This window comes from Emys orbicularis, chromosome 11 (assembly GCF_028017835.1).
Source record: "Emys orbicularis isolate rEmyOrb1 chromosome 11, rEmyOrb1.hap1, whole genome shotgun sequence".
NCBI classification, from domain to species: domain Eukaryota; kingdom Metazoa; phylum Chordata; order Testudines; family Emydidae; genus Emys; species Emys orbicularis.
This window is the reverse complement of record NC_088693.1, coordinates 68,618,236-68,856,434: the sequence shown is the minus strand read 5'-3', so window position 1 is coordinate 68,856,434 and position 238,199 is coordinate 68,618,236. Positions and strand designations below refer to the sequence as shown.

At 44.4% G+C, this 238,199-nt stretch overlaps 1 protein-coding gene across 1 annotated transcript; it reads right to left on the bottom strand.

The window, feature by feature from the left end:
- Window positions 1-43,086: 43,086 nt before the first annotated feature.
- Window positions 43,087-184,811, bottom strand: UBE2F (ubiquitin conjugating enzyme E2 F (putative)). The gene is made up of 10 exons (XM_065412933.1): window positions 184,741-184,811; window positions 178,850-178,983; window positions 155,327-155,356; window positions 148,610-148,675; window positions 118,111-118,178; window positions 115,829-115,899; window positions 102,153-102,210; window positions 79,806-79,838; window positions 76,793-76,855; window positions 43,087-44,404 (listed from the first exon to the last, which is right to left on the bottom strand). Exons 2-10 carry the CDS (start codon window positions 178,965-178,967, stop codon window positions 44,354-44,356), a joined length of 558 nt encoding a protein of 185 aa, XP_065269005.1. The 5' UTR covers window positions 178,968-178,983; window positions 184,741-184,811; the 3' UTR covers window positions 43,087-44,353.
- Window positions 184,812-238,199: the final 53,388 nt, after the last annotated feature.

Here is a 238,199-nt window from a genome sequence, read left to right as displayed (position 1 = left end):
GGTTTAAGTGACTTACCCAGGGAGTTTGCAACAAAGCTGGGAACTGAATGCAGCCTAAAGCTCAGTCTGGGGGGCTTCACCACAAGCCTATTCTTCTTTCTTTGTGGCACCCTTCAGGAGGAAGGTGCTATACACATGTTAGCATGAGTAATTATCATAAATATTATTGGCAAGTTTGTTCCACTCTAGAATCTTATTCATGAGATTTCTGACTGTCTCCAAGATCAGGGGGAGGGATAGCTCAGTGGTTTGAGCATTGGCCTGCTATACCCAGGGTTATGAGTTCAATCCTTGAGGGGGCCATTTAGGGATCTGGGTAAAAATCTGTCTGGGGATTGGTCCTGCTTTGAGCAGGGGGTTGGACTAGATGACCTCCTGAGGTCCCTTCCAACCCTGATATTCTATGATTGACAGGCAGTGTTAACACCCACAGAGTCACACTCCCTTCCTCCAAAAGCATAGAGCTGCTGCCATAGAAAGTGTCAGAAACATCTTAAGTATCCAGCCACAGTCTGAATGAGGTGCAGGAAGCAACAGAGCAAAACACAGTGAGATGTGGCACTGAAACAATGGATGAACACAGCAGTCAGTTATAGCAAAAGCACTGCTTGTTCCTAACAGAATAAGGTCTTGGAAGCAGAACTGTTGCTCCTGTAGGTTGTTAATAAACATCAGCATTTCCAATAATGGGCACCTAAAGTTAGGTTCCTAAGACCAGGTCCTGGTATTTAAGTGCCTAACTCCCATTGAAATCAATGGACGTTAAACACTTAAATTCCTCTTAAATTCCTCTGAGGATCTGAGCCCTAAGCCTGTTTTTTCAAAAGGGATGAGCACCAGCATTTCCCACTGCAGTCCTGGCCAAACGCTTTTGAATCTCACCCAGATCCCAACTGGATGGACTCCACAGGGCTGGATTCCTTACCCGCCTCTTCTCTGGTGTCCTACAGCATTTTCCTTTCCTGCTGCCACCGTCTCCTCTTTTTCAAGGCACAGAGGCGGAGTTACAGAGCTCTGCTGAAAGAAGGCAGAGTTATAAGACCCAGCACCCACATTTCAGGGCCACCTTTATACCTAACCATGGGGGACCTACTTTTGAAAAGCATCTAATTGACTTTGTGATGTATAAAGCCCACACTGGCAGTGACAGGGTTACAGGGAGCCCAATGAGCCCATGCTGTGGCACCTGGCGAGGAGACAGGTCATTAAGGATTAGACACAGCTGGGAAGAACCCAAGTGGGTGGTTCCTGTAGCAATGCAGGACTTTACTTACAGGAGACAAAGGAGAGAGAGGTTGTAGGGAGTTCTCTTCCCCTCTGGCAAAGGAACTACAGAGGGGCTTGCAGGGAGGAACAGATACCTTGGTATTGTCCCTGAGGGGAGCTAGGGAGAAGGAGATGCTTAAAGGAAACTTGGGAGGAGAAAGATTGCAGGGCAGAAGCTTGGGAGGAGCCAGCTCTCCAGAGAGGAAGCCCTGAGTGCTCTGTAACAGTGAGGAGGAGCCCAGCAGAGGGGAGAGGAGTCTGTGGTGGACTGAGCTGGGGGGGTGAAGATGTTTTGTTCTGTTGAGTTCTGAGTCAGGCCTTGTTACCCCAGAAGGGGTGGGAGCTGGCTGGAAGCCCAAGTCGGCACCCTGGGATGGTGAGTCTGACTGACTTCGGCATCTAAGTCACTTAGTTAGCACTTTTCAAAATTGTACTCTTTGATCCTTAAATTCCACAGGATTATGGGGTTACTCTCTGTGGAGGAGGTGGGGGCTGACCTGTGAAGGCAGAAGCCATGCACAGACATGCACCTTCCGATTTTTAGCAAAGCATAGCGACTTATTAATTTCAATGTAAATTCAAACCAGTATAAAAATTCTCCTTTTAAATGTACTTTTTAAAGTTGTGTTGCTGGATAAGAATGAGCGTGTTTGGGCTAAACCACACTGCATACTAACTAAGAATATTGTAAACTGCTTTTAAATGATTGTCTCGCCTTGAGAGAAATGAGACAGTATTTCCTGCGTGTTTTTTCCTTTTCATTTGCATGGAGTAATTGGCAGAAAAGCATGCACTATATGGGCTCTTCTGTAAAGCTAGTAAGACACCCTGGCCTATAGCAGCTGAGAGCCATTTGCACTAGTGTGTTTATTCTATTTGCTTTCATAGCCCACACTTTAGAACTTTGCCGGGTGTTTCCCGTGTGCCATACAACGTGGTTGAATGCACAAGTGAGAATTAAATAATCCCTAACATTTCCATATACTCTTTAATGTACCAAAACAAGCACTGGATTGTAAATTTGAATAACTCATGAAAACACCAGGCTTGAAGCATTATGACTTCTGTCTTGTGAGAGTTTGGGGAGGGGGATCAGAAATCAGCTAACACGTTCTGAGAAGCGACTATTTTATCCCCAAGCCACTTCTACACACACACCATCTTGGGTGCTAGTCATGCCTGCGCAGAGGCCCAGTGCAGGACCCATGTACCTCTTGCTTATTTTGGGAACATAATGGTGCTCTAGGCCTGGGGGGGTGCGCGGGCAATGACATTCTGGGGTGCAACCCAGACCAGTGAGGGCTTGTGTTCAGCAAGCTGCGGTGCCTCAGCGGTGCCATTGCAGCTCCAACCTGGGCTCCTTGCAAACAGCCGCACAGCATGTAGGTCCACAGGCACTGACTGTTTGTTTTGGGTTTTTTTGCTGGTGGGTGCTTTTTGAGGAGGGGTGGTGGTTGGGAGGGGGCTCTGCCAGTTTGGGGAGAGGTTATTTTCAGCATATTTCTACACTTCTTTCCTATTCCACTTATTGAATGTCTATCATTGGTACCCTGGGGAGGAGGCTCGCGGGAGAGGACAGAGAGGAGTGGGTGAGGGGGCCTCTGCAGAGAGGAGCAGGTGGGCCACAGTCTGGGCGTTGGTTCTTCAGCCCCCCCCCACACACACACACACATCTAGGGAGTTTCCGGTGCTCCTGCCCAGCCTCCCCAAACGCAAGAGTCACGTGGTGCCTATGACTGTGGCTCGTGGGTACTGAGCAGCCCCTATTTTTTTCGGTGGATGCTTGAGCCCTGGAGCACCCACAGAGTCCGCGCCTATGTGCCGGTCACACCCCGAGTGTCTCTGTATAGCCACAGCCTGGACCCAGCAACCTGTCAGCCAACACCAGCTACGCTGGCTTCCAGCAGCGTTGGTTACAACTTGCAGGTGACCCCAACCAGGGCCGGCACCAGGCAACCAAGCACATGCTTGGGGCGGCGCCTGGTAAGGGGCGGCCAATCTTGGGGTGGCGGGGGGCAGCGCGGCATGGCATTCCGCGGGGGGGGGCGCTCCGGTGGCGCAGCGCTCGGGGGGGGGAGGTTTCCGGTGGCGTGGCGCTCGTCGGGGGGGGGGGCGGCGCTTTTTTTTGCTGCTTGGGGCAGCAAAAAAATTAGAGCCGGCCCTGACCCCAACACATGCCCAGTACCGAATTTCCCCCCAAAACATGTGTTCTGTGCTGTCCAACTCTTTCCTGGACAGTCCAGATACACTAGGTCTGTTGCCCCTCTAGGGGGATTACTGTACAGCAGTTTGCTACCCTAAATGGCGTTACCCACACAGTTCACAACACTGGATTCGTTTTGATTAAAGAATAAGAAGTTTAGTTAACTACAAAGAGAGAGATTAAGGGAGTACAAGCATAAGGCATTAAAGTCAGAAATTGTCACCAGAGAAACAAAGATGAAAATGCTTCCTACTACTAAACTTAACCAATTAGACTTGGTTCAAGGTGAAGTCCCTTACCACACTTCCAGTAATGTTGCTGACCAAACTCCCAGGCCAGGATCTGCTCCCAACGTCCTGTTTCTTTTGTCGTCTTAAGTGAAGAGAAGAGAGATGGGTAGGGAAAGAGAACTTGGGGTGTTTTTGCCCATCACTTTTATAGTTCAGTTCCCCCCCCTTTGAAATACATTTTCCTGTGGGTTACCCCTACTTTAAGGTTCATTCAAACAGTAAAGAAGGCAGTGTGGTGTTTGGTGGTGAAAGAGGTTGCACACTGTTTTTTCTCACCTCTGTTAAGTGAAATGCTGATTATTATTTTTTCTTGTCTCCTGTCTTCTCCCTCTCATTATCTGAGAACCCTGATTACAACTTGTATTTAAACTGAGGTAAACACACACTCCTCTATTTTGACAGGACTGGTCAGGCAGATCTTAACTGGGGCTATGTGGGTTTGAATGTTTGCTACCAGCATTATTCAGCGGGAATTCCTAACTTTACATATAATGTTGCTACACACACATTGACCAGTGAGTGATTAGTTTTCAAATGATACCTCACAAGGCATATTTTGTACAAAGATTATTACAGTGGCGCATAGGGTGTGAATACAGGTGTATGTTCTGTCACAGCTGGCCCTCTACACAAAGGGGAATGTCACTTGAAATAGCCTTCACCTCTCCCGTGTCGAGCCCAGAGTTTGGCAGCAGACTGGTTGTGCTTCCCAGCAGGCTGGGAGAAAATGCTGAGCACTTATCGGTTGGGAAAAGTAGCAGGTTTGTCAGGCCTGCTTATGTAAAGCTGCTCATCTGAGAATGGCGAAGTTCTTCACAAAGACGGGTGAGTGCTACCTCCATTCTCCAGGAGGGGAAACTCAGGTTAGCAGGGGTCAAAGCCCAAACTTCAGACTTGTTGATACCTAACTTTAGGCACCCATGAGGAGGCCAGGAAACCGCTTCTCACAGGGCAGCAGCTCTGCATTGAACCAGGAGACCAGAAAGAGCTAATATGGAGGCTAAGGACCACTCAGGTATACACTAGCAAATAGACTAGAATTACAAGGCCTTCATTCCTAACCCAGTGAAAACTGGCTTTAATATCGTTTAGATGTATTATCATAGCCCAGAGAACCAAGATCCCTTTGTGCTAGGCGCTGTACAAACACCAAACAAAAAAGCCAGTCCCTGTTCCAAAGAGCTGACGGTCTAGCTATTAGACAAGAGATAACAGATGGGGGGAGTACAAGGAAACAGTGAGACAATATTGTTTAAATAGACAAGACAGCCGCAGGGTGGGGGAAGGGGCAGAACACACCAGCAGAGTGACCAATGGGATGACGGCTGTTGTAAATATAAAGGGAAGGGTAACCACCTTTCTGTATACAGTACCATAAAATCCCTCCTGGCCAGAGGCACAAAATCCTCTTATCTGTAAAGGGTTAAGAAGCTCAAGTAACCTGGCTGACACCTGACCCACAGGACCAATAAGGGGACAAGATACTTTCAAATTGGGGGGTGGGGGGAGGCTTTGTTCTGTCTGTTCCATGTGGATCTTGCCAGAGACAGATCAAGAAAGCAAGCAATCCAACTCCTATAGAATTAGTAAGTACTAGCAAGGGAATGCGTTAGATTATCTTTTGTTTTGGCTTGTGATTTTTCTCTGTGCTGAGAGGAGGGTGTATTCCTGTTTCTTTTTGTAACTTTAAGGTTTTGCCTAGAGGGAAATCCTCTGTGTTTTGAATCTGATTCCCCTGTGAGATTATCTTCCATTCTAACTTTACAGAGGTGCTTCTTTTACTTTTCTTTCTAATAAAGTTCTGGTTTTTTAAGAATCTGATGGGTTTTTTTAGTGTCCTAAAAAACCCAAGGTTGGTCTGTGCTCATTTTGTTTATTCTCAAGCCTCCCCAGGAAAGGGGGAGTAGGGCTTGGGGGGATATTAGGGGGGAGATAGGGCTCCAAGTGGCCCTCCCTAAATGTTTTTGAATCACTTGGTGGTGGCAGCATTTACTTAATCCAAGGTACAAGGGAGAATTTGTGCCTTGGGGAAGTTTTAACCTAAGCTGGTAGAAATGAGCTTAGGGGGTCTTTCATGCGGGTCCCCACGTCTGTACCCTAAAGTTCAGAGTGGGGCGGGAACCCTGACAGCAGCAGACCGCATGTTAGCTCCCCAATTGTAAGGGGTAGTTAAGAGGAGATCTAGTAAATGGGAGGGGCGATGGGGTGGAGTGCAGCTGAGGTGAAGAGGTTGTGAGGGAGCGGGAGGGTTGGAGGAAACAGCTACTCACTGTAGAACACAGACAGCCCATTCTACTAGGGTTGCCAGGAGTCTGATTTTTCGACTGGAATGCCCGGTTGAAAAGGGGCCCTGGTGACTCCGGTCGGCACCGCTGACCAGGTCGTTTAAAAGTCTGGTCAACAGCGCAGCAGGGCTAAGGTGGGCGCTCTGCCTGCTGTGGCTCCGTGCAGCTCCCGGAAGCAGCAGCATGGCCTCGCTCCGGCTCCTACGCGTAGGGGCAGCCAGGGGGCTTGGCACACTGCCCCTGCCCCAAGCACTGGCTCTGTAGCTCCCATTGGCTGGGAACCGCAGCCAATGGGAGCTGGGGGGCAGTGCCTGCAGATGGGCAGTGCGCAGAGTCGCCTGGCCATGCCTCCGCATAGGGGCTGGAGGGGGGACATGCTGCTGCTTCTGGGAGCCGCCTGAGGTAGGTGTCGCTGGGAGCCTGCACCCCTTGCCCTCCGAACCCTCGGTCCCAGTCCAAAGTGCCCTCCTACACCCCAAACCCCTCATTTCCAACCCCTGCCCTAGCCCTGATCCTCCTCCCGCCCTCCACACTCTTCAGTCCCAACCCAGAGCACCCTTCTTTACCCAAACCCCTCATCTCCAGCCCCACCCCAGAGCCTTCACCCTCAAATGGAGTCCTCATGCCCCCCCCCCATGCTCCAACCCTTTGCCCCAGTACAGAGCCCCCTCCTGCTTTCCAAACCAGCCCGGAGCCCCCTCCAGCACCCCAAACCCCTCATCACTGGCCCCACCCCAGAGCCTGCACCCCCAGCTGGAACCCTCCCACGTTCCAACCCCCTGAGCCAGCCCGGTGAAAATGAGCGAGTGAGGGTGGGGAGAGCAAGCGACAGAGGGAGGGGGGATGGAGTGAGCGGGGGGGAGGCCTCGGAGAAGGGGAAGGGGCGGGGCCTCAGAGGAGCAGCAGGACAAGTGAGTTCGGTTTTGTGCGAATAGAAAGCTGGCAACCCCACATTCTACAGCTCTCTGCAATGTCCAGGGCTCCCTGCTTTGGCTTCTCCCACCAGCTGAAGCCTCTGGCTGGCTGCTCTCTGCAGGTCTCCCCCAGGGCCATGCGGAGGGGAGGTCGCCTGTGGGTCTTAGTGCCCCCAGTGTGCGTACCACCTCTGAGATACGGCCTTTCCTACCAATCCAAACAGCTAGAACCCGTCCAAGTTCTCACCACCTCGCCTCTCCATTACAGCAGCACCCTTTTCTCCGGCCTCCACAAACGCAGCCGTGCCCCATTCGCTTCCAGTCACAAGGCTGCTGCACATATCGGTTTTGTAGCCTGTCCCTGTGGCCAGATCATCCCTCGCTCGGCATCCTTCCACTTCCGCCATCACATTCAACGTAAGTTACTCATCTTCGCTTTCAGGACCCTTCTCTGTCAGTCCCCACCCTGTCTCTTCTCTCATTCACTATCGATGGTCATCTCCAATCAGCCTCTGAGGCCAGCCTCCACTACCCACTTGTTAAATTTTGAAACAACTGTGTGCTTTCTCCCATGCTTCAGAGGAGCTCCCCATAAACATCCGTAAAGCTACCTCATTGGGGTACCAGAACGGGGGGGGGGCAGTGGGCCCATCACTCTTTACCTGCCATAAGGGTGAGCGACGGGGGAGGGAGGGGCAGAGATGAGCAAGCAGGGGGCGTGGCCTCATGGGGAAGGGGGGTGGGCCTCGGTTCAGGTGCTGTGGAGCTCCTGCTTTTAGGGAGCTTCCATCGCTCCTGTACCTCATTAGCCAGTTTGAGCTCCCGCCTCAAAAAAACACCTCTCCTTGCTGTGATGGCTACAAAAAAAAAGACAACGGCATTTTGGTGCCATGTTGGGGGGGGTCGGTGTGTGTGGAGGGGGGGAATGGTTGTGCATGCAATCCTAGGCTGTGCAGCTGGGGGGGTTGCTTCTGAATGGCTTGGGAGAGGGCCCTAGATTTATTTTTAAGGTGTTCTCTCTCACCCCCCGCAACCCAGGAGCCATCAACTTGATCCCTTCCTAGCTGCTGAAGCTCATAGCACAAATAACAGGGAAACCCCTGAAAGCAGGAGCACCTGGATATCTGAATGGTGGGATAGCCTAGGACCTGAGAGAGAGAGTCACCAGTTCAATGGAAGTTAGGAGTCCAACTCCTTCTGAGCATGCATCCCTTAGTGCCCAAATCCCTTTGACGGTTGATGTGAATTTTGTGCCTACCTCCTCCAGCCTGCAACCTTCTCAGCTCTTACCCCCAATCAAACCTGAGACTCAGCCAGCACTCATTCCTGGTCTCCCTCCTGCCCGTAACCGAAAGGTGCCCCAAATGGCTGCTTAATCTTCTGCCTTTCCGCTCCGTTAATACAATTCAGTTGGAACTTGCTACATTAGAGCTGCACGCCCTTAAAGATACAATGAGCTGGACAGATTAGGGTGGCGAAAGGAACTTTGCCTCAAGCAAAAGCTATGAAATCTCATCTCCTTTGGTCCTGGGAGCCGAACTGAACTGACATCACCGTTCTGTCTTCCCCCACTCTTGTGTCTGGAGGCCAGCAATGTTTCTCAAGCCGTGGAAAATCTGGCCTTTCAAAAGAGCAGTCCCACTAAACTGAAACTGACAGAACCTTTTGCTGTAGCCCAGAGGACTTGACCTGGGTGAAATAAAACTTTCTCAGACTCTTATTGCTTTCCCCCTCCCCCTTTCTGCTAAACTGTCTGGCACCAGGAGACCAAGAACAAAGTTTCACTGAGCTAAAGGTTTGGAATTCGGCTGTGAGTGATTTAGGGAGTCAGAGATTTAAATGAAGAGGGGAAAGCTGTATCCAAAGTGGAATAGTTTGCCAGAGTAAAAAGGAGGGATTGGTTAACGTTCACTCTAATCCTGGCTATTCTCGCTCCAACCCAGTCTTGCGCTAGCCTTTGCCGGGCTCTTCTGAAATATGGATTCTTGACTTTACAAAGGACTTGGGTGCCATTATGCCCATTTTATAGGTGAGGAAATGGAGGCACAGATAGTGGTTACTGGTCCAAGGTCACAGCAGATCAGTGGCAGAGTTGGGACTAGAATCCAGGAATCTTGAGATCCTGTCCAATGCTCTATGCACTAAGCCACACTGGCCCTCTGAGGTCACCCCTGATTTTTTCACTGGTGTAACTAAGAATTGGGCCCCTAGAAGTGCTGCTGCTTATGCCTCACAAGTTGGTAGCTAGATTATTCAGCCAGTTGAGCACAAAGAAGTACTTCCTTAGGCCAGAAACAATCTGTCTCTGTGCCTTTGCACAGCGTGTGACCAGCCAAACAGGGTGGGAAGTTCCCCTTGCATTCCCCTTCTCTCCCCCTTGCAAGGTGCATCTGCGCAGCCCTGTACACCAGTACTACAGCCAGGGACAATCTAACCCTCTGGGATTTGGTGGCCATTTCTACAAGATTCCAAGCTCGTGGGATGTAGGTGTCTAAACCGGGGCAGAAGCTGTTGGATAGAAATGATGATAAATAGTGCTCAGAAATCTTAGGTTCTGTGACAATGGAATCAAACCATCCCCTTCTTCCTGAAGGCACAGCGCTGTTTGTGCCTCCAAGCTGCAGTACATATCTTCTGGGCCTTGTCTAATCCCCTCCTCCCCCTTCAGAGAGTTTGCCAAAGGATTACCACTTCTGAGGGGGTGTGGGTTTACGCAAACAAGGAAGTGCTATAGATAAATGATGCTTTAAGGAGATGTTTGATATTGGATTGCAAATCCGGAAACCTGGCACTTACAGGCTGTTATGGACGAAAATAACCTGCTGTGTACAAGGCTGACAGTGGTTCCAGTAGAGGCAAAACAATGCACACTTCTACAAGATCTGCCGGCCTCCAGAAGAAAATGCCCACAGCTGGAGTTCTTGCCTATGCGACTGTCTTCACGACATCCTTCTGCAGCAGCTGTGACCACGAGCTGCGCTCATTTCCGGCACTGCTGGGGCAGGGCCAATCTCAGATGAACAACGGCTTATTAGGGCCAATAGCGATGTCCTTGCAGTGTGGTAGCTACTCTGGGATAGAGAGAGAGAGGCACACTGGCAAATTTCAGAAGCCCTAACTTGCATCCAAGTGCAGATCCTGGTCTGGCTTAACAGGCTGCTGCCTGGCTGCCCCAATGTAGAAACGCAGCTTAGTTCAATCTTCACAGCTCGGGAGTCTGGGGTGGAGTTGGAGCCAGGTAGCCCATACTGTGGGGGCCCCCCCAGCAGGAAGGAACAGCTAATGTCTGACAGGCAGAGACCTAGTTTAACTTTTATATTTGGGGGGAGGGGAAACTCTGCCCTGTGTGAGGCTTGCAGTTCTCGCCCATGCTCCCCCAAACTATGCCCATGCTGGCAGGCCCAAACACAAGGCCCTTGCAGGCTGGACTGACTGGCAGGCGGCCAACTGAAGAACGCTGCCTTACGGTTATCTGCTTATGGCAACATGACATACCTTGGGAATTTACACATCGTGTCCCACAGAAAGAAGAATTATCTGCCACCGGCTTGCACGTGACTAGAGAAACAGTGGCAGATGGCAGTGACCGCAGCAAACACAATGGCATTATGTCTTTGTACGGGACTCGTTCCCCAGAAAGAGGGGAGCAGAGGCTGCTGACAATTCCTCCCTGATCCTGCAGACACTTGTCTCCTGGCTTCTCTCTATGCATGAGACTAGTCCAGTGTTTCTCAAACTGGGGTCGTCGCTTGTGTAGGGAAAGCCCCTGGCGGGGTGGGCTGGTTTGTTTACCTGCCGCGTCTGCAGGTCTGGCCAATCGCGGCTCCCACTGGCTGCAGTTCGCTGCTCCGGGCCAATGGGGGCTGCTGGAAGCGGCGCGGACCGAGGGACTTACTGGCCGACGCTTCCAGCAGCCCCCATTGGCCTGCAGCGGCAAACAGCAGCCAGTGGGAGCCGCAATCGGCCAGACCTGCAGACGCAGCAGGTAAACAAACCAGCCCGGCCCACCAGGGGCTTTCCCTACACAAGTGGGGACCCCAGTTTGAGAAACACTGGACTAGTCCCACTGATTGCTTGCAGGATCGGGTCCTTATCTGCAGTGTGTGTTTCCCACAGGATGACCGGGGATGTCTCTGGGTCAGGTGGCAAATGGTACTGTTGGAAGAAGGTGGTTTCATTGCCTCCTCATTGCATGGTCCTGATTGCCATGGAGACCAGATGGCAGAAAATGGAACTGGTTTGTCCTGCCTGAAGGAGAAGTCTACAGCTTTGGCAGTAAGTTTACAAATGCACAGACAGCTCCCTTTCTGAAGAGCAGCATCTCCTACTGGACACGAACAAGGAATCATCCTCTTATTTCAGAATCTCACTTTTCCAGTGGCAGTGACTGCAGTGCAAACAATGGCAGGATCGGTTGACCGAGAGAGAGTAGCATGTGTTGAAATGCATCTGAATCTCTCTTCAGTTGATGTTTTCTAAAGTTGCTCTTTCTTCGGGTCTCTGACAGCCTAAATGGTCTCCCAAACCAGGCTTTTTCTCTCAAGAAAAACACCCCAGCATGAACCTGCCTCAAGTTCTCCATCATAGGGAGCCTTCTGCTAAAGCTTGACCTTCAGAACAAGCAGGTCTGGGATTGGGTGAAACAGAAGTTGGGGCTGGGGAGTTCATTTCTCTTCTCCACTAGAAGAGCAAGGCTGTTGCTCTTGACCATAAACCCAGAGGTCACTTTCATGCTGGCCGTCTTGTAGCCTTTTTCTTTAACTGTGCTTCTAGCACATGTGAAATGTGCCAGCCTTGGAGAGTGGGGTACTGTGTATGTACAGAACACGTACAAGGTGGAGAGAAACCACGTAAACATCCCTACGCTGCTTACCCAGCCCTGTGCTAGAGGGAGCTAATGCCAATTAATGCCATCTAGAAACCCCCTAGGAACCCCAAACTCTGGATCCGAACACTGAAAAGTCTGGATCCTAGTGCCTGCTGGTATATATCGCAGTGTGGCCTCCAGTCCATCAGGAAGTAGACCAAGACATTGGTATCGTTGGACGCCTCAGCATGAAGTGCCTTGCCACTCAGATGATGATGATGTTAACTGGACATTGTTCTCCAACCCCCATCTGCTTTCTCCAGTGTCATTACCACATGAGTTTCTTACTCAATGCAGAATCCCTTTTTTTGGCAATTCCCCGCATCCTAGCTGTCAGCTCCTTGGTTTAATCAGCCAGCCCATTTTTTTTACTCCATCGACTGCATCAACATCTGAGCTTTGCTGGGGTTTCAATGAGCAGGAAGGACAACACTGCGAGAAATAACTAGCGCTATGCAATAGATATTTGCTGACAACGTGATAACACTACAAGCTGTTAGGTGTAGAATGGCATATGTATCCCTGTCAAAGGCAAGTAGCTCTTGTGAATTTTAATTAAAACTGAATTCTTTGTAAATGAATGAACTGGCTTGTGGTAGTTCACAGCAGAATCACGGGTGTGTGTTTTGTTCTGTATACAACAGAGGTGGTGGCCTTCTACATGCTAACATCAGACATTGTTACCTTTCAGTTCTTCCTGTATTGTTCTGTGGGGAGAAGTTTGGGTCAATGATGGAGACTCAAAGCTCAGTGAACTCAAACCCAAGTCTTCCCAAACTCTTTATTTTAAGTAAGAAAGGAAGGGATGGACATGTGCTTATGGAACTGGACTGGTAGGTAGATCTGGCACCAACTTCCTATCACCTTGGGTAGGTCACCTACGGCCAGATTTTTAAAGGAGTAGATAGGTGCTTAGTGGAATGTTTCAAAGTGTGCTTGAAAATCCCTCTAGTTCAGTGGTCCCCAAACCTTTTATGTTCCACCCCTCTTGTAATCTGTCCATGCCCCCCGGGCACCAGGCCACACTGTAGTCGGGGCCAGGAGCCAAAACTGGGGCCTTGGCTGGGAGTGGGACTGGGGCTGAAGCCAGAGTGGGGCTGGGTGGTGCGCTCTCCCCACACTCTGTGGGAACTGGCCTGGACCGCCCCCCCCCAGGGGATACGTCCCACAGTTGGTGGACCACTGATCTCATTGCCTAGCTACATCTTTAAGCACCTAGATACTGTTAAAAATCTGGCCCTTAATTCCTCTGTGCATCAGTTCCCCGTCTGTAAAATGGTGGGAGAAAAGACAGACAAATGAGGATAATATTTCTTGTGTATTTTGATTGTGATCTCTTCAAGGCAGGGACTGTCTCTTACTATGTGGTAAGTTCCCAGCACAATGGAGCCCCCAATATCCGCTGGGACCAGGTGCTGCTGGAATACAAATAAGCAAAATAAGAATTGAGATTTTTACATTAGTCTCTTCTTCATACAGGATTATATCTAAATGAGAAATATTCAGGTTCCACATATGGTTTGGGTGCTGGCAATTGTTAACTACAAAGTAGTTCTGAGTCTTCAGAAACCATGTGATGTTCCCAAGAAACCAAACTCTTAAGTTCCACCTTCCTTGAGGCAAGGTTGAAAGCAGAATCTGCAAGCAGAAGTTGAAACTGTTTTTACTTAGAAAGAACAGGAGTACTTGTGGCACATTAGAGGCTAACAAATTTATTTGAGCATAAGCTTTCATGGGCTACAGCCCACTTCATCGGATGCATGTAGTGGAAAATACAGTAGGAAGGTGTGTGTGTGTGTGTGTGTGTGTGTGTGTGTGTGTGTGTGTGTTCGCGCGCGCGCAGCGGGTCGTACTGAAAGGTGAACTGTCAGGTTGGAGGGAGGTTACCAGTGGAGTTCCTCAAGGTTCGGTTTTGGGTCCGATTTTATTTAATCTATTTATTACTGACCTCAGAACCAAATGTAGGAGTGGGCTGATAAAGTTTGCGGGTGACACAAAGTTGGGAGGTATTGCCAATTCGGAGAAGGATCGGGATATCCTGCAGGGAGATTTGGATGACCTTGTAAACTGGAGTAATAGTAATAGGATGAGATTTAATAGTGAGAAGTGTAAGGTGATGCATTTAGGGATGACTAACAAGAATTTTAGTTATAAGCTGGGGACGCATCAGTTGGAAGTAACAGAAGAGGAGAAGGACCTCGGAGTCCTGGTTGATCGCAGAATGACTATGAGTCGGCAATGTGACGTGGCCGTGAAAAAAGCTAATGCGGTCTTGGGATGCATTAGGCGAGGTATTTCTAGTAGGGATAAGGAGGTGCTGGTTCCGTTATACAAGGCACTGGTGAGACCTCATTTGGAGTACTGTGTGCAGTTCTGGTCTCCCATGTTTAAAAAGGATGAACTCAAACTGGAACGGGTACAGAGAAGGGCCACTAGGATGATCCGAGGAATGGAAAACCTGTCGTATGAAAGGAGACTCGAGGAGCTCGGTTTGTTTACCTTAACCAAAAGAAGGCTGAGGGGGGATATGATTGCTCTCTTTAAATATATCTGAGGGATAAATACCAGGGAGGGAGAGGAATTATTTCAGCTCAGTACTAATGTGGACACGAGAACAAATGGATATAAACTGGCCGTCGGGAAGTTTAGGCTTGAAATTAGACGAAGGTTTCTAACCATCAGAGGGGTGAAGTTCTGGAACAGCCTTCCGAGGGAAACAGTGGGGGCGAAAGACCTCTCTGGCTTTAAGATTAAGCTTGATAAGTTTATGGAGGGGATGGTTTGATGGGATAACGTGATTTTAGTCAATAGGTCAATAACGTGCCATCGCTGGTAATTAGTAACAATGGTCAATGATGGGATATTAAAAGTTACTACAGAGAACTTTTTCCGGAGGGTCTGGCTGGAGAATCTTGCCTGCATGCTCGGGGTTCAGCTGATCGCCATATTTGGGGTCGGGAAGGAATTTTCCTCCAGGGTAGATTGGCAGAGGCCCTGGAGGTTTTTCGCCTTCCTCCGCAGCATGGGGCAGGGGTCGCTTGCTGGAGGATTCTCTGCGACTTGAAGTCTTTAAATCATGATTGGGAACTTCAACAGCTGAGTCAAGGGAGAGAATTATTCCAGGAGTGGGTGGGTCAGCTTTCGTGGCCTGCATCATGCGGGAGGTCAGACTAGATGATCATAATGGTCCCTTCTGACCTTAAAGTCTATGAGTCTATGAGATCATAATTAGGCCTGCACTTTCACATGGCTCTGAAAGCTGGGCACTGAGTATCAAGTATTTCTTGTACCAATATGGGGGGGGAGGGAGAGGGAGAGGGAGAGGGAGTGTGTGTGTGTGTAAGTATGAATCTCATTGAAGACATCCATCTATCTATCTGCTGTATGCTCAGATAAGGTATATTACACCGGGTGTCACTTACTGGCTAAGCATTGTAGCACAGTTTAACATTCCATTACATCTCCCCCTTAAACTTTACATTCCTACTATGTACAAAATCACTATTCCATTCACTATCATGCTATCTTTAAAGTTCAGTACAGATCAGTCTATTAAGTGTCACTAAATCATACTGTAAAAAGCAACAGAGAGTCCTGTGGCACCTTTAAGACTAACAGATGTATTGGAGCATAAACTTTCGTGGGTGAATGCCCACTTCGTCAGATGCACGACGAATGACACATGTCATGCGTCTGACGAAGTGGGTATTCACCCACGAAAGCTTATGCTGCAATACATCTGGTAGTCTTAAAGGTGCCACAGGTCTCTCTGTTGCTTTTTACAGATCCAGCCTAACACGGCTACCCCTCTGATTCTTAAATCATACTGGTTTTCTAATTACTTGACCTGAATGCAAAACAACTTGGTCATCTGGCTGTCCATTAGCTGCAAAGACTGTCTGTGGTTCATTTTAGAATCTGAGTCTTCTGCTTGTTTCGTATCTGATTTCCGTACAGTTTGCTCTCTTTTTTTTTTTTTTTCTGACGAACAAACTGCACGTCAGTGTTTTCTATTGAACTCCCCACTGTCAGTCTTGATCCTATGAGCTGGGCAACGAATTCTTTGTCTTTACAACAGCTGGCGTTCTCTACCCAGTTTCATGCAAACAGTCACCAAGTTCTAGACCTGGCTGCTGTTTAACTGAGTGATGTCTGCTGTAAAAGTGTTTGTAAGCTCTCTTTGCCTTTTTATCTGATTTGGCTACTCTCTTTGTGTCTGGCCACTTTGGAGACACTGAGGAAGAGAGAAGCAGATCTTGAATACAGTGGCAATGAAAATATTAAGATGGATGCTTGAAGTTACAAGGATGGGCCATGTTCGAGATGAATGAATCAGGCAAAGTGTGAAGGGGATACCAATTATAGCACAGCTGTGGGGATCAAGGCTTAAATGGTCTTGGGCATGCGGAAACATTGGAAGAATAATTAGGAGACAAGGCATTAAACTTAGGGGTGGAGGGCAAAGGAGGGGTTGGAAGACCCCAAACTAGATGGCTGGATGTCACACATGGATTTGTCTAGAAGGATAAGATGGCAGTAGCGCCTGGAGGCTGCTGCTGTGATTGGAGCCATGTTGTTCTAGGCTCTGTACAAGTGCAGTGTGAGCAACACTCCTTGCCCCAAGGAGCTTAGCGTGTAAACAGCCGTGACTAACACAGTGTGGGATGTAAGATGCAGGCACATAAAACGGAAACCATTTGCTCAAGGTCACCCAGCAGGAGAGGGGCAGAGCCAAGAACAGAGCCCAGATCTCCTGGCCGCAGCCCACTGCCCTATCCAGAGTGCACATGATGGCTGGGAAGGGGCAGAGCGGCTGGCTGGGAGGTGGCTATGGATGATATTCATAATGCAGGCTGGAATCAGGAATACTGCAGGGCAGGGGTGTACTGTGTCAGGGTCTCCTCCTGCACCTCAATCCTGACTGGCCAGTCCCATGAATGCTCCCGGTGGAGCAGAAGCTGCTGTCTATGGCAAACTGGGCAGTGACTTGGTGATATAGCTGTCTGTCTACTAGGGAACCAAGGGGTTAAGAGCGGCCCATAAACTCACTTCCATTTGTGGCCAAAGGTCTCCAGAGCTGAAAAACTTGTGCATAAAACCACCGCAGTCCCTGTCAGCTGCTGTATTTTGTATAGTTCTGTATAAGCGTGAAATGAGGCTTTCAGCTTTTCACTGCAGCTCTCAAGGCTCATTGTCCAGCACCTTCCCTCTGTTTGCTAATTCTGCAGTGACCGCGTGACCCTCACCACCACTAGGGTGACATGTAAGAGATGCCCCTGACGTAGGAAGCTCTCTTGGCTTGGGTAACTCTGGCTCCTCCCCCCCATCCCCAGTTTCTTGCAAATGTGGGGAAAGTCACCACCACTTTTCTTCCGGGGTTAGCTCTGGCACTAGTCCCAGTGCCTAGGTGCATGACAAGGACCTGCCACATTTATGGTTAGCAATAATTCGTCTATCTGAGGCAGGAGTTCTCTCTCCACATTTTTTGGTGGCCTCCGAGCATGGCCGCCAACTTTTGCTTGGGGCCGCTCTGATAATTTTTCCTGAAATATTTAATTCACTTTATTTGTTTTTTCCCTGAATATGCACACATCCATGTCCAAATCACTGCAATTTATTTATGTAGGATTTTCTGTAGACTCAATAATAATAATTAATTAATGTACAGTTGTCTCTATTCTTTAGTGGACTTCAACAGAATAGACACAAATAAGGTGCTCTCCATATTGTCTTTTGTTATTGGTGTTTCTTTAGCGTTTTTGGTTTTGGTTTTTTGGGGGGGGGGGTTGACTTCAGGACAGTAAGTCTGCTTCTCTGAAAAGTGATATTTGTATGTTTATCACTTTTCGCAGCAGCAGGCTGGCTAGCTAGCTAGCTGGGAGGCAGCAAAATGATATTAACAAACCACTTTTCACAACAGACTTATGAAGCCGGGGCGGAAATTAAGCCCAGATGGGGAGGTGGGTAGGGAGGCAGCAGGGACCAGGGCCGATGGATGGGGGGGGGCGGGGTGAGGCAGCGGGGACCAGGGCCGATGGATGGGGTGTGTGGGGTGAGCCTAAGGTCAGCACCTACTGCCACACGGCTGAAACCCGGGATCAGAAGACACAGCAGGGGCCAGGACCAGAGCCATCCCTAGGCATACGCAGCATATGTGGCTGCGTAGGGCACCGGAAAATTTGGAGCACCATTCCCCTCGCTGGCCGTGGCCAGAATCCTCTCTTCTCCAGCCCCTCCCCTGTGCTGGGCTGGCGGGCTTCTCCCCGCCTCCTCCCGCCCTCCCTCCTCAGCTGGCCGGCTGAGGGCTCCAGCCCCCGGCTCTGCCGCTCCAGCCCCAGGAAGCCCAGAGCGGTGTGGCCAGTCGCTGGCGGCTGGGCCCACCGCTGAGCGGAGTCCCTCCCTGGACAGGAGGCGCGAAACTTCCACGGGAGTCAGCGGGGGGGGGGGGGGGACTTTAAAGTGACAGTGTGCTCACTGTCTCACACTTCCCCCCCCTCTCTGTCTCTTCACCCCTCCCCCCCCCCCCCAAACACACACAGACAGACTGGCTCTCACACCCACATACACTCTGCCTCTCACGAGTCGGTCCCCCAATAGAGAGAGAGCGTGTGTGTGTGTGTGTGTGTGTGTCTCTCTCTCACACACACACACACACACATATATATATATACAGGTCTGTCGCATCTTACGCGTATTTAACATGCGCGATTTCAGCTTTACGCGGTCGGCAAAAAAAAAGAGAAAAATAACAATTTTAATACTGTACCTGTAGTGCGGGTGATTTTGCCCGCCATTGAACTCAGTGTAATTTTGACTATACGCGGTTTTCGCTTTACCCCCGCGTAAGATGAGACTCGCCTGTACACACACGCACACACTTGTATTATTGTTGTAGTTATTACTGCTTGGTACTTCCTGTCCAAATGCTTGTGGCTAATTAACGCAGAGCAGGCTCTGCCGTGGCCTCTGGCAAGCTGCAGCCCCCGTGTGACAGCGCGAAGCCTGTCTTGAGGCACTGCCGCAGCGTTTGCTGCGTACGAAGCTCAGTGTGGATTAGCCTTTGGAGGGAGGTTCTGGGGGGACCGTGGGCTGGGGTGGTGGCTGTGCTCCCTTGACACGGCTGGGGACTATCTTCAGTGGAGCATAGGGGCACCAGTTTAATAATACTGCATAGGACCCCATAAATCCTAAGGACAGCCCTGGCCAGGACTGATTGTGGGGGTGGGAATGGTTAGCCCAGGACCGGCACCTGCCACTGCTGCACAGCTGTGGGCTGGATCCTGCGGCCCTGCAGCCAGAGTCCGAAACCCTGCAGCTGGAGGACTGAGCCCTCCACCACATGGCCGGAGCCTGGGGCCAGAGGAGGCAGCAGGGGCCAGGGATGATGGCGGGGAGGGGGAGGCCAGGGCCGAAGCCTGAAGCTCCGCGGCCAGGGGATGGAGTCTGCTGCCCACCACCCAAGGGCTGAAGCCTGAGTCCCACCGCTCCTGAGAAGGTGAGACACTCTCACCAGCTGCCTGCTCCTCTGGCGTTGGCTGCTCCAGAGGAGATCAAGGCCCAACCCCTGCTGGCGGCCCCAGGGAAAGGGCCTCTGCCCGCCCATCACCGCCTAGGAGACTGCGCACAAAAAGCTCCTGGTGGCCACATTTGAGAAACCCTGACTAAGGTGGTTACTTAAGTGACTTGTCCAATTTGGCTCTGAAGCATCTCAATAAAGCCAGCGACCAAATAAAGGATGTACCAAAGTCAGCACCTCCTTCCTCTTGCTAAAGCCTAGGGCAAAAGAACAGACCGTACCAGTTTCGCCTTATGCAACTGATGATCCTGGAATGGATGGCTGTGTGGTGGCAGGTTTGGAGTAGAGGTTTACAGCAATGATCATGCTGCTATTTTCTGCTGGCTTGCATGTGTGTTCCAGCACAGTCACATCACGCTCCATTGGCATCCAAGATGTCTGTAGCAGGGACAGAATAGGGTTGAGTTGTGTAGACAGACCTACATGGCGGATCCAGACCGGGGCGTAGGGGCCCCCTGAGCCTGGGTGTTTGTTTCCGTGGGGGGAGAACTATCCCTGCCCTATAGCCCCTTTGGGCTAGCTGAGTTACCTTGAGGGCCATGGGGCATTGATGAATTTGTCTCTTAAAGGGCCAGTCTGGAGACACGGTGCTTCAGTGGGAACTTGAGAGATCTTGGTACCCCTAGCAGGTGTCCTGGTGCTGCAGGGAGCATATGGCAGTGCTGTCCACCCCTTGTTGGATGAGACTATATGCTGCCCGAGCAGCAATGTAGGGTGGTGTAAGGAACTCAGAGGAGACTTTGGTGGCTTTACAGCTTGATTAACCAAGTTTTCTAAAATATTATTACCCATTACAGAGTTTCTTGGGGTAGTTCAGAGATTTCCTATTCCTGTTACCTTGTAATAACCTTCATCAGATCTGTGCCCTGCACCAGCTCCCTCTCTGCAAGGACAGGCGAAGTGTTGTCTTTGTGCTGCTCAAACCAAAAACCCAGATAATCTGGGTCCAGCTCATCTAGGTCCAACTCTGGCTCACACTGCAAAATTCAGTCTCCCAACTGAAATATGCCTACCTGTACAATGAAATACAGCAGACTCAAAGGATGATCTTGTAGTTAAAGTCCTGGACTAGAACTCGGGAAATCTGCCTGCCCCAGAGTTTATAATTACCCTCCCTGTTTAAAAACGTGCATTCTCGTTCCAGTTTGAACTATGCTGATTTAAGCTTCAGGCCATTGGATCGTGTTGTCTGCTTGATCAACGAGCTTTCTAGTATCCTATCTCCTCCCTGTATCGGGACTAAATTCTCTTAATTTTCTCTTTGAGCTTCTTTAGTCTGTCATGAAGTAGGTTCATTGTCTGGAAAGCACTTCTCATAGCACATCTCTGAACTCTTCTCCCCTCCTCCCTTTTTTGTTTTTGTTTTTAAGCATCCTGTTTAATGTACAGACACCAGAACCACATGCAGTATTCCAGTAATGGTCTCCCTTATGCCATATACAGAGGCAAAACAATCTCCCTACTCCTGCTTGGCATTTCCCTATTAAGATATCCAATTATTGTGTTAGCCTTTTTGTCACAGCATTGCAGTGCGAGCTTTTGTTCAACTGGCTATCAACAATGATGCCGGAGTATTTTTCAGAGTCCCTACCTTCCAGAATACAGTCCCCTACCCCACAAGGGTGGCCTACGTTCTTTTATTCCTAGATGTTTGACCTGGCCGTTGACTGTGTTTAAAACATGTTGGTTGGTTGTGTCTAGCTTGCCAAGCTGACCTGTCCTCATTGTAATTTACCACCTCACTGGTCTGTCTACAAGCTTTATGAACAATGACTTTATATTGTCTGCAATAGTTGATAATTCCCCCTTGACAACTGTATCTCAGTGTTAATTATCTTTTAATCCATTTAATATGTCCCCTGCTGCTTTTGTGTACATTTTTAGCTGTGTGTGTTTGTACAGCACCTGGCACAATAGGGGTCCAATCTCAGTTGAGGTTTCTGTGTGCTACTGGACTACAAATAATGTGCTGTTGGCGAACTTGAGTTTGTTACCGTATCTAAATGAACAGTGAAAATAAAGAATTCTCATTAGTGCCTAACACACTGCAGTAAAACTCTGGCTATAAACTCCCTTTAATTGGCCATATAGATACAAACCCAAATGACATTTAGAAACATATTCCAGCAGCATTACTGATAATTAACGCAGAGCAGGGGTGAGCCATTGGCCTGTGTTCCAGTTTAGATATCTATGAGAATATAAATAGAAACAGAGCAATAACCTCAGCCTATTTACTGGAATAAGAGAAGTCTCTGGATGAGATTTCAGACCTTATCTGTATGTGAGTACCAAACAATGAAATATAAGTAGGGCCCTACCGAATTCACAGCCGTGAAGAACGTGTCACGGACTATGAAATCTGGTCTTTTGTGTAATTTTACCCTATGCTATACAGATTTCACAGGGGAGACCAGCGTTTCTCAAATTGGGGGTCCTGACCCAAAAGGGAGTTGCGGGGGGGGGGTCCACAAGGTTATTGTAGGGGGATCACAGTATTGCCACCCTTACTTCTGTGCTGCCTTCAGAGCTGGATGGCCAGAGAGCGGTGGCTGCTGACTGGGAGCCCAGTTCTGAAGGCAGCACCGCCACCAGCACAGAAGTTAGCGTGGCAATACTGCAACCTCCCTACAATAACCTTGCGACCACACACACACACACACACACACACACACACACACACACACACACACACACACACACACACACACACACACACACACACACCCTCCATTTGGGTTAGGATCCCCACAGTTAAAACGTTATGCCTGTTGGCCACTCCTCCTTGCTCAGCTGTGGTGGTGGGGCAGGGCATGTAAGAACCCTCTTGGGCCCTGTGAGGAAGTGCAGTCAACACACAATCTAGCCCTGAGTCAACTGAGCAAGGCCCATAGCATTAGCAGAGCCTGAACTGCCAACTCCCGGTACTCAATTAGGCGATGCTACCTTTCAAACGTCCTGTACACACGTTTTGATCGATCACCTAGCTTAACCTACACCAGTGGTTCTCCAGCTATTTACCATTGAGAGCTGCATGTGCAGCTCTGTGTTGTGAGCCGTATCTACACAATATATGTACTATCCGTATGGCCCTGAGGATGTCACATGGGCTGCAGCTGGGTGCTGATTAGGTCGCAAGCAGCCTGCAGGCTGAGAACCACTGACCTACGCGTTGCCAACCTGAAGAGCGGACGCGGTCTCCTGTGTTCCATTGCCATTCTTAAGGGTGCTCAAACCTTCTTCCATACTAGTTATGTCTCCACTGCAATCCACGGTGTGACTGCAGCACGGGTAGACCTGGCATGGCTAAAAATAGCAGAAAAGAGATGGTGCCATGGCTTCAGCATGAGCTGCACAAGTCAGCCCAGGGGCGCGGAGTACATCCTCACATTGCTAGCCCGGTCCCCCATGTCTACACGGCTATGTTTAGCTGTGCTAGCGTGGGTAAGGCTAGCATTGCTACGTCTATCTGAGCTGCAATTCCACCGAAGGTTGCAGTAGATACATAGTGTTATGTCAGCATGGATCTGCAATAACTCTCTCTCCAATGCAGGAAATCCTCGTGTGTACTGCTGACGTATTAGTGAACCCTTCGAATGGTGGCAGGCTGTTGGCCCAATGAATGCTGGGGTGGGCGGGATGTCTGTGCACACACTCGTTGCAACATCCTCCAAAGGCGTAAATTAATATTCCCCTGCAAATCTCATTCATTCCCTGCAGGAGGGTGATGGTTCCAAGCTTTGTCGTGTCCCTCTCGGCAATGGTGCGTAAAGCGTATCACCATAGCACTGAGCACACACAGTGGCTCACCGAAGGTTCTACTGCACGTCCAAGGAAAAACCCTGACCCTCTCTTGGGTATTCCTGGTGCTGCAGGAAGGAAGGCTCAGACCTAAGACGGATGAGCCCCAGTATACAGAAATATGGTTGGTTCTGAGCTCATAAGACGAATGCTAGTTTAAAAACATAAGCCCTCTCCCTGCTGAACCGAAATACGCTTCTGCTTCCCACTGGCAGCAAAGCAGGAGGGAGCCCATTTCTCATGGACAGAGATGCCTTCTCAAAAAGCCTGTCTGGAAGAAAAACATTTGCCTTTCAGTGCCTGGCACTGCTGCCTGGGATACCCTCCCAGCACCATGCTGCTGTTCCACTTAGGCAGTTCTCTCTTTCAGGACTAAACTGCTGCCATCTCTGACTTCTGTTTTTTCCAGTACTCTGTTCCCTGGCTGGACATCGATTTGCATACAAATGGGAATGCCTGCTGGCAAAGGGGCCTCATTCCAGCTTCTCTTTGGCTGTGGCAATGCAACTGTTCTCCCGTCTACAAAGATGGATGCCATCTCTCCTTGCTGAGATTGTCTGCCAGGCAATGGGCCCGATCTTGCTACGCAAGCATAAATCAAGAGTAATTCCAGATCCTGGGCTGGCATAAATTGATGCAGCTTCATTAAAATGGAGCTATGCTAATCTACCCCCGCTGGAGACCTGGCCCAATGCACTTTTACCTAGGGTGACAAGAAGCAAGTGTGAAAAATGGGGTCGGGTGGGGGGTAATAGGCAGCTATATAAGAAAAAGCCCCAAATATCGGGACTGTCCCAATTTTATAGGGTCATCTACTTTTACCAGAGAGTCAGGCCAACATTTCGCTCCTCTGCTTTGGTGTAAATCCAGAGGAACTCCCTTGACATCAGTTGAGTTACATTCTGAATATATGATATATGGCAGAGAAGCGCTTCAAAACTTTCCTTTCAGTAATTTACTTACCCAGTACTAGAGCATCATCGCACTGTAGCCATTTTCATTAAATTCTGATTAAATTATTGGTAATCCACCTCACGTTCCTGGCAGATAACATTCTTTCCCTGTGAATTTGTCCTGTGAGGCAAAGTTTTTTACTTCTGTTTTCAGGGAACCGATAACGAATTTGGCTGGCTGAACTGTAGGTCTTGCCTTGTTTGTGAACCCATGGCATGGTTTTTGATGCTGTTTTGAATATACAGTTCAATTAATTTGCACCAGCAGGGCATAAAACATGAGGGGCTATATTTTCACATACAAACGTGTATGTGTGCACCTGCACGCCCAGTGCAAGACAAATAGATAACACCAGTGCAGGGGCCACGCACACTCCCAGCTCAGGTATTTTGTGTATGTTATATGAGCTATTTAAGGAATATTTTTAGAGAATAAAAAAGGGACAATTTCTTGTATCCCTCCACTTGTAATGCCATGTGCTTTAGTTCAACTATGCAGGTCTTGGAGTGAGACATTGAAAACCTTTACAAATAACCTAAAACCTTGGTTCAATGACCATCTCTTTGTTCTCTGTTTGTGCAGCACCTAGCACTATGGGGCCTATTCCATAACTAGGGCCCCGCGGCACTATGGTAATAAAAATAATAATATACCACATTTCCCCCCCTCATGCATATACCACCCACCCATTAATCCATCTCCTCCAGATTTGTTCTTGCATTTCAAACCCACAAGCCAGTCCAGACAGCCTCCATTTTCTCAAAATCCACCCCCCACACAAATCTCTTCCCTCTCCTGCAAAATGTTGACTGACTCTCGAAATGTGGCCTGTCTAGATCATAGTAACCCTTCCTGAGCACCAGGACTAGTGAGATAAGTCCTGCGGTAGAGAGAATTTTTCTGTAAACAGTTTGTGATTTAAGAGTCCAAGATCTTATGCCTTTCCAGAGCTGAGCGCAAGGTGCTGGGTTGCACTGGGAATCCCCATTGGCTTAAAGCAGAGCTGGTCAAACAAAAGTTGGTTTATTGGGGGGGGGTGGGGGGGGAATTTCATTTTAATTTTATTGAACATTTTCAACAAGAAAAATGTTTCATTGAGGGGTGAGGTGGGGAAAACTCACTTTTTTTACCCCCTGGAAAAGGGGGAGAAAGTTTGAAAAGAAAGTAGGGAAAATCCCAACCTACCCCATCCAACTTCACTTCAAAGTTTTCTATTGGCAAAAAGAAACTTCAACCAATAGCACAACTTTTCACTTGTTTTGGCCGATAAGCCATTTTTCATCCAGAGAACTCTTCACTGTAGCCCTCGTGAGAAGCTGTATTTAAAGCTGCCGTTTCTAGCCCTGTAAACTTGCAAGAGATCGTTTGGCATCCTGAGGATGGGTGTCAGTCCTCCGCAGCGAATGCTCTCGCCGGGCGTGGGGAGAGGCTTTCCTCTCAGGAGCACTCACTAGCTGTCTCCAAGCTTCTGAAGTGGCTTCCCGCAGAGGATTTACCAGGGAGCCTGAGAGGGAATCTGGGCACCTTGCACTCAGAACCCAACACCCTCGCCACTTCCTGCGGTGAGGGGGCCTTGGTTCGAGGACTCACCATGGCACCCGGTGGGGAAGGATATGAGCCTTGCTTCTTGACCCCCGATGTCCTCCAGTGCTGCTAACTAGGGTGACGCTGAGATGGAGGCCATGACTTGGGGTCCCCTGAGCTGACTTCAGCCTTCTCTGGGCCTCTGCCTTGGCCCTGGGGCCTCTCCCATTAGAGGGCCTGTTAACAAAGGTCTGATGCCCAGGAGTGCCGGGGAGAGACTGCTCGGCACAGCCTAGCCCCGGGCGCCAGGGAAGTGACTGCTCATGATCGTCTAGCCCCAGTCCCATAAAATGGGTCCGGGTTACAAAAGGCCAATGCCCCGCTCTTTATCCAGTGACTCCTGGTACAGGGGTGACTGGCTGCAGCGTGTTGTGAATTCCCCTCCTCGGGCACAGGCCTCATGGGGTAAGCTGGACAGAAAGGCCTAGTCACGGAGGGTACCAGGCCTGCTTGGCTGGTGCCTGGGTTAGCTTCCTGCGAAGCGCTCCACTGTGAAGCTGCAGTTTGGTAAGAGGCTCTCTGACCAGCCGTGAGGGAGCCAGGCCTTGGGGAGCGGCAGAGAGAGCAGGCTGCGATGAGAGGGGACTAGCCACAGTCGGGCCGTGCAGCTCTGTGAGCCAAAACTCAGAGGCACCTCAGCCCAGCTTCCGGAGAGAGGGGCTCCCTGGGGAAGCGTTGTCCCTAATGTCAGTGTCTCTAATGTCAATGCTGCCGTTCTAACCCATTCAGCTAGGCCGGCTCCGTGCAGGGAGCGTCAGCCCCAGATGCAATGTGGTTTCCTGTTTGTCAAATAGGTCAAAGGTCGCTTTTGGTGTCTGCAGGCCCCGAGTATTCACCTCCCTAAACAAGGCCTCAGGGGACAGCGGGGAATGTTGTATCATTAAAAATTAATTGAGGTCAGCCAGCTGGGCACATTAAGCATTAATGGCTCTTGAGTTGCTCGAGTGATTCATCCTTGCCTGCGGGGTACACTAAACAGCGGGCCCATCTCATGCAGCTTAGCGGCCTGCGCCAGTCCCACAGAGCAATACGGGGAATTCCACTATGCTTCCAGACACTGCCTCACGGCATGAAACATCATTGCCCAAGAACGTCCTCAGCCTAAATCCTATTAGCAGACTAGGATATTCTCACCGACCTTGTTCACAACCCGTTTGTGGGGAATGCATGTTCCTTGCACTAGTGTTTGATGCAGCAGGACTTAGACACCCCTCCCCTTACCCCAAGCTGACAGTGATGATGTTTAGTGCATATTTTTACAATAGCTATAAACTTTACTTTTACAGATACCACTGCCTAGATGTAGCACTGCTTTCTCTAATACATACAGAAACTTTTCGGAGATGTTTTTTATACGCCCTGGGCTAGCGTAGGTGTTTGATATAGAAAAGGAATTAGAACCTGTTGTATGATTAGAAGAACATAATGTGTCTGTCATGCACGATTGCACTTTTGAAGCTATTCCATCAGTTGAGAGGATGCAGAGTAAAGTCAGATGTGGAGACGGCCATCCTGGAAGAGAGAGGAAAATACTGCTGTTTATATGGGAGTCTGTCCCTCCCCACTCTCCTTCCTTCCCAGGCTCTTGAGACCAACTTTATTTAAGTGGGAAAAATAGAGCAGTGGCGAGAGAGCGAGCTTTGGTTGGTGCAGTGTATCTGTTCGCATAGAAAACATGAATGAAGGAAGCTGCCCAACACTACTAAGCATTATCACCCTCTAACACATGAACTGAGGCACAATTGTCTGGGACACAATTTTCAAATGTGGGTGCCTAAAGCTCGGCACTTAAAACCTAACCAAGTGATCTGACTCCTCAGCGGGGCTGAGCACTTGTAGCGCACGTTCAAGTCCGTGAGAGCTCCGTGTGCATGTACCAGTTCAAACCAATCTCCAGGGACCAACACAGCCAAAGAAAGGATTTTTGGACAAATAGCCTGGTTTTAAAGTGACTCGGGGCCTTCTTCCTGATCCGGGGAGTAAGAATGATTGGCTGGGTCCCAAGCCCACGTTTGACGGCGGCTCCCTATTCCCCTGCTCTGCCTGCTTTGTCACAGTCCCAGAAGTTCTGGCTAATCCGTGCCCACCTACTTCTGCCTGCAGGTGAGCAGCACTCGGCACCCACTGAAGGGAGGCAGGGGGATGGGTGGCCTAATACCAGCCTGTGGCGATTGAAAGGTGCCCTTTGTTCCTCAGTGAGGGGCTGGGGTAAGGGGGCAGGTGCAGAACCAGCACTGGCAGGAACAGGCCATTAATGCAGGGCGCCCACTGGCAATGGGCCAAAAAGAACCGATGCATCAGAGCAGGCGTGAGGGCGAAGTGAGCGCCTTAGGAGTCAAGCGACCTGCTGTCGCAGGAGGTGGTGAAAAGGTGCTGGTTTTGTTGTTGAGACGCCGTCCTGGGGCTGATTCTGGCACTTGCTGCTGGGGGGATGTGTGGTTAACTCACACTTGTGGTGTGCGGGATGTTCATACGTTTGGTGTGAAAAGAGACCTTGCAGCAGCAGGTGGACCAGAGCCTGTAGTTGCACAGAACTTAATTAGGAGATGCTCCAGGCAGCCCATAACAATAGCTCTAGAAACCCTTGGGCTTAATTAGGAAACTGGTGAATTTTTCTGCTGTTGTCTGATCAGAATGAAATTGAACGAACGATAGGGGCTGGAACTGCCTGGAACTGTGAAGTGGAGCTGCCTTTTTGGGTCTATTAAAACCAGTTGAAGCTGAACCAGTAAGGTTCATTTAGCCCTAAGGGAGTCTCTGTATACTTCAATCTCCTCCTATATTGTAATAGGAATATTCTTCCCCTTGTCTTTTATGTAAAGTGGTGTTGATGTGCACTGCTGCATGGCTCTCTGGATCTACCCAGACATGACTATACTTCAGGAGTGTGTGAAGTGACTCTTGTGTGAAAAGCATTTGGGGATTTCCTTGGGCTGAGAGGCCGTTTGTACAAATGTAATAGGTTGATTTGTATTCAGCGCAATCCAGACTATTGTGTGACCTAGCGCAGGGAGCTTAACATAAAGGGACGCTATTCTGGGACGCTCGCCTTCTTCTGCCAGACTGAAGTGTAGGGAAGGTGCTTATAAAGAAACACAATGAGGATTAATCTGAGCTGCAGCTGTTTTGAGCTGCTGATACATGCAGTACGGTTGATTTCAGCATCCGATGAAAAGCCGAGAGAGGCTAGGAGGAAGAATAGTGGGGCAGAAAGTAACACAAAAAGGGAAGGGAGACAGAATGGACTTGTATGTGCCCCTGACTGGAGCCTCTGTGGTGCTGACAAGTAGGTATCCCCACTGAGGACTGGATGTTGTGATTTCAGGACTCTCAGGGAGAAAATCCACCAGTCTAGTCTGCTCCTTCTGGCTTGGGTCAGGGAAGATAAGCTGGGATGAGTTGAGATGCTGGGATGATTTTTCTAAGTCTCTTTTTCACAACCCCCCCAAAAAAGTGTTTTGTTTTTGTTTTTTTCCCTCTGCCTGATTATTTTGGCCACCCTGTTAGGCCTAATGTTTGACACACCAATTTTGGTTCATTAATTTCCAGACCTGCATTTTCTTGTTTACCAACATGATCTCAGCACAGTCCTGGATTTATATCAGTGGGCCTTTTTGTTTGGACTAATTCAGTCTCTCGGTCTGGTTTTCTTGCAGATGTATATAACATTCCGTACTGAAAATAACTTGACTGCCTTTTCGTGGTTAATTCCCAAGCAGGCAAAAGTCATAGGGCCGATTGTCACCCACTACTTTAACTTACACATTCCTGTACATTCATTTTCCTGCTGTTCCACTCTTTTCTGGCCCTTTGGCATGAGAGTTAAACTAACTTAGACTCAGTAGGTCTGATTCTCCAGTCACAACTCCTGTAAATCAGGAGTAACTCAGTTGAAAGCACTGGACTTACACCATCAGGGGCGGCTCTATGTATTTTGCCGCCCCAAGCACAGCAGGCAGGCGGCTTTCGGTGGCGTGCCTGCGGGAGGTCCGCTGGTAACGCAGATTCGGCGGCATGCCTGCGGGAGGTCCGCCGGTCCCGCGCCTTCGGCATCCCCGCCGCCGAATTACCGCCGAAGCCGTGGGACCGGCGGACCTCCCGCAGGCATGGCGCCAAAGGCTGCCTGACTGCCGCCCTCACGGCGACTGTCAGGCCACCCCCTCGCGGCTTGCCGCCCCAGGCACGCGCTTGGTGCGCTGGTGCCTGGAGCCGCCCCTGTACACTATCTTAGAACTAATATAAGTGCCTCTGAATCAGCCCTCTTCTCAATGTGTACCTCACACCTCAGCAAGTGGGTGAGACGCTAATTGAGTTGAAGGCCAACATCTTCCAACTTGGGTGCCTACATCCATATTTAAGCACCTGGATTCAAGGCCTGGTCCCGGGAGGCCTTGTATCCAGCTTCCATTGATTTTAGTTGGAGTCTGAGAAGTTCTACATGGGAGTAACTGACACTCTGAGCATGCCAGAATTTACAGCAGCTCAGACCCTTAGACTTACTTAAATGTGCTTCTGACTTTGGCCCTCACTGCCCCAGTATTGCTAGCCCCAAATATTCAAAAAACATCTGTCACGCCTTGAAAAACCCCATGCAATTTTTAAAAAAGAATGTTTTGGGTTCTCTTTATTTGTGTCTGGTTTGTAATATTTTAAGTAAGTCACATGTTCAAGCATTTCTTAGCAAACATGAGGGCTAGAAATGTACTTTCTGTGAAAGCTGAGATTCTCATGTAATCCCATGGCACTTTAAGAAAACCACTAACTATCGCAAGATTGATGATAGAATTGCAAGAGCTGGCAACCCTGGTATCCCAGGAAGAAATCTGATTCCTTGACCTACCACAGACTATAAAGGTGCTTGGGAACTATGGTGATGAGTGTGGTATAATGACCAATGTACAGTAGAACCTCAGAGTTAGGAAGACCTCGGGAGCGGAGGTTGTTCATAACTCAGATGTTTGTAACTCTGAACAAAACATTATGGTGGTTCTTTCAAAGTTTACAACTGAACATTGACTTAGTACAGCTTTGAAACTTTACTATGCAGAAGAAAAATGCTGCTTTTAACCATCTTTAATTTAAATGAAACCAGCACAGAAACAGTTTCCTTACCTTGTCAAATCTTTTTTTTAAATTTTCCCTTTATTTTTTTTAGTAGTTTACATTTAACACTGTACTGTACAGTATATGGTTTTGTGTCTCTGCTGTCAGATTGTATACCTCTGGTTCCAAATGAGGTGTGTGGTTGACTGGTCAGTATGTAACTCTGGTGTTCATAACTCCTGAGGCTCTACTGTTGAATAGAACATGTCCACATTGTCAAGGCCTCACCAGCATCTGGTTCTACTCATAGTATGTGTGTGAGCTCAATGGTATATTGCACTCGGCTGGATTACAGCATGACATCCCATGTCCTATCATGTGGGAACCCAGAAGATGAGGTAAACCATAGCACTACTGGACATCCTCTTTCTAACTGTTCTCTTTAACTACATGGTGTCCTAATGCGGGACGCCTAACACAAAGACACGCTTAGCATTGTATCAGTGACCTGGAAGAAAACAGAAACCCAGATGGGGGAGTGGTAAATACTGAAAAGGACAGGTCACTGATGCAGAGCGATCTGGATCACTTGGTAAGCCAGGGTCAAGCAAATGAGGGGTTTTAATACAGCCAAATGTAAAGTTATACATCCTAGGGGCAAAGAATGTAGGATAGAGTCTCTAGCCAGCAAAGCAGTGACTCTGAAAAGGACTTGGGGGCAGGGCCGGCTCCAGGCACCAGCTTGGCAAGCAGGTGCTTGGGGCGGCCGCTCCGTAGTGGGGCGGTACGTCCAGCTATTCGGTGGCAATTCGGCAGACGGTCCCTCACTCCCGCTTGGAGCGAAGGACCTCCCGCCAAATTGCCGCCGCAGATCGCGATCGCGGCTTTTTTTTTTTTTTTTTGGCTGCTTGGGGCGGCCAAAACCCTGGAGCCGGGTTTTGGCCGCCCCAAGCATTTCCACTAGTCCACAAAACAACAGTCATTATCCACCTCTGCTAGGTTAGATCCAGTTGCCAAAGAGTGTGCCTTTTATGCCTCCCCTAAAGGAAAATAGCAATGGAAAGAAGAAACAAGTGTTCTGAAGTCCTCTCTATTTGTTTCTTCCGTCAAGTTGGGCAGCAATTTAAACCAGTCCTGTAGGGTTTGTGCTTTATACTGAATTTACCTGGGCAGTTAATGATGCAGAGTGAAGTATATTGCTTCCCTGGGATTAATACATTCTGTGTTATTAGCCAAACAAAATCTTGACCAGACTTGATATAAAAGATGTGCAGCAAAGCAAATATCCTTGTTTAGGGGGTAAGAAGAAACCTTGCATACCTTTCAGAAGATGTTGTCCAACGAGGTGTTGAATAGATGCAACAAAATTGTGGTCTGTGTGAAATAGTGAAACGCAGAAAGAATGGAAAATGAAAAGTTTAACAGTTTGCTGACCTTTTTTTTTTTTTTTTTTTTAATGCACCATTTTGGCAGAGCAAGGCATGAAATGTTTTATTCCCAAAGATGAATGTCAGTAAGTTGAGTGTGTCAAAATAAGGGGTTATAATGAAAACTGTTCTACAGCCTTACTGTCATTTATAGCAGGTGCTGTCAGCTGTAAAGATCATTGGAATAAGGACAGTACTCATCAGCTGTTTCTTCCTTTGCTCTCGCTACCTCTCTGCAGCTACTGTAGCTCAATAAAGGAAAAAGATAATGTATTGCGGTTATGCTAAATTAGCTCTGTGCTATATTAAATATTTTAATACCGGGGGTAAACTGGGATGTAGTAATGACGTCCTAAATTCTTAGCCGGTTTGTGGCCTACAGGCCCCTCATCTTAGTAATGTTTGATGGAAGTTTAACAATGTGTAGTGTGGTGTGATGCATGTGGTGTGACTTTCAACCCTACCTCAAGGGTTAAGAGCCCTGATTCTACACATGTGATTGTAGTAGATCCTTGGATCCTGTAAACTGCTCCTTGTGGGCAAACTCCTGCTGCCATCCAGCGTCCCATTGACTTCATAGGCTGACCAGATGTCCCAATTTTATAGGGACAGTCCCGATATTTGGGGCTTTGTCTTATGTAGGCTCCTATTACCACCCACCCCCTGTCCCGATTTTTCACACTTGCTGTCTGGTTACCCCACTTCAGTACGATTCCCGCAAGGGTCCATCCACATGGAGCAGCGCGTGCGATTGGGACTATGGAAGACAATAGGAGAAGGACTCACGTAGCTCAGGATAAAAATGGACCTGTTGTACTCAAACTGGTTGGATTAACAAGCAGAACAGAAATTAGATCTGTGGCTGAAATCCATTTATTCCAACCTCCTTTTCATTGTGTGGGTAGAATGTATTTAATTGCAAGTCTGGCCAACAGAATGTAATTGGACTTGGAGCCTTCTGCTTCATTGAAACTATGAAGTCATAACGTTTAATTTTGTCTATCAATTGTTTTGTATTTCAGCGCTTGTGAAAACTTCTGTATTGGCAGCCCTGAAGCCCTCCAGTTCTCCACAGAACTGGCACGTTACAAGCAGCAGCTGGGGAAATGTCCCTACGTTGGCCTGACAATACAGGGCAAAAATGACCGGTTCCTTTGACACGGACAAAGAGTCCCCATTTTGGACACACAGGCTGCAGCCATTTGCAGGTAGGTAACCAGTGTATCTACTCCAGTGCTGCAATGCGGCTTTTGAAGGTCCATGTAAATCCTAGGTTTGGAAGGAGTTTCCCTTCTCAGAGTTAGGAGATGATCATTGCTTATAGCAGAATAGCTAAATGCGCCTTCATCCCAAAAGAATAGAGCTCAAAAATTCCCTGTATTCGTAGTTGGGAGGTACAGTTCCTGAACGCTTTCGTTGCCTGCAGCAATCTGTAGTACTAGTCCGCATCTCTAGAACAAAACCATTTGACCAGGTAATAAACTAGCCACCAATAGTTTAATGATTGTACACAAACAGCCAAGGGGGATGCTGAGTGCACTGCCACTTGATTTGTAATCAGAAACTTAGTAACGTTGGAATTATTTGAAAACAAGCATCTCTTTGATGGTATACCACTGCTTTGTGAACCATCTTGGCTGGTAACTCCCGCACATTCATTTGATAGAACTGTTTGTTTTTAATTGGTTTTACACGTAATATTTTAATTGCACCATTTTTTAGATAAGTTACAGCAACAGGTTTGCAGTATGTGTCTGGCTCATTGTTACTCCAGTTTTCTGCCTGTGTAACCACTCGTCTCAGTGGAGCTATGCCAGCCTGAAACTGGAGTCACCAATGGTGAATTGGGCCCTTTGGATTTACATTTGTAGCAAGCACACCCATGGGAATGGGGAATTATAGAGGACATGGAATTCAGGCACAACAAAGAAGGTAGAGCCCACATAGCGAGAGATGAATTTGAGTGATTGCTCATTTAAAGGCTCAAGTCAATGGAAAGACTTCAGGTGAATCAGGCTCTAAATGCCCAATGCTGTGAGGTCCTGAGCTCCCTCAGCACTTAACTGAAGCCATAAACTTATCCTGAAGTCATGGGTAGGTGAAGGTGCTCACCTCTGTTGACTTGCATATGATCGTCTCTTACAGTAGTTCAGGAATGGGTTCCAGATTGGGTCTAAATTCCTTAGTCTGGATGGGCTCAGTAGATGGGTGCCAGGTCCAACAGATAAGAAATTCTTCTCTCCCAGTAACATGCAGGAGGAGTGCTCAACTTTCTATTACATTTGATCTGTTGGGACCCAGGGAACTTCTTCTAAAGGGCTTATTCTTTTCAGCAAGGGCTGTTTTTGTTCACTAGGTTCATTGTACTTGTGTGCCCAAAATTGCAACAGAAAATGTGTTCTTTTAAACAAGGTCTTTTGCAGAGACTGGTGGAATAGATGAAATAACGGTAATATTAGGCATGTATTTTCTGGACTTTTTAAGCTGTAAAACACAATGTTATCTTCTCTGCAGACCTCTTGGACCCGGGAATCTTGGTCACTGCACTCATGAATGCTTGGAAAGGCTTCTTGAAAGATGGACCTAGGCATAGAAATAAAAAATTGTCCAACTATTCCAAAAGCTGCATGTTAGAAATAAAAGCCTGATACTAACTTGATTAAAAACCTCTGCTATTTCTGCAGCCTTTCAAATTCCTGCTGATAAGCAGGAATCCTTGGCAGCAGGTAAGATGGGATTAAAGGTGGAATTAGCAGAACAGAGGAAGACACTTTTTGCGAAGGACTCAAGAAAGGTTCTTCCCTCCCCTGCTTTCGGTCTCCGCTGTGTTTGCTGCTCATTTGTCCAAATAACTTTTGAGGGGGATGTGAGTACAGATTGCAGGACTGGGCCTAAGATGAACTTTTTGAAAAGGTTACATACAAACGTATTAAGTACTGTGGAGTGAGTGGTTCTAAGTATTCTTGGCCTTTGAGGCAGTTCAGTCTTGCCACTTTATGGAAAGGTAAAAAATAGATTCATAGCTTCCAAGACCTGAAGGGACCACTGTGATCTCCTAGTCTGACCTCCTGTAGAACACAGGCCCAGAGAACGTCCCCAAAGTAATTCCTAGAGCAGACCTCTTAGAAAACCATCCAATCTGGATTTAGCCTTGCTAAATTGTTCCAATGATTAATTACTCTCACCATTAGAAATTTATGCCTTCTATCCAATCTGAATTTGTCCAGCTTCAACTTCCAGTCATTGGATTGTGTTATACCTTTCTTTGCTAGATTGAAGAGCCCATTATTAAATATTTATTCCCTATGTAGGTACTTGTAGACTAATCAAGTCATCCTTTAACCTACTCTTTATTAAGCTAAATAGATCAAGCTCCTTGAATCTATCACTATAGTGCATGTTTTCTAATCCTTTACTTATTCTTGGGGCTCTTCTATGACCCCTCCAATATATCAAACATCCTTCTTGGTTGTGGGCACCAGAACTGGACACAATATTGCAGTTGCACCTGTGCCAGATGTGGATGTCAAATAACCTCTCTACTCCTTCTTGAGAACACATTTGTGCCTCCCAGGACCATATTAGCTGTCTTGGTGACAGCATCCCATTGGGAGCTCATGTTCAGATGATTATCCACCATGACCCCCAGTCACTGCTTCCCGGGAGAGAGTCCCCTGTCCTGTAAGTATGGCATCCTTTGTTCTTAGATGTAGCCGTTTACATTTTGCCATATTAAAACACACATTGCTCGTCTGTGCAGAGTTTACCAAGCAATCCAAATCCATCTGTACCATGACCTGTCCTCTTGAACGGTGTGTGGGGATGGGATAGGATAGGGCTGTATGTAGATTTTTGGATCATGGAAAGCCCTTTTCTTAATTCAGAAGCGGAAGTAATATCAACTAGATTTGCTGGGAGGTGCATGTTTTCTTCAGTCCCATGTCTCTTGACACATGACCCTACGGCTATGTCTACACTATGAGCTAGGGCTGTGACTCCCCGCTCGTGGACACACATCCGTGCTAGCTCTCACTGAGCTGGCGCGAGTATAAATAACAGCGTAGCCGTGGTTGCGTGGGTAGCAGCAGAGGCTTGACTGAGCTGTGGTGAATACAAACCCATCTGAAACTGAGAGTTAATGCGAGTACGTGTCCATGAGCAGTGGAATCCTACCGCTAGCTTGTAGTGTAGACATGGCCTTAGTGACAAGGAGGGATGGACTAAAGAAGGAAAACACTGGATAGCGCCCCCCCCTTTTCCCCCATAAAAAAATGATTTAAAACAAGTGAATTGTCAAGAAGAAAAAACACCCAGGCCAATGGCTGTAAAGATATATGGATATTATACCATGCTCAGGCACTGAACAGCATAAAGGAAGAAGAAAACAAAGTGAATACGTTAGCCATGGCGCTGAATCTGGCATAGATGCTATTGTGTGTGACAAGGGTAGAATACTGAGGATCAATGAAATCTAGCCAGCGGAAGCTGCAGCCTCTAAATGATTGGGCTGTAAATCGTATACCATATCCTCCCCCGTGCTGGGCATTTTAATAAAAACTATACTTCAATAAGCTCAGAACTTGTCACCAGGCCAATGGGTTTTTTTTTTTTTTTTTTTTTAAAGAGAAGCCAAACAGGGCAAACGAGGATACCAAGTATGAAAGGAAGAGCGCACAGTGACGGCCGAGAATTCCTGCTGAAAACCTCTCAAGATATTTCTATATTAGGAGGGCTCTGAGGCTGACAAACGAACCCAATAATAACAACAGTGTAGAAATCCTCATGTGAGAAACTGAGCACAGTAACCTGGGAATGTTGCGTGGGAATTTTACTGGTACTGTCTGCATTGGTGCTGGATGGTGTTGGGATATCAGGGTGTGACTTCATTTGAGGGATGATATGTGAGCACGTAACCTGAGCCCAAGAGGGGGTTGGGGCCAGGTGACACCTTTTGCCCGGGAAACTGGACAAAGGCTGGGGGAGGGGCTGGGGTGTGTGGCTGGGTGAGACGGCTGGAGGGGGTTTCAGTTTGGAGCTGGCTAGGGAAACAGAGGGAGGTGCAGCGAGGGACTACAAATGTATTCTGGAAACCAGAGACTGAGGGTGAAATCCTGCCCAAAATGTAGGGCGGTGGGTAGAGGAAGCAGTGGAGGCGGTGACTATGCGTGCAGTACTGGAACCATCTTGCCATCTGCTGGCAGCACAGCATACATCTGGTGGAGGGTAGGGGAATGGTAAGCTAGGGCACATGTGGCACTGTGCTATGACCCCTAATTGTGTCCCTGAACACTGAATCACCCCACCCATTGCTGCTACATGGATATTGGGGGTGATGTGATCCCTCTATGCTCTTTTTCTTCCAGTGCACCTGTAGTGATTGGGCAAGGGCCCCATTGTTCCCTAGGACGTACATAGTTTCAGGAGCCAGTGGAACGAAGTTCTCCAGCTAACCAAACTTCCCAATAGTGAACAGGCTAAACCAATGTAGTGTCACTGGTGTCATAACTCTCTTGGCTGTAAAACTCTGGTGTTCGGGTCTTGTAAACAGCATTACAGCACATTGCACAGCTGTTCGTTAACAGGAAGGGGGAACCTCACCAATTCATCCCTTTGTCCAAGGTAAGAACCTGTGTAGCAATAAGTCCTATGGTGCATTACAGTAGCCAACCTTCATATTTTTCCATTGCCTTCCAATCAAAATAATATTACCATACGAGCCCTTAGGTATCGCCTATCCGAGTATTACATGGGGTGGTTTAGGGATAACTGTGGTAATATAGACAAAAATAGCAAAGCCTTTAAGGGCGACCGTTGTGAATGTGTGTGACACTCCCACATAGCACAGGCTCATGGGTAGAGTAGGTCCTACCCAAACAAAGCTGAACCATGGGCTTTAAGTATCCGAGGGTTGGCCGGGTTAGTCTGTATCCACAAAAACAGCGAGGAGTCCGGCTTATGCCCAATTAAATCGGTTAGTCTTTAAGGTGCCCCCGAACTCCTCATTTTCATAAGTTTTAAAACACATTTTTAAAAATTGAGGGTTCTTACCTCTCCCCCGCATAGGTGCTAAAATTGCATCTAAGACATATCCCTACAAACAAGTACAGTAACTCCGCACGTTCCCTTGTTTCTGAAACATCCAGTTAGAAGTGGCTAATGGCATTTGATCACTGGAGCACACCTACTTTCCTCGCCTTATGTGAATTGACATCATGTGGTAGCTGGTGTAGAAAGGCAAGGAGCACACCTTAGCTGACTGCATTTACCCGCAGTAAGAATACAGCTGGGCGCTCAAGTCACAGCAATAAAGGGTTAACACGGGACATTAAAGCTAACCATGTGTCTGCCTGGTAACCCCTCTCTAAGAAATGCGATCCTGAAACCCAGTTATAACAATGGGTCTGAGCTGGAACAGCGTTGCTTCCATCTACTCCTCCACCTTAATGACACTACACTTTCTAATGGGCCCCTGTGATCTTCTTCATGAGAGTCTCTTTTGCAGCACCAGGTAATTTCCTTCACTATGTCAGTCCCTTTCAGCCGATCTCGTCCCCAATAATTAAACTTTTCTATTTGAGCATCTACTCGACATCATTTTCTGGGCACCCTTCTCGCCTGGCAGTGTTCGCAGGTCAGCTTGCCCTCTAATGTAAACTGGCAGAGCTCCACTGAGTCCTGTGTATTCCAAATGAAGATCTCGCTCATTCTGCCGCATTTCAAAATTAAACATTTTTCTCACAAGCCGTCCTGTAGGCCAGGTCTACACGAGGAATTTAGTGTGGTATGGCTACATTTCGCAGGGGTATGAAAAAGCCAGAGATTTGGCTATGCTGACGTAAGCCTGGGTGGAGACAGGGCTAGGTCAGTGGAAGATTTAGTCTATTGACCTAGCTACCCGCCCCTCCCTCCTCACCAAAGAGGTGGATTAATATGCCAAGGGGAGAACATGGCAGCTGTGTTGCCGTAGCATTTTAAATGTAGACATTCTCTATATACACTAGACAGAAGATGGAATTCCATGACATTAAAAGGACATTGTCCACTAATTGTAGTTAATAGTTCCCTTTCTTTCTCATTTTGTCTTTTTACATTTCAGCAACCCCCTCTCTTACTCTCCCAACGATTTAATCTTTTCCCATTTGATTAAAATATATGATTATTGTCCCTGGAATAACCCAAACCAGCCGTGTTTCCCTTTTACTTACAATTAGTGCCTCGTTGTATCAAAATGTCACTGTGCAGCAACAACATGCTCTGTTCATTGTTGTACTTCTTTCACCTGTATCAAGGTATACTCAGCTCCTTTGGAGACAGCAGGTAGTTGTGTATTCAGTGCAGATTGGTTGAAGAAACCATAACAGACCATCGCATACGCTTCCAATGCTTCTGGCTTGCATAAACTTTGCCTCTCAATCCTCATTCCACCGATTTCTGTGATGCCTATTATATCAATATCCTCATATAAGACGAGGCACTCTAGTTCCCCCATCTTATTTAGACTTCTAGCAGTGGTATATAAGCACTTTAAAAATGTGTCACTTTTTGTTGTCTCTTATTCAATTACATCATGTAATGGGATTTTTTTTTCATTAGATCCTACCTGAATTTTATCATCTCCTATACTCTTCTCCTTACTAGGACACAGAGAATCTCCAGTAGTAGATCCTCCCCTAAGGGATTTCTCTGTCCAAACCACGTGCTCCTCCGCACCTGTTGGCTTTCCTCTAGCCCTTAATTTAAAAACTGCTCTATGACTTTTAAGTGCCAGTAACCTGGTTCCATTTTTGTTTCGGTGAAGCCCATCCCTCCTGTATAGGCTCCTACTTTCCCAAAAGTTTCCCCAATCTAAACCCCTTCTCCCTACATCATCTCATTCACACATTGAGACCTTGCATTTCTGCCTGGTTAACTGGTCCTGCGCATGGAACTGGAAGCATTTCAGAGAACACTACCATGGAGGTCCTGGACTTCAATCTCTTACCTAGCAGCCTAAATTTGGCCTCCAGGACCTCTCTCCTATCCGCCCCTATGTCATTGGTACTTCCCAGACTTGTGTAGAGCCGATATAGATAGTTCGAGAGATCCACAACCTTCACAGCAGGCAGGCATGTCACCATGCGGTTTTCCTGGTCATCGCAAACCCAGCTCTCTCTGTGTCTAATGATCAAATTGCCCATTACTAATACCTGTCTCTTCTTAGGAACCAGAGTTCCCTCCCCCGGAGATGAATCCTCAGGGTGAGAGGAGACCACATCATCATCTAGAAGGAGGGGTCCCAATTATGGGATTGTTTCCCTCTGTTCCAGTTGCATGTTCTCCTTCCCTGAGATTTCCATCTTCCTCAACAGCACACAGGCTGTCATACAGGGGAGAGGGGGTGGTACCGTTCTACTGTGTCATGTTCCATTTTGTATGTTTGCAATTGATTGTTTCGGTCTAAGAGGAGTACTTTGCATTTGTCCTTATTGAATTTCATTCTATTTACTTCAGACCATTTCTCCAGCTCAGGTTGAAGTTTAATCCTAGCCTCCAAAGCACTTACAAACCATTTTCGTATAAATTGCAAACTGTGTAAGTGTATGCTCTATGCCATTATCTAAATAATTGACGAAGCTATTGAACAGAACTAGAACCAGCACTACTCCTGGTGGGACTCCCCCCCAAATAGAGTGTGAACCACTGATACTACTCTTTGGGAATGGCAAAGAAAGCTATGAGCTTGGTTTGATACGATTTGGTCTTGACAACTCCATGCTGTTACATATCATTTTCTAGGTGTTTGCAAATTGATTATTTGCACCATTAGCTCTCGCTCCCATCCTCCATTTTGTGCTGTTCTTCCCAGCCACCATTTAATGATCACTTTCACTCAAGCTGCTTTCCACTTTAAAATCCTCAACCAGTTCTTCCCTATTTGTCAAAATCAACCTCTCTCCCAGCAGCTTGTGTGACTTTCTGAAATAAAAACTTGTCTTTAATACATTCCAAGAACTTGTTGGATAATTAGTGCCCTCCTTTATTTTCCCAACAGATGTCTGAAGTCCCCCATCAGCACCAAGTCCTGTGCTTTGGATGATTTTGTTGTTTGTTTTTTAAAAAAAAGCCTCATCCACTGCTTCTTCCTGGTTCGGTAATCTGTAGTGGACCCCTACCATGACATTCCCCCTTGTTTTTTACCCCTTTTCCCCTCAGTCCAAGTGTATACATAAAGCAACACCTCCTCTTTCCTTGCCTGTCCTTCCTGAGCAAGCTGTACTCTTCTGTACCAATAGTCCAGTCATGTGCATTATCCCAAGTCTGTTATGCCACAGTTGTTTATTCCTTAGCCCCGCAAGTTCGTCCTGCTTATTCCCTATACTTCTTGCTTTAGTAAGATCTAAGATATAGATTTGATTTCCCCCCATGTGCTCACTCTCATTTTAATGGTGTACAAACCACTTGACCTAGGTTCAGCATCCCCTCCCAGTAAAGCCAGCTGGTGCATTGGTCACGTGTGAGCACCTTACTCATTCTCCCCCTTACAGCAGAGCTGGAAGGGAACAAGCTGCGGTCTTTGGTTTGGCCATTTTCACCCACTCTAGCTAAGAGGACCCACACGTAGGAGTGTAGTAAGGCAGGGGCAACCCAGCCTGGAATGAACATAGATGGAGCACCAGGGCAGGGTCGGCGAGTGGCCGGTGTTTAGGACATTTGCATTCTAAATGGCTGCTCTCTCCTGTGCGGCAGTAGAGCAGCAGTAGTAGATGCCTGTATGAGTCATATGTCACACCTGTGGGGGGGGGGGCGTGCTTGGAAAGGGCATGGTTAAAGTGGGGGAGTATCTTGGGGGTTTGGGAGCTCCACTGCCACAAAGGGGTAGCAGACAGCATCAATTCCCAGAAACATGCTAGAGCGGCCTCCGAAGGAGTACTGCAGCATGCTTTGCCCCAGAGAAGCTTAAAACCACCCAAAGAGTCTGATGGACAGCCCAGCGCAGGCAGCCTGACCAGTTCTGTTACAGACAGAACTGCAATACAAGTGTCTGTATATAAACCCGAGCATTGATGTACTATTAATATTCAACTTGGCCATGGAGTGCTGGGCATGGTGACTGCAATGCATTAATACCAAGTATTCTCATCACAAACTCTGTCTGTATGAGGAAACACTCCCTTTTCCAGTCATCTGCCACTTAGTGCTACAAGGTACACTCACTGCTTCTGGAGAGAAGCCTGCACTTACTCGCTCAGAGAAAACTGCACCACTTTCCCCTCTTCCTGGCAGGTGCATGGCCCCTCGTAGGAGAGTGGGTATCAGAGGTGCTTAGTGCACAGTTTCTTTCAGTATTTTCTATTGAACTTAATGGAATCCTGTTTCTGTACAACTTTAAGAACAGCACCAGCCTCTCATTAAATGTAGGGCTGCTTCCTTGCTCTCACTTTCCTGAAATCCCATTTTGCATAGGGATGAGCATTAAAGATTTCCTGCATCCACTGTTAAAATAATGCATTATCCATGTTTTACTTTAATTAAGGAGGGATAGATTATATTCTCACATAGCAGCTTTTATAGTGTTTTTTTTTTAAATCTCAAAGTGTGGCTCCCATCTTGCAAGCTGCTCTGGATCCTTGAAGTCCTACTGAAGTCAATAGGGCCCTGTATACCTTTCGGAGTCCAGCCACAAGCAGCAGCAGACTAAGAATGCAAAACCTACGTTTAGAATGTGCCAGTGATCTTGTAACGTTTGTCTTGGATAGATCATAGGTAATTTCACTAGCGAATGAAAGCCCCAGCATTTAACAAAGAGCAATGATGAGAAACTAAGATGACAATCAGAATGAAGTAGCCTTCCAGGTGGTGCAAAATGTAAAAGTGTTACACACACATTCCATCTGTATGAAACCACAAACATTTATTTCATTGCTCCAGCTATTTATAAAAACTTGAATCAAATCCATTTCCACTCTCTGATCCCACCATGCAATGCATTTATGTGTCTATGGCTATATCCATTGATTTTCATTAGGCCAAACAGGATATTGAGCATCATTCTGATTAGCGTAGGTGAGTAATAGGGAGCGATGGCATACAATACACAATACTCTTCACAGCACTGATTCCAAATGTTTCATGCCATTAGCTTTGAACGGATTCTCTGCAGGAGGATCTCTGCTTTCACATGTCCTTACTCTTCTTTGATATATAGCTACTTACAAGAAGAGGGATTATAGCATATCACTCCTTCAGCATAACCCCTCCCCCCGCACAATTAAAAATAAATAAAACCTAGGCTCACAGGAATAATATAACAATGGTGCAGTGTGTTATATGCGTTATTAGTATGTTGCTCTCAAGGGCACAGGGTTACAGAACACCCTGAGTCATTCACCAGAAAATTAATCCAAACTGCATTGTCAATTTATGTATCAGTCTCCAAAACTTTCCTCTCCACATTTGGATCTGAAAGGCCTGTTTTGAAAAGTTAGCCTTTTGGTGCATTTGCACAGAATATATAATTTTTCCCCTAATACTACAAATTTAGACTTTGGGGTTATGGATTAGCTTATATTTCTCACAAACAATACAAACTAAAAGTACTCAAAGTAGCAATGTACAAGTCACAAATTTGTACCAAAATGTACTTAGATTCAATATAATCATTAGACTTTCAGTATTAGATCGTTGATTTTATGCATTCTGACAAGCTCTAGTGACTCCTGGGAAAAGTTGATATTTCTGCTCCATCAAAGGCAATAGTAGTATAATTTGGTTCAGAGGGAGACCATTTTATTGCCAACTTGAAGTGTTCCAGAAATGCATCACTATTTTTACTAGGCAAGAAGAAAAGTGTAGTACAACTTCAATAGTGATTTCTTTTAACTCTCAAGCATATTTCATCAACAAGATATACAGTACAAGTTTCAGAAGAGCAAACATTTTAAAAGTAAGCAAACAACTTTTTTTTTTTAACCAACATACACAATTTCTTGCTGTATTTATGTTGAACTGTCCATTTACCTTGGACAATTACGAAGTTAGTTTTTTTTCTTCAGTACAACATGGACACAGGACTAGTACAATCTGGGGGTTTTGTTGTTGTTTTATAAGTTATAAAGACAACTCTATAGTTTGAAATCCATGGTCCTGCCATCAGTCTTCCTTCATCATCTTGCATACCGCTTAATGTAATCTTCAACTTTATTCCGAAAGTCCTCCTAGAGAAAAGAAGAATCAGAATTACACCACATACATTTCAGAAAAACTCAGAGTTCTGGAGGGGTGAAATTTCCATGTTAAGTACTCAAGGAAGTTGGTCTGCAGTTCTCTCTCAGACACATATGTCTTGCAAAAATGTGTCTATCGTAGCATCTTTGCACCGCTTTGAAAACTGGCGGACTCTCTGCATTTTTCACACTGCAGCAAAAGTGACTGGAAAAAATATGTAAATACCACACTTAGAATCCTTGAAGTAACACTTGACTATGGACACCTGTCAAGATTGGTACAGTTTGAACAGTTTTGACAGGATTCCCTTACCATTGGATGGGTTCTAACGATGAATGTGTCATCATGTATAATGTAGCCATGGTCATATCATTTTAGAGGGAAAGAGTCCTTAATCAAATGGGGAATGATATGAAATACACTATTAGCAGATTGCATGCCACATTACAACTTTCCCCTCTTTTCTATACAATTGCATAATCGCTTATTTATATGGTAGTTGTGATATCTTAACTGTCTAGACTAATTTATTACAACTCTGAACAAGTTTGCTATAGTGACTTTTGATTACAGAAAGATTATTAATATTACCCTTAAGGACAAAAATGGACAATATCTAACAGACCCTAAAGACAAGAATGAGAGATGGTGAGAATATATCATGGCCTGAAAAACCTCAACTAGAGAGCAAACCTGCCAATAATGGATGAAGAAATCATGGTACCAATAAAAAGACTTCTGAACAGAAAAGCACTAGCTTATGATGTAATACCAACTTAACTGTTAAAAAGTATAAGGGGATGAAGATCTGAAAGCTCTGTCAGAGGTGGTGAAGAATATGTCTGAGACAAGAGAATTACCAGAAGATTTTACCACCTCATTGCATATTCAGATCCCCCCCAAAAGAACAGTCCTATGGATTGTAAAAACTACAGAACAATCAGCCTAGTATAGCATGCCTCTAAGATAATTCTGCAAATTGTTCAAGACTGAATACAAGGGAAGACTAATAAGGAAATAAGCGGACAACAATACAGTTTCAAACATGGAAAAGGCATCACAATTATGAACCTGAAGCTTATATCAGAAAGATCAATTGAAATGGGGAAAACAGTATACTTGTGTTTCATTGACTTCCAAAAAGCATTTGACAGAGCATTGCTCAAATATATTTCGATCTGTAGGGATTGAGGGATATGAACTCAGAGTAATAAAACAAATTATATTGGAATCAGACAGCGATTACAGTTGGTGACAAATAAAATCTAACAGTAATCAAGAGAGAAGTGAAACACGGTTGTATGTCACTGACTATTCAACATTTATAGCAAGTGATTAAAATAACCAAAAAAAGTATTAAGATGAATGGAAAAATGAGTGAATGACATTCACTATGCAGATGAAACAGTACAGTTGGCTGATTCAGGTGGTCTGATGAAGTTAGTGAAGATTACATATGAACATGGCAAAGAATAGAGTCTAAAGTTGAATGTGGACAAGACAAATAAGGGTGCCCTGTGACTATTTTTGCTACAGTGATAAACAGTCTGAGATTTCCTGATTGGTTTTGTTCTTTGTAGGTAAAAAGCCAATGCCCACCAAACACTGAGGGAGTGGTCTTCGTTCCTCTGAGGAAGCGTGCAGTGTTGGGAAGAACACAGGTAAATTAATGAATTGGTTAAAGTGAAATGCTGCAACTACGTTAGGGGTGAATTTGGGGTGTAGATGTAAAGACACTATATCCTTACGGAATATAGTGTATGCAGGATCTGCCATCATTGCTCCAAGGTTGCCAGTTCTTCTCGCTGAAGTGATGGTTACAAGGAAAGTGACCTTCAAGGAAAGGAGGGACATGGAGCAAGTAGCTAAAGGCTCAAACGAGTGCCTTTTGAGTACTGAGAGAACAAGGTTCAGGTTCCACTGGGGAGGTAGGCTTCTGAGTAGGTGGGAAGGTTCTTATTAGGCCTTTCCAGAATCTATTGGTCAGTGTATGTGCAAAGACTGAGTAGCCCTGAGAAGGTGGATGGCATGTGCTGACTGATGCCAAGTACACTCGCAAGGAGCTGATGGACAAACCTGATGTCTTCAAAGATAGGCTATAGTCCAAGATGAGAGGAATATTTGTAGTCTCTGGGTGAATGCCTCTTTGCTGTGCCCAAGAAGAGAAGTGCTTCCATTTAGCTAGGTAATATTTTCTAGTACAGTCCTTTCTACTATTATAGAACAGTGGCACTCAATCTTTCCAGACTACTATATCGCTTTCAGGAGTCTGACTGGTCTTGAAAACCCTCAAGTTTTACGTCACTTGAAAACTACTTGCTTACAAAATCAGACATAAAATTACAAAAATATCACAGCACACTATTACTGAAAAATGGCTTACTTTCTAATTTTTACCATATAATTATAAATCAATTAGAATATAAATATTGTACTTACATTTCAGTGTATAGTATATAGAGCAGTATAAACAAGTCATTGTCTGTATGAATTTTTAGTTTGTACTGACTTCGCTAGTGCTTTTTACGTAGCCTGTTATAAACTAGGCAAATATCTAGATGAGTTGATGTACCCCCGGAAGACCTTTGCGTATCCCCAGGGGCACGTGTACCCCTGCTTGAGAACCACTGTTCTAGAGGATGTCTCATATGGCTGTGGAGCATGAACGTTCTAAGGATGATGCCCATCCAAATACCAAGCTGTGAGGTGGCACAGACAGATGGGGGTGCTTGATCTTGCCATTCCACTGGGTCGAGAAGCTTGGGGAATGTTGGGAGGATGATTGGTGGTTGGGATGACATGCATCTGGTTGGGAAACCAGAACTGTCTGGGTCAGAAGGGGGCAATCAGGATTTTGTGTAGAACTCATGGCAGGAGAAGAAGTCATAGTTGAACTGGTCTGACCAAGGAAGAAGCAGTGCATCACTCTGGGAGTGGTGATGTAGGCTCCTCTGGAGTAATATGTAGTAATTTTTTGTTTGCTTGAGAGACTAACAGATCCCTGGTTGGGGTCCCCCATAGAGTGAAAATACTGCGGAGTAACAAATTGTGGAGCTTCCACTCGTGGTCGACCACACAGTGTCTGCTGAGGGAATCTGCAAGCACGTTTGGCTCCTCAGGAAGGTAGGCTGCTGATAGTTCTGGAGGCTGACTGCTTCTGCACTCCCCCACTTGTTGATGTAGAAGACAGTCGTAACATTGTCTGACATTGTAAGCACATGGTGAGTATAGATGAAAGGAAGAAAGGATTCACATGCCTTCCATACTGCTTGCAACTCCAGAATAATGATGTGCACCCTGGATCCTTGAGATATTCAGGCACCTTATGCTGTGTGGCGGTTCGTGTGGGATGCATCTGTAATAATGGTCCTAGTCTGTAGATGCAGGGAGAAAGGGGACGCCCACGCATATCTGATGAGTATTTGCCCACCAGAACAGGGAAGACAAGACAGTACCCTGACCTAAACTGTTACCATGAGGTTCAAGGAATAACAGCTTGGGCAGTATACTGACTGCAGCCAAGCTTGAAGGCAACGAAGGTGGAGCCTTGTGAACAGGGTGACATAGGTGCATGGGGCCATATGACCTGAGAGAGAGACATGCTTATCCGGTACTTGAGGGTTGCTTGTGACATGAGCTATGATATTGTTCAGGCTCTGGAACTTGTCCTTGGGGAGATACACTCTTGCGGTGATAGAATTTAAGGTTGCCCCAATGAAGACCAGAGCTTGTAGGGGGATGAGAACAGATTTTTCAATGTTTACTGTGACTCCCAGTGAAGAGAGTTGGTGTAGTAACATCATGGAAGTTGAGACACAGGCTTCCCGGCGAGGCTTGGCAAGAAGCAACCATCCGTCAAGGTAGGGGAAGACAATGAGACCACAAAATCTGATGTGGAGCACTACTACTGAGAATATCTTGGTAAAGACTCTGAGGAGGTCGCTATTCGAAGGGGGATTACTCTGTACTGAAAATGGTCAGAGACTACTATGAATCTGAGACCGTGTCTGTTGGTGGGATGAATCTCTACGTGAAAGTAGGCATCCTTCATATCAAGAGCTGTGATCCACATCCCTTTTCTAAAAATGGAATTATTGTTGCCAACGTGACCATGCAAATCTGAGTTTGCGAATGAAGAGGTTGAGATGATGGAGATCGAGAACTAGTCTCCAACTACCCTTCTTTTTGGGTATCAGGAAGTCAGTCAAATAAAACTCTCCCCCTTGGTATTGAGAAGGGACATGTTCTATTGCTCCTCACTGCAGTAAGGTATTCATCTCTTGTTTGAGAATACTCTCATGAGAGTGGCCCCCAAAAGGGAGTGGGGAGGATTTTTTTTTGTGTGGAGAAGGTAGGGATGCAAACACTATCATATAGCCAGAGTGGATGATGTTCAGCACCAACTGTGTTGAAAAAGAGTGCTAGATGACCCCCAAATGGCGTGGGGATTGGGAGATGTTGGGCTTAGTGTTTTGAGGTTCTCGAGCTCCCATCAAAAATAACATTGAGCCGGGGGTTGAGATCCTGAGTCTGTTGCAGGGGGTGTAGGGAAGTGGGACTTTTGAGCCCTCTGTCTCTTACATGGTGGTTCATAGGACCTCTGATAGAAAAACTGCTGAGCCACATATGTAGATTTGACCGATGTGCGGTGAAACTTCCTCTTAGGGGGAGGTATGTATATCCCCAGTGAATGGAGGGTAGCCTGGGAATCCTTCAGGGTATGGAGGGACTTGTCCATCTTCTGGTTGAAGAGGTGTGACTCATCAAAGGGCAGGTCCCCGATGGTATTCTGGACCTCCCTAGGGAACCCTGATGCATGGTGCCATGACTCTCTGTGCATGATGATGGGAGTAGCCATAGCTGTAGAGGAGGTATCAGCAGCATTGACTGCAGATTGGAGGATGGTCCTAGCTATCACTCTGCTCTATCCTGTTGCGGACGGCTGTCAGTAAATGCTGCAAACTGGGCATAGTTCAGGAAACAGTATTCAGCCAGTAGCACCTGGTAATTGACTATCCTGAACTGAAGGCTGGATGATGAGAAGACCTTTCTTCCCAGCAGATCCAGGCTTTTGCCCTCTTTGTCAGCAGGAGTAGATTGGAGATGTTGCTGTCTAGCCCCTTCAGAAGCAGCATGGACCACCAGCGAATTGGGAGGGGGTGAGATAACAAAAATTCCACACCCTTGGCCAGCACATAATAATGCTTCTCTGCCCTTTCGGGAGTAGGAGCACAGGTGGCAGGGGTGTGCCAAACTGTCCTAGCTGGCTGCAGTACGGCTTCATTAACAGGGAGAGCTATTCTGTTGGGTCCGGAAGTATGCAGGATGTCTAGGAGTTTGTGCTGGGAGTCTTGGATCTCTTTGAGAGAAATCAGCAGCTCTCCAGCAACTCTGCAGAGAAGTCCCCGGAACTGCCTGAAATAATTCAGGGGGGGTGGGGATTTAGAAGTCACTGCTTCGTCTAGGGATGATGGAAGCGCCAGAACCTTAGTGTAATGTTCCTCCTCCTCTGCCAGATCTGATCATCCCCTTCGCAGGGAAGCAAGGGGTGGCTCATTGGCAGGTTGGATTGACCCTGCAGGGGATACTGGTTCCTAGTCCCCCAATACGGCTAGTAGAAGGGGTTGATAGTTGATTGTGGGGGACCCCATGGCATGGGGTACAAGTGGCTCTGAGTTAGATGAGGTAGAGGTTGGTTCCAAACTGGTATGGGCCTTTTTGATGGTGGAGGATATGTAGGGTAAGGGAAGATGATGAGGATGATTCTGGTTCAGACTGATGTACAGAGGGGGTTCCCTGGCCTGGGTCTGATTGGGGTCTCATGGCCTTCTCCACAAGGTTTTTGTGGAGATGAAGTTCCCGCCCTTGTCAGGTACAGCTGGGGAACAATCGGCAGATACTGGACCTCACCATGATGTGAGTTTTCCCAAGGCAGTATAGGCAGCACTGGTGGTCATCACTGACCAAGAAGGATTGCAAGCAGGATGCACAGAGTGTGAAGCCCAAAGTCTTGGGCATAGTCTGGTACCCGAATGGAATACCGGGTGGGAAGAGCGAGGAGAAGAGGGAGGGGCCTCCCAAGAGACTAATGTAATGCTAAACCGTAAAAGCTATTAAAAACGTTAAACTATTTACAAACTAGATTCTTCTTATTTTGTAGAACGAAGCTGAAGTTGCAAACACTTAAGGGTCTAAACCGGACCATGCAGTGGTGGGAAGGAACTGGAGAGGCAGCAGATTCACCCCGCCCTTTACCCCTTTGGTGGGCAGCACGAGGTGAGCCAGGGTGCATGCGCAGACCAATGGACACTGCTTTCAAATGCTCTGGCTCCGGGTGTATGCGCACCATCAGTGGAATGAAATAGGGACCCATCACTCGAAGCAGCAGCTAGGTTTCCAAAAAGATAAAACCAGATAACACAGATTACAAGCACTCATCATTAGAAGTCACGTCTGACTAGCCTCAGGAGCCGAGAGCCTCACTGCACATAAATGACAGAGGGATTGCATGTCTCTTATTTGCCGCTTGACTCTTCAGGACTATGCAGTCCTCTTCCCTCTCTCAGGAAAGAACTGATGAGTTTAACAGAATACTGCATTCAACTAACCTATTCCTTCTACAACTCTGATTTTAAGACGTCATCGCCTAACCCTATTAAAATCAGAGCTGGCAGAAACTTGGGATGTCCAGTTCACGAGAAGTTATGGCATTTCAAAATTTGGTTTCGTTCCAAATTGGAATGAAACCAAATTTGTCAAAATTTCTTGTGAATCAGAAAGCTTAAAAATCAAAAGGTATTTTAGAAACAGACACAAGGTGTTTCCCCAGAGAGGCAGCTGCTGACTCAACTGGACATTCTTGTCAGTTTCACAGCTGCTAGTGATTCTGTGAAAGTCTGTCAAACCCAATTCTCTTTCATAAAAAAAAATTGGATTCAACGAACTGGCATTTTCCAACAAAACTGTTTCATTGGAAAATATCTGACAAGCTCTAATTAAAAGAGTTTTCCCAGCTCTTCAGTAAGGAATGTTAGACCTCACCTCCCCATTGTTCAAAAATAGATTAATTACTGGATAATTCAAGATTGTTCACAGCATTCTAGCTGGCCTGCTTAGACGAGTCAAACAAAACTCCCTTCATATCAGGGCATTTAACTAGAGAATTCACCCATTCCCTTGCTGAATCAGATTAATTCCAGCCAGGTTTATTCTCGTAAGAAATAAAAAGAAAGAAAAGAAAGATATTGGAAGGATATGAAGTCATATAAAGTGAATGTGTAGTGCTATTGAAAAGAAAGAATTGACAGCTCTGGAGAGGTTCTATTCACAAACCAATTACAGCCCAAACAGCAGCAGTGTCCTGCCAGTGGGCCTCAACTCTACCAGTCAAATTCTTTGCCATGTGGGCTAAACATGCCAACAAAGTCTCAGTTAATGCTAAGTGGGGCTTGCTTTTTATTTTAAAACTTAAGGGTTTTAACAAACAATGGTTACAAAAACACTGTTTCCACGTTAAAACTACCTCACAAATACATGAAATATTTTGTGACAATGCAAATCTAATTGTCAGAATGGTTCCCAGATTGGACATTGTTTGGGACTAGGATAGCACCTTTCCCGATGTAGCTTGGTGCTTTTTGAATATTGAACAAAAAATTAAAATAACCTTCCGCATTTGTACACAGTATCAAGGATGCTATGAGCTACCCGTAGTACAAATAAATATTACTAATCATAAAGCACCTCTCTTCAGCAGTCACTAAGGCACTGCAACTCATCTTCACAGGCTGTTCTTGTGTAATAATAATGAAATTACATCAATCCACTCCCTCAGAACATTGAATCAGATACTTGATGTATTACAGGACTCCCGGGCTCATTGCCCTGTTTACTGAACAGTACTGAGCTAACCAAGAGGTAGTAATCATGAAGAAATGAAAGGTCAATCTCTATGAAAGTGAAAGGTCATTTTAATTTTTTGGGGTCAATATTGTAAAAGAATCAAGGTATTTTTTTGTTTGCAACTATCTAGAGTAAAAACACTATCAGCTTCAAGCCCTAAGTCAATGGAAACTGCTCATAATACAAATGGCTTTGCAGTCCACACGTAAATAAAGTAAGCATGGGGTTATTACATCTCACCTCGTCAGTCTGAGAAGTCACTTTAACAAACAGTGAGAGGCAAACAAAGTTAAGAGGCAGGATTAAGGAAGATGCATATAAACTAAAATATAAACCATTACAAATGACTGCATATTCATTACTGAAAAGAATTAGAGAAGTGGCAACAGCAAAGTACAAGAAGTTGAAAACCATAGTTTTTCACCAATGAATCCGAAGTGTTATATCAGAACACAAGCTCTCTGCATTAATCGAAGGCAGAGACAGTCTCTATATAGCAAAGATGCTCCAGAAAGGCAGTCTGTCACTTCTGCTTACCTTCCTGATCAAGGAAATGACAGCATTGGCCAGAGTATATTAAGCAGATTGTGTTTCATGTGAATCTGGTTACTGAACAGAAGGTTCTCATTACACAACTGCAAGACTCTAATTTTAGGCACACCATATGGTTTAAAAGTTTCTTATTAACATTGTATATTTGTCTATGTTCACATCTGTTTATATGCAGCACTGAACAATCAGAAGCAGTAATAATAATCAAAGTCATACACGTTTTGCATTATAAACTGGTTAATATGAAACCTCAATATGAATATTGCAAAAACTTAAGAATTCATTAAAAAGAGTGAAAACTGTGAAACATGTCCAGAATATCTGATATGGAATAATATTCCACACTATTATCTATTTAAAACTGTAACTGTATGGGCAACTTAAGATAAATATACATGGAATATACCAAATGATAGGTTTTTCCGTATTTATTGGTAGTTTTACTTCCTTTAAATTTAGTTGGTCTTGTTTAATTTTTAGCATGCAGTACTCTTGCAAGTGCAAATTTATCTGAAAGACAAGGTGGGTAAGGTAATATCTTTCATTGGACCAACTTCTGTTGGTGAGAGACAGAAGCTTTCGAGCAAAATAGAGCTCTTCTTCAGGTCTGGGAAAGGTACTCCGAGCATCACAGCTAAATGCAAGATGCAACACTTTTAAAAGATGAGCCTGGGAGCTTAAACTCATAACTCTGCTAGACACTAAAAATCACGGGCTTATTTATCCAGAGACACTGGATTTATGGCTTATTACAACAATCTGTAACCCACTAACCCCCCTTTTTGTCCTAGGACTGCAGAGGTGTTAACGGGCTACCCTACCTTGAATGGTTCCCTAGAATGTGTGTTAACTACTTATGCTAAACAATCTGTTCCACCTTGCATTTAGCTGTGACTGGCAAGGCCCCCCCTCCCCAGCCCCAGAAGGGTGGACAGGTGGCAAGGGTCCTCCCACCCCCAGCCCCGGAGCACCAGGTGGTGTGCCCCCCTCCCTAGTCCGGGAGCGCTGGGCAGAGTCCCTGGTCGCAGGTCAGCCCCCATTAACCCCAGCCTATGGCCCTGGCTACAGGGGAAGAGCACCCGCAGTGCAGCTCCGGGAAGCAGGATAGGGTCTGGGGGTGGGCGGGGCCACGCAAGGCGGCCTTTGATACCGGACACCCATGGTTATATGTAATGAGTCAACCATATTAACAGAAAATTGAACAAACTGAACTCAGTGCTTCTAAGTAAATGATTGCACAGGTAATAGCAAAAAAAAGTCCAATGTTACACCAATATACCCGCATCTCAGTTGATGCACATATGTCAACAGCACGATATGCCGAAATTGAACTGAGCTTAAAAAAATATGGCCTAAGATATACAGCTACTGCCTGTACATATTTGTGGCTAATGTATACATTTTCCATAGAGCATATCAATAAAATGAGAATTTAACAGAATGGAAGACTATTACCTACAGATTAGAAATAAGGCCACGGTTTTGTCATGGATATTTTTAGTAAAAGTCATGGACAGGTCACAGGCAATGAATAAAAATTCACGGAAGCCTGTGACCTGTCCCTGACTTTTACTAAAACCATCCCTGTCAAAATGGGGAGAGAGGAGGGTCCAGCACCCTGCCCCACTGCAGCCCCCACCCCTGCCCAGTGGCTGGGATCTGCGGGGTCCCCCACTGCGGCGCTCAATGTCACCGAGGTCTCTGGAAGTCACGGATTCCATGACTTCCCCGACCACCGTGACATACTCGTTGCCTTAATTATAAATCTTGGAGGAATGAGGAGGAAGGAATATACTGAAAAATACAGAAATGAAGTGAAAAGTTCCTGATGGAATTTAATTCCAATATATTTCTACAAACGCTTGAATACTAGGAAATGCTACTGTGATTCAGGTTTTTGCATGAGTGCGAACAGAAGGTATGTTAAAAAGAGAAAACTGCAACAAAGTCAACAACAACAACAAGATTTTAATAATATAATAAATATTTATGGTCAAGTTGCATTTGACTGATAATGAAATAGATGTCATCAGAATCTTTATTACAGAAGATGCAGCTAAACTAAATAATGAAGGGTCCTTTGGAATTATGCACGTTAACCAAGAGAAGATCAGACATCCTAAACAACTCAGTTCTAATAAAAGTTTTAAAGGTGGAGATAACTAGTAGGCAATTGTTTCCAGCTGACTTATGAAATATTACTTTTAAAGAAAAATCTTTCCTCTGTTTTGTTTCATATAAAAAAAAAAGAGTAAATGTCAAAACTGCATATACACATAAACATAAAGATCTGAATGAATACTTTGAAATAACACAAAAATATCTGAAGTGTAAGGTATTTTTCCAATTCAGATTTCTTCCTGGTCATTGTGTCTCTCACCCTATTTAACTGTTTTTGTATGACACTTCATTTAAGAATCTCAAAGCATTGACATTAAATTTTAATTGTATGAAGAGTGATGTTCTGTGGCAGCAATGAAGGAATGATTTATAGATTTCCCCTAGAAACTTTTAGTACATTTGCAAGGTGTACAAAATCACAGTGCCAATTTTAATAGCCCATGTACTGAACATGAAGATCAGTGTAGTGAAGGGTCTTCTCTGCATTGCCCCCACTATGCCAAGGGCCTCAATGTGAAGTTCCTTGATTCTCCAGAAGCCGTGGATCTACAGCAGTTGTGCCGCAATAGGGCCTTCCATTCCTGCAGAAAGCTAATGGATGGTGTCAGCTACTGAAGTTCTGAGCCAATGTTTCATTTGATCTATCTGCTGACTCAGGCTAGGAGTGCTTTGGTGGTATAGCTGTGCCAGTAAGGCACTCCTAGCATGCACGCAGTTATAACGGCAAAGCCGTGCTTTGGTTGGTATAGCTCACTGCATCCCCCGCCCCCCAAGGGAAATTAGTTATACTGGACCCGCACTAGTAGCTTTTGCTGACATAGCTGTGATGGGTCAGGGATCACACCTCTTCACATCCCTGACTGACCCAGCTGCGCTGCCAGAAGTCTGTACTGCAGCACTTTCAGTGACATCTCTGCAACCATAAGGGCTGCAAACTAAGGCCAACTTTTCCAATGTGGATGCCTAAATTATGATCTTAAATCTCAATTTAAGCACCTAGCTTAGAAGTGGCTTGATTTTAAGAACATCTGAGCATATGCAGCTACGATTGGCTTCAATGGATCAATAGCTGTACATCTGAATCAATTTGTATAGAAGTGGTAGTACTTTGTATCATCATGAACCGGTTCAATCTGGCCTGACAGCATTACCGATACTCAAGACTGGATAACCAGAATTGGCTGCAGTTATGTTATCATAAAATTGAAATTATGCTGGGTTGTTCAAGTCAGCGCATGTGGGCAGAATGCCATTTCCCTCATGACGTGTGACGTTTCGTTGTTTTTCTCCTTCTGATGTGGAAACTATAATACATTCCTTTGTGAAACTGAGATTGAACTGCTGCAAAGCTCTTTAGAAAAATCTATCCATAGCTGGTAGCCTAAAGTTTTTGGCACAAAATATCTTTGGAAGTTTTAAAGAAATTTGAAGTATGTATTGATGTATATATAGAGAGAACTGGTTTGCATGAGGCATGTAGGATATTTTGCAGATCAGACACTATTTAAATAAGTTACATTATAAAGATTTGTCAGTCATTTCAGTAGTTACATGTTTTATTTATAAAATTATTTGATTCATCCCTGTGATCCTAAAATTCATATTCATGTGTCAAAGAATGAAGATCCGTTGCCTTAGAAATTCCTCCACAGAAGAGAAACATTTATCATTTGCATCAACATTACAAATAATTTTGCATTCCAATAGTTGTGTCCAATGGTAATGAAAACACCACGAGTGTCTGATATTCAGATGAACTAGAAGATTCTACAACTAACCTAACTTGGCATCAGTTACTGGAAAATCATTTTAGACTCTCTTCTCACCAAATGATTTCTGTATGTTTGTGTAGAAAAGCCTTAAACAAAAATAAAACAAAACCACAACCAGCCTGCTGAAGAACCCAAATCTGACTGAAGTAGTAATGGTGCTCAGACAGTATTTAGAATGGATGCTTTGGCAACTCACATCTTGACCTAGATAGTGTGATTGTGTCCCAGTCTATTCAGTGACTATAGAACACAATGACGATCTAACGGAACTGAACATTGAGAGAACTCTGATCTTTGACACAGAGAAGAGCTCTAATGGGGAAGCTAACAACCCCATAACGTCTCATCTATACAGAAACAATTCCTTATTTGTTGTCTGTTGATGCTTTCATAACCACCATTTACAAATTAGAGAATAACAGTCAGACATATCATCTGTCACATGTGTCAGCCTACTCTGACCCACACAATGACCATAATAGGAAACCAGCTACCTCTCTTGCCTGCTGCTGTCTATTATGGTGGCATTTTAAGCTGTTTGAGCAACATCCTGAGCATCCTGATGAGGGTAGGAAACACAAAGTTCTTATTGAAGTTATCTTCAGATCTCTCTTATACAATCAAAGGGGTTACCTATGCCGAATGAACACAAGCAAAGTGTGTACAGCCCATTCTTCACTACTCAAGTTCATACACCTTTGACTTGCAGCCCCCTTCTCAGGGAAGAAGCACAACTTGTGCTGAACTTTTTTTTGGAATCCCTTTTGTGAATTACTTTCTTTCTCACTGTTTGCTATGGGTTTGTAATAAAAGTGTGCCCAAATATTTTTCTGAGATCTGTTTGATGCACTGAGTGGTTGAGTCCTTAGTGTACATTTTAATCTGTTTTACTGACAGACAACTTTCCCATGTCTTCCTTTTATCCAATACTCAGATATTCTTTTTTGGCACATAAATATCAACACATGTAATTGAGTTCAAAGCAGCAAGTGGTGCCAATCTGCCCAGTGCGCACACAGAGGAGAGAATATCTGAAGAGATGTCACTTGGACTACTATGCAGAGTTGTCTAGCTAAACCCTACTGTGTGTGAACCAGGCCTTAGAGTCAAGACAACCATGAACCAGTATGGATGCAACATGTATGACATCTGCTAATGCATAGAAATTACTTAGTTTCCAAAACTAAATGTATTTGTCTAAACAACAGTTTTCTAACGCAAAATAAGAGTTTCAATTTATACAAAGATCTGCCTCCTTTGGATTTTCAATTGTTATCTGGACAAAGCTCACATCTGCAAAGCTTTAAACCAACTTTACTGAATTAGAAAAGTAAAGATCCATCCATAGTTACAATGTTTATGAGAGATGGGCAATAGTTCCTATAAATACTCTTAGCATTATGAAAATAATCTCTTATGTATATCCACTAGCACAGTTAGCAGATATGCTGCTATTCATTCAAATATCTTGTTTACTGCACTTTAAGCTCATTAGGAGAGGGCTTTAAAGTGTGCAGTATGCATGTAGAGCACAAAAAATGGGAAGAGTTAGAAAAAACCATAAGGATGTACAAAAAATAACCAGTTCATTAAACTGGGAGGTTTATCAGTCAAAACTCAAATACTTATTTTCATTTGCAGTTGCTAAAATTCCTATGGCAAAACACCATGCACAGTAGGTAATTCTACAGAGGAAGAGAAGGACCTATTGTAATAAATATTATTGGGATAAACTAATGCAATACGACTGTCAGGGTGAATGTTTACTGAAAGAAGTCTTTGAACTGAAATAATGCCTTTGCCCTCAATATGACAGTTTAAACTGTAATCAAAGGATGATACAAAATACTGCAATTGAACATACATAATTTCAACAAAAAAACAAAATGTCTGAAAACCTTTAAAATCAAGTTCACTTCTACCACGTGAAGGTTTAAAACATTAAAGCAAGTCTTTAAACTAATAGACCAAACTCTTCTGTTGTAGAGTTGATGATAAAAAAAACAGAGTTTTAAAATCTAATACAATCATTTTATAGTGTGTAGGTAATTCCAGCGCCGAAAGACCTATAATCAGAAACAAAGGCTCTGAATATGAAATCGAATCTTGGACATATGAAAATATCTGAAGACTCTACTTCTATATCCTCAGTTAGTTCCAATATAAGGCCTCTCGTAGTTTGGCATTCCCTCCCTTGCCCTTCTAGTCTCCTCCAGAAATGTCTCATCAGAGAATAATGCTGACGGGCTAACATATAGTAAATATAAAAGTAAAGACACCACTGTCCGTCAACTGTGGTTATTTGGCCTTTGTACTGGGGAAAAGCCCAAAACATTAAAAACACAAAACTCTTTTGGAGGTTCACAGAAAATCAGCCAGACCCAGAAATGTTTGTTTATCATTTGCCTGTGGATTCTTTCAGGTGGTGTGTAACTGTGACTCCACATGCTACCACGGTAGCATGAAGCCCAGACTTTAAGCCACTGGGATAGTGCCAAACTCCACATTTCCTGTGGCGGTTGCACAGGACAAGTGGGAAAGTCTACACGATCCAAAACTGTCACTAGTATTCTTGGACTCACTGAAAAATTCAAAAATACTAGGTTGGTTGTATACAGGCAGGGGGTTCATATGAACGCAATAAAATGCAGGTTTCAATTCCCCAGATGCCATCGCTGGTTGATTTTAATTACAAGAGTTCCTCATCCTCACAAAATCTTGAAGAGTCACTTTTAAAAGAAAAAGGGAAATAACTCCATTCAGTTTTCCACAGTATATGCATGTTTCAGGGCAGCTTGATAAAGAGGGTAAAAAATCCAAGGGCCTGCTGAAATACAGGCCTTTAAAGAGGAATTTTCACATGCCCGGACATTTTTTCAAATAATATGCTTCAGCAACTATTTTCTTTTGCTATCATTGCAGATACTGTGAAAGGCCACCACCTTTCCCCAAACTCGTCTCCTTTTTCCTGGGTCCTCTAGTAAAGTCATAACCTTGTGTTTGTGCCAATTTTTTCCCATGGAATCATTGTGATGTCAGAAATTCAGCATTATAATTGCAAGATCATGTAGAAGTGTAAAATGGACAGTGGGGGGTGGGGGAAGGGGGGAGAAAATCCTGTTTAATATCTTCAAAAACTAGCATACGTAGCAGAAAATTATTTTTTAAAAGTGAAACCCTAAAGAGGGAGCAAAGGTGATAATTTAAGACAACGTTTTCGGAAAAGCAGTTAATAGGATACATGTATTTGGAGCAACAGGTATAAGAAATATATGCCTTTTCAGTTCATTACATACCCCTGCTTTTGTAAATCTGGAAAATTTATCATTAATCATTTAAGAGGCACTTACATGTTAAAAGGGCTAGCCTCAAGGCCTAGACCTCAATCATCATTAAAGAAAGCTTAGTGGAACACAGCTTTCTATTGGTGCTGTAACAGCAATTAGTATGCTGTACTGAGAATTAAGGATTAGAGAAAACATGGGTCCTGAAAAAAAGTCAGAAAAATTAGTGCCAACAAGAGCCTGATTAGCAAAATCATGTTAATATCTTTCTTTGTAATTACACCGTGACAAAAAATGCACAACCATTGGTAACAAAAAACCAAAACACTAACACCCTGATCAGTGTGGAAGCAGGATGTTGGTTACAGGCAAGATTCCTTTACAGCAGTGGTTCTCAAACGTATTTGATTGGGCCTCCGCTCTTTGTGTCTGTAGTCGTTTATCCCCACAAGTACATACATCACCTCCCAGCTCTGAAGGCAGAATGGAGAGCAGTGGCGGCTGGCCGGGCACCCAGCTCTGAAGGCAGTGCCATGCCAGCAGCAGCAGCAGCAGAGAAATAAGGGTGGCAATGTGAAAACTGATATTTGCCAATATCATTTTTCACAACAGACTTAATGCCCCATTGCCATCCTTTCTTCTGCGCTGCTGCTGCCGCCATGCCGGAGCTGACAGCTGGAGCCCCACTGCCTCCAGGTGAGGGATGGGGGAAGGAGGAGAGCCTAAGGTCAGGCTACCTCCTGGTGAAGAATTGAGGGGAGGGCAGACAGAGAGTCCGAGCCGTGGGGCTCCGGCTGTCCCCTTTATCCCTGCCTCCCAGGTGTGCACAGCCCTCGTGCCCAAACTCCAGCCACCCGGAGCGGACAGCCAGAGCTCTTAAAAAAATCCACCAAAACACACAACTCTCACCTTCCTTGGCATATTCCTATCCCTCCCTTGGGAGGCCCGCCCCATAGCTTGAGAACCGCTGCTTCAAAGGATCGAAGCCCAGTTTGTTAAAGGGTGAGTGCTTTTATTTGCAACCCCCTCCACCTCCATGTTTATAAAGATAGTTACAGATTATCTAATAAAGCCTCCAAGAGCTTTAACAAAATTACTTAACCTGGGATTACATAGTTTTGTTTTTACCCATCCCTGGCCTCCGTTTCCTGTTTGAAAACAGCAGCTGGTGGGGGGAAATATCAGAGCAATAGCAATCACCAGACAGGTAAGTGACCTAGATACTAGCAGTGGAGAATCAAATTTTCAAAAGATCTCAGCACTCAATAACTCTCCTTTGGATGCCTTAATAAGTGATTGAATTTTTTCAAAGTGCCAGCACCCAGCAACTAACACTGAGAATAGGAGTTGCTGGCTGCTGAAACAGTAATTGAAAATCTGTCCAATTTATTTAGGTGCTTAAATTGGAGCTGGGCTCTTCAGAAAATCCAGCCCAAAATGTGAACATTGAGCACTTCTGACATCTGACCCACATGTAATAAGGTAATTTGACAAAATTTATCCTAACAACAAAATACTATTTCAGATTAAAAAGTGAAACTGAACCAAGCTCTTACTTCTCTCCCCTCACTTGACAAAAGAAACTGAATGTTTGCTAATGATTCCCCAGGGCATATTTTGAAAGTGTCTAGGGAGCGTTAAATAAACTACCTTTAAAGACAGAAGCCTCACTCTTGAAGGGCTCAGGGCCTCTGCTTACTGGGATATAAAAGGGGTGGGAGGGAAAGAACAAGACAGACAGTCTTTCTTTTACAGCTACATTAAAAAAATAAATAAAAATCTAGAACCAAGTTACTTATCTTCTTGTACCATGCAAATTGCCTAGAAAAAGCTTGCTAGGGGAGTATTTAGTCATTCACTTTACATTTCTCCACATTTTTTTTGGGGGTGTTGCTGCAGAGGTCCAGGACTGACAGTCTCCAAAATCATATCCAACTTTTATTATAAAAGCTAAGGGTAGAAAAAAACAAACAAACAATAGCTTTCTAAAGGAACAGCAACACCAATGCGGACATTTCAGCTACACAACTGAGACACACACCAAACATGGGAACATTTCTTCTTAAAATTGAAATGTTTCGTTTTGGATAAATGGAGGAGTAAAATTTGGGTTTGTCAATGTTGATAATTCCTTTACTCTCAGCTATATACAAAGACTGTAGTTCTACAACAGGATTGTATTTTATAATCACAACCGCATTTATAGTCCTCAGGACCAAATTATAACCTATCTGTGGATTTTCTTTTTTCCATAGCCAATCACATTTTTGCATCCTAAGAATTTTTAATCTAATCTAAAAATATTACTTGGAACACGAAGTGCCCTGAAATTCTGTATCTGTCGCCACTTATAATAATTTGCATTAATTAACCATGTTAAATTGATTGCCTCTAATGATGTAGGAAAGGAAGATTTTTTTCTTTCAGTAGTTAAATGACAAAAATACCTGTAGAACATCTGGTAGGACACAGATTAAAGTCTCTATTTTTTTTAGTTCTATATAGGATGCCCCCAACTTCAATAGTGTGCATCAGACAGACGTTCCTTTCAGCTAAGAAACTAGAGATAAGGCTCTCATTAGAGCTCATCATTACTTCAGCTGAGGGGTGGGTGTAGGGTGGGGGGCAGAGGTCACTGCAGAACAATACAAGGCAATCCTACTCTATGGTACCCCAAGGAGAACACAGTCAAAAATCTAAACCTTCTGCATGGCAGCGTGAAGCACTCACTACAAGGCTATTTGAATCGTTTCCAGAAATGTGGTTTTTAATTTTCTTTTAACCCCACAATGTTAAAACTCATGTTTATTGCCTTGCCAGACGTTGCTAGGAATTTTTAGGAGTGGGTAAAGGGGGTGGGGGGGAGGGAGGGAAGTGCTGATATATTGATATAGCCACATCTGCAGTAAGAGGTTTATCTGAAAGTGTAAAAGAAGGAAGATTTTTGTAAACTTGCTGTATCTGAACAGAAAACCTTTAAATGCAATAGATATTTTAATGTCAACTTTAATGTTAATGTTTTTGAGGTTTTCATTGCAGACATTTATTTTTCTGTATTGTGCATGCCGTATTTGAAGGTTAGATATTCTCTGACAGGTGTATCCTCATCTATTGCCTAGCCACGTTAAGTATGTCTCCGTAAATTAGAAAATAAATTAGACAAAGGCAGCAATCCAAGCAAGCAGCACAGAGCTGTAAGTCGTGAATTCAAGGCTATTGACAAGCACTCAACAGGAAACAGGTTGATTACATGAAATACCAGGTCCCATAACTTATCTATACAATTAAAAAATACCAAGCTATTTCCATTGCCTTAGAGCTAGATATTACACAACATCCCTTCAGTAAACGTCAAGTTACATTTTGTTTTATCTCCATTCATTTATGCAAGATTATGTTGGACAATTTTAAGAATGTCATTAACAGCTTGCTTCTCTCTCCATATTGTAATTAGCCCTTTCTTCCTTACAGAGTGTGGCAAGATCTGAATGACAGGTAATGGCATTCTCACCTGAAGATATTCTTCAGTCTTGCAGGGATATTGTAATACATGTAGATGTGTCAGGTTGAATTAGAAGGACAGTTTATTTACAGTATTGTGTGGAAAACCAGTATAATACAATCAGAGCAAAACCAGAGTGCCGAATGCGGTCTTTTATTTCAGGGATTCTCAATCTTTTTTTCCTTGAGCCTCTCCCCTCCACCCCCCCCAAACATACCCACAGCCCACCCGTGCCACAACAACTATTTTTCAGCCCAGCTCTGGCAGGGCTCTGGTTTCAGTCCCGCTCTGGCTTCAGCCCCACTGCAGGGGGGCTTCAGCTTTCTGCCCTGGGCCTCAGCCAGTCTAACACTGGCCCTGCTTGGCAGACCCTTGAAACCTGCTTACAGATCGCCAGGAGGCTGCGGACCCTCGGTTGAGAATTGCGGTTTTATTTCAAATGGGAATTGAAGGTGCTTAGGACCTTGCAGAATAAGACTCTCAATGAGGTTTATGACTAAATTTCCAACATGCAAGCAGTACAGCCCTTGTAGTTAGAGTCTTGCCATTATTTGATAAAGGTGTTTGCCACCTCCTCAGAACATTAAGAAAAAGTCGTGTTTATGATTATCTAAATACTGTGCGTTATGTCACTAAATCAGACACAGTGGAGGTTTTATTACTTGTTTCTCCCCCCCCCCCCCCCCCCGATTTGGCTTGTTACATTATTATGATGCTATTTATCCAGCATTTAAAGAACCAACCCTAAAAGCAGACAAATATTTTTGTTGCTTTTCTGCTTTTGTAAAACTTCAGAACACCTAACAGGTGTCACTTTCCATGCTGGGACGTTACTGAATTAGGACATACGTTAAGGATGACAATGGGCTTTTTGAGATGGAATTTGGTATTCACCTTGGGAAAGGATATTGGTAGAAGATGGAAAGGGGAAAAAACTGCAGAGATGGCAGAGATAACAAGGAAGCTCGGTTCCCCAATCCATCTAGCAGAGCTGGTGGCAAGCAGGAAGGCAGTTTTAAAATGACAATAACTATAATAAAGTCTCCCCTTGGAGCTCAACAGGAGGCTCCATTAAAGCCTGAAGAACCAAAGATAAATGCCTCTGTGGGACTGCTGGTACAGATTGCTAACAAAAAGGAGAGAAAAAGTCTCGACATCGGGATGACTACAGTGTCCTGATCCATGGTGGATCAATGGTTTGCAAAGACAACTGAGGAATGGCCAAAGAGTGCACTGACCTTTTAAGAACCTTTGTTAATCCTGCTAGTAGAGAGACTATATTCATATTCTGGACAGTGCAAACATCCATTAAAGACAACTACAAACTACTACACGTAAGAGGGGGGAAAAAAATCAATTGCACAACTATAAAATGGGGAATAACTGGCTAGGCAGTAGTAATGTTGAAAATGACCTGGAGGTTATAAATTGTATGTGAGTCACAAACTGAATACAAGTCGAAAATGGGATGCAGTGGCAAAAAAGGCAAATATTATTCTGGGGTATATTAACAGGACTGTCATATGCAAGACACAGGAGGTAATTGTCCTGCTCTACTTGGCACTAATGAGACCTCTGCTAGAGTACTGTGTCCAGTCCTAGGAACCACCCTTTAAGAAAGATGTAGATAAATTGGAGAGAGTCCAAAGGAGAGTAACAAAAATAATAAAAGGTTTAGAAAACTTGACCTCCGAGGAAAGTTTTATAAAAAGTGGACATGTTTAATGTTGAGAAAAGAAAACTGAGGGGGAACAATCTTCAAATATGTTAAGGGTAGTTACAAAGAAGATTATAGTCAATTGTTCTCCCTATCTACTGAAGGTAAAACAAGTAGTAATTGGCTTAATCTGCAGCAAATGAGATTTATGTTAGATATTAGGAAAAACTTTCTACCTATAAGGATAATTAAGCACTGGAATAGGCTTCTAAAGGAGATTGTGGAACTCCCGTCATCTGAAAACAGGTTAGACAAACACCAGTCAGGGATGGTCCTGCCACAGCACAGGGGGCTAGACTAGATGACCTCGTGAGGTCTCTTCCAACCCTATATTTCTAGGATTCATTTATTCCCACATAACTGACAACCTTATTTGAAAGAACTGTAGAAGGGAGTTCAGTAGGAAGGGGATTTTAAGTAAAAGACATTTTAAAGGCATGCTGTGTTGAAATTATGAGTTAAAATATTTATTTTCAGAATAATATTTTATATTCTGAGACTGGCTTTCCAGCTGCCTTGAGCCATCACTAACTTTTAAACAATTGAACTTGAAAAATAAAACAGTCAACTGACTGATAGGCACTTTAAAATCAAGTTTCAGTTTCAGGCACCTCTCTATACGTTTCAGAATACTACTCTCAGAAAAGTGGAGAAAAGCTTTCTTATGGTGAATTTTATTTATTGCTCTTAGTTTTACCTTCATGATGATTTATGGAATAACAGTGGGTCAAAATTAATATAATCAACAATGAAGGTGCATGCTATTATTAGCCTACAAATATGTTACATATTAGGAAAACATTGCTGGTGATTAGATTACAGCACTCTCATATGCTCTTGTTTACTTTGCAAAAATACAACCCCATTTCACCTGCAATCATCATTTCCTCAAAGAACATTGTGTCAAAGGAACATGCAGCTAATTCAGATATCTTGCTTATCTAACTTCAAGTAAATTTAATTATCCAGAAAAATTAAGCACTGGTTTAGAATTATTTTTGGTGCAACTGTTTGCCATGCATTTATCATCTGTCCTTTCATGACGAAAAGGTCTGCTAAAAGATGTGGGCCAGAAATCATTTTATAAAACTCAAATGACAAAATACATGTTTTACTGTGAAGTATTTTTACTGAATTTCAACCAATGTTAGTCACCTATCGCCAAGCAAAATATTAATTCTGTGACACTATTAATAATCACTACCATTTAGGGTTTAATATTCCAAATTTTGTACATGGGAATAGCTACAAAAATATGATTGACTCCTGAGCATTAGTAAGCATACAATACAATGAATTAGGGTCAGCCAACCTTGTCAATCTTGGTCTCCAACCACACAAACCTAATTATCTTAGCGCTGTGACTGAAGACGTTTATTCACAGGTGACTCAATCTCATAATTCCCAGAAAAGACAAACCAAACCAAAAAGTTTTAAATAAAAGAAGTTAATGTACACCGAAGGAATGAAAAACATTATCTTGATATCCCATACGCCACTTTGCCTTTTATGATGGTCATGAAATATTGTCTTCCATGTTCTAATAGGATCACCATGCATTTCTGACATGAATAAAAGACAGAAAGCATTACAGACTTTCCGCTCAGACATCTAAAATACTCTACAACACAGATATTTTCAAGCTTCAATTCTTCCTTTGTCATTTAATATGCAAATGCTAAATGAAGACTGTAAATGCAGTCAGACATCCAACGTGTCTAAAGTTTTTTTTAAAAACTGCTGCTATGAAATTCCTTATAACTAGTCATTTAGGTGTGTTCTTCATTTTTTAAACGCTCTCCATATATTTAATACAGAAAACCAACTTTGAAACAATTAGGTAATGAGCATCCAATAGCTTAGATTAAAATGAAGTCAAGAACAAATGAGACACTGTCAGGCTACAAACTTCCCCTTCCTACCCTCTTAAAAAAAAAAAGATACCGACCCTCCTACCCCTAAAGGCTTCCTGAACACTAAGGCTCTGTTCCTGTACCTAGAACTCTGAGTAGAGCCGGTGCCTGCATGGTTTTCAATGCAAGATTGGTTCATATGGCATAATATCACATTCAAATTGAATAAAGAGACTGGGCAATGAAAATAATAGAACATTACAAATTAATAATTATTTTATTCAGACTTTACATAAACCCCAAAATTAATGGCAGAATTCCAATCTAGATAGCTCAGAAGAGAAAAATAAATTAGAGGGGTTAATTTAATAATAAACCTAATGTATATGCTCCGTTCATCTCACTCCACCATCATATATTACAGTGTAGCAACTGAACAGCAACCGTTGATCTTTCTAATCGTTTAAACTGATCAGCACATCCAATATTTAACTGAAGAATTAGATTATTAGTAAATAAACATACTTCAGCCCGAAGTCATTTCCAAATGCCCCTTTTTCATTAATTTAAAGTGGTTTTGTTTGGAGGGTGGAGAAGAAGGAAGCTGATGTCGTCTGATTATAGGAAAGATGCACTGTAGACAGCTAACAAACAAGTTAACGACTATTTTCCACTAATTATCACAATCCTAACAGGTGGCTGCTGACTGTAGGAGTAAGCACCAGTCAGTTTCACTTTATACATCTCTTAAGAAAATATCAGTCTGCACTCTAGATCACCTTCATATTGAGGGATTTCATTATAGGATTGGCCACAAATCCACAGAAAGCAATGGTTCTTTCCGGTGACTTTAATGCATTTTGGACCAGGCCCACAGGGATTTGGTATGCATATTTCTCCTCTAAAGGCAAACCTCAAGATCAACCTCATCACATTAAAGACTTATATTTTACTGTTTCAAAGCTCAGGGAGGAAAAAAAGCTGTATTATTAACATGTAGACTACCTACCCAAAAGAGTACTTTAATGATTTAAGCTATTAGTATTTTTAGCACCTAGAGATATGGCTGACAGCTTCATAGTATCAAGACAAGATATGGATCGTGATCTAAAGGGCTTCTAATTTTTAAAGTTCTGATGTGACAAGAAGTGACAGTAACAAACAACATAGGCTAAGGGGAGTGGTAGGAAAAGGGTTACAGTAAGATCATGTGCTTACTGTGAATAGATTTGTTTTTGTTCATACCAAAAGATCCAACAGAAAAATTGATAATCAGAGACATTTCCCTCATATTCAGGATTTAAATACAGTTTATATAATTTATTATTCTTTTGCCTAGGAAAGGCTTCAGTCACTGACTCGATGTATTGTCACACATGCATTTACATCCATATTGCGCTTTTCATACAGATGCATCAAAGAAGGTTTCATGTTAAAACAGATGCAGTTTAATGCAAAATAATCTACTACTTTGGCTAAATTATATCTAATGGGGAAAACTAATCTCAAAAGGTAGTCACTGAAAAAAGATAAAGAAAGAGCTATGTTTGAACACACTTATCTGTGTTTCAAATGCTTTTCTTCTTCAATTAGAAGCAACAAATGGATTTTCAAGGGAAACTTTAAAAGCCTACAAGTTGCTATGCCCTTCCTATGTATGAGCAGAGAGATAAAAAGCCAGGAGACAAAAATATAGCTAGCTCTGATGTTATTTAAGAAACATCTTTAGTACAATCAAATGTCAGTGATACAGAGTTAGCAACCTGCAGTACCTTTTATTTGTTTGTGGGCATTATTAGTCCATCAAGGACAAGACTGTTATAAACCGCAGCACAGCTGAAAGATGCTGTGAGATCCAAATTCTTCTGTTCAGCACCTTACCTGCCAGGAAGGCAGTGAGGTTTCCTAGCATAAGCATGGGACAATAAGTCAAGAATAATAAGTCAAGGAGCCTAGGTAACAAAATGGAGGAACTGGAACTACTGGTGCAGAAAGTGAAACCAGATATTATAGGGATAACAGAAACATGGTGGAATAGTAGTCATGACTGGATTACATGTATTGAAGGGTATGTGCTGTTTAGGAAAGACAAATAAAGGCAAAGGTGGTAGAGTAACATTGAATATCAATGATGAGGTAGACTATAAAGAAATAAGAAGTGATGGAATGGATAAGACAGAGTCTATCTGGGCAAAAATCACATTGGGAAAGAAAGCTACTAGAGCCTCCCCTGAGATAGTGCTTGGGGTGTGCTACAGACCGCCGGGATCCGATTTGGATATGGATAGAGACCTCTTTAAACTTTTTAATGAAGTAAACACTAATGGGAACACTAATGTGTGATCATGGGAGACTAACTTCCCAGATATAGACTGGAGGTCAAGTGCTAGTAATAATAATAGGGCTCAGATTTTCCTGGATGCGATAGCTGATGGATTCCTTCACCAAGTAGTTGAAGAACCAACAAGAGGGGATGCCATTTCAGATTTGGTTTTGGTGAGTAGTGAGGACCTCATAGAAGAAATAGTTGTAGGGGACAACCTTGGTTCGAGTGCTCATGAGCTAATTCAGTTCAAACTAGATGGAAGGATAAACAAAAATAGATCCGCAACTAGGGTTTTTGATTTTAAAAAGGCTAACTTTAAAGAATTAAGGAAATTAGTTAGGGAAGTGGATTGGACTGAAGAACTTGTGAATCTAAAGGCGGAGGAGGCCTGGAATTACTTCAAGTCAAAGTTGCAGAAACTATCAGAAGCCTGCATCCCAAGAAAGGGGAAAAAAATCATAGACAGGAGTTGTAGACCAAGCTGGATGAGCAAGCATTTCAGAGAGGTGATTAAGAAAAAGCAGAAAGCCTACAAGGAGTGGAAGATGGGAGGGATTAGCAAGGAAAGCTACCTTATTGAGGTCAGAACATGTAGGGATAAAGTGAGAAAGGCCAAAAGCCATGTAGAGTTGGACCTTGCAAAGGGAATTAAAACCAACAGTAAAAGGTTCTATAGCCATATAAATAAGAAGAAAACAAAGAAAGAAGAAGTGGGACCGCTAAACACTGAGGATGGAGTGGAGGTTAAGGATAATCTTGGCATGGCCCAATATCTAAACAAATACTTTGCCTCAGTCTTTAATGAGGGTAATGAGGAGCTTACGGATAATGGTAGGATGACAAATGGGAATGAGGATATGGAGGTAGATATTACCACATCTGAGGTAGAAGCCAAACTCGAACAGCTTAATGGGACTAAACCGGGGGGCCCAGATAATCTTCATCCAAGAATATTAAAGGAACTGGCACATGAAATTGCAAGCCCATTAGCAAGAATTTTTAATGAATCAGTAAACTCAGGGGTTATACCGTACGACTGGACAATTGCTAACATAGTTCCTATTTTTAAGAAAGGAAAAAAAAGTGATCCGAATAACTATAGGCCTGTTAGTTTGACATCTGTAAAGTCTTGGAAAAAATTTTGAAGGAGAAAGTCGTTAAGGACATTGAGGTCAATGGTAACTGGGACAAAATACAACATGGTTTTACAAATGGTAGATTGTGCCAAACCTTCTTTGAGAAGGTAACAGATTTTTTTAGACAAAGGAAACACAGTGGATCTAATTTACCTCGATTTCAGTAAGGCATTTGATATGGTTCTACATGGGGAATTATTAGCTAAATTGGAAAAGATGGAGATCAATATGAAAATTGAAAGGTGGATAAGGAACTGGTTAAAGGGGAGGCTACAATGGGTCGTACTGAAAGGTGAACTGTCAGGCTGGAAGGAGGTTACTAGTGGAGTTCCTCAGGGATCGGTTTTGGGACCAATCTTATTTAATCTTTTTATTACTGAGCTTGGCACAAAAAGTGGGAATGTGCTAATAAAGTTTGCGGAGGACACAAAGCTGGGAGGTATTGCTAATACAGAGAAGGACCGGGATATCATACAGGAAGATCTGGATGACCTTGTAAACTGGAGTAATAGTAATAAGATGAATTTTAATAGTGAAAAGTGCAAGGTCATGCATTTTGGGATTAATAACAAGAATTTTGGTTATAAATTAGAGACACATCAGTTAGAAGTAACAGAGGAGGAGATCACAGGATGGCTATGAGCCGCCAATGTGATATGGCCGTTAAAAAAGCTAATGCGGTCTTGGGATGCATCAGGCGAGGTATTTCCAGTAAAGATAAGGAGGTGTTAGTACCGTTATACAAGGCACTGGTGAGACCTCATCTGGAATATTGTGTGCAGTTCTGGTCTCCCATGTTTAAGAAGGATGAATTCAAACTGGAACAGGTACAGAGAAGGGCTACTCGGATCATCCGAGGAATGGAAAACCTGTCTTATGAAAGGAGACAAAGAGCTTGGCTTGTTTAGCCTAACCAAAAGAAGGCTGAGGGGAGATAAGCTTAGTACCAATGTGGACACAAGAACAAATGGATATAAACTGGACATCAGGAAGTTTAGACTTGAAATTAGACGACGGTTTCTAACCATTAAAGGAGTGAAGTTCTGGAACAGCCTTCCAAGGGAAGCAGTGGGGGCAAAAGACATATCTGGCTTCAAGACTAAGCTTGATAAGTTTATGGAGGGGATGGTATGATAGGATAGCCTAATTTTGGCAATTAATTGATCTTTGATTATTAGCAGGTAAATATGCCCAATGGTCTGTGATGGGATGTTAGATGAGTTACTACAGAGAATTCTTTCCTGGGTGCTGGCTGGTGAGTCTCGCCCACATGCTCAGGGTTTAACTGATCGCCATATTTGGGGTCGGGAAGGAATTTTCCTCCAGGTCAGATTGGCAGAGGCCCTGGAGGTTTTTCGCCTTCCTCTGCAGCGTGGGGCACGGGTCACTTGCTGGAGGATTCTCTGCACCTTGAGGTCTTTAAACCACGATTTGAGGACTTTAACAAACCCCTAACCTATGCCTGAGTTATTGCAGGAGTGGGTGGGTGAGATTCTGTGGCCTGCGTTGTGCAGGAGGTCAGACTAGATGATCATAATGGTCCCTTCTGACCTTAAAGTCTATGAGTCTATTATACTGTTTTGGTTTTCTATTTACAACAGAGGCATACCACGGAATTTTCATCCTCTTCAGCTACCATAGAAAGTGAATCAATTCAAGTCCATTTGTTCATTTATTTCCAAACTGCACTGTTTAAATTCTCACAGAGTATTTCCCAGAGCTCTGGGGCTGGGGGCTTCAGCCCTAGGGGGGCACTGGGGCTGGGGGCTTCAGCCCTAGGGGGGCACTGGGGCTGGGGGCTTCCATCCCATTTGTCTGAAAACATTGATCAGAGCTCTGCTCCGGATAGCTCCAACTGAATTGAAGCCCTGCTGTGCATGTAACAGTAAACACTGCAGGAGCATCTAATGTTTAAACAAAAAGTCATCAGAATTAAACCCCATTGATCCTGTGGAGCAGTTTCAGAATCCAGTGTAGTTGGTCTTAAATTTACAACTGTGGCTCTTGCTATTCAAATAGTTACGGTCACAGAGACTGCCTTGGGCAACTAAAGAATCCCAGCTCAGTGATCGGCGGCAGCAGTTCGGCGGCAGGTCCTTCGCTCCTAGAGGGAGTGAGGGACCTGCCGCCCCCGAATTGCCGCAGGTGCCGCCCCTCTCCCTTGGCCGCCCCAAGCACCTGCTTGTTAAGCTGGTGCCTGGAGCCAGCCCTGCATGCAAGAGATGGTTAAGAGGTGCCTTGATGATAATCTACAAGTATTTGCAAGAGAAGAGATTTCTGATAGTCGATGGGTCTTTAATCGAGCAGAAAAAGGCACAATAGTTGAAAGCCGAAGCTAGACAAATTCAGATTAGAAATAACATGTACATTTTTAACAGTGAGGGTAAATAACCACTGGAACAACCTACCTATGGACATGGTGGATTCTCCATCACTTGAAGTCTTAAAATCAAGACTGGATGTCCTTCAAAAAGCTATACTATCACTCAAACGGAGTTATGGGGTTGATGCAAAAGTTACTGGCTGAGCTTTTATGGTCTCTGTTATGCAGGACATGAGACTAGAATATTATAACAGTCCTTCTGGCTTTAAAATCTGTGACTATTAATCTTATAACAGATTCAGAGGCATTTCCTTATTGCTTATATCTACAATGTAACACTTGTTTTCTAAGAATCAAATAGTAAGGTTTCAAATTCTGTGCCTTAACACAAACTACTAAAGGACTTTTTCCAGACTCTGAGAGAGCAGACATCTTTGTTATGACTTAACCCAGCCTAATGAGATATATAAGCTTCAGTTTTTCTACATAAATAACCAGAGGCTGGCTTTTAATTAGCTGTTACTACTCCTATCAGACAGGCATATTTAGCCAAATTGGCAGCAAGAGGGTCTCAGCACTTCAAATTTGAGTCCAGTGAAATGACATCAATAAAACACTATCACTTCCTTTAGTGAATCACAAGGGAACGCTTAATGTGCATTTCTGTTGCTGCTAGAAGCCAAACACACAATACTAACTACAAAAGCTCTTTTCTTGAAACATTTGTTTCAGACCCTAGGGCTACCCTTGAAATTAAAGACATGTCTAAAAGTATCTCATTAGTAAAAATTATTCATTAAAATTCTCAATAACTTAACGGTATGAAAATATTTCTAAATATACATATGAGGAGACAGGACAAAAACACTGCAGAGTTTTAACTTCAGGATAGTACATGTACACTACATGAGGCATCTATACCGAAGACAGACCAAATCATCACAAACTTCTCCATCTCCCTCTCTGAGGTTGCTTGTCAGGCGCATTAATTTCTGTTTACTGTAAACATTTTTATTCCCCTCAGGTGGCAGCCATTATCTACCTTGGCTGTTGGCATGATGATTACGATGCACCATTAGCTAGTATAGATCCTCTGCTACTGCAGGCGAGTCACCTCAGTAAGTGTCACTGTCAGCGAGGGACCTCCTGAGAAGCCCTCCAACACTGTGCCGTATATTCATAAATTAAAGCAGCCTCTGCATGATACAACATGACGGAAAAGTGAACTGAAGATGCAACTGCTACAACAAATCAACCTACCTGAGTAGGAAATTTATTAATTTTCTCTAAAGCAGTTTAAAAAATTATCAGCCTCTGCATAATAGAAAAAAAAAGAAATTCATTCAAAAATTAAAAGATTTTTAACCCGATAAACCTTCCCAAGACTGCTTATCACTTGAAAAGACAAGGTGGGTGAGGTAATATCTTTTATTGGACCGACTTTGGTTGGAGAGAGAGAGAAGCTTTCGAGCCACGCAGAACTCTTCTTCAGGTCTGGGAAAGGTACTCCCAGCATACGGAAGGTACTTCCAGACCTGAAGAAGAGTTCTGGATGGCTTGAAAGCTTGTCTCTCTTACCAACAGAAATCGGTTCAATAAAAGATATTGGCTCACCCACCTTGTCTCTCTAATATCCTGGGACCGACATGGCTACAACTACACTGCGTATCACCTGAAGAAGCTGCCTGGTATAGCAGTATGTATTTTCAAACTACCTCCCATTCCCCAATTGCTATTAAAACAAATCTTTCCCTGAAAATCCCATTACTACCATTTCATAGAATCATACATCATAGAATATTAGGGTTGGAAGAGACCTCAGGAGGTCATCTAGTCCAACCCGCTGCTCCAAGCAGGACCAACACCAACTAAATCATCCCAGCCAGGGCTTTGTCAAGCATTTTCTTAGTATCACCACAGTTTTTAATTTGTGAGTCTAATTATAGACATGCAGGATAGTAACTCTTGGCTTTTCATTCTCTGACGAGTGAGACATTATTGCATGATGGGCATGGTTTATTTCAGAGTGCATGGTATTGTGGGTATCCATGTTTACAGTCTCAGCATATTTTATGCAAATCCTTGTTTGCAAGTAGAGTGGTAAAATCCTTGTAAAAATCAACCTAATATCAGAGTCAAACTGAATTCTTTCCTTCTGGCACTTCACAACGAGCAGTAAAGTCTCCAGACTTGCCAAATTATACTTTCAGGGATACCTGTGTAACCTCACTGCCTCAGAGGGTTTACACAGATTTAAATGACTATATCTTAGTGCACAATTCTGTCTTAAATTGCATAAAAAGGAAGAGAATCCAGCTCACTCTTTCTTAGATGTACTGGCTCCATTTTCTTGTCTTTTTATTTATGGCTAGTTTCTCTCCTACTTAGTGGCTAGTAAAGCTCCATGACATCCTCTGCTCAAAAGGGGTTCTCTTTTTGGTTTTATTTTAGTTCCAGGGAATAAATTCCTTAAAAGTGGAACTCAGGGCAGGAGCTGGACTAAAACTTTCCCAATTTCATGCTGAGTGTCTCCACTCTGTTTTTCTAAAAAGCACAAACAGATTAATACCAGAATTTGCTGTACTATATTGTTATAAGAAATAGTGGGAAAACTAAGCTAGATATACTGGCACTTCTCTTAAAGAAATTATACTTGCTGGTTGACTTCTTGTTTTAATTGAACTCTTCCAATCACTATCAATCTGGAGAATTTCTTTAATCATCGTGCTTAACTTGAACAACAACAAAAAAGCCAGAAGAGGTTAATTTGCAATTCAACACTAAACCATAAGAGCTCCAAAGCCCTACAAGTACAGCTGTTCAGGCTAAAACGGGAAACTGAAGCTATGCAGGACATCTCTAGCCAATATAATGCAAAAGCTTCCACATAAAATCATGTTGAAGACTCACTAAGATCTCAAGTGCCTTCATCAACCCTCCATGATAAATTGATTTTAAACTAGTTCAAATGAAAGTTGCTATGCATATGAGAGTCTGCATGTATATATGAATTATAGCGTGTCCCTAGACAATGTGTGCTGAAAAAGACATAATTTTGAGACTCCACAAAACAGTAGAAACATCTTGTTTGGTTTCTCTCCTACCCGAATATATGTCACAGGAATATGCACTGATATTAAAGATAAACAGTTCGGGTCAATTACAGAGTCTATATCAAGAGAATTAACTCATCCTTATGAGTTTAGGTTCAAACAGACCCATTAACTTTAAATCTTCAATTACATTCTCAGTTTAAGATGCATAGTTTTCGAAGTTCTTTATTACTTAGGCCAGTATTTAGTTCCTTGATAAACCATATTTTGATTTGTGCAGTTCTTATTTTATGTGGGAAAAATTGGATCAGTGAGCATTGTTTTGACAAGAGCAGGACTGCTCACCATCCTTAAAAGCCTCCTGTTTCCTCTGGCTTAATGAAAAACATGCAATGCAGGGACTGTGTAAGACTTACACAAGAAACAGGTGCCTCTTTGGGGGAGGCAGAGGAGGTGGTCTGCGCAAAGACAGTGATGCAAATTTAAGGCAGTATGAGGTGACAGCTTCAGACCCATAAATGACCATCTGATCCACAGAATACATTGGACTCTTAATGGAAAACGTACCTTTGAAAGAGTGATATCAATTATATTTGGGTAAGTTTTAACATAGCAAAATATATGTAATGGATGATGGTCTGACAAATAAGCACCATATACTGGAATCATCGCTATTATAATAAAGTTTGTTTTTTTACATTTTGTTAAAAAAGCTGGCATATTGAGTCACTCGGCTTCCCATTATCAGAAGGCAAGGAAAGCACTGATTTAGAACACTAAAGCACAAGGTGTATACTGGTTTGGGAACAAAATACTTTCAGTAAGCTGCTGACTCACCTTGTCCCGCAAATGATGTTCTGCAGCCTCAATATTCAAAGGATCATCAAAATTCAAGAGATCCTGGAAAAGACCCAGGGGATTTTTTTTTAAGTAAGAAAAAAATAACTATCATATTATGTAAGAGGTTGAAAATACATTTAGTGTGATGAAACATATCAGATGAGGCCAGCAAGTGCAGTAGGTTTAGTGAAATTGCTTCTTTTATACCTGCAGATCTCTGGTTTAGATCCTATGGGGGGTAAATTCAAACGAGTCTGGTGGTCACAATCCAACCCTCGATTAATTGTTGGCCAAGCGAAGCACGGCTCTACACTCAACTTGATGGCATTTTTCTGATTGTCTGGATACCACACGATTATTTTTGAACATCACCTCTGATCAAGTCAAAAATTTCCAGTAATGTTCTAGGCATCAATTGGCAGAGCCCCGTTGATTTTGGTGAAAAGTGGAAAACTAGAAAAATATGATTTAGAGGAAAATCAGCCCCACAAACTGGCTGGTGCTGCTGGCAGAGGAATCTCTCTGGCGGCCCCTGCTGCTGGTTACAGATATTAGAGGCAACAGTGTAACTTCCTGAGTGGGGAGATTGTGTCGTCTGGAGTCTGACAGACATGAAAACCTTAGAGAGTTTTAGGGGGGAAACGGGGAGAACAGAGTGGGGGGAAGCAGCAGGCACTGCAGGAATAGGGTAGTAGTGGTGGAGGTAAGGGAGGTGGTGGGAGAAGCAGAGACCCGGAGTGGTGGGGGCAGACGCAGGGACAAAGGGGGGTAGAAGCAGGGACATAGAAGGTAGAAGACAAAGCAGCTCTGAGTGCGAGGTTGGGGTGCCTATAACTGCCCATGATTCCCATCTCTGCCCCCCATGATCTGGTCCCTGCTACCCCGCCTCCACATCCCTACACATTACTCCCCACCCATCAAATTGCCACAGGCAGAAGAATCTCTGGAGCTTCCTGCTGCTCCTTACTCATCACAGACAGCAGCTTAACATGTTGCTCTCTCTCTCTCTCTTTCAATCTGGGTGTACAGTTCAGCTTAGAGAGGCAACAAAGGGTGTGACCTTCTAATGTTGGGCCACATCACATAGCCTCAATAGTATTTCCTCCAAATTTTGTTCTGTGAATCCAGGAAAACTGGTGTTCTGAACTCAAAAAAATGAGAAACATGGGGGTGCTGAGGGTGAATATACACAAACTGTATGAAAGGGTTATATACCGTCATTTTAAACATTCTAAATTTTACTTCTAAACATCCATCTCTCAGCAATTCCTCCCTCAGAAAAAGCAGCTGTCTCCTTTTAGCTGACAACACTGCAAGTGCATTCTACAGCTTACTGGCACGGCTTGCACAGTGTCTGTAATATGTATCACCTGCTCTGCTATTTGTGCCGTATTTGCAGAAAGACTGAACTTCAACACATTGCTTAAGGAAACCAAGAAGCTGACAAGAGTGTGTGCTAATCAAGTCATCATGGAAAATAATGAATAATCACTATGGAAACAAAACCAAGTTTCTCTGGTCCAGGTTCGGGTCAGTTTTCCTAGTAGTTTGTGATAACAGTGACTCTTTTATAACAGCTATCATGTTATAAGTGTGAAAGGCTCCCATCACTGCCACTATCTGGGATTTGCTTCCATGGCAATGAATCTCTATGGTCATTGATTTTTTTTTTTCAGCAAATTTACAAGTTTCAATTTCCTTTCCAAACCAAAAGCTGAGCAAGACTCTCAATCATTCACTTACCTTCCTTTCTTCTAGAAACAAGCCCACACCAGCTTTTGAAAACTTAATTATTTACAAAAAGACTTTGAGCATATGCACAGGGGAAATCCAAGATGCAGGCTGTGAAGCTGAGAGTCTTCTAGGACATTACAAATCTCTGTAGTCTGTCATGCACAATCATCACTCTTTTCAGACGATCACACTGTATATAAGTTTTATGTGTATTTCTATTGCAGGATGGCACTCTTTGTTTCTCTAAAACAGACTCACCCTATTTTAGTTATTTAGAATACAGCACAAACATAATTACTCTGAATTGAAAAGGCACGTGCTCTCCCATCTTTTTATAAATTAATTTACTAAAGACCCTAAACCAGGAAAATTAAGCCTCATTGGCCCATGAAAGCTCTGTTTCCCAGGGCCCTGCAGCCATAATTTGTCTATTCAACACATTTTAGAAAAATATTCTTGGTGGTAGCAGTGATGGTTCAGCTACCCAGTTCCTCCTTCAGGAAATGAGGGACAGAATCCTTCTGTCTGAGCTGGAGCTTGAGGAAATAGGGCTGGGCAGACATAGCCAGCAACTCTGCTCCCTGTCCCAGGTGCTTCACTGTGCACTGGAGTAGCTCTTTGGAGAAGCTAGGGTGACCCTTACTTGCAGTTGAAGGGCGTAATGGCAATGAGCGCTCTGGTGGCCAGCTTGACCATGATCCCTCTGCTCTCCTCCCTTGACTTTCCCACTTCCACCAGGCAGCAGCAAGGGTTATCCATGACAGTCACACTCCATACCCATGCCTCAGAGGGGAGGAGGGCTACCTCGACTTGCCTCTAATCTATCGGTGGGGGCAGTTCCTTGGCTTCTGTTGTATATCTGAGGTGAGGGTTGCTGGCTCCAGTCCTGCCTGTTCCTGACATTAACCCAGGGTTTTACATGTTCCCTCCACTTCTCGCAGCTGCCTCTTGTAAATAAGAGACTTGGGCTTCCTGCTCCTGCCAACTCCTTTCATGTCATGTGGGATTCCACGGGGCAATCTCATGTTTTAATTCAGTGTCAGGCCCTGTTCTCATTCTGGAGGTGAGAGCTCCTGGGAGCGCCTTCTGTATGCCCTTCTGTATGATAATCCCCATGGCTAGCTAATATACGGGGCTAATTAAACACCACTAAAGACAGGAGGAACACAAAAATTAACTATAAGACACACTAGATCAGGTCTATACCAAGTAACTTCAAAAACCACCTGGCAAGGAAAACAAAATTTAGCTTTATCCATTGCATCATCTTACTTACTGTAAATAGAGAGTTCAATCCCCAAACAACATCCTGAAAAGGAAAAACAACAGAATCAGTCATGTGCATTTGAAGTATTTTGTACATTTTAACATCCTTTACATTTCTATTAACCCAGCAAAATGATGGAAAGTCTTAAATCTAGGAAAGGAGGAGAGTATTGGGTGGCTTTTCTTTATATCCAAAATGTTTAAAACTATCCCAATATTTATTTCAATATATAACATGCAAAAAAGCACTTATCCAGGGCTTTAAGCACCTTTGACACATTTAAAAGCCATCATCAAGTACAAGTAGAGCATGGTGAATAATTTTTCTGTGAACATAAACACATCCATTTTAAAATTTTGTATAAATATTCACTCTCTGCAGCCACACTCACACCCCTTCTGTGTTCAAGGAAAAGAAACAATGCCGAGTGACTGACCACACCAATAAAAACTGAGCATCACAGCTCAGAATTCAAATAGGAGGTATCAGATACTTGCGGTGAACTGTACATGATCAATCCATAACATACAAAAATGTGACAAAATATTTGTCAAATAGACATGAAATATCAAATTTGAGAAAACTGATCTGTATGTGAATATTCTGAAAGTAGGAGAAGAGGCTACATTTATCAAATTAATTATTCATTGCAAATTATTTGCTCACCTCTACCTCCAAGTTTTCTTTAACTGAATAGGGACAGTCAATGTGCAATTATAGATTCACAGTAAGAAATCAGTGAACTAGATGGAAGTGTTGCCCCTTGAGACTCCCTCATTTGATGTAACATTTTCCTTAACTCCAGCTCCATTAGTGTCTGGCCTACAGGTGTGTGTCCTGAGTTACAAATTTCACAGGCTGACAAACAACGAGCAAGAGTAAGTGATAAGACATTACTACAATTAACTGAATTGTAAAACAGAGCTCCTAGAAAGCCTTCTCTCGGAGTAGGTCTTCAATTTTAAAAACGGTGGGTTTTATACAGCAAGATATCTTGCATATATTAGGCATCCCACTGAAAACTCCTATTGGAGATGAGGCACTGTAGTTTTTACCATGAGATAGACAAAGTCACCACTATACCCGCTAGCCTGTGACTGACCTCACCTAGTTTACCTCACAGTAAAACTACAGTGCTGTGACTCCACTAGGAGTTTACACCTAGAGAGCTAAGGTGAGTTTAGTTGTCCTAATCTCAACGCACACCTTTTTTGGCCATGCAGACAAACCCTTAGAGAAATAGACCTTCTCACTATGGCATAGAAAACAAAATGCATTTTATGCTCATTTAACATCTTGCAATATTGCTTATAAAAAAGGTTAAATAAATGGATGCATTTTAGCTTGTTTACTACGCTGGTCTCTCAGAACGGTGTCAAAATGATGAGCTGTTGTAATACATAACAATACCTTAACACTCTATCAATAGTACCGATTACAAAGGCTGGCAGAGGACATGGTGTCAGCATTATCTGATCAATAGTAGTTTTTTTTTTTTTTTTTTTTTTTTTTTACTACCCCATTTTCCCTGGCCCTGTTTATGTATTTTATACAAAAACACCCTCTGTTCATCTATTTTTAATCATGCAGATCAGCAAAGTAACATTAGGGAATAATATTTTAGCTTGTTCAGCACTTTCTTCTAATGGAGTTTCTAAAGTCATCAGGGCTAGTAAACACTGCAAACCTCTTGAAGTCACTAAGGTATTCCACACAGACGGAACATTATTGTTTAAAGTTATAGTAAAAGAGTAGGAATTTTCAGATGCACAAATAGCCTAGAATTCTTAAGAATGTGGTGGTGAGCAGTCATCCACACCAGAAATGATCTAATTATCATGCTATCATTCATTTTCAGGGCCAGAAAACAAAAGTGTTTGGGAAGAGGGAGAAAAGACAGTTACCCTTTCCATAACCGGTGTTCCTCGAGATGTGTTGCTCATGTCTATTCCACATTAGGTGTGTGTGCTCGCCACATGCACTGGTGCTGGAAGTTTTTCCCTCAGCAGTATCCGTAGGGGACCAGCTCTGGTGCCCTCTGGAGTGGCGCCCGTATGGCGCGGTATAAGGGGCGCTGCCAGTTCCCCCTGTGCTCAGTTCCTTCTTGACGGAAACTCCGACAGTGGGGAAGGAGGGCGGGAATGGCCATGAGCAACACATCTCGAAGAGCACCAGTTACAGAAAAGGTAACTGTCTTGTCTTCTTCGGGTGCTTGCTCATGTCCATTCCATATTAGGTGACTCCCAGCAGTTCCAGTGTAGGCAGGTAGGAGTTCACAGCTGCACCGATTGTAATACAGCTCTGCCGAACCCAGCGTCGTTTCTAGCCTGCTGAGTGATGGCATAATGAGACGTGAGTGGGTGGACTGAGGACCACGTCACGGCTCTACAGATGTCCTGGATCGGGATGTATGCCAGGAAAGCTGCCAAAGATGCCTGCGCTCTAGTTGAATGGGCCCTGACAATCGGCGGCGGCAGGACCTTTGCTAACTTGTAAGAGCTCTTTCTGCAAGAGGTGATCCAGTTGGAAATCCTCTGCAAACAAAATGGAAGGCCCTTCCTCCTATCCGCTGTAGCGATGAAGAGCTGGATCGATTTACGGAAAGGCTTGGTACGCTCCAAGTAAAAAGCAAAGGCCCTCCGGACATCCAGCATGTACACACGTCTCTCCACAGCAGTCTTGTGCGGCTTGGGACAGAACACTGGCAGGAATACATCCTGTCTCATGTGGAAGGAAGATACCACCTTCGGCAGGAAGGCTGGGTGGGGCCGCAGCTGGACCTTGTCCTTATAAAACACTGTGGAAGGCGGTTCCAAGATCAAGGCCTTAATTGCTGAGACTTGTCTCGCCAACATCACCGCCACCAGGAAAGCGACCTTCCAGGACAAATAGGAATGGGAGCAGGAACCCAGTGGCTCAAAAGGTGGGCTGGTGAGCCTGGAGAGGACCAGGTAAGGTCCCACTGCGGGACAGGGGCTCGTACCTGCGGGTAAAGCCCCTCGAGGCCCCTCAGGAACCTGACAGTCATGTCATTAGAAAAGACCGTCTGACCTTGGATTGGCTGCTGGAATGCGAAGATGGCCGCAAGGTGCACTTTGATGGAAGAATGCGCCAGACCCCGGTTCCTGAGCTGCAGTAAGTAATCCAAGATGACTGCACTGAAGAACGCGAGGGAGAAATGCCATGCTCCCACGCCCAGTGGGAAAACCTCATCCACTTAGTCAGGTATGTTAGTCTCGTGGATGGCTTCCTACTTCCCAGGAGGACCTGCTGGGACCTCCTCCGAGCAGGTACGCTCCTCCGGGTTCAACCACGGAACATCCACACCAAGAGATGTGGAGACTCGAGGTTGGGGTATAGGAGCTGACTGTGATCCTGTGACAGCAGGTCTGGATGGTAGGGAAGGGGCCAGGGTGGGGCCACTGCCATGTTTATGAGCGTGCCGAACCAGTGCTGGGGCAATCACGATAACCTGTGCCTTGTCCCTCTTATCTTTACTAGGACCCAACTGACCAGAGGGATTGGAGGGAACGCGTACACCAGACCCTCGGCCCACGACAGGAGGAAGGCATTGGAGAGGGAGCAAAACCGATGGCACTTTCTGGTTTGTCTGGTGGCAAACAGATCTACTTAGGGAGTTCCCCACCTCTGGAAGATCATGCGGGACACCTCTGGGTGGAGCAACCACTCATGGTGAGAGGAGAAGTCCCTGCTGAGGTGATCTGCTAGGGCATTCCTGATGCCGGGGAGGTTACCAGATTCCAGATGGATGCCGTGGCCGATGCAGAAGTCCCAGAGATGGAGAGCCTCTTGGCGGAAAGCCTCTTGGCAGAGAGCCGACAAGCGTGCTCCTCCTTGCCTGTTGATGTAGAACATCGAGGCCGTATTGTCCATCAGGACTCTCACCACTTTGCCTGACAGGTACGGCAGGAAGACCCCACAGGCCAGCCAGACCGCTCTGAGCTCCTTGACATTTATGTGTAACGTTGTCTCCTCCAGGGTTCGAGGTGTGCCCCCCAACCGAGGTCCGAAGCGTCCAACACTAGCTCAACAGATGGAGCGGGACTGTTGAATGGGACTCCTTCCAGGACCTTCTTGTGATCGATCGGTCCACCACCGCAGCGGGGTGAGAACTGCCGGAGGAATGGTTATGATCTTTTCCAGGTGGTCCCTGGATTGGGAATAGGTTGATGCCAGCCATTGCTGTAGGGGCTGCATGCGGAGTCTGGCACGGCGGACCACGTATGTGCAAGCTGCCTTGTGGCCTAGCAGGCGCAGGCACACCTGGGCTGTTGTCAGGGGAAACGCGGACACTTCCACGATGAGGTCCATCAGGGCCTGAAACCTGTCTAACGGCAGGAACGTTCTCGCCCGGGTCGAGTCGAGCACGCCCCCGATGAATTCTATCCTTTGAACTGGAACTAACGTGGACTTTTTGTGGTTGACCAGTAGTCTCAAGGAGCGGCACGTGGCTTGTAGTACAGTGATGTCGTGTTGGACCTGAGCCTTGAAGTTGCCTTTGACCAGCCAGTCGTCGAGGTACAGGTAAATCTGGATACCCCAACGCCTGAGATAGGCCGTGACTACCGCCATGCACTTAGTAAACATTTAGTGCTGTAGCCAGGCCAATCAGAAGGACCACAAACTGGTAGTGGGCCAAACCAACTGTAAAACAGAGAAAGCGTCTGTGTCCTGGGAAGATCGCTACGTGAAAGTATGTTGACTGAACTTCAACACATTGTTTAAGGAAATCAAGAAGCTGACAAGGGACAGTGTGTTAATCAAGTCGTCATGGAAAATAATGAATAATCACTATGGAAACAAAACCAAGTTTCTCCGGCCAAGGTTCGGGTCAGTTTTCCTAGTAGTTTCTGATAACTGTGAATCTTTTATAACAGCTATCGTTTTATAAGTGTGAAAGGTTCCCATCACTGCCACTATTTGGGATTTGCTTCCATGGCAATGAATCTCTATGGTCATCAGGAGGTCATCTAGTCCAACCCCCTGCTCAAAGCAGGACCAACCCCAACTAAATCATCCCAGCCAGGGCTTTGTTATGGTTTCCTCTACAGTGCAAATGCATTGAAGAGGAAAAGGCTCCCTGTGCCCAGTTCATCATTCTACCACACTGGCACAGAGCCAACCAAAAATTTAGCCCTGTGTAAAATAGTCATACTGTACACGTATGTTTGTATACATCAATATATGGGATTTTGAATGCCAATACTACATACAGATAGGCTACTTATGCAGAAAACAATGAAACATGTCAAACAATTATAGTCAGTAGACTGCTGGGAGACCCAAACGAGTTAGGGACCCATTGGAAATTCGTGAATTTGTGAATAAATAGAAGAACTAAAAATAGAAGGAATACGCAAAGTGCATTTTTAAATCATGAATTACTACACCTGCATAAAAAAGTATAGCAATATTTGTGGGAAGAAACTAGCAGTCTGCGTATTAACAACAACCCGTATAGTATGTGACTGCAGCCGGTGGCTGTAGAACTTGATGCAGAATTGGGATAGGCAGAATTGAAGCCTTTTTTTGGGAGGGGGGTCTGGGAGAGAGGGGACCTTAGGTTTTCTTGCTCTTTTGGTTGTGACAAAACATTCCAAATGGGAACCAGAGGCAAACCAGTGCAGTGGCATCTGCAGGATACCAATTCTAAGAAAAATAGCGACAATTTAAATTTCAGCATATCGTTAACTATTCCACTGCTGATAATTTATCTTAAGGTGTTCCAAAATTTCTCCTCTGCTGTATTGAGGTTCTTTAGCATTCAGGACCCTAGATACAGTATTTAGGTCAAGCTGGCTCCAGAGAACACAGGATTTTGCCTATTAAATATGCAGATTTGCAAGGTTGTACGTTGTCAGAGCACATCACAAATCCCATCTATTTAACTGGGCTTTGGGGGCTAGGGAAGATGCAAGATGATTGGTATTATTAGCGTGTGGGCTATTTTATGCAGCAAATGTTTACAAAATTTGTTTATTTTTTTCATTTTGATTTATTATTTTTTATATTTGTATGGATTGTGTTTTATAACTGACAAATATACCTACGTAGTTAAATAAAACTTTGTTTGCATATAAATCAAAATTAAGAAAGTAAAACAAACAACATAAGATGAGCCCCTGCAGAGTGCTGTGCCTCGGGGGGGGGGGGGGGGGTCAATGGTGCAGTCCCTGGTATGCTGACCAAGAACGTGACCATCACTTACTGCTGCAATTGTTTGGGCCAAAGCATGGTGAATCCAACATAAGGCACATCAGAAGATCAACATGTCAGTACAAAGGTTGATTGATGAAGATCTCTCTCTCTCTTTGCCCTGTCACATTGTTTCATACTTGTGTTGGGTCTAAAAATCATTACTTTGAAAAAACCAAAAACGCCCTACAGATTTATTTATGCCACCCCAAATAAGGAAAAAATTGCAACTCCAAAATGCCTCCCTTTCAAATTTAGCAATAGTGACTTAAAATACAAAGTGTTGCTTGTGAAATAGTTTCTCCTGAGATTAAAGAATTTTAAAGCATCTCATTTGTTAGGAAGACCTACTTCTGTTCTAGTCGCCAACCTTAGCAAGTAGGTAACTCACACCCATTTCACAATCTGCTATCAAACCTACACCAAAATTATGCCTTTGAAACATTGCCTTTGACTTGTATAACTATGTTTTCAGATGTCTGAAAGATTAAATACATAGTGTTTTTCAGAGTGTAAAAATGTAAATTACCAAGTACGATTTTCCTTTTATACGCAAGATGTATTTAACAATTTATTTAATTAAAAAAGTCAGACAAAAGCAGCTAAAGAACTACACCATGGAAACTCCCTAAAGAAAACTATTAAGGAGTACTTCTTATCTAATAGACTCTAGTTAATTATACTGAAGACAGAGACCTTTGCATCTTGTTGCTAACATATGTTTGACAAGACATTTGGTAAAATATCTATCACTTGGAATCAAGAAAAGGAAATACAGTCATATTCACACACAGAGACTTCTCCTGTTACTTTTTTTTTTTTTTAAAACTAGAGTAGTGAACAACAGTAAAAATCTATTTGCGCATGCACAGTAGACATTTATTAGTGCTTGACACTGCAACCTTAATATTTATTTAAAATAGTATTTTTATTACTTACTAACCTAAAGAAAGCAATTTACTTAAGGTGTGCATCATTTTCTTTATATTTATCTAGATTACAGAGTATTTAAAATATTAGTATAAAATACTTTATTTAGCATGAAAGAAGGAAGAAAGACTGGGAATCAATTCTTCCTATGCTCATTTACTTTCTTCCCTCCAAAGCAGTTGTCACCAACCGGTAGATCGCGATCGACTGATAGATCACGGAGCCTCTGCCAATCGGTCACAGTCTCCGGCCACTAAAAGTCCAGTGGCGCAGCAGGGTTAAGGAAGGCTCCCTGCCTGCCCTGGCCCCACACCACTCCCGGAAGCGGCCGGCATGGCCCTGCGTTGGGGGGAGAGGGGGGTGTCTCCATGCGCTGCTCCTACCCATAGGCACTGCCCCCGCAGCTCCCATTGGCTGGGAATGGGAAACTGCGGCCAATGGGAGCTGCGGAGGCAGTGCCTACAGGGAGGGGCAGTGCATGGAGCCATGTGCCCCCCTCCAGGGGCTGCAGGGACGTGCTGGTATCTTCCGGGAGTGGCGCGGGGCCGGGGCAGGCAGGAAGCCTGCCTTAGACCTGCTGCACTGTCCATCGGGAGCCACCCGAGGTAAGTGCTGGCAGGAGCCCGCCCCCCAACCTCCTGCCCTAGCCCTGAGCCCCCTCTCAGAGCCAGCACCCTGTACCTCTTCCTGCACCAGCACTGAGCCCCTGCCTGGAGCCAGCACCCCAACCCCCCTCCCACACCACTACCCCCTTCCCCATCCCTGAGCCCCCTCCTGCATCCAAACTCCCTCCCAGATCTTACACCCCTCACCCCCCTCTTGCACCCCAACCCCTTGTCCCAGGCTCAGCCCAGAGCCCCCTCGCACACTCCAAACCCCTCGACCCCAGCCCAGAACCCGCACCCCAACCCCCTGCTCCAGCCTGGTGAAAGTGAGTAAGGGTCAGGGAGAGCGAGTGATGGAGGGAGGGGGTGATGGAGTGAGCGGGGCAGGGTAGTTCCTGGGTTGCACTTAAATTCAAAAAGTGATCTTGTGCTTAACAAGGTTGGAGACCACTGCTCCAAAGCAATATTTGAATGTTTCCGAAGAATTTCAGAAGCAGTAAACAAGGTCTGTTTCAGTTTCGGAGAGACAGTCAGCCATGCACGTCACAAGCTCCAAATCTGTAACAGCGTGCATACAAAATAACATACTTTCTTCTTACTGGAGCCCTTGATATTTGTCCCCACAGTTACATTACAGCATAGCAGACTTTTATAAACCACCGCTCCCACCGGATTTCTGAACTAGCTTCAGAATGAACAACACTACAATGATAATGAAAACTAAATGCAATGGTCCCCATGAGACTAGTCAACAGGAATATACTCCCACTAAAGAATTCTGTATTCAGAAAGTATTACCAGAGAGTTTTGGAAAAGAAGGAATGGCTTCATTAAATTCTTCTAGTGTAGTTTGCCATCTTCATGAAATGTCTTTTACATGTCTGGGAGCAATAATTACTGCCATTCAAAAAAAGAGAATCTGCAAGAAGCAGTTAAAAGAAACAGGGTATGTTTTTGCACATTTCTTATGAAGCAGGGATTATTAAAGGTCATATTTATTAAAAACAAAAACAAAAAACCCCCACAAAAACAAAAACTAAGTGTTCTGTCACTAATTTTCCAGAGACACAAGATGGGTGCACTCTGTCTCTCTCATATCCTGGGACCAACACCACTATAAGCTAATTTTCCCATAACGTTTAAAAAATGAAAAAAGAACAGGAGTACTTGTGGCACCTTAGAGACTAAAATTTATTTGAGCATAAGCTTTCGTGGGCTACAGCCCACTTCTTCGGATGCATAGAATGGAACATATATTGAGGAGATATATATACACCAACAGAGAGCATGAAAAGATGGGAGTTGTCTTACCAATTCTAAGAGGCCAATTAAGTAAGAGAAAAAAACTTTTCAAGTGATAATCAAGATAGCCCAGTACAGACAGTTTGATAAGAAGTGTGAGAACCCTTACAAGGGGAGATAGATTCAATGTGTTGGTAAGACAACTCCCACCTTTTCATGCTCTCTGTATGTGTATATATATCTCCTCAATATATGTTCCATTCTGTGCATCTGAAGAAGTGGGCTGTAGCCCACGAAAGCTTATGCTCAAATAAATTTTTTAGTCTCTAAGGTGCCACAAGTACTCCTGTTCTTTTTGCGGATACAGACTAACACGGCTGCTACTCTAAAAAATGAAAGTCACTCCCTCAAAAAGTCTGTAATGCAGTTACGCTATAGAAATCAAAACAGTGCACTTAAACCCACAGTCTTGAGACTAGATAAAGGAGAAATATCAGACTCAAAGTGAAAGTATATTTTATGACAACAGTAGTATAAAGAAAAAAAATAGGTCCTCAGTTGATGTGAATCGCACCTGGTGAATGTGGTGGCATGGGCTGGTTTCTCTTTGGCCAGAAGACATTTGATTTTCTACAGTATGTCTTCCTGATAAGGAGTAGCTCAAGAGTATTCTCAGACATGCAGGGACAAATGTGGTGAGCTTTTTGAAAGCCTAATTTTATAGCCCATCAAACACTGCTCAGGAGCTAGGTGCCTGAGGTGACCAAGGGCCATTTGGCTATAAACAGCTCTTGGTCTCACAGTAATTAAGTTAGCTCTATTGGCTCATCTCAACAATAAAATAGAAGTTGAGAGTATTGGTCTGACTAGTTATGTAAGGTGTTCAAATCTCTACACCGAAGGACTGTCCAATCCCAACTATACAAAAGTTTTGCTGCTCTCGTGCTCTGCTGCAAACACAGAATCATCCTCTGCTGTACTCTAGGATACAATAGAGCAAAATATAATCCTGACAAATATATAAAAATGAAACCATGAAACTGTACTGCATTTATCTTTACTAAAAATAGTCCAGACCACAGCCTGGCTTTTTAAAAGCATTGTTTACTGGTAGAGTTGGCACAGGTTTTTCTTTAGTCTACTTTAAATGAGATTTGTTATGTCTAATTGTTCATCTCTGGAACCAATTTATGAAATGTAGCCATGTCTAGTAAATGGAACAGAAAGGTTATCTTAAATAAGAATCTAATGTAAATATAATCAAGGCTATATTGGTATAGAAGACAATGGGTAAAATCTGATTTAAAAACAATTGCAGGGATCTGATAGATGTCATTCTACTAGTACCATCAATAAGGGCTCAAAATAGTAAACATTTTGTTAAAATAGTTGAGGCAACTCAATTCATGTTTATAAATGTATCCAATGCAAACTAAAATATTTTTATTAAAATTAGTGATGCAAAATGTTGCACAGAATTACACCAGGCAGTATATATTATAGATGACAGGATACTGAGGTATAAAAGCCATTGTTTTATAGATAAATAGAAGTATTTGAAGTCTACTCAGGTTACAAAGGTTGGTGCATATTCGTACCCATTGATGATATGACAAACTAATTAGTGAGCTTACTCTGATCAAGGGGTCTTGAGCAGTGTAAGACCACATTTCTGGGGTGCAAGGCTGGGGATGGGGGAATTTGAGGGCGTCTCCCTATATACAGTTCTTGAGTGGCTGAGAGAGCCATCGTGGACATTGCTGGGTGTGCCTCTGCATGCTGATGGCTGAGAGAACAGAGCCTGAAGTAGCTTGTTGTTCACTAGCATATCAGTGTAGGAGACAGCCTGGGCGGGAGAGTTAAAGGGGTCACAGTGGTTCCACAGTCCAGACTGCAGCCTGGGGGTGTCACACACACCAGAAAAGATAATATGTTTAACTACTCTGTTATCCTGCCTCAAGCTGTTGCTTTCACAAAATGATAAATTACAGATCATTTCAAGCATTAATTTTATACTTAAGATTTACACTTCTCTTCTAAACATTAAGGCTACCTATTTCTATATATTTTAAAAATATTAACATTACTGTCATGGAATCATGAAACCCATTCTAATAGCTATAGAGTTTAACTACTATATTTGGACATACAAAACCAGCTTTCTGATATGCCTGGCAGTGTAAGAATCTTCCTCACTGCTGCACACACTAAACTTACTGACCTGCGTTTTATTTGCTCTACCTGCATGTACCAGGAATGCACTCAACCCAATAAAATTGGGGAATTACTGGTGGCACGGGTGCCAACAGGCCCCATGTGATGACACACAATACCTCCCCCTCTGCCCCCTCTCCCTCCCATACACACACAAGAAAGAGATGCAATGACCTCTCCCTGAGGGAAAGGAGAGTAAGGAGGAGAACCAGCTAAGAAAAAAAAATCCTTGAAGAAGGGGGCAGAATATCGTTCCCCTCTCCATCCCACTTACCAGCAATTTTAATCTCTCAAACAACATGTCAGGAACTATTAACATGTGGCTATTATTCAGCCCTGCCCTCTCAAGGCAATCGTCAAAGTTGTCAATCGCAAGCAATGACATCAGACCCAGTTCACTGAACTCCCCTTCTTTTGAAGCCTGAACTTTCGGGCCAGCTATCGGAGTAACTGAAAACAACCTCCGCATACAGAGAAGGAAGAATTATCAGATGTGCTAAGCAATAGAAAATTTGCAAGTAAATTAAAAAACTAGGCTCTCATTATTGCAAATCTCATAATCCTTACATGTGAGGTATGACTCAGCAGTAAATTCATTACTTGCTATTGATAGCTCTGAAGACTCCCACACGCTGGCTGGGCAGATCACCCTCAGCATACACACTGACTTTCTTTCTTTGGAAGTAACAAAGATTCTACAGCGATATATAGGCAGGGCTTGTAGCACCACCTATTATTAAGGTTACCCTGCACTTCCCATTGCAATACACTGTTTTCAGTTGCTTATATCTTTGCCAAACTGAACTTTTGGGTTGAAATGTTCCATGTTGGTGTCTGTCTCTGTATTTTTTTTTTTTAATCCATACAATTTTAGCCAAAAATGCTTCAACTGTTTCCAAGAATGAGATTTAGGGGAAAATATCTTGTTTTGTCCATGTTAAAAAAAAATAAATCATGAGACATTTTCTTTGAAATGGTCCAGTGACCCCGTGCTTTGGAGCAGGGCCTTGAAATTCGGCAGGGAGTGGCCTCTGTATTAGGGAAGTGCCCTTTGTCATTCCTGTGAAAATCCACCCAAATTTGGCTAAATTTAAGCTTTTGGGGAAAAAAAAAATCACAATTCACACATGCTCAGTAGACTTCGATTTTTAACAGCAAAAAATCCCTGATGATTCCTTCCTCACCTACAAGTCCACTCAGTCCTACTTCTTGTTCAGCCAATTGCTCAGACAAACAAGTTTGCTTATATTTGCAGGAGATGCTGCTGTCCGCTTCTTGTTTACAATGTTACCTGAAAGTGAGAACAGGCGTTCGCATGGCACTGTTGTAGCTAGCGTTGCAAGATATTTATGTACCAGATGTACTAAAGATTCATATGTCCCTTCATGCTTCAACCACCATTCCAGAGGACATGCTTCCTCTTTTGTTTCTTTTGTTTACAATTTTTACAGTGAAAATATTTGCAATTTTTTTGTTAATCGTGTGAGTTAACTGAGATTAATCGACACCCCTATACCACATGATTGAATTTGTTTTCTCAGCTTGCTTTTTTAAATACCTGGGAAACACACACAAAAATATATGTGAAAAGAATGGTAAGGTTGCAAAATCAAGCAACCAAAAGTTGGGAAGTGTCAGAATTAAGGTTGCCTGTGCAACCTTAATTCACCCCCCCGCCTTGTGTGTCTGCATTATTAAACAGTCTTTAATTACACAATCATGTATTATTTTTACCCACAGGACCCCTGCCTCATTCAGTGCACAATATGGACAGTACTCAATTAATGAGCAGTTATTCAATATTTTGTTTTATCCTAATTGTTCAATGTGTGCCCCTAGGCCTTATTTACTTCATGCTTTTCAAACCCTGCTCTGAAGATAGTATTAATTGCCTCATGGGCTTTTCTATGGCACTCACCACTTTACAAACATTAATTAATCTATTTTCACAAGACTCCTGTGAACTGAGGTGGTTTTATCCCCATTTTACAGATTGGGATCTAAGGCACAGAAAGACTAACTTCAAAAGTATCCGCTCATTTTGGCTGCCCAATTTGAGATGCCTAAAACCAGATTTTTCAGCGCACTTAGCATTGTATAGCACTTTGTAGGTTCGAAGCACAGCTCCCATTGACTTCAGCTGCGAGTGCTCAGCATTGCTGTAAATCAGGCTCCAGGGCCTCAAGCTAGGCACCCAAAAATGAGAAATACACAGTTACCACCTGTGAGATGTTTGGTTTAAGTGACTTCCTTAGCATCACATGGCAACTCTGAGGCAGGGATAGAATAAAATTCTCCAGAGCAGCCTTCAACTGCCTTAACCATGAAAATACCCCTTTTTCTTCCAACAGTCATCTCTTTAATTCACTACACACCTTCCAACCTCTGCAACAAATGAGACAGGGTCCCACAGAAAACAACTGTCTTTACTATACAACCCGATTCCTCCTCTGAGCAACTCCATCCTGTGCACTGCGTAAGGCAGGGACTCTGGAAAAAACTGTATGGGATCATGTAGTTAAAGATGATATCACAATGCATATGCACAAGGAAGACAAATTAACGCTGCACATGCAATCTTAATTATGGCATTTACTAACTTTTGAGTGCTTGACCTTGCAATCTTAATAATGTTCTGTTAGTGTAGATTTGTGTGCAATAGAGTCGTAGAAGGAGTTAGAAAATATTAGACACTGAATCAATGTCCATGCAAAGGCAGGACTGCTGCCTAGGTTAGACTTTATTACTTTGTACTCCTTAGTAACAAGATCTGACCTTCATACTGTTCATCACAGCTGTGAAGCCTTCAGTTTTGCCTTCCTCTCAGAATAAAGCCTTTATCTTCCCCTCCCTGCTACAACTGCTCTCACAGTACCCCATCTCCCTTGGAAAGCTGTTACAAAACAAATATATGCAGACATTTCTATAGCCACAAAAAATGGAAAACATTCAAAAACAGATTAGATTGAAATCAACATGAAAGAATCAATACTGATACTGAATACAGAATGCTGATTATTTTCATATTAAATTCATTTACATCTGCTTTTGAATTTTTTCCCAATTATTTTAAGTTGCCACTACTCCCAACAGAACTTCGGTACAGTCTGTTGAATGACTATGGTTTTAGATTAAGGAATACATCCTCCAGGACAAAAAGGTAATCCAAAAGGAAAGTCATAGGAAAATAATTACTGAAAAATTGCCACTATTTTTCGGGTCTAAGATCACGAGTCTAAAGCCTAATATGGGATTTCCTTCTTGTAATCTCCATTGATCTCATTCCTGCTCTCAACCTTCCTTGAGGTCAATGACATTAAAGTAACAGAAGAAGCTCTTCAAAATGGAACCTACTATAATTTGAAGCAAAAATTCAAGACAGCACACACCTCACTGGTAAGTGTGAAAGTCCCAGAAATAGTTAATTCCCCCAATTGTCCATATATAACCAATATAGTGCCTCCAAAGTAGGTTTACTTAGCAGTAAATGAAGCATTCAGCATCCTTGCAAATGTTCTCTATGCATTCTTTAAAAATAAAGGTTTTTAATGCTTTTTACTCCTTTTAGCACTGCAGAGCCAATACAGCTATGGGAAGTACCTTGGGTATTTTCACGGTTCGTGTATCAACACATACTGATTAATTTCCAATTGTAGATTGTTTATTACTGATTATAATGGCAGAAAGAACACAGTTTGACTTTCAGAACTGATAAGGGAGTCATTGACATATACAAACATGAAAACTAATTTTTCCTATCCTTTTTAAAGTAATAGCCAGTAATGACAATTATTTTTTATTTACCACAGTCAAGACTAGTATTATTAGAAATGACTGAAGAATATCAGGGGCCCTACTTAAACTAGGCAGAGGGCAGATGAAATTCAATGTGGACAAATGCAAGGAAATGCACACTGGAGCGATAATATGAATTATTCATCCATATTTCTGGGTTCTAAATAACTAATCACTAAGATAAGATACATGCTCAATGGGAGAAAAAACGTCAAGTGTTATAATGGAATTAAATTATTTGTATACCCCTCATTTTGAAGACTGTGTTAAGTTTTGATCACCCAGTCTTAAATTATTTTTTAGCAGAAATGGAAGGGATCCAGACACAGGCTTCAAAAATTACTAGAGGCACAGAAAAACTTCACTATAAGAGATCAGAAAGTTTAGGACTGTTCAGTTTAGAACAAAGATGAACAACAGGGTACATGTCAGAAGTATATAAAATAATAAATGGTATGCAGAATGTAAATTAGGCACTCCTATTTGCCCTTTCTCATAACCCAAGAACAATGGGGGAGACTCAAACTGAAATAGGAACAATTTAAAACTGGTAAAAGGCAATTACTTGTTATACAATCCATAATTAATCTGTGGACCACATTGGTACAAGATAGAATAATATCTCAGAATTTAGGATTCAAAAAAGGATTCAATCTTTACATGAATAATGAGAATGTCCATAGTTATGTTAGGTAAAATAAAGAATATAACCCTCATGCCTAAGGGTATAAAGTAATCACCAACTTCCTTGGGTTAAGAAGAAACTTTTTCCATGGCAGGTTATTTCAAAATTGTCCATTCCAGGGATTCTAATGCTAGCACCTTCTTCTTAAGTATCTGGGACTGGTCACTGTCAGAGACAAGATACTAACTAGATGGACCACTGGTCTGACACAGTATAGCAATTCCTATGTTCCTCAATTCTAAGCCTGTTAGCTTGTATGTACCCCAACAAATTCAAAATTCTTTGGTCTTGTTATTTTCCCCTTACAACAGTATAATTTACATGAAATACTTCCTTTGCAAGAACACAATCACTGCTTTAAGAAAAAATTCTTCTGTTGACATTTTAACAGTTCTGCAGCAGCTTCAGACATGGCACAACCCAAATAAAATCATTATGACTTTGCACTCTAGAAAATGTCTTCATTTTTGACATTTGAGACCAATTTCTGTCCTTGGATGAAGATAAATGTCATGGATTTCAATGGGAGCTATGTGCATCCACAGGCACAATATATTGCTATCTTCATGTTTTAAGAACATTTATGCTATGTAAAGGAGTTGCTTTCCCAGACACAAACTATGAAGTCTCACATATGGAGATTCTGACACTGATCAGGTCCCATTTGATCATGGACAAGGTTCCTCCAGACATTTACACTAGGGCATAGCTCAGAAAAACATGGTAGGAAGTATCCTCCCCTCAGGAATGGAAGGAGAATTTGGAATGATGTCTGAAAAACTTAGCTCCACAAATGGTGTCAAGTACCAGATACACATATTTCTTTAAAAGTTATAATCCAATAAAGAAGAAAAACATTTTATAAGCACACTACAACTCAACTGTATGTCTTAATCAACACATGAATTTCTTGAGTATTCTGAAGGGTTTGAGTGTTCCTTTTGTCTCAAGATGGCCATGGTGTAAACTGTCTCACCACTTCCATATGAGTACTGAACACCAATGGTAAATTATCCAGGATCTAACTTTAGGCTGGACCATTGTTTGGACACAGTAACCTGCCATACAGGAGCTCTTCATTTAGTTCCAAGCCCATGTTGTTTAATCTTCTCCCTTTGCTATGAAAGCTGGGAAAGTAGCGCACATTGTGCCCTTGGACCAAACACATCATATTGTTAAAAGATAAATACTTATGGTGAGTTAAGAAGTTGTGTTGAGAAGTTCTCAAAGGAGTGTCCTCTTTGTCAGAATGATTATTGTCAAATTATGGGGCGTTGAAGATACAGGGGAGGGTGTATCAAGTAAAAAAGAATGGGTTGATCTTCAGGATAGAGTGACATATGTAGAATCCCCAACCATGAAAATGAGAAGAATCTAAGACATTAACTGAAATGAGTGCAATAAAATGATGGAATGATGAATTTAAAGTTGGCTGGGAGTTTCTGACTGAAAATACTATATTCTGTCAGAGCATATTTAATCAAAGGAGAACTTAATGAAGTATTTGACACAAGTGTTTGAGAAAATTTAAAGAAAGCATAATTTAAATGCCTGTACAAGTGGCTATCCAATTAATGATAAAGAAAACATGTTTAATATTTTATCGCAACCCTATTTTAAAGCATTTCCCCCTATATATTTGTACATAAGAGTTCTCTGCTGCCACCACAAGGATATAGAGGATGAGGCAATGGATTTTAGTCACTTGTTCTGAAACATAATTGTCTTTCAAAAAAGTACTAGCATTTTGCTGTTATTTGTGGATCCATATGAACAGTAATATTTTCAGTCAATATAAACAAACACACATCTGGAATATACATGCTAGTGTAGTGCATTTTAAAGGTTTTATCAGGATAAATTCAAGACGGCTATATTATCAATAAAACCTTTATAGTACAATCTTGTAATCTGAAAATGCCACATTTTTTCAGAAAAAGCAGTGTTTTAGGTGGGACTGAAAAATTATATTGGGTGATTCTGGACCCCTCCACCTGCAAAACTAGGCTACCTACAAATCACCAGTCCTGACTCCAATATGAGATACTGAACTCTAAATTAGTCACTGGTAAATGACTGAATATTACCTGTCTTGCACAAGAAATCAGTGAAATGTTGGAGGAAGATTCTACATTTTGAAGGAAGAGAACACAGAACGTACTACTGATATGGCAGACTGGGTTTTACAAAATGGCAGTTGTTTGAAGAAGCTCAGGAGTTTGGAACATTAGGATAAGTTTTGGGAGATGGATTAGTGGTCAGCGTGCAGAAAGAATGGTGACAATAAATTAAATTTATCATCACATGACTACAGTTTTACATACAGCTCACAACTACACTCATTTTTTCTGGTTTATACTATATACCTAGTATACATATAGTACATATGCAATAACCATTGTGTTTTTGAATAATACTAACACAATTTATATACACAGACACACACAGACACACCACTTCCATGTGTTTAACAAAGAATATAATTCAAGCTTATGTAGATCCATCCAAGGATCTCTTACAAACACTGAAAAATTTAGCCACAAAATCCCTGTGAGGCAGGCAAGGAGGCATAATATTGGTTTTACAGATGCAGAAACTCAGCTGGAGAGTTTAAGCGACTGATCCTTGGCCACACAGAAATCCACACCAGGACTCCTTACACAGAACATTTTTTCTCCTTTGATACACAAAATCAAATATTTGTATTTCAAACAATATACTCATTTTGTGTATACTAATTGGATGGACCACAAATAATTAGAGGGGAAAGGATTAATCAGTCACTGGATTTTTATGTAGTCACACTTCATATCCAAAAAACAAGCTACAAGCATTTGCCATTAGCAAAGTGGCTATTTCAGCCTCAGCACTTACTTTTTAAAGCCACTTCTGTATTGAAGAGAAGAATGAATTTACTATGCTCCCATTCAGGGTCTAATTTTGAAATCCGACATGCAGGTCTTATTGAAATCTATCACAATTATCCTGAACAACTGTTGAAGCTAAAATAAATTTATTTATGAAATTTCTTTGCACTTTGAGATATTTTGACATCACGCACAACAACTGTGTGACAAGTGAGAAAGAACTGAAGGAAAAATTGCTTCAACACAGAGAAAACATTTTAGAAGAAAAACATGCAAAAATATAAGAATAAAAGGCTTTACGTTAAGCTTATAGGTAGATGAAGAGAAGACCTTCAGGGAAATGTATAGTGATTTCTTAGCTGTAAAACAGCATCCTGACAATTACACCATTTAGTATTCTGTATCCCAACAGATCTTCATCCTCTACAGAAACTGGGGAAATGATTTAATTATTTTTTTCTTTAAAGGTATTAGAAACACTACCTGGTTCCTTTCTTTTGTTGAATGCTAAATTTCAGTGCTTATGAAAAACATTCACACGGCAAGTTTTGGGGTTTTTTTAATTGGTAAGAGGTAGAAAGACCAATTTCACCAATAATAAGGGTAGACAATATTCTGAGTCTACCAAATGTGAGATTATAGATACTCACTCTATGGAACTAATCATGCCCAACCAGATGCTACAAAACAAAACATAAGGGTGATCCAACCGAGAAGGGAAATGGATGAGTTAAGAAGTAGGGAGACAGAATTTATACTGGCCTCTACAGTCACTGGACAAGGACAATTAAATACAAAGTAAGGCCCATAATGGTCCCTATCTGAAGTTCTCATCCTACCCCTCCTCAAAAGACCCAAGAAAAATGCTTTGCAGAATGCTTTGGAGGTCAATAAATACAGGTTCTGAGGGAAAGGAATTGTATGGTCAAGAACCCTTCTTGAAGGAGATGTCAGCAACCTCCTCTCTCTTACTACAGGGTTTTAGCTCTAATGCCTCTGATCACAATTGGTGTATGACAAATCACTCTGGCATGCCAGGGTCCTAACAACTTCATCCTTATGTCATAAACAACACATTAACCTCCATCCAGCAACCAACGGGTAACCAGCATGGATCTCAAAACATGTCTGAGAAAAACATTATATAGCCAATGAGCATGAGCCAAAGCTTCCTTGTAATCTTAAATGTGGCTCAATGTGTGTTACAACAGTTTAATCTCAAGGTGACAAGGGTTTGAGTAGTAGTCTCTATGATGGCATCTGAAAGGAACAGTTTTGTAATGGTGGCAACCTGACCATTTACAGATCTACTAAAAACACAAGGCTACAGAGGCCAGGTCTACAATACAGACTTATATCGGTATAACTATATTGCTCAGAGGTGTGAAAAATCTACACCCCTTAGCGACGCAGTTATACAGACATAACTCCCCACCCATCTGCCCCCTGGGTAGAGCTTCTCCTGTCAACGTAGCTACCACCTCTCAGGAAGGTGGATTAACTACGCCAACAGGAGAAGCTCTCCTGTTGTCGTAGTAGCTTCTTCACTAAAGCGCCGCTGCTGCGCCATTGTAGCTCTGTACGTGAAGACAAGCCCCAAGAAACAAGAAGGAGGCGGCATAGTGACAGAGTTGATTAAATCAAGAAATTGACAGGCTAATAAAATTGTTAGAATAATAAATAAAATAATAATAATAATAGATACAACAAAGCAAAAGGAGGGGGCAATATTGGCAAGAAAATATTGAGCCAGCAGGAAAATATTGGTCTTTTGGATGACACAACAAAGCCTGTTTGGATGGAGGTCAAGGTTAAAAAATGTAATGGGGCAATCAGACCTTAAATATTGATTAAAATCATGTTTGCCAGCTCATGTGCTTATTCTCATACAAGTTATACGGTGAAAGATTTATTAGATGTTCTAAGAAAGTAAGTTGCAAAACTCAGAAGAGAAGAGGAGAAATTGTTCATAAATTAAGCTGGAGCCTGGAGTTACATATCCAATGATTTTTTTTGCCCAAGGTTGATTTCTAGGAAAACTTTGGGGTGTATGTAGTGAAAACAGGAATATACTAAAAAGTGCATGCAGATACTGCTGACACTAGCACTGTGTGGGCTGAAGTCTCCAGCTAGCCAACAATGATTAATCAGATTGAGGTGTCATGAAGAGAACTTCATCTATTTTCTTTAAAAAACAGAGAGAAAACAGGGTATGTTAAAAATTAAAAAATAATTTTAAGCTTGAGATTCAGCTTTCTTGTGAAGGACAAAAACTGAAAAAGAAGTTAACATTCTAACATTTAACTGTGGAGGTGTTGCAGAATTAAAACATGATTTTAAAGTTCTAAAAGTTATGACTTTTGGTATTCAAAATCAAATTCCAATCTGCCAAATATATTATTATGATTATTTTATAGCACGAGCGCTATATTTTACTGTCTATTGTGTCTGCTTCACAAGCACAGTCCTTATTTACATGTACACCTCTACCCTGATATAACGCAACCCGATATAACACGAATTCGGATATAACGCGGTAAAGCAGTGCTCCGGGGGGGGGGGGGGCAGGGCTGTGCACTCCAGCAGATCAAAGCAAGTTCGATATAACGCGGTTTCACCTATAACGCGGTAAGATTTTTTGGCTCCCGAGGACAGCGTTATATCAGGGTAGAGGTGTATTTACTCAACTTGTGTGTGTCTTGTAGTATCCACAACAGTGATAAGATTAAATAAAATATGTTCAATTACATTGCACATGAACGGTTTATTGGTAGGGAGATTCTCTCTCAACCCCACCCCCCAAACCTGTCCTTAGTTCTAGCTTTCTAGTTTGTGGCTATTATGTTGCTGGGATGCAGCTTGTTCTCCACATGGCCTATTACCGGAGCAGATCATGCTCTGATTGTGCAATACCCAAATATGGCAATTTTGTGTTGCTTACTGTTCCTAACACTAAGGTGAAACAAGTTTCCTGAATAGGTATTGACAAGAACAAAATCTGTGCACTACATCTTCTTTTTACTGGAGTCTATCTACTTTGAAGATAATAGCTAGATATTTAACTGATCCACCTCTTCAGAAACTTCTTCTACAGAAAGTCTCAAAATTTCAAACCGTATAACGTCAAAGTGCACTATGGATGTTTTAGTCAGCGACAGCAGTGTCCACAGTGTTCAGCAAGCTAGTACAGTGGAGATTTACATCCTGGCTTATTGAGCACCAAGTCTCCATGTAGACAATACCAAAAATCTGAATTTCATTGACGTCAACAGGGCTATTCACATGAATAGGGTTTTGCAGGATCAACCCTTACTATTAACCAGTCTTTCAGCAGGTAAAATGTTGCCCTATAAATATAAGTTCAAGAGTAGAGAACTCACTAAAAGAGCCTAACATTAAAGCAGATGGGATGAAGTTTCTTCATTAGTAGCAAAGAGTCAGTTTACAAGACAATATAGATAGAATATTATGACTAGCTTTTTAGTTTGCCAAAGCATTGGTTTTTATTTTATATCCACATTTGTCTGTACAGCTACGCTAATGGGTTTTAACAAATAAAGTTAAAATTAATATTTTGATTATAAGGCAAAGAAAAGAAACAGTGCTAAGTACTAAAAAAAGATCTTCATGTTTTAATAAATGAGGCACTGAGGCTCTTCTGAAGGCAAAAATATTAAACTAACTTTTATAGAAACATCAATACTGTTCCCCAAACCTGGCAAAGCGTATATTTTATAAATATGAACTGTTCAAAAGGTAACTACATCAAAACAGATTTTTATAGCTAAAAAAGAAATGGTACCTTTAATGTTCTAGTTGGAGCCCAGCCAGTGCCATCAATTGAATGTTCTCTCAATAAACTGGAACAGACAAGGAGGCATACATTATACAATACAATCTGAAACTGAGAAGCAGTTAAGCTTACTTAAAACTTTATTGACTGCAATCTCTTCACAAAAAATCAGAACACTAAACTTTTATATCCCTCAGAAAATTAGTTTCTCTTGGGATGCAGAAATTACACCTTTTTTTGTATTATATGAAGTATTTTGAGCTGTTAAAAATCCATATAAAAATGACAAAAGGGGGAAACGCCCCCAAACTAACTGTTCGTTCAATTTCATTTTAGAACTCCTGATCTTCACAGCATAATCGAAAATAAGGAACTTTAAAAAAATCCAGGGGTTTACAGAACTGAAAACAAAAATATAATCAAGCATGTATAGATATAACAAATGAGATAACAAGCCTAACAATGTCCCTTCTTAACTGCTGTACACACAGACATACACACAAACAAGCAGTTTCTAGTATGTCCCTCTCACCTATAGCCTGGGTGAATCGGTGGGGCTTGCAGAGCACCCTGAGAATCACCAAAATGTAGGCTATTTCATGAGAACATAAGAGCGGCCATACTGGGTCAGACCAAAGGTCCATCTAGCCCAGTATCCTGTCTACCGACAGTGGCCAATGCCAGGTGCCCCAGAGGGAATGAACAGAACAGGTCATCATCAAGTGATCCATCCCATCACCCATTCCCAGCTTCTGGTAAGGCAAGGGAAGGGGAGATGTATTTTGACAGTAGCGGCATCCCTTATGTTGAAAGAGCTTCATTTTCAGTGCCTCTGTTGATCAGGAATAGGAAAGACTTGACTTTTTTTAAGTTTGTCTAAAATTTACATATTAGAATTTTGCAATCGCCATAATTTTGAAATATGAATGTGCGTCAAACCCAGGTGAAAAAATCCAGGTAAAGGTCCAATGAATCACAATCGCTTGTTGGACGCTCCTCCTCTTTTATGCCAAGCAATCTGCATCTTCAGGGCCTCAGCTGATCAACAGTAGCACCGTGGTTGGAAGAAAGAAGTGATATTGCAAGAGGCGAGGACACAAGCCATTTTAAGGCTTTACGAATCAAACCCAACACCTTAACTCCACTTGGAAGTAAAGATGCCGTCAGTGTGGATCCCAGAGCATAGATGTCACATTTTCCGGCTGAGAAACACTGGTTAATGGAGGAATAAAAGGAATTCCTTACAAGTTACTTGTGCTAAAACCCACACAATGTATCTAATCCATGTGAATTTACGTGGAAATGGCTGTATGAATTACATATGGCTGGATTCTGCTATACCTACATATAATGTATAGAAGAGATTAATCTGTGCAAACTGCACATTTTTGTTTAGTACTGAAGTCCATTATTTAAATACTTCACCTAGTTTTAAGATGAATAATTAGGAAAAACAGTTGAACAGATTTTTAGATTAATTTTTAGCCTTTCATTGAAAACACCTGGACACCTCTTAATTGTGCCAGACTATTTGGCAATTATGTGATGTACTCAAATAGAGATTAGGATAAGAGTAAATGTGCTTTCATTTGTGAACAGAACAAATTTTCACTCAGGGCAAGTCTGTACTATAGTGGCACATCAAGGAAGTGGTTCTTCTACCAATGTCGTTACTCTACCTCTCTGAGATGCCTTCTTCAGTTGACCTAGTTGAATCTACACCAGGTTAGGTCAATCTAACTATGTTGCACAAGGCACAACGTTTTTCACAGTCCTGAGCAATGTAGCTAGGTCTAGCTAATTTTTAGATGTAGACCAGGCCTCAGATCTGCAGAAATAAAAGGCTAGTGCCCCATGCCTACTTGGCAATAAAAAGTGCTGCCAATTTACTACCATCTTGCTACAGATACCTTTCTACTTTTCACTTCATGGGGTTTTACTGAACTGGTGTTTTATTTTGCCATATTTTAGCTACCTCTAGTGTCATCCATAACTAATCCACAACAAAATCTTAAAAACAATCCCCCCCCCAACCTCCCCCCCCAAATTAGAGTTGATAGAGTTGACTGCATAAATAATATGATTCAGTAATCAAAGCTTTCCTATATGGTAATAACAATGAAATCACTATGTGATTAGCCAGTATTCTAAGGATAGCTATGCAGTATTAGGAAATTAACCTGTAATAAAATGCCTTATGTTTTCCCTAAAATTCATTAGTAATGACACCAGGCAACATGAATCCTTGCTAGCTGTGCTTCTCAACTAATTATCTTCATCCTTCTGTTGCCTTAATGCTAGTCTCATTGCTATGCCCTGATAAAGAGAAAATTTTCAACTATCACCACATGATTCAAGATTTACTTCAACAGCACAATGAACTACAGTAGAGCCTGAGAGTTACAAACACCTTGGGAATAGAGATTGTTCATAACGCTGAAATGTTCATAACTCTGAGCAAAACGTTATGGTTGTTCTTTCAAAAGTTTACAACTGAACGTTGACTTAATACAGCTTTGAAACTTTACTATGAAGAAAAATGCTGCTTTCCCTTTTTTTTTTTTTAGTAGTTTACATTTAACACAGTACTGTACTGTATTTGCTTTATTTTTTCTGTCTCTGCTGCTGCCTGATTGCATACTTCTGGTTCCAAACGAGGTGTGGGGTTGACTGGTCAGTTCGTAACTCTGGTGTTTGTAACTCTGAGGTTCTTCTGCAGTACCGCCGTGCCCGGGTGGCTGAAATTTGTGATTTCCTCCAAAAGGAAGCATTTTGGTGGAAATCACAAATTCTGCAGAAAAAAAAAGAGTTCTGCAGGGAGCATTAATTCTGATCAAATTCTGCATTATGTAGTGGTGCAGAATTCCCCCAGGAGTATATTCTTATAGCAGGAAAGTAAAGTATGAATGATCTGAAAAAGGATTTTTATGAGTACGTAAAGGATAATGGTATTTTTAGCTTGATTTTAGTGCTGCTGCCCTCATAACACTTTGCTAAATTAACGCAATAGAATTCATTGGTGGGCCAGGGCTTGGATGTGGCACCAAGTGTCCTGTTTCACAGGTGCTTGGCTGGCTGGTCCTTGCTCACATGCTCAGGGTCTAAACAGATCACCATGTATGGGGTCAGGAAGGAATTGGTTGGCAGAGAGCTTGGGTTTTTTCCGCCTTCCTCTGCATTGTGCGGGTACAGGTCACTTGAGGATTATCTTGCTATAATCTCATTTAATCATTTGTCTGCGGGACCTCAGGCACTGTTGCATCTCAATTCCCCCTATTCTCTGGCTGTGGCACTTAAAAAATCTAGTCTCCTGTGGGCTGTCAAACTTTGGTCCAATTTCGGTTGTTGGGTTTAGTGTACCGGTGCTCGGTGGTGTTGATGATACACAAGAGGTCAGACTAGGTTGATCTGGTGACCAATTCTGGCTTAAAACTATGACAATCTCTAAACCTGTTCAGATAATTTACAGTGATTTAAAGTCAGGATTAAATAAATTTACATATAAAAAGCATAAAAGTACTTAACACTATAAATCTATAGATCTCAAAGTGCTTTAACAAAGGGATGCAAGGATCACGAGACCCATTTTAGAGATAGAGAAATGGAGGTTCTGGGAGAGAAGGTCACACAGCAGGTAAATGGCATAGCCAGGAAAAGGACCCAGCCTCTTGACTCCTAGGTCAGCACCTTATCCCCTGGAGCACTGCCTCTCAAGAAAGCTTTCATGAGATTGTAGTTGGGTCTAGCTGAAAATGTGCTTTGAGTTATTGAATGATTTTCAAAAAGAAATTTCACGCGAATAATTAGAATGACTGAAAAAGAACAGCAAAAACTTGCCAGTTTTCAAATTTCAAACTAGGTTCATTCACTGGTCACATATAAAGCTCCACATCAGTCCTGGCCAAGGTTCACACCTCTGACGGCAAACACAAATATCTGGCTGATCTTACACAGCTCTCCTTTCCAGCCCGCAGAGTGGCAACTTTGATCTTGGCTCCATTTGCTCTCCCTGATGCAGTGTCAGAGCATGGAGCATGAAGCTGATACATATGAAAACTTTTAAATTCCCCGCTTTGCCTGAATCTAGGCAGGCAGAGAACTTCCAACCAGGCTTCCCGAACTGCCACTCCCCCTACACCTCCAGAACTGAGGCCTATCACCATATTTAACTGGGGTGCTTAGAGTTTATACTCCCTCCAAAGGCTGGGGGGGGGGGGGACTCTAAAAGTGTAACCCAACTTCTAGTGGCAAGGTGCAAAGCAGCAGAAAGCAGGTGCCAAGCGCCGAGCGGCTATTTGGGCTGCTCCAGGGATGTTTCATCCCACAAAAGCTACTCTAAGGCCCAGGGCCAGGAGAGGGCACTTTAGGCCACTCTGGGCCCCAAAAGGAGAATGACAGAACTGGGGAAGGACTGGAGACCAAGCGAGCGTTTAAGAGCTCAGATAGAAGGATGAGGAAAGGAGAAATGAAGGGACAGAGAAGGTGAGGAGAGCAGGAGGAGAGTGACAAAAAGAAAAAAAAACCCAAAGGACAAGGACAAAGCATAGAGAAGAGGAGAGAATGGAGAAATAGGGGAAGGTCTGAAACAAGATGTGGGGAAGAAAAATAAAAATCAGAGAGGCCTATAGAGGACAGGGTAAATAATACATTGGGGGCGGGGACAGGGTTGGCAATTGCTCCAGATTATTTCTTTGGAGAAAAAAGTCACTATCTCAGTGGTACCCCCCTTTCCTGTCACAGTCCTAAGAGTGGTGAGAAGATTTGTTCTCACATCCCCAGTCTGGCACCAGTGTAAGTATTGTGGTGAGGTAAATGGGGCAGCATGAGGGGAAGGGACAGGGAAGTACAAGAGAAAGGGACCGTGGTGAAAGAACTGAGCGGGAGTGACTATGTGAAGAAGATCTGAATAAGCAAGAGTGGGTGTGAATGAGTACATCTCTGGTTAGAAAGTCCCACTGAGTTGATTCCTCTTCGCTATATTAAAATGTTGGGGTAGTAGAGGGGGAAGGGGAGACCTGCTGGGAGGGTGTTCTCTCTGAAGTCTTTGTGACTATGAATCATAGAATATCAGGGTTGGAAGGACCTCAGGAGGTCTTCTAGTCCAGCCCCCTGCTCAAAGCAGGACCAATCCCCAGATTTTTGCCCCAGATCCCTAAATGGCCCCCTCAAGGATTGAACTCACAACCCTGGGTTTAGCAGGCCAATGCTCCCCCCCATGGAGCTTTCTCTGGACTCCCATTTTGCGCCCCCCCCCCCCCCAAATAAAGTGACCTTCCGGACAAGCTGCAAAAGACATCCTTTTGACAGGGGTTTGGATATAGTGGAGGGTAGTCTTCCCAGAATGGTAAAGAGAAGAAAGGAGGTTGGGTTTTTTGGTAAGTAATTGGCTGGCTGAGATCCTGTTTGAATTGATTATTTTAATGCTGTTGGGATTTTATTGTAGTATTAATTACATCTTAGCCACCTAGAACCTTCTATAGTTGTCTATTATTATTATTATTAAACTATATAAATAAATAAAATAAATATCCAAAAGCCTTTTCTGTGATGCTCTGGAATCAAGTCGCATATCTGGTCTTGTTCAAACCCTTAAGTGTGCTATATTACACATGAGAAAGCTTTTTCTGTGAAGATGATTTGGAAAAGCTTTTCCAAATCTATTTAAGCCTCTATATCAGTAATGTGTACACATACTACAAAATACATATGGATTTTTAAACAATTGAAAAAAACAGCTCCTCCATTTACCATATCTGCAAAGACTTAACATTCAAGATTGTGTTTTTCCTTAGATGATGGCAAAAGAAGCACTTAAAGGGAGTAGTGGAGGGATTTGCTGCTTTTTACCAACTGGTGAGGTCATCAACTCTTGCAGGAAAACCAAATTCCTGAACTAAATAAAAGCGCAGACACAGTAGCTTAGAATACACAACTGTCAGAAACTAGTTGCAATAAAAACAACGAGGAGTCCTTGTGGCACCTTAGAGACTAACAAATTTATTTGGGCATAAACTTTCGTGGGCTAAAACCCACTTAATCAGATGCATGGAGTGGAAAATACAGTAGAGAGGAATAAATACACAGCATATGAAAAGTTGGGAGTTGCCTTACCAAGTGGGGGGTCAGTGCTAACGAGCCAATTCAATTAAAGTGGAAGTGGGCTATTCTCAACAGTTGACAAGAAGGGAGGAAAAAATCACTTTTGTAGTGTTAATGAGCTCAATGTAATCAAGGTGGCCCATTTCAAACAGTTCATAGAATCATAGAATGTCAGGGTTGGAAGGGACCTCAGGAGGTCATCTAGTCCACCCCCCTGCTCAAAGCAGGACCAATCCCCAGACAGATTTTTGCCCCAGATTCCCTAAATGGCCCCCTCAAGGATTGAACTGACAACCCTGGGTTTAGCAGGCCAATGCTCAAACCACTGAGCTATCCCTCCCCAAGAAGGTGTGAGTATCAGTAGGAGGTGCTGTGTATTTATACCTCTACTGCCACAAGGACTCCTTGTTGTTTTTGCTGATACAGACTAACACGGCTACCACTCTGAAACTAGTTCCAATATGTTACTCAAAGCTCTGAGGAATAGACTAAACCATGATCTACATACAATTTTTGTACCAATGTAACTATTTTGGTTAGGGGCAATTGTTTTTAAGAAAAAAAGTTAAATCTGTATAACCTCTAGTTTGGTTGAGGTAATTAATTTGGGGGCATAAGTTATGCGCTTCGGAACCTTCACACTAGTATACTAGTAGACAAGCCCTTCGCAATTCCTTTCAGACTTGCCCAAACCAAGCTTTCCTTCCAGGCATGATGTTTAGTGGAGTGGAGTGGAGTGGGGCTAAGGTGGGCTCCCTGCCTGCCCTGGCCCCGCACCACTCCCGGAAGCAGCCGGCACCATGTCCCGCCGGCCCCTGGGGGGGGGGGGGCAGAGGGCTCCATGCGCTGCCCTTCCCTACGGGTACCTCCCTCGAAGCTCCCATTGGCCGCAGTTGTCTGTTCCCGGCCAATGGGAGCTGCGGGGGGAGGTACCCACAGGGGACGGCAGCGCGTGGAACCCTCTGCCCCCCCTCCCCAGGGGCCGCAGGGACGTGGTGCCGGCCACTTCCAGCTGTGGCACAGGGCCCACGGCACCACGGGGGTGGCAATCCCCGTGGGCACCTGATGGTCCGGATCCGGCCCGTGGGTCATAGTTTGCCCACCCCTGTCCTAAGCACTCACTAACTTTCAGAATTATCTACAGATGCGACCCAATTCTGGCAGCAATAAAGTGCGTATATTTACATCACATCTTTTCCAGGCTAACACTGGCCCACGGAGGCAAACTAGTCTCTTCCATTCGCTACTGCGTCCATCTGTTCTATGGTATTGAGATTGACTTTTTTGCCCTCCCTGCTAAAGATTCCTCTTAAGATTTCTTTTGGGTGCCCTCGTTTCCCCACACTAGTTGGTTTCCACTTGACAACTTCATGTGGGAGTCTGGGTGTTGGCATCTGGAGTACATGCCCCCAAAATGTCTAGTACTTTCTTCTGAGGGTGGAAACAAGCCGCTGATTGGTGATTTCTTAGATCTCTTCATTGGTAATGAAGTTTTTCCAACCAATGCCCAGAATCTTTCATAGGCACTTATTTTCAAAAGCATCTAGTTTTCAGTATAACATCTCTAGCTCTCGTATGTTAGCACAGATTACATTTGAATTGAAAATTTTCCATTTTGTTCTGGTGCTATATATCTGATTTCTATACGTTGTTAAGTTTATTAAATGCTACGGATGCCTTTTCTACCATTGAGGTCACTTCCTTCTTGAGGTCTCCATTGGCCAATATGGTGCTGCCCAGATAGATGAACTGTTCCTTGATATTTTTGCATTCTAATGTGATGTTACTACTTGATGTCTGGGTTTCAAGGATGTTTGTTTTACCATCGCTAATTCTAAGCCCTGCATGGTCTGAGGTTTTTGATGGGCTGTCTTTGTAACTATTCGGAGATGTCACTCAGTAATGCAATATCAGCAAAGTCTAGGTCTTCTAGGCATTTGCCATTTACCCATGCTATACCACTGTTTGTGTTGCTAATACACTTCTACAGTATCCAGACCATGGGAATGTCAAACAATAATAAAATAAAGATAAAATACAGCCCTGTTACATGCCAGTGTTCAGATTGAACCACTCTGTTGTCTGGTTGTTCACCCTTCCAGGGTGAAGAAAGTGTGCACAGCTTTCTTTATATACAGTATATAAAAAGAATTTGCAAAAAAACTCTTATAAAATAAGAATTACATCCTACAGCAGTAAACAAATATGATTGAGAGATCAGCCTCAGAAAAGATTCACTTCATGTAAAAGAACACCTTCTTTGTCAACAGAACAGTTTAGAGTTTCTGTAAAAATCAAGACATTTTTCTTTCAGCATTGGAAGGAATGTTTCTCAAGCTAAGATCAGATTCAATTTCAATGGGGAAAAAAAGAACCACTTTCAACAATGTTGACCACTTGATTCCACAACAGAAAAAGCGAATGCAAAACACAGTAAAATCTTGGGGTGTTGTCTATCTCCAGGCTCAGACATTCTGATATAATGTATCAATTAATAATAATGGTCAACAAAGTAAGTGGATGAGATCAAATAGAAAAATCAGAAATGTACAGCAGAGGTTCAAGAAAAAGGTATATTGGAGCATGAAACAAACCACAAATTATATATTCGTGAGGGTGGCAACATCACAATGAAGAAGGCTATTCAATATTTGAGTAAAACACAGTAATCCTCAAAATATTTCCAAGTTTTCCTAACCAAATCTTTATAAAATTTATTAAGGTGAGTTTTACATGTTTTTTGGTTCTTATTATGGAATGGTTTCCTATAAGATGCATATTGGAAAACATAATCCCAAGTGTACGTACAAAATGATGGGGTATAAATTAGCTGTTACAACTCAAGAAAGATCTTGGAGTCATTGTGGATAGTTAAGAACATAAGAACGGCCATTACTAGGTCAGACCAAACGTCCATCTAGCCCAGTATCCTGTCTTCTGACAGTGGCCAATGCCAGGTGTCCCAGAGGGAATGAACAGAACTGGTAATCATCAAGTGATCCATCCCGTGGCCCATTCCCAGCTTCTGTCAAACAGAGGCTAGGGACATCATCCCTGCCCATCCTGGCCATTGATGGATCTATCCTCCATGAATTTATCTAGTTTTTTTTTAACCCTGTTATAGTCTTGGCCTTCACAACATCCTCTGGCAAGGAGTTCCACAAGTTGACTGTGCGTTATGTGAAAAAATACTTCCTTTTGTTTGTTTTAAACTTGCTGCCTATTAATTTCATTTGGTGACCCCTAGTTCTTGTGTTATGAGAAGGAGTAAATAACACTTCCTTATTTACTTTCTCTACACCAAGTTCTCTGAAAACATCCGCTTAATATGCAGCAGCAGTCAAAAAATCTATCAGAATGTTACAACTCATTAGGCAAGGGATTGATAGGGAGACAGAAAATACCATAACGTCATTCTATAAAACCATGGTACGCCCACAGCTTGAAGACAGTGTGCAGTTATGGTCACCCCATCTCAAAAAAGATATATTAGAAATGGAAAAGGTACTACAGACAAGGGCAACAAAAATGATTAACAGTATCGAACGGCTTCCATAAAAAAGTCCCATAAAAAACCTGGGACTGTTCAACTTGGAAAGAGACGACTAAGTGGGATATGATAGAGGTCTATAAAATCACAAATGGTGTGGAGAAAGTGAATAAGGAAGTTTGATTTCACATAACAGACGTCCTGGGGTCACCCAATTAAATTAATAGGCAGTAGGTTTAAAGCAAACAAAAGGGAGTATTTCTTCACACAATGTACTGTCAATCTATGGAACTTGTTGCCAGGGGACGCTGTGAAGGCCAAAGGTATAACTGGGTTAAAAAACCAATTAGATAAATTCATGGAGAATAGATCCATCAATGGCCATTTGCCAAGATGGTGAGGGATGCAATCCCATGCTCTGGGTGTCCCTAAGTCTCTGAATGCCAGATACTGGGACTGGATAACAGGGGATGGATCATTTGATAATTGCCCTGATCTGCTCATTCCATTTGAAATACCTGGCATTGGCCACTGATCGAAAACAGGATACTGGGCTAGATGGACCATTGGTCCGACCCAGAATGGCCATTCTTATGTTCTTATGATGATCATATACCATAATATAAACATATTTATTTAGGAAATAGAAATTCAAGTTTGGAAAAAATGCTAGTTAAGTATTTTAAGTAGAAAATAAGTCAGGAATAATTTTGTACCTAATTTTATTTCCTGAAAACCCACTGCAGACACAAAATATGTCTACAAAAATTGAGAATCAGGTCCATAAAAAGCAGTAGTTATTGTAGACTTTTGTTTCCAAATCTAGTACCAAATTCTCTGATATTGAATTTCTCCAACATAACTGTCTCTCATAGAAAATATAGTATTCTCCTACTTGGATTAGCTGAAATTTAATCAAAATTAAAGATACTCCTGAAAACTTCATCACTCTTTAGTACATTTTAAAGATTTCTTGCTTTTAAAGTAAAATCTTTCACAATCAGAGCAATGCAGGGATTTCAGCAGACTCTAAAAGAAAAGTGAGCAAAGCTCTGCATTTCCAAAGCCAGTTTATGTAAGCAAACGTGTTGTAAGTAAAATGTATGTGCACTATTGCTAAGACATGCAGCACCACCACACACTTTATTCCTCCCATGGAGCACTCTGACAGGCATAGAACCAGCATGGTAAGAAGAGCACACAAAAATGCTTTAGCACTTTGGACTTTGATGATAATTAACGCCTTAGAAATACAGAAAATAGAACATGCTTTTGAAACAATAGTTTGCACAATCCTTGCAGCTTACTAGACTATATGCCTGGCTGCCATATTTAAGGTACGACAAGCTTTCCTATTAAAACATCATAGTCTTCTGCCCAATATGGTGCATAAAGATATTACAATCTTTAAATTTAAAGAGCACAGCTATATGAAAAACAGGGTTTTCTTAAATTAATTTCCTTATCTACCATATGTTATAAGCCCTATCTTGGATTTTAAAACAGGCTTATTAATTTTGTTTATTTTCACGGTTTATGCTGTATTTCTTTTTTGGATTTCTATTAGCTTGGAAAATGACAAACTTGTCACACATTTGATTTTTGCTTATAAACAGTTTCTAATCAATTTCACTATCGGGTTCTCATGCTGTAATATTTAGGTTACAAACAATTGTAAAGCAATGTTTATTTTTAAAAAATTACCTTACCCGTTCATAAGCTGAATTTTTTTAGTAAAAAAGGGAAGCACCAAAGAAGGGGATCGGCTTATGAACGGGAACAGAGAGGGAGAAGTGGGACACAGCCCCTCCCCCCCACAGATGGAGCAAGGAGAGGCAGAACAGCCAGCAGAGACAGAAGGGAAAAGTCTCTCCGCTTCTGGCCACACTGCTCTCCCCCCACCCTCCGAAGCAGCTGCAGCTCCGGGGCTGGCAGGCTGCAGCCGTGCCGCTCGGCCCTGCCCCCCAGAGCAGGCTGTGGCCACGTCGCCTGGCCCGCCGGAGCATGCTGCGGCCGTGCCACCTGGCCCAGCCCGCTGGAACATGCTGTGGCCTCGCCACCCGGTCTGGCCCGCCGGAGCAGGCTGCAGCCGCGCTGCCCAGTCTGCCGGAACAGCTCCAGCCAGGCCAGAGACATCCTCCCCTGGCCCTCCCCAGCTAAGGTAGGAAGGGATGGGATGGGGAGAGTGTGGGGGTCCCGGGCTAGGGGTGGGGTCATGTCCGGGGTGGTCACAGGGGTTACTCCCCTGACTCCCAGCTTGTCTCCCCAAAAACATTTCCCCACCAGTTGCTGTCCTGGCCCGTCAGGGTAAGCAGCTGGTGCCTCGGGACACTTTGGGCACGTCTTCACTCCCCGCCGGATTGGCGGGTAGCGATCGATCTATCGGGGATCGATTTATCGCATCTAGTGTAGACGCGATAAAATCAATCCCCGATCGCTCTGCCGTCGACTCCGGAACTCCACCGCAGCGAGAGGCAGAAGCGGAGTCGGCGGGGGAGCAGCAGCGGTCGACTCGCCGCCGTCCTCACAGCCAGGTAAATCGACCTAAAATACGCAACTTCAGCTACGCGACCCGCCCCTGTAGTGTAGGCCTAGCCTTTGTTTATTTAGGTTTACCTCCATGCCTGCGGACGCTGAGGTAAACAAACCATCTCAGCCCACCAGCAGCTTATCCTGATGGCCCGGGAGCCAAAGTTTGTTGACCCCTGAATTATAGGGTCGGCTTATGAACGGGTTATAAAATTTTTCCATTTTTACTTATCCACCTGGGGGGGGGGGGGGTCGGCTTATAAACGAGTATATACGAGTTTATCTTTGTTTTTTAAATCTCAAACATTTTACTAGTCGTGTTTTTGAAAAAGTTAATTTTAGAACCTATATTTTAGGCTAAATTTGATCTATCTTAAAAGAGGATAATTATGGTTATTTTTCTTACACTTTATCATCATATCAGTTTTATATTTCATATTGAAATTTAATAAATTTGTCATTCATACAAGTAGTTTGTTATTGTCAAAATCCAATATTTTTGTCTAATGTAACTAAAATCCTACCAATATTTTCCCCTGGAAAATTTAAACAGTTTCCTAGTACTTAAAATATTTTAGGCTTTAAACTAAATAGGGGTTTAAAGTGTGGGATAATTTAAAACCACCTGGATCCTATAATTCAAAATGTTAGGGAGGACATTGATGGAATTTTCCAAGTAGAAGACTTTGGAGAAGAATAGGAGCTATTAAAGTTAATTCTGCCTCAAATTAACGATCACAAAGATAGAGGCTATGTATTTTTCTACTGTGGAAAAATGACCTTTGGTTTTATCTGGAAATGGTGAAAGTGTAAGATCAAATGCAAATAGTTACATCACAAGCTAAATAAGAACATGGGTTCTTAAGATTCTAAACCTCCTTTAATTTGATACAGTCTCAATCTTTACGTCTCTCTAGTAGCAACGCTATAGATGGAAAAGCAAAAATGTAGCATGCTTGGCCAGTTCACAGTTTATTTGTTCTTTTCTGCAAGAGATCTCAATAGCAAGCATGCAATGATATAGAATCCTTTAAATCCTACAATTGGCTAGTTAGATAAATGGTTGCAAAGCCAGGTCTTAGTCAAAAGCACACAGAACTAGGATTTTAAAACTCTCTTCTACAAGAAGCAAATCTCTTTTACAGGAAATCAGTGTTATTCAATGGAATTTATGTTGCAGGGAAGAAAATCTTCTGCATATTGGGAGAAATTTTAAAGGACTATGTGTTCTGAATAATTAGAGGGCATTGCTATATTTTGGAAGGGTGGATTCAAAAGGATATTGGACACCATAGCACATTTGATTGGGATGCATTTATGATCTTTTTTTTTTCTGAATCAGAAATGCGGTTTGGATATATCTGGTTTTACAACTGATAGCATGTTCAACAATTCTGTTTGGTATTACAATGGTCTAAAACATTTTCAAGAAGTTTCCTTTGCTTCAAAGGATCAAATTTAAGTATGAGACATTATCTGTCTACTGGTGCTGAAGTGAGAATTACGTACCAGGGTAATGATCTCTACAAAAACTTTGAAGTAACAATAAAAGAAGGCTGTTAACTACCTTAAACAGATTTCACCCGTCTCTGTGATGTTTGGATGCCAGATTCTAGTCAAACATTTTACTTTTGGAGGCTGCCAAAATAAACAACAAACAGAGATTACAATGCTGTCCTTTCAAATCACTTAAATCACCAACAAACCATTATGAGTTGTACAGTTCCTGGAAGCTAAAAATTTAAATTTGGGTGATCTCAGTCCAAGTACTAATGCTAATCTGGCAGTTACCTTATGAAGCAGTTTAAATGGAGCAGAACAGGATATAAAACTACAGTAACACTGCTGCTTTCCCATTCAGTGTTATATTCAGGTTTTTGGCTTTGTAAGCAAGTGGAGAAAGAGCAAAGATTCATTCCAGTGTGATTTCATCTTCTCAATAATTTTCTGGGTAAGGAAAGTATTCTCTATTTTTAAATGTTCACAGAAGTACGGAGGATAACTGTTCCATTTGACTATTTCTTGGGTTTTTAAATCTTGATACAGATTTGTATTATTTTACAGTGACATCACTGAACTAAATTCAGCATGTAGCTCCAACAGATGCTATAGCTCATTTTTAATGCATGTTGATAAATGCACATTTAAAAAAAAATCAGATTCCAAAACAGAGTCTCATTGCTGTAGTTTTGTAAGTAAGTCAAAGGAAAGTCAAACAATTCTAATAGATTAGCAACAGCAAGTTATTCCATCCAAATTCTCCATATTACAATATTCATTATATATAAAGTCCTCAGCCAAGATAAACAATGGTTCTGATAACATCGCTCCACAGAAATAATCTTCCGGTGCCTTGTCTCATATATTGGTCTCTGTCCGTTAATCCAAAGTCTTCATGGTCTTCAAAATTTTAAGGACACATTCTAAACGCTCAGTCCAGTTCCCTGTGAATAAGGTGAAGGGAACAGTGGTGGGAATTCACTGCCTCTGCAGTGCCTGTTGTGTGGCTAGAGGATTGTGGAAAGTCCTCGCTTTAATGAGGAAAAGGACACCTAGGACTTTCGAGATGGAAAGCTAGCTCTCTTCCCCTTCCACTCTCAATGAAGAGGGTGTGGAAAATGCTAGAGGGACACCAAATTAAGCACTGAGTCTGAAGCAGATATTTTGGGCACAGAGGAAAATACTGAAGCCTGTTAGTTCTATAGCATGCACAGCTCCTTAAAATGATGCTCTATACCCAAACCTTGGTGCTGGAGAAAATCTAAAGGGCTGGAATGCTTGGATCCTATCCCAGAGTAGTTCAGTCTCAGTGATCAGACAGCCCTTCAGTCACGATCCTATACTCTACGTCTTCACTTACATCCGGGTCCGGATGTAAGCAATCGGCTTTCTGAGTTCGATTTATCGCGTCTGGTTAAGACGCGATAAATCGATCCCGGAAGTGCCCCAGATCGATCCCGGAAGTGCTCGCCTTCGACGCTGGTACTCCAGCTCGGCAAGCGGAGTACGCAGCATCGACGGGGGAGCCTTCCTGCCGCGTCTGGACCGCGGTAACTTCGGACTAAGGTACTTCGAATTCAGCTACGTTATTAACGTAGCTGAATTTGCGTACCTTAGTCCGAAGTGGGGGGGTTAGTGTAGACCTGGCATCTATGTCACCTTGAATGGTCACAACACACAAAATCAGCTACGTAGCAATGGCAAACCAAGAGAACCAAGCCATTTTTTAATAGAACAAGAAAATAGAAGAATTCTTTGATCTTCTTTCACTTCAAATTAGATTCATTAGATCAGGGTTCTCTGACGATTAATCTCAGCTGAAAGCACTAAGAATGTGGAATGCTTATTTATATTACAGTAGTATCTGGAGTCCCCAATCAGGATGAGTTGCCAACGTGCTAGGCTTCCCCAGGAACACGTTGGCTTACTATAGGAATGTTTAAGCATACACCAAACAAAATAAGAAGGCAGAGGGAATGGGAGGAATTCGCAGGGAGAGTTTCACATGTGACTGGTGTAACTTCTAGTCTGTACTCCTGAGTAGGCTATTCCAGACTGCTGCAAACAGAAACAGCCTCCAGACCAGATCTTTTCATCTTCAAAGGAACATTCCTATGAAACTTTAGCCACAGAAGTATAACATTGGTGACATCACTAGATATGGGAGATTCTTACCTACAACTTAGCAAAACACAGAGTTATCTGAAATTCCATTATTTGCAGAAAATGCAAATCACAACACAAAGAAGAGCTCTGTGTAAGCTTGTCTCTGACACAGCAGAAGTTGGTCCAATAAAAGATATTACTTCATCTACCTTGTCTCAATTGAGAAAAATGACAAATACTCACCACCATGTTATAGGCATCAGGAACCTCAATTTCAAACTGAAATTTTCCTCCTTGGTAATAACCCTCATCTATTAAAGAAACACAACATAAACAATTAAAGAGAAAGAGAAACAAATGTTAAATGAGCACAAAGACAATACAGTATAGTCATCATTACTTAGATTATGATCATCACAACATCATTGAAATATTCCATTATACTTGCACCATATCTTTTTAAAATGTGTCATTTTACTGTCAGCCTTACATCTCTAACCTTGCTTGCTTTCATGCTTTCTTCCATACCAACACCTCTGCATAGAGCACCTTCCCCAAGCTGATGGAGAAGGCCAGTACTATCTCATTATTCAAATCCATCTGCAAGACCCCCTTTATGAACACTTGGCAATAACAACTACACTGATATAGTTAAAGCAGTACAATCTCCTTGGTGTGGTTATATTGATATACAGATGCTTACAGAGGTATAGTTTATACCCATATAGGAGGGGAAAAAGCTTTACCATCTAAAGGACCTTTAAAGTAGTATAACTGTGTCCACACTAGAGGTTGTAGTAGTATAACTAATTTGGTTTAAAAAAAACAACAACAACAACAACAAAACACTTTTAACCAAAATCATGAGACGGTACAAAAAGACCAGGCCTAAGTAACTCAGTCCTGAAAATACTGCAAAGTGGTCAATGGTTAGATTGAAAATTCAGATGCTACTGATGGACAAAATTCCTTGAGTTTTTAATCAAAGTGGTTTCTGAGAAACTATGGTATTTCCTTATATTCAAAATATGTTCAATGGAAAAAAGTTTGGGCTTTGCAACATAATTGTAAGAAAACTAAAGGATATTGTTTTTATGTTTAATATTTTTCCACAGTAGAGCCTAAAAATAAGGTTGTGGCTTCCCAACTTTCTGTAGTATTCTTCTTCTTCACCACTCTCTCTTGCTTTCTCCCCTTTTCCCCATAACTGTTTTAGATAAATATTCCTTAGAAAACAGATAAAATGTTACATGTCTTGGTACTTTATAAATTAATCTAAAGAGTTCTGTTGACAAGCATGTGGACAAGGGGGAATCCAGTGGATACAGTGTACTTAGATTTTCAGAAAGCCTTTGACAAGGGCCCTCAAAGGCTCTTAAGCAAAGTAAGCTGTCATGGGATAAGAGGGAAGGTCCACTCATGGAGCGATAACTGGTTAAAAGAATGGAGAGAGGTAAATAGTGGTATCCCCCGGGGATCTGTACTGGGACCAGTACTATTCAACATATTCATAAATGATCTGGAAAAAGGGGTAAACAGTGAGGTGGCAAAATTAGCCGATGATACAAAACTATTCAAGATAGTTAAGTCCAAAGCAGATTGCGAAGAGCTACAAAGGGATCTCTCAAAACTGGGTGACTGGGCAACAAAATGGCAGATGAAATTCAATGCTGATAAATGCAAAGTAATGCACATTGGAAAACATAATCCCAACTATACATACAAAATGATGGGGTCCAAATTAGCTGTTACCACTCAAGAAAGAGTTCTCGGTGTCATTGTGGATAGTTCTCTGAAAACATCCACTCAATGTGCAGCGGCAGTCAAAAAAGCAAACAGAATGTTGGGAATCATTAAGAAAGGGATAGATAATAAGACCGAAAATATCATATTGCCTCTATATAAATCGATGGTACGTCCACATCTTGAATACTGCGTGCAGATGTGGTCACCCCATTTCAAAAAAGATATATTGGAATTGGAAAAGGTTCAGAAAAGGGCAACAAAATAATTAGGAGTTTGGAACAGCTTTCATATGAGGAGAGATTGATAAGATTGGGACTTTTCAGCTTGGAAAAGAGACGACTAAAGTGGGATATGACAGAGGTCTAGAAAATCATGACCGGTATGGAGAAAGTAAATAAGGAAGTGTTATTCACTCCTTCTCATAACACAAGAACTAGTGGTCACCAAATGAAATTAATAGGCAGCAGGTTTAAACAAACAAAAGGAAGTATTTCTTCACATAACGCACAGTCAACCTGTGGAACTCTTTGCCAGAGGATGTTGTGAAGGCCAAAACAATAATAGGGCTAAATAAAGAACTAGATAAATTCGTGGAGGATAGGTCCATCAATGGCTATTAGCCAGGATGGGCAAGGATGATGTCCCTAGCCTCTGTTTGCCAGAAGCTGGGAATGGGCGACAGGGGATGGATCACTTGAACATTACCTGTTCTGTTCATTTCCTCTGGAGCACCTGGCATTGTTCACTGTTGGAAGACAATATACTGGACTAGATGAACCTTTGGTCTGACCCAGTATGGCTGTTCTTATGTTCTTGTTCTAAAATATTGTCCACAATACTTCCCAATTCCTCCATGGACAGGCCACGAGCAATAAAGAAAAATTCACTGTCCATGACCTTTACTGTAAATACCCCAGACTAAATCTTAGTTGGGGGCCCCGGAGCCGCTGCTCCCTGGTGGACCCCGGGGCCAGACACAACAGCCACTGCTCGGGCAGTCCCTGGGGCCAGCTGCCAGGGGCCGCCGAGCAGTGGCTGTTCTAGCTGCCCCCAGGGCCAGCCGCACTGGCTGCTGCTTGGGGGGACTCTGGGGGCAGCTGCCCGGGGCCACTTGAGCAGCGGTTGGTGTGGCTGTCCCCGGGGCCGCCTGAGCAGCTGGCCCCAGAGCCAGCTGCTCGGGCAGCCTTGGGGTCAGCCACATTGGCTGCTGCAGAAGTCATGGAGGTCGCAGAAAGTCACGGAATCCATGACTTCCATGATCTCTGTGACAGACACTCAGCCTTACTCATGTCGTCATGCTGCCAGGACTATAGTCAGTTCCCATCTTCTGTCTCTGTCAGGCTTCCTGTTGAGCAGACAGCTCGTAAGATGTCACTATGGGTATGTCTACACTACAATAAAAGACCTGTGGCATGGCCTCAGCTGGTCAGGGTCAGCTGACTCATGCTCCTGAGGCTCAGGTTGGGCTGTGAGACTCCGAAAGGGGGAGAGGGTCTTAGAGCCCAGGATCCAGCCCAAGCCGGAACATCTATACACCAATATTTTTAGCCCCACAGACCAAGCTCTGTGATCCCAAGTCAGATGACCTCAGCTCTGAGCCTCAGTGCCACGGATTTTTTATTCAATGTAGACATACAAGGGGCTGGCTGTGTCATGGGGGAGGAGGGATAGCTCAGTGGTTTGAGCACTGGCCTGCTAAACCCAGGGTTGAGAATTCAATCCTTGAGGGGGCCATTTAGGGATCTGGGGCAAAAATCTGTCTGGGGATTGGTCCTGCTTTGAGCAGGGGGTTGGACTAGATGACCTCCTGAGGTCCCTTCCAACCCTGATATTCTATGATTCTATGATAGTGTAAGAGGCATAGGAGAGAGTCCTGGAATGAAAAAGGAGATGGTCAGGGGCTGACGATCTTGGAGGCCCTCCTGCTGTCTGAGGGAATGTGGGATGCTGCAGGGGTCACTGCAAGTGACCAGGATCAAACAAAAAATGTCAGGCTTCAATAATGTCATGGGGTCTAAAGACTATGAGGACAGGCTGGGGCTGGTCTTCAGCATCCCCAGCTGCCTCAATGCAGAACTACAGAACATTAGTACACAACCCACACACACTGTACACTTCGTATTCTGTGTTGTAATTGAAATCAATATATTTGAAAATGTAGAAAAACATCCAAAAAATATTTATAATCAATTTCAATTGGTATTCTCTTGTTGAACGGTGTGATTAAAACAGAAATTAACTGCAATTAATTTTTTTAGTTAATCATGAGTGAACTGCAACAGACAGCCCTACAGAATATCTTTAAAATGCTTTTTCTCTTTAGATACAACTCATACCAAACGAAAATCACTACTACACACTATGACTGAAGAGTCTTTCAACAAAACATCTGATTTAAATTATGCAGCTAGCTACAGAATTATCAATCCTTCTCCCCAACAAATTATTTCAGATTTTACCATCTTTCTTCTTAGTGTTTTTGAGTAAGGAGGAGTCTTCAATACACTGTAATAAAATGAATACACCGCCAACTTCCAGCCACTGATTTTTTTTGGCAATGCTGCTAATGCTAATTCAATCTTTAATATATACATTTATCCTTACAGTTACTAATTCCTGTTGATTAAATTGAGACAGCAGCCAGCTGGGTTTCATTATAGCAAGCTATCAAAACAGATGTTACTGAACTTGAATCATTCTGTTACAACAAGGCGAAGTGCTGCATTATTGACATACAAACTCAGTCCGATACCGTGGTCTAATCAAAAATGGATGCCTAAAGTTCAAGTCAAAGGGAGCTGCTGGATGCTCAATACTTTGAAAATTAATCCTAAATATGGATTCTAAATATAGATTTGAGCCTAATTTTAAGCACCATTTTTGTTTTTAATAGCTATGTCAATAACTGATCAGACAATAATCTCCTTTACAGACTATATACAGAGGTATATGTAGTTGTTGTCCAGTATAACATAGGGTCAGAAAGAGAGCTTGTCAAGGACAATGATGTGCAGTGTACTCAAGGATACTAAATCTCAAATGTGGTACAAAGCTTATAAAAATAAAAGACCAATAAAAATAAAGCATGAATCACTGGTGATAATGTGCTTCTAATTCTGGAAAACAAATGCTATATTCCACTAGACTGCAGCAGCTCAATAATGGTGAGCTACCCCTATCAGCTGCACTCTGAGTGCTTTGGAGGGACATCTACTGCTCTGTATCCATTCTTCAACTAATTCTTAAGTGTTCTGAAGACCTCTGAATATAATAGCAAACAATGTGCATACTCAATTGAGCCTTCAGTTGTGTTAGGCCCCGCAAAGGCTAAACTCACTCCAAAGGTTACTAGTGTATACACCAAATAGTTATAATATGGTAGAGATGACAAAGAAATAAAGTAAGTTATTCATTCTTTTGTACATAAACCATGCAGCACAATTCCGTCCCACTAGGGATTCCAGCATTCTATTTTCCCTTTCAGCTGCCCTTGTGCTCATAACCCTTCACCAAACTACCTTCCTCCACCAAACCAGCCATACCACCAAACATCCACAACTACTAGTGTTTGGGTGGGTATCGGGGAGGAATAATATGTTAAAGGAGTGTGTACAGCAAGGTGAAAGGCATGCAGAATTAAGGTTGCAGTACATGGTATATGACAGTTGTGGTAATGGTAATTTTTGTGCTAGTGAGTGGAGTAAAGGGTGTATGCAATGGCAACTGACAACTTTTCATATCCTTGATTTTGTGGGTTTGCGTCAGGTACGTCATGTATGCAGCAATCTTAACTGATTCACAATTCTTTTCTATTAATTATTTACGCCTCTATAAAAAAAGTGTTTGCAAATGTCCGTGCATACACACATGCATTTATGTAAAAGAAAATTAAATCCACCAAAAGATCTACAGAATCTTAACTGACAAACCCACAAAGCAGGAATACAAATTCCAAAGGATTCCAAGCAAGCACAAGAGTGTGCACATAGACTACCACCTTCCCGCCAGATGCAAACACGGAGAAAAAACAAAGGACTCCAACTATCTCCTTGCATACCAAGGCAATCAGGCCGACAAAAATCCTCCAAATAGTTCAAGAACCCCAGAGGAAACACAGGATCTCAATTTCATATAGGAATGACAGGCCTGTTAAACCACACTCCTCAGGAAAAGTGCACAAAAAATTGCAGATACAAAGAGAGGGCTGAAAGTTAGGTAACCCTCGAAGTATATCTCGAGGTAAAGAAACTAGTGAACCTCAGCACACTTCATCCATTTACAAAGAGCATGGGTCAGTATGGACTTCCATACCTCTGATCCAGCAAGTACAAGAGACCTATACAGTCACAGTGCAGGCCCATGGCATCATCTTGTGAGGCTGCCTAAAGGAGGGGGCAAAGGAATCCACTTCTCAACTGTGGAGAATGAAATTGAACCTCTCTCTCAATCTCTTAAAGAGATAGTTTTAACAATCTTTTTCCCCCCTTACATTTGCATTAATCTATATTATTACTACACACACTTTTTTCCTCTACAACTCCATGTGCACTTTGCTACAGTACGTCTATATTATTTTTACTGTGTTTCATATTATAAAAAGATTTTTTAAATATAAAGGTGCAATACAGGAATCTAAATTTAACATCCTTGTGGGGGGGCCGGGACACCAAAGAAGTCCACCACGGTAGCATTTAACTTCAAAAGGGGGAACTATACAAAAATTAAGCTAGCTAGCTGAACGGAAATTAAAAGGAACAGTCATAAGAGTGAAATGCCTGCAAGCTGCATGGAAACTTTTTTAAAACACTGTAATACAGGCTCAAATTAAATGTACAATAGAATCTCAGCGTTAGGAACACCAGAGTTACAAACTGACCAGTCAACCACATACCTCATTTGGAAACAGACGTACACAATCAGGCAGCAGCAGAAACCCCACCCAAAAAAGCAAATAAAGTAAAGAACTGTGTTAAATATAAACTACTAAAAAAAGAGAAAGCAGCATTTTTCTTCTACATAGTAAAGTTTCAAAGCTGTATTAAGTCAATGTTCAGTTGTAAACTTTTGAAAGAACAACCATAACGTTTTGTTAAGAGTTATGAACATTTCAGAGTTACAAACAACCTCCATTCCCGAGGTGTTCCTAACTCTGAGGTTCTACTGTCAACCCCAAATTTTAAAAAATTGTAACAGGACCAAAACACGCCACTATGGATAAACAGAATAAAAGATGCAGTTAGAGGCAAAAAAGGCATCTTTTAAAAATTGGAAGTAAAATCCTACTAAGGAAAATAGAAAGGAGCATAAACTCTGGCAAGTCAAGTGTAATAGTATAATTAGGCAGGCCGGCCAAAAAAGAATTTGAAGACCAACTAGCAAAAGACACAAAAGTAACAGCAGAAATTGTTTTAACTACATCAGAAGCAGGAAGTCTGCCAAACAATCAGCAGGGTCACTGGACGATCAGGGTGCTAAAGGAGCACTCAAAGAAGACAAGGCCAATTTGAAGAAGCTAAATGAATTCTTTACACTGGTCTTCACTACAGAGGATGAGAGATTCCCACACATGAGCTATTCTTTTTAGGTGACAAGTCTGAGGAACTGTCCCAGACTGAGGTGTCAATAGAGGAGGTTTTGGAACAAATCAATAAATAAAACAGTAATAAGTCACCAAGACCAGATAAAATAACAGGAGTACTTGTGGCACCTTACAGACTAACAAATTTATTAGAGCATAAGCTTTCGTGGGCTACAACCCACTTCTTCGGATGCATATAGAGTGAAACATATATTGTGGAGATATATATACACACATACAGAGAGCATGAACAGGTGGGAGTTGTCTTACCAAGTCTGAGAGGCCAATTAAGTAAGAGAAAAAAAACTTTTGAAGTGATAATCAAGATAGCCCAGTACAGACAGTTTGATAAGAAGCAAGTGTGAGAATACTTACAAGGGGAGATAGATTCAATGTTTGTAATGGCTCAGCCATTCCCAATCCCTATTTAGCCCTGAGTTGATTGTGTCTAGTTTGCATATCAATTCCAGCTCAGCAGTCTCTCGTTGGAGTCTGTTTTTGAAGTTTTTCTGTTTTAAGATAGCCACCCGCAGGTCTGTCAAAGAATGGCCAGACAGGTTAAAGTGTTCTCCCACTGGTTTTTGAGTATTATGATTCCGGATGTCAGATTTGTGTCCATTAATTCTTTTGCGTAGAGACTGTCCGGTTTGGCCAATGTACATGGCAGAGGGGCATTGCTGGCACATGATGGCATATATCACATTGGTAGATGTGCAGGTGAACGAGCCCCTGATGGTATGGCTGATGTGATTAGGCCCTATGATGGTGTCACTTGAATAGATATGTGGACAGAGTTGGCATCGGGCTTTGTTACAAGGATAGGTTCCTGGGTCAGTGTTTTTGTTCAGTGATGTGTGGTTGCTGGTGAGTATTTGCTTTAGGTTGGGGGGTTGTCTGTAAGCGAGGACAGGTCTGTCTCCCAAGATCTGTGAGAGTAAAGGATCATCTTTCAGGATAGGTTGTACATCATGTGACAGCAATGCCCCTCTGCCATGTACATTGGCCAAACCGGACAGTCTCTACGCAAAAGAATTAATGGACACAAATCTAACATCAGGAATCATAATACTCAAAAACCAGTGGGAGAACACTTTAACCTGTCTGGCCATTCTTTGACAGACCTGCGGGTGGCTATCTTAAAACAGAAAAACTTCAAAAACAGACTCCAATGAGAGACTGCTGAGCTGGAATTGATATGCAAACTAGACACAATCAACTCAGGGCTAAATAGGGATTGGGAATGGCTGAGCCATTACAAACATTGAATCTATCTCCCCTTGTAAGTATTCTCACACTTGCTTCTTATCAAACTGTCTGTACTGGGCTATCTTGATTATCACTTCAAAAGTTTTTTTTCTCTTACTTAATTGGCCTCTCAGACTTGGTAAGACAACTCCCACCTGTTCATGCTCTCTGTATGTGTGTATATATATCTCCACAATATATGTTTCACTCTATATGCATCCGAAGAAGTGGGTTGTAGCCCACGAAAGCTTATGCTCTAATAAATTTGTTAGTCTCTAAGGTGCCACAAGTACTCCTGTTATTTTTGCGGATACAGACTAACACGGCTGCTACTCTGAAACAAGACCAGATAGTATTCACCCAAGAGTTCTGAAGAAACTCAGTTGTGAAATTGCAGAATTACTAACTGTGGTATGTAATATATTGCTTAAATCAGCCTTTGTACAAGATGACTGGAGGATAGCTAATGTAATGCTAATTTTTTTTAAAAAAAAAGGCTCCAGGGGCAATCCTGGCAATTACAGGCCAGTAAGCCTAACTTCAGTACTAGGCAAATTGGTTGAAACTATAGTAAAGAACATAATTATCAGACACATAGATGAACACAATATGTTGGTGAAGAGTCAACACGGCTTTTGTAAAGGAAAATCATGCCTCAGCAATCTACTAGAATTGTTTAATGGGGTCAACAAACATGTGGCAAGGGTGATTCAGTGTATATAGAGTACTTGGACTTTCAGAAAGTCTTTGACAAGGTCCCACACTAAAGGCTCTTGAGCAAAGTAAGCAGTCCTGGGATAAGATGGAAGGTCCTCTCATGGATCAGTAACTGGTTAAAAGACAGGAAACAAAAGGGAAGTTTTCAGAATGGAGAGAGATAAATAGCAGTGTAACCCAAGATCTGCCCTGGGACCAGTGCTGTTCAACATATTCATAAATGATCTAGAAAATGGAATAAACAGGTTCAACAAAGAATTAGATAAGTTCAAGGAGGATAGGTGCATCAATGGCTATTAGCCAAGATGGCTACACCTCTGACTACCAGAAGCTGGGACTAGAAGACGGGATGGATCACTCAACAATTGCCCTGTTCTGTTCATTCCCTCTGAAGCATCTGGCATTGGCCATTGTTGGAAGACAGGATACTGGGCTAGATGGAGCATTGGTCTGACCCAGTATGACCATTCTTATGTTCTAAATCTGACTATAATGAATACAAATCACATACTACATATTATTTTCACTCATTTTAAAGAGAGACTTACATGATAAACTTTCTCAAAAGACAAACCAGTATTATTGTCTTGCCTTATAGCAGGAGTGGGCAATAATTTTTGCAGAGGGGGCCACTTCACGAATTTTGGTAAGTCGTCATGGGCCACACATTTCTACTATATTAATGGAGGGGATGTGGGGTCTGGGAGGGAGTTTGGATGCAGGAGGGGATTCTGACCTGGGTCAGGGGATTGGGGTGCGAGCTCTGGCCAGGAGGTGCTTACCACAGGCAGCTCCCGGCCGGCGGTGCAGCAGGGCTCAGGAAGGCTGCCTGCCCGCCATAGCCCCACGCTGCTCCCGGAAGCAGCTGCAGCTGGCTGCTGCTGGCACGTCTCTGCGCGCCCCTTGGGGGTAGGAGGGACAGTGGGTCTCCGTGCACTGCCCGTGCCCGCAAGCACCGCCCCCACAGCTCCCATTGGCCGGTTTCATGTGACAGCATGGCATCCTCCAACAAGTGGTTAACCCCCCCAAAATGGTAGTTCTTTACATTTGAGTCACAACACTACTATGGACTGGTACAGAAAGAATAAGGATACCATTTTTTCTCAAGAACGGCAATACAAGGGAAAAGTTAAAGTATGTGAAGCTATTGCACCCACCAAAAATAGTGTTCTAAAGTAAAAAAAATAAAAAAAATTAAATATTTTTAGAAGGCTACTATATAGGGATGGCCCATAAAAAAAAGGGGGGGAGGGGCGGGAAACTAATGCCCAAGGGAAGGGGAGGGATATGTGATTGCCATTCTAATTCCAGAGACGACCTTTTTACTAGATAAAGTTATGTCTTTAAGCAGCAATCCAAGAGTGTATTCATCCCTTCCCCTTCGATTTAGTCTTAAATTTAATTTTTCTTTATAATCTAAATGTATTACTAATTAGTTAATGTTTGTAAGGACTGGAAGATTAAAAAGTGCCATGTAAGTGCAAAGTATTATTACATCCAATTTACTGTTTTAAATGAAGAATGTCCGATAACTAGGACAGGCCACAAAGGATACAGTTGAAAGCAAGTCCTACAGTCAGTGGCTCTGAACTTTCATACTTGCCAATATTTAAAGCTATAAATAGGTGTATTTGGGGAAGGGGGGAAAAAAAGAAAAAAACGGAAACATGTATGTTAAATAGGCCTGAAACAAAGCCCACTCCACTCTGAACACCCTAAATTATGAGGTAATGTGGGGAAAACATTCAACTGGGAGAACATGTATTTTACTCAAAGAGGGGCAGATAGCACTTCTGTACTAGCTTTCCAATTTCACCCCTAGGACTTTCCAGCACGATCTCAACAAGTTTAAATCAGTAAATACAACTGGTGTCAATGCATTACATTATTTAATTTAACATTCAGGGTTTTATAAATAAATTACTGTACACAGACTAATTTCTAATGTAGGCAGCCTATGTTTCAATATATTAAAAGTTATATATACCAGACACTTTACTTACATTTATAGCAAATACTTATCCTTTTTTAATTTAAGCAGATATAGTTTCTGACAAAAAACAAAACCAAAAAAAACCTAGATTTTTTTCCTGCAGGATTTGGAAATAAAAAAATTTAGTATGAGAGGTTAACAAGCACATATTTTAACATTTATACAGAGAGCTTTTAATTAGTGGGGGTTATCTTTAGGCAAAATATCTTTTGTGAGTAAAATATTAGTGTTTTAAATTGTTTGCCTTGAACTATATAAAAACTGACGGCCTCTGAAGCAACACACTCCCACAAAGTTAGTTCCCAGAAAACAAGCAAGATCTGTAAGGACTGTTGGCCCCCTGGGCAAACATTGATCAACCCCAGAAAAACGTATATTTTGAGAGACAAGATAGTATCGTTTATTGGATCAACTTCTTTTTCCCAAAAAATGTCGTCCAATAAAAGATATTACCTCATCCACTTTGTCTCTGATACCCTGGGTCCAATACAGCTACAACAGTGCATACATGTTACATTTTGAGTATTTTAGGTGTATATTTCATGAAGACCAAATATTATTCTCTTCAAACTTAAAACTCAGAATCTTGTTTGCACACGTCTGAGGGCACACACTTTACATATTAGCTACTATAAAATCATTTCTGAGGCACATAATTTACAAGCATCCTAATTATGACATAGAGGTCCTGAATCAGATGATAGAGACAGTATTCATTAAATGCAAATCCTCATTTATGTTAATATAAATAAATCTATTACAACTCTGACATACCCAAAAGGCACATGTTCAAAACAATTAAACTCCTGTGATAAACAGAAATAAAATGCGTAATTACTGTACTAACTGGATTTCTGCAGTTTAGTATAATAATTTGTATGTGACGGGGGCTTCCTTTTCACAAACAAGCAGCAGAACTCTGATAATTTTTGGCTAGATCTAGGCTGCTTCCTCCTGCTACAAACGGAGTTGACATTGAGCTTTCAAAGTAATTTCCTATAATAAGAGTTTGATCCTGCAAATACTTACAACTGGACCGAGTGTTTGTTATTTTGAGTAGTTCCATTGATTACAGGTAACTAGAACAGGGAGTGGTCATAATGAAGCAGCACAAGAATAGCTCAGGGAGAAAAAGGAGAAAAGACTATTTTCCACAGACCCCTGTTGATTGGCATTAATTAGATTACCCTCCCCTTTAACTCTTTATTAATCTAGTCACATATCAGTCACTCCACTATTTTCACTGGGATCAGTGTCAGGCTGACAGGCCTAAGATTACCTGTTTACCATTTTAAAATATTGGCAAAACGTTAACTTTCTTCTAGTCCTTTGGAAGTTCCCCAGTGTTCCAAGAGTACTGAAAATCAACATTAGCGGGCTAACGAGCTCCTCAGACAGCTCTTTTAAAATTCCTGGATGCAAATTATCCGGACCTGCTGATTTAAAAGAGTCTAAATTTAGTAGCTGCTGTTCAAAATCCTCCTGGAATTACAATGGGAATGGAAAATATTTAGTCATATGATATGAAAAGATCATCTTGCTTTTTTCCAAATTCACTACAGAAATATGTATAGAATACTTCTTTTCTGCATTATTATTGATAATTCTACTATTTACATGTAGTAAATAATGGACCAATATCATTGTTAGGATTCCTTTTGTCCCTAAAATACTTTTTAAAAAAAACGGTTACTCACTTCTCGTAACTGTTGTTCTTCGAGATATGTTGTTCATGTCCATTCCAAGCAGGTGTGTGCGCACCGCGTGCATGCCAGCCGGAAGATTTTACTATAGCAGCGTCCGTAGGGTCGGCTTTGGCGCCCCCTGGAGTGGCGCCCTCATGGCGCTGTATATAGGGGCCAGCCGACCCTCCACCCCCTCAGTTCCTTCTTGCCGACACTCCGACAGACGGGCAGGAGGGCGGGTATTGGAATGGACATGAACAACACATCTCGAAGAACAACAGTTACGAGAAGGTGAGTAACCGTTTTTTCTTCTTCGAGTGATTGTTCATGTCCATTCCAAGCAGGTGACTCACAAGCCTGAACCTAGGTGGTGGGGTTGGAGGTCACTGCAGACTGGAGTACTGCGCAGCCAAAGGCAGCAGCATCTCTGGCCTGGTGCGTGATGGCATAGTGCGCTGTAAAGGTGTGGATTGAGAACCAGGTGGCCACTCTACAAATTTCCTGCGTCGGGACCTGGGCCAGGAACGCAGCGGAAGAAGCCTGCACTCTTGTGGAGTTGACCGTGATAGGCGGGGCTGGTATATTGGCCCGACTGTAGCACTCCCGGATGCAGGTTCTGATCCAAGCCGAGATTCGCTGTGACGAGACCGGGAGCCCTTTCATCCCGTCGGCCACGGCGACAAAAAGTTGGGTTGATTTCCTGAAGGATCTTGTCCTTTCGATATAGAACACGAGAGCCCTGCGAACGTCCAGGGAATGCAGCCTACGCTCCTTCGCAGAGGAGTGCGGTTTCGGATAAAACACCGGGAGAAAAATGTCTTGACCCATGTGAAATGGGGAAACCACCTTAGGGAGGAATGCTGGGTGCGGCCTGAGTTGGACCTTGTCCTTGTGGAAGACGGTGTATGGAGGTTCAGATGTCAGAGCTCTGAGTTCCGACACTCTCCGGGCTGATGTGATAGCCACCAAGAACGCGACCTTATATGAAAGATATAACAGCGAGCACGAAGCCAGCGGCTTGAAGGGGGGGGCCTGTGAGGACGGACAGGACTAAATTGAGGTCCCAAGCAGGGACGGGTTGACGAATGTGCGGGAACAACCTGTCAAGGCCCTTGAGGAAGCGACGAACGAGTGGGTTTGCAAACACTGAGGTACCCCCCGCTTCAGGGTGGAACGCCGAGATGGCAGCAAGGTGTACTCAAACCGAAGAGTCAGTCAGTCCCAGGTGTCTGAGATATAGTAAATAGTCCAGGATAAGAGGGATCGGGGCGAGCAAGGGAGCATGACCCCATTGTGTGGCCCAAAGCGAGAAGCGCTTCCACTTGGCCAAGTACGTGGTCCTTGTTGAAGGCTTCCTGCTGCCAAGGAGGACCTGCCTGACCTGATGAGAGAGCATTGCATCTCCACGGGGCTTAGCCATGGAGCATCCAGGCTGTAAGGTGGAGTGACTCCAAGTTCGGGTGAAGGAGGCGACCACGATCCTGTGTGATCAAGTCCAGTAGTAGGGGCAACCTGAGGGGCACCCACATAGACATGTGCAGGAGCGACGTGTACCCGTGCTGGCGCGGCCACGCCGGCGCTATAAGGATGAGCCGAGCGTGATCTCTGCGGGCCTTGAGGATTACTCTGTGAACCATGGGAATCGGGGGAAAGGCGTAAAATAGCCCGTCTGCCCAAGAGAGGAGAAAGGCATCTGTTAGAGACCCCGGACTGCGTCCCATGAGGGAGCAGAATTGAAGACACTTCCTGTTCTCGCTGGAAGCAAACAGGTCCACCTGGGGATGACCCCAGAGCCGGAAAATTGAGAGTACTATATCCCAGTGGATAGACCACTCGTGACCCTGGAACGAGCGGCTGAGGGCGTCCGCAAGCCCGTTGTGCGTCCCCGGGAGGTAGGACGCTGTCAGGTGAATTACGTTCTGTACGTAAAAAGTCCCATAATGCGAGGGCCTCCCGGCACAGGGGAGAGGAGCGAGCACCACCCTGTTTGTTGATATAGAACATCGTTGGAGTGTTGTCGGTGAGGACAGAAACGCACCTGCCTGCCAGCTGGGATTTGAAGGCTATGCATGCGAGGCGCACCGCTCGTAATTCCCTGACATTGATGTGCAACGAAAGGTCCTCTCGTGACCAAAGGCCTTGGGTTCTGACGCCGCCCAGATGTGCACCCCATCCCAGATCCGATGCGTCCGTTACCAGGGATAGGGAGGGCTCGGGGTCGAGGAAAGGCACTCCCGTGCAGATCTCCCGCGGGTCGAGCCACCATTGAAGGGAATCCAACACCGGCCGAGGTAACGTCACCACTGATTCTAGGGAGTCCCTGACCGGCCGATACACCCCTGCCAACCAGGACTGGAGTGGGCGCAGTCTGAGTCTGGCGTGTCTCACCACGTAGGTACATGCCGCCATGTGCCCTAGTAATTTGAGGCAGTTTCTTGCTGTGGTGGTCGGGTAACGTTGGAGGCCGAGAATAATGTTGGACATAGTCTGGAATCTGGCCTCTGGGAGATATGCTCTGGTGTGTGTTGAGTCCAGAACTGCCCCTATGAATTTGATTTTTTGGGTTGGAGATAGTGTGGACTTGGCCTCGTTGAGTAAGAGGCCGAGTTCGAGGAAGGTCTGCCTGATGAAGACCACCTGAGCCTCCACCTGCGCCTTGGTCCTGCCCTTGATGAGCCAATCGTCCAGGTAGGGAAACACCTGAATCCCCTGCCTGCGCAGGAAGGCTGCCACGACTGCCATGCACTTCGTGAAGACCCTTGGGGCTGCTGACAGACCAAAGGGCCGAACCGTAAATTGTAGATGAGCATTGCCCACGACAAACCTGAGGTAACGCCTGTGCTGAGGGATTATCGCAATGTGAAAGTATGCGTCCTTTAAGTCGAGGGCGGCATACCAGTCTCCTGGATCCATGGAAGGAATGATGGAGGACAGGGAGACCATGCGGAACTTGAGCTTCTTTACAAACTTGTTGAGACGCCGCAAGTCCAGAATAGGTCTGAGGCCCCCTTTCGCTTTCGGTGTTAGGAAATAGCGAGAATAGAAGCCCCTGCCCCATAGCTCCTGAGGAACCTCCTCTACTGCCCCTGCTGCGAGGAGGGACTCAACTTCTTGAAGTAGAAGTTGCTCGTGAGAGGGGTCCCTGAAGAGGGACGGGGAGGGGAGCTGGTGGGGCGGGAGGGAGGAGAACTGGATAGAATATCCCCTCTCTACCGTGCGAAGCACCCAAGTGTCCGATGTGATCCGGGCCCACGCACGACAGAAGGGGGACAGACGTGACGAGAAGGTAAGGTTGGACGGATCCAGGGTTCTGACTGGGAGGTCGTCCTCGACCAAGCCATCAAAATGGTGGTCTAGGCCCCTGTGTAGGCCTTGGTTGGGCAGATGACTGGCCGAAGGGCTGCTGTTGTTGCCTCCTTCTGCCCGTCCTTGCCCTTCTGCACAAGGCATCCCCTTGATTTTGAGGCTGGTATGGCCGTGGGGCCTCTGGTGGCCTGAACTGCCTACGCTGGGTGACCGGGGTGTGTAGGCCTAATGAACTGAGGGTGGTCCGTAAATCCTTTAGGCTATGAAGCCTCTTATCTGTCTTCTCCGAGAAGAGCGTGGGCCCTTCGAAGGGGAGGTCTTGGATCGTTTGTTGGACCTCATGTGGGAGGCCAGAAACTTGAAGCCAGGCTCCGTGCCTCATGACCAGACCAGTCGCCAACGTGCGTGAGGCTGAATCGGCCGCGTCCAAGGCCGCCTGGAGGGAAACCCAGGAAATCAATCTTCCCTCTTCAACCAAGGCTGAAAACTCAGTTCACAACTCCTGCGGAAGGAGGTCCGTGAACCTAGACAAAGCCGAGCACGTGTTGTGTCCATACCGGCTCACTATGGCCTGCTGATTGGCAATGCGCAACTGCAGGCCCCCCGTCGAATATACCTTGCGCCTGAACAGGTCCAAGTTTTTGGCCTCTCTATTTTTGGGGGTAGCTCCCTGGAACCCCTGGCACTCCCTCTGGTTGGCCGCATCTACCACTAGGGAGTCTGGGGGAGGGTGTGTATAAAGATGTTCATAGCCCTTGGATGGAACAAAATATCGCCTCTCAGTCCTTTCAGCCGTAGGGGCCAATGAGGCTGGAGTTTGCCACAAAGTGCGGGTTGTGTCCGTAATGGTCTTTATGAGAGGTAGGGCTACCCTGGATGGGCCCGACGGGGTCAGGATGTCCACCACCGGATCTGTATCCGCCTCAATCTCCTCCGTCTGGATTGAGAGGCTCTGGGTTGCTCGAGTAAGCAGCTGTTGGAGGATCCTATTGTCCTCTAGGGCCGGTGCCGCTGAAGTTCCCGCTACTGCCTCATCCGGAGATGAGGAGGAAGAGATCCCCTGAAGAGGGCCTTTATCTACCCCCTCTCCCTCTACGAGGGCCTGCGGCACATGGTACTCAGGCTGCGGGGCCGGTGCGGACTCAGGATGCGGCACCGCGGAAGGTACCGGGGTCGACACCGAGCGACGAAGCGTGCTGGACGGTGCCTGTGGCGTTGGGAGCAAGGTCCCCATCGGTGCCGTTGTCTGGCTAGGCGGTGCCGTGTCCCTTTGTGGCACACTCCTGTCAGACGGCGGTGCCGGTGGTGGTGGCATTAGCGGCGGGGCCGCCGACGTCGAAGAGACAGATGCGGCTCGTGAGCGGGGTCCATACGCCTGACTCAATGACTGGTGGTAGGCCCATGGCGTCCAGAACGGCCACTGGGGGAGCGGTTGCCACTGCTGCTGCCACTGCGGTGGGTACGGTTAGGTACTCGTACGTGAGGACGATCGCCTGCTCCTCGATCTGTTAGAGCGGTACGAGTCCGCCTCCGAGTCCGAGGTCTCTAAGTACGAGGACATAGGAGGCGTGGTACCCACTGTCGCCGGGGACCGGTGCTGCTGGACCGGAGAGGGTGCTATCTGGACCGGTGCCGCTAGAGTGGCGCGGCGCGGGGAGCGCGGCGAGAGCATTGCCGGTTTGCCCTTAGATTGAAACTGGGGTCAAGCGGTAGCCGGAGGTTCTCTGCACCGGTGCGGCGACGCCGGCACCGGGAGGCTCAAGAGGTCTGAGGCGGCCTCGAATGCCTCCGGCGTCGATGGGAGGCGCACTTCTTCCATAATATCCGGGGATCTAGGCCTGTCCGGACTCGACCGTACCCTCTCCAGGGTGGGAGTCAACGGGATGGACGAATGGGTCTGCGGAGCGGACTGTCCCGTAGCACTCGTGGACGGCGCCGGCCCCTTAAGAGTCCCGGTGGGGGGAATGTTCCCTCACAGGCCTCCTCTTCTTAACTGGCACTGGCGATGGGGAACGGTGTCTCATCAAGGATGATTTCTTGTGCGCCGATTCTCTCTGGTGCCGGGGTTTGGGGGCCTTGGCCTCACGACTTATCTCCGGTGCCGGGGCACTGCGCACCGAGGATGAAGTGCTCGGTGCCGGCTCGGTACGCCCGGGATTTGATTGCGGCCGCAGGGCCGCCTCCATTAGGAGGACTTTAAGTCTCTGCTCTCTATCTTTGAGAGTCCTGGGGCGAAAAGCCCTGCAGATACTGCACCTATCTCTTTGGTGGCTCTCCCCTAGGCACCTTAAGCATGAAGAGTGCGGGTCACTCTTCGGCATGAATTTCCCGCAGTCCCTGCAGAGTTTGAACCCTGGGGACCCGGGCATGCCCCAGCGGGGCGACGAAAACTTGGAGACCCCCCCCCCCCAACTACTATCTAACTAAGCTAACACTAAACAACAAGCTAACTAACTATTTACAACAACGACGGAACACTGCCACGATTGCTGAAGAGCAAGCGAAGTTCCAGCTAGCCGTCACCGGCGGTAAGAAGGAACTGAGGGGGTGGAGGGTCGGCTGGCCCCTATATACAGCGCCATGAGGGCACCACTCCAGGGGGCGCCGAAGCCGACCCTACGGACGCTGCTATAGTAAAATCTTCCGGCTGGCGTGCGCGCAGCGCGCGCACACCTGCTTGGAATGGACATGAACAATCACTCGAAGAAGAACTCATTCTTACAGTTCTAAACTCTGCTCACTATAGATTTGTCCTTCTGTCCTTTTGCTTCCCTGGTCAAATTTTTTTTTTTTTTTTAAAACCATTCTGAGCTTCTGATTTATATTTATGATTTATGCAATTTCCCCTTTCTCCCATTTGTGTGTGTATAAAACATACACACACATGTGCGCGCAACCCCCCCCCCCCCAACTCTTCACTTCCTTTCTAAGGGTATGTCTACACTACGACATTAGATCGAATTAATAGAAGCCGGTTTTATAGAAATCGGTTGTATACAGCCGATTGTGTGTCCCCACATAAAATGCTCTAAGTGCATTACGTCGGCGGACCGCGTCCACAGTACCGAGGCTACCGTCGACTTCCGGCGCATTGCACTATGGGTAGCTATCCCACAGTTCCCGCAGTCTCCGGCGCCCATTGGAATTATGGGTTGAGATCCCAATGCCCGAATGATGCAAAACAGTGCCGCGGGGGGTTCTGGGTACATGTCGTCAGGCCCCTCCCCCTCCGTCACAGCAACGGCAGACAATAGATTCGCGCCTTTTTACCTGGGTTACCTGTGCAGACAACATACCACGGCAAGCATGGAGCCCGCTCAGCTCAGCTCACCGTCACCATGTCATCCGGGTGCCGGCAGACGTGGGACTGCATTGCTACACAGCAGCAGCAGCTAACTGCCTTTTGGCGGTAGACGGTGCAGCATGACTGGTAGCCTTCATCGGCGATCTGGGTGCTGGTAGCTGTGGGGCTGGCAGCTGTAGGGCTGCATTGCACCAGCCCCTTACCTTTTGCCTTTTGGCAGTAGATGGTTTATTACGACTGGTAACCGTCCTCGTCGTACAGCAGTGGCTGTCAATCATGGGCACCTGGGCAGACATGCTCTGTCCTATCGAACTGTCTTGACAATGATGGCTATCAGTCGTAGTATGCTATTTTCTGCCAAGCGCTCAGTATTTTCTGCTAAGCACCCAGAAGAGGCCGAGGGCGATCTGGGTGCTGGCAGACATGGGGCTGGCAGACGTGGGGCTACATTGCTACACAGCAGCAACCCCTTGCCTTTTGGCAGTAGATAGTATATTATGACTGGTATCCGTCATCATCATACTGCAGTGGGTATCAGATCGTGCAATAGGCCTGAAGGCTAACTGCCAAGCGCCCAGTATTTGCTGCCAAGCACCCAGAAAATGCCGAGGGCTATCAGTCATGCTGCACCGTCGTCTTAAGATGTAAAAAATAGATTTGTTCTGTATTCATTTCCTTCCCCCCTCCCTCCGTCAAATCAACGGCCTGCTAAACCCAGGCTTAGGAGTTCAATCTCGGGGGGGGGGGGGCATTCTGTGTGACAGTTGTTTGTGTTTCTCCCTGATGCACAGCCACCTTTCTTGATTTTAATTCCCTGTACCTGTACGCCATGTCGTCACTCGCCCCTCCCTCCCTCCCTCCTTCCCCTGGTCCTTCAGATACTAGTTTCGCGCCTTTTTTCAGACCAGACGCCATAGCTAGCACTGGGATCATGGAGCCCGCTCAGATCACCGCGGCAATTATGAGCACTATGAACACCACGCGCATTGTCCTGGAGTATATGCAGAGCCAGGACATGCCAAAGCAAAACCAGGACCAGCTGAGGAGGAGGCGATTGCAGCGCGGCGACGAGAGTGATGAGGAAATGGACATGGACCTAGACCAAGTCACAGGCCCCAGCAATGTGGAAATCATGGTGTTCCTGGGGCAGGTTGATGCCATGGAACGCCGATTCTGGGCCCGGGAAACAAGCACAGACTGGTGGGACCGCATCGTGCTGCAGGTGTGGGACGATTCCCAGTGGCTGCGAAACTTTCGCATGCGTAAGGGCACTTTCATGGAACTTTGTGACTTGCTTTCCCCTGCCCTGAAGCGCCAGAATACCAGGATGAGAGCAGCCCTCACAGTTGAGAAGCGAGTGGCGATAGCCCTGTGGAAGCTTGCAACGCCAGACAGCTACCGGTCAGTCGGGAATCAATTTGGAGTGGGCAAATCTACTGTGGGGGCTGCTGAGATCCAAGTTGCCAGGGCAATGAGAGACCTGGTGATATCAAGGGTAGTGACTCTGGGAAACGTGCAGGCTATAGTGGATGGCTTTGCTGCAATGGGATTCCCAAACTGTGGTGGGGCGATAGATGGAACCCATATCCCTATCTTGGCACCGGAGCACCAAGCCACCGAGTACATAAAGCGCAAGGGGTACTTTTCAATGCTGCTGCAAGCCCTGGTGGATCACAAGGGACGTTTCACCGACATCAACGTGGGCTGGCCGGGAAGGGTACATGATGCTCGCGTCTTCAGGCACTCTGTTCTGTTTCGAAAGCTGGAGGAAGGGACTTTCTTCCCGGACCAGAAAATAACCGTTGGGGATGTTGAAATGCCTATCGTGATCCTTGGGGACCCAGCCTACCCCTTAATGCCATGGCTCATGAAGCCGTACACAGGCAGCCTGGACAGGAGTCAGGACCTGTTCAACTACAGGCTGAGCAAGTGCCGAATGGTGGTGGAATGTGCATTTGGGCGTTTAAAAGCGCGCTGGCGCAGCTTACTGACTCGCTCAGACCTTAGCGAAAAGAATATCCCCATTGTTATTGCTGCTTGCTGTGCGCTCCACAATATCTGTGAGAGTAAGGGGGAGACATTTATGGCGGGGTGGGAGGTAGAGGCAAATCGCCTGGCCGCTGATTACGCGCAGCCAGACACCAGGGCGGTTAGAGGAGCACAGCAGGGCGCGGTGCGCATCAGAGAAGCTTTGAAAACTAGTTTTGTGACTGGCCAGGCTACGGTGTGAAACTTCTGTTTGTTTCTCCTTGATGAAATCTCTGCCCCCCCACCCACCCGGTTAACTCTACTTCCCTGTAAACCAACCACCCCAACCTCCCCTACCCTCCCCCCTTCAAGCACCACTTGCAGAGGCAATAAAGTCATTGTTACTTCACATTCATGCATTCTTTATTAATTCATCATACAACTAGGGGGATAATTGCAAAGGTAGCCCGGGATGGGTGGGGGAGGAGGGAAGGAAAAGGACACACTGCAGTTTAAAACTTTAACACTTATTGCTCGGGAAATCATCTAGGGTGGAGTGACTGGGTGGCCGGAGGCCCCCCCACCGTGTTCTTGGGCGTCTGGGTGAGGAGGCAATGGGACTTGGGGAGGAGGGCTGTTGGTTACACAGGGGCTGTAGCGGCGGTCTGTGCTCCTGCTGCCTTTCCTGCAGCTCAACCATACGCTGGAGCATATCAGTTTGATGCTCCAGCAGCCGGAGCATATCAGTTTGATGCTCCAGCAGCCGGAGCATCGACTCTTGCCTTCTGTGTGCAAGCTGACGCCACCTCTCCTCTTCAGCCCGCGATTCAGCACGCCACCTCTCCTCTTCAGCCCGCGATTCAGCACGCCACCTCTCCTCTCGCTCATATTGGGCTTTTCTATAATCAGTCATTGACTGCCTCCACGCATTCTGCTGTGCTCTGTCAGCGTGGGAGGCAGTCTGTAGTTCTGTAAACATTTCATCACGCGTCCTTCGCTTCCGCTTTCGAATATTCACTAGCCTCTGTGAAGGAGAAAGATTTGCAGCTGGTGGAGGAGAAGGGAGAGGTGGTTAAAAAAGATACATTTTAGAGAACAATGGGTACACTCTTTCACGTTAAATTTTGCTGTTCACATCACACAGCACATGTGCTTTCGTTACAAGGTCGCATTTTTCCTCTTATATTGAGGGCCTGCCGGTTTGGTGTGAGAGATCACTCACACAGTGCCAGGCCACAGATTTCAGCTTGCAGGCAGCCATGGTAAGACACAGTCTTTTGGCTTTTTTAACCTTGTTAACATATGGGGATGGTTTAAAACAGTACTGCTCTCATTAACCATACCAAGCACCCGTTGGGTTGGCCATTTAAAATGAGTTTGCAATGTAAAAGGAGGGGCTGCAGTTTCAGGGTTAACGTGCAGCACAAACCCAACTAATTCCCCTCCCCCACACACCCAATTCTCTGGGATGATCACTTCACCCCTCCCCCCCACCGCGTGGCTAACAGCGGGGAATATTTCTGTTCAGCAGAGCAGGAAGGGGCACCTCTGAATGTCCCCTTAATAAAATTGCCCCATTTCAACCAGGTGACCGTGAATGATATCACTCTCCTGAGGATAACAAAGAGCGATAAGGAATGGATGTTGTCTGCATGCCAGCAAACACCGGGACCATACGCTGCCATGCTTTGTTATGCAATGATTCCAGACTACGTGCTACTGGCCTGGCGTGGTAAAGTGTCCTACCATGGCGGACGGGATAAGGCAGCCCTCCCCAGAAACCTTTTGCAAAGGCTTTGGGAGTACATGAAGGAGAGCTTTCTGGAGATGTCCCTGGAGGATTTCCGCTCCATCCCCATACACGTTAACAGACTTTTCCAGTAGCTGTACTGGCCACGATTGCCAGGGCAAATTAATCATTAATCATTAAACACGCTTGCTTTTAAACCATGTGTAATATTTACAAAGGTACACTCACCAGAGGTCCCCTGTGTGCCCACAGGGTCTTGGGTGAGTTCGGGGGTTACTGGTTCCAGGTCCAGGGTGATAAACATATCCTGGCTGTTGGGGAAACCGGTTTCTCCGCTTCCTTGCTGCTGTGAGCTATTTACATTATCTTCATCCTCATCTTCCTCGTACCCCGAACCCGCTTCCCTGTGTGTTTCTCCAGTGAGGGACTCATAGCACACGGTTGGGGTAGTGGTGGCTGCACCCCCTAGAATGGCATGCAGCTTCGCGTAGAAGCGGCATGTTTGCGGCTCAGCCCCGGACCTTCCGTTTGCTTCTCTGGCTTTGTGGTAGGCTTGCCTTAGCTCCTTAATTTTCACGCGGCACTGCTGTGCGTCCCTGTTATGGCCTCTGTCCTTCATGGCCTTGGAGACCTTTTCTAATATTTTGCCATTTCGTTTACTGCTTCGGAGTTCAGCCAGCACTGATTCATCTCCCCATATGGCGAGCAGATCCCGTACCTCCTGTTCTGTCCATGCTGGAGCTCTTTTGCGATCCTAGGACTCCATCACGGTTACCTGTGCTGATGAGCTCTGCGTGGTCACCTGTGCTCTCCACACTGAGCAAACAGGAAATGAAATTCAAACGTTCGCGGGGCTTTTCCTGTCTACCTGGCCAGTGCATCTGAGTTGAGAGTGCTGTCCAGAGCGGTCACAATGAAGCACTGTGGGATAGCTCCCGGAGGCCAATAACGTCGAATTCCGTCCACACTAACCCAATTCCGACCCCCTAAGGCCGATTTTATCGCTAATCCCCTCGTCGGAGGTGGAGTAAAGAAACCGGTTTAAAGGGCCCTTTAAGTCGAAAGAAAGGGCTTCGTTGTGTGAACGTGTCCAGGCTAAATTCGATTTAACGCGGCTAAAGTCGACCTAAACTCGTAGTGTAGACCATGCCTAAAACAGGTTGGATTTAACCAATGCTGCCTTCTTTCTGGATTGTAGCTTTTTGAGCATCTAGCAAAATGTTCTTGAACAACTCCCCATTATCATTCATATTTTCTGTTTAAATTCTCTTTCCCAACTGACCTGACTCCGTTTTTTTTTTTTTAGCTTTGTGAACTTGGCCCTTTTAAAGCACCACGCATCTATATATTACTAGTTTGGACTTTATTCTGTTGCACGTAACAAACATGACAGTGTCATGATCACTTGTACTTAAGCAACCACTAATTTTAGTTCTGTGATCAATTCCTCTTTCATCAAGATGAGGTCTAATATAGAATCCCCTTAGTGTTGGATACAATACTTTTTGAGTTGGGAAATTACCACCTCTAATATTTAGAAATTCTGAGGATGTTTTGGTACTGGGAGCATAAGACCTCCAGCATGCGTCACTCAGACTGAATTCCCCCACGATCACATAGCTTTTTCCCCCCACATGTTATGGATAGGTGCTTCAGAAGCTAGTCATCCTTGTTCCTAGTGGGATTTGGTGATCTGTGGCAGACACCAACTAGCATCCCATTTTGGTCTTTATCTGTTAGGTCACAGATCCATAAACATTTAAAATCTTTTTTTCCGAGTTGCCAACAACTCAAACGAGTAAAGCCATTTTTGACAGTGCCATTTCCTCTCCCATTTTGCCCACTCTATCCTTCCTAAACAGGTTATAGTAATTGATTTTACCATTTCAATCATGTGACTCATCCCCCCAGGTTTCAGTAATACCAACTAGATCGAATTTATGTGCATAAATGAGCAATTCCAATTCCTCTTGTTTGTTACCCAGGCTCCTAGCATTGGCTTATAGGCAAATACAGTATTTCTCTTCAAGTCTTTCTGTGTTTTATTTATTTTGTACTCAACATCATGTTTTTGTGTGAAAGGAGTGACTGTATGGTCCCCTTTTTCACCTTCCCCCTTTTTTTTTTTATTAGTTTGATGGCCTTCTGACTACTCTAGCCAGCCTGCCTCTGAGAACTGGGATGGAGGCCAGAAGCCATCCAAACTGTACAAACTCGCCGCTCTCCACAGAAAGTGGAACAATGTTCAGTGAAATCAGAGCCTTCTACCTTACACCATTTACCTAGCCAGCGGTTTACTTCCTGCATCTTCCACTTTGCAACTTCCTTCACTCTCAGGACAGGAAAGATTACTTGGACTTTCTTCTTCTGCAGCACCCTTCTGAGTTCTTGAAGTCATCTATAATCTGTGAGATATCCCACAAAGCAATGACATTAGTGCTGATGTACACCATCGACATCAGCCTATTCAATCTGAGAGGGACATTTCATATCTTGGCTCTGAGATGACAGAATACCATCCTGTTGGCCACCTGTGCCTTACAGAACGCTCTTTCCATTCTTCTTAGCATATAATCCTCAACGAGGATTGTCTGTCTTCCTTGGACTACTGAAGATCTCTTTGTGGGCAAGTTTGATTTTCTTAAAAGTTGGGTTGAGCAGCCAACCAGATATACACCTCTCCATTCCATTCGACAAGATATCTGGTATCTTCTGTAGTTTCTATGCTGATGACATGGTATTGATTGGAAATTTCTAGCTTTATAATTGCCCTATGAAGGTTATGGAGCTTACAAGATAAGATCACTACTTCTCTACTTTTGAAGGTCCACAAGCGAAGACAGTCAACAAATAGACTACCTTTCAAGTTATTAAGTGAAAAAGAACAGCAGCAGCAACTCAAAAGTTACAGACTGCAAATTAGGATCCAAATGAGAACTATATTCTTAACTGGAGGTTTAGTTATAGAAGTGGTAGTAAGCAAAGCAGAAAGTAGACTGACAGGTTTGACAAGGTTATGCCACCTTCCAGATTTTCTTCCAGTGATTTAAGATCCACTTCTAGAGTCAAATAAGATTATTAAATCATCTGCAGAAAGCAGACCACATTTGTTATAAATCTCTCTGTTAACCATAAGAGATTAGTCTGGCTTTCCCCCTGTCTTCTTTCAAGGTCTGGTGGCACTTGCATCCTACTGCTGATGCAGGCTCAACTATTAATCCAAACGGGGTTGCATATCTGGAAGTAGACACTCGCCTCTTTTACTGTTTCATCACATTAATCTTGTGCATCCCTTCAACTTTGCTCATGAGCAATTCCCTCTCTAGCCTCTGATTAATTGTGACGTCATGCATCTGACCCTAGCAACTGAACAAGAAGAACCTCAGCACATCCAAACTCTGTGCTCCAGCCTTTTCAGGATCAGAGTGAAGTGGGTAATACTGACCCTGCAATTTTTATCAGTAACTGAGGCCTACATTGCAGGCATCTCCATGCTTTTCTTAGTTTTTAACCCACTACTGCTACAAAAAATGAAAAACAAACAGTAACTGGTAGAAGCAGCTCCTGCCATAATGGTCTTCTTGCAAGACAGAGCAACTGGCTCAGGGAGTCAGCAGGAGGAGGAAGCAGTCCAGATAATGACAAAAGTCAACGATGCTTCTAAATACTAAGGAATACTAAAGAATATTTTACTGCCACAGCTGACATTTAATTTCACTGTTAGAGACATTAAACTACAATTGCGTGGCTTATCTGTATTGCACAAAGCATGTTTCTGCTTTAGCATTTGTGATAAAATTTATTTTCCCATTTACCTTTTTCTTGAAGTGCATAGAGAAACTTATTTTGATTGTCTATTAAGAACTTGCCATAGTCACCAAGATTATGTAAAATGAAAAGCATCTAAGACAGAGATTTTAACCACAAAGCAAAACAAAACACAAAATCAGGCACACCAACTCTCTACATCAGATTTTTTTTAAAAGTTAAAAACCCCAAATAGAGCTGTCCTCTCTCTTTCCCTGCAATTGTAATGGCCCTCTACACCAGGGGTGGGAAAACTACGGCCTCCAGATGTTTTAAGCTGGCCCTTGAGCTCCCACCAGGGAGTGGAGTCTGGGGCTTGTCTCACTCTGGTGCTCCAGCTGGGGAGCGGGGTCGGGGGCTTGCCCCACTCCATGCGGCTCCCGGAAGCAGCAGCATGTCCCCGCTCTGGCTCCTACACGTAGTGGTAGCCAGGGGGTTCCACACGCTGCCCTGTCCACAGAGCCACCCCCGCAGCTCCCATTGGTTGGGATCTGCAGCCAATGGGAGCTGCGGGGGCAGCACCTGTGGACAGGGCAGCGTGCAGAGCCGCCTGGCTGCGCCTCCGCATAGGAGCTGTTTCTGGGAGCTGTTTGAGGTAAACGCCACCTGGAGCCTGCCCCCCCCGACTCCCTCCCACGCCTGAACCCCCTGCCCCAGCCCTGATCCCCCTCCTGCCCTCCAAACCCCTTGATCCCAGCCCGGAGCACCCTCCTGCACCCCCAATCCCTCATTTCCAGCCTCACCCCTTAGCCCGCACCCCCAGCCGGAGCCCTCTCGCCCTCCCATACCCCAACCCCCAATTTCGTGAGCATTCATGGCCCACCATACAATTTCCATACCCAGACGTGACCCTTGGGCCAAAAAGTTTGCCCACCCCTGCTCTACACTTTAGGATTCCTCCAGAAATTAGATTAACTAGTACAATTTATTGCAACTTTCACTTCCAGTACAAGTTGAATTTTTAACTAAATCATTTTCCAGCTTCTAAAATCGTAAACAGAGTGTGAAAGTTTAATCCCATCCTCAACGTTTTTGTCATCTACTGGCTGTTTCATGGCAACTTCCATACCTTGGCCAGACACAGATGGTCACCCAACCTATACATAAACCAACCACCTAGCAGACCCTCTGCTAAATGGAGTGAACCAACAAGAAACAACATTGGTCCTCCATGCTCTACATTGGCTACCAATCCTATCCTAGTTATTCTTCTAAGTCTGGATCTCCAAATACTGAATTACGATGCACCATTAAAATACTACAGGAAAGGTTTAAGGTATAGAATTCACTGGCCCAAAAATCAGGCTGAGTCCAACTCTTGCCCTGTAATTTGAAAACTGCAAGGCTGATCCTTTGGAAGGCATTCCCTTAACCACCAAGCTGGAGAACGGCCACATTAGGACACTTCTAGAAGTGAGCACTTGAATTTAACTACTCAAAGTGGCTTTTAAATATGAGAAAGAGGAGGAAAACTGGCTTCTTCTGAACAGATAAGTTTGTGTAAGGTTCCCCCGGGTATTACGGTAACAGGTTCTTCCGGTGCATGTATAATACCAATCTGAGTCAGGACAATTCTGGGAGAAATACTTACCCAACTCTCTGCTGTCTCAGTAAGAGAACACTGTGATTGTGTGTCCCACAAACCGTAGCTATTTGGGAGGTTCTTTTTGGCTTGTTTTATTACATTAAAAGCAAAGGGTATTTCTATTATGTTCACATGAACAGATGCATGGGTTAAGTGGTAATGGATCACAAGTTTTGTAACTGAATTATGCACAGCTGAAAATAGATGTTTATTTTGATCAGATTGTAAAAGCCAGGACTTCAGCTGTGCAGCTATAATTAGATTAACAAAATGTTAACTAAAAAGAATAAAATCACCTCTCTCCTTGTAATTTTGCCTCAGTAATGAAGCTAGCACAATGATCGTCGTCATGAACACGAACAGTGCATGTCCCCTTGTTTAGCTGTAGTTTACAGTTACAGAAGTAAACTATTGTGCACTACCTAAGCCGCTTCAGGTTTAATACAAAAAAAAGAAAAAAAAGAAAAAACCATCTTTGTTTCACACTTATGATATTATTAATTTAGACCCTGGTGACCCTACAGAAAGTCAACTAAAATTTTCCACAGTATTATGAAACGGCATCTCTTAAACTAAAGGGCAACAGTTGGCACATGCCAACAGATTTGATGACCTTCACATGTATCTAATTAGCATACCCTCTACACACAACCAGTTGCTAATATGAAACTTTTGTCACGTTTAATACATTCAGTCTTTGCTATCAGTTTTAGTGTACTAAATGGGGCGGTCTTGCCAAATTTTCCAGTCCAAGAAAACACAAATTAAACTGAAATATCCAAGATTTCTATTGCCAACTACATGTTATTTTATCTTTACTAATGAGTAACAACAGCGACCTCTAGTGTCTGCCTAGTTTAACTATTGGTACCAATGCCAAATTAGAATTGTCATTATTATTGAAAACATTTTTATAGCACCATAAGTTTAAACTGTGCTTTACATAGATAAGACATGTTTCTTGCGCTGATCAGCATGTTGTTTACTGGCAACAGAGATTAGCACAAAATTACAGGGACAGATTTTATAAGCTCAGTGCAATTAACAACTACAAAAAAATATCTAGAGTCAGAAGGAAGACTATCTACTGTCAACACACACTACTTTAACACCTGAACCTCAGCACTTTAGACTTTACAGCTAAGTGTTTCCATTTAGATAGTTTCACAAAATCTCAGAGACAGGACCAAGTTCAGTGGGAGTTTGATCAGGGTCTTAACCAGCTAATATTCTGCACAACTTTACCAAAAAGCTATGTGGGGATATACCCCAGTTCTTGTTTCCTGTTCAAATGTAGTGGCTTTAATTTTTACACAGCAGAACCTCACTGTGAATCTCATCAGGAAATGATGAGCTCTGCAAATCAATACGTAAAACTCAGCACATGCATCAAAAAAGCATTTTTCATTTTGAAAACTGTAGTTTGGTTTTTATTACTGATCTATTTCATGGTGTACTAGCAAATGTTTTGTTGTATATTTGTTTTAAAAAGGATGGCTGCAGTATGAGGCCTCATGGACAGCACAGTTACTAATATTTGCTAAGAAGCTAGCAGAGACTACCCTTTTTCTGAAATGTGTAGATTTGTGAAATACTCCTGAAATACTTCTTAAATTTCTCATCTATTTTGTCACGTCTCTGTTGAATTAACCGCCCCAAAAAAGTCTGCAATAAAGAGTTCCTTGTAAAACAAACAGTTTATGACCTACCATGCATAAAATCATTTCTGCCGAGAATAGTTTCAAGTATCTATCTCTGCAATTAAAAAACTCCTTAAAGGTTGAAACTGAGCCAAATCCAGTTTGCTTCAGCAAATGAGATCTAAACATCTTTCTAGCCTCTATTGATGTTTATACCTTAACTAGACTCCAGTTCTCAAAATCAACATTTAAACGTTCCTATATGCCCCAACATAAATTCAGTGCCTAAAATTTGTCGTCTTTTTTTTAATTGTATATTACCTATAGAACCCAAGCAGTTCATGAACAACTTTGCCAGTATGGGTTAATCTTAATCCATTCCAGGGTTTCATTTAAAAAAAATATTTTAAAACATTACCTGGGGTTACAGTTAGCTGAAAGTAATGGAGCTTGTTTGGATCTGGAAAATTCACTTTACATGTACCTGCAAAGGAAAAAAAACTGCATCAAACAATGAATGAAAATCTCCTCTTTCAATCTTCTGGGGTACAAATGTAAAACCTTGTCAAGTACTCTGCCTTCATTCAGTGAGTAATGCTTTCATTCTGGTGAGCTCATTTGCTAGAATTTCTTTCAATCCCCTTCATTCCCCTCCCTAAATAGCTTGGGGTCAATGAAATTCATGTCATCAAATCACCCACATGCTGGTGTTATGATCTGCAGTTATGAAGAAGGAAAGATGTACCAGTAAAGGAAAATAGGCCATGTTCTTTTAAAATGCGAATTAGGTCCAATTATAGCATGCAAACAAACTGTTGCCACAGACAGATACTAATCAAAATTTAGAAATGGGACATACAGAACCATTAGGGTTTCCCCCAAAGTTCTACAAGTGGCAGCTCCGCTACAAACTTTTCTTTCCCAAGCAATTCCTTAACTGAAGGTCAAATGTAGTCTCCTTAAAGGAACGTCAAATGTGACTTGCCATACAGAAACGGACCGGTGGTCTATCCAAGTACAGTAATGAGCCTCTGGCAGTGCCATGCAGCTGATGCTTCAAAATAAATAAAGAAATCCAAAGCAGATCTGGCAAGTTACACAAATATAAACCTTTGGATGGATAACGTTTCTTCCCAACCCCAGATCATGATCAGATTAATGCCCTGAAGCACAATGACAAATAATAACTTGTAATTTTCACAATCTAGTTTGAGCAACTGCAAATATTCCTCTTCACTTAAAACAGCACTTGAAGGGAAATAATCTAATCACTTGTGGACAGTAAAAAGATTTTCTAGGTAAATGGGGAAGAGATTAATGAGATAAATTGATACAGATTTATATAAACGTTTGGTAGCCCTTAAGGTTAAGCGCAATTCTGGGATTCTCTAAACACCAGACCAGGCCATATGATGTCACCCCTGAAACATAGCAATATTCTGTTTTTTCCCCACTATAGAAAGTTTCACATTTTAAACGCAAGTCCTAAATCTCTCAGAGGTATGCTTCCTAAGTCACTTCCTTCCCAAATCAAACAGAGAGAGACTGCTAATTCACTGTGCAAACCTTTAAATTTTAATTTAATTTTATACTGTCTAAAAACCTCCCCTTGCCACACCATTTGTATCCACAAAAAAAAGCAGCCTCCAAGACTGTAGTGTACTGTGAATCACTCAGGAGCTGACTGGCATAAGATACTGTTACAGCAAGGAGAGTCCTAGCATGACAAACCATGTCTTTTGTGGCATTGAAGGTTAGTAGCTAATATTTCTGAACGTCAGGGTTTCAACTGGGACAATAACTTCTATTACAGCCTATGGTACAATATCATGCTGTTCTGCATTCCACATCACGTTAACTAAAAATACCATTCACACCCACAAAGTGTAATAACAGCTGAGCTGTACTGAACAGACTATGCCTCCATGACCCAGCCTTGGTGCCAGCTGGCAGTGATTTTACAGGGATCCCTTTGGTGAATTATTATGCAGATATCCGACCCAAGGGTGGCATGTGAGATCTTTACCGAGAGCCAGTAGCCAACTGGTCATCATAATTGTGAAATGTAGGTATGGATAACATTTAAGGAGTTATGTACCTATACTGAAAATTATGCTCCCAAGGTCTTGGGGTTAAGGCAGGTCACCAGAAATCTGACCGTTAGTGTATTGTATATTTTATGCCTTTCACTGTACGCCTATTTGGATACTGAGACAGATGCAAATTGAGTGATTGCAAAATCTACAAGAGCAGAAATCTACAGAAAGAAAAACAGAAAGGGGGTGTCCTGCTTAAGAAAAAGGATTGGTCTGGTATATCATGGAGCACAAAGATGCACACTGAATCCTTCCCTTAGGAGGCCAGCTGACAGAGAGCATGTCTATGAAAGAAGGGCCACAGCCAACCTGGCTACAAAGCTCTGCAAAGTATTTTTGGTGAGCAATACTTTCAGACATGAGAGTATCTTGTTAATAAGTCTAAGCTCTAGAATGCACATTATGATTTTATTTTATATGTAGCCATTCATTTCCAATACTTCTACTTGCTACTAATTGAATCTCCATACTTTGTTAAATAAAACTTAATTTGTTTATAGTGAAATCATATTTAAGTGCTGTAAGTTAAGTGGAGTGGTGATTTGAGATGGAACTGATATGCTAGGGAGTACTGTTTCTTGGGAAGCAGTGAACTGGTGAATACTGTAAGTGTCTACTAGAGTAGGGGCTGGACATCCAAGGAGATGCTTGGAGGGCTCGAGGTCTGGAGTGACATCAGGGCCTGTGATGCCTAGAAAGGAGTGCTTGTGTTGCCCATGGCTGGAGAGCTGGGAAGCTGATCCATTGCAGGCACATACAAGGCTTCCTCAGACTAAGGGAAGCACATTTAAATAGCAAGGTGCTTAACAACTCTGGGTTCCCCGGGAAGCATCACAGCCTCCTAAAATGTGTTATTTCAACTGTCTTAGAGAGCAAATCTGTCTCTGTACCTTGGTCCCACCATGGTGGCACAATGAACTCTCACAAAACCATTATGCCTGCCACAGTAACAATTTCAAAGCCATAACAAGTTACCAGACCGATAAGTTCTCCCTCTGAAAACAGTTACCTAAATCATTTTCTCTATGTGATTTTTAAAAAATAATGTAAAGGTCAGTGAGTTCAAATTTCAATTACATAGTTTCTTGAACTCTTTTGGACTTAAAAACAGTATTTTCGGGAGACCAAACAAGCTGAAATCCTGTTTTGCCTGCATGTACCTTTTAATGTAAAAAGTTAATTTAATTTGTTAAACAACATTTCAACATCTAAGACATCATATAGCCTGGCAGGGACTACTTGAATCTGGTGACCACAGAATATCATTTCAGAGTAACTGCAGCCATTTAAATCTTCAAATTCACTTATAAAGCTACACAGTCAGTACCTACAAAGCTAACTCAGCAATACAAGGGCAGCGTGCAAAGATGCAGTGTTTTAATCCCAATGTCTTCTAAGACAGAAGGTACAGACAGCATTTAACCTGTCACTTTAACAGGCCAGATCTCCTTTATTACCATCCAAGTACAAACTTTGCCAAGAGTATTTGGTATTTTTGTCTATATTCTATTCAAGATATTATATCATAACCACAGTATCTGAGCACCACTAAGAACTATAAAAAGCAACAAAGAGTCCTGTGGCTCCTTATAGACTAACAAATGTATTGGAGCATAAGCTTTCATGGGTGAATACCCACTTCGCCAGACACATGTGACACATGCGTCTGACGAAGTGGGTATTCACCCACGAAAGCTTATAGACTAACAAATGTATTGGAGCATAAGGTACCACAGGAGACTCTGTTGTTTTTTTACAGATCCAGACGAACACGGTTACCCTTCTGATACTTGACACTAAGAGCTAGTTATTGTGCTTATGTTCTTGAGACAATACAGGTACAGACAGTTTTAACAATAGCAGGAAGAGGTGTAGAGTAAGAAAAAAGGAGGGAAACAGGATTTCTCAGGGAATTTAATAATGGGATACAGTCTCTCTCCTCTAGGTCCCAGACCAACAACAATCAAAAGTCAATGGCATCCGAAGGCTGTTTGGTGGCCTATGTGGAATGAACGATGGATACGAGCCTGCAGCATAATGGCACCTTTGTTTGCAAACTACTCAGACAGACTAAATAATAAATGGACATGGAAACTAAATTACCCTCTCACCCACAGAGGGAGTTTTTGCTGGTCAGGATGGAGATACATTTGCAAGATGCTATTTGAAAAATCTGCACTGCTGCTGCCCTGGCCATACCTATTATGTGGATTTCACCCTCCGGGCTAGTAACTTACACTTTTTTAAAGTGAGAAATTAAATAGCACTAAGCTCTCTGGAAATGTAGGTACAGTGCTGATGCAAGAGCAATTCTTTAGCACAAAACCACAACTATTCATAGATTTTAAGGCCAGAAAGGACCACTGTGATCATCTAGTCTGACTTCCTGAATAGCAAAGGCCACAGACCTTCCCCCAAAATAATTTCTACTACATATCTTTTAGAAAAACATCCAATCTTGATTTTAAAATTGTCAGTGATGGAGAATCCACTACAACTCCTGGTAAATTGTTCTAATTGTTAATTACTCTCATAGTTTACAACGTATACCTTATTTCCACTCCGAATTTGTTAGCTTCAACTTCCCTCCAATGGATCATATTATACCTCACTCTACTAGATTGAAGAGTCCTTTATTAAATATTTGTTCCCCATAAATGTACTTATAGACTGTAATCAAATCACCCCTTAGCCGTTGCTTTGTTAAGCTAAACAGGTTGAGCTCCTTGATCTATTACTGTAAGGCATGTTTTCAAATCATTTTTGTGGTTCTCCTGTGAACCCTATGCAATTTATCAGCGTTCTCCCAGAAAGGGACACAATACTCCATCAGCAGTTGCACCATGCCCGATACCAGGGTAAAATAACCTCACTTCTCCTACTTGAGATTCCTGTTTATGCCTCCCAGAATCACATGAGTTCTTTTGGCCACAGCCTCACATTTCAAGCTCACGTTCAGCTCATTATCCAACACCCCCTCCAAATCTTTTTCAGATGTATAATCAAGACAGGTTTTAAAAAACAACAACAACAAGAATTGCATAACATTGTATAAATAATATTAAATCAAAGTCAGTTAAAATGGACTACCTCAAATTTCTAATTAACATTTCCTCACTGCATATTTTAACCCCCCCCCACATTTAGATATTTTAGTTTGGCTGTGCAATTTATTTTGTACTAAACAAATCTATCTAACATCCACCCATGCATACAAAGATGCATTAGACATCAGATATTACCCAGAGTTACAGACATAATAGGGAGGGGGAAAAGCCAATATATCTGACTCCAGATTGGAATATCAGATGACACTTTGTGATATAAATAGCCATTTTATAGGTATTTATTTGAAACCTAATTATGTTTAAGTTGAATAAACAGTAGTATATAGTAATATTTCTACTATATACACAATGCACAAAAACACACCTAGGTTCCTTCATAAAATTAAGCAGACAGCCAAATGTGTATTATGCAAAGATATCACCATGTCTGCACTAACCTAGCTTTTGACTTCATGAAATAAGGCATCCAATAAGCTGAAATAGCAGCAAAGCACAGCAAAGAATATACATATTTTATTTACAGGCATGTACATGAAGTTCATTATTAATCAACTTATGAAGTGTCTCCATGCAAAAAACGTATTAAATATTTTTATTAATAAAGTTGAACATACTCTTGCACAATAAAAAAACTTCTATACTTAGGTAAAACTGAACAAAACAGTGCAAATGTGAGATATTGAAATATCAGCATTAATTTACCTTCTCTTTTTCAAGTATCTTCCCCTCTTGCAGGTTCTCACCTTCCCTAGTGACCAGCACCAACTTTTACCCCTCCTCCTTTCTCCCACCCAGCCATCAGAAGGCAATTCTTTTTAGTAGTAGTTTCTTACACTGTGAGAAGACTGAATTTGAGCGTAAGGAGTTGCTCCAGATTCAGAAACGTTACAAAAGAGAAAGTAACAAGTCAGGGACCTAAGCAGCACCACTCAGATGCTTTGTCTACATGAAAGACATTTTTTAAAAGCTTTCGTCATATAGAAAAATGTCACACTAGCTTTGTCTACACTACAGTTTATCTGCCGATATAACTGGAAACAGAGTTCAGTGCTCTGCTTTTGACTATGGTTTCTGAAATGGTGTTGAACACTGTTTTCCTTGCAAGAACAGACAAGGACAATAGTGCCCAGCAATGGTTCAGTGTACCCACTGCCAGAACCCATTCTACGCAATAAATACAAGGCTTTAGAAACTTGCCTCATCCTGTGCTAAAACAGCTTTTTGTTTCTCTCCAAGACACAAGCCCTTCCCTCTTATGCTAACACAGAATAATAGAGATACTCAAGGGGTCCAAATTATGACTGCTGTGAGAACAGCAACTTTGAATTTCCAAGATTCTATGCATTTAAAATCCCAACCAAAACTCAGCAAGAGTAGTTTTTCCACCTTTATTACATGGCTATCTGCTCTACAGGCACTAGTTTTCACAGTAGCACCTATCATTCCTTGCTCCTGTAAGAACACAAATTCTCACCTCTCAGGATTTTTAAGTAGTGTCCCTAATATTCTAATCTAGTGATTGTGTCAATCAGGTGACAGCAGCCTGAAAGTGAGGAAGAACTACAACTATTTAATCTGTTTTACAGAAACAGTTAACTGTTTACTCTCCTTTATCCTTTAATTCAGTATCTCTCTTATCTTGGAAATTATAGGGAGAGAAGGGAGGAGGTACCTGCAAGTATCCCCATTCAGATAACGGAAAACCTTTAATCCCTGGAATATTATTGGAGAAGGGAATTTTATTTCCCCAAATCTAGAGTAGTATAAATTAAAAAGAGTTACTGCTGTTTCCAAGGGAGGCTAATAATTGCTGTGTGATAACTTAACCCCTAGAAGAGATATATACATTGCCAACCCAGTGAATGCTTAAAAAGGATGTCACAGTGCTCAAAATTATCAATCAAAAAACAAGCAGTCTCCATGATCTTTATTCTTTTCCTTAAAATGCATAATATCGAACGCCATACTTACAAGGTAAATTAACTTCAAGTTCTGCAACCTCTGTTAAAAAAAAGAAAGATTACTGTTAATGCTGGTTTCATGTTGCATGTGAAAATAAAAAGGTCTGAATGGACAGATGTGCTCAAACTTTTAAACACAAACAATAGCAACATTTTTACTGCTTTAAAGACATCATTTACTGTATTCAAGACACATCTCCTCTTCAAATCCCTCCTTAAACCACACTTCTTCTGGAAATTCTTTTTATATGTTAATCACCGAGTTCAACTTCTCCTCATACCCCTTGGACAGATGCTTAGGAGAAGGGCTGTGAGATCAGCTCTTTTTAAGACAGGGTATGTCTGGGGAAGAATGTCTTTGGGAGCATAGAGCTCCACATTCAGGGTTCATAGGACCTACTAATGGGGGAGTTTTAAGTTATTACCAAAAAGTAAACATATCTTATTGTGTTTAAGCCTACCAGTTGAGGTAAAACATTACTGGCAGCAAAAAATAAAAAAAATAAAAAAAATCTTTCACGTCATTCTATTGGTTTGCAGTTAAATGATAGTTTTTAGGCCATTTTTAAAGAGCTCTTAACCTACCAGATCAACATTGCTCTCAAACCTAAATTATCTCCTCGGTGTATTGCATCAGTATACAAAGCTCTGCACAAAAATGCATAGCTACAAAAACATATGCACAGCAAACCTCACTGTCCACAAAATAAAAATACATGTCACATCAGTGATGGGAAAACCCCAAATATTCAGAGACTGGATAAACACCCTAGGTGTTAGATACTTATTTGACATTTTGAAGGCTTCCACATTAAGGCCCACCCTCCCCTGGATCCAGGAATGGCATGGTACATGCTACTAGCAGGTAAAATCATGGTTTTTACTGCCCCGGGAAAAAATAGTTACTCCAAGTTTAAACATTTTCTATTTTAAAAACTCTGTTTTATTAAGGCACACCACATTACACTTCATTTTAATTACATATTTAAATTGTGGTTACATAAGACAGTAGATTCATAGTTTAATTTAGGGTTGTACAAATAAAAACTAAAACTGCACTGGGCGTAACACATATATATACGGTAATTATAATATGGAATGTCAGTATATATTTTGGTTTGGTATTTTCCTCAAGGAAGTTATACCTCATGACTCAGTTCAGTTTTCAGTATTATAAACAAAAGTTGAAAACATATGATTAATTGAAAATGACAATAATGCAGAGTTGTAGGCTTGACGCATTAAGCAATCAGAGGCATGCAGAATTGCAGAATACCAGTCCAGGTCCGTTTGACCATGCAGCATTCTGCAGCAGAAGACCAACTTTGATGTAGCGGATAGACCGAGCCTATTCCTGACTTTTGAACGGATGCATCCAAAGTTTGAAAAGATTTGTTCTGTGCTTGCTGAACTTGCTGGACACTGGTGCAATTATTTTTCCCAGTTTAACCTAGGTTTAAGCCTATACTTACTAGTGTCCACCCCAAACTCCCTTGGGGGGAGGGATAGCTCAGTGGTTTGAGCATTGGCCTGCTAAACCCAGGGTTGTGAGTTCAATCCTTGCGGGGGCCACTTAGGGATCTGGGGCAAAATCAGTACTTGGTCCTGCTAGTGAAGGCAGGGGGCTGGACTCGATGACCTTTCAAGGTCCCTTCCAGTTCTAGGAGATGGGATATCTCCATTAATTTTTTTTTTTTTTTTTTTTAAACTATTTTTTCCCCAGGAAACAGCCAAGCCTGCCTAGATCCTCTCTAACTTGTATTCTTGGGGGAAGCCTAGTAGCCTGATACTGCATCAGGTGTGACTGAAACCAGCCAGTTAAACCTCCTCCCTCAACAACTTCCTATGTTTATCCCCTTGTCACATTCTAGAGTGTCATCACCACCTGTCCTGCAATCTTGGGTGCCTCACAATGCTTTGCTGTTGTACCTCCCAACCACAGCTGCTCCCATCTAGCCTAACAGTACGCAGGTTACACCCTGAGTGCCTATGTAGAGCTGTAGCTCTGGTCCAGCCACTGTGACCCCAGCAGCCTGTCAGCAACACACCAGTCATACTCTGGCTTCCACCAGCCTTGGTTACTTAACTTGCAGAGTGACCCCAACACACTCCTAGTCCCGAATTTTCCCAAAAAGGTGTGTCCTGCACTGTCCAGCCCTCTCCTGGGCTTTTCAGATATTAGAGGTCCGTTGGACCTAATATGTCAATATTCAACAGTTTGCTGCTTTAACCGGAGTTAGCAAACAGTTCAGTTTAAGGATTACTGGATTACTTTAGACTAAAAGCAAAACACGTTTATTTAACTACAAAGAGAGAGGCTTTGAGTGAGTACAAGCATAAGGTATTAAACTCAGAAATGGTTACAAGAGAAATAAAGATAAAACTCTTTTTAGGATCTAAAATTTAACAAGTGGGACTTGGTTCGAGGTAAAATCCTTACCACATGTTCCAGCAATAGGGCTGACCAAATTCCCAGGTCAGGATCTCCCCCAGAGTCAAAGGACTGGTTCCTTTGTCGTCTTATGTGGGGGAGAGAGAGGAGAGATGCCTTGGGGTGTTTTTGCCCCTCACTTTTATAGTCCAGTCATCCTTTACAGTGGCTTCTTCTGAGAATTACCCCCAAAGAAAAATTTATTCAAACAGAAAAGAAGGCGACGGAGTCCAACAGTGAAGGCGCCCCCATGCTCTTTCTTTTCCCCTGTGTATGCTGAAATGCAGATTTGCCTTGCCTCCTGCCACTTCCCCCTCTTGCTTTCTCAAGGACCTTGTTTACTATTTAATTGTAAAATGAGGTCAACACACATTCCTTTATTTAAGATAGACTTGTTTAACAACTTTGCCTAGTCAGGGTTTGAACATGTGCTATCATTATCACACAGGGGGCATTCATAACTTTACACATAATGTTGCTACATACCGTACATTTCACCATATTATTGACCAGCAAGTTATTAGTTTTCAAACGATACCTCACAAGGTACAGTTTGTACAAAGATTATTACAACAGTCTAGCGTGTGAATACAGGGATCCTTTCGGTCACACCCCTTTCCTAAGTTTCCCTCTTCCAGTTCCTTCTTCCTTTTGCACCTTCTCTTCGCTTTGTTTGTTGCGGCCCCTGTGCTCTCCCCTCACCCAACACAGATGTCCATTGTCATCTCCATCAAACCATTTCCCCCCCAAAGCTGCTGCCATGTTGACTACTGCCTTGCCGGTGGAAGCCAGCAGTAGGAGGAATGAAGAACACCCCAGGAAGAGACAGACAGCCAATGACTGTATTTGGTGCAGCAATCTCTGTTGGTCAGATGGAAAAAAAAGTACAGCAATTTTTTCACCCTTCCATCCCACCTACTCTGTATAAAGCCAAAGTCTCAGCACAGTTTCCTCGTTTTCAATTTTATTTATATTTACTCCTTCCCACAAGATTTCTGTTTTTTCAGCAAATCTTTTAAATATTAAAAATATATATTTAAAAAAAATAAATCAATGCTTTTTCATTTCATCCAGGAAAGGTAATAAAACAGACTAATTACCGCAGTTTCATTTTCTGACTCACTCACTATCTAGCACAATAGTTACATATTTGTCTGCCAACAATGAAGGAAAGATGTTTAAATCGAAACCCAAATATACAATTTTCATTTTTAGATTTCACAAAAATATTTCTATTGACTTTAAACTTTTAGAAACTTTTTAGTTTAGAACCTAAATTGATCTGATAGTGGCTCTAAGGACAAGTAAGTTTTTAGATATTTAAGGGCTATTTCCAGCACATGTGGCCTGTACTACAATAAATATTAAAATTGGGCTTTTCACCCTCCCTGTTTTCTGTAAGGTATTTTCTGTCATTTCATGACAGAAATTATTCTCAGAGTAGAGCTTTGTGAGTTCAATATTCATCAGTCGTTGGACTAATGCATCCTTGTAACTCTTTTGGCTTCAATAGATACTGAGAACTGGATTAGATTAACATGTTTTCACAGTATAATGAAAACAGATCCTTAAACTGTTCACCATTTAAATTGTGAACTGATGCAATCCTAAAACATTACTAGGGGTTCTTCTGTAGACAAAATTCTTAGGACTTCTAGTTAAGTTCATAGCAGTGTTGCTGTAGCTCTGTTGGTTCCAGGATATTAGAAAGACAAGGTGGGTGAGATACTATCTTTTTACTGGACCAACATCTGTTGGTGAGAAACAAGCTTTCAAGTCACACAGAGTTCTTTGGGTCTTCTACTTCAGGTCAAAGACTTGAAGAAGAGCTCTGTGTGGCTCAAAAGCTTGTCTCTTTCACCAACAGAAGTTGGCCCAATAAAAGATAGCATCTCACCCACCTTGTCTCTTTTGTTATGTTCAGGCATTCATTATGGGTTTACGAATGAGTAAACCTCCCACAACCCAAAAGTGTGTCTCCCTGCTGTGTAAGAGGGCTTTTATTTTTCTTTAAGCCTCCACAGGAAAGGCACAGGGACGTATACATTACACTTTAGTATGCAGATAATTACACTTCTGAGCACAATACAGTGCTCAGAAATGTAATTAATTAGATACCAAACTGGGAGGGATTGCAACTGCTTTGGAGGACAGGGTCATAATTCAAAATGATCTGGACAAATTGGAGAAATGGTCTGAGTTAAACAGGATGAAGTTTAACAAAGACAAATGCAAAGTGCTCCACTTAGGAAGAAAAAATCAGTTTCACACATACAGAATGGGAAGAGACTGTCTAGGAAGGAGTACGGCAGAAAGGGATCGAGGGGTTATAGTGGACCACAAGCTAAATATGAGTCAACAGTGTGATGCTGTTGCAAAAAAAGCAAACATGATTCTGGGATGTATTAACAGGTGTGTTGTGAGCAAGACACGAGAAGTCATTCTTCCGCTCTACTCTGCTCTGGTTAGGCCTCAGCTGGAGTATTGTGTCCAGTTCTGGGCACCGCATTTCAAGAAAGATGTGGAGAAATTGGAAAGGGTCCAGAGAAGAGCAACAAGAATGATTAAAGGTCTTGAGAACATGACCTATGAAGGAAGGCTGAAAGAATTGGGTTTGTTTAGTTTGGAAAAGAGAAGACTGAGAGGGGACATGATAGCAGTTTTCAGGTATCTAAAAGGGTGTCATAAGGAGGAGGGAGAAAACTTGTTCACCTTAGCCTCTGAGGATAGAACACGAAGCAATGGGCTTAAACTGCAGCAAGGGAGGTCTAGGTTGGACATTAGGGAAAAGTTCCTAACTGTCAGGGTGGTTAAACACTGGAATAAATTGCCTAGGGAGGTTGTGGAATCTCCATCTCTGGAGACATTTAAGAGTAGGTTAGATAAATGTCTATCAGGGATGGTCTAGACAGTATTTGGTCCTGCCATGCGGGCAGGGGACTGGACTCGATGACCTCTCGAGGTCCCTTCCAGTCCTAGAATCTATGAATCTATGAAATGCAGTCTTACAAAAGTCAAATGTAGCAGCAGGTGATTACATTTGGATGATTTGATTATTCTGTAATCATAATCCTGATTTTATGGGTATCAATGAGACCATAGCTATTTACTAAGAATTACTTTGTGGAAAGAGCCAGATACTGAGTTTACAGGAAAGAAGGAACAGGAGAATCCCGATGGCAACTGCATTCCTCAAAGGTATGTACTGTGAGGTGGGACAAGATTACAGTGTTCCCTCTAATTTTTTCCATCCATTTGCGGAATAAATTTTGTTATGTGCACCGAGGTATGTGCACCGCCAGTAGAACAAAAAACCTAGATATAATATATATTTTTAAAAAGTTACCATAGGGATAATTACTCCAGCCAGGACAGGTTACGCATTTTAGAACTCACTACTCAAAGAATTAAATTTAAGTGTAAGAGAAATAAAAATTATGAAATGCATAGACAAGTCAAAATACTAAAACAACACACTTTGAAAGAATAAAATTACAGAGACTATATGTGCATTGCAGGAAGTAACAACAACAATACAAATATGTGTTGGGAAGTGAGTGAGTGTGTGAGAGAGAGAGAGAGAGAGAGAGAGAGAGAGAGAGAGAGTGTGTGTGTGTGTGTGTGTGGGCTGCTGGGGAACTTTCTGAGACATGCCGTGCGCTGTCTCTTTAAGGCACTCACTGAAAGCTCCCCTGCTCTGTGGAGATAGGGACATGGGAACTGGGGAGGGGGAGAGAAAGACAAACAGACGGACAGAGAGAGACAGAGCTGGCTGCTGGGGAAGTCTCAGAGACCGTACACTGTCTCTTTAAGAAAGGCACTCACTCACTCCCTGGCTGGAGTCCTTCAGATCTCAGCAGCTCCAAGTCCTGAGCCAGGCTGTCCCCTCTCCCCTGCTCTGCAGAGATGGGGTACAGTGGCAGGGGAAAAGGGACACCCTGACATTAGTGCACCACCCATCCCTGCTCTGCACAGCCAGCAGGAGGGTCCCAGGAGCAGCTGCAAAAGCAATGTGGCTGCAAAGCAACGGGGGGAGGGGCACATGCTGCTGGATGTGCATGCTCTGCTAATCAATTGCACAGCACTTGAATCTCTCCTGAGCGGCTGCCCGACTGCACAGCTTAGAGGGGACAGAGGACAAGACATGCTTTTCAAGATCCCTTGGAGCATGGTTTTATTAGCTGCTGCAGGAGGTTGTTTATTTCTGATCTTAAAGTCACAAAAACACAATGTGCCTTAGCCCTTCACTTCACTTCAGAACTGGGCTCCCAGCCAGCAGCTACCACTCTCCAGCTGCCCAGCTCTGAAGGCAGCACCACCGCCAGCAGCAGCGCAGAAGTAAGGGTAGCAGTACTGCAACTCCGCCTACAATAGCCTTGCAACCCCTCCCCCCAACTCCTTTTTGGGTCAGGACCCCTACAATTACAACTCTATGAAATTTCAGTTTTAAATAGCTGAAATCATGAAATTTACGATTTTTAAAATCCTATGACCGTGAAATTGGCCAAAATGGACCGAGAATTTGGTAGGGCCCTATTTCTAATATTTTAAATATAAAAAAGTGTTTATAATTTATAGGGGTGGTTGCACTCAGGTTTGCTGGGTGAAAGGGGTCACCAATACAAAAATTTGAGAATCACTGATCAAGTTAGTATAGTAATTATAGGAATGACAAAAGGGAAGACATAAGTAGATTGCTAAACCTGCAACCGTGAGATCTAACAGCAGCAAGGCAGACATTTACGGTGCCCTGGTTACACAAACTCTATGTATCACACTGACCTCTACTTTAAGAAACCATCCAACTTGATATTCACATTAGTAATGTACAGCTAAGAGATAAATTACTGTAAATTAATTTAAAAATTAATCTGCTTTAAGGCTAAATACTGAAGTGTTTGTCAAACTTATCAGGTGGGACATGTTACTATATGCAGTACACATCTGAAGTTGATGATTTAGTTAGGCTAAATGCCATACACTATCTCCACATGTAACAAACTTCCTGTTCAAACCCCCATTTTATTAAATATCTCTTTCTTTGCTATAAGTATAATACAAGAATAAAACCTTAAAAATACCACTAGAACTCTGTTGATGTTCTACATTGCAACTATCTGGCCATTCAAACCAATTTCAGTTGTGGGGAGTGTACTCTTCAAAATACAATGCCTCACACAATTAGAAGCAGCTATTACTATAATTCAACCCCCTTTTCAAAAATCTGAAAATATATATGTACTGTTACAAGTAACTACTGTTATATATGAGCTTCCCACCATGCAGAACAGATGTTTAAATCTTAACTTAAAATATATAATTTTCTTCTTTAGATTTCACAAAAATATTTCTATTGACTTTAGGCTCTTGAATACATTTTTGGTACTGAACCTAAACTGATCAGACAACAACTCTTTAAGGAAAAGTAAGTTTTGTGACATTAAATTTAAGGGCTCTCTCCAAGACCTGGCACGTGACAAGCACTGGAGAGAAATCTCTCTCCATTTCTCAATTTGTTTACTTCTGCTTATAGTCCATTTCACTGTTTTCCATGCATAGTACAATGTTTTCCTGTTTGCATAGGTCTTTCACACAACAGGGAAGTGGAAAACATTTCAAAAATTGGAACATGATTCTAAAACCACAAAAATTGGTTGGAATGGAGTCGAGGGGAACAATAACTGAGTGGCAGTTGTGGAAACTGAATCTACCATTAACTCTTCTTCAGAGTCAATTCCAAATTGATTAATCTTCTTTAAACAATTTACAGCAATAACAAATGTGAAGAAAAAAAATCAAGTTAAACATGAATATATTCAGTCATAAAAGCAGGGTTTTTTAACCAGTAAATTCTTCCTTCCCCACTGTAAAAATTCCCCAGTGGTATGGATATGAACACAAAGCATAATCTTGATATGACATATGCATGAGCATGAAGCTCAGAATGGAGCCTGCAAAATTACTACATTCAGAAGAAAATTACCTATGATGAGACTCCCCTCCATCCCTCTTTACTAGACCGTATAGCAGAGGTGGGCAAACTACGGCCTGCGGGCCACATCCCACCCGCGGGACCGTCCTGCCTGGCCCTTGAGCTCCTGGCCAGGGAGGCTAGCGCCCGGCCCCTCCCCTGCTGTCCCCCCTCCCCCGCAGCCTCAGCTCGCCGTGCCACCAGCGCTCTGGGTGGTGCAGCTGCCAGACAGGCTGCTCTGAGTGGCATGGTAAGGGGACGGGGGGTTGGATAAGGGGCAGGGGTTCCGGGGGGCAGTCAGGGGACGATTGGATGGGGCGGAGGTTCTGGGGGGGGGCAGTCAGGGGACGGGGGGTTGGATAGGCATGGGAGTCCTGGGGGGGCGGGGGTTTGGATAGGGGTCGGAGCAGTCAGGGGACAGGGAGCAGGGGGGTTGGATGGGGGTGGGGTCCTGGGAGGGCGGTTAGGGGCAGGAGGGGGCAGTCAGGGGACAAGGAGCAGGGGAGGTTGGATGGGTCGGAGGTTCTGAGGGGGGGACTCAGGGGGTGGGAAGTGGGAGGGGGAAGATGGGGGCGGGGGCCAGGCTGTTTGAGGAGGCACAGCCTTCCCTACCCGGCCCTCCATACAATTTCAGAACCCTGATGTGGCCCTCAGGCCAAAAAGTTTGCCCACCCCTGCCATATAGGGAAAGTGCATTTTGTTTTGTACATCTTTTGATCCTGCCTGAGTTCAAGATATGTATCTTGACATTTATGACAAAACAACTCCATTGTCCATATCCCAGTTCCAGTAACAGAACACAGACATTGACATTTCCATTTTCATTCTTCTTACTAAGTACTTTGTCAACTCTATTATTCAAGGCAGATGGATGTTTTGCTCCCCCAAGCTGTATAATTAAATTGTGGGTTGGTATTACAAATGAAGAGAACTTGTAAAGTCTGAAAAAGATTTTGTCCAACACTATCCATTTTTAATTAAAAGATGTATACTTTATTCCTTCCTCTTCCAAATGCTTACCTTAAAGAGAATGTTGTCAAATCACACACGTATTCTATATGCAATATAACAGTAGCCTATCGAATTATCAGAAAACTAGCAGCACTAAGTGAAATAAGCCATGCGGGCTAACAGTGCAAAGGAATGGAAGCCAGAAATTTCTCTCTCTCTAATCCAGGAAAAAAACCCAATATGCAACCTTGCACAAGTCACTTTACTTGTGCCACAGAGATGCACACATGAAAATTAGGTACAAATAAGGACTAAAATTAAAATTGGGTAATGTATCAGAGCTAGGGTGACCAGACAGCAAATGTGAAAAACTGGGACAGGGGGTGGGGGGTAATAGGAGCCTATATAAGAAAAAGACCCAAAAATCAGGACCATCCCTATAAAATCGGGACATTTGGCCACCCTAATCAGAGCAGATCTCTCCTTTGTAAGTTAAACACTAGAAAGTCTTGACAATACTTTCCTTTGGATTTCTTCCAATTCCTCTTACCATAACTAATTTATGTGGGCTTTACTGTATTTGTCACATACTTTCATGTAATTCCATTTTAGTTTTCCATCATTAAGTGTTGATCTTTAATTTACCCTGAAGCTTGTCTTTCTTCACAAATAAGCACCATTTCACTGTAAGATGATGCTATGAATCCATAAAAACATATTCCCTTTTCAGCATGCAATGCCTTATGTGACCATTTCAGAAATAGGCCTGTTGTGAACATAACAGAAGATATATGAATTCATAATTGAACTTTTTTCCAATCCTTAGATGGACAATGCTATGGAAATGTAAAGTATTTTTCTCTCTCTTTCAATCACACCCTTTGATCTTCTTGCTTACTATTGTTATGAGTAACAACTAGGATTACTGTAACTAAAAGATTAGAGTAAAAACTAATTTCTCTGTTTTTACCAGTTTATTCACATAGTGCATTTACCTGCACTTTCTCTTTTACTTCCCAGTTTTGGGAGTCTTTCACCAAGTAACAGAACAGAGTCAGTCAGTCTCTCTCTCTCTCATCAGGATGCCTATGGGGCAGGCTCAGTACCTAGAAATATTAGTTCTTTAGTTCTGCTTTTTTAATATTTAACTAGATATCAAGCTGCAAATCTCTCTTCAGCAGAATGAAATATATGAGAGCACATGTGATGAAGATTTTGATATACTTCAAAAAATGCAGCTGAATAACATGTCTTTATGATCCCATAAGCATACACATTATACTTTTATCACTGACACTTTGCATGTTATTTTTTAAATAAATGTAACTTTATTATAAAATTTAATTCTCACAGTATTTTTGCTTGCAGTCCCCTGGCCTCTTTAAATCATTCAAGAACAATCTGTCCTTGGCCCAGTCCTGTGAAGCACTGACCATCTTGAACAATCAGGCACTATCAGCAGTCATGACTCATGCAAAAGCTGGTCTTCAAAAAATGAAAATATGGTAATTCCAAAAAGTGAATTCTCTCTTTCAGCTGAAGTTGATGGCTTTCAAAAACCTGAACAGGAAAAGTTATAAATGCCATGTTTCCAGTCTCTGAAAACTAGCCTGTGCTCGCAGTTTGTCAGTTTCAAGGAACAGATGCGGAGAACAGCACACAGGTGGCTAAGTAGAAGGGGCAAGAGTATGTGGCCTGGTCTACACTACAAAGTTAGGTTGACATAAGCTGCTTTACATCGACCTAGTTATGTACGTGTCTACACTTAAATCTGTCTCCCACCGATACAAGTGACCCATTTCAACGACATAGTAACACCACCTCCCTTTGCGGCACAACACCATGGTCAATGTATGGAGGTCAACACACCTTGAGTGTAGACACTGCATTACTTACGTCAACAGTCCTCCCAGCAGCTGTCCCACAATGCCCGACACTGTCCACGCTGGTCACAATTGTGAGTTCCACTGACAAGGTCATGGAGACTGGAACCCCCACACCTCCCCACATTTAAAACCCCCATAAGTTTTTGAAATGATTTTTTTTTTTTTGGTTGTCCAGCTTGGTGAGCACACCTCTATCTGCTCTCCAGTGTTGTGCACATCTGCCCAGCTGATCATGCTCCAGATGCGCTCCTGCCTGGAGCAGACAGGAGATACTGGATCTCCTGAGCCTGTGGGGAGAAGAAGCTGTGCAGACACAGGTCTGAACCAGCCACAGAAATGCAGACATCTATGAGCAGATTGCTTGGGTGATGCAAGAGAAGGGGTATGACAGGGAACAGCAGCAGTGCCATGTAAAAGCAAAAGAACTACCGCAGGCATAGTAGAAGGCCAGAGAGGCCAACAATCTGGTGCCCAACCGCAGACCTGCCACTTTTAAAACAAGTTGGATAGCGAAGACCCTATCACCACCCCGCACACCACTGTGGATACCTCCAAGGAACCAGAGTCACAGGCTCCCTGCCGAGAACAATAAGGAGGTGGTAGTGGCAGGTGAGGAGGAAGAGGAGGAGTATGAAGGACAGGACCTGTTTTTGACTTGATCACAGTTTTACCAGTCCTGCCAGGTGAGCCCAATGTAGGGGAAGGACTCTTGGGTAAGCATGTAGATAAATTTTCCACGACAAGAACGGCACCCCCAAATTAGCAGGACGCAGCTTTTGACTTTTCATTAATTTTCTCATACTAGAAGAGGTAGCGGTACAACAGAAACAGAGTTGCTATCAGATTTTCATTCACCTATAGAATTAGGTAGGACGGGCCATGTGGAACAGTTTATGTGCACATGTCTCTTCCTTCAATTCTCAGAGCTCTCAATGAAACTTCCATAGAGGTACATTGCAATCCTCTCCCAACGGTTTCTAGGGATGGCAGACTTATTTCTTCCTCCGCGGTAGGACACTTTCCCACACCAGGAGGCGATAACTTCAGCAGGCACCATTGCAGCAGACAGGCTAGAAGCATACGAGGTCGAGCGGCTTCAAGATGCCAGCAGTAGCTACGTTCTCTCTGCCATTGTTACTCTCAGGGGCGAGGTATCAGCTAAAACCACCTCCTGTGGAAAATGGTGCCGATATTCAGTGCCATTGTTCTATACTCAGTTTCATGCAACCAAGCAATTTCCTTCCTGTTTCCCTAACCCGTGGTGGATCATTCTCACCATGGCTTGAGCTGAGTGTGGCACTGGGAATCAGGAACTCCAAAGCAGAAGTGTTGAGAACATTGTCTTGTTTAACTAGGGGAGCAAAAGAAGGGGGAGGGGGAAGGGTTCTGAATCTTAAATTTCACTTTTTGTTCCTACTATCCTGACAATGGAACCTTGGTGTGTCTTATCTGTAGCTGCGGCCATTGTGGCCTTGAGGGGGGACTCCCTCCATACCAGCAAAATGATTGACCCAGGTGACAAGAAAACAGAGGATCCGGGAGGATGTGTTCTGCAAGACCCTGCAAGCCAGGGCTGCATCACACCTTGAACAGAGGACCTGGAGGGTGAATATTGCAGACTGTATAGAGACAGAAAGAGTGGACAGGAGAAAGGCACAGGTAAGGGAGAAGAAGATGCACCAAAGCATAATGGGGCTTCTCCGACACCAAACTCAGGTGTTGCAGACGCTTGCAAAGCTCAAGGTTCAACAATCCTTGGCTTGACTCTCACTGCATTCTGTGAAGAACTGCAATATAGTGCCTCCCTACATCCCTTCTGTCATGAGTAAGGCCCTCAGCTGCACCTGCTCAGTACTTCTGATGCCCTAACAAACCAGCTAGGCTGCCTCATGGACTGCTCTGCCTAACTGGCTGAGGAGGCCAGCTGGCCAATTCTTAAACCTAGCAGCAGTAGCTCGCTGGCTGCTCAATGCACATGCCAATGGACACTCTGCCTCCCTTTGCTTGACTTTGTTCTTCACACAGTGCACAGTCAACCTGTGGAACTCCTTGCCTGAGGAGGTTTTGAAGGCTAGGACTATAACAGGGTTTAAAAGAGAACTAGATAAATTCATGGAGGTTAAGTCCATTAATGGCTATTTGCCAGGATGGGTAAGGAATGGTGTCCCTAGCCTCTGTTTGTCAGAGGGTGGAGACGGATGGCAGGAGAGAGATCACTTGATCATTACCTGTTAGGTTCACTCCCTCTGGGACACCTGGCATTGGTCACTGTTGGTAGACAGGATACTGGGCTGGATGGACGTTTGGTCTGACCCAGTATGGCCATTCTTATGTTCTTATGACTCTTCAAGCCCCACTCCTGCTTTGCTCCTCCACTGCTCCAGCCCAGATTCTGCCCTGCATCCAGCTTTGTTCCCATCCTGTTCCAACCTTGCTCCTGCCTCTCCTCACTCCTGGTAATCCAGTTCCAGCCCTCGGCTCTGACTCCTGACTTCGACTCTGACTCTGTCTCAACCCGTTTCTCTGACATTCGGACTCTGATTACTCGGCCTGATTCCTGCTCCGAACCAATACGCTGACACCCGCTCAGCATTCCTCATGGCTTCAGGGCCAGCCTGCCTACCCCTACCACTCAACACCAGGGAAAAGCATGGGCAACAGCAGCTTTACCTACAGTGACAGCAACAGTTGATGTATGCATAGCTACAATGAACATCCATGTTCCTTCCTCTGGTTTATTAATTAAGGTTCCTACATTTTTTTTTAAGTGAAAATGTATTTACTTTTAAGTTCGTCAGATTATTTTTTGAATCAGTTTTTGTTAGTGAATAAGACGCTTGTGTTTTTAAAGTTATTCATCTTTATTAGTTTACAAAACATTGATGTATGACTACTGCTGGCAGTGAAAGCAGTGCTCTCACTACACATTAAATGCCAATAGGGACCATGGGGGACCCAGCTCCCAAGTAGTACACTCACTTCACCCTGGATCACTGCCAAACACTATCGTTGTCATAAACGTGCAGCAACCCCCCTCCCCCAACATTAACATGTGCATGGTCATTGATATAAACACAGATGTGCAGCAAGCACCACACAATTCGTAACAGGCCCCCAAACTGCTGTCCCAGGTTGAGTACAGTACACCACAGCACATCATTTGGCTCGCTGTTAAATGGCTCTTTCAAAGCCTCCTTGAGCCACATAGCTGTTTGCTGAGCTCATCTGATAGCCCTTGTATCTGGCTGTTCAAACTCAGCAGACAGCGGTTCTGCCTCCGCCCTCCACCCCTGCAGCAAGTTTTCCCCCTTTGCTTCCCAAATATTATGCAGGACACAATAGGCAGCTATAACCTCTGGGACTGTTTTCACACGGAGATCCAATCTGGTGAGCAAACAACGTCAGTGCCCTTACATGCGACTGTCATTCTGCACATGCTGAGCCTGTAGTTGAATCTTTCCTGGCTGCTGTTGAGACGGCCAGTGCATAGCTTCATGAGCCAGGGAAGAAAGGGGTAGGCTGGTCCCCCAGGATCACTCCTGGCATTTCAACATCACCAGTGGTAATAATCCATCTGTGGGAAAGAGGGTTCCCCACTTGTAGCTTTCTGAACAGTCCTGTGTTCTTAAAGATGCGAGTGTCATGCACTTTCTCTGACAAGCCAACACTGATGTCTGTGAAGAATCCCAGGTGATCCACCAGCGCCTGCATAACCATGGAAAAGTAGCCCTTTCTGTTGATGTATTCTGTGGCAAGGGCTCTGGGCCAAAATGAGGATGTATGCGCTGTCTATTGCTTCACCATAATTCAGGAAACCCATAGCTGGAAAGCCATCAATTATGTCCTATTCATTCCCAGAATCACAGTCCTGAATAGCAGGAGACAATTAATGGCCCTGCACACATGCATGACAATGGCCCACGTAGCAGATTTTCCCCACTCCAAATGACCTCCTACTGACTGATAGCAATCTGGATTGCAAGTTTCCAGTGTGATCACCACTCCCTTCTCCACTGTCAGTGCAGCTCTCATTTTGGTGTCCCTGAGGTGGATTCCTGGGGCAAGTTCAGGACACAGATCTAGGAATGTGGCCTTGTGCATCTGAAAGTTCTGCAGCCACTGCACATCATCCCAAACCTGCATTACGATACGATCCCGCCAGTCAGTGTTTGTTTCTTGGGCCCAGAAGTGGTGCTCCATCATTTGCAGCTGCTCCATGAACCCCACCAACAACCCTGAATTGGTTTTCTCTATGTCTCACCACCAACTGACCGCCAAAAAATTGTCATGTTCCCTATGGTTCTTCTTGAGGCTCTGCAAATACCGTAGGATCATGCATCCTGTGCTTGAAACACATGACAGCAGTGCAGAGCTGTGCAGTTTCCATGTTTCTGTCAGAGAGGCGGACAGTGACAAGTCATGCCTGGGTTCATGGGAAATTGAAAATAGGCAGGAAAATGATGGGATAGAGCACTGCATTATGGGAAATTCACCCCTTGCTCCCACGCACCCCTGCACGACTCATTTCTGCCCCACCATGCATTGCCAAAACTACCTAAAAGACAGGATAGATACCTGAGTGTGCATCACTATCTATGTTGATGCTTTGTGCATCAACATGAGCACTCCTGGTGAGTACATGCTGCACCGACATAAGGAGCCAAGTAAGCATGTGCACAAGTGATATAGTAACTGCGGTGGCTGTATGCCGACATAACTTGCGTCAGCAAAACTTTGTAGCATAGACATGGCCTAAACCAAGTTGCTATGGCAAGAATGTTACATTCAGCATTCCTCAGTGGGGAGGCGGGGGGGGGGGGGCGACGACAAAAATGCAGAGCATCTTTTAGGACAATTATTTCTGCACTCTGTTTCATTTACCCCAGCCTGCTCCCTCCATCACTCTTTATCCCCACTGTGTACATCTGTCTCATCTCTGCATTTCTCTTCCAATTTATGTTAGTTTCTATTTGGTCTCCATTTTTCCCCTCATAGCTTCTCTTCCGGAGCGGACAGCCTGAACTACTACTCCTCATTCTCCTCTACTCTCAGACACCTAATTCTTCTAACCCTGGGCTTCGTTTCTGCTCCTCTTCTATCATATTACCTCAGTGAAAGCCCCAAAGAACAGTCTCTCTTAGGGATTTTAGGCAGCAGATCTCTCCAAGTTCTGATCTGTTCCTCTCCCCAAACCTCCTGTTTGGCTCCCAGATATGGCAATCATTATGGAGCTCTTAATTGTGCTACATCAATTGCAGAAGCAATTAGCAGGGGAGAAGCCGCCATCAATTACTGCTTATCAGCCATGACAGCAGCCACCAGTGGCCAGAGGGTAACACAGCTGGAAAACAATATCCCAAACTCCCATAGAATTATTTCCCCCTGTAAGATCTTCAGGATAGGGGCCATCTTTTTGTTCTGTTTGTACAATCCCTAGCACAACAGGGTCCTCCTAGTCCATGACTAAGGCTAAGTTTTCATCATGGATATTTTTAGTAAAAGTCATGGATAGGTCACAGGCAATAAACAAAAATTCACGGAAGCCTGTCTCTGACTTTGACCTGTCTCTGACTTTCACTAAAAATATCCCTGGCAAAAGGGGTAGGCGGGTTGAGCACCCACTGGTACTGGGGCTCCCGGGTCCCCCACTGCTGCGGTGCGTGGGAGCTTGGGGTTCCCCTGCCCGCTGCGGTTGGTCAGCTGCAGGGTCCCCCCACCAGGGCAGGTGCTGGGAGCTGCGTGGGCGGGGCTGGCTGAGAGCTCCAATCCCAGGGCAGAAAATGTCACAGAGGTCAATGGAAGTCACGGATTCCCTGACTTCCGTGACATAATCGTGATAATACTTATCAATGACTAGTATTGGCATTAATAATAATATTAACCATTGCACAGGGGATTGGTCAAAGGCAAGCCTACAGAGGCAAGTGACCAAAAGGATGGGTGAGAGGCCCCCTCATTTTTAGCAGAACCTTTTAAAACTTAAGTTAGAGAGGCCATCTTAACCTCCTATATCCACCAGTGCATCCAAGAACAACGGATTATGGTAATACCTAGCTGATAAGAATAATTCTGCTAAAATAATCAGTTAGTGGTGATATTTAAGTTGTTAGATGTTAAGGTTACCACCTCATTCATATGCTGTCTTCAAACTCATTAAGATCTCATCTGGACTAGAAAAAAGGTGATCATTTGAAAGCCACACTATCTAGAATGTTTTAATTAAGTGCTCTTTAAAATGTTGTTTGCACTTAATGTAGACAGTGTTTAAAACCTTTAAAAATCAGGTTAGGGGCCATGCCCCTGGCCAGCTATGTCCCAATCTACATCAGATGGTCAAAATGGCATCTGGGTTATTTGTGACAGCTGGCTGCTAGCTAGATATTTTTTAGGCTGCAGTGTGATTAGTATGCTAACGATATCCAGTTCCACTTCTTTCACCAAACACAGATTCTACTGTTTCATTCCTTCCCCAAAGCCTGGCCAAAATAGACACCTACATGAAAATGAACTGGCTGTGATTATCATGTCAAGACTGAAGTGATATCTTGTTGAAAGTGTAAAACATCTAGTAGAATGGGCTAGATGTTGCACCAATTAAAAGAATGCCCATCTATCACCAAAATACTTTACAGTCTGGGTATCCTGTTGGATTCATCACTACTCCTGGATTTTGAGGCCTTGTCTGCACTACAAAACATATGTTACTGACAAGAAACGTCAGCAACAGGTATCAGATACAGTTAAATTGTGTTTAATACTGGTTCAGCTACACGTATAGACAAAGAAAATGGTGCTGAACATTGCTTGCTCCTGCCTATCTACACTCACAGCATCTGTAACCTGAATTTCAGCACTGGTTCAACATCATCTCTCGCTGACACCCATTGGGAACAGGGAGTATTTATTTCTTGCACTGTAGACAATACGTGAAGTAAAAAACAATTGGATCACTGCCTTTAATGTACACAATTCCCAGGAGACTGATCACTCCTTCCTGACATACTGTGCAAGTGGAAAACCTCCAGGCTAAATAAATTAAGGTAATTGTTTCTACTTAGGGTTCCCCATAAAATTCACCCAGAAGCTTTGGCTTGAGCATAGTGCAGCTGCCTGAAGTTGAGTACAGGGTGAGTCATCATTGTCCCCTCTAAAATAGAAAGTTTTGAAGAATGTCTCACCATTGCTCACATTGGTTCAGCTGAACTGTTGTTTGCAATGTTAGAAGCCCTAGTGTATACAGGCTTTTGGCTGCCAACAGTTTATCAGTTCCCTGTCAATTAAAATTTGCTCCCTGCAGGTCTAAATAATAGGGTGTGAAAACCACATCAGCAGCTGAAACCCCATCTACACTAAGGCTCATCACACTGACAACACCCGGTCAGCTGAATTAATGTTAATAGTGGGAAACTTTCCAGAAATGTACCTAGTTTAGACAAGACCTGTGCAATGAATGTGCTAGTGAATTATCTTTTAAGCCTCAAATCTTCCAGGACCCAATTACCTGAAAGACTCCTTCTCCACCTGTACCCACAGCAATAGTTAAGATCAGCTTGTTTGTTCTGATGTCGGTTCCCTTGATGGCCAGCACGCCCATCCCCCAGAATTTCTCCCTCTGGACCAGTTCAACTCTGGTCGTGACATAAGGCTCATTTTATTTAATAACGCTGCTCTACAGCAAAAATGCTTCTGAAATAAATGTAGTCAAACTTTACTAATTCTGGGTCACTGAGAACGAAAATGATGCTTAAAATTGTTGATTGGCTCTAGTTTTCAAGATATGCTATTGGGTCAGTATATACGACCTTGGGAATGGCGGAGGATAAGTGAGTTATAAAGGGAAGGGATCTCAATTTAAACCAGAAATGACTAAAATACATCTTTGACTGGATCTATGAATAAATCTATGACTGGGTTTGGTCAGTACTTGCTTTTTAGGCAAAACAATGAATGATGCAATCTGAAGCTGGTATTGCGTCATACATGATATGAATTGCATCATGTTATTCCTAGACGTCATGGATGATGCAATCATAACGAAGCTTACATCACTCTGCTGAACAAATTGCCCTATATCAGCTCTAGAAATCATAGTGTTGTGCTCTCTTATTTGTCAGTGTTTGATTTTGCAAAGGGACACATTTCTGTTTAGCCAAAGTGAGCAGAGATGCCTCGTACTTGTGTGAACAGTGCAGATAACTTCTGCTATGTTTGTGGTGAAGTGACTTTTGCATCACAAAAGCGCAGTATAACCACTATGGTTAAGAAAGCCTATCACCTTTATTTTGGCTGCAAAATTGGAGATCAGGACAAGAGGTGGGCCCCACACATATGCTGCAACACTTGTGCAACAAATCTTCGCCAGTGGTTGAACAGGAAAAGGAAATCTATGCCTTTTGCAGTGCCAATGATTTGGAGAGAGCCAACAGATCATACCAGCAATTGTTACTTCTGCATGGTGCCTCCAGTTGGGAAAGGTGTGTCAAAGAAGAAAAAGTGGACTGTGCGTTATCCAAACATTCCATCAGCTATACACCCAGTACCCCACGGAGAAGGGCTGCCGGTTCCTGATGCACCAGAATCACTCTCACTTGAGTCAGACGAGGAAGAGGAAGAGGATGAAACTTCTGGTCCTGAACCATCAATGTCACAGGACCCACATTTTCTCCCATCCTCCTCCTCTGAACCACACCTCATAACACAAGGTGAACTGAATGACCTTGTCAGGGATTTGGAACTACCCAAGAGTAAGGCAGAGCTGTTGGGCTCCACACTACAGCAGTGGAATCTTCTGGTAGGTGATGTTAGGGTCTCCATGTTCCGTGACCGTCAAAAGGATCTTGTCCCATTCTTCTTCATGGAAGGTGATCTTGTAGCCTGCAACAACATCGATGGTGTGATGGCAGCCCTCAACATCGTTCATGATCCAGATGAGTGGAGACTGTTCATTGATTCATCGAAGATGAGTCTTAAAGCTGTTTTACTGCATAATGGCAATGTTTTGCCATCAATTCCAGTTGGTCATGCAGTCCATATGAAGGAAACCTATGACAACATGAAACAACTTTTGAAGTGCATAAACTATGAGCAACATCAGTGGCAGCTTTGTGGCGATTTGAAGGTTGTTGCTCTCTTGCTTGGTCTGCAGACTGGATACACAAAGTACTACTGTTTTCTCTGCGAATGGGATAGTCGTGCAAGAGATTCCCACTACATCAAGAAAGATTGGCCACTCCGACAGTCATTGGAGCCTGGGAGGAAAAGAGTTCAGCATCCACCACTTGTTGAATCAAGGAAGATTTTGTTACCACTCTTACACATCAAGCTGGGTCTGATGAAGAACTTGGTCAAGGCCATTGACAAAACACAAGCAGCTTTCAAGTACCTCCGTGGAAAATTTCCAAGGTTAAGTGAAGCTAAGATAAAGGAAGGTGTCTTTGTTGGTCCTCAGATTCGTGAACTGCTTCGAGATGATGCATTTGACCATGCACTGCGTGGCAAGGAAAAGACGGCATGGAAAGCCTTCCAGTTAGTGGCAATAAATTTTCTCGGAAACAAGGCAGACAACTACAGGTTGTTGGTGGAAAACCTCCTCAAGGCATACAAAAGCCTTGGTTGCAACATGTCACTAAAGATACATTTTTTGCACTCTCATCTAGATTTTTTTCCACCGAACTGCGGAGCAGTGAGCGACGAGCACGGCGAGCGATTTCACCAGGACATTGCAACAATGGAGAAACGCTATCAGGGCAAATGGAGCCCATCAATGCTTGCAGACTATTGCTGGACAGTGACAAGAGATGCTCCATTTAATGAATACAAGAGACAAGCCAAGAAGCGCCGAGTAGACACTGAATAGGACTAAACTATGTACATAATCGTTTTTTGCCTTTTGTTTCATAATAAATTTTATTTATATAACCCTTTTGCTGATTTTTAAAGTGTTACGTAAACAGGACAGGCGAAATATTATCGTGTAAAGCAACCATAAACACATGAAAAGACCTAGGTTTACAATTTATGATTAAAACTCTACTATCTACACAATATACATAGACATAAAATGTAAAAACTTAAATATCTTAGAAACTGTAGCCAATCAGTTGTTTTAATTGCCATATTTGAATTCAGCACATCAAAATACATAATAAATAGCACATTTTATCTCTGAAGCAGACGACTTCTCAAAAATTGTAGACCAGTGTAATTGGTTGCTGTGGTTGAGATTTGTCTGCTCGTTGCTTTTAGTTCTAATTTTAATTGTCAGTTTGGGATTTGTAACTTGCCTAACATTTAGTTTACTAAAGTTTGTTAGTGATGGTTACAGCAACGGCTATATCTTTATATCACTTTCCCACTGACTGCAGGAGGAAGAATATGAATATATATTTCTACATTTTTGTAATTAAAGTACATTGTTGCCATTATTAAGCGTGCTATGAAAATCATCTGACAGAAAATGAAATTTTTAAATATAGTATTTTACTCTTTTGTATTATAAGTAGTGATTAGAATGTACTTTATACTACATCACCATTTTCCTTTAACACACAGGGCACATAGAACCACGCTTAAAGCTAAACTGCAAAGCAAATAATAAATCCACATTTTAACTCTTTCAGCTAGATGCTCTTGGCAAGCTTTTTGAGAGACCTGAACAGTGGTCACAAGTATCTGTAACCTGAATTGAAACCTCCCCCCTACCCGGCTACACAAATGAAGGAAGATAGGCCGTGAGGAGAATCTGAATGTGGACTACAGGAGGATGCAAAATTTACAACAAATCTATTCCCTGCTGTGCTGTTATGTGACAGAATCTAAGCTTTCATTTTAAAAGACAGGTTTCTAGCACTATGGTTGGGAAGTAACATGCCCAACACAAAATGAATATAAACTGATGTGCTGAGGTCAGTTTCGAGTAATCCTGAAACAATGGGACTGAGAAATATGAACTGTTGCATTTGAACAGACCATGGAACTTCACTATGACAACTTACAGGTCAACATTGATAAATTCACTGCTAATTGTTTTTAGCAAAAACATCAACCTAACCAGGTTATCCATTATTATATGGGTGGAACACCTGGGGTAGTGAAAAGCTGTGTAGTGTTGCAAGGATGGGGAAAAGAGGAGTTAAGCCACATCCCACCCTCAAAATGCCAAGTGCTTTGAGATTTTAAATGCAATATCCTGTACCACATAAGATTTGGCAGCAGGAAAATTTTTATCGATTTTAATATAAAAATGCTATACTGATTTTATTATTCATTTTCATATTTTGTTCACTGGCCACTACCTTTTTTCCCATTTACACAGAATTGCTGCAAAATTTTTAGTCTGCTGCAGCAGAAATCTGCAGCAACTAGGGGATCTTCCCACAGACTGATATCCAGCTCGCTGCAGTCTACAAAAGCCCCTCTATTAGAGATCAATAAGATGTAGTTTTTTTTTTTTGTTTTTTTTTTAATTTTCAGCAGCACATTTCTTACCCACAACTTTCTGTTGACCCAAAATGGGCCGTAGCATTATCGCCTGTTGAACTGGCTATTTCTTTTTCATTTCAAAGATATTAATGTTCAAAGATTTCATTTAATCATAGTTGAGAAGTCACTGAGAATTACCTCCATCCATCACTTACTTTCAGAACGTGCTTTCCTGTCATAGCCAGTTACCTATATTTCTGTTAACAGAGATATTTTCCTTCCAAATCAACTTAATCTTCTTGTCCAGTTTATTCAGTAATACTAATGTTGTCACCATATAATCACAATTGATTATTTGATGACTGCGATGTCAAACGCTGGACTTTAGCACTAAATAATATAAAAGAATGGTCTATTTACAGAACTTTTTTTTTTGGCATTACTTGCACCTAAGTGGCTACTAGTAACACAAAGTTTGAACTCAACATTTCAGTGGTTGAATCTCAGATCTGGAGATTACTGCTTATATAATATACAGTGCACAGTAATATGCGTCCAAATAACAGTAATAGTAGTATTAATACTTAGCTCTTATATAGCACTTTTCATCCGTAGATCTCAAAGTGCCTAAAATCTGTACTTGTCGTATGCGTCTCTCCCACCAACAGAAGTTGGTCCAATAAAAGATATTACTTCACCTATCTTGTCTCTCACAATCTTTAATGCATTTAACTTCACAACGCCCTTGTGACATAAGGAAGCCCTTTTAAAAACATAGATATAAACTCTTGTGTACAGAATTTAGTTTTGTCAGTTGATGAAGTAACTATATTTAATGGGACAGCAAATCTTTTAAACATAAGGATCAATTACCTTTTACAAGCAATTTATCTCTAATAGACACTCTCCGAGTAGAATCAGAAGCTGGGTTGGATGTACGGGGCCCTTTGACACCATCATCCCGCTTCAGTTTGCTTGCCAGCGTTAGCATTACTGCTATCTTCAACCTGGAACGCAGGCATCAAAATAAGATTAGTCACTACAGTTCAAAGTGCCAGATAAAGTCACAAAATAGTCAAAAGTTTCAAATTACAACTAAATGTAGAGCCAAGTGGTATCCAGGGTATCCTACTGACAGCTTGTCTACACTTGAAAGGCTACAGCAGCATAGCTTCACGGTTCTTGTGCTTCCATGTAGATGTTACCTACACCGACAGAAGGGGTTCTCCTGTCGGTGTAGTTAATTCACCTCACTGAGGGGCGGTAGCTAGGTTGACAGAAGAACTCTTCCATTGAGGTAGCATGACCTACATAGAGACTTAGGTCAGCTTCACTATGGTGCTCAGGACAACTTGAGACAATTTCAGGTGGAAATACTAAGGAGTTGACTTTTAGTGCATTAAATTATAGTGCAAATGATTACAGCAGAGATAGTTCAAAATAGTTTTAACGCATTCAGTAGATTTCACTCTGATTCCAATGAAGTTTCACTGTGCTAATCAGCTAAAATATACCACTTCTTGATGTCATTGGCTCCACAGAATATGTCTCCTGCTTGACCGTGGAGGGGGTGGGGTGGTCACAGAATCTTTTTAAGTAATTACAAGCATTAAAGGGTATTTGCATATCCCTGGAAGCTAATATTCTATAGCTGCTAAGTACTGCATTCAAAGAGAATCCTCTCATCAGTTCTGACCCTGCAGAAAGGGGAGAGGGGACTATCCCCTTGTAGGGAGGGATAATATGAAATCTCCATTTTTGCTGCAAATGCCCTTAGCAGGGCGTGAAGAAGAGACACTCCCACCAGGCCCTCCCTCACACTTGCCAGCATTCCAAACAACTATAGTGGATGGAGACACACCACTCCGATACATGGTGATGAGGGCCATCTAAAGCCTGGTCTACAGTAGAAAATTAGGTCAGTATAACTACATTGCTCGAGGTGTGAAAAATCCACACCCCCGAGACAGCTAAACTGACCTAACCCCCCATTTAGAAAGTGCATCACGGGGTGGTGCAGCCCTACAGCCTGGTCTACACTTAGAAGGTAGACTGACATAGCTACATTGGGCAGGGGTGTGGAGGGAAAAAAACCAACACACCCCTGAACGATGTAGCTATGCTGACCTCACCCACTGTATAGATTCAGCTATGACAATGGAAGAATGCTTCCATTGCTCTGGCTACCATCGCTCAGGGAGGTGGTGTTCCTATACTGACTGAAAACCCCATCTGTCATGCTGGGTGTATCTATACCGGGGTGGGCAAACTTTTTGGCCCAAGGGCCACATCTGGGTATAGAAACTGTATGGCGGGCCATGAATGCTCATGAAATTGTGGGTTGGGGTGCGGAAGGGGGTGAGGGCTCTGGCTGGGGGTGCGGGCTGTGGATGAGGGGTTCGAGTTGCAGGAGGGTGCTCCAGGCTGGGATCGAGGGGTTCAGAATGCGGGAGGGGGATCAGAGCTGGGGCAGGGGGTTAGGCTCCAGGCAGTGCTTATCTCAAGCAGCTCCCAGAAGCAGCGGCATGTCCCCCGTCCGACTCCTACGCGTAGGTGCAGACAGGCAGCTCTGCGTGCTACCCTGTCTGCAGACACCGCCCCTGGAGCTGTGGGGGTGGTGCTTGGGGCCGGTGCAGCATGCGGAGCCCCATGGCTGCCCCTACGGGTAGGAGCCGGAGGGGGGACATGCCGCTGCTTCTGGGAGCCACGCGAAGTGGGGCAAGCCCCCGACCCTGCTCCCCGGCTGGAGCGGGGCAAGCCCCGGACCCCACTCCCCGGCGGGAGCTTGAGGGCCGGATGTAGCCCCCGGGCCGTAGTTTGCCCACCCCTGATTTATACTATCAAGTTATGCTGGTATAGCTATGGCTACAGCTATTCTGGCATAATCTTTATAGTGTAGACAAACCTTAAGCATCTGGATAGATACAGAGGCCCAGCCACAGCTCCTAAGATAAGAAGTGATCATTTTGTTACATCAGTCTTCCCTTAAAGGAATTGATGAAGATTTCTGTGATATATCACTATGGACCTCCATTGTATGAAGGCATATAAAGGACAGTGCTTGAAAATTACAAACACAAAACCTAATCAATATGCTAAACAGCCAGAAGGCACTTATGCAAGACCACTGGTAGTTCTAGAGAAAATTGCTCTTTGGTATAGGCTAGGACCAAAGCCTGGGGAAACCACACGCTGTAAGACTTTGACTTCACTGGAGGAAAACGGATGTGTTCCTACGTTAGTAACTTGACTTAGATTATCGCAAGGTAAAATTCTAGTGAAGGCAAAGCAGTTTGCCATTTTCATACAAGTTAGCAAATTGAGTTAAAACTGGAAAAATAGGAAGAGGCACAGTTAAGTAGGGCCTTAAAGATATTCTTAAGAAACATGAACTTATAGTGAAGAAGGACGAGCCACTTGAAGTATTCATATTCTAGGTAATGTGGTCAGAACAAAAATAGAGCCAACGTAGGCGTCAAGGAGGCCGGTAAGGCAACATTAATTATAATATAACATGAGGGACTTGATGAGAGATTTTGCTGTGTAGACTTCAGCTCTGTACCTGTATGCTCCATTCTTGTGAACAAGCGGTAAAGTAAAATTTGTCATTCGTGCACCAGCTATTTCACTTTCTTAGCATTTATACTACATAAAAGACAGGCAAGGAAAAATTTTAGGCCTGCAAATCTAGACAGTACACCTGTAAAAGCAGTTATTTTCCAAAAATCTGGGGAGAAAGTAGTATGGATCCAGGCTATGATTTATATGCCAAACTTTAGAAACTCAAAATGCCATTGCATTAATTAGGTAATGAAGACGCACAGAAAGAGAAATGAAGGCATTAAACAAGAACAAAACTGAAATGTTGAAAAGAACAAAATATAGCAAAGAATTGAATAATAAAGTTAGAAAATCACAAATCATATTTGTGGCATATTATACTGATAAGAAATGCAAAGACCTTGAATGCACTGGGCGTAGTAGCGTCTAAATCTGGTCCTGAAATATCTACTTACCTAGGGGAAATATAAATCTTGCTTGGCAAAGTGAGCCAAGCTAGGATGGGAAACCACCAATTTCACCTCTCTGGAGGGAGGAGAAAGGACCAGAGAGCAGCCCAGGGAAGAGGAGAGGAAGAAAAAGGAATGAGTGGCACAGGCACTACTACTTTTACAAGGAGTGAGAGTGAAGAAGGGAAAAGCTGGAGCACCTATTACTTTCCCCAGAGGGGTAGGATAACAAAGAACAGAATGACCACATGGGGAAGAGTAGCTCCTGTCCCCTCAGATCCTGGACAAGAGTAAGGCTCCAATCCCCAAAGGTGTTTAGGTGCCTCACTTACATTGATTTCAATGGGAATCATAGAATATCAGGGTTGGAAGGGACCTCAGGAGGGCATCTAGTCCAACCCCCTGCTCAAAGCAGGGCCAATTCCCAACTAAATCATCCCAGCCAGGGCTTTGTCAAGCCTGACCTTAAAAACCTCTAAGGAGGGAGATTCCACCACCTCCCTAGGTAACCCATTCCAGTGCTTCACCATCCTCCTAGTGAAAAAGTTTTTCCTAATATCCAACCTAAACCTCCCCCACTGCAACTTGAGACCATTACTCCTTGTTCTGTCATCTGGTACCACTCAGAACAGTCTAGATCCACCCTCTTTGGAACCCCCTTTCAGGTAGTTGAAAGCAGCTATCAAATCCCCCCTCATTCTTCTCTTCTGTAGACTAAACAATCCCAGTTTCCTCAGCCTCTCCTCGTACGTCATGTGCTCCAGCCCCCTAATCATTTTTGTTGCCCTCCGCTGGATTCTCTCCAGTTTTTCCACATCCTTCTTCTAGTGTGGGGCCCAAAACTGGACACAGTACTCCAGATGAGGCCTCACCAATGCCAAATAGAGGAGAACGATCACATCCCGCGATCTGCTGGCAATGCTCCTACTTATACAGCCCAAAATACTGTTAGCCTTCTTGGCAACAAGGGCACACTGTTGACTCATATCCAGCTTCTCGTCCACTGTAACCCCTAGGTCCTTTTCTGCAGAACTGCTGCCTAGCCACTTCCGTCCTAAGTGCAGGACTCTGCACTTGTCCTTGTTGAACCTCATCAGGTTTCTTTTGGCCCAATCCTCTAATTTGTCTAGGTCCCTCTGTATCCTATCCCTACCCTCCAGCATATCTACCACTCCTCCCAGTTTAGTGTCATCTGCAAACTTGCTGAGGATGAAATCCACGTCATCCTCCAGAACATTAATGAAGATATTAAACAAAACCGGCCCCAGGACCGACCCTTGGGGCACTCCGCTCGATACCGGCTGCCAACTAGACATGGAGCCATTGATCACTACCCGTTGAGCCGGATGATCTAGCCAGCTTTCTATCCACCTTATAGTCCATTCATCTAATCCATACTACTTTAACTTGCTGGCTCCTAAATGCCTTTGAGGAACTGGGCCTTAATGTCCCCCAGACTGCATTAATGGGGCAGAGCAGGAAGTGTTCAGAATTTGTTAACAGGGGGAGGAGGGGAGAGAAGAGGGCATGGGGAGAGGCCAGAATTTATTTGGAAGGAACACAGGACAGAAGAGCCCCCAAAACGTGTTAATTTGATCATGTGGGAGATTCCAAAACGATCAATTGATGCAGGAGAGAAAAGCTGATGTATGGAGATGCATAATTTAAACAGGGCAGGTGGTAGCTGGGAGCTCTGGTGAGTTGGCAGATTCAGGGCTTGTCTACAGGGAATTGCTCCTAATTAACTCTGTCAGTCTGTCCCCAGGGTGGGGGAGATAAAAGGGGGCAGTGTCTGTCCCTGTGGGAGGGGCAGGACAGGGAGACAGAGTCCATCCCTGGGCAGGGGGAGGGGAGGAGAGAGGCAGGGGGTTGCGGAGGGGGCAACATCCAGCTGTCCCAGTGGGGGCGGGAAGGGGGAAGAGTATCTGTCAATCCATCCCAAGGGGGGGGGCAGGGAAAGAAAGGGGGCCAGTGTCCCTCAGCCTGTCCCCCTTGGAAGGGGGGGGAGAGGGAAGTGGGCAGCGTCCCTCGGCCTGTCCCCCTTGGGGGGGGGGAGGGGAAAGGGGGCAGCGTCCCTCGGCCTGTCCCCCTTGGGGGGGGGAGGGGAAAGGGGGCAGCGTCCCTCGGCCTGTCCCCCTTGGGGGGGGGGAGGGGAAAGGGGGCAGCGTCCCTCGGCCTGTCCCCCTTGGGGGGGGGAGGGGAAAGGGGGCAGCGTCCCTCGGACTGTCCCCCTTGGGGGGGGGGAGGGGAAAGGGGGCAGCGTCCCTCGGCCTGTCCCCCTTGGGGGGGGGAGGGGAAAGGGGGCAGCGTCCCTCGGCCTGTCCCCCTTGGGGGGGGGAGGGGAAAGGGGACAGCGTCCCTCGGCCTGTCCCCCTTGGGGGGGGAGGGGGGGAGGGGAAAGGGGGCAGCGTCCCTCGGCCTGTCCCCCTTAGGGGGGGGAGAGGGAAGGGGGCAGCGTCCCTCGGCCTGTCCCCCTTGGGGGGGGGGAGGGGAAAGGGGGCAGCGTCCCTCGGCCTGTCCCCCTTGGGGGGGGGGAAGGGGAAAGGGGGCAGCGTCCCTCGGCCTGTCCCCCTTGGGGGGGGGGGAAGGGGAAAGGGGGCAGCGTCCCTCGGCCTGTCCCCCTTGGGGGGGGGGGAAGGGGGCAGCGTCCCTCGGCCTGTCCCCCTTGGGGGGGGAGGGGAAAGGGGGCAGCGTCCCTCGGCCGGTCTATCTGGGGGGAGGGGCGCTGGATGGCGCCGGGCCGGGCGGACTCACCTGGGCACCGAGTCAGGTCCCGGCTGCAGCGTCCCCCACCATCCCGGCCTGCCCGGCCCGGCCCCGCCCCGCGGCCCGGCGCTCCCGGAAGTGGGGGCGGGGCCGCTCTTTCAACACCAACTTTATTAGCAGCAGCCGCCGCTGCCGCGCGCCAGCCCCGGTTGGCCCCGCCCCGCCGCGCGGCGTCTCGCCTGGGAGAGGTGCTGAGCGCGCCCCGGGGGGTCCCAGAGCGCAGCGCGGGACGCGCCGCGTCTCCCCGAGGTACGGAGCCGCCTGGCCCGCCTCCGGGGTCTGAACTGAGCCTGCGGGCCGCTTACCGACCACCCCGGCACTACCCGCTGCTAGGCTCTGCTCGGCCCCTTGCTCCATCGCCTCCTTGTGTCTGTCCCTCCACTGCAGGCAACAGAGACCCTGGGGTTTGCCGTTAAGGAGCATCACCCGCTAGCCCCCCTCTGTCAGCTCTGCTAGCTTTAGGGGGACCAGATCGCCAGAGTGAAATATCAGGACACATTGGGCGAGCGGGGCGGGGGGAGGGGAGAGGACGACAATGACAGACACAAGTGCACAGAGCCATGAGAGGGGGCCCTAGGAAGCTGCGAGAGGGGTTGTACGGCCCTTGCTGCAGCCCGCACCACAAGCCACAGGGCAAGGACACCTATTGAATTCAATGAGAATTTTGCATGTGAATTGATGTACCTAGTTCTGAGATTTTAAAGCCAGAAGGGATCCGGGGATCACCTGGTCTCACCGCCTGTATAGCACAGACATAGAACTTTCCCAAAATAATTCCTAGAGGATAGCTTTTAGAAAAAGCTTTTAGAAAAACACCATGACCCTTAGTATATTGTTAATCGTTAATTACTCTTACCATTGAAAAGGTATGCCTTATATCCAGTCTGAATTTGTCTAGCTGCAACTTCCAACCGTTGGCTCATGCTCTACCTTTCTCTGCTAGACTGAAGTGCCCATTATTAACTATTTGTTCCCCATGTAGATACTTACAGTCTATAACCAAGTCACTTCTTAACCTTCTTTTTGTTAAGCTAAATAGATTGAGGTCCTTGAGTCGATCACTATAAGGCATGTTTTATAATCCTTTAATCAGTCTTGTGACTCTTCTCTGAACACTCTCCAATTTATCAATATCCTTCTTAAATTGTGCACACCAGAACTGGACACAGTATTCCAACAGTGGTTGCACCAGTGCCAAATACAGAGATAAAATAACCTCTCTACTCCTGCTTGAGATTCCCCTATTTAGGCATCTGGTCACCCTATTTCTGTATGCATTTCCCCAGGTTTTTTTGTAAAAATCAAAACTGAACTGCCCCAGAAATTCTGGCATGTGGAATCATCGTGAAACTCGCATGGCTCCAACCCTGCCGATGAACCTTTAGATCCACTGCACAGACTTCTGCCACTTGAGCTAATGGAGTAAGTGATGGCAGAGGCAGTAGGTTGTCATCCTATATGTGATAGATCAGCTCTATAGGGTGATGAGACACTTTTTTTGCCACTGGGTTTCACAGATATCTGCTGACAGAAGAGGAACTGTGAAACTCAGGAATCCTGGGTCTATCCCAGGCTCCTGAATGGAGTGGTCTCTAGTAGTCAAAGACCCTTCTTCCCGTCCCCTCCAGTCTATGTCTATCCTATTGCTGTCTAACCCACCCCAGCTCCTCATCTGATTTCAACTGCCCCCCACTACCGCTCTGGATTCCTTGTCCCAGTTTCCTGGTCCTGTCTCACTCTCCTCTCTCCCCGCCCCCATCCCTCAGATGGGATGTTCGTTCCAGACTGGCAAAATTATAAGGCTTCCCAACATTTCAACACTTCCCATTCTAAATTTTCGGTTGCTTAACTATAGGCTAGTTCTGCCTACAACAAAGCATATTCAGAACCTCTGATTAAGGGGATTATAAGTGTAGCAACCTCCATCATAGCTAGTCACCAAAGATTGAACCTGAGCCATCCAGACTTAAAAGCATGAGCTTCTACTACTTGAGTTCAAGATATAACTCCCTTAGCTGGTAGCTATACAGTTATCCTCTAAAAATCCACCAGAGGAGGGCACAAAACACAGGTTGGACAGTGAATTACAAAAGTGCCAAATATTATTATTAGACCTGCAATACTTTTCACAATGAACATCAGCAGGGGATAAACTGGGAGTTTAAGAATATTTGGAAAACAATTTTAGAATAAGATTCAGTGCTGTGGTTTAAAAGAAAAAAAACCTGTTAAAACTCATAACTTAGCAGTATTCAGTGTTTGAAAAAAAACAACTTCTAGGAGCTATGGGATACAAGTTAAGAATATTGAAACAGGAAGATGTTATGCTTAGTTACCACTTGGGCAAGGCGGCATGCTATGTAATACTTGCAAGATTTCACTGTAATGTTTTACAATATATAGCAGCGCAATGCTGATTCCATTGATATTGTTGAGCAATTCATGCTGATTTTATTTCAGCCCACATCTTAATAGTTTCGAATACTATAGGTAACAATTTTCAGCTCAGTTGGTCTGAACATGCAGAGCTTTAAAACTGCTATGCTCTAAACTGTATATTAACTACAATTTTATAAACCTGCATGTCAGAGAACTGTGTGCCACTACTACTAGACAGTAGCACAAGGCAATTCAGTGTGAATCACAGCAATGTAGGACTGGAAGGGATATCAACAGGTCATCTAGTCAAACCCCTGCACTGAGGCAGGACTGAGTAATAACAACACTAGACCATCCTTGACAGGTGTTTGCCTAACCTCTTAAAAAACTCCAATGACTGCTATTCCATAACCTCTCTAGGTAATTTGTCCAGTGCTTAACTACCTTTACAGTTAGGAAGTTTTTCCTAATGTCTAACCTAAATCTCCCTTGCTACAATTTAAGCCCATTGCTTCTTTTTCCTGCATGTCCTGAGTGGGACGGGGGTGAGTCCAGGCAGTGGGATTGGGGGGAGGGAGGTCGAGGAAGTCGGTGGGTGTGTGGGGATGGACCAGGGGAAGCAGGGTGGAGGAACTGAGGGGGACAGGACTGGGAGAGTCGGGGGGGCTGAGGGAGATGGGACAGGAGTGGGATGGGAGGAGTAGGGTAGGGGCTGAGGGGAGCATGAATGGGACAGGGTAGAGAGCTGTGTAGAGTGGGGCGGGGCGGGGGAGACAATGGGGCTGGGCTGGGAAGGGTCAGGGGGTTGGGGAGAGGGACAGGGTCTGGAGGGGATGAGACAGAGGGGAGCAGGACTGGAATGGGGGGAAGTTGGGGTGGGACAGCAGGGGGAGTGATGGGGGTGGGATGACGGGAGAGGCTGAAGAAGAGATTTGGGGTAGGGCAGGGACTGAGGGCAGTAGGTTCGGGGTGGCAGTAGGTTCGGGGTGGGAGGCTGAGGGAACAGGGTCAGGGTGGGGGCTACACTGGCACCTCTCAGCATTGCTGTGCCGGGCGACAGACTTGCGCCAGCGCTACCCTGGCAATGGAAGAGTCCTCAGTGGAAATGCAGACTTCATGACACAGACCCTCCTCATCACTTCAAACCTGATGCTGCTCTGGTCAGTCGCTAGGTTCTTGTCACTTTCAAACCCATGCAGGGTATCTGGCAATTTTTCAGTTCTCAGGTTAAGAAAAGCCTCTGCATTTTGTGAGGGCTTCAGCATTCACATTCCTACTTCACAAACTGTCTGCCTGACACATTGCTCCCAGGGCATTCATCTTTATTCATTATCGGCAGGTCCATCAGACTAACGAGCAACAAAGGGGGAGGCAACACAGTGGTGTCAAGGATTTTTAATTTTTCAAACCACTTTGGCCTCAACAGGGATAACAGCAAATCTGGACAGAGCAGATGGGTGTCAGGATGGGTTTGGGTATTTATTTATTTATTTTTTTAAGTGAAAATGTTTGGGTCTGAGCAAAGGCTGCAAACTTCCCTTTGGAAACCTCTGCTGATCTTTTGCCCCAGGAGCTAACGACAGCCTGGAATCCGGGACAGATTTCCACATCCATGCAGGGTGAGATGATTGGGGGGGGGGGGCAGGGACTGTGGGGGAGGCTGTTGGAACAGGGGCAGGGACTGAGGGCAGTGGATTGAGGGAGGGGGACACTGCGGGGGAGGCTGAGGGAACAGGGTCAGGGTGGGGGCTGAAGGCAGTGGGTCGGGTGAGATGATCGGGGGGAGGGGAGGGACTGTGGGGGAGGCAGAGGGAACAGGGTCGGGGGGCTGAGGGCAGTGGATTGAGGGTGGGGGGCACAAGGGGGACACTGCGGGGGAGGCTGAGGGAACAGGGTCAGGGTGGGGCCTGAGGGCAGTGGGTCTGAGGGGAGCCCCCCCAGAGGGACCTGCCAGGGGGCCAGGTGAGCCCAGCAGTGCTTACCTGGAGCGGCTCCCAGGAAGCATCCAGCAGGCAGGTCCCTCCCAGTCCCTCTGGCCCCTTCCTAGGGTCGGGTCGAGGGGAGGGGGGCAGGGGCGGGGGGGGGTTCTCTGCCCGGCGGCCGCTGCCTGCTGCCGGAGTCTACCTGCCTCTCTGTGTGCCAGGGCAGGGGCAGGGCTGTGCTCTGCAGGCTCCTGCCGGCCAGGCGGGGGGCCCCGTGGGCTGGCGCCGCCGCGCCGGGAGCTCAGCTGCGTGCTGCCCCAGGACCCAGGGAGGGAAGGTGAGTGGCGCCGGTGGCGCCGGCTTGCCGCGGTCCCCCTCATATAGGGTGACCAGACGTCCCGACCAATGTAAGGTCGGGACGCGGGACAAGTCCCCTAAAATCGGGACTGTCCTGATAATATCGGGACGTCTGGTCACCCTAACTAGCTTGTCCAGGCATTAATCCGTGTCTCCACTGTCAATCACAGCCCTGGTTCTCAACCAGGGGTCTGGGAGCACGTTTCAGGGGATCTGCCAGAATAAACTAGAGAACAGGGCAGGCCTTGGACTTGCTGGGGCCCAGAGCCTGAGCAACAAAGCTTTGAGGGGGCCCCAGTGGTGTGGGGCCACGGGCAGTTGCCCTGCTTGCTGTCCCCTAATGCACCGCGATCCTGGCTTTTAAGCTACTGGGTTTGCAGAAAAACAGTTGTGGGCCAAGGAATTTGTATGCATGTTGGGGGCCTCGGGAAGAAAACAATTGAGAACCCTTGAATTACAGCAACCTCAATCACCTTCTCCTTCAAGTACCTCCTTGCTTACTCCCTTGCTGCCTCTCATGCATGATGAAAACTCCCTGTCAGAATCTGTAAAACTGACACTTTATCCTCTCATAAAACCCTCCTCAAAACCAACCTCTGCTGTGATGCCAACAAATCAAACCCATCAGCCATTGGCTCCGCAAGTGATGACCTGAGATTTCTGTTCTTCTACTAAGCTCTCTTTGATTTATTGTTACCTCATCCTACCAACGCACCTCCACCATCCTGGCATGGCGATTGTGAGCTTTCTGCGGCAGGAATTGTCCTTTTCGTTATATGCCTATAAACTGCTTGTAAAATGGGACTCTGACCCTCAACTGGAGTTCTTAGATAGAACTAATATAGTTACCTCTTTTGACCCAAGCGGCTAGACAAAATTGTAGGGCCCTAGGGGTTGTTCCAGTTAGAAAGAGAAATTGATGATGGAGCAGGGTATCTGATGTAATCATATCTGTTGACAGAATGTACAAAATCCTGTTTCCATGAACACAGCAGGAATCAAACAAGAGACAGGGTCTTTGCTCACTTACAGCTCCAAGCCCCATTTCCAGTCAGCAAAAGCTCTCTTACATTGGTATAACTCAAAAAATCTGAAAAATCCTCACCCCTGAGCAACGCAGTTATATCAACTGAACTCTCTGGTGTAGACAGCACTCTGTCAACCAGAGGGCTTCTCCTGTCGACATAGCTACTGCGTCTCATGGAGGTGACAACTACACCAACAGGAGCAGTGCAGAAGCATCTTCGCTAAAATGCTGCAGTTGGGCCAATGCAGTGTTTTAAGTGTAGACCTGTCCCTAGCTTTTCTCAGGGCGAGGTTCCCAGTGCTTGTTCTGAGTGTGCCCTTGGTTTTTCTGCCCCTGCTCTCTTTCAGACCCACAATCTTTCACAAAAAAATAGGCAGAGCAACCCATCTGCCCACAAGTACCCTGCAAGTTTGGGGCAGTGAGTGCCTGTGTTTGGGGTGGAGGCCTCTTGTTTCAGCTACCTGCCTACATAAAGAAGTTTAATGGCTTCTTACAATCATCTTAAATGAAGGCAGCAGTTACACTGCCTAGTTTCAAAGAGGTTTAACCCAGCCCACAACAGTATAAATAATAAACTTCCCATGCCCCTGGAGGTTCTCAGCCAGGTTACCTGGGCAGCATTGCAGGACCTATGCCTAGGGAGTGGAGCAGAGCTGGCCCACCTGAAAAGCATAACAAATACAGCCTTCATTATCATCAGTGTCAAAAATAACGGCTGAAATTTTACATCAATGAGTGTTTTCAGCTATCTGCCACAGTTGTGTGAATGTTTGGGGATGGGGCTGATGAAAATGAAGGGTATTCTATGGTGATAGATGAAGTTCCATGGTAAGGTTAGTTTATCATTGTTGCAGCTGAATTTGGTCCCATTGTGCATAGACTTCATGGGGTACCTGATATTACTATATCCCCCTTGGTTATAGGCCCTGCAATCTTAGCATGAACTCTAATTTGAACAGAACCATTACACAGAATTCACATCTATCTACCTTTATGACTTCTCTGTGCAAAGACTGATTTTTTTCTAAAGGTATTTGTTATTCACAGAGTAATTTCTGGCTAACTCCAACTCATGAGCTTGTGAGTATTATGAATTCAAGCTGCTTTGGTCAGTTTTGATTGGGCACATTTTTGTTTTTGTTCCATCACGGGATGAGCATAACTGCTATCGTTTATTTAATAGTAGTGTCTAGATTCTCCAACTGATCAGGGTGTAATTGTTCTTGGTATCATACAAACACAAAGGGAGACAAAGTGAGTGAGGTAGTTTTTTTTTTTAATTGGACCAACTTCTGGTGGTGAGAGACAAGCTTTCAAGCTTACAAAGAGCTCTCTTCAGGTCTGTGAAACTTACTAAGGGCAGGTCTACACTACGGCAGGGATCGACACTCTGAGATCAATCCACTGGTGGTTGACTTAGCGGGTCCAGTAAAGACCTGCCAAATCAACTGCAGATAGCTCTCCAGTTGATCCCTGTACTCTACCCCCGACGAGAAGAGTAAGGTAAGTCGATGGGAGATTTTGTCCCGTCGACCCCCCACAGTGTAGACCCCACGGTAACTCGACCTTAGGTATTATTCATGTAGCTGGAGTTGCATAGCGTAGGTCGACTTACCGCGGTAGTGTAGACATAGCCTAAGGGGACATCCAGTAAGTTCCCCAGACCTGAAGAAGAAATCGGAAAGCTCATCCAATAAAAAAATATTACCTCACCCATCTTGTCTCTCTAATATGCTGGGACAGACATAGCTAAAACACTGCATGCGTGCATGCACACACACACACAAAAAGAGACCGTCCCTGCCTCAAACAACTCACAATCTAAAGTCCATGTTTTGTAGCACAGGTTAGAAAAAGCAGGGTGGATAAAAATCAATGATTTAAAAAAAATGGATTTTTTAAATTTAAATCAGATTTTTTTGATAAAATGCTTTTTGAGGGGAAAAAAACTATCTGAAGATAGTTTTAATTAAGATACATTATAGCTCAAAGATCTCTCTTCATGGAATAGGGATTATAAATTCTAATTCTATAGTATGAGATAATATATTCATGTAATGTTTAAGAAAAGTTTTGTAAATGAGTTCCAATAGTTCATGGATTAGGGACCCAATCTTATGGGGTTCCAGGGGCTTCTGTATAGATTATTTAGGTTAATCTTTCTATCTATCCAATGAGACTCAGTGCTCAGTCTAGAAGATACCATCTTAGTTTTGCAGTTCTCAAACTGTGGATCTGTGTCTTGTTAACAGCAAAAATGTTTTAAAATAAATAAATAATATATAGAGGTAAGAAATAACAGACCTCAACCCTATTGTCCCTCTGCAAATTTTTGTACACAAAGTCAATCCCTTACCTCTCTCTAAAAGTGCAAAGTTTCAAAAAGTTCAATGAATAGAAGATTGTTGGGGGCGGAATAGATCTGGACAAGGAGAAGAAGTCTGGAGAGAAATGTGAGAAGGAAGGGACAGGCAGTAGAAACAAAAGTGAAACTGTTTGAGCGGCATATTCCAGAAGTCTTGAGGTCTTTCTGAGTGTAACCTTCATTGAATTGAGACCTACCATTCTCTCACTAGAAGGGAAAATCTATAATGGCAGCAGGCCATAAAAGAGACCCAGTTTGGGAATAAGAACCATTCAAGAAATATATGTTTTCTGATCATGTTTTAAAGAAAGTCACACCAATGAACTGGTAGAAGTCACTTAAGCACTTGGATTCAGAGACTGTTGAAGTGATCATGTCACTTTTAACAACAGTAGCTTCTTCTGCCGGTGTAGAAAGACTATTTTCTTCCTTTGGACTAATTAATTCCAAATTTAGAAATCGTTTGGGACCTGAAAAAGCAGGAAAGCGTGTTTTTCTTTTCCAGATTATGAACAAACAGGGAAATGAAGGTGAAGACGACTGAGTTAGCTGAAGCCAATATTTTAACTTGACCTGGCTGACAAACTATTTAATTTTTTTTTAATATTTCATTTAACTATTTTAGTTAAACTATTTTAACAAAAACAAACCTAATTTTAAAAAACTTGAATGTTTAACTAAATTAAAAAATTCATATGCTTGTTTTGTTAAAATACCGGTATTATATGTTTGCTGTTGAAGAAAAAATCCAGAATACATAACATTGTTGTTTTAGTTAAATAAAACAATTTAAATGTCTGTCTGGTGATGTTCTCCTAATACAGCATGGCAAGAAAATCCTCCAAATATTAATGATTAACCTGTTGAATTGGAAATAGTTCACCTCCCAATGACTTCATAAATATCTGCTTCAATTACCTTTGGTAAATGAAATAACCAAACACTCATTCATTTTCTGATATAGCTGTAAAACTAATATAAAAAGTTTTCAAAATAAATCACTTAAAAAATGTATAGTGTGTACCTTCTATGATTAAATCGAGTCTTCCTGACTAGTGATTTAAATCAATTTTGAAAAAAACAAAATTTTCCTGTGAGAAATTTCAGATAAAATATCCTAATTTGGAAAATTCAGTTGAAAAAAAATAATTCCCCCCTCAGGAAGTTTTGAACCAATTTGAAATGAAACCTTTTAAAAACCAACATTTTGAAAAGTAAATGATATTTTCATTGCAATATTTCCAGCAGAGGAAAATGAACATTGAGTTGATCTGACATTTTTGCCACACAACAAATCAGTTTCAATAAAGCTATTTTTCAGTACAAAAAGATCCAACCTGCTCTTTGATTTTCAAAAAGACTAGGTTGGATCTTTTTGAAAATCAAATGCAAATAAAACAGTGTCAGCTGAAAGCAATACCTACAAAACCAATATAGCCAATTAAATTACACATATTGAGACCTCAAGGCTAGAGGTCAGGACACAGAGCATAATTCTGCCTTACTGGACATGTTTCAATAACCATGGGCTTTGTGAACACATTATCAAAAAGCTGCTTTCTGCAGTGGCTTTGCTGTGCAAAACAGTTACTTTAGCCCCTGAGGTGGATCCATAACCTGTAACCTGTGTTTGCCACTCTTGCTGTTTTTCCTTGTCACTGATTGCATGAGCACGCATTACTTCTTTCAGCCCACAAGCCGTCAGCAGCTTCTAGATGTTTTTGAAAAACAGCCAGCCAGCGTCCACATTGGTTTTGTATAGATGTTTCTTGTTCCTCCTATAGGACTGATCCTCAGGAGTGGTGTTTATGACTTACAACCTTGGTGTGTATGGTAGAGCTGTTACTTTACTACATTGGGAGCCATTTTCTGTTTGGAGTATAATTTCTTCTCACACTTGCACAGGAGTACCTGTTTGACATTCTTGTGGCAGAATTCTCTCTCTTCTAGTCTCCTGAGATTTTGTAGCTCATTCAGGGTTATTTTTCTTTGGCCAGATGTAGGAACTAAGCTTGTTGTTCTTTTGTGCACAAGTCTTTACACTGGGGATGCTAACAAAGCTCTGTAAGGTATGCTGTGGCTGTCTAACAATGCTAAGTGTGGATCTCTTGAATCTGCCAGGACACTGTTAAATCATGTTTTCTTATTTGTACTGCCTTTTCTACTAACCCATTTGATTGTATACATCAGGGGTCTCAAACTCAAATGACCATGAGGGCCACATGAGGACTAGTACATTGGCCCGAGGGCCGCATTACTGACACCTCCCCCACCCCGCTGCCCTCGGCCCCGCCCCCACTCCACCCCTTCCATGAGGCCCCGCCCCTGCCCCGCCTCTTCCCACCCCTTCCCTGCCCCCATTCCAACCTCTTCCCTGAAATCCCCACCCCAACTCTGCCCCCTCCCTGCCCCCAGGGGGTGCAGGAGGGGTGTGGGGTGTGGTGGGGGCTCAGGGCAGGGGGTTCGGCTGCAGGAGGAGTTCGGGGGGCAGGATCTGGCCCGGCGCGTACCGGGGGCAGGGCAGGCTCCCTGCCTGCCTGCCTGTCTGCCCTGCCTCCACAAGAGGCTGGAACGGGGGGCGGAGGGGCTGTGTGTTTCTGTTGCTTGAGGCACTGCCTCCAGCAGCTCCCATTGGCAGCGGTTCCCCGTTCCCGGCCAATGGGAGCTGCTGGGGGCGCTGCCTAAAGTAACAGCCACACACAGCCCCTCCACCCCCCCTTCCCCACGTTCTTTCCTCTTCCCGGAGCTGCGCAGGGCAGGGCAGACAGGCAGGGAGCCTGCCCTTCTCCCAGTGCTCGTCCGGCCGCTCTGGTAAACACTGGGGGGGGGGGCTGCGAGGGGCTCGCGGGCCGCAGAAAATCACCCCGCAGGCCGCATGTTTGAGACCCCTGGTATACATTGTTGTCCCTCATCCCAAGCAGTTAGCAAATGTTCAGGGTTGTTTTTGGTGGGAGGAGAAATTGGTGAAACAAATCAGGCATTTCTTTGGTGCAGTCCTGTTTATTTACAAAGAACGGACACAAAGTCCTGTTTCCCTGAACACAGTAGGAACAAACAACAGGAGACTGTTTCCTTGCTCACAATTTCCAAGCCTGGCTTTCCAGTTAGTGTTCTGCCCCAAAGAAGCGTGCTCTCTCTCAGCTTCCTCCCAAGGCCACCCCCAAATCAGTGCCCTAGCCCCTGCATTTGCAATCAGTTCTCACCATTATAAATGTGTTTGCTGGTTTGTAGTGGTCTACTATATCTGTAAGGATTTGTAACCAACAGAAATAAAGTTTGTTTTGTGTTAAAGTAAGGTGCCTCGAGTTCCCCCAACCCCAATTTGAGAGTCACTGGGCCATGGTGGCCGAGTTTCACTGTGATTTCACTTGGGTAGTAGCAGGACCAAAAAAGTGCTACAAACTCTTTGTCTTTATTTTACGCTAGTACTGCCCGCAAAAAGCTTATAATCTGAATAGACAAGACTGACAATGGGCGGGGCAGGAAGTGGGCACAGAAAGGGGAAGTGACATAGCTAAATTCACACAGTAGGAGAGCCAGGAATAGAACCCTGGCTTTTTTGCTATCTAGGCCAATGCCCTATCCACTAGACCATAGTGTCTCTCACTTTGTGGCCAAGTGAACCCAAAGCTTTTACCCCAAACTCAAAGGGATACAAAGCCACATAAACAAAGTTCCGAAACACACCTGTACTAGCACGGCCGTTTTGTAAATGCTCATGCAACCAACCCAGCATGGTCTAGCCTGAGCGTATGTCTACACTGCACACTTCTTACAGCAGCATGTAGAGTACATACACTGCGCGCACAAACACACACACACACCCCAGCATGGGTATAAATAGCAGCATAGACAGTGAGACAACTTATGCAAATAGAGACACACCAAAACCTTATGTGGACACAGCCTGCTTTTCACTGGGACTTGTAGCTATACGTATCCCACATGCTGCTGCCAAGAGAGTGCATGCCTCCCAGTAGTTCTCTACTGAACATTCATTCAAATGAGATCACAGATACTTTTTTTTTTTTTTTAACGTGAGCTTATAATGAATTTCTCTTCCTATTCCTACCACTGTATTTGTATGGCGACAACCAGCAGTCATATCTGATGATTATTAGTTATGTTTAAGGCTACGTTTTAATCACAGGTATTTTTAGTAAAAGTCATGGACAGGTCACGGGCAGTAAACAAAAATTCATGGCCCATGATCTGTCCATGACTTGTACTATATACCCCTGACTAAATTTTGTGGGCGTGCCGCAGCCCGGGCCCCCCACTGCGGCTGGGGGCATGCGGTGGCGTGCGGCCCGGGACCCAGGGGGTTTGCGGGGCTGGCAAGTGCCCCACCTGGCTCCGCAGGCTGCCTCCGCCCTGAGCACTGGCTCCGCAGCTCCCACTGACCGGGAATCATGGCCAATGGGAGCTGCGGGGGCGGTGCCTGCGGGCAGAGGCAGTGCACAGAGCCATCTGCTAGGAGCTGAGGGAGGGGGGATGTTGCTGCTTTCAGGGAGCCGCGCCGAGGTAAGCACTGCCCAGAGAGCTCACCCCCTCCCATGCCCCAACACCCTGTCCCGAGCCTGCTCCCACACCCAAACTCCTGCTGCTGCTGGGGGGGGGGCGGGGGGGGAGCATGGTGGCCTGAGACTGCCCCAGCAACGGCTGGCCCAGGGGCTGCTCAGGCAGCCCTCGGGCCAGCCACACCAGCTGCTGCGAAAGTCCCGAAGGTAAGAACCTAAGAACGGCCATACTGGGTCAGATCAAAGGTCCATCCAGCCCAGTATCCTGTCTACCGACAATGGCCAATGCCAGGTGCCCCAGAGGGAGTGAACCTAACAGGTAATGATCAAGTGATCTCTCTCCTGACGTCCATCACCACCCTCTGACAAACAGAGGCTAGGGTCACCAATCCGTGACTTCCATGACAAACTCGCAGCCTTAGTTATGTTGCCACGTAGCTGCAGTTTCACATAGTCTGGCATGAAAGATTTTTCCACTCCCTGGACTGAAGAAACAGTCAAAATGTTGATGACTTGTGAAAAATTAATTTGCATTGATTCATCAGGGAGATACCGTAAATGGAACTATACTGTTCATGTGTGGTGGGGGTTTGGGGAGAAGTTGAATGGAAGCTTTCTGTAGTACCAGTCACTGAATCACAGCTGTTCGATTTTAACTTTACCTCTGTAAAAAAAAGATTAATTGAAATTTAGACTAAAAAGGATTACAGCTCCTGGTTAGCAAAAGCAAATAATCCATCAAAATGAAAGGATAAGAAACTTACCTTGAGGGTATGCTTGACATTATGAAGTAAATGTGTTAGAAATCCTGTTTATAATAGTACACAGATAGGGCATTCAGATCAGCAGCTTGGATCTGTTTTGGTCATATTAAATTCTAATCAGAGCCTCTTTTAGAATGAGAATTTTTTTTTTAATTAAAAACAATCTTCCAGTCCTCAACACTTTAAAAATGACACACACCAATATTAATTGCTGCCTAAAGAATAACTTATAAAGGAAGAATTAAAGCCCTCCAACTTGGAAAGAATAGATAAAGCAGTGGCTGAGATCACATGCAAGGAAATTGTCATGCCCATCGTTATTAAAATAGTACACGTTACTTCCTTAACATGATCCCAAACATTGCCTAGTCCTTGTCTGTACTAGACAAGTTGTACCAGTTTAATGAAATTGATTTTAAATTGATCTAGTTAAACCAGTGCAACACCAAAGATGCACTTAAACTAGTTTACTTGCACTACTGCAATGATAGAAAACAATAAGAAGTAGAGCTGGTTGAAATTTGTTTCCCCCCTAACCACACACCCCCAGACACACACAAATTTAATTTTTGTTTTGAAAAACATTTTATATGAATTTTTTTAAATGAAAAAGGGGTGAGAAGGGAGAAAACTTGGGGGAGGAGACAGTCTTTTTTAGTTTATTTAAATGGAAAAAGTGTGAAATGATAAAAAAGAAAAAAAGTGTTCCTTCCCCCTTTCCACACTAACTTTTCCCATGGGAAAAATTTTTGTGGGGCAAGCAGTGGGGAGGGCAAATAAAGTAGTTAATGTGATATTCTCCCCCCATACCATTTACAGTGAATATTTAAATCAATACAAAATAGACAAAAATGTTTAACACAATGTTGCCCAATTGTGAAAATATAAAATCAATAACCATTGAAAAATACTTAAAAACATCATTATCATCCATCAGAATTATAAGGACAATTAAAATCCAATTCTCCAAGCATAATTATGATCTGGTCTTCAATTATATGGTCATATATTATTTTGTCCACAGGACACACAAAGGACTGTAACCTGGGGATGAATCAGGACTGCATAATGAAGGAAGCAGATTTCAGCAGGACCCCAGCTTCGATTGTTGCCGAAGTTGGAAGGCATGTAGTGAAGGAGGCAGGGGATTGAAGGAAGAGAAAGGAGGGTCTCATGGTTAAGGGAGGTTTTCAGGGTATCCAGGACTGTGAGTCACCTTGTTATTCTCTGCCTCCAGTAGAGGAAGTCTTGTTTGTGATGGCTGTGTGTTAGCCCCCTAACACTGCCAGCCTGTCAGCCACGCAAGCACACATGTCTGGGCTACACCAGCTGAGTCTTTGCCTTGCAGGTTAATAAGAGGTGCAGCGCAGTCTGAGACCCCTTGAAGTTGAACCTGATGAGGTTCAACCTGATGAGGTTCAACAAGGACAAGTGCAGAGTCCTGCACTTAGGACGGAAGAATCCTATGCACTGCTACAGACTAGGGACCGAGTGGCTAGGTAGCAGTTCTGCAGAAAAGGACCTAGGGGTCACAGTGGACGAGAAGCTGGATATGAGTGACCAGTGTGCTCTTGTTGCCAAGAAGGCTAACGGCATTTTGGGCTGTATAAGTAGGGGCATTGCCAGCAGATCGAGGGACGTGATCATTCCCCTTTATTCGACATTGGTGAGGCCTCATCTGGAGTACTGTGTCCAGTTTTGGGCCCCACACTACAAGAAGGATGTGGAAAAATTGGAAAGAGTCCAGCGGAGGGCAACAAAAATGATTAGGGGTCTGGAGCGCATGACTTATGAGGAGAGGCTGAGGGAACTGGGATTGTTTAGTCTACAGAAGAGAAGAATGAGGGGGGATTTGATAGCAGCCTTCAACTACCTGAAGGGGGGTTCCAAAGAGGATGGATCTAGACTGTTCTCAGTGGTGGCAGATGACAGAACAAGGAGCAATGGTCTCAAGTTGCAGTGGGGGAGGTCTAGGTTGGATATTAGGAAACACTATTTCACTAGGAGGGTGGTGAAGCACTGGAATGCGTTACCTAGGGAGGTGGTGGAGTCTCCTTCCTTGGAGGGTTTTAAGGCCCGGCTTGACAAAGCCCTGGCTGGGATGATTTAGTTGGGAATTGGTCCTGCTTTGAGCAGGGGGCTGGACTAGATGACCTCCTGAGGTCCCTTCCAACCCTGATATTCTATGATTCTATGATTCTAAGTGTTCTCCTGCGACATCCAGCCCGACTCCGCAAAGAAATCCGAGAGCCTCTGCTCCCAAAAGAGCAGGGTACCCCAGTTTAACCTTAAATCACCGTTCCTGTATAATGTACAGCACTTGTGAGCACTTACAAAACAAAAAAGTTTATTTAAGAACAGAATAGAGATTCCACTAGAAACAAGAGTGTGATGGAAATAAATGGCTATAATATAAAACAAAACACACAGCCCAGGGCCTAAACTTATTACTAGTTACCTTCCCTACCTGCTTTGAACATATAAAGTGCTATATAATGTTAAATACTCTGAAAAAAATCAGTCCTAGGCATCTCAAATTAGTTGGTCTTAATCAGTGCCTCAACTCCCAGTCTGTAGTGATACCCCTCATCTCACAGCGGTGCTCTGGAAATAAATTCATTAATATATGTCGCGCACTCAGATACTATAAAACGAGAAGAGCACCATGGACAAGCCCATGAGGCAATTAATAATTCTGTCTTCAGAGCAGGGTTTGAATAGCATCCAGTAGATAAAGCCACACGAGGATAAAACAAAATGTTGAATAGCTGCTCATTCAATGAGCACCATCCATCCTGCGCACTGAATGAGGCAGCGATCCTGTGGAAAAAATAGGATGTGATCATGTAATTAAAGACTGCATCACAATGCTTATGCACAAGGGAGACAATTAAGCACTGAAAAGTTAGGGAATGACTGTATTCACCTGTGTAACCCTGACATTGCAAACTTTGCAGTCTTGTAACAAAAGTTTGCATATATAATAAACAGACCCAATGAGATTGTCACTCAGTTCTCTCACGAAGAAAACCTGCTGCTGGGGCTCAAATCTTGCTGAATGTTCAGAAGCCATGACAGCATAATTATTCATAAAGATTGTGAGTATTATAACAATGCCAGCTCAACCTTAATGACTGTCTAGCTGTAATGTGGGTGTGATAGAGAGAAAAAGCAAAGCAGGTTTCTTATGCACCACAAATCTTCTCTCCTGCTTTCTATGGTAGAGCAGTTTGGTTCTTATTTTGTAGTAGTGACCTCTGCTGGGAATAAAATATTTGTATGAGCCAATTCATAAACTGGATTTCCACAAACGGTTCCATTCTCTGACGAATTAGAAACAAGCAAATAGATTCAAGTGACATCTATAATAATGATTGTCAGACTGCGTAATGAGGCCATAATGAATTCTCTTATTAGTGATAAGTGAATCTCATGAAGTCTAATGCTTTGTCACCTTCTTGAACTATCTAGTTATGTGAATTTACAGGATACAATGAAAAAAGTACTTGCAGACTCAGACTAATTTAAAGCTGTGGTTTATTTAAAGAGTAGTTTTGATTTAAAAAAAAGAGAAAAAATCTAACTAAAGAGAAACCTAGGAGAGTGTCCTGTTTCCTCCCACCCCCAAAATCTAGGCTGGCATAAAAGTGTGTGCGCTCTCTCTCTCTCTCTCTCTCTGTGTACACACACACACACACACACACACACACACACACACACACACACACCCCACATCTGTCACACTGTATTTGTTTTTTCATTAGATGTTTTTATCTAACATCTTCTCCCCCAGCCCAGTCTCTTGTATTTGCTTCTTGTTCTGCTCCATTTTTCACCCTGTTTTCTCTCTGTCCTCTCTCAGCAACTTTACAACCAGGCAATTCCTAGTTGAGGGCAGGAGCCCGGTCACTCCTGTGTTTAGCTTCTCTGGCTTTGTACTAGTATCCTAAGGACCACAGAATCAGGCCCGTATGCAGAAGAGGGGTAAAATGAGGCAGAGAGAGATTACCGCCAGTATTTTCAAAAAGTGTCAATTAGTTTTGGGTACCTCAGGTGGTAGTATCCAACTTGAGACATCCCAAGATAAAAAAAATTTCCAACGTGGCTACCTGAAGTTAAGCACCATGTTTAGGTACCTAAATAAGAGATTTTCGGAAGTGCGGAGCATCTCCAGCTGAAGTCAGTGGGAGCCACAGGTGCACAACACCTGTGGAAATCAGGCTTCTCAGTGTTTACAGTTGAGCCCCAAAATTTGAGGCACCCAAAATGAGTGTAGACTCTAAAAATGTTGGCCTAAATGACTTGCCCATAGTCACAGAGCAAGTCAGTAAGTGACCTGGGAAGAGAATGTAGAAGTCATGACTACAGGTTCCCTGCTATAAACACAGGAGCAGCATTCTGTTTTAAATTAGAATGATTTTACAATCCTAGATTTCATAAAAAGTACCCCCTATTTACTATTAAAAAGCCATGAATAGTTAAGCACGTGTTCTTAAACAATTAGAACTCACTTTCAGCTGACAGTTGAGTAGGTGGAATATTTTTTCACATCAGCTTCTTCAATCTGGAACATATTTCACATTTCAGAAGGCAAGACTCTAAGCCTCCCCAGATATCAGCCAGCATGTCAAACAGAACAAAGAAATCATCTCTGCTGGAATTCAAGGAATTAGGAGTTGTTTTCTTTCCTCCTCTCTGAATCCACTGTTCTTAAAGATGGAGAAAACTTGAAATATAAAATCTCACATTTTAACTACAGCAGCACTTAAAGATTGTTTATAGGGGATTGTTTCCTTCTCAATATTCTTTTCAAAAAGTCATCAAACTTCCATTTAACATTGAGTTTCAGTTCCATTCTGGTGGGGATGAACAGTAAAATGCAGACGTTCACAGAGCCCAGCTTCTGCATTTAAGTACAATTTTAACCGTGCTGCCTTATGAAATATTGTGATCATCTAAGTCAGGAGTACAGGGGAATTTTGAGAACTTTCATATGGCTTACAGCTTTTATCTGAACTTGCACACAAGCTTTGTTTTATGTTAAAATGCCTCTTCTCAAATGATGCAAAGGTTAGGTTCTGGAAGTAAGTGTGAATACGCAGTCTCAGTATATTGAAAAGAGAACCCAGTCCTGCCCAGCTCAACCAGCCAAATAGTTGACTGCCCCAATATTAAAGCAGAGTAAGCATATTGTTATGGGTCAGACATGGCTGCTGCCTTCCAATAAGGATAGATATTCAGAAGCCATCATAAGCAAGTGGCTGAAACAATAATGGTAGCATCCCAAAACACAGGCACATAGAAACACTGAGTAGCACTGAATCGTGAAACCCAAGGGTTTTAAAATGCAAGGGCTAAGGATTTGATTGGCAGAACTGTTTTTGTGAGTGTGTGCCTGGGCCAGAGAGAGAAACACAGGACAAGCTGAATAAAGACAAACCAAGGAGAGAGAGCCTGGACAAGCTCGGTTTAGGACCCTGAGGCGAGACTAGGAAGGGCTTCTGGGGTTGGGGTCAGCTAATGAGGTTAGAGACTATAAGCAAAGAAATTATGTCCCTTGGTTTTTGGTTCCTCCTACATTTGGAGAAGCAGGACTATGTACATTCCTTGTAAATAAACAAGATTGCATCAAAGAAAATACCAGACTCCATCATCAATTTCTACTTTCAATCAGAACAACCTACAAGGCCTTGAACTTTGGCTAGTTGCTGGAGTCAAAGGGGTAACAATATGTTTGGGTAACAACAGCACATCAGCTGATCAGTTTTTTACCAACATTCTATAATCCAGGGGTGGGCAAACTTTTTGGCCTAAGGGCCACATCAGGATATGGAAATCGTATGGCGGGCCATGAATGCTCACGAAATTGGGGGTAGGGGTGCGGGAGAGGGTGAGGGCTCTGGCTAGGGGTGGAGGCTCTGGGGTGGGGATGAGGGGTTTGGGGTGCAGGAGGGGGCTCCAGGCTGGGACGGAGGGGTTCGGGGGGCGGGAAGGGGATCAGGGCTGGGGCAGGGGGTTGGAATACGAGGGAGGGGTGTGAGGGCTCTGGTTGGGGGTGCAGGCTCTGGGGTGTGGCTGGAGATAAGGGGTTTGGGGTGCAGGAGGGTTCTCTGGACTGGAACCAATGGGTTCGGAGGGCAGGAGGGGGATCAGGAATGGGGCAGGCTGTTGGGGCGTGGGGGGAGGTGAGGACTCTGGCTGGGGCTGCAGGCTCTGGGGCGGGGCTGGGGATGAGGGGCTTAGGGTACAAGAGGGGGCTCTGGGCTGGGACAGAGGGGTTCGGAGGGTGGGAGGGGGATCAGCGCTGTGGCAGGGGATTGGGGCATGGGGGAGACTCAGGGGTGCAGGCTCTGGGCAGCGCTTATGGCAAGTAGCTCCCAGAAGCATGTCCCCACTCCGGCTCCGAGGTGTGGCCAGGCAGCTCTGTGGGCTTCCCTGTCTGCAGGCGCCACCCCTGCAGCTCCCATTGGCTGGGAACCGTGGCCAATGGGAGCTGCAGGGGTAGCGCCTGCGGACAGGGCAGCGTGCAGAGCTGCCTGGCCACACCTCCGCATACGACGTAGGAGCTGGAGGTGGGGGTCGAGCTGGAGGGCGGTCATGTCAGCTGCTTCCTGGGAGCTGCGCAGAGCAGGGCAAGCCCCTGACCCCACTCCCCAGCGGGAGCTGAGGGACGGATTAAACGGTCTGGCGGGCCGGATGTGGCCCGCGGGCCGTAGTTTGCCTGCCCCCGCTCTAATCACTCCTCAATCTGGAACAATGCTAAAACAAAAACTGAAGGCAGGTCCCTTTATTGGGAGGAATGGAAATTGGCATGGACTTATCAGGGAAGCCTACAAGCTATCTTCACAATATAGTTTTAACTTGAGAAGCAGTCAAGACTGATTTCATATCATTTGAAGTTATCTGCCTTCCTACATGTGTAGAGTGGAGCTGGACAGGAAGTTTTCTGCGTCAGGACCCTGTGAAAAATTCACAACCTCCCCCACCCCCCCCAAAACCCAAAAATATGAGAGACCCAACAAACTGGATCTTTTGGATACTGATGTGCACTGGCAATCTGGGTTGACACCTATTACTGGGCAGTGTTAATACTAGAACTTTCTGGCCCATATACAAATAAAAATGACCGTACTCTTTAGTTTGATTCATAAAGCTCAGTGGGAAGAAGATATTATTTCAATCAGATTCTCCTATGATAAGGAATGTGGCTCACCCTTCCTTACAATATTTGCTCACTGTGTCACAGCAGATCTACCTGTTCAGTTCGAAGTTCAAATGGGGATAGACAAACTGGAAACCTATTTTTATTCTTGATGATGAGATGGTTCCCCTAATGGGCATCAGGGGCGGCTCTAGCTTTTTTGCCGCCCCAAGCACGGCAGGCAGGCGGCATGCCTGTGGGAGGTCCCCGGTCCCGCGGATTCGGTGGCATGCCTGTGGGAGGTCCACCAGTCCCGCAGCTTCGGCGTACCCGCCACCGAATTGCCGCCGAATCCACAGGACCGGCGGACCTCCCGCAGGCATGCCGCCGAAGGCTGCCTGACTGCCGCCCTCGCAGGGATCAGCAGGGCACCCCCCGCGGCTTGTAGCCCCAGGCATGCGCTTGGAGCGCTGGTGCCTGGAGCCGCCGCTGATGGGCATACTATAAAAGATATAGCATATAAGCATAAGCATTATAATAACTATCTTCTCTGGAGACAACTAATCCCTGAGGGAACCAAACCAGTCAAAGAAAAAGCTTTAACTAGGCATCTAACGCTAAGATGCATTACTCTGATTCTGGATTTGCTACACCCTGATTGAATTTGTATTGAAACAGGTTTGCTTTATCCAAGCTGTTCGATACAAATTGTTGGACTCCCCAGGGACTTTGAGTTCACATGACAGACAGTAAAGCCGGAAAAAGCCTGCCCTATTCTATGTTATGTGACTGCAGGCTTACAACCTCCACGCTAATTTAAGAAACAAATCCAAAAATCAATTGGCTGGATTTGAGCCATTCCTCAAAAGGCTGAAGGAAAAGGAAGAAGTGGGAGGAACAAAGGAAAGAAAAGAACTTCTCCAGCAAGAAAAAGCTCAGCTAAAACTGTCAAACGTATCTTCATAAAAGCACTCAGGCTCAACCAAAGCCAGAATCAATGCAATTCCCTTTTTACAGTCTCCGGGCCTGAGCCTACAGTCCTTCATTACAATGGAACTGAAGGTAATGGGCGATTTACTTGCACAAAGATTGCAAGACTGGGCCTTGTCTACACTAGAGACATTTGGCTTGCCAGCTACCCGCTCGCATGCCTGTACCACACCTTGTGTCCATGCTCCCTGGGGGTGTACAGGCAGTTACATCACTTTCGTTGGACTTGCAGTGAGCAAGGCTAACCACAATGCAGTCCTTTGCCATGCCAGTTTCCACCTGCACACTGCATCCATGTGGGCAGATTGCTGGTTTAATGACCTCAGCAGTACAAAGTGCCTTTCTCCCACAGCACACCGGTCACTGCTTGGGTGGCCTCTCTTATCTACTGCCTGGACGCCTACCTGAGGGTGTAAGTTGGCTGGAAGCCGCATAGCCACACAAATAGCACTGCGTACACGGGAACTCAGTTTCCAAGAGAGCAGCTTCTTCCACTCCATTCTGCTGCTGTTGACAGCATATCTCAGAGTGGACCTTCCCGGAGGGCACTGCCAACTGGTCGGAGGCTGACACCTGGACAAACGTGGCCCTCTTGGGGAGCTGAAACAACCCAGGTTTAGTTGAATTCAGTCATTCAGTATATTACCAGGTGCCTGCAAGAGTAACTAAGACAGGCATCACTCAGGGGGCAAACGGTGCAGAGGAGAGATCGAAGGACAAAAGGTCCAATGTAACAAGGCCCAGCTCAGGGCAGAAAGCATGTCTGCACTGTGATGAACGGGACTGAATCCTTGGAACTCGCCCTTCCATGCAGCTTAAGGTGTTGCTGGATAACCCAGCACTGCCTCACATTGCAGCGTCGAGGTATGAGGAGTAGACCACTGTCTCCATGAACTGAGCAGACAAGAGATCAGATGTAGAGGTCTGAGAAATTGCTAGGATCTTAGGATCCAGACAGAGCAGTGGAGACAGCAGACAAGCCTGGTGGGTAAGGGCATCTCCACACGAGGTTTGCAATTTTTTTAATAGCAGACTGTATGGGTGGGGGTTGCTTTTGCAGGTTTGGGGGTTGTGGGAAGAGTTTTCACGGTCTATCAAATGTCTCCATTAGGACTTGGAAAGGGGCATATGTACCATCACACGACAGTGGAAATGTCTATCTATTCCTTTGCTCTGCCAAACCTCCTTCCTGCCTTGGCCAGTCCCCCATGGCCATCCACATAACTGAGAATTTGGGAAAACCTTTGAATAAGTATTTAAGCCTTGCAATCCCCTTTTGGGACAACGGCTGCTGTGGTGGCCGACAAACCAGGGACTGAACTGGGAACCTCTAGAGCTAAGTGCATGACCTGCATAGCTGGGGGAAGGGAGGGGAGGGGGGAGAACAGCTCAGATCCTGTGTGGCTCAGCATAGAGGTGACCTGTGACACGCCCTCAGAGGGTTGCACATATTACCCTTAACCCCCACGCAGGTTCACACCACCTCTCCATTCCTCAGACTCATCCATGTGGATAACTCTAGCTGTTTCTCAAATTCCTCTGTGTGAACGACTCTAACGCAAACTTATTAACCTTTTCCCTCACTTGATCAAAAGTAAGATCCCTTTCCTCCTGCTGGGAGCCCCTGCAAAGAGACGTTCTCAAGTCTCCCATTTGCCGACAACATGTAATCTTTGTTAGTCCAATTACAATCACTAACCACCAACAGCCCTCCCACTCCTTTGAGTCCTTTACATGCTGGGTACTAATTCTACAGGCATGTTCTTACCCTCACTAGTAATGCCTTGCAAGAACACACTGACGGTTACTTCTGTTGCATTCCTTGGTATGGCTGGATGGTGTACAGCTATATTTATTAACTCGCAATTCTTCCCACCGTTCACATTGCAAACCTACAAATACATCATCATAGGGGTGGGGGGCAGGGAGAACAGCTGACAAAGCTGAAAAGCAAAGCGGAGAAGACCCATTTCTATCCATGAATAGAGACTCCGACTAAATGTGCCACTTTGAGGAGCACAAAATGAAGGCCAATTTTGCAAGGCCGGGGCAATTTCCAGCCGGCCAGGGGTCTGAAACCGGGCTTTTTCCCCCCAAAAGAGAGGGAAATAAGAATGGAGGTCACACCATTCCAATGGGAAGTTTCCAATGAGTACGTAAGGGCTCAAGAAAAGATAACTGCACAGCTGGCCCAGCATGGCCCCTGCAACACCTACCCAATCCACACTATGAATCAGGACAGCAATGCTTTTTGGACTGCCCCTTGTCTTCAGCTCCCTTACATCCATTCCCCAGACATTCCACCCCTTTATAAGACTAAGACAAATCTATATTTCCTGGAGAGCTAGAGAACTGGAGTGTAAGCGTTCTCTGCCCTTAGACAAATCGTTAACAAAGAGCTTTTCTCTTCATTGCTCATCAGGAGTTTGAGTTAACAAAGAGACTGAGTTTTCAAAGGCCTAACTAAGAATCCATTCCACTCTCAATTGCTCAGATTTCAGTTTCTGGTCTCTTGTGAGGTCATCATCTCACTAGTTCTTTAGTTGTCCACAGACTTATAGGGTTGGAAGGGACCTGCAGAGGTCTTCTAGTCCAGTCCCTTGCACTCAAGACCGGACTCAGTATTATCTAGACCATAGAGACTTCTAGCAAAAACAGGGAAGAGAAGAGCTGACATTTCTACTGTAAAAATAAAAAATAAACCTTAAAACCTCAAACATGCACACCTTAAGCCATCTTTGGACATTACAAAGAAGAAGAAGGAGAGAGATACACACAATATGTAGGGCTCTTTAAACTATGGAATCTCATTAAGTCTACAAGTCAAAGCAAAATTCAATAAAGCAATTTTCAGAGTTTGAAACCAATTAAGAAAGCCAGTGAATTTATGTACCAAATCTCTAGCTAGCTAGCTGGGTTTATGGGGGGTTGTGAGCGGTCAGCCTCAACCCCCAAAGCCTGCTTTGCCGCCAGCATTTATAATAGTGTCTAATATAAAAAATGTGTTTTTATTTTATAAGGGGGGGGGGGTCATGCTCATCGGCTTGCTGTGTGAAAGGGGTCACAGTACAAAAGTTTGAGAACCACTTCATAAGATTCTCTCTTTTTCCTGTATACTTTGTTTCCCTGGCTGCTCTCAGTAGGTTTTTTCAAAGGATTCAAATTCAAGACCATCATTGAAGAGTTGACATGTCATACAAAATCTGAAAGGTACAAACTACCTGTGTGTATAAAAACTGAGAAAACATTCTGCAGCAGTGACTATGGCAATTTTCACTCACAGCATTGCAGCCGGAAGTTCAAAACCCTCCTGTCAGGAAAGAGTAGGTACTATCAATGTGAGACACAAGCAACAAAGGGATTGTTACTGTGTGTGACATTTCCCTCCTGCATACCTAGAACTGTGTCAAGTGCAAATGAATGAACTTCTCTACTGTCTTCAACGCTATTTCAGCAGAGCCTTTTGTACAAACTGCTTTATTAAACTGAAAGTCAAATTAAATGGGTATTTGAAGCGCTCTCACAACAGTCAGTGAATTTACACCCTTAGATGAAGAGCCAGTCTCTGCCCTTTACTCTTTAAGTAACTTACTCTCTCTCATATCATGCGAAGAGCAGGGCAAAATACTCCCATTCTCTGCACCTCATACAGTGGTTTATATTGGTGCAACGGCCCGGAATCCATAAACTAGATAACAAAACAAAAAATTCCCTGTAAGCCATTAGAACAAAAAACCACAGGGTCACCCAGTCACTCTCCCTTTTCCCAAGGAAATCTTTATCTACCAATCACAGAAAAACCGATAAACATCACAATGTTCCCTGACTCAAGGTTTCTTGCCCAGACCAGTTCTGAGTGGAGCTGATCAAAATTTTCCTTCGGAATGATTTTCAAAGAGAAAAATGCAGTTTCCATAAAAAGTCAAAAAAATTTCCAATGGAAAAAAATTCAAATTTTGCTAAAAACATTTGCCTTTCCAGCAGAAAAATTGAAATGAAATATATTTGTTCCGGGTTGGTTTGATCCAAATTGGAATATTTCATTTGATTGAACTGACCCAAAAATTTTAATTTCAAATCAGTTATAAAGAAGTTAAACTGCATTTCCCTAGTACATTGCCTTATGGGAGTTGTAGTTTGGGCCCCCATCATCTCCTATGAGCTGGGCTTTGTGGAGGACTACATCAGATTCGCACAATGTAATACAGACCAACGACAAAGTAGTGCCTCTGGAGAACGTCACAGTCATTCTTTGGATCCATGAGCTAGTCTCAGGTGACAGCAGGCCGGAGGAGTATTAGTTTGTAAGCAGTGGTAGTCAGAGTGTGGTGCAGTGAGAACTCATTGCTGCTTCTGGATACAAAGTATGAGCAGTGTCCTGAAATGGTTTGTCCAGACAGGATTAGCCAGGAGATTACAGCTGTGATAAATGAAGGGGTGTGTGTGTGTGTGTGTGTGAGGAGCTCCCTTTTATGGACACCCACCCAACCAGTTAGCTATAAAGTCCCTCTTGGTAGCTGTTCTCTACTTGCTTTACCTGTAAAGGGTTAAAAAAGTCCAGGTAAAAGGAAGGGTTTGGGCGCCTGACCAAAAGAGCCAATGGGAAGGCTAGAACTTTTTAAAATTGGGAAAAAAGCTTTCCCTTTGTGTGCAGTTGTTCTCCGGGAAAGAGGGAAACAGGAAGAAGTTATGCTGTGAGAAGCTTTAAGCCAGATATGAAAATCATCAGATCATATCTAGAATTATTTATTTAAGAACCCAGATATGTAAGTAGATCAGGAATGTTTAGAAAGATGCGATTAGGTTTATTTCTGTTTATTTTTTATTGGCTTGTGGACTCCTCTGTGCTAACCCCAAATGCTTTTTGTTTTGCTTGTAACCTTTAAGCTGGACCTCAAGAAGGTTATTCTTGATGTTTAATTTTTGTAAGTGGGTTTTTTAAATCTAGCAAAAGCCTAAATTCCAGATGTATTTTCTTTTTGTTTTTAATAAAATTTACCTTTTTTAAGAACGGGATTGGATTTTTGGTGTCCTAAGAGATTTGTGCATATGTTGTTTAATTAGCTGGGCCAGCAGCTAATTTCCTTTGTTTTCTTTCTCAGCTCTTCCCCAGAGGGGGGTGAAAGGGCTTGAGGATACCCCACAAGAAAGAATTCCCAAGTGCGCCTTCCTGGGTTCCAAGGGGTTTTGCATTTGGGTGGTGGCAGCATCTACCCATCCAAGATCAGAGAGAAGCTGTAACCTTGGGAGTTTAATACAAGCTTGGAGTGGCCAGTAGTCATTTTTAGAATCCTTGCGGGCCGTCACCTTCTGCACTCAAAGTGCCAGAGTGGGGAATCAGCCTTGACAACAGCTTTTCCACGTGCATATGTAGCTAGTCATGGTGATCCATGGTTTTTCACTGCAGACTACTCTTCTACAACATGCTGTACTTGGGACTAGTAATGAAGGCCAGACACTGGCTTCATTGGGTTCAACATGGAGCCGTCCACTTTTTTGGTATAACAAAGGGACAAGTGCTCCTCCTCCCACGGTAAATGACCAGTGGTACCCAGGATGACATCCTTTGGGGATTGGGGCAGGGTGTTCTCAGTATAGATCAGGATGAGCCTATGCCTTCTCATTTCTAGGGAGCAACCCACAACACCTCTTTGCATAAACTTTCCCTCAGCACCAGCACCTGCACAACGTCCCAGCGGTATCCCTCCTGAAAATGACCTCCACTCATACCATATTGCCAAGGAAACCAGCATAAAATAAGGGAGAGGTGGGGAGGCTAGTCCTCCTTCGGTAAAGTAAAGATGACATTGTTAATGTGGTATGTGGCATCGAGAGGCTACAGCAACGGTCACATGAGAGGAAACAGGGAGTTACACTTTTACCTTCCAGCATTTGAGATGCTTCACCGGTTATCACTTTGGACAGCCCAGCATTGCTTCTCATTGTGAATGTTTCGCTTGTAACCAGGCCAAAAGCGTCATCTCTTCATTCAGTCTTGCAGCCATTTCCTAATTTGTCTCTGTTGGCCATTAAAAGCTCCTATCACAGAAGTCCGCATCCACTTGCCTTGCTGCCTGGCGTGGAATGTTGCTCATAGCTGCAATTCGCTGTGGCAGGAGTCAGAACGAATGTTCTTCTGGCATCATGTTAATTGCAAAAGGACTCCCTAACTGCTGCAATGTATAAACTTCACTGAATTTACAAACATATCAATACTAGAGATGCTAAATGCCAGTAGATGGTGCCCTCTGCATTAACCATCAACTCCACAGAATATGGGCAACTTTTGTATTTAATAGGAAAAGTATAGTAATATAGCATAAGTATAGCCAGATAGTATATTGTGTTTTGTATACAATTCTCGTCAGGGAAAACAAAGGTAAAAGAGTAAGTTCCACTGTACATGTCACACCTCTTGCTTTTGCACGATTAAAACTATGCTATGAGAGTCAGCATGTTAGCCAACACTCTCCTTGGCTGTTGTAAAGAGAAAAAGCCCCTAAAAATGTACAATAGCTATTCAAATTCAGTCAGACTGCACACACACAGCATCTGAGTCACTATTACATTGCATAGATTCTCTCACTTTGTTACATAAAACGATTGCTTTGAAATTCTCCTTCTGGAAGTTACAGCTGTTTGACTGGGCTATTTTGAGCCATTCTTTCCTGAATTAATCTAACTCCTCCCACAAATCAAATGCACCCTCAAAGCTAAGACATGTCACAAATAATGAGCAAACATTAGTAAAGAGTTTATTATTCAGCTGCTGACTGCCATTTCAGAATAGGAGCTCCATTTTCAGAAAAATAAAAGTCAATGGCTTTTTTTGCAGACCTCCACTAAAACAACTAGACTTATCTTACACTGTGATGACGGAGGGGCTTTGTCTACAAAATGCAAGGAACCATTTCTGAAAACTCAAATAAAACCTATTTTATTACTGTAGGACTATTTTTAAATGCTTCAAGGACACCAATGTGCAGCATTGAAATTTAATCCCATTTTCTCAAAGTCCTATGATATTACTCTTCCTCAAAGTCCTGAAGGACAAACATAGGTGATTCTGACACCTTTGGGGCTTTTAAACAACACCTTGGTCAAAGCTGTCCCACTGTTAAATTATTCTGACGTTCCCTCTGTCACGTTCATCCCTTTTGCTAGAAATTGCAATGGTCTGTTTTTCCCTCTCAGAAAGATTAGCACAGTCTTCTGTCAGATTTATTATTCTGGTGCTATAAAGTTTAAAGCGGTTATCTGAAGCAGAGATTTAGATTATTGCTGTAGCAATATAAAAGGTTATGCACAAAATAGGGCACGTGTCAGTCACTCCTGTACCAATATGCAGCAGGGCAATAAAAAAAGGACCTTTCTGAAAAGAAACTGAAATCAATCCAAACCCTCTCTAGTAATAAATATTGTAAATGTTAAATCAAAATGATAAACAGAAATCTCAACAAGAAATCAGTAGGATTAAAGTGGTGCCAACTGAGATTGGGGGCCCTATTATGCTAGCCACTGGACAGACACACAAAATGAGATGCGGTCCGTGCCTTGAAGAAGTAAATAGATAAAAGGTGTGAAGCAATATTATTTCCCTCATTTTACAGATGGGGAACTGAACAGTGTCCGTGGCCAGGGAAAGGAGGTCAATGCATAACAGGAAATCGCTGATCTGAACTTTGTCTGTTAGAACAACCAGTGCAAGCCATCCAGTCTAAATTCTGCCTGTGCAGAACAAGCAGTGTAATGTGTGGCTCATCTAAATGACTCGCATATTCACTATAATTCATGACAAAGTGAGGGCAAATCTCACCTTTCAGTTCTTATTGTTTTCATCCTATTACGTTCAAGATGAACAACATTAACTTGTAATCCAGAGAAAAGAATCTAAAGAACTTGGGCAAGGACTGTCCTTTTCGAACATGTTTGTACAGCTCCTAGAACAATGGGGCTCTGGCTCTAAATCAGGCCTCTAGGTGCTATTGTGGTACAAATAATAAAATAATCACTATGCAGTGTGATAGCCAGCATCAGTGGGGCCCAGTCTTGCTGCCATTGCAATCAATGGCAAAATCCATATTGACTTCACTGGGGTAATTGAGAATGGTAATTGAAAGTTGTTTAAAAATGCTTTATTAGATGCCTAAGCTCCCCGCCCCTTCCAACAGCTCCCCACAATCCCGCAATCACATAAGAAGCCTTTTTTGGTTACAAAAAAACATCCTGGTTAAGAGGGGAAGTAAATGTAGAACTTATGTAGAAATAATCATTAAAACCCCACCATCTGGAACAAATGGAAAAAATTGGGAAGTTGATAGCAATGAGTGCAAATCGGCTGTTAGGGAATATAGACAATTGATAAAGAAAGCTAAAGGTATCAGTGAAAACTCTAAGGCCTGTAGCAATAAGGACAATATGAAGGAATTCTTTAAATATATCAGGAACAAACAAAATTGAAATAGGAGAAGGCTCTTTGACCTAGCAGAAAATGGCATAACAAAATCCAGTGATTGGAAGCTACAGCTAAATAAGTTCAGACTCAAAACAAAGCACACATTTTTAACAGCGAGTGTCATTGGAACGGCTTACCTAGTGGTGTGTGGGATATTTATCACCCGAAGTCTTTTTCTAAAAAGATATGCTAGAGCTCAACGAGAAGTTCTGGGCTTGATGGAGAAATTTCTGTGTGAGGTTCTATGGGGTGGTTTATGGAGGAGGTCAGACTACATCATTTGTCTCTTCTGGCCTTAATATCTGCAAATCAATAATGCAATAGTACCATCTTGCAATTGGAAGAGGCAACAGTTTTATTTCTGACCATGTAGAATAACTACAAAGCTGAAGGAGGAGTAGTTTTTCCTGAAGGAGGAATAGGATGTTGTTTCATAAAGCCAATACTGAAAAAGCCTTTTAATGAAATGACCACTTTTAATCCTTTTTCACATAGGATTAAAACAAGTGGGTCTGATTCTCATGTATGGAGATGCCATCTGCACTGACACACTGCTTTAGCAGGCTAAAGGGGTATAACTGGAACTTACTCCACTTTAGGCTCCTTTACACTGCCAGAGCAGTGTGACGTGACCTTGGTGTAAATGAGAATCAGGTAACAATCCCTAGACATGGATATATTTTTACAATATGAGGTAAATATAAATAAAAAAAATAAAAATATATGGAGATATACCTATCTCCTAGAACTGGAAGGGACCCTGAAAGGTCATTGAGGCCAGCCCCCTGCCTTCACTAGCAGGACCAAGTACTGATTTTGCCCCAGATCCCTAAGTGGCCCCCTCAAGGATTGAACTCATAACCCTGGGTTTAGCAGGCCAATGCTCAAAGCACTGAGTTCTTATCGCTGCTACCATTGACTTTCCTTCTTCACTCCCTCAGTCTGTTTCTTACATTCACTTGTTGCAGCTTGTTTCAACTAGAGCTGATTGGACCCAGGAATTTCCATCCATCTCAACAAAAAAACAAAATCTCAAAAAAGTTTCCAGTGAAATTAAAATTCAGAAAAATTTCAATTTTGAACTATCAAAATGTGTTTTGATAATGTTGACTAGTTTCTTTTTAATAAACGGTGAAACATTTTGATAAAAGGTAAGATATGTTTACAATATTATGTACTAGAATGGTATATTAACATTCATATGTTAATAGAATATAAAGATTGACAACAATCAAAATGATAAAGTCAAAACAAGATGTTTTGACATGACTGAAACAAAACAAGTGGCAACAATTTGTTTTGACTTTCCTGTCAAAAAGGTCATTGAAATAGCCATTCCTGTGAAAGGTTTCGATTTTGACAAAAAAGACACTTTCCGATGGAAAACTGTTTTGTGAAAAGTGTTATCATGCTATCCTAGGCCACAACCCTGCAAAGACTTGCACACACAAGCGAGTCTCAGCAGTCAGACAGTTTGTTTCTTATTTACCCAAGTTCAGTGGCACAACACCCATGTCTGAAGTTACTCACAGGAGTGTTTGTCGGATCTGGCCTCTAGACTGTAACCACTCAGGGCAGGGACTGCATGACAGGGTGTATAAAGCCCGCACCGGGGACAAAAGGGTCAAAGAGCTGCTGTGGGCCATGTTGGCCCTGCCCCTCCATCCCTGTCAATCATGTCAAGGGTTGGAATAAGGGTTTAAAAGCCAGAAGTGCCAGACGGTTGGTGGGCAGCTCTGGGACAGAGCAGACAGCAGCTCTACAGCTCCCAAGAGGAATCCTGGGAAACTGCCCTCAAGAAAGTCATCCCTCCCAGAGGCAGTGAATCCGGGACTATACTGAAAGGACTCTGGGAATGGGAGCCAGGATCCCAGCCCCTTCCAACTCGGACAGATTGGTTGGCTTAGTCCAGCATTGAGAAGACCCCTATTTATGCAGATGGGTGCCCTATGGATTTAGCATAGGGTGACCAGATAGCAAGTGTGTAAAATCAGGACAGTGGGTGGGGGTAATAGAAGCCTATATAGGAAAAAGCCCCAAATATCGGGACTGTCCCTATAAAATTGGGACATCTGGTCACCCTAATTTAGCAGCACCCAGATGCCTATCAGTAACCTGCAAATAGTGACAGACTGCCTCTTACTATGTGTTTGTGCAATGTCCCACACAAAGGGGTCTGTGGGAGATACTGTAGTAAGTATTTAAGAGTAATAAAAGCAGCATATTATTAACAATTGCTATTGAGATCTTTGGGGAAATGCTAATAACAATCCTTTCTTTTTGTCTTGCTATATATGCTTTATTTAATCCTGAAACACAGGCACGGTGCTGTTCACAGAACACGGCTAAATCAATATATTTATAAATAGTTGATCACTATTCCTATATATTTCCCCCCAGTGTCAAATATTCCTGAGAAATGTCCCTATCAGTAGGTGACAGTTCTCATTTCTTACCACATGAATCTCAATTTCAATGAGAGTATTCCAAGCAGAAGTTATTTATGATGTCAAGTGTATAATGTGGCCCATCAGTAAAATTCAGGTGACATTTTTGTTGATTTTTCTTCAAAAGTCTTGATGCTGTTGACTCTGCAAAACTCCGAGTGAAACTGGAGAACTCTGGCCCCTAGATCTCAGTAGTCAGACCTGACTTCTTTAATAGAGACACAGAGCAATGTATACATAAATAAAATGAAAAACCCTACCAAAATAAAACACTCCACTGCACACACAATTCTTCCCATAGGGAGCAGATGAGACTCAGATCAAACCTCACATGACAGATGTTAGTCATATGCACTGTTGTTGTAGCCGTGTCGCTCCCAGGATATTACTGAGACAAAAAGGTGGGTGAGGGAATATCTTCTATTGGACCAACTTCTGTTGGTGAGAGAAGGACTCTTCTTCAAGTCTGCGAAAAGTACTCAGTGTCACAGCTTTAAATTTTATTAGAGAATATTTAAAAATAAACGGTACAAAAGATTTGAAGAGTCAGTTGTCGATCATTGGGGGAACATACAGAGTATGGGGGGGATGTTGTTATGTCAGGGTTGGCAGCACACATAATACATACAGACTGTGATGTCTCCAATGGGGGGGTAAGCGGTGGGCGAGATCAAGATACAGTTGGTAAGCGGTGAGGGTCAATCATCCACATAGGGGGTATGAATAGTCATGGGTACAAGTAGGTGGGCTGGGTAATGGTGATGGGGCGACCCTCACGTGGTGGGATTCAGTTAGGTTGGGTAGGTTCGGGGTTCAGCGAAAGAGGCCCAGCGGGGGGGAGGGGTTAATAGGTCCCTTCCCCCTTGTGGGTGGGTGAGGTCTCCCCGGCTCACTCTTGGCATTGGCGGTGGCCGGTGAGGTTGGGTGGGTTCAGGGCTCAAGGGATAAGGCCCATCGGGGGGGGGGGGTATATAGGCCCCTTTCCCCTTGCGGGTGGGCGAGGTCTCACCGGCTCACTCTCGTTATCGGCGGTGGCCGGTGGGGTTGGGCTGGTTCAGGGTTCGGGGGGGATATGGGTCCCTTCCCCCTTGCGGGTGGGCGAGGTCTCCCCGGCTCACTCTTGGCATTGGCGGTGGCCGGTGAGGTTGGGTGGGTTCAGGGCTCAAGGGATAAGGCCCATCGGGGGGGGGGGGTATATAGGCCCCTTTCCCCTTGCGGGTGGGCGAGGTCTCACCGGCTCACTCTCATTATCGGCGGTGGCCGGTGGGGTTGGGCTGGTTCAGGGTTCGGGGGGGATATGGGTCCCTTCTCCCTTGCGGGTGGGCGAGGTCTCCCCGGCTCACTCACTGAGTTGTCGGTGGCCGGTGAGGTTGGGTGGGTTCGGGGCTACATCGACTATTTAGCTGGGACACTGTGAATACCTTTCCCAGGCCCGAAGAAGAGCTCTCTGTAGCTTGAAAGCTTGTCTCTCCCACCAACAGAAGTTGGTCCAATAAAAGATATTAGTCACACATTGCTCGGTGCTCAGATACCACAGTGAGGGGGCAGCATAAGAACCTATAACTGCTGTTCTGTTGTTTGCTCCTTTCTGAAGACTAGGATTCATTTCTATTCATCATCACCACCACCATTATTACTCAGACTGGCAGCAGCACCAAAATACGCCAGGTGCTTTGCAAACACAGTAGACTTGAAAAAACGAACAATCTGAAAAGATAAAGAGACTAAAGTTGGGGGGGAAGGAACACAACGTAGGAGCAAAGGGATTAGCATGATGGCAGGCACAGAGCTTACTAGTTACAGGTTTGTTTATTTTATTTCCTCATAGTGCAACACCCTGAATTCCCCTAACTCATCTTCCTTCCACAAAACAATCCTCTTGTCTTCCTCCTGCTCCAGCACCAACCCCTAACCACAGTTTCAGAGTCCATACACCTCTCCTTTCCAGCAGTAGAAGCCCTCCCTCAACGTAAACGAGCAGATCATTGAGAGAAGTCAATCAAATAGACAAGTAGGTAACTTAGTCAGCTAGGGGTTGTTCCTTGTAGGTATTGTGGAAGGAGTTACTGACATATCCAGTCACTTGTGGAGTTCCATGAGGTTCTATCTCCTTTGTTTATGTGGTTTACACTATTCAAGAAAGGAATTGTATTTTGACTGCAAGAATAAAACAAAACAAATATTGACGGGATTTTAATTATACACACACTTCTCTATTCAAGGCCCATATTCTACTGTGTTCCAGCCAAGTAAATCTGGACTTCTAATTAAACATCCCATTTAGAGACTGACTGCTATGGCCCTAAGCCACAAAACACACACAGCATTGTGTATTGAATAGCACTGCAGCACAAGTAAGATTGTTAACAATCTTTTCCAATGCTATTCAATTCTTATTTGAAATGTTCCTTCCGACTACCTGTTTATTTCATTGGAATAATAGGGGAAATATACAGCAGCCAAGTATGTGGCTCATGAGTTAGAATGCTATGTACTATACAGTAAGGGCTTTAAAACTGTACAAGCTTTTTTGGCAAATATTAAATTTGCTGGAAAATGCACTTTTGGGCCACTGAAATTATACACAAATTTGGGTTGAATTTGGCACATAGTTTTGGCCCCAGTCCCCCTGAAAACAAAAATATCAGAACAGCTTTTTTTATATATATAATGGCAAAACAGTTGAAAATGCTGATTTGCTATTTCATTTCAAAATGAAATTTTAAATTTACATTTGAAGTGTTTCACTTGACCCAAATAAAAGCTTTTCATTTCATTAAGAAAATCAACCAACCAAACCAAAACCAAAACCCAGTTTTGGTTTGAAACCAACCAAATTTATTACCAGATTTTTCAGATCAGCTACGGAACTGAAAAACCAGTTTGCTCAGCTCTAAGTACCTGTCACGGGGTGCTCCACTCACCACCTGTCTGGTGTCTCCTCCTGGTCACTCTGGGGACTAGCTCTTGAGGTTAACACCCCTTCCCAGGGTCGCATGCTGTCATGCTGTCTTTCTCTCAGGTGTGCTGCTCTTCTTGCATCCCAGGAACCACAGCGTCCTCTGCGCGACGCTGCCCTCCGGCTGGGTCACTCTGCACCACCACCCCCTTCCAGGGTACAGTCCTTCAATTCTCTGTCACTCCCACAGCGACCCAGGCAGTCTTCCTAGTCACTGCACCGCCGCGCTATACCACACTCTAGGTGGCGGGTAGGGGAACTTGGGCCCACCCACTACTTCGGGTTCCAGTCCAGGGACCCTCCACCCAGCAGTTCTGGGCATCTCTCTTCCCGGGAAGTGACTGCAGCCTATGAGTCCCTGCAGCCTCCAAACACCCTCTCCCTCTTCCTAGGGAGTGATGGCCCTTTCCCACCAGTAGCCCCCCTCTGTTGCCAACTTCCTGGCTTTATAGGCCCTGGCTGTTCCTACCCAGCTGAGTCTGCTTCCAATCCATCCCCTGCTCTCTGGCTCTTCCTCCAGGTGCAGCCTGTCTGGCCTCCTTAACCCCTTCCAGTCCTGGGTGGGGTGGACCCCTCATCACAGTGTCACACGCCAAATTTTGATTACTGCAAATGGAGTTTTTTCCGATGCAAATCCTAAATCCATGGTACACTACTGCATGTATATGCCCTCTGAGTTTACACAATAACACCCTTTCCAATTTGAGTTAATAAATCAGCTAAGTTTCCTCTGTACACTAAAGAATAGCTGAAATAACTTTGCTTTGTGCAGTCTTCATTAGCATCTGTGTCGCCTCTGGCTAAAGAGTTCTCTCTTACGATCAAAGATCGCTATTATGTTTGATGATAAAAGAATGCCATTTCTCCCATCACACCACAGGACTATAAGTGATTTATACGGTTTTATCCACTGATTAGCATAATGCAACATTTCAGTAAGTCATGCCCTCGCTTTAATGTTTCTCAGCTAATTGTTTGTTTTAACTTAACGTTTTCCTGCCTTGTTTGAGTCTTCCCTCAGGACCATCTTGCAAACGAAATGCATTCACATCAGACAGCTAATTCATCCATCAGCACATTGCTTTAGCTTGCTTCCCAATAGATTTCACGCCTTGGACAAGAGCCCAAGATTACAATGCAACGAAAAGTGGCAGTGGGACCAATCTACGGTACAACAGAGGGTGAGGTCTGAAGAGGCTTTTGCTCAGAGGTGCAGCCACATTTGCAAAAAGCTGGAAGACACTAGAAGTGGGAAGACACTAGTCCTACAGCCACCCTGTGGGGGGGATAGCAACAGGATAGTAATAATGTGGGCCTGGGGTCATGTACCCCTCACTCTCCTCTTGCCCATTATAATTCCACCTAGGCTTTGGCTGCAGGACAAGAGTAGCAGCTTGCAATTTCCTCAGTGAAGGCAGAGAATGATTTTAATGGGGGAAACCGCAGCCTTTCAGCAAGGCCTCAGGTAAAAAGCCTAAGGCCCAGATCCTTACAGGTATTTAGACACCCAAATCCCAATGATTTAAATGGGAGCTAAGCTCTGAAATACCTCTGTGGCTCTGGGCCTCTTTCAATAGGGAAAGAGGGAAGGGAACTTTCAACATCATCCTTTGTTCCCTTTTTCTTTAGGAGGACACCCTGCCCAGCTGATAGCCGTTTATATAACTGTCTTTTGGGGAGGAAAGAGCAGACGTTAGTTAGCAGAGACGGGCTGGAGGGAGCAGTTGGTGTTAAAGTCCGATCCCGTCTCCTAGCCAAACACACACAAGAGGGGAGAGAGAACAACAGCTAAGATGGAAAATGCAGCTTGTGGCCGTGGGGCTGACTTTTCCTTGCTGCCTTATTGCTGGAAAAGGCCACAGGCCTGGCACATGGTCTCTATTAGCCATTCCAAGACCTGGCAATCTTGTATCTGTGTCAGGCTGTTTAGGGCATTGCTTTTAGTTGCCCTTCTGGACACAGCTTAGACCACAGTTGCAAAATATACAGTCCTTGCCAAGTAAGCCAGACTCTTATTAGACTGAAGGAAAAAGGCAAGGGATAGGAAAGAGAAGAAATAAGGTGAGGCAGAAAAAGGCACATGGGGGGAGGGATGATGGTGACAAAGTCTCACATTCTAGGGATTTAGCCAAAGCAGATGGAGATGCCAATGTCAGCTGAGTCCCTCTACCAGGCCGGGTCTGGTCTGGATCTCTCAGGATCAGGAGGATGAAGGCCCAATGCTGAGAGGGTAGATCTCATTGTCCCAGGAAATGATGGGATGGCAGCCAGGATGGTGAAGCTTGCTTCGGTGGTTGTTGGCAGACATCTTCTTTTTGATTCAGTCAACAATTGTTGTGTTTGATCCCCAATTTTCTCTCAGAAATCTTTTATTTTCAGGACTCCAAAAGGGAGTAGCAGGATAGCCCAGCCCCTCATTATTTTGTTCCTACCAATTAGGCCTAATTTCTGACACACAAGTTTTGGACCATCATTTTCAGTCCCACATGTCTCTTGTTTACGAGGCATGATCTGAACCCAGTCCTTGAGTTACATCACTCAACCTTTTTGTTTGGACTAATTCAGTCTGTTTCCCTTTTACATCTTTTCCCATCAACATTTATTATTATAGGTTGCTGTGAACTTTCACTGACTATTTACAGTTAAGCTCACAATTAGGGTAAATTTTTGGCCCAATTATCACACCAGGTGTGCCACGCCCTACCCACCTAGCACAGCTAAGGGGAGCAGAAACTCTCATAAAGGAACTTGTTCTGGCTCAGTGAGCAGTTATGAGTTTGAAGTAGGACCACTGGGTGAAATCTTCTGGCCTGTGGCATCTCAGAAGTCAGACTAGATCAGGGGTTCCCAAACTTGGGTCACGGCTTACTCAGGGTAAGCGCCTGGCGGGCCGCGAGATGCTTTGTTCCTGAGCGTCCGCAGTTCGCCGTCCCCGGCCAATGGGAGCTGCGGGAAGCAGTGGCCCGTCCCGCATCGCTTCCTGCAGCTCCCATTGGCCGGGAACGGCCAACCACGGCCACTGGGAGCTGCGAGCGGCCGTACCTGCAGACGCTCAGGTAAACAAAATGTCTCGTGGCCCGCCAGAGGCTTACCCTGAACAAGCCACGAACCAAGTTTGGGAACCCCTGGACTAGATCGTCAGAATGCTACCTTCTGGCCTTAAGATCTATGACTATGTCGGGCGTGGCCGGGTGCCTGAGGACAGCTAGGGCAAAGAGGCGTGGAGCACATTACGCTGCTCCCTTGAAGAGGACTAAAGTATTTCTGACAGCAGCAGACCCTCTAGCTGGCTAAGGCACTTGAGCTATGTCTCACTCACATAGTGTGTGGGTCACCACAGCAGCTGCCCGTTACTCCCAGTGCTCTTGAGCATGACTCGGAAATCTTCCCTTGTTGCTTACAGACACACCAGCCGCGTCTCAGACTAAACAGAGCCCTATCAGAAATGGAGGGGGCATGCAACCTGTCGGAACTACTGCAGTGACACGTGTGCTAACGATTCTTCATTTCACTAAATGGGAGCAGATGCAGTTTAGCTGGGAGGGTGACACACTTCCATTTGGGTCATTATGGCTCTAGAAGTAAACTCCTGATGAATGGCTATATAGTGAAATATGTCTGGGAGTAATTTAGAGCCTCACGTTGCATCAGCCCCAGGCCGACTGCTCCAAGTTTAGGAAAAGACTGACACTGACACAGCTTTGAAACAGCTTTTAGAATATTAAGGGACTAGCTCTAATGGTAGAGTTTTCACTGAATGGACTCAGCATACGCAGTGTTTAATGCCAGATGGGTCAGGTTTTTTGTTTTTTGTTTTTAATTCCTTTTAGTTTATCTACAGAAAGAAAGGGACGTAGGCAAAAGACATAAAACCTACTGCTGGAATTGGAAAACGCTGAGCAAGTTGAGTTGAGCATTGAGGTAAAGTGACTGTGACGGGTAGACTGGAGTTAGTTCAGGTATTGCCCAGAAGTCTCATCAGCTAAGCTGGGATGGCCAGTCTGCCCACATAGAATCCTGTGTGTGACAGAATTACAGGACAGATGCTGATTTTTGCTACAGGTATATTTGTTGGAGACAGCCACATGGTTTGTAGCAGTAGCCAGAACGTCACTGATCGCTTTCATGTTCCATTTATCTGTCCTGAAGGGGTAATGTCTATTGGGCTGCATGTAGCCATGATTGTTTTTGTGGGTGCTGCAACTCTAAGGCGTCTGTAAGGTGAAGGCTCTTCCAGAATGAGAAACAGGGAGATTTTACATTCTTTTCTCCTCTCTCTCTTTGTTTCTTATTATCTTTAATCTAAAAAAGAAACTAATCTTGATTGAAAGTATATGGCTGCTCCTCATGCATGGGGAAAAAACACACTATGCCAGCGCTCTCCTGGATTACAGCAGCTGCACACAGTTCCACGTATTAGTTAACCACAAAGCTACCACTACTTGAAATATTTGCCTTGAGCAGTCCTCACGCGGCTCCTGATCTTCTAAGCTTTGGTAATTTTGCTACCACTGAGTGGGTGCAAAGGGCTGTCATATGATTCAGTCGGAGAGTTCTGTCACCCAAAGATATTCAGCTCTGGAGTGTAGCATTGTGAGCCAGTTCTGTAGCCCAGTGTGTGATGCAGAGCCACTGTGCATAAAAATAAAACCCAGTATTGAGGTTTGTCAGTAGTGATTATATTGAAGTCTCTGACGATATGGAAGGTGATGAGAGATGACAGTGCTGGACGGCAATATAAAACCATAAGTTAGATACATAGCTAGAAGCCAATTATCCTGCAAACTTTGCGGAGCTGCAGAAAGTGCTAATAAGGCTGTATAAATAGCATTTAAGGCACAAAAATCGCAAAGCAGAACATTCCAGTCTTAGCTGTAGCATGTTAGTTCAAGCAAAGGCTTCATGAGAGACACAAAGAAATGGTACATGGCTCAAAAGATATTTGCTAAATGCATATCATATTTGCCCTAAGAAGCACATCAGACAGTTAAAGTATCAGAGGGGTAGCCGTGTTAGTCTGAATCTGTAAAAAGCAACAGAGGGTCCTGTGGCACCTTTAAGACTATGGGTATGTCTACACTACGAGGGTATTTCGATTTCACTTAAATCGAATATGTGGAATCGATATTGCAAAGTCGAACTTGTGTGTCCACACTAAGGACAGTAATTCGACTTTGTGAGTCCACACTAACGGGGAAAGCGTCGACATTGGAAGCGGTGCACTGTGGGCAGCTATCCCACAGTTCCCGCAGTCCCCGCTGCCCATTGGAATTCTGGGTCAAGCCGCCAATGCCTTCTGGGTAAAAAAAAAGGGTCGAGGGTGCTTTTGGGTAATTGTCGTCATCCGTCTGTCACTACCGCCCTCCCTCCCTCCCTGAAAGCGCCGGCGGGAAATCAGTTCGCGCACTTTTCCGGTCAGTGACAGCGCGGACGCCACAGCACTGCGAGCATGGATCCCACTGCGACCATCGCTGCAGTTGTGGCCCTTGTCAACGCCTCGCAGGTTATCATCCACCTTTCCCAGAGGCAGATGCAGATAAACCAGGCGAGGAGGCTACGGCACCGCGGTGAGGGCCTGAACTCTGAGAGGGGCACAGACCTCTCACAAAGCACGGGACCCAGCTCCGAGGACATCACGGTGACAATGGGTCATGTGGATGTTGTGGAACGGCGATTCTGGGCACGGGAAACAAGCACGGACTGGTGGGACCGCATAGTGCTGCAGGTCTGGGACGAATCCCAGTGGCTGCGAAACTTTCGCATGCGGAAGGGGACTTTCATGGAACTTTGTGAGTTGCTGTCCCCTGCCCTGAAGCGCAATGACACCCGGATGCGAGCAGCCCTGACTGTCCAGAAGCGAGTGGCCATAGCCCTCTGGAAGCTTGCAACGCCGGACAGCTACCGGTCTGTCGCGAACCAGTTTGGCGTGGGCAAATCTACCGTGGGGGTTGTTGTGATGCAAGTAGCCAACGCAATCGTCAAGGTACTGCTCTCAAAGGTAGTGACCCTGGGAAACGTGGAGGTCATCATAGATGGCTTCGCCGCGATGGGATTCCCAAACTGCGGTGGGGCTATAGATGGAACTCACATCCCTATCCTGGGACCGGACCACCAGGCCAGCCAGTACATCAACCGAAAGGGCTACTTTTCAATGGTGCTGCAAGCACTGGTGGACCACAGGGGACGTTTTACCAACATCAACGTTGGATGGCCGGGCAAGGTTCATGACGCTCGCGTCTTCAGGAACTCTGGTCTGTTTAGACGGCTGCAGGAAGGTATTTACTTCCCGGACCACAAAATAACTCTTGGGGATGTGGAGATGCCTACAGTGATCCTTGGGGACCCAGCCTACCCGCTAATGCCCTGGCTCATGAAGCCCTACACTGGCGCCCTGGACACTGAAAAAGAACTGTTCAACTACCGGCTGAGCAAGTGCAGAATGGTGGTGGAGTGTGCTTTTGGACGTCTCAAGGGGAGATGGAGACGCTTACTGACTCGCTGTGATCTCAGCGAAACCAATATCCCCATTGTTATAGCTGCTTGCTGTGTGCTCCACAATCTGTGTGAGAGCAAGGGGGAGACCTTTATGGCGGGGTGGGAGGTTGAGGCAAATAGCCTGGCATCTGATTACGCCCAGCCAGACAGCCGGGCGATTAGAAGAGCCCAGCAGGACGCGCTGTGCATCCGGGAGGCTTTGAAAGCCAGGTTCCACAGTGAGCAGGGTAACCAGTGACTTTTAAGTTTCTGTACAGAGAAGCTGAACCTGCCCCCGTTTCTTTACCCAGTTAAGGATGACTATCCTCTCCAGTTACAGACCCCATCCACCCCCTTCCAAAAAAATAAAATCAGTTTTATTTTGTTATTGAACACCGTTGTCTTTAGTACTGTTTTCGCGGGAATCTTTGAAACCGGGGACGCAGACTGTGGTGGGGAGCGGGTGTAGTGTACTGATGCAAATGATCCTTCTAAACTCCAGGAATGACAGGATTCGCAGTGGCGGACTGGTTGTTTCAACGGAGCCTGCCAGCCCTCCTGAGTGGGACTGCGTGTATGTGGGGGCTATGTGACTTTATGGCAGGGGGAGGAGGGTTACAGATCCCCTGCTGCGTGGCTCTGTGATCCAGGACAAGGACCGCTGCATAAGATCTGTAACTGCCCTCCCCCGCCACAAAGTCACAGAGCAACCAACCCCCCCTGCCCCCCACAGAACATGAAAACCACCTCCCAGACTGACCAGGGTAACTAGTCACTGCACTGTGTATGTGCCCTGCTGCTGGACCTGCCCCCGCCTCTGTAGCCTGCTAAAGGTGACTGTCCTGTCCAATTACCAAGCCCCTTCCCCCCCTTCAGACAGACTCTCCCTCAAAAGAGCGTGACTGAAACAGTAATTAACAGAAACGTATTTTTTATTAACAACCAGACAGGAAACTGGGGGGTGAAAGTTGGACGGGGGCTTGGGTGAGGCGGGCAGGAAAGGACTTTTCAAATTTTGGGGAATGACAGCCTTCTGGTGCTTGAGCAGTCTGCAGGGGTGGAGTGAGAGTTTTCACGGACTCTGCCACCCCTCCTTCTTTGGACTTTGGGCGAGGGGGGTATGGGACTTGGTGGCGGGGGAGGGCGGTTACTGATAGACTGCAGCAGGGCTCTGTCCTCCTGCCTCCGTTCCTGCAGAACATCAACAAGGCACCGGAGCGTGTCCGTTTGCTCCCTCAGAAGTCCAAGCAGCGTTTGAGTCGCCTGCTGGTCTTCCTGCCGCCACCTCTCCTCACGTTCCATGTGTGTCCGGTGCATTTGGGACAAATTCTCCCTCCACTGGTTCTGCTGTGCTGCCTGGGCTCGGGAGCAGCCCATTAGTTCTGAGAACATGTCCTCTCGCGTCTTCTTCTTCCTCCGCCTAATGTGCGCTAGCCTCTGGGAGTGTGATGCCAGGCTGGGTTGGGAGACAGTTGCAGATGTGGCTGTGGGAATGAGGAAAAGGCAGTGAATTCCTCCGAAAGATAAATGTAGTTGTGAATCAAGAACATAGTCTCTCTCTGTGAACAAGACCATGAACCACACCTATCACATGCGCACTCAGGACAAGGTCGACTTTTCGAACCTCGCCTTCAGTGCCTGGGCTTTTGCACTGCCGATCTGGGAAGCGGGGCAGGACACGGTACTCTCTGTAGCAGGCAAAGATGGTAAGCCGTAGACTTGTGGCTGCTTAAAACTTTAGGAGTACCACTGGCCTCCTTTCACATTGAAAGCACTGCCAGTCTGTGCTGCCAGCAATCGGCCAAGCAGGAACTCTGGCCCTGTCCCACCCCCTCGCGGATGTGCCAGGGAAAGATCCCTGTATGCTGCCCCTCTCCCGCCCCCACCGCGTGGCTGTAAACCAGCGGTCACAGTTCTGTAAAGGAACTTGTTGCAAGCAGTCCCAATACTAACAGCCCCCTACCTAATTCAAAGCAGGTCATCATGAGCGACATTACTCTCATGAGGATCCCGGACACCGAGATCCAACGGATGCTTCGAGAAAGCCTGCAGAGACCGGGGCCCTATGCCGCCATGCTATGCAAGGCAATGATACCGGAGTACCTGCTTGTCTCCTGGCGCGGGAACATCTCGTACTTCGGAGGACCAAGTAAAGCCGCTCTCCCCAGGAACCTGATGAACAGGCTATCCCATTACCTGCAGGAGAGCTTTGTGGAGATGTCCGTGGAGGATTATTGCTCTATCCCCGGACATATAGACCGGATTTTCATATAGCTGCAGTAGCAGGGACTAAAGAGTGGAGCAGCTTGGGCAGCAGAATCATGCACAACCGGACACTGTTTGATTTTTTTTAAATAGTTGTTACTGATTACTTAAGCGCCCAGGGGGAAGAAATCATGAATCACAGATTGTTCTTAGTCTTAATATTCAAGTTTTGTAAAAAATAAAGGTTTATATGTTTAAAGCACTTACCGCTTGATCCTTCCCCTGAATCTGTGTCCGGGTTAAATGCTGGGGAGGGTTGGTAGGGGATCTCTGTAAGGGTGATAAAGAGCTCCTGGCTGTCGGGGAAATCAGCTTGGTAAGCGCTGTCGACTGCCTCGTCCTCCTCATCTCCTTCCTCATCTTCCCCGTCCGCTAACATGTCCGAGGAACCGGCCGTGGACAATATCCCATCCTCAGAGTCCACAGTCAGTGGTGGGGTAGTGGTGGCGGCCGCACCAAGGATGGAATGCAGTGCCTCGTAGAAACGGGTAGTGTGGGGCTGGGATCCGGAGCGTCCGTTTGCCTCTTTGGTCTTCTGGTAGCCTTGTCTCAGCTCCTTGATTTTCACGCGGCACTGCGTGCATCCCGGCTGTATCCTCTCTCTGCCATGGCTTTAGAGATCTTCTCATAGATCTTTGCATTCCGTCTTTTGGAGCGCAGCTTGGAAAGCACGGACTCCTCGCCCCACACAGCGATCAGATCCAAGACTTCCCGATCAGTCCATGCTGGGGCCCTCTTTCTATTCTGGGATTGCACGGCCATCTCTGCTGGAGAGCTCTGCATCGTTGCCAGTGCTGCTGAGCTCGCCACGCTGTCCAAACAGGAAATGAGATTCAAACTGCCCAGACAGGAAAAGGAATTCAAATTTTCCCGGGGCTTTTCCTGTGTGGCTGGTCAGAGCATCCGAGCTCGGACTGCTGTCCAGAGCGTCAACAGAGTGGTGCACTGTGGGATAGCTCCCGGAGCTATTACCGTCGATTTCCATCCACACCAAGCCTAATTCGATATGGCCATGTCGAATTTAGCGCTACTCCCCTCGTTGGGGAGGAGTACAGAAGTCGAATTTAAGAGCCCTCTATGTCGAACTAAATAGCCTCGTGGTGTGGACGGGTGCAGGGTTAATTCGATTTAACGGCGCTAAATTCGACATAAACGCCTAGTGTAGACCAGGCCTAACAGAAGTATTGGGAGCATAAGCTTTCGTGGGTAAGAACCTCACTTCTTCAGATGCAAGTAATGGAAATCTCCAGAGGCAGGTATAAATCAGTATGGAGATAACTAGGTTAGTTCAGTCAGGGAGGGTGAGGTGCTCTGCTAGCAGTTGAGGTGTGAACACCAAGGGAGGAGAAACTGCTTCTGTAGTTCACAGTCTTTGTTTAATCCTGATCTGATGGTGTCAAATTTGCAAATGAACTGGAGCTCAGCAGTTTCTCTTTGGAGTCTGGTCCTGAAGTTTTTTTGCTGTAAGATGGCTACCTTTACATCTGCTATTGTGTGTCCAGGGAGGTTGAAGTGTTCTCCTACAGGTTTTTGTATATTGCCATTCCTGATAATATACAAAATTATCAGGAATGGCAATATACAAAAACCTGTAGGAGAACACTTCAACCTCCCTGGACACACAATAGCAGATGTAAAGGTAGCCATCTTACAGCAAAAAAACTTCAGGACCAGACTCCAAAGAGAAACTGCTGAGCTCCAGTTCATTTGCAAATTTGACACCATCAGATCAGGATTAAACAAAGACTGTGAATGGCTATCCAACTACAGAAGCAGTTTCTCCTCCCTTGGTGTTCACACCTCAACTGCTAGCAGAGCACCTCACCCTCCCTGACTGAACTAACCTCGTTATCTCCATACTGATTTATACCTGCCTCTGGAGATTTCCATTACTTGCATCTGAAGAAGTGAGGTTCTTACCCACGAAAGCTTATGCTCCCAATACTTCTGTTAGTCTTAAAGGTGCCACAGGACCATCAGACAGTTAAACAATCTCAAAGCTGATACTGATTGATGTTTACAGAGACCAGGGTGCCTGCTTGTGGGAAAAGGCCTCTCAGGGAATGATTAGAAACAACAATCTAAGAGCTGTTCATGGTTATGCAAGGCGGATATCTCCCCCTTAACAGAAGAAAGGAGTCGCGACTGCATGGAGCGAAAACACTATAAGGTGTTCCTAGCTCGATGAACAAAGCCTGCAGTCCAGATCCTAGTGGGACACGGAGGAATGTCTGGAGCGGGAGCAATGCCCGCTCTGTATGGTGGGGTTCGGGTGAGCAGTGACGCCAGGCAGCTCAGGCAAGCCCCGTGCGTGGGGGGGGGGGCGTCTCCCTAAGGCCAGCCCTGTGTGGGAGGGAGCTCAGGGGAGTGGGTCGGGCCAGCCCCACACGGTGTCCCCTTTGGGAAATATGGTCAGTCATCCTACTTAACTAACACAACTCCTTTTTACTCCCCCAGCCCTAGGCAGCCACCACAGTTAGGAGAGCGCGAGCTGCCTTAGGCCTGGTCTACACTGGGGGGGGAGAGATCGATCTAAGATACGCAACTAAGATACTACGAGAATAGCGTAGCTGAAGTCGACGTATCTTAGATCGACTTAGAATCACTTACTTCGCGTCCTCACGGCGCGGGATCGACGGCCGCTGCTCCCCCGTCGACTCCGCTTCCGCCTCTCGCCGTGATGGAGTTCCGGAGTCGACAGTAGAGCTATCGGGGATCGATTTATCGCGTCTACACTAGACGCGATAAATCAATCCCCGATAGATCGATCACTACCCGCCGATCCGGCGGGTAGTGTAGACGTATCCCAAGAGGTCTTCTCCTGCATCAAACAGAATGATGTATCGGGTCAGATCCTCAGCTGGCGTAAGTCAGTGTAGCTCTGTTGAAGTCAATGGAGTTACACCAATGTACCCTGGATTAAGGACAATTTGCACTAGTTGATAATCTGTCATATTAAGTTCTCAGTCCAGGGATGAGTGATTACACCTGTGTAAACCCATACACCGCCACATGGGCTGGTTGTGCAGTTGTTGCTGAGTGCCTAATTTGGCTTGCAGAACCTTTATTAATGGTGACAATGTGGGAGCAGGAAAGGACCCAGCTTGACTCCCAAATTAAGTTTTTAGGGAGGACAGAAAAAAGCACCCTGTTCTAAATTGGGCATATTTCATATGTAAATTATTGGGATAATATAAGACCAGTGATGCCATTTTTACACCGTCACTTTGAACACTATACAAAGACATTTTTGCAGAGTTACGTTAGGATAGAACTGTGCCTTAAGCTATCTTTCCAATTAATTTGGCAGACTTTTTAATTGGTTGGCTAGAATAAGAATTATCCCTTAAAAATTAAGATAATACAGACAGTTCCTCACACCCTGTGTGGAGTCCTTCCTTCTTCCAAACTGTTTCCAAACACTTAGGCAAAGAAGGTTGGTTTGGTTTTTTATTTGGGGGGAGGAGGGGTCATTGACTGTGATTTCAGAGTTTCAAAAAGGGTGATAATTGTCTAAAGCTCTTACCAGTCTGTCTAGCTGAAGCATAAGAAATAAGGAGGTGGATGTGGGGGAGGAGGGACAGTCAGGATGAACTAACAGATTGGCCCAGCCGTCATTAAGCCTGCTTTCTGTGGCAGAAGTCAGATGACACACATCAAGGCAGTATGGGAGCAGAAAGACAAAATGATATCAACGCCTCTTATTTCCTGCCGAAGTCACATAATGTGGGGCAAAGAGAACCAAACAGGAAAACCATATCCCCCGAGATAAAGACAGGAAATCATGTCCCAGGAGCTCCAGCGGGAGATAAGGAGGGAGTCATTTCTTCTCTATCTTTAATAAATCTAGACTGTGACTCATTGGAGATTTGGGGAATAAAACTAATTTCCTGCCATATAGGGGCTCTAAGCCATTCAGTCCTCTGGTTCCTCTATTCCCCTGAATTTGAACAGCTGTCACAAATGGCATTGAACAGCCGTCCCTGGCCCTTGATGAATAGTAGATGCTATAATCACGGAGCCAGGAATTTTTAATGAAAATATCAAAGCAGTACGGGAGCAGAAAGACAAAGTGATATCAACCCCTCTGACTTCCTGTCCAAGCCAAATAACGTGGGGCACCTTGCTGGGAGGCTTTACATCTATAGCTCTATAGCTAATGGGGGTATCACAGCTTAGCTCCGTCCCAAAAATGCTTTTAAAAAGAAATCTCCAAGACATTCATGACATAATATCCAAGGAAGGGACTCATCCAAAAGGGGATTATATATCTCAGACACAGGACTTCATCCCAAGATGAACATAATTCGCGTCCAGTATTTGGGACTTAGACATTAGCAGATGAGTAGCTCCTACTCGTTGTTGAAGCTTTTTTGGGGGGAGAAGCGCTGCACTGAGCACTGGCATGGTAGACACTGTAGGATCCTTTTAAATGGGCAGAAACAGTGTTTGCCTTTTCCCTGGTATTATGGGGACTGTTGCTGCAGGTGTATTGCCCAAATCTGCAGACTTTTACTAGCAGCTTTGCGGCAACTAGCACTGGCAATGTCAAGCCCTTTGAGGGAGGAACGGTTTCTCGAGGTTTATAGAACTGCCATTGTCAGCATGTCACACCACATCCAGCTACTCAGCCTGTTATTGAACTTGGCTATTGACTTCCTTCTGTCCAGGCTGTCTGCAGCCCTCACTGCTTCCCCCATCTCTCTCAGGTCCTGCCATTTTGTTCTTTAATTCACTTCTTTCCGCCTTTGTAGCAGTGCTCCTCGTGCGTTTGCAGCTAAGCCTACCTCACCTGTGGAGCTGCTGGGGGCTTCTTAAAGCTAGGAGGGCGCAGGCCACCCTCACAAGAGGGAATCAACTTCACCTGCACACAGGTGTCCACCTCAGCAAAACTGGAGTGATACTTATAGCTAGTCAGGGCACCGTGAGATGTTTTTCCCAGCAAAATGGCAGCACAGCGGGACTAAAGTCCCACTCCGAAGATATGCAATCTTGCTGTATACTCAAGCCATACAGACACCCCTTCTTATATTGCTGATACTGAGCCCTCTCATTTAAACTGGTGTAAATGAGGAATAGCTTCATAAGACTAAGAACTCCGCTGACTTTTATGTTGCATCTCCGCAGTTGGAGGTTTGCCTGGTAGCCCATTCTGTACAGTCCTCTGCTAATCTCTTTGTGGGTGAATAATCCTTTTGACCCACCCAGGATACCGCCTGGAGTTGCAGTGGTATAAAACATGCATGTGAAGACAGGCCTATTGTTCTTAAACCTATTATTTGTGGCGGGTACAAACTGACTCCAGGGCGTTAGTAATGTACTCTCATTTTCAAATGCCTTTGCTGAATATGTGGTGGTGTTGGTATGAACACACACACACACACACACCGAAAGAAACTGGTTCTGTGCTGCCTTCATTTAAATTAAGATGGTTAAGAGCAGCATTTTTCTTCTGCATAGTAAAGTTTCAAGGTTGTACTAAGTCAATGTTCAGTTGTAAACTTTTGAAAGAACCGTAACGTTTTGTTCAAGTTATGAACAACCTCCATTCTCGAGGTCTTCCTAACTCTGAGGTTCTACTGTACCTACTCCTTGTTGACACGAGCAAACAGCTTCTAACATTTTATCTCAGGGAATAGCCAACCAAGTGCCACTCAGGGTACCTCGCAACAGACTGCTTACATTACTCTACCCTCCCAGATGAATGGATACACAGCTGCTTTTGTATAGCAAGTTTCCCAGGTGCTGACTTTTATTTTTCCCGGTGGGTGCTCCCACCCCAACTCCACCCCAAGGTCCCACCCCCACTCCCCCTTCCGCTAAGACCCCATCCTTGCTCCACCTCTTCCCACCCCACCCTCTCCCCTGAAGGCCTGCCACTCGCTGCTCTCTGCCCTCTCCCGCTCTCTCTCGCCAGTCACTTAAGCCCCAGAGCACCCACAGAGTCGGTGCCTATAGCATGTATATAAGTCACGTTCATAGGCTTCCTCTATGAAACACAAGAAATTACAGTTTGCAACTGGGTCAGGACAAAGACACCAGTTACTCAGAGGTGGGAGGAAAGGTTCCATTATTTAAAATATCCGCGTCTGGAAGTATCAGATGCCCAGTCCTTAAACACAGCTGAAGAGCAATGCTTAGGGTGACCATAGGTCCCATTTTGGTCAGAACAGTCCCTTTCTTAAGCCCTGTCCTGGCCTTCCCAACCCCCCCCCCCCCCCCCCCCCGCAAATGAGCATTTGTCCTGTTTGCTCTTGCCAACGTGATCAGTTGGCAAGAGCAAATGGGACAAATGCCCACTTTTGTGAAAAAGTGGGGGGGTGGAAGAATGTGTGTGTGTGGGGGGCTGCGAGTGGAGATGCCAGCCCCGTATGCCCTGTATGAGCGGGGGGAAGAGGGGCAGGGTTCCAGTGAGCAGCAACAGCCTCGCAGGGACAGGGAAGGCCTCAGGGAGCAGCTGGGGGTGTCCTGTTTTCCCTTTGGGAGATAGGGTCACCCTAGCACCTCCACTGATGACGAATGATAAGAGCACATCACCGTGACTCTGGCAAAGGGCAAAGATCATAACTAGACAGAGCTGCTGCTTTCAGTACAGGTTGGGCGGGAAGCAGCGGACAGAACCCAGCCACGCAAACCACCCCCCCTAAAGCCCGTTGCTTAAGTGCGAGGGCAGCGGCAGGAAGTGCTGGACGTCAATTCTTAGAATGAAACGATACGTGAAGAACACAGAATTGGCTCAGTCCATTAAGAACACAAACCTCCTGGGTGTTCGAGTCCAATCCCCTGCTATCACTGCTGGAAGGGGTGAAGGGGCTTTCTGATCTTAGGGGAATGCCCGTATAGGGTGACCAGATAGCAAGTGTGAAAAATCGGGACAGGGGTGGGGGGGTAATAGGAGCCTATATAAGAAAAAGACCCAAAAATCGGGACTGTCCCTATAAAATCGGGACATCTGGTCACCCTATGCCCGTATGAAACCTGAAATGCACATCAGACAGTGACAGGAGGTGTCAGGGGCTTCCCATCTGCTGCCTCCTCCCTTGGCTTTTTCTCACTCCAAGCAGCCCTCTATCTCCAGGCCCCCAGCACCAAAATTCATCTCCCCACATATCCCTGTCCAGGCCCCTTGTTTTCAGCCTGCAGGGAGATTGTTCCCTGAAGGCCTGGCTGGCTGAGCTCCGACGCCTGTACCCACTTCAAGGAGTGCCCAGTGGGGATGCTGCAGCTGCTACCTAGCAGCCTCGTGGCTGCAGAAGGCAGGCAATGGGGTCTGCGCAGACTGGCAGGTTTACGATCCTGGGGGCAAGCCAGGAAAGGGTGAGGAGGCAGGAGATGATGGCCTGGCTATCACTAATGGGTGCTACAGACGCTACCCACTAATGGTAGCGTCTGTAGCACCCACTCTTCTGTACTGTGGCATCTGTCACACAACCCATCCCAGCCTTGCCATCAGCCTGGCTTTCCCGCCTTACTCAGAAAGGGGCAGGGCTGGGCTTCAGCCACCTCTTTGCGCCTCTCCTCCCCAGCATCCTCTGCATCCACTCGCACTGGCCTGTAGCTCGCCAAAGCACACTGGTGTTCAGGAGTCAAGTGACAGGGAGGGACTGGCCTTTGGGCTGACAACAGCTCATTTCCTTTGGGCTTTCCACAGCTGTTCAGTGAACCCCACCCTCCCAGCACGCAGACAACCCTGACCGAGGAGCCAGCTGCAGAACCCATAGACGGCCATGGGGAAGCTTGCTCAGACCAGGCCTGGCGGCTGTTGTGGTTTTTACAAATTTCCAAGAATATTTTACAGGAAACAGAACCTGAAATACCTTCCAGTGTTGAAAGCCACGTTTTGCAAAAAATGCGCAGTTATTGGGAAAACCCGTTTTTGAAAACCAATTTTTTTTTACCCCCCCCCAAACACTTTGACTGAAGTATTTGGGGGGTTTAGCTTTTCATAACCCCCTCTCCCCCCTCCCAAAAAACCAACCCCACAGCAACAAACTTTCATTTGGGTCAAAAAGCCAAATTTCACGGAAAGAAAAACATTGCTGTGAAAAGACAGTCCCAGGCAGCTGTGTGTGAAGGAGAGAAGTCAGTCGCCAAGACTGCAGCTCTCCGAGCGGCGGCTGTGAATCCATCTCCCCTGGGGAGAGGCGAGGGGTCACCAGACTGTGTCCTGAGTCCGTGTGCAGTACAGTGCTCTCCGTACCATGTCATGCACAGGAAGCGCTCGCACCTGGGTCCCACAGGGCCCTCCTGCCTCTGTGCCCCACCAACCCCCCAGAACCTTCCTCCTGGTGAGCTGTATCCCTCCTGAGCAAGGGGACACAAGCAGCAGCAAATACATTCACCGCACTGCCCTCTGCTGGCCTATGGTGCTCAGTCGCAGGAGACAGGGACATCTCGCCCCAGCTGTGGTTTCTGATCCTTAGAGCCATTAGCAGTTGTCAGGCAGCTCTGCCCAGGCACGCAGTGGTGGCAGGATTGGGGAGAGCAAAGGTGAGCTCTCTGTTCCCCCTCTATTACCAACCAGCTGGGTGCCCCCCCATGGAGATGGACGCTGCCAGGAAAAGGTACAAAAGGGATTCGGACAAATCTGAAAGCTATAAAAATAGCACTTGAGTGTGTCCTTCCTAGACGACGGGTAATAAATGTGAGACATGCACGGCCGTGCGTCAGCAAGGAAAGACAGAGTCTTGTCACGCACGCACTGATCTGTGCAATATTGCACCGCCCGAACGTGAGGCTGCCACAGCTCCCACTCTGCCCCCGGAAAGGGGGCAGCTCCGCGTCACTGGATTTAACGTCGTGCTAAGTTCTGCTCTACGGTGTATATCACAGGCAGCTTCTCAAAGACAATGCGAGGCTGAAAAAAAAGGGGGGGGGGCCAGATCCCCAGAAGCGTCAATAGCCTACGCCAGCGTGGCCCCTTGCACTACTTGTTTGCAGGTCCTTTGTTTGAGGACAAGAAAAGAGATAAGACAGATGAAATGGGCCGGGCCAGGGCAGCCGATTTGGCACATACCCTCAGCAGCCGTTGCTGATTCAGAACCAAAGTGGATTTTAATGTTGCTTGGCAGAAACATAGGGAAGGGGGTCTGAGGCGCTGCTTGGCTCTGGGATAGCAGGGCCTCCAGCGGTGGGAATCTAAAAGGGTGCCTCTTCTGGCAGGAGTAAGTAGTAGGGAAGAGTCCGAGAAGCCACCCTCTTTTGCAGCAGTAGTGCCTAAGGGCAAGGGCAGGGGAACCCAGTCCCACCCTACTCCACCGGGTTCCAACCCGGGGCTCTTCAAAACCAGTTATCCTCTTGCAGAGTTCAGATCTCCATATCCCCAAGCGCATCCCCCAGGTCGCTTCCTACCCTTAGTCCCGGCTCTGGCATCTCCTCTGCT

Excerpts from the sequence above, each read along its gene's own strand:
- UBE2F (XM_065412933.1), bottom strand. The coding sequence starts at position 178,967 with ATGCTAACGCTGGCAAGCAAACTGAAGCGGGATGATGGTGTCAAAGGG. Across the intron at positions 148,676-155,326 it reads ACTTGAAGTTAATTTACCTT|GTACATGTAAAGTGAATTTT; the intron begins GTAAGTATGGCG and ends TTTCCTTTGCAG. Across the intron at positions 115,900-118,110 it reads CTGATGCCTATAACATGGTG|CCTCCAAAAGTAAAATGTTT; the intron begins GTGAGTATTTGT and ends TTATTTTGGCAG.